The sequence below is a fragment of the Euprymna scolopes genome, chromosome 44, assembly GCF_053919585.1.
Source record: "Euprymna scolopes isolate OS-2025 chromosome 44, ASM5391958v1, whole genome shotgun sequence".
NCBI lineage: Eukaryota > Metazoa > Mollusca > Cephalopoda > Sepiida > Sepiolidae > Euprymna > Euprymna scolopes.
In genome coordinates, this window is record NC_136525.1 from 27,627,582 (window position 1) to 27,915,939 (window position 288,358).

The following is a 288,358-nucleotide window of genomic DNA, read 5'->3' on the forward strand; positions in this document are numbered from 1 at the left end:
TATTATTTGGACATGAGATATATATTTTTTTTTATTGTTTAAAAATCACATATTTTGTTTTATTGTTTAAAAGTCACATATTTTGTTTTATTGTTTGAAAATCACATATTTTGTTTTATTGTTTGAAAATCATATATATATTTCGTTTTCTTGTTTGGAAATCAGATATTTTGTTTTATTGTTTGAAAATCATATATATATTTTGTTTTCTTGTTAGAAAATCAGATATATATTTTGTTTTATTGTTTAAAAATCAGATATATATTTCGTTTTTTTGTTTGAAAATCAGATATATATTTTGTTTTATTGTTTGGAAATCAGATATATATTTTGTTTTATTGTTTGGAAATCAGATATATATTTTGTTTTATTGTTTGAAAATCAGATATTTTGTTTTATTGTTGTAAAATTAGATATATATATTGTTTTATTGTTTGGAAATAAGATATATATTTTGTTTTATTGTTTGGAAATCAGATATATTTTTTGTTTTATTGTTTGGAAATCAGATATATATTTTGTTTTATTGTTTGGAAATAAGATATATATTTTGTTTTATTGTTTGGAAATCAGATATATATTTTGTTTTATTGTTTTAAAATCAGATATATATTTTCTTTTATTGTTTAAAAATCAGATATATATTTTGTTTTATTGTGTGAAAATCAGATGTATATTTTGTTTTATGGTTTGAAAATCAGATATATATATTGTTTTATTGTTTGAAAATGATATATATATTTTTTTATTGTTTGAAAATCAGATATATATTTTGTTTTATTGTTTGAAAATCAGATATGTTGTTTTATTGTTTGAAAATCATATATACATTTTGTTTTATTGTTTGGAAATCAGATATATATTTATTTTTCTTGTTTGGAAATCAGACATATATTTAGTTTTATTGTTTCGAAATCAGATATATATTTTGTTTTATTGTTTGGAAATCAGATATATATTTTGTTTTATTGTTTGAAAATCAGATATATATTTTGTTTCATTCTTTAAAAATCGGATATTTTGTTTTCGTGTTTGAAACTCAGATATGTTGTTTTATTGTTTGAAAATCAGGTATTTTGTTTTATTGTTTAAAAATCAGATATTTTGTTTTCTTGTTTGAAACTGAGATATATATTTTGTTTTATTGTTTAGAAATCAGATATATATTTGGTTTTATTTTTTGAAAATCAGATATATATTTTTTTTATTGTTTGAAAATCAGATATATATTTTGTTTTATTGTTTGAAAATTAGATATATATTTATTTTTCTTGTTTGTAAATCAGATATATATTTTGTTTTATTATTTGAAAATCATATATTTTGTTGTTTGAAAAACAAATGACCGTAAATGTTATAATAATACAATGAAATTCGTCTGGCCTGAGAGACACTGGGCCAGGTGTTTTGACTTCTAGGCAAGGGAAATTTACAAGCGTTGACCCCCTGGGATCATGTGAACGGATGTCGGTTTTTGTCCCAGGTTTCAAAACTCTAGACTATGACTGAAGTGCACACACGTAAATGTATCTGGGGTTTCCTCGGACACATAGCTTAATCTGATTGGTTAGGTTGATTATCCACTCCGACCTACGACCCCAGTATAAAAAGCCAATGCCGCTCAAAACTAGTGAGATTGGAGATTGGAGATTGGAGCCAGATTGCGTGGAATCTCGAGACAATGACACTGCTCCCAAACGCCTGACCACTTCCCTCTCCATTCCGCCTGAGTGCCATCTACAAAGAAGTAGAGATTGTGAATTAAAAACGTGCTAAGAACTGAATTCAAAAATGTGCTAAGAACTGAACCAATATATTAGTAAAAATTTTGTGAAATTAGGTTTTAGTAGAATAGAATTTTTATTTGTTTGTCTTCCTTCTTTCTGACATATGCGAGCTTTCGCTTTTCGCTTCCAGCATTCTACACAGAGGTATTTAGTTTTTATGTGGCGAGCTCCCAGCCGACTAGACATCACGAGCCACAGTTTCGAAGAAGACCGGAGGTCAATTGCTTGACCTCACTATGGGAGTTCTACTACATGTGTGTGCGTGAGTTCATTCCCTATCGACTCGAAAACAGCTCAGCCAATTTTTAAAAAATTACATACATAAGTACTTGATATGTCTGGGAGTGTTCTCACATAGTTCTTGTATCAGAATGCGTCTGATAAATATCAAAAATCGATGATCAAAGAATCTGATTAAAGGAGGAAGTTTGATTTTGACCAAAGCTAATACTTTTATACAACCTATCACAAGTGCAGTTGAAATGTTTTATCACCACACAAGCAGAAATGGTGTTACATGATAAGGACTGTCCCTTTTTCATGTAAGTAAAAAAATAGGGAATTAGTTAAATGTAATGAGTCGAACTTGTGAAACTAGACTTTGAATTGAGAATTCCAATCATAAGTTAAAATAAGTACAGAATGTTATTGAAATAAAGAATGTGGAATTGCAATTGTTTAACTTACATATCTGTATATGGAAAAGGAATGTAATAATTCAATTTATTCCTGTGAAAATTAAAATAAGGAACTTAATCATCAATTGAAATTGTAAACATATTTTGTAAAGAGGTTATTTGAAAAATAGGTTACTGAACTCAGGGTCATGTCGAGTTTGGCAACGTGACGCATGTCATCCAACGTGCTTTATGAGCACATGTTTAATCATATAATGACGGGATGAGTTCTCAATATAGGTAGAGTTTTTAGATACAGTCAGAGAGAAGAGGAGAAGAGTCGGAGAGAAGCAAAGAGGTTCAGACCGATTCTTCGTTAGAATCAAGGCACTCTCTAGAAGTGAGAGGGTTTTAGAAATAACCATGTAACAACTTTGAATCCCTGAGATAAAATCATGTCCGACTGGTCGAAGATGAAATAAAGGACGTCAACATGTGTTTGTGTATCTGCGTCTTCGTGTTGTGATTTAGCAGAAAAGGTATTGTCCATTTATATTATAAGAACTTTGTGAAAATCATCATCTCAAAAATAGGTAAGAAATATATGTATCAATATTTATAGAAACACTCCCGTTCATACAGAACTGTCTCTCTCTTTATATATACCTGTTTATGTCTCCAATATGTTATCTCTTACAACATGAACACTTCTAAATCTTTTAAGACATATGAACACTCAACATTGAATTCCTCAGGCGAAATCATGGACCGGTCATAAAATAAAGGACGTCATCATCTTTGTGTATCTGCGTCTTCATGTTGTGATTCAACAGAAAAGGTATTGTCCATTTATATTATAAGAACTTTGTGAAAATCATCATCTCAAAAATAGGTAAGAAATATATGTATCAATATTTATAGAAACACTCCCGTTCATACAGAACTGTCTCTCTCTTTATATATACCTGTTTATGTCTCCAATATGCTATCTCTTACAACATGAACACTTTTAAGACTGTTTCTATCACTCTAAGACTCTCACAAATATGAACAACAACAAATAACATCAGTCCTCTTCGAATAAGAATTACATAACATATACGAATATTTGGTGCCGTATTTGGTACTTCTAATAATAACACCCACCACGTAACAATGGCAGGTATATAAAATCAACTGTAGATTCTTTTATAAGATAAGGATGTGTTCGAAATGAATGTTTCTTATTAGAGCACAATTGAACCATAATACTTGACTTTTATATGTTTAACTTTAATTCAAGTGATTATGTAAAAATATTGTCATAAAATCAACAGTTGGTTCTTTGATAAGACAGGGGCGCATTCAAAATGAATGTTTCTGTTTAGAGCACAATTGAACCATGATACTTGGGTTTTGCATTTTAAACTTTAAGTGAAGCCATTATTTGCTGTAATTTTAGTAGATTCTCTATTGTGCAATGTAGACTTACAATACACTGTGAACTAACTCACTGCGGGTGGAGGGCAGCCCTAACTAGAGCAGGCAATCAAATGATTTGATTAAAAAATGGACGATTTCACTGATTTTGATGACAACAAAGTATGGGAGGGTGGAACATTTGTTGTTCCTCATTCGATTCCGGACAACGTCGGGTGTCGCTGCTAGTCCTTATATAAGCCAGTGTAGAATAGTCATCCAAAGGTGATTTTATCTGGGCTTTGAATACTATGTTATTTTAAATATTTAGTCAGGATTTATGTGTAAGTAGACATGTACTCATGCCAGTTTGTCTTAACAAACCCTTGTACAGAGAAACTCAAGAACATTCTCTAGTAGGCATTCAAATGTCTTTGCAAAACTGTGTTTGTAGCTTAGTTAAAAGAGCATTCCTTAAATGTCTGGACTAGACAGCTTTGAATGCAACTAAAGGCTAATCAAGAAAGAAGACCAAGGAAGGCTTATAGTAAGTGTCTAATGATTGGTCAAAGAGAATAATCATTTTTTTTTGTAATTCTTTTTCACCCAAAACAAAGCATATCGCCAAGTTGATGCAAAGGCTATTATTTTGGATTGGGTCTAACAAGGATTATGGGAAGTTGAGTAGCGAGATGTCTGTTCAAATTACATTTAAACTTTTGCAGGTTAGTACAGTTAAGGAAACAGAAAACAGGTAGGGAATTTCAACAGTCTGAGCAAAGAAATTATTAGAGTAGAAGGCTTTCTTGCATTTAAGGTTCTCAACAGTGAAGGGGTAGGGTTTTGCTGCTTGTCTTTTCTTGCAGCGACCTAGGCAATGTCTTCAATGTATTTGTTCCAATCCTACATCATTACAAGGGAGGTAATTCATTGAATCAATAGACAAATGGAGATAATTATTTTAGAAGAAAATAAAGGGAAGTAACGTTTTTTTAATGATCTGCACTGGATTTTTCTATTTTTTATTGTGACAGTTATACTTTGGTTGATAGGCCTCACCATCTTTCACATCTGTTGTATTAATCAGACAATTTTTTTTAACTTTTGAGATGAGGACTGATTATTTACATTAATTGGATTCTTTGAACTACTGTTCTCATTTTAAGTGTTATGTTCACAATGTTCACAATTTTACCAAGTACTTTATCCTATAAGTCACGGATCCAAAGGATAGTAGATAAAGTATTTGGTAAAATTCAGTGGTCAGTTACACTTTTTTGGAGGTTGAAGGTTCAATCCTCAGTGCAGGCATCACTCAAAAATATAATTACAAATTCCTTAGGACTACTATCCAGTCATAACCGGTAGAATGAGAACATGCTACCCTTGTGGATTAAATAAAGGGTTCCATTTGAAATTCTATTGTAGATTCTCGAATTCAGTAGAAAGATTCCTGAATTCAACAAGATGCATCTAAAAAAAAGGTTGGAGGTTACATTGACCGAAATATTATGAAAATAACACTCAAGATGAGAACAGTAGTCTGAAGAATTCAAATAATACAAATAATCAGACAATATTTCGTGTGTCTGTATTTCTCGCCTATATGTAAATTTGATAAATACACATTGAATTATTTTTATATTTATTTTTAATCTAAAATTTATTGAAATCAAGAATAAAATTAGAAAAAACTGGAAGTAATTTAAAAATTCTATTCAAAACAACGCGACATAATTTTTGAATGACTATTTTCTCTGAACCCTTCACCCAGCAATATGTTGTGACCTATTTTTAAATAAATAGGCACATCAGATAAGCGGATGTGCAAAAGATACTTGTATAAGCTACTCTCTTTCTTCTCCATTTATTCGGCTCACTTTTTTCCCCTCTTTCACGTCTTCCTCTTCCTATATTGAATGAAAATGGGACACACTTCAATCAATTTGTGCTACATCCACACAACTGCAGCATAAAGACCAAAATAAAAACATTAGCTTACATGTAGGTGTGTAGTGCTGCTCCAGGCTACAGCTAATGTATTTTGGTGTTTAAAAATTGCAACAAAGCTAATGTATTTTGGTGTTTAAAAATTGCAACAAAGCATGAACAATTAAGGTAAATGTCATTAAATTGCCAAATAAAAACGACGGATAAAAACATGAATGCAATGGGTGTTAACTCAATAACAGGAATTTAGCAATGAAAGTGAGAAAACATGAAATAACAAACAAAATACTATGTCATTTATGTCAAAAATTTTACAGAAATATAAAATACTAGCAGGGAAACCCGACGTTGCCCGGGATTGAATGATGATCAATGAATATTTCACACTCCTATATTTTTATTGTCATCGAAATCCGTGAAATCGCCCCGGAGGAAACTTCACATGCCTCCATGCAGTAACTTAATCCAAAATATATGTTATTCTACATTGCACTCTAGAGAACCTACTGTTTCTTTATAAAATTATTTTATATAAACTTCTTTCCAGTTAACGAAAACAAAAAGTATTAAGAAATTTACGTGTGGGGTTTGATCCTACAGACCATGCCATGCAAAAAAAAGAAAAATATGTAAATTGCCAAGTCTTATAAAATTCTTTGCAGTTAATGAAAAAGAAATAAGAAATTTACGTGTGGAGTTTGAACCTACAGCCCATGTCATGCAAAAAAAAAAAAAAATCAAACATGCTATTAACTTACCCACACTAGAATTTTCACGGCTCATTGTTCTATCATTGTTGCTAAGTGGCAACATGGAAAAACTGATAGATAAATTAAAATAACAGTTTCGATTATCGATTATCGGTAATTATCGGGGGTATTTTGAGACAAAACTTAACTAAGATCACTCCCAGACTTATACACTAAAGTTCTGTAAATTTAAAAAAAAATCTGTTCTGCCGCTTTGGAGTCTATAAGGAACGAACACACACACACACAGACAAAGTTGCATTTATATAATTGTAGAGATACTTTTAAAGACCCAAGTTTGTTTAGAAGTTTTACAGTTTTTGAATAAGAAGTAGACAAAAGCATTAGAAAGTTTGTTTCAAAGTTGTGTGTGTGTGTGTGTGTGTGTGTGTGTGTGTGTGTGTGTGTGTGTGTGTGTGTGTGTGTGTTTCTGGGTAACTGAGTTCACAAGCCGAAAGGAATTTCAGCGTGAAGCATTCCAGTCTTCTAGAAGGGTTGTTGTTTATGCTGAATGAGACACATTGCAAATGTCACCTGGAAGAACTTTGGTTTCAGTTAATCAAACGACTGTTTTATAGAAGTTTTTAAGTTCATATCGGCCTCTTATTTTGACATGTACATGTTACTTTTCGAGGTTTGAAACGATTTTCATTGGTTGAAAATATTTTGAGTTAATACGTTCCCATGAAAACTTACTTGCTTTTGGAAGTGAGGAGGAAAGCAAATTCCAACAAAGTGAAGAAAGCGTGTAGCAATTAGAGCTATGTGCTTTTTAAAGTTCATAGAAATCAATTCATGATTTAGTCACCATAGGTGTACACTTGAAAATTCTCAACCAATGAAAAGGATTCTGCCCACTCGAAACGACTTGTCTGATTCCAATATAAACAACCGCTCACCCAAAAGATAATAAGTCTTTTACAGTGACATACTCATGTCACCATTATTTCAATAAGATGCCATACACAACATCAAACAGCAGATAACAAGGCAAAAGACATAATAAAGAACTACTGTCAATTACAGGTTTCACTTTGCATTAGAAAGGCACAATCACAAATATGCCGTTTGCAGAAAACTCTTTGATATTCGTCAGCAACTCCAGTTGATTCCTACAGCCTTCAGCATGTCCAGACACTATCTCCAACGGCCACTGACATCCAGCTACTTGTTCCAGTGCCCACTGACGTTCAACTACCGATTCCAGTGCCCTCTGACATCCAGCTACCAGTTTCAGTGCTCACTGACGTTCAGCTTCTAGTCCCAGCACCTGTTGATGTTTGATACCCTGTCAACATCCGGCTACTGGTTTCTAGTATCAGATTCCATCGATACAACTTGGTTCAACCTGTTTTTCATCTATTTTTGCTATTGCCGTCACTTTCCTTGCTTTGTGTCTACTTTATTAGTTGTACGGTTCACCCTTTGGACCTTTTGCAACACCACCACATATGCCTCTCTGGAGAGCTCCTGACGACTACTACTACTGCTGCTCTCCTAAAAAGAGATACATTGGATAAAAAAAAAAAATACCTCAGTCTAAAAGGATTTCTGCTTCACTGATCAAGGACACAAGAGATGAAGTATAATATACATTTTGTTCCAGATCATTGGTCTACTGGTCTTCAACAATTCACCGTTTTTGTACCACATTATAATATAGCTTCTTATTTCAGTAGTTTATTTCCAAGAACTGCAGACGTGGAACCGAGGAACTCTATTCCTGCTGAATGTTTTTTTTTTTTTTTTACCTATAGCCTTGCTCTTTTCAAGACTAATGTCAATAGGCATCTTATGTCTTTGCAAAAAAGGTAAACACGCACACATGAAGAAAATCCACAGAGATGAAAAGCCTCTTGAAGATATGAAATTCACAAAGCTAGAACATTTGCCTTTGAATAGATTTCTTGATTCAATCTATAGTTGCATAAGTGAAGCACCTTTGCATGCCATCAGGGTTGTTAGTGGCCTCTCCAAGTAGCCCATCTTTCTTGGACTCAAGAATTTGGAAGAATACCAATTATTCGTATTGCCATATTAGTTGAAAGGTTCTTATAAAGTCTTTGACAGAAACTGAGCGGAATCAGTAATTTCTTTTACAAATTCCCAACTGGGAATTAATTCAAACTCTCCACAATGGGGATGCATTCACAGAAGTATGAGTTTCTGCATATTCCCTTGAATTAGAAATGAATGTCACATGTCCTTTCACAACGACACATCACTGGAAACAGCCCCTTTGTTTGATGCGTCCTGAGGAAAAACGTTAAAAGACAACTCCCGAAATGCGACAGCGGAAGTGCTCCAGATGATGCGAATTTAAGCACGCACACACACACACACATGCACACGGAGGAATTCTAAACAAACGGACACCAAAATACATGTTTACTAAGGCAATTCCGGATAAATACAGATACGATTAGTTAATATGACAAGCAGAAATATCCATTTTGTAGTATTGCTATAAAATAAAAATATTTTTAATGCTTAAAAATGTAAGATTTCAATTCTATATAAAATAATTTAATTGGTTGATAATTTAATTTACATATTTAATTAATTAAATTATAATTGAAATTAAAAATGACAATTAAATTCAGTTAAGTTTATAACGTTAAAAAGTAAATTAGAATTCTATTTCAGCACACACCAAAAAAATTTCATTTAAAATCAACAATCGATTTTATCCAACATTTGAATCAATACCAAGCGAAGTGGAAGAGATATTTCAAAGCTTCCTATGCTATAATTGAGCCAAAATTAGTGTCTGTTGTTTGCCAATTAAAAGGCTCCAAAACTACTTTCGAAGGCTACGAAATGAACATTGTTAGAATTAATCATTTACTATATATGGTTATTTTTCTTATTTTTGTTTTTTTATTCAAAGAAAATCAGTATTTATATTTCGTCCGCGCCACTACTATATCATTGAAAAGAACCATGCTTTGAGAGACGAGGGTGGGGGGTGATTATAAGACTGAGTCAGTAAAGCAAGAAGAAAGAAAGGCTAAAAAGATTGAGTTTAGAAAAGGAAGGACTAAGCGTGAGTAAATGGGCGAGAAAAAAGGACTAAGCGTAAATAAGTGGGAAGAAATGAGGAGAAAGAATCGATTGAGTCAGAAAAGAAGAAATGCACGGTGAGTGTGAGAAAGAAATATCAAGAAAAATGAGTGAATGGGACAAAAGAAAAGAAATACTGACTGGAAAAAAAAAAGAAAAGAAGGATTAAGAAGAATGAGTAAAAAAAAAGAAAGAAAGATTAAGATAGAATGAGTAAGTAAGCAAGAAAGAATAAATGAGTGAGTGAGAAGAAAAGACAGAAAATAAAGAGACATTAAGCTGGACTGAGTGATCGAGAAAGAAAGACTAAGAGTGACTCACTGAGGGTGAGCAAAAAAAAAAAGAGAGAATAAAGTCGGGTAAATCAAAAAAGCGAAATCGGTTTTCTGCCATTAAAACTGGCAGCACTTAGTTCGTCTTGCACGTTCTAAATCGCTGCCAAACTGGATGGATTTGTCTGTTTTTAATGTCTATATGCAACAAACATGTCCAGCTTTAAACTAGGAATTATAAGATTGGGTAGAGCAGCCGGAAAGGTAGGTAATCTCTCTCTATATAAAACTTGACCGTTCAGTTTGATTTTTTTTTTAATTTATAACCGGCTTTTTCCCGTTCGTGATAGCCATTAACTTGTGAACAATATATTTACTACTAAGCATTCTTTTTATTATTATTATTATTATTATTATTTCTTTTTACTGAATATTACATATTTCAGAATATAAATAAATAACATATCAGATGTTTATTTTATTTAACTATTTTTGTAAAATAAACTAAATAAAATTTTTTTAAATATTTATATGAATATTTGATTTCTTAACGCGTTCCGGGTTTTGCATATGTCCCTGAAGAATTTAAAAAACTCCATGTGTCTTTGGAGAACAAAAAACTCAGTATTTAAAATAAATGAATTATTTAACTAAAAACTCTAAATATTGTTATAAAATTACTAACAAAAAGAAAGAGGTTTGATTTTAACCCTGTAATTTAAAATACATTCTTTGCAGTATTGGAAGCCTTAGAATTAAAAAAAAAAAAATTAATCATTTAATAAATTTATTTGCATAAAACCAAATAACATTGAATTATTTTATCCATTCATTTTCTATTAAAATTGAATTAATTTAATGGAATTTGGTGAAATCCAATAATTAAAATCCCGTGTTATAAACCCAGCTTTGATTGTAATGTATTTTAATTTAAAAAAAAAAAAAAAAAAGAGGAGGGTAAAATTACTAATTATTTTTAAGTTGGACGATATAATTTGTATATTTTATAAAACAGATGTGTTTCTCGTCTCTATGTAAAATATTAAATTTTAATTTTCTACCAAAAATCTAATTTATTTACTATTTGTTTAAATCATGAGGAGGGGGGCTAAAACGATCCTTTTAAAAATAAAGGAAAAAAAAAAATGATCACGTAAAATTGAGAACAGGTTTTCTTGTTTTTGTTGAACGCGAATCTCAAGCAAAACTGTTCAACTATCAGACAATATCACGTGTTTCTCGTAGATACTAACTTTGGTAAAAACACATTGGATTATTTTTAATATTAATCTAATATTTATTAAAATATGATGGTAAATGGCAAACGAAAGTTTTTTTTTTTTTTTTTTTATCCTATTAAAAAATGAAAGCATGAAATTTAAGACAATTCCCTGCCCGAGTCATAAAATCTTTAATCCGTTTTTTGTTTGTTCTGTGTTAACAATTACACCATTAAAATTAATTAATTATTCATGTTTTTAATGTATTTTGAAGATTTGTGACAGATTTTAAGAAAATAATAGTAAAGTTAACGGATCGTGCTATTTCTTTTATTTCAAAGGCAAATCCAATTTTTACGGTATCTTTTTTTAAATTGTGAGGTGAAAATACAAAATAGTTAGAAAGCACTCCCTCCGTATGTTAAGAATGGCTTCCTAAATAACGTTATTTCAGCACAATCAGTAAGGTGAAAGTGCGCAAGTACTCCGAAAATAACAAATTTATATAGGACCTATATAAAAATACAAATTCCATGTATATCTATATTATAGGTATATATGGAATTTGTATTTTTCTGATTTTTATAATTTTATTAATAAAATTATTAATACCGTAATAAAATTAGTTATGGTTTATGTTACCGTACTAAAACAGTTATTTAGAAAACCATTCTTAACATGTACTTTCACCGAACAATTTAGTGATAAAAAAAAGATATCGTAAAATTCGAATTTAACTTGAAAATAGATTTTAAAAAATAGCACGGTAACATAAGTGCATAAGCACCAAAATTTAATGTTAATAATTAAATATAAACTTTCAAAACCAAAAATCTGCATAACAGATGAAATGATTTTTTTTTTCAAACGTCCAATGTATATGGTTTGTTCATAACAAAATAGACAACGGATGATACCTGCTATCAATAATCTCGTTATGAAAATGTAAACACACGAGTAATTTTATCGACCTCTCTGGGTGATATCGATTGTATCGACGATGCGCTCGAATCCGGTAACTAGTGAAGGCGACCACACAAAACAAAAATCGGGTCCATGAAAAAAAAAGGGGGGGGGTCTGACTTATTTACATTGAATTATTTATTTATTTATTTATTTATTTTCTGACGGGGTTCGGCTCGGGATACCTATTTGCATCGTTGTATTGTATTTTAGAGGCACTTGTGCACTGTGCAGTTATGCAGTATGCACTGCAGAATAAGGGTTATTTATTTTTTAGATAGAATTTAAAAGTTAAATTCAAGGCTTATATCTTTTGTTTATTAATTTGTTAGGTGAAAGTCACTATCCAGCTCCCATTTCCTACCCATCGGGAGCTGGTTCCCCTCCCCCTCCCCCTCTCTCTCTCTCTCTCTCTCTCTCTCTCTCTCTCTCCACATTAAAAAACAGCCTTGTGCCTAATTTGCTCAGTGGGGAAGCAAATAGATACACCCTTGTTGTTAAGGATGAGTTTCTAAATAATGTTATTTCGTATTCTGTATAATTATCATTTTTGTGTTGATTGTTTTTATTTTGTTCTTGTTTTTTGTGTGTTTAGTCGCACGGATAGTTTAGTTTGTTTAATTATTTTTTTTATTTTTTATTTTTTCGTCGTGGTTTGTTGCGGATTTCGTATGTTAACATAGAATTGCTCAGTTCTTCCAATAGTCAGAAACGGCGTTTTTCAATTTCTTGAAATGGAGTATGATGAAATATTTGGAATAACATTGAGTCGACCATTCTTTGAATGTTGTAGTTCATGAAGCAAGCCTACAACAAACCACGCCGACTCCCTCTTAATTAACTCCTTTTTCCATGACTCAAAAATAAAAATGAATAAAACTAAAAACAATTTCATGAATAAAAAGAAAAAAGCAACAATTTACAATGCAACATCTTTTTTTTTCCGTTCCATGAATCCCGCGATTGAAACTCGTTACCGGATTTTACCGAGCTAATATGGTTAGCCATGGGGGTTGATCTATATAATCATTTTTGAAGGTGTTGTTTTCTCTAATTTCAGGGTCTTATTTAGAATTCAACCGAAGTATAAAAAAAAAAAAATGTTTGTACGTAGCCACCACGGAACGGAAACGTTATATTCCAAAAATCACGTAAATTGATTAAGTAAAGAATGTTATGTTTAAACGATTTAAAGTTATTAATGGAAATAGGCTGATCTTGCAAGTTTAAATTATTCTGGACTTATCTGCCATTGTTTTTTTTTTCTCATAAAAGTTGGTTAGTTAAAAAATACAACTACTTCATCAATTTACGTGATTTTTGAAATGTGACATATTTGTTCCTTGACGGGTACGTACATCATAAAGATTTTTCTGTGTTTTTGTTTTCTTAATTAGATTAAATTACAAATAAGAACCTAATTTTATTCTGTAGAAAATGCATAATTTTCTCTGGAAAAGCCGATGTCATGTGAGAAGCAGGAAGACGAAATTCGACCTCCTGAAGTGGAAAGTGCCAAGGTTTTCGTTTAGAAAGATTTATTGCCTTTTTTACTGTAATGTTTGAGCCAGTCTATTAAATGTGTAAAAAAAAAAAAAAAATGGTTTCCTTGGCAACTGCCTTAAAAAATAAATCGTTAACAACCGTAAAAAAAATCCCCCACGAGACTTTTCTGTAACTAAATGGTGGTTGTTAGGAAATGCATTAGTGTTATCCTTTTCAACATGTTCTTTGAAACATTAACATCGATTCAATCGTACCATAGAGACTGTTAAAATATTTCGCAGGCAATTCCCTTCAAATCTCTATTTATGAAATTGTATGATTATTTTTGTGTGTCGCTGTTTTCTTGCAGCAACACAACTTTACACATTGAATTATTTTCTTATCAATATCAATTGAAATATATTTATTTCAATTGATATTGTATTAATAAGAAAATAACAACAACAAAAAAAACTAATAGAATTTTGAAAAATCATTAAAAAATCGTTTAAAAAAGGTTATCTTTACGATTGCTTTACCATTTTCGTTTTCAGTTGCTCTTTCGTTTTTTTTTTTTTTTTTGTTTTTTTTTACAGTATCTTTTGTTTATTGATCTGTTAGGTGAAATTACAATACAGATGTAGAAAGCCTATTTAATCCCAATAATAACGTTATCATTTAGAAAAACCATTCTTAACATGGGGAAGAGCAATCTGAAGTGAAGTGGAAACAGTAATTACGGAATTAAATTTACCAAAATTAATTTCAGGGTGCTTATGTATCTGGTCGGTACCAAATTCCTGTCATGAAAACATTAACTTCCGTGATATTTAGCCGTTGTAATGACCCTTCTGAAATGATTCAGTTATTGCAACCGAAAACAATTTAATTTAAATTATAATTCTTCGCGAAAGAAAATGGTATTTAATAAGTCATTTATTTAACTAACTTTATTTGTAATAAATTGATCGATGAAACTCCTCTGTTTGTATTTTCAAAATAAAAACAAGTGAGTTTCATAAGTTTATTACAAACTAGCAGGTCCCGTTTCCCGACGTTGCCCAGGGGAATCTAAAAAGAAAAAATAAATAAATAAATAAAAAATATTAAGTATTCTTTTTATGCTTGAAATATAATTTTTTAGCCTTATTTCCGTGCTAATTCTTATTGGAGTCTCGTAAATTGCATTATTTTGTAATCGGTGATTAATAGGGATTTCCAATGTTTGCCATTGAATTGGTAACGTCATCATTTTGTGCGCATTTTATGAAGCTGTTCATAGTCATTGCTTATTAACAGATAAATGAACGGATTTACTTTCCTATAATGTCGAAAGTGGGAGGGCAAAAAGCGTTTCAATTTTATTATAGAGATAAAGTAAGTTAAATAAATGACATCTTCTGACAGTAATCGTGCACGCACTTATTGTTTTGTAGTCAATTTATTTATGAAACTGTTTGGGTGCTAGTGTATGAAAGGGGCCCCAATTTAGGTCACATGATATTAGGTGACCAGTGTGACATCAAATGATATGGCATTAGTAAATCTGAATTACCATGGATATAACCAGTATGAGCCAGATTGGACAGTGCATAATGATGCAAAAGCTTTTCTTTTTTTTTTTTTTTTTTTTTTTTTTTTTTTAAGGAAAAAATGTATTTGAAAGCGAAATTCCTGTGTTGTATTTGCCAAAGAGAAATGATGGAATAAATAAAATTTCATGATTTTTTTTTTTTTTTTTTTTTTACAACTTTTTGTTTTTAAGATATTTGTTTTTTAAGATCAATAAAATCACAAAGTTACAAAAGATAAACGTAACTAATTAATAAACAGAATTATTGTTTTGTTTCTGAAATTAAATTTTTAAAAAATATGATCTTTCGGTGGAGGAGAGGAGTCATTGAAAGACCACATGGATAAAAAAAAAAAAAAAAAGAGATTAATATCATCTGACCTAAATATTCCAAGGCCAAAAATTTCGGGCCCCTTTCATACACTAGCACTTTTCTTTGTATTTTCTCATTTAAAGAAACTTTTTCAGTGTGTGTATTCAGTATGGAATATGCTCCAAGGAACTTGCTGTACTTGCACTCCTAACAGCAAAATCCCACTCCTTCACTGTAGAGATTTCCAGATGCCGGAAGACTTTTTACTGTAATAGCTTTTTTTTTCCATAGACCACTTGCTTTTGTCCTGCTTTTCCAACTGTTGCAACATGCAGAAATGTAAATGTAATGTGAACAAACACCTTGCTGCATAACTCCCCACTTAAGATGCCCCCTTTAAATCATAACTCCAGTAACAATGTTTTATTTTTACATTATGATAAATCTCCACCGAACGACAAGTCTGCACCCAAGCCAGTTGGAAGAGATATTTGTCGTGATTGCTATCCGCAGCATCATCAATGTTTACATCAACATGATCTAAAAATACCATTCATTTTTGAATTAGAAGCACAAATGATTCCTAATATACTTTTTTGACAAGTTGATCAATTTTAATTTTTAACTAGTAAAATATTTGACCGTTTAAAGACTTGCAAATCACTTTCGGATGACAATAAAGTAAACATTGTTTCTGGCACATTTTTTGCCCATCATTTGAAACTCATCTATCATCGTCCAGTTTCTAATCAGCATGGATCTTCATGAATAACCCCAGAACTATTCCAACTTGAAAGAACCACTAGGACAGTATATTATTTAATTATTGGAATTCTTTCGTGATGAGAAATTTGTATATTTTATTTGTATTTTAAATAAAATATACAAATTACTCCTCAAAAGAATTTCAATAAATAATATACCATTTAGTTTGAACCCAACAATGGAAGATCAGATAACAAAAACTTGGATTTATAAAACCAAAAAAAATCCGACCTTGATCACTCTTCGGGGTTCATGGCACAATGGATAGACATTGAATCTCGACAGTTCCAAGTGAGCATTGTCTGAAGATAGCAGTTTCAATCCTACCCAAAGCTATCCATGGCCAAAACGTGGTGAGATGACAACAACTATGGAAGGCAGTAATTACTGAAGACACAGTTGAAAATTTAACATCCCTATCCTGTCGCGCTTAACAATCTGATGAACGCCAGAGGAATAGTTGGCCGAATAAATAAAACACTAGGACAGTTCCCAATTGGTTACCCATCTAAGTACTGACCAAGCTCAATGTCTTTTTTGGTGATCTGATAGGAACTTTTATCTTTTATCATCGTAATTCAGTTTAATACCTGTTTTACATGTATTGGATGGCTTTTAAAAATTAGTTTCTGAACTAATCTCTCTGGCCAGGTCATTTTTATTCCTGTTTCTCTTATCACTTCTCCTGCCAACTTTTGTACACCTACTAACCCAATGACAGTGCTTGGGTGAGTAGATATTCAACATTCTTTCAATGTGACCAAACCAACGAAGGCTCTTTTTCTGCGCATGTCTCCCTATGCTGTCTTCATAAGGTCATCAGAATTGAGTTTGCCTTTAAAACTCTCATTACACCTCCATTATAGTATTTCTTTCCATGCAACACATGTCCTCAACCATCACTTGCCAGATTTCGTTTCTATACACATCACACTGCATACATATAGTTGATAAACTCTCTCTTGGTCAACAGTGGTAATACTCTGCTGGTTAGTAATGGCACAAATTCTCTGTACTTGCTCCATTTGCTCCTGTGTTCCAATAGTATCACCTAAACGATTCTGTGGAACACAATACTATGGTGCTGCTTCCCAGCTGACTATAACATGGTCATCTCCAAGTCCAATGTAAACAAGTTCCTGTTGACCTGTCCTCTTAAATAATCAAATTATACTTAATTTCCACCATTACTGATCATCACTGGCCATCTAATACTTATTAACCTTTATCCTCAAATGACCTTTGGGCCTTGATAAGCGATGACCTCTTTTGAACAATCTCTGTAGTCTTTCCATCCAAATAAACTTCACATCAGAGTTCTCATCTCTTGGATTTCATAAATACAAAAAAAAAAAATGGTGAGTTCAATGATTTCTTTGTGGTTATGCAAAACTCTAAAGTAATTATAAAAATTTTCAAATATTACTAAACTGCCCGTGACCCGTTGGGTCAGTATGTTATATTAGCTATGGTATTCATGTATGAGCGTGACACTTTTGACAAAGAAAATAGTTTGTTTTTTTTACATAACAGAAACATTTCTATGAAAGTATATTAAAATGAAAAAAGAATATAGATAGATTTCTAAGAGTTGTTCTGTTTATAATTTTATTCTTGAAAAAAAAGCAAAAAAACTTACAGCCATTGAATTATAAGAAGTTTGCCATATTTATAGGTAAATGTGCACTGAACAGGTACCATAATACGTAAAGTTAAATTCAAATGTTGATATATCTTTTAATTTAAACGCAAAAAAAAAAACCAATTGGGACACTAAAAACATACACAGTAAAACAATACGTTTTATTGTCGCGTTGATTATTTATTTGTAATGCAATTTAAAAAAAACATTTTCGGGGTTATTTATGTTGATAGTGTAGAAGAAAATCTATGAATGTTTTTAAGAAAGGTGTATTAAAAAATGGAGAATAAATGTAAAAAAAAACAAAAACGGAAGGCGGTGGGTTACTCTTATGGTTGTAAATGGGTTAAAGTAAATTTATTTGTAAGAAAATTGCGTTAAAATAATTTAAACGTAATACGAAAATGAACGATGTGTAAAAAAAAAAAAAAAAAAAAGCAGACAGTATTAACAATTGTTTATTTGGATAATTTAAACATGAAAAAAAACAATTGGGATGCTGAAAATGTACATAGTAAAACAATACGTTTTATTGTCACGTTGATTATTTAGTATAATATATATCATATATATAAAACAGGTCGATGATTATACGTATTATTTGTAATCACGTTTTGCGTTTGCTTCCCATATCTTATTTTTTTTTATTTAATAAATTTAAGATATTCGCTTTTCTTTTCTTTGTTCAAACGAAACCGGTGCAGCGATTTGTGTTTATTTGTTTACGCTGTTATGGGTTTATGTTTATGTACGCATGCACAACTGGAAGTCATAAACCGGATATTGGGGTACAACACCCGTTACAAGGTCATTTGAGTTTTATAATTATATAGATAGATTTAAAGTAGTTTCAGGGTAGAATTAAAAATAAAGTTACTTTTGTGTTCTTGATTTAAAAAAAAAAAAAAAAAAAAAATCAAACTATTTTCTGACAGTGCATATGGCGTCGATGAACAAAAAATATTTTCTCTGGAGTTCAGGGACCTTCTGCCATTCTCAATAATCAAAGGCAGTTGGTGTTTCATGCTCCGTAGTTTAATCCTAGTTCAATCAATAATAATAAAAAGCATTAGAAAAACTGCTATTTATAAACAAACTAGCAGGGATGCCCAGCATTACCCATTCATAACTTAAATATGATTTTAATTTATGCAGATTTCGTATTTATGATTAGAGGCAATTTCATATTCTATAGTACGCTATATAGTCATGATTTCAAAAGTAAAGAAACAAAATTGAGTACCATCAGCTAAAATCGAAATCAAAACATAAAAGCTTGTTTCATGATTAAAACTGTCTACAAGTTAAGCAAAGACTGCAGTTTATTTGTACTCAATATGTGACAAGGAATGTGAATTTTATTAAATATACAAGCTAGTTTCTATGGCAAAAATGTTTTTGATAGACAAGATGTAAACAAGAACAGTCGGATGGGCCAGAGTTTTATAATTATACTAGCATTTCAGCCCGGCGTTGCCCGGTTGTTTGGAGGTTATGTTGAATAAAAAAATAAATAAATAAAAAAAAAGCGATCAATTTTTTAAACTTTGACTCCTATTATGACCCCTTAACATTTATTGTTTTGGGCTCAAATCAAGTTATTAAGTTAGATCCATGTCCAAGGAACCTACATCTAAAATTTCAAGTGTTTAGACCCAAAATTAGCGAAGGAGTTTAGTAGAGTTCTCAAAGGTTAAATAGTTGTACTTTGACCCCTTTAACAGCGAAATTTCTGGCCGAAAACCAATCAAAAAGATTTTCCCAAATCTCAGTACCCTGTATATCAAATTTCGAGTCTGTAGACTTAAAATCGACAGTTATTGCATAGGAAAATGTACACACACATATACACACAGACACGTTCACTTTTATAGATATAGATAGATTAAACAAAAAAATATATACGCATACATAATATATATGGAAACAATTTTGTGTTTACTGTAAACTTTTTAAATCATGTAGAATATCTGCATGAATATAATTACACGTAAATAGTTAACTAAAGATGATCGTCCCATAAGAAAACCGAAAAAACTAATAGGGAATTAATTAAAATGAATGTTTAAAAGAATATGCAAATTAGCTAGATTACATTAAAAAGAATATGCAAATTAGCTAGATTACATTAAAAATCGGCGCTGTGCCTAATTTGCTCGGTGGGGGAGCAAATAAATACCTTGCTTTTTTTCTATTGTTCTTGGCCTTCGGGCCAGGATCAAAGTGTAGTATCTGTTCCGGCAGATACTGCACTTAAGATAATTTGTACCAGTCAATGGAGGGGAAACCCTCTATACTGGGACAATTATTATTTTTGGTAACCAGAGTGACCCCTTTTAGGGGAGCTGGTTTTTACCTCACATTAAAAACGGCCTTGTGCCTAATTTGCTCAGTGGGGGAGCAAATAAATACCATCTGTTCCGGCAGATGCTGCAAGTAAAGACTAGCTATGACTAGCAAAGACCAGAGGTGGGGGCAACCCCACATGCCTGACCTTTAACCAGCTCCCATTTCCCACCTCTCGGGAGCTGGTCCCCTTTTTCCCTTCCCCCTCCCTTCACTCCTCACATTAAAAATCGGCCTTGTGCCTAATTTGCTCGGTGGGGGAGCAAATAAATACCATCTGTTCCGGCAGATGCTGCACTTAAGATAATTTGTACCAGGCAATGGAGGGGAAACCCTTTATACTGGGACAATTATTATTTTTGGTAACCAGAGTGCCGCCTTTTTACCTACTTTTAGGGGAGCTGATTTTTATCCCACATTAAAAACGGCCTTGTGCCTAATTTGCTTTGGTGGGGAAGCAAATAAATACATTAAAGAAATAGAAAAGAGGGTTTTTAATATGAATATCAATACACACAAAAGAAAAACGAATTTATAGGAGTATAGATAGATAGCAAGTTGGACACTCCACCCCAATGTATTTGAAAAAGAAATTCTCTACCATAAATAAAATTCAGCAATACTTTTTTTTTTTTTCTTTCTTGATCTAACTTATTAGAACGATTAAGAAACTGTTCATCTTAAATAGAACTGAGCACATGTATGCTAGTTTATGTGTATTCGTTTGGTTTTGCTCCCCTCCTGAACAAGGCATATTGCCACTTTGGCATGAGGAGTTACTATTTTGGATCATGTCTAACAGGGGACTATACAGCATTGAACAGCAAGATGTCTGTTCATATTACATTTTAAACTTTTAGTAGAATCGGAAGCAGGGAGGGAATTCCAAAATTTATCAGTCCAAGAGAAGAAACTTAGAGTAGAAGGCTTTCTAGGGATCTCAACAGTGAAGGGGTGGGATTTTGCTAATTTTTGGGTTAATCAGGAGTATGTACGTAAAGGGGGCACAAGTACTATGAGTTCATCAGAGCACATCCGTCAAAATACTTGTAAAATAGAAAGATATGCAACATTGCAGTGATGGGCCAGAGGTTGGAGCTTAGCCAATATTAGATTTGAGAATAATTTTTTGACCCTAAGAGTGAGACTCTTAGTAGATGCACCATATGTGGCAACAATACTCTATGCATGGGCAAACTGTGGCTTTGTAAAGACATAAGATGCTCTCTAGAGTGAATAATTTTCTAGCATGATAGTGGGAGCCTGCCTTCTATGGAGCAGTCTTGGCAATGTCTTAAAGGTAATCGTTCCAATTCCTGTTGCTTGTGAATGTTAAACAGCTTGAATGATGAGCTTTCAGGTAGGACATTATCGGTACGCCGACAAAGAAGGGATTAGACCTAGTAATCCACTCCTGTTCATCCATTTGTTTGTTCGCACTTTCCTCAATAACCACTCTTTGGATTTATTTGAAATTTTGCACAAATATTAGTTCTGGTGAAAGTAAATTTTTGCCAGAACGGATTTTCCGGGATAACTCTGGTTGTCTCCCTAGGGACCATTATAGGGGTAAAATTGACCCCAGATCGTTCGTCCATTCATTTGTTTGCACTTTTCTCAATAACTACGCCTGGATTTTTTTTTTTTTTTTCTTGTGGCAATCTGTGGTTGAAGTTTTTGTAATTGTTAAAAGAAAGAAGCTTAGTCTTAGTAGTATTAAATGTTACTATCCATTTATGGTCTCCTTCCACTACAGATTGAAGGTCGTTTTCTAGGGTTTCTGCCATTACCTTGGATATATGTACATTTGTTTTTCCCTTGTGTCTATTATAAAGAGGTGTCATCAGCAAATATACCCATCTCTAACACAATTTTATCAGGGAGGTCATTTGTTAATCTTATGACTAAGAAAAGTTCAAGGATCACCCCTTCAGGCACACCTACAATAATATCCTGTTTAGATTTACGACCAAAGACAACATTGATTTTAGTCTTCTCTAGAAAGGATCTGATTAGGCTATTTGTCCAGACATACTATAGGATTTGATTTTTGTGAGACTCCCTTCGTACTAGATCTTGTTAAAGGCTTTAGATATATCAAGTGCTACAGCCCTGGCTTCCCCTGCCTTATTCTGCGCATGGTATGTGTGTTCAGAAATAACTGCTATAATATCAGCAGTAGAACTGGCTTGCTTAAATCCATATTGTTAGAAAAAACTCAGCATTTAGGTAGATTAGTGCTTGATTGATTAAAGATTTTAGTGAAGAGATTGATGGAGTGATAATTAAGGTCCCTTCTTTCACTAAAATTCTTGAATATTGGTGCCACAGAGGCAATTTTCCATCTATCAGGAAAACAAGACTCAGCTAGGCATTTGTTAAGAGTTTGTAGAGGACGGGCTAGTCTTGGAGCATTTCTTAATTAAGCAAGAACGAGATCCAGCCCACACACTGTGGAGGTGTCTAGGTTTTTTGATATGGACATGAGAAAGGGTGATTTTCAGACCTATGAATGTGGTTTCTGTTTGCAAAGGGAAATTTGAGAGGGAGTAGTTTGTGGAGCTAGAAGCAAACTATCGGACAATAAGGTCAACCTTTTTGGTTGCTGTAGAAAGTGGAGGAATTGTTGATTATTTATATATTATTTTAATTGGAATTCATTATTGAGATGAGTATTATTTATATTTCTTTATTGCGGACTATTATTCTCATCTTTATTAGTTGTTGTTTCACGACATTTCGGCCAACTATGCCTCTGGCCTTTGTCAGGTGGTAACCGTGACGAATAGCGAACTCCGAATCTCCTAACTGCATTCTCGGCAATTACTGCCATCCGTAGTTGCTGTCGTCTCCCATGTTGGCCAAAAACATGGTGAGACGACAACAACTATGGATGGCAGTAATTGCTGAGAAAGCAGTTAGGAGATTCGGAGTTCCTATTCGTCACGGTTACCACCTGACGAAGGCCAGAGGCATAGTTGGCCGAAATGTCGTGAAACAACTAATAAAGATGAGAATAATAGTCTGCAATAAAAATAAATTAATATTGTTGATTGTTATTCGCTACACTATTATAAATTTTCCAGAAATTGCAAGTTCCTAATTTCTGTGACTCTATATGTTTGCAGTTTTTTCACTCTTACAATTATTTCTAGTTTCTATAAACTTTTGTCTATTTATAAAAGCAGAATGCATGTTGCTTTTGTGTGGTGGCAGCTGCACAATTTGAAGTGAACCATTAGGGATAGTGGGGCTGCTATAGTACTTCTGTGTGTGGGAACATGTGCTTCAGTGCCTGCCTTGCACCATTCAGTTATCTCTTTGGCGCAGTAGAAAGAGATATTAGTTCATGAAACATCTCTGGGTAGCCATCAGAAAACAAATCAATCAGCCATTTTTAAGTACCTTGTCATTTTAGCAATGGCTCCTCCGCTTGGGGTCAAAAACTTAAGGTGATTAGCATTCCCGAGTGGACTATTGTCGTTTGTCACACAATTCTTATTGATTTAGTCAATAATAGAACTAGAAGTTCTAGTTCTATTATTGAGGTTTGCTGATCTTCATGATGTGGGAGGCAGGTCAGGAATGTGACTGTGTTAGGGAATGAGCTACAGACAAACTATGGGTGCTGCTACCAGCACACATCTTTTTAGGAATTTAAATTTGAAAACTAGACAGAGTAAATTCTTACTTAACTGTAGTTTCATATCCAAAAACTACTTGTCTGCCACAAATTTAAGTGATATTCGTTTTCAGCATACCCGAAAACCTATAAAAGTCGTCAATCTAGCAATGAATGTTGAGTTGCAGTTAAAGTAAAATATACCACAGGCAAAAAAAGCCTTAGGAAACGCTAAGATGCACATTTTTAACTATAAGAAGGATATTTTATCCAAATAATTTAAGACAAAAGTAAAATCAAAATAGAAAAAGGAATGACCTTAAAAGTATTTGTATCATATTTGTGATTTTTAAGGCTTTTTTTCTATTTTCCTATTTAAATTCTTAAATGCTGCTTTCAAAGAATTTTTCTATTTTAAATACACTAGTATGTCTATATAACAGAATGTAAAGAAAGCAATTTAACACCGTCATAAATGACCTTTTTTAATTCTACAAAATCAGTTTCAAATTTTAACATTTATAGATTGTAAACTAAATTGTACATAAAGAAAAAAAAATGTCTTTAATATAACTCTAGATATATCTAAGGCTTTTGACAGGGTATGGCACAAGGGTCTCCTCAGGAAAATTAAATCATACGGTATCACTGGTAGAATACTTAGCATAATTAAATCCTTCTTAGATAAGAGAAAAATCCAGGTTGTCCTCGACGGTCGAACATCTAAACAGTGTGATATAAATGCGGGAATGCCTCAGGGGTCTATTCTTGGACCTCTATTGTTCCTGATATTTATTAATGACCTCCCCGACTGCCTCTGAGATGGGTATATATGCTGATGACACTACACTCTATAACAGGCATGACAGGAAAACAAATGAACACATATCTAAAGAAATGGCAAAAACATTAGAGGATGACCTCCAATCTGTAGTGGAACGGGGACATAAATGGATGGTCACATTCAATGCTGCCAAGACTAAACTGGTTTCCTTCAATAACTACAAGAAACCTTCTCTGCCATTAATAGCAATGGCCAGTGACTCCCTGTCTGAGAGTACATCTTTCAAACTGCTTGGCCTAACGTTCACAGGAAACATGAGCTGGAACGATTATATTGAAAACATTGCCAGGGCCGCTGCGAAAAAGGTAGGCTCTCTCTACCGTGCTAGAAAACTACTGACACCTGAAAGTATCCTGTATCTCTATAAGGCCACCATTCGCCCATGTATGGAGTATTGTTGTCACATCTGGGCTGGTGCGTCTACTACTAGTCTCTCGCTCCTAGACAAGGTTAAAAAAAGAGTCGCCAATCTGATAGGCCCTGAACTGGCATCTAAGCTTCAGCCTTTGTCCCATCGACGAAACGTTGCATCCCTCTGCTTGTTCTACAAGTATTTTAATGGTGAATGCTCTGACGAACTGCAGACACTAGTGCCCCCACGACACAGACACCCTCGACAAACCCGACAGGCAGCTAAATCCCACCCCCACACAGTAGAGATCCCTAGATGTAAAAGATCTTTCTACTCTAGTAGTTTCTTCCCCAGAACCGCTAGACTCTGGAATTCCATTCCAGGATCCTGCTTCCCTAACTGTACTGACATGCAGAAGTTCAAGTGCAACGTGAACCAACATTTTGCTGCCCAAATCCCTACATAGTGCCCCAGTAGTTGCTGACCCTGATAGTAGCCCCCTACACCAAAGTGGCAATGTGCCTTGTTTGGGGTGAAATTGTAATAAAAAAAATATATAAATAAATAAATAAAAACGAAAAATATTTCTGCTGAGTTTGCAATCTTTTATCATCACAGACCAACTAAACCCGTTTTATTTAGGCTGTCCACCAAAAACAAAATTGTAGGGTAAAATATTTTGAACCATAAGTATGACTCCGAAAGCAATTATTCATTGCAAAACTTTGCACTCATTTCATAGTATGTAGCATTTCTGAAATGAAATTGGGTCAATATATTTATGACCATACAGAAGAATGCCTATCCCAGTATGGGTAAAATTAATTCCAATTTTGCATAAGTGTTATGTTTTGCAAAGATTAAAATAACCATTTGATATACTTCTATTAATTTTGATCAAAATCCATTACATGATTTTGATTCTAGAAAATGTTTAAAACTTAGGGCTTTACACTTACAGAAGAAGAAATTGAATTCATGAAATTTTGCTTTGGATGTCAAGTGACTGAATCAAATCAATGCAAATCTGAAATATTTGAATTTTCAAATAATGAGGTCTCCATACTATATCGCTAAAATCTTTAAAATGCTCAAAACTGAAATTTGTGGAATATTTATTGATACTTAATGTCTACTGTAAAAATTTGAAAATCAAGTCTGAATTTTCACTTAGGGCTTTTGCATAAAACTTAAACTAAATATAGTCAACAATACAACCTTTTACACATATGTTCCAAGATACACTAGTCATAATTAAATATTTTAAAAAATGAATCTTGTACATACAGATACATAAATAACTCGTATACATGTACTCCTTTTGTAAAACAAACTAAAGAAATTATTATAGTAAAATGTGAAACGTTAGGTCACTCATTGAGCTTGGGTTAAATTGCTTGAATCGGGAAAAGGTGAGTTTGCAAAGTTTGAGACGGCTTAAAGCCTTAAATTTTAGGTATTTTCTAGAGTGCTTGTGTAGATTGGTAATATTTTTAAGTGAAACAAAACCATTATTTTTGTGGAATTAATTTTACACACTAGGACGTGTATTCTTCTGTATAATTATAAAAAATTCTATTGGCCCAATTTTAGTTAAGAAATGCTACATACTATGAAATAAGTGCATAGTTTTGCAATGAATATAAAATAATTACTTTCTGAGCCATACTTCATGGTTCAAAATATTTTACCCTACAATTTTGCTTAAATTATCCTTGAGTGAAGTACAAGGTTTGGTGGACACCCTAGATAATGGGTTCAGTTAGTGTGTAATAATGAAAGATTGCATTCACTAAATCTTTTTTTTTTTTTTTTTTCCTCCATTGTTTTGTGTGTGTTCTGCCGCAGTGATTTGTTTAATCAAAGCGAAAAAATATTTAATTTTTTATTAAAACTGCATTTTAAATTTGCAATTTTTAAAAATGTATTTAGGTCAATTTATCTTTCCGGTATTTTTTTTTGTTTTGTTTTCTTAATCTGCCATCAGCTGAGTTATTTTGTTGCTGTCGTCAACCCCAACCAGTGCATATTCATGCTGTCTAATGTAACGGAACTTCTTGATGATAAACTTCCGTCTTTACTGCTTTTATTGGAGTCAAGTCTTTCTCGTTAAAAAATATATCAACTAACCAGAGTGGATATTTTTCTTTAGTTGAACAATTTTTTTTTTTTTCCTGATAATAAACCTTTCCAACTGCAGCATTCCATACAATTGACAAGATAAAGAAAAAAAAAAAAACTTAGTTGCCATTTGGGTTCTTGGCTAGATTTCTCCCTCTATTAAAAAGCAAAGATAAAGAAAAATCTGCATGATGTATGTACCATGGCAGAATGAAAATTATATTCTAAAAAATCACATAAATTGATAAAGTAGTTTTATTTTTAAATATAAGAAAATAAAATTTTATGAGTAACCAAAGAAGTTTTGTCCGCCATTTTGAGAAAACAATCCCAAACAAGGGAAACAATTCAACAATTAAAAACTTGCAAGATTTTAAGTTGTACTGCCAACGAATTTCAATTAATTGCTTAAAAATGATTTTCTTATCTAAAAATAAGACCACTTCATCAATTTGTGATGTTTGGAATATATTTTCATTTTGACATGAGTACGTACATCAGTTTTTTTTTCTTTTTTTTTATGTAATGTCGGTGGAATTCTAATCAAGAACGAAATATTTGAAAGGAAATACATTTCAGAAATTAGTCCAATTTATTGTAGTAATTTATTAAATAATTTATTTGGGTTTTCCTGCACATGTTTATTTGCGTTAAAAATAATTTAATACAAAATATAAGCATTTGAAATTGTTAATATTGACTGTAACTAGTATTCATCTTCCACCCACTCACAGAAGATATGACACAAAGTCGGAAGGTGTGGGTAAAAATGGGTCCCAAAATGCCTGAGCAACCCCGTCAACATTTTCTGGTAGGGACACTTCAAATGATTAGCAATAAACTAACCCCTTATCAAAGAGAAGGTAAAGCCTGGGAGGGCACACCTTCCAAAACTTCAAAGAACCATACTACATTCAAACACGTTTCCAGCACTGGTAAAGTGTAAATGTTGTGGTCAGTGAAGAATAAGAAAAATCACATAGGCATTAAAAATGTTTGTTTTTTTTTGTTTTTTTATTGATATTTTTTTAAATGAGGAATCATTTTGAATTAAAATTACTTTGTTTTTAGATAAACACAACACCAGATCAAATTCGATGGCTATTTTCCTTTAGCTTATTCACATAATCATTTCAAGCATGTTTTTTTCGCAATTTTACATGCATGGATTTTAAATGGAAGTGATTTATGTTTTTAGCAGTTATTAACAAAACCTGAAACCATTTTTAATGCCTATAAAGAATTTATTGCATTCGTCTGACTGTTTTGAAGATTTTTTTTCTTTTTTATTTTACCAGAAGAAACTGAAGATGAATAAGAATTTGAAACATGTCATCTGTATTTTAAATTTTAATTGAAGCCATTAATTTTTAAAAATATATATTAGTCATATTTAATATGACGAGTCCTGGTTTCAAACATTCTTTTTTATCGTGTATCTGTGTGCATTCACTGACCAGGCTGTGATTCTTTGCTCACTGCTGGTTCAAAGTTGTTGCTCAATTCAGACACTTGTGAGATGTTTCGGTCAGTGTTGCAACAAAAGAATCCTCCCAAGTAAATTTACAACTCTAGCTTAAAACAAGTTTTATTCTTTGTTTTTTGAGATTACAATAATGCTTGTTTTCTCTACTGAACAAAATTTGCAAATGAAAAATTTGTAGCTCGACCAAATCAAAAATATAAGTTCACCTGAACATAAATCAGTTGTTTCAAACGGCCATTGTAAGGCAACTGTCCATCAGACTGCCAGAAAACTAAACTGATTGTGAGTTTCATGAACCCTGACTGACCTCCTCTGCCCATCTGCTGGAATACAGGGTGACCCCAAAAAACAGGATATTCAATTGTTTTTCTGAGCATTTTACAGTCAACGGAGAATTAAAGCCAAAGACCCTAGTGTTTTGATGTGATGTTTTGAATATAATAAACTAGCTATGACCAAAGTTTCATTACATTCGGACAAAACGGGGCCTAATTAGAGTTGGGGCCCGTTTTTTTTTGGGGGGGGGTCAGCTTGTATATGTAAATATCACTTGACCATCCCAGAAAATTCATTGATAATAGCTAGCCACCATCTTCTTGAAAAGGACAATCTGCTGGCAATCTATGGAGGACCTCTCCCCATCTGGACAGTCATTAAATTTGGAAGACCCTAAATGAGTCCTTACTACAGCAAGGAACTTCATATTTATAGCCACTTTAATGTTTCAGGAGGGTAGGAATTCATCCTTGCATGTACTCTGGTTTAAAGAAATAATTATTTTTCTCCAGATAAATCGAATTCTGGTTGGTCAAATCCAAAATCTGAAATATTTCGCATGTGTTGGGTGATTTTGCTCACAATAAGTTACAACTATGCAACTCCCTAAACCTGCAATTTGTAGTGTATGTTTGCATTATTAATATAAAGGTGATTAGAAAACGTTTTTATGTAATCAAGTTGGTTATAATCTAGTTTTTGTATTGTTTATAATTTTTCTTGGAATTTACAGCAAAGAAATTGTTTATATCAATGTCATCCTGTTTCTTTAAATGATTTTAGAATAGATTTTCTTCATCTGCATTTTTATTTATTATAAATCTGTCTTCATCATATAAGATGTCTTTTTCTTTTGTGTGTGTATTTCTGATATATACTCTCTGTACTTGCCAAGGATGCAACAGTCATTTTAGTTTTTAATTCTCACTTGTGTACAGATTTTTAAACTTTTTTGAAGGAACATTTTCAAATTCTGAGAGGCCAAAACCAAAATCATAAATATTACTCACAGCAAATCTATTATTCACATGCATTGAATGCAACTATACAACCAAACAAACATGCAACATAGTGCATGTTTACACCTAAATGGTAATAAATTTGCTTCTGGAAGAAATAATGACTAACAGATGATTACTTAATCACAGCAAATACATCATACATGAGAAGGTAAACCAAAATAAATTGCTTTGGAATAATTTTTTAATTGTATTTTTTATAATCTTTTATGTAGCCAATAGTAATGTTTACAACAACAAAAAAGCTGAATCCTTGTTTGTGGTAAAGAATACTTCCATTCATTCATTATAAATTAATGGAGGATACGTGTGTGTGTGTGTGTGTGTGTGTGTGTGTGTTGCTAAAAACAAAATAAAGATCTACAATGTTATTAGCTTGATCAGCGTTACCCAGAATGTGATCCTTATCTAAAATTTAAGAAATAAATGATCCGTTCTTTAACTCTAAACTAATGCAGAACATACCATGATGGGTCTTTTCAAGACTTTATGTACTAACTAAAAGAAAGTGACTTAGGTTTTTGATCAAGCAGTTGTTTCCCTTATGTTTAATTTTTTGAGGAATCTCTATAAGGGAGAATTGTGTGTGTGTCTTCATTGAGAAGAGTGGTCTGGGTGGAGGAGGTTTTGGGAGAAAGATAGACTGATTGAGAGGTGTAAATTTTAATAGAAATGTTTCATTTTTACCCCGGGCAACGTCGGGTAGCACTGCTAGTTTTTTTTTTAGGAGACTGTCCATTGTACTTTTGTTTGTTTGAAATGCCATTTTCATTGTGAAACTTGTAGTGAATGGCTGTTATATTATATTTTTATGCTAGTTTTCTTTATTCAGAGTCCTTACTTTCATTAATAATTTAGGTGACTGACATAAAATTTCTTCACCTGCAATAAAAAAAACATCATTTTAGTTATGAATAAATGTAAAAATAAAAAAACCTCATTTTAGTTATGAATAAATGTAAAAAAAAACAAACAAAAAAACATCATTTTAGTTATGAATAAATGTAAAAAAAAAAAATTAATCCGTCATTACTTATCAAGGCCAACAGCCGTTCTAGGATAAAGGTTAATGAGATGAATAAGTTGACTTTTGAGTAATCCCTCCAAACGTCAATCAACACCAAAAAATGGTAATTATTTCCCTTTTGTCAGAAACCTAATCTGCTTTTTAGCATTGAAATTGTGAACGTTTTAGATTGTGTGGCGATCAACACCAGGTAATGCCTTACATCTGCTATTCATGCGGTTTGATCTAAAGGATTGATACCAGTCACTTGCAATTAAATAACTTTGTACATACTCAAGCCAAGTGTCCCTAAGCTTTTCAGGCGCCTTGCGAATATTGATGCATGTTGTTGAAACACTAGGACTAAAGGACAAATTAGGGAGAAAACCACTGCCAAACGTAAACCCAGTTTCTACTTTCTTGAAAAAAGATTGCTCTGTGTATCATGGCAAGTCAATTTGACAGTATTGTTTGTGATCGTGCCATGCCATACCAATTGACGGTCTTGTTATTAATCCTGTTGTGTCGTGCCGAGCCATGTCGATAGACGGTGTTCGAGATCTTGTGTCAAGCCATGTCATCTCGTGCCAATTGATGGTGTTGTTCAGGATCCTGTCGTATCTTATCGTGTCCTGTTGTTCGGGATCGTGTCATGTCGTTCCCTGCCGAGCCGATCGGTGTTGTTCTGGATCCTGCCGTGCTGCTCGACGGTGTTGTTCAGAATCCTGTCGTGCCGTGCCGTACTGTGACGATCGATGATGTTGTTCGGAATTCTGTCGTGCCATGCCGTGCCGATCGATGTTAATTAGAATCATGCTGTGCAGTGCTGTGTCGTTCGGGATTCTATCGTGCCGTGCCGATCGACCACGTTGTTCAGGATCCTGTCGTACCGTACCGTGCCGTGCCAATTGACTGCATTGTTCGGGATCCTGTCGTGCCATGCCGGGCCGATCAACGGTTTTGTTCAAGATCCTGCCGTGTTGTATTATTCAAGATCCCTGCTGTGCTGTGTCGATCGACGGTGTTTTTCAGATTCTGCCGCACTGTGTTGTTCGAGATCCTGTTGTGCCATGCCGTGCCGATCAGCGGTGTTGTTAGGGATCCTGCTGTGCCTATCGGCGGTGTTGTTCAGAATCCTGTCATGCCATACCGTGCCGTACCGATCGATGGTGTTGTTCAGGATCCTGTCGTGCTGTGCTGTGCAGTTCCGTGCCGATCAACGGTGTTATTCAAGATACTGTTGTGTTGTGTCATGCTGTGCCGATTGACGGTGTTGTTCGGGATTATGTGTCGTATTGTGCCAGATCGTCGGAGGTATCCGGGATTGTGTCATGACGTGATGAATCGTCAGAGATGTTTGGGCTTTCATGGATGAACTTGTTCCAGACCGTGCTGCCATGTGTAATATAAATATATATATATACATATTTATATTTGTTTTTGTTTTTTTGTTTTTTTATTGTTTTTTGCATTCTCTTTTCTCGTGAAACCTCATTTATTTAGATTAAAAATTTAATATCATTTCAATTTCATGTTTTTTTTGTTTTGTTTTTTTTCTAAGTTGCCACTAATCAAGGCTACTTAATCACTAATAGTTGCCACTATTCAAGGCAACTTGAGGATATGAGTTATAGAAGAGGATTAAAAATTAATACAAAATTTTCATTACTTAATCAGATGGTTTATAAGCTTTTGTTGAGACTGAATTTGAAGATGACTGCAAGAAAACAGTGCTGTGGTAATGTGGTATCAGAAAATTTGTTCTAAATATGTCACAAGCATTATAGACTATTGACTGCACTGAGCAAATATGAGCAAATTTAAACCCATTCCTGAAAAGAAACTTCATGTTGATGTTGTAAACTGCTGAACAACAAAAGCTGCTTTGTCTGGAATAAGGGTTCATTATCTCCTCCCTTTACCCTGATACAGACAAGGCATCGTGTGTCTTTTAGCAGCTCCTAAAATCAAGATAAAACAGACGCATTGGAATTGGCTTAAATTTACTGTATATTTGCTCATTCCTCACTCACAGAGCTTTCAGCTTTCTTGAATTTATTTTTTCATGGAATGGGAGACCCCTCTTCCTGCCTTCCTCCCCGCCAAATTGATTCCTAACTTGCCTGAAAGTGCTGCAATGTGCTCTGCCAGAAAACCAATGTGTAATTCTGATGATCATGAAACCCTGTGGGCAGAAAGCGTGTTGTATGTAACAGCTTCCCGACTGACACATTCGCCTCTTATCTGTCATCGTGGGTTGATCAAATATAAAAGTCTCTTTCTCCAAGATGCTTAACAACTTCAGTTAATTTTTTTATCTTAATTTTTTATACCAGAAATTCTTTTGATCTCTCTCTCTCTCTCTCTCTCTCTCTCTCTCTCTCTCTCTCTCTCTCTCTCTCTCTCTCTCTCTCTCTCTCTCACACACACACACAAAAAAAAAAAAAAAAATTTCGTTTAAAAATGATGCTTCTGTCAGGGCTATTGCATCACTTTCGAATATTGTCAAAAATGTTATTTATTTATTTATTTATTGTCAAATGTTACCTTACCCAAAACATAATTCACATAAAATGTATTCGAGTGAAATTTTTAAGTATTAAAACAGACTCTTAACTGAAACATAGACCAAAGTTTATTTGTATCATAAAATCGTTGGATTGCAGAAAGGATTATGATTTTTAATCCCGTAGGTGATATATATATATATATTTTTTTTTTTTTTCACAAGTTTACAATTGTGATAACCCCTTCTCCCCCCCCCCAAAAAAAGGCATAGCATCTATGGAATCATAATATTCATAATCCTTTCTGCAATCTAACCATATTTGATATAAATAACCTTGGTTTGTTTTACTTGTCCACTAAGTTTCAGTTATGAATGTCCAACAGTCTTTGTTTTAAAACCATTTAATAATATGCTAGGACATTTTGGTGATTCTGGATAAGCTTAATTAATTGAATGTTAGACACTTATATTTTTATGAATTTTTTTAATGATACCATGGGTGACAATTTTTATTTTTGTTTGGGGCATCCAGATAAAATTGTTTTTCAGTTAATGACTTTTTTTTTAATAGAATCTTATTACTGTGTTTGCAAATGTTTGATATGAAAATCGATAATTTTTTATTTGGACTACTGTTCTCATCTTGGATATTATTCTCACAATGTTTCAGCCAATGTAACTTCCACCCTTTGTGTGCATGTTGAATTGTAGAGAACTCCAAACAGAATGCTTTACATGGCTTTATGTTGCGAGTGAAACAGTCTCATTTGTGAGTGATTCTTCAAAGTGGTGACTAGAAATAATGAAACGCTTATTTGACAATTGTTTTTTTTTTTTTGTTTTTTTTTTTCACCAGCAATCTTCCAAAGCTCATTACAGAGTTAAAAATATCTTTTCAACCTTTTATTTTTATAATAAAATGAGCAATGTCAAATTATTTAAACAATAAAAATAACCATATACTCCCTCCACCCCGAAGGCTGTTTTAAAAAAAATACCTGAAGAAATTTAAATGTTTATACCTTCAAGTCTCAACATAAAATTAAGTGCATATTTAGAATTATACTTCTTTAAAAATACAGAAAATCTTTGTACGTACTCATCACTGAACAAGGATGTCATATTCCAAAAATTATGTGGGTTTGGCTAGTAAACAAAAATATTTTGTCAATAGAGGTCAATTTGTCCATAGAACCCTGCTTTATCTGATCTATTCCATCAGCCATGATTGGATAAAAATTGTCTTAAATAATTTATAATTGTATTCTTAGTATCAACCACACTGAAGATTCAACCTCTGTTCCATGTGATAATCTTTTGGAGTTTGAAGGGTCAATCCTCAGTATAGGTGATACTAATACAATTACAAATTACTTAAAATTTTAGTCATGGTTGCTGAAACAAGAGCAAGCTACACCCGTGTGTTAAATTAAGGGCTATATTCGAAATTTGGTAGATTTCCAAGTTCAACAAGATGTACCTGAAGAAGTTGGAAGTTATATTAGCTGAAACGTTGATAAAATCCAATATAAGAACGGTAGTCCGAATAATCTCATTAGTTTGAGAAACTTTTAGTAATAGTAAGTTTCTAAACTCTCCAGAATGGATTACATTATTTTTATTTTTTTATCTGCATTTTATGACTTCTATTTTATTTTTATGAGGGGGGGGGGGTATGTTAGCTTGCAAAAGGAAACCCTACTGATGACCAAAATGGGTGTGGTACTCTGTTAGACATATTGGCTTAGACATGTTAATGGGATGCAGATGGCATTTATCTGAGAATTTCTAAAGTATAGAAGCAACGTCAGTACCAGCCATTAAACACCTGGCTATATGATGTTCGTGCAAACAAAAATATTACATTTGGCATTAAAGAACGAGTGGGATGAATTGTCATCCTCATCTTGAATTGTTTCGTTTAAATTTTGACCACTTCACTCATTTCACATTTTGGCTGATATATAACCTTTTGACTTATTTTAAAAAGATTTTTTTTATCAGGAAATCGCTCCAGACAAGGCATGAAGTTACTTGATGTAAGGAACTAAAAAGAACACTTCAAAGTAAAAAAAAAAAAAGTGCTATATGGATATATTCCAATCAAAACCCTTCGTCAAAAACATTGCTCCACATGAACATGGGAAAAGTAATGGACATATTTGAGAAAATTTCATGTCAAACTTGTGAAAATGTAAAAAATTTCAAACTGAACTTTTTATCAACAATGGTTGATTGTCTTCATGCCATCAGACAGAACAAAATAAGGGAAGTGAGTTATGAGATGCCTTTCTCCCCCACCGTTGTGATTACTAACCAGCAGAGTGTTACCACTGTCAACCAAGAGAAAAGTCTATTAAACATATATACAGTGTGATGTATGGAAGAAAATTCTCATCTGTGAGGGTTGAGGACCTGCATTGCATGAAAAGAAATTATGAAAAGATACGGTTGATGTGTAATATCAATCTTAAAGACATGCTTAGTTCTGATAATCTCAGGAAAATTAAATCTGGGTAGTATAGAAAGATATGTGAAGAACAAGAGACTTCAATGGTATGGCTACATTGAAAGAATGGATGAGAATTCTTGGGTTAATAGATGTAGCACAGATAATGTAGCAGGGTTAGTTCTTAGGAGAAAGCCAAGGAAAACATGGGAGGATTTGATAAAAATGGACTAGAGAAAGAATAGATAAAGACCTGGTTAGAGATGGGTTGATTTGGAAATCTATAATTTTTATTATAGACAATAATAACTAAGGATGACATCAAATTAACACTTGTACTCTGTCTTCATTCATGACAATCTACCTTTTGATAAAAAGGTTCAGTTTGAAATTTGGTATGTTTTCACAAATTTGATATTAAATTTTCTCTAATATTATTATTACTTTTCCATGTTCAAATAGATGAACATGAAGAAGGCCAAAGGTTACATCAGTCAAAACTTTGTGGAAGATGAAAATAATAGTCCAAATAAAATATAACCTTAAATATGTTTTTCTTCTGAAGATGAGATATGTTCTTTGAATTTTCGAGGTATAACACTATCATACCATCCTGGTTTGACACCTTATTTTGGTAAATAATTGAAGTATTTCAATATTGTCATTTATTTTTATCTAGTCTCATACCAAACAGTATTTTTTCTATCAAACTGTATTGTTATAGCCCTCCAATACCACTCTTACACATAATATTTCATGCAAACTACAGCATCCTCCTAAAATAAATAAAAATTAAGAAACAAACTAAAATATTTGATTACAATTTTGGAAAAGCAAAGAATTTGAACATAAATGAATTATGACTGCATGTTTAGAGTTAAATTTGAATAAATACAGCACTATACTTAATAAAAATTCCATTAAAATTTCTTATTCAATGATGCCTAACTTAGCAATGACAATAATCTCATCAAATAAGAAAATATAATAGCCCAAGCAATTCCTTTCCTCATAGCCCCTAAAAATAATTGTAACTACAAAAAAAAGTGTGAATGCCCTCTCTGTAACAACTTCATCCATAAAGATGTTTATTCTTGCACTGTAACCGAGATACCACCTGAACCCCCCCCCCAATAAGCAATACGGCCTCCACTATCCCATAAATCAACTACCATCGACCCAGCCCTTTTGATTGCAATAACTATTCCACCAGGTAACAACACTAACAGTATGAGTAGCATTTAACCTAATAATTCCCATAATAGTAATACTGACAACCCATCTCTCTTCAATAGTTACAGCAATTATGATCTACCTTCTTTCTCCACCCAGAACCATTATAGAGATCTCCATTCCAGCAACAATAAGCAGTCTCCACTCAAAACATACACTTCTACTTTAATTAAGCTAAGACTCTCTAATCACCATCATCATTTAATAATGTAAGTACAGATAGTAAGCAAGGGATATCTTTAATAAAAAGAATTTTTTTTTCAAACCTTAGATCTGAGAACACTGTCTTCTTGATCAATTGGGTTTTTCTCAGTAAATCTAAGTCCTATACCCCAGGCTCACCATCATGTCACGTGTGCATTTCTTAGGCTGTTAGGATAATAACCTCCCCTCAAAGTAGAAATATGATTAATATGAAAAGCAAACCATTTTCCAATGCAAGCATAAGACAAAATACAAATACTGCAACTTTGAATTGTGACTAAATAAATTCAATCTTGTAAACTTACCTAAACCCCCACATGCCACATACCATTGATAAGCTTATTTCCTGAGAAATTAACCCTTAATTCTTTTACAGTTTTATTTTTATTTCCATTATTACTAAATTTTTTGCCATAGAAAATTTCATAACGCTAGCCCTGCTAATCCTAAATAGAAAAAAAAACTTTAATGGTTAGAAATAATCTTTCTTTCTCAACTGCTTGCAAACAGGATTTTTCTACAGATTTGGATCACATTTTAGATTTTTAATTTGGGTTTATTTGTCAACATTATAAATCGGACTTCTTATGAAAACATTGACTCTTATGATCATTTCTCCTTGGAAATACCTAACCACTCCATATCCTTTCATCTAGAATTTAATCTTTATTTTTATTTTATTTTTTTCATTTCTTTTTCTCATTTCATGAACTTTTTGCACTAAAACCTTTTTGCATTATGACTAGTTTTCATATAACGCTATTTTCAATTTATGCCAGTGTCAGCACATTCATAGCTTTGCTATGATATTGATTTGCTAATATCGTTCCTCTGAAAACATTTCTTTGAAATTCTGTGTATTAAGAAAATCTTAATATTTCTTATTTGAGTCGAACAATAAATTCATGTAAAGTATAATTTACAGTCTTAAATTGTGTTAAGATATTTTGTGTGTGGAAACACTGGATTTGAGGGTAGGGTTTTTTTTTTCTCCTCCAATGCTTCAATACAATATGAATGGAACTAAACAGACCAGACTCTAAACTAAAACTTGTTTTATTATTATGTTAGGGAATAAAATAAATGGTTTCACTCACAATGTGCAGTTATAGTCGGTTTTACATTTTGTGTGTGTTGAAACTGAGAAAAAAAAAAAAAAAACTTAAATTTGAAACTGTACAATACCCCTTCATTTATATTTTATACTTAAAGTAATGAAATTGGTTCATAAAAACAAATGTCACCACCTCAATTTTCCCCGTTTTATTCTCTGACAATAAAAATACAAGTAAATATTTGTTCAGTTGTAATATTTAATGTTTTTAATCCAAAATACTGCAACCATTTGTTTTCATTTTCTGTGCTGAGTCCGTGAAGGCTGAATTCTTCTTAACCAGTGGTTCTCAACCTTTTTTTTTACTCATGGACCCCTTTTCCCTTTTTTTATCTTGGTGGACCCCTTCATAACTACTGGTCATAAGACAATCTTCTATTTTTCACTCATATAAATTATGAGGTTTTAATAATCAAAGAAATATTATATAATTAAGCTTTATTTTTAAATGAAAACTAATTTAATGCAAATAAAGTATTCTACAACAACTATAATAATAAGTTTTATGTTTTGCCTGTGGACCCCTAGAAATATTCCATGGACCCCTAGGGTCCATGTAGACCCCGGTTGAGAACCCCTGTTCTAAACCAAGGAAACTTTAATTAGGTTTCAATCCTGTGACCTTCAATGGAGCGAGAATCTTGTCACAGGAAAAATAAAAATGGGAATTAGAAATAAAATTAAGAAAATCACTCTTCAAAGAAAAATACTTTATCGAAGGTGTTTGTATAAAATTTCTCGGTATGTGTATCCAAAATAAAAAATAAATAAAAAATGATGCTAACTGAAAAAATCTAAACGATATTTTATATTTATTCATGTAGTAAGAAATCCTTCTAGACCGAGACGTTTTCCACAATCTAGTAAGTAAATTACAAGTGAGCGGTTTAAATTAAACAATTGTCTTCACATATTTAATGGAATGAGTTTTTTTTTTGTTTTTGTTTTTTTATTGATGTAAGACATAATGTTTGAAAAAAAAAAACGTTATTCTACAATGAAATCGCTGTTTATTTTGTTGTGAATTATCACAAATGGAAACTATAACTTTTAGTAAATTTTAGCTTTTTGTTTATTTGAAGAAGCCTGTATGGAAGTGTATCGTCTGAAAAAAAAAACTAAAATATATTCGAAAAGACCAACAGTTGAACCACACTTGCCGAAACCTAGCAGACGTTGAATGTGTCTTTGAATGCGGTTAACCAAAACGTATAATTATCAAGCAGCCAGAATTACAGAATTAAAATCCAGAATCATGGAATCTAGCTGTGTAATAGTTTGCCCTTATGTAAACCAATGACTCTGTGTTAATGGATAGCATGTAAATAGATATTTTATAGAGGGAATATGGTTGCCAGGCTCCATTTCAAAACCGTTTTTTGGGGAGAAACAGAAATCTTGAAATAAATGTAATATTTTTTGTGATAATTAAAAATGTAAAAATATTTTCTGTATAATTTTCATATAATTGCTGAATTTAAAGGGAAACAATAGAGATAACTTTGCTATATACAACATATATATATTTGCCAGTATTATAAAATTATTTTATATTTCTCAAGGTAATAAAATAATCCTCAATATTGAAGACTAGCATGGGTGCCCGGCGTTGCCCGGGTATTTGGAGGTGTATGCTGAGCACCCCCCCCCAAAAAAAACGGTCATTTTTTAAAAATTTGACCCCTATTATGATCCCTTAACATTACTTGTTTTGGGCTCAAATCAAGTTATTAAGTTAGATCCATGTCCAAGGAACCTATATCTAAAATTTCAAGTGTTTAGACCCAAAATTGTCGGAGGTGTTTGGTAGAGTTCTCATAGGTCAAATTGTTGAACTTTGACTCCTTAATAGTCAAATTTCTGGCCGAAAATCGATCACATAGATTTTCCAAAATCTCAGTACCCTATATATCAAATTTCGAGTCTGTAGACTAAAAATTGACAGTTATTGCATAGGGAGATGTACACACACACAGACAGACACTTTCACTTTTATAGATATATAGATTGAGCATTATTTTAGAGAAAATGATTCTGAAGTTGCATGCATCCCAAGTATCAAGTCCTACAACAAAGAATATTGGAAAATATAGAACAGTCACTTTAAATCTATTTTTTTTTCTTTTGTTTCTTGTAGGCTTTTTCATTTAGTGGATGCACCCACTCCTCATTCACACCTCAGACTTAAATGTTAAATACATAAATTTACTCTAAAAAAAAAAACTGTTCTACATCAAATCGAGTCGAGTGAAGACATTTTTAAAAGAATCCTGCACGGGTTAGCGTCTGATATGCACTTGGTCAAATCTTAAACTGTTGAACTTATTATGGAATACGTATTCTTCTTGACGACGTCACCACTTTTTATAAAAAAAAAAATGGAAATGACCATTTAGAGGATTGCCACACAAACGAGCTTATTATCCCCCTCCCTGGCAAAAAAAAAAAAAAAAAAAAAAAAATTTAAAAACCATTGATTTAAAATTATATTTATTGCTTGTACTCCTACTTGGAAAGGTATTTTACTACTTAATATAAAATAGATTCAAACTTCTACTCAATCTTGCTCAGCATAAGCAACGTTGAAATTGGTCAGTATTATATGGATGACCATTTGGGACTTCCAGGTGTTGTATGTGTTCTCTGCTTATCTCGGTATTTTTTCTGATTGTTCTGGACTTCTCCTTGCCACTGGACTCGAACAGTACAGATTCAGAAGAGGTGTGGTTGGAGATTGCGCAACCCTTGCCTCACAATTACATATGCAGTTGCCCCTACAAGGAGTATCCTTTGTCTTTCAATACTAAACAAACATCGGGCTCGATCATGGCTGACAAAATAAGAACAATCCATCCCTGGATTAAAGAGTTCAAATTTGTAAATACCTGTTGCAATATTTTTTGACATAATGGAGAGGGGCATGATCACAAACATCTGGACTATTATATTTATAACCTGGTGTAACAAACCCGTCAGATACCAGAATCTCTTGATAAGATATACTGAATCTCTTTGAATTGAATCTGGACTATTATATTTATAACCTGGTGTAACAAACCCGTCAGATACCAGAATCTCTTGATAAGATATACTGAATCTCTTTGAATTGAATCTGGACTATTATATTTATAACCTGGTGTAACAAACCCGTCAGATACCAGAATCTCTTGATAAGATATACTGAATCTCTTTGAATTGAATCTGGACTATTATATTTATAACCTGGTGTAACAAACCCGTCAGATACCAGAATCTCTTGATAAGATATACTGAATCTCTTTGAATTGAATCTGGACTATTATATTTATAACCTGGTGTAACAAACCCGTCAGATACCAGAATCTCTTGATAAGATATACTGAATCTCTTTGAATTGAATCTGGACTATTATATTTATAACCTGGTGTAACAAACCCGTCAGATACCAGAATCTCTTGATTAGATATACTGGATCTCTTTGAATTGAATCTGGACTATTATATTTATAACCTGGTGTAACAAACCCGTCAGATACCAGAATCTCTTGATAAGATATACTGAATCTCTTTGAATTGAATCTGGACTATTATATTTATAACCTGGTGTAACAAACCCGTCAGATACCAGAATCTCTTGATAAGATATACTGAATCTCTTTGAATTGAATCTGGACTATTATATTTATAACCTGGTGTAACAAACCCGTCAGATACCAGAATCTCTTGATAAGATATACTGAATCTCTTTGAATTGAATCTGGACTATTATATTTATAACCTGGTGTAACAAACCCGTCAGATACCAGTACCTCTTGATAAGATATACTGAATCTCGATGAATTGAATCTGGACTATTATATTTATAACCTGGTGTAACAAACCCGTCAGATACCAGAACCTCTTGATAAGATATACTGAATCTCTTTGAATTGAATCTGGACTATTATATTTATAACCTGGTGTAACAAACCCGTCAGATACCAGAATCTCTTGATAAGATATACTGAATCTCTTTGAATTGAATCTGGACTATTATATTTATAACCTGGTGTAACAAACCCGTCAAATACCAGAATCTCTTGATAAGATATACTGAATCTCTTTGAATTGAATCTGGACTATTATATTTATAACCTGGTGTAACAAACCCGTCAGATACCAGAACCTCTTGATAAGATATACTGAATCTCTTTGAATTGAATCTGGACTATTATATTTATAACCTGGTGTAACAAACCCGTCAGATACCAGAACCTCTTGATAAGATATACTGAATCTCTTTGAATTGAATCTGGACTATTATATTTATAACCTGGTGTAACAAACCCGTCAGATACCAGAACCTCTTGATAAGATATACTGAATCTCTTTGAATTGAATCTGGACTATTATATTTATAACCTGGTGTAACAAACCCGTCAGATACCAGAATCTCTTGATAAGATATACTGAATCTCTTTGAATTGAACCTACTGAATTAATACCAATTTTTTGCCTAGAATTCTTTATAATTCGAAGCTTCTTTCATTAGATTGGGACAATTACATTTAATATTCACAAATGGATACTGTAGAGTTCTTTTCTCTACAACAGTTTTCATTTTTTTTTTTTTTTTTTTTTTTTTTTTTTTTTTTTTTAATCATTTTTCTGTTACAAGAATGACCCTCCACTTAAGAGTACCCAAATCCAACAAATTCCCACTTCACACTTTTTGCACTTCACAAAGGTTGGGGTTGCTTTAGCTGAAATGTGAATATAATATATGTATATGAATATAACTGCCAAAGATGCGAACAATAGTCTGAATTATCCATCGTCATCTCAGATTCTGAAACATAATTCCAGTTGTTTTATTTTGACATCAAAAGACATTGCATATTTTGCAGACAATTAGATAAGAATAACAGCTGGTTTTGGTTAAAATGAAAAGCCTGAAAATTGCTGAAAACTACAGATTCATAAAATCTTCTGGAGAAAAACCTTTGACCCCCAAAAGTTTTCAGTTTTAAAAATTGTCCCCTGATATTTTTTGTAAGAGTAAAAATCTGGAGTTTGGTTCTAGCACTACACTGCACAACGCTGCACAACGCTGCCTTGGACAACCTTGAAGCAAGTACCTATTTACTTGACTTGCAATTAGAGCAGACTTGAACACGAGGCCAGTTTTTAATGTCTGTAAAATCCAACACCCCTAAAAAGGGCACTCTGGTTGTGATTTTTATTTTTATCACAATCCAGTGTTTGCTAACTGAGGATGGAAAAGATGAAGTTTAGTATCAAAACAGATACTACACATTGTTTCTGCCCTTGAAATACACTTTTTAGTCCTTTTTTTTTTTTTTTTTTTTTCTGCCTCCAAGCAATATTAGCTGCTCCAACTCTCTATACCAACAATCCCGAATGAGAAGTGTATGACAATGAGTTTGATAGTAATGTGGAAGTAATAATAATGACAATATGGAAGCAACAAATCCATCGTTTTGTACAGAAAACCATGATGCATTGCGTTTTAGTGTTTGACTGTCGTCAAAATGACTGCAATGACTAATAGGGTTCAATTCTTGATAAAGTTATACCAAAACTCCAAAAATTGTACTTGATGCATCCTTGCTAAATACTCTGTATCATAAGGTGGGGATCAAGGCTAAGTAGAGCAATCGAGAGAAAGAAGTAAATTTTTATAGTCAATGAAAAGTAAGGGTTGGGTTGCCTTTGATGAAGGTCGATTCGTTCATATATTTATGCCACAAAACGATCAAACTAAAATTGGAAAGTTTTAATCATAATCCCGTCACCAAAGTTAAGCGAAATTGAGACAGTTTAGTATTGAAATGGGTGACCATTTGATAATACCAGGTGCTGTATGTGCTTTGAAGCCTGAAGAGGGATGGGTGCCGTCAGACTCTTCTTGCTTCAGACATGCTGCATGAAATAATGCAGTGCTCCCCCCCCCCCCACACACACAATGAGGGTTAAGGGACTTGTCCATCATCCAAATTTTCTAGGAAATTTTCAGCCCCCCCCCCTCATCTGTATTATTTAAGCATTAGTACATGTCTCGGATGACAGCATAACGTAGATAAGAACATAGGTAGGTAGCTAATAACGGGACTATTAACATTTTAAAACATTAGCTACCATTTAAATGTTTTTCTGTTTTGTTGGTAATTTTTACATTTTTGACAACCGAAAGGAAATTCTGCTTCCTGCTGGGAATTTTTTTCTTTTGTTTTCTTCCCCGCTTTTCTTCTAATCACTAAAACATTCGTGTTGTGTGTGTGTGTGTGTATATATATATATATATATAGAGAGAGAGAGAGAGAGAGAGAGAGGGAGTGTGTGTGTTTACTTACTACACACAAATGAGAATCCATACTAAAAAAACAAATGTCGGCTAATTTAGAACATTTTGAAATGCCTAAAGAAATTGCTTAATGTATTGTAAGTTATTTTTTTTTATTTTTTTTTTTTTTTAATTTGCTCCCAAGTTCTGCCCGTCCGCCCTCCAGAGGCTAATTTTGTCAGACGACATATTACAGTAAATATCAAGCTAATATTTCTAAAAGTTTAAGAGGATGAGTTCAACAGAAAATTTCCTAGTCTGATAATTATGACAAAGAATTTTAAACTTAGAGATGATGGAAATTTTATGGTGATTTTAAAAAAAAAAAAAAAAAAAAAAAAAAAAAAATTTTAAAACGCCATTCATTAAAATCACATCGATCATTTAGTTTCACGCGTATCTGAGGTGTGTTGAATGGCTTTTTTAAATTGACTTCTAAACTAACCTACCTCAGAGCAGGTCCTCTTTCTTTCAAGTTCATCCCGTTTCTTCCCATGTTTTTCTTAGCATGGCCCTGCTACCCTAACGTTCTACATCTACTTTCTCTTCTTTCAATGTGTCTAAACCAACAAGTCTCATGTTCTAAAAGACTTAATTTCATAAGTACCTTTTGTCTGAAATCGAGAAAATGGCACTAGTTATTTTTATAAACTAGTAGGGATATCGTTTTGTCCTCCCTACAATCTCATTCTCGCAAAAGACATTGCAAGTCTATCTCTGCTCTAGCGCTATTTTCATAACTAAACTTCAACTTATCTCTCTCTCCCCTTGCAAAACTTTCACAACAAAGACTCTTCTAGCTACAACCACTATCAACAATTTCCCCCATTATCTGTCTGTGCCTAAATCTAAACACAAATTCCTAGAACTACCTGCCTATGAAACTTTATACTGAGGGTCTACTTTCCAGTTGACTACAATATGGTAGTTTTCAAGTAAACTAGTTCTGGAGTCATTTTCTAAAATAATCAAATTCAACCCAATTACCACAACTTTCTCACTGACCACCTTACCGTGATAAGTGTTGATTCCCTTGTAAAATATATATATATATATATATATATATATAAGAGCCAGGTATGTTCAAGGATGGAGTACTGTTGCCACATATGGGCAGGAGCTGCTAGAAAAACCTTATCCTGTCTTGACAGTTCAAAATAGTCTCTGTAGTCTAGTGAGGACGCCCTTTTTTCTTCCCTGTAATCTTTCTCACAGAAAAGACGTTGCGAGCCTGTCTCTGCTTTATCGTTATTTTCATGGCAAGTGCTCGTCTAAACTCCAATCTATGGTCCCCCCTCACCAAACATTCACAAAAAATACTCGTCTAGCTGAAAACACTATCAATACTCCCCCCCCCCACTCTGTATTTGTGCCTAGACCTGAACGTGGATTCCATGAACAAAGCTTCTTAGAACTGCACACCTGTAGAACTCTTTTGCTTGCTTTCCAGCTGACTACAATATGGTCATCTTCAAGTCCAGTGAAAACAAGTTCTTGATGAGCCGTTCCCCTTAAGTAATCCAATTTACCAAATTTACACTTCTAATGATTACTATATTATCCATTCGACTACTGTACACTCTTTAACCCTTATCCTAGAGTGGCTTCTGGGCTCTAAGTGGTGATTCCTTTGTAAAAATATATATATATACACACACTCATGTGTTGGATAAACTAAGTAAAGCACTTAAATTTGAATCATCGTGACGGCAACTCTTTTATAATAACCAGCTTTGAGATCATACAAGTTGGAAAAATCGCAAGGGTGGTGATACTCCAAAACAGGACAGCCACCTTTAAGTAAATAAACCTGGGAGTGTAATCCTAAAAAATACAATTTTTATAAGTGTTAAGACTATTATAATATTTATAGACATCCTAACAAGTTTTTAACTTTTAAAATTAAAAATGTATTCTTTTATGAATTTCTGAAGTCGTTTTTAATTTAGTTTTCCAAAAAAAGGAGGCATGCTGGATTTGAACAAAAAGTAAATAGGGACAATGTTTTTTTATGTGAACCCTTCTCCTTTTAAAAACCAAATAAGAATAGTTTTAATTTAAAAAAAATGTTTCACAGAAAAAATCGGTTTTGTAATTTTATAATTTTTGTATATAAAATGATGTATTTGTTAAATATTATTTCGCTTGTTTATACATTTTACTTACAGAAAGAATTCTCTACAATGTTCTTTTTTTTTGTTTTGTTTTTTTTGAATACTTTTTCCTTTTTCTTAAACTAAGAAAAATCAAACAATGCAGTTTCAGTTTGAGATGAGGATTGTTAAGCATCTAAATGTTATTTAGGTTAGGACTACTGTTACATTGAATGTTATTCACACAACGTTTCAACCAGTGTAACCTCTTACCTTCAGGTGTATTTTTCTGTCAAACTCTAGGGGCGGGGGTCAATCAGCACAGAATTTCTGCCAGCACTTTTTGGCATAATGGATAAAATACTTGATAAAATTCAGTTAAAAGTTACACTTTCTGAAGGTTGAAGGTTCGATTCTCAGTACAGGTGACCCTCAAAATGCAATCGCAAATTACTTGGAATTTCTACTCGGTCATGACTGATGAAATGAGAATATCCTACCCTCATGGATTAAATAAAATGTTCTGTTAAGTTGGCTATTCAGAAACTAACCATTCATCGAGAGTCCAAAAGATGTTTTCGTCCCCTCCCTCGGCTTTTTACTTCTTATACTTTAGCTCCACTAATGAACTATTTTCTCCCATTGTTATGGTTTTTTTTTTTATCCCTTCCTAACACTCTGGGAGGAGGGCCGTCCATAGTCTTACATTTTAATCACACTGTCAGTGTGACAAATGTCTTAACGTTTATAAATATACATCAAATAGCTAATGGAATGTGTATGGTGAGACGAAAGATTCATCTGAAATGTTATGTATGATGTCATGTGCGCAAATGGTAGTATTGCAGAGGGTTTGCTTGTTTTCATTGGAACAAATGTGCAACGATTAATCAAAACCATGAAATGGGAGGATGGAGTCTCATGATGGGTTAAGCTTTAGATCTGAAAACACGATTACTACAAAGAGCAAAGCGTTTTACAATAATACAAAAATAAAAACCTCTGTAATGCAACAATCTAATTAAATATCGACCTTTTCGTGATAAACAGATACTTTAATAGTATATTTCATCTGTCTTTGGTCAATGAAATAGATATTCTTCTAGATTGATGCAAAAATTTTTGTTCAAATTTAGAGTGGTCCTCTTTGAAGGGTTAGATTTTTTTCCTTGCATTAAAAATCGACCTTTTCTAGGGTGGTCCCCATGAGGAGGCAAATTAAATCGTACCGTACGTAATCAATGAAGTCATAAACTGTAAGGAATGAAGTAAGATTGTAAATCTAAAAAAAATAAGTTTAAGGCTCCCAAAATTCATACTAAGAATTATCCACAATGACCTGTGGCATAACGGATAAAGTACTTGGTAAATTCAGTCATAAGTTTCACTCTTGTGGAAGTTGAAAATTAAATCCTCAGTGCAGGCGATACACAAAATTCAATTATGAATTGCTTGTGACTTCTACTTGGTCATGGCTGATGAAACGAGAGCATACTAACCCTGTGAATTTTTGTTCAAAATCCGTGCAGATACTAGAATTTTATGAGACCCGCTCATTACTTCTATCTGTGCAGCACATATCCTCAACACTTATTGGCAAAATTTCACTTCTATACATCAAACTGATGTCTGATAAACTCTTCCCTTAATCAACAATGGTAATGCTATGCTAGTTAGTAATAGAAGTGCCTTGAATTTTTATTTCATTCCTAACTCTCACCAGCTACTTCCTATGTGTCTTTGTGGCAAACAACTTCTGAACAACGGCAATAATTTTGCCATCCAAATAAACATCTGTCTCTCAACTAAATTTCTGTTTTCATTATCTTAAATTTCTCATTTTGCTGATGCAACAAAAAGATGTGTGTGGTAAATAATGGTTACATGTGTGCATCAAGAATAGTTATGTACAGGATGATCCCATGAAAATGAACCCCCTCCTCCTAACTTTCGATTGACCTCGTTTCTGAATATTCTGTACGAATTAAATTACACTTTGATAACGGGTTTATTCTGTTATGAATGTGAGCCTTTGGACACTTTTTTTTCAATAAAGAGTATTTGCGTTGGAGGTAACCTTCATTTCTTGAATTGATGCTACCAGATCAAGCTGTACTGTTTTCCTGACCAAAAATGCACCAAACATTAATGTTATCTTTTTTTTTTCCTCTCCCTTTGCAAAACTCAATTATGTTTTACAAAGCCAAAAATAAAACCACAAATTTTCTCTACTAAACAACCAAACTAAACACCATGAATAAATATTTGAAGATATAAAAAATATTGAAGTATAAAAACCTTTTTCAGAAATACTGGATCTGGCATTAAATAACCTGAAAAGGATTGATATGCCACGAAACAAAGCAACTAAATCTGTTTCTTGAGATGGAACATAAATGTGTCCCTGACATCCTTACAAACCTTACGTGATGGCTTTAGTTTCATGATGGCCTTGATTCTTTACGAATAGGCCTGGGGAAACAAATGGGAAGGGCTAAGATGCCCACTCAAATCAGTCTTAAAACTAACCATATAACCAAATATTTCTTTTTTTAGACAATCCTAAGACAAATTTGAGAGCTTGCTCCATCTTGCTGTAACCGGGATTTTAAAATATATGATGGTGTACACAGTTTGCAGCCCATTTTTGTGCACTATATTTTGAAATTCTGCTGAATTGACTTTCTCCTGCTTTCTATCAACTCAGCTATACATTTAAGATGTCTTGAATTGCTTGGGAAATTATCATTGGCTGCGATGTAATTCTCGACATGGTCCATCTAGTCGTAAATGCTCTTCTTGAAATGTCTTGCATTTTCTTGAACAAACTTTTGATGCTGCCATTAAGATTTGTGTTCACATGTTCTGCAAAATGAAGGATCAATGAAGTAATGAAAGATAGGTTGATGAGGGCCCCATTTGGAGAATGTCGAGTTTCCCTTTAGTTACCGTTGCTCCCAGGTCGACTCTGGCTAATACCTGTTAGGGCATCTGGTAATACCAGATCAGGCTGTCTGAAAATATTGGCTTCCTGGTCAAAAATGCACCAACCATTAAACCATACACCATGAATAAATATTTAAATATTTGAAGTATACAAATTTTTCTAAAATTACTGAATTCAACTTAAATAACTGAAAAGGACTTGATATGCCAAAAAATAAAAGCAACCTTTCACCGTTCCAGCTTATTTTGCATTGCATGCAGCCTTATTAAATGCCTTGCATATTTAGCAGCCCCTCCCCTTTTATTTCACATAAAAAAAAAAACTCATGCGCTTCATGAAGAATATTTTCAAGAAAGATGAATCCACGAGAATGAGTTTATCAATTTGTAGTTTCAATGGAGAATTGAAACTGTACCTACCTCAATGGTAAATAGCAGACACCTAAACAGAAATTCCTTCCTCTGATAGTTTCATTATTTAATGCCAGCTGTGAAGTGCTTATTTGCGTCTATATTTACTTTTCTTATAATAGCAATGTCTTTTAGTGCCAAATTTTCATGTTTGGAAATCCAAATTATTTTTTCTATCATTGTAATTTGGATTGAAAGTTATTTTTACCTAGTTTTTGATGAGTGTTAAATAATTCTTTTCCATTCCAAACAAGACATATTGCCACTGAGATGTGATTAGGGGCCAGATTTATAGACAACACGATATTATCTCTTTGTTAAAAGGTTAGGCACAAGGTTAAGTGTGGTTTTGAGATGGCAGCACACTCTGGCCTACAAAAATGTCTGAGTAACTTTGTCAGCATTTTGTGTACATCAGTGTTGTAGTTAAAACCAAGATAGTGGCATTTCAAACAATGAATTTTGGTGAGGGAAGATTCACAATTTTTTTTTTTTTTACTCAAGATGAACAACTATTATTTACTCTAGGGCTAATAAAAACACTCCATTTTTGGGACTATTTTACCATATTTGTCCAAAATTTTTTGTATGTCTATTTAGCAGTTTTGCATGGTACTGAATTCAATTGTTACGCCCTTGGGGGGGGGGGGTGCAAATGCTGAACTTAGTCATTTTTTATGCCTCATTCACTGTGCACTCACGGGGGACCATGCCTGCTTCACTTGTTTTTTTTTTTTTTTTTTTTTTTTTCTAAGATAGCCTGTGATCGTTGATGATGCAATGTAGTAAAAGAAATTTTTATCTGATATCATTGTATTAAACGTGAAACCCTAACTAAAATTAAAAACTAATTCAAAGTGTAGTATCTGTTCTGTCCAAAGATGATACAATATAGAGTGGAAAGTTGTCACAGACACCTACAATAGTTTTGGAGGTATCCCATAACCAAAAATATTCTGAAACTATTAATCTGAATACATGGAAGTAGGTTTCTCTTTGAATAATAATATAATTGTGCTCAGCGTTCATATAATGAAAATATTTTTAAGCATGGCAGCAATATGCAACAGATAATGCAAATATTTTTAAGCATGGCAGCAATATGCAACAGATAAAGCAATATACAACAGATAAAGCAATATGCAACAGATAAAGCAATATACAACAGATAAAGCAATATACAACAGATAAAGCAATATGCAACAGATAAAGCAATATACAACAGATAAAGCAATATACAACAGATAAAGCAATATGCAACAGATAAAGGCTACAACTGTGAAATTTCCCCAGGTCGCACTAGTATTCTATAATTGAATTATGTTAAAAAAAAAAACGTTGGTTTTACTTATTCTAATTAGCTTTAATTTATAATTAACTCAACAAATCAATTCTGGGGATAAGATGAAGCGGTTGAACTATCAACCAAGAAGTCTGAGACTACATGAGCCAATAGTAATCTGTAAACAATGTCTTTGGACATTCCCTAAGATTGGTCTCAGAAAGAATTGTCAACCAAGTGTTTTTCTGATGGAAAAATAAAGACCAAAAATGAACTGGAAACAAATGAAGAGATTTGATTTCAACAGGAAGAAGCTGGAAGGATGCTGTGAATCTGGCTTCAGTTCGAAAAAAAAAAAAAACTATGGTATACCTTGATTGTTTCATACATTACAAGATCTGAGAGTTTCTAAGTCAACAAGTCATCCATTCCTCGCTTAGCTATGTATTTTCTATTGCCCATTCTCATTCTGTTGATTCAACCACTCTAATATTAATGAAGGATAACAAACTAAAATGTAATCATTCCTTTCATCTGCAATTCAACACAATCTTGAAGTCTTTAATCTATAACTGGGTGGAGATAAGATCAATTGTTTGTTAACTTGCCCACATCAGACCACTAAACGGAATCTCTAATGTCAAAGTCTGATGTTGCTATCCCACTCATTTTGTTCCCCCATGATTTGCAACTAAACGTTTTTGTTAAGTCACTCTCTCCAATGCGATGAAAACGAACTTGTACACAAAGCTGTGGTTCCTAAACCTATGCCTGAATGGTAAAAGCGTACATGCAGTCAGCTTAAAACCTATCAGTGGCTATTTGAAAATAATTCCAATCTGGATAAAGTATTTTCTGTAAGGGAGTCAAGCGAATAAAATTTTATTTTAGTTAACCTGCTGTAATGATCCAGGAGAAAAGTCAATAGCGAGAATGAAATACTGATTTTTGTAGGAGGAATGTTATACTATCGTCTCCCCCTACCCCCACTCCCCCAAAAAATGTTAGGTTTTTTAAAATGGAAATAAATTGATCAACACAACAGAAGTATAGAAAATGATGTTGGTGGAAAGATGGTGGGGAGGAAGATATTCACTAAGGAACATAAAAGAAAGTTGGAATAGGATTGTTAATTAAGGTGTAGCAGTGATTGATACAAAGGATCAGACATAGTGGTTGATATATTTAGGGCTAGTTTACAGTTTTAGGAGTAGCAGTAGATTTTGCGACAGTTGGGGACAGTCTACAGACTGCTCTGAATTTGCAACAGTCTACAAACTGTCTTGAATTGGGAACAGTTGAAAGTAGGTTGTGGCTCTTACCAGATTGGGAAAGTTTTAGGAGGCAGAGGTTAATTGATCAATGAACGTAGCTTTAACAGATGATTAAGATGTGGAAGTTGGCGATTAGAGGGTCGTTTCTCACGAGGTGGCTTCTTTGTGTACGTACACACACACACACACACACAGCCCAACTAACATTTACAGAAAATGTAGAAGTCTGTTTTCTTTTCTTTCTCTTGTGTTTATTTTTATATTTGTGAACCTGTGCTTGCCTCCTCGACGTTCACCAATGCGAGAGACAATGACGACATTGCCAGAAGAGAAGAAGAATATGGAAACAGTATTTGGATCGTCAATTGTTGTCGAGTGAGGGAGCATACGATTGCACAAAAGTTATTGATGACAAAGAAAAGATACACTGACTTTACATGTTTCGTTATTGGCGGTTTTAATGAAATAATTCTACATAACCTGTGCGAGCGTGAGTGGTTTTGAAGCTGGAAGTGATTTGTGAGTGAGCTTGTCTGGGTTGAGACGAATCCAGAAAGAGTGAGTTTTAATGTTTTACTAATTGTACATGAATGTTTGAAAGAGCAGTATTTGTTGGTGATCCTTTAAAAACAACAAACCTGATATCCTACGTTTCTTACCTTTTTTTGACCTTTTCGAAAGCTCAGATTGTCATTGTGTACATCTCTTGCATTCCAATGAAGACAGAATTTGAATGAAATAAAGTGATAACTATTCCAAACGCTTACCGTATTTCCTGCATTCTTTTGAGAATAAAAGGGGTTTCAGTGCATGGAAATGGTAAGTAAGGGAGAGGGGTGATTTCCTCTCTACCTCCTCTGTCTGTACTATGAATGTTATAAAATATTTTTCTTTGCTTTTGCATGCCTACGATTTATTGCAGTTAACAATGGCATTTACCCTGGGCGGGTTAAACCAGCTTCCTCTAAAGGAAGAAGTTTCATGGGAATATTAAGTTCACAAGCAGTCTCATGTATATCACGGTCAAGGGAGATGATGACATTAGGTTTTTGCAGTTCCCAAATGATCACCCATTTTAGTACTGACCAGGCTCAATGTTGCTTAACTTTGATCAACTTGTGAACTTGTGTCAAAGTGATTATACTGTATAAACTTTGATCAACTTGTGAACTTGTGTCAAAGTGATTATACTGTATAAACTTTGATCTTACAAGGAAATGCAATTCTTCTGCGATTTTTAAACTATAAAAGAGAATTAAATGCTACTTGCTGTAAGCATGGAGAAGAAAATGAAGAGTTATTAGTTTTGAAGCATGTCAACTGTTTCACATGTTGGGCATTCGATTTTTTAGTCTAAGAACTTGTTTGTAGTTAGACAACTACTTTAAGGACAAATTGGAAGACATGTATTTGAATTTTTGACAGCTCGAGAGTAGCGCTGAGATTTGTTGCTGGTCATCATTATGGTGTTGTTGAGAAGTTGTGTTAGTTTCCTTAAAGGATTAGGGAAACTAAACATTCGTATGTTGAAAACTATAACGTAACCTAAGGGAAACTCTGAAATAACGCTCACAGATGATGAAATAGTGATCAACACCATGATTACTGGAGATGAATCACGGGTGTACAAGTACGATCCAGAAACAAAAAAACAGTCAGCGCAATGGAAGCATCCAGACTCTTCAGTGCAATGAAAAAGTGAAGTATGTTAAATGCGTGAGGCAGAGTTTGCATCCTATCACTTCTGTTGCGTTGATTTATTTTTGCGACAATATTAGTGTGATATTGGTTATGGTGATATGGTTATGTAGAGCAATCATCCTCCTGAATAAACTGTTGCATAAGCATGTATGTTTTAAATTGCAGGAAGGTTAGCCAGTCAAGGAAAACTTGGAAGAAAGTGATTAGATAAAATTGTACAAAGTGAAATTTGGATTGTTGACTTATTGAGCTGTGACGAATGGAAAGTGAACTGGCAAAATATTAAAATAAAAAAAACTATGAACCCAACACCCCCACTCAACCCCCGACAGTGCAAAATTGACGTTAAATGAGAGCTAGAGATGGACCTATAATTTGCCCTCAACTCAACATGTTTAATATTAACAGAAATATTCACTAATTTTATTTATTGCGGACTATTATCCTTATCCTTTCTTAATTGTTTCCCAATGTTTCGGCCTCTGTCAGGTGGTAACCGCGACGGGATAGCAACTCTGGATCTCTTAACTGCAATTACTGCCTTCAGTAGTTGTTGTCTCCTCACATTTTGGCCAAGTAAGCCTCTGGCTGGCTTTGGGTAGGATTGAAACCGCTATCTTCAGACAATTCTCACCTGGAACCGTAGGGATTCAGCATCTCTACCCACTGTGCCACGGGCCCCAAAGGCGATCAAGGTTGAATTTTTTGGTCTTATAAATTCATGCTTATTTATCTGATTTTCCATGGTCGGATCCGCACCGAATGGTATATATTATTTAATTGGAATTCAGTATTGATGCTCCTCTCAATAATGAATTCCAATTAAATAATAGAAATATTAACGTCTAAAATATTATTTTGGCGCTCCCTTAAAAAAAAAATGCTTTTTTTGTTATAAAATGGATAAACTGAAGCAGATGAAGATTGACAGATTTTTTTACAATAACAAAAATGCTCTCATAAGGATTCCAAGAAAGGCTGGTTGTGTGTATAACCATAAACATATTCAGTAATGAAGCCCCAATTTGTAAACTTCGGAGTGTTGAATCATGCCGCCTTAGTTGTCAGTGGAGTGTGTCAGACACTATGATTCCTCGTGTAGTCAAGTTATCATCATGGCATGAGATGAGGTCAGTAACCATTGCTGCCAGGTATGCGCCATCTAAGATTACTAAGCATGAACAGACATCTAAAAAAAAAAAAAAAATAAAAAAAAATAGATTTTGATCTTCATCTGCATCTTGGCTAGTTCGTGCCCCCCCCTTTCTCTAATGTTTGATCTGTATGAGATTATATTACAAATACAATCTCTAACGTATTTATTTGCTTCCTCACCAAAGCAAATTAGGCACAAGGCCGTTTTTAATGTGGGGTTAAAACCATTGACTGGTACAAATTATCTTAAGTGCAGCATCTGCAGAACAGATACTACACTTTGATCCCGGCCCAAAGGCCAAGAACAACACTGAGTATTTATTTGCTCCCCCACCAAGCAAATTAGGCACAAGGCCGATTTTTTAATGTGAGGAGTGAAGTGGGGGGGGGGGGATCAACTTCCCGGGAAGTAGGGGAGCTGGATAGTGACAATTGGTATGAAGGGTTGCCCCTACATTGACTAAGGTCTTATATGTGGGGTTTCCCCACATACGGTCTTTGCTTGCAGTATCTGCCGGAACAGATACTACACTTTGAGATATTAAATTTTTTATTCACAGAAAAAAAAATACAATTGGGAAAATGAACAAAAAACTTAGGCACAAGGCCAACTCAACAAGAAGGGGGGATGGTGTGGTTGGTTGATCCATCTCGTGTCTGTTGTAAATTTTAAATGATTTTTCTCTCGGCCAGCCTCTTTTATCATGGTTACTCCTTTAAATTTGTATTTAAGTGTGTGTGGTGGGAATGGGGTTTCCTACTTAAGCCCAATTTTAAAATATTTTTTATTTATATCAAAAAATACAAAAAAGATAACAATATTAATAAAATTTCATTTGTGTTGAGGGACTTGGGGGGGGGGGAATTAACCTGTTAGTAAGGCCCTCCCAACCCTATCTGAAATGCTAGACCATTCGTTGGTGTTTGATTTAATTTCCTCCAAGCTGGGTTAAATTTCGAGAGGAAGGGCGGGCAAAAGAAAGAATTGTTGTTTTTGGAGGCTGGGAATCTTGGAGGCTTTCTAATAAGGGAAACAAGATTTATTCGGCTGAAGGAAGTAGAATTGGAAAGGGGTGGGGGTCCGACAAACCCTAGAACTGAGCGCTCCACACCTAGGTGGGAAACACGTATTCAAATTTGGCCCCTCTTCATACACACAGACTTGCTAACTGTATCCATCTTCTTTCAAAAGCCACGCGATGCAGCCTTCCTCTGTCGCATCTGATCTTTACCCGTAGTTGGTGTTTAAAGAAAGCGATCAGATCCTGATCAGAAAAAAACGGCAGCCCCTGGCCATCTTGCAGTCTCGCCGTCCAAATCACCATTCTCGCCACGGTCAGGATTGCAATGTAGACCATTTGTCTCTCCCGGTCCCACGGCGGCCTCACGTTGTCCACTATGTTGGATACAGTAATCGTGCGAGGATACTTGAGGTCGATGCGAGCCGTCACCTCGCCAACATACGACCAGTACTGGCGGAGTTCACGGCAATCAAAAAATGCGTGATCAGTTGTTTCTGCGGCCGTCGTCCCACAATGGGGACAGGCCGGCGACTCCAAGAAACCAGAACTGCATTGTACATTGTTGAGGGGAAACACATTTCGGGCCAATCGCCAGGTCAGAGAGAACTCTGAATTGTTCAGATGACTCGAACCTGGCGCCCAGCTCCACGCGGAGCGGATATCACTCTGCTGCTAACCCAAACACGCACATAGCGAATCGTCGGTGGCCCTCCCTCAATAGATCCCTGTGGAGTTCCTTACGGGTGCCAGTCACAAGATCGCTGGACCCTGGTAGTCGTTTTAGCGCAGCTCGACACTCTTTCAGGAAGGCTGAATCTCCCCGCGGCCTGCAACGACTCTTGATAGCGGGGTCGAGAATGAGGTCGGGAAAAGCGGCAGTGATCGCAGGATGCCACGGTTGATCATCTTGGAGGTAGTGGCTAAGGAAGGCCAGCCTCTCAGCGTCTCGATGATACCTCAAGTCCGGCATTCCCAAACCTCCCTCACACGGACGTTGAATACAGACCTGTCTGCTTACCCAGTGTTTTCCTTTGTCCCAAAGGAGCGAGGACAAGAGTTCGACAAGAGCTGTTAGGTGTTGTGCAGGCAGAGGAAGTACGGCCAGTTGATAAAGGATAAGAAGGAAGACGTATGTGGCGCACGCCTCAGCTCTACCCTTTAAGGAAACCTACAAGGACCTCACGGAAGCTGCCACCTTTGACCGTACCTCCGACCAATTCTTATCAAGTTGGAGACCCGGTCCAAACCACACGCCGAGGATCTAAACCGGGCCATCTGTTCAGCAGAAGGGCGCCAGGAGGTTTGTGTTGCCAGTCCAGGTGCCCAACCGCAGTCCGACCGACTTGCTGTGGTTTATCTTGGGCCCCCCCCTTGATTCTTTCGTACTGTGCAAGCGCCTCCGATACGATCTCGATGTCTCTGAAGCCTGACACAAAGACTGTGACATCATCGGCGAACGCAGATACCTTGGCAGCTGAGTCGCCAGGCAGAGCCATTCCGCGCAGGGCCGAATTTGCCTCCCCACGTCTCAGCTTGTGGAGCAGAGGCTCCAAGGCAAGGACGTAAAGCAGGGGCGACAGCGGACAACATTGACGAACCAACCGAGAGATAACAAAGGGTTTCAAGCGCTTTCCGTTGACTTGCACAACAGCCATGGGCTGTTGATACATCACGGAGATCCACTTGCAGAAGTCCGGTTTAAAACCGGCGGCCTCTAAGACAGACGCCAGGAAACGATGGTTGACCCTATCGAATGCTTTGGACTTATCTAAGTTGATCAGCGCGGCTTCCGTGTTGTCATCTATTCCCCCCTCTAGGATTGTGCGGATCAGGTGCAAGTTGTTCTGAATCGATCTCCCCTTCACAGCGTAGTTTTGTTCCGGTTCAACCAACTCTTCGATAACAACCTGCAGCCGATTCGACAGGACCTTGGCTAAAATCTTCAACTCTGTGTTCAGCAGATTTATGGGCCTGTAGTCGTTTAACTCTTCCCCACCATGCCCATCACCTTTCCTCAGCAATGTGATCACTCCCTTGGTTACATGTCCTGGGATGGATCCCTGAGCAAACCAATGGTTGAATACATCCGTCAGAAGAGGCAGAAACATAGGCGACAGCCTCAAATACAGTTTGTATGGCAGACCATCGAGTCCCAGGGATCTGTCACAGCTGACCTGCTTCAGCGCAGTAAAGACCTCCTGCTCCATCACCCGGCCCTCGCAACCAGCCGTGACAAGACGGGGAGAGTCGGCCAAATAGTTGCTAAACTCAAGGACCGGAAGATCGGGCTGCTGCTTAAAACGCTCCTCGAAATGTTCTTGAAACCCCTCGCAGATCTCCTGAGTCGATTCAAGGGTGCGTCCATCCGGATGTCTAACTTTTGCAATGTATTTGTCTGAGCCACGCCTAGAAATCTCACGACGCGCAACAGCGTCAGAATTGACTGCTTGGTTGCCTAGCTCTGACTACTTGACCTTCGTAGCGCTCGCTAGTCTCATGCAGAAGATCCTGCCTAGCTAGTTCCTGACTAACCCTATCACCCTCCCCCGTAGCCTGGGCTAGTTTCTGCTCTAGCTGCTTCTTCGTCTTGGCCTTATCTGGCTCAAGGCGCTGGGCATACTTGACAGAGAAGCTTCTAATCTTGGCTTTTAGACCTAACCACCACTTACTCCCGGTAACGGCCCCCACTAGAGCCTTTTTAATTAATTCTCCTAACTGGTCTCGGAAGTCTTGTATCTCCAGAAGGGAGGTGTTTAACTTCCAGTACCCCGCTAACTTAGGCCTATTTCCTAGCTTCAGGCAGACCATAACTAGTTTATGGTCTGACTGACCTCACCAAGTGAACGTGGGGCAAGATAAGAAATCTATTTCGCCTCTTCTAACTAGTATCCTGTCCAAATAGGTATTCGGATAGGAAGGAACGCTATTGGTCCACGTCCACATCTCCCGTCCTGGATACTCGACCCGAAACCTGTCGACCAGATCGCATCTAGCCATCAGGTCAGCCAGGCTAGGCTCACATGTTTCCAACCCTCTAGCTTCGCCTCCTACTTTATCTAAATCTGAGTCTAAGATGGCATTCCAATCCCCCATTAGCACTTCCGACAATCTACAAACGCGTCAAGCTGACTGAAGAATGAGACCTTCTCATGAGCGGTGCTGGGCGCATGAACCGCAACTACCCGAGACACAGAATCTTTTACGGCAACATCGGCTACGACCAGCCTGCCCACCGTATCTCTATGAACGTCGATCGTCGTGGACAGAGTTCGCTTCACTAGCAAGGAGACTCCCCTTCCCCGCGGGCTGCCATATGCTGAGAAAACTTCAAAATCCCGGTTCAGCACCTGACAGTCCACAGAAGAAACGAAATGCGTCTCCTGGATCGCAACAACATCCACTCCCAGGGACAAGAGGTCATGCCGGAGGCGAGGCGCTCGGCCCGGTGATCTCAACCCCCTTGCATTCAAACTGACCAAATTTAAAGACATGGTACCTACCTTTAGGGTGTGTTGCACTTGGCTCCAAAGTCGGTCAGCGTAAGGATGCCGACATTGTACGCGATGCTCAAGGAGGTCAAGTTTTTCAGGTCCTGGCCTTCTCTCACAATGCCGCCAACATCTAGGGGAAAGGTCAATTTTAGGGCCCTGTAGAGAGACGGATGGACCAACACTGGGACCCTTCCCTTGCATTGTTTTGACAGTTCGTCAAAGGAAGAGTCGCTTTTTTTAAACAGTTCCATTTTCGGAGAGGCCCCTTCCGCTGCCTCCACAAGTTGCTCTTGCAAGCCTCTGTAGTTCTAACAAAAGTTATTAGGAGCGAGGTATCCGGGAAATTTGAGGGGATGTTAACATTTTTCCCCTCTATCTGTTGGCAATCCAGCAGTGGCTTTAAAGTCTTCCTCTGACGATGTGAGAGGGCCGTTGCCACCATCAGAGGGTCAATTCAACACAGTTCTTGTGTTTTAGTCAGTCCTCGAGAGGAAGAGCGACCCCCTCCCTCTCCTGGGTTCATTCGTTTCTTTTTCTCTTTGTGGTGGTTCAGTTTGCATTGGTGTAGGGGTGTGTGTTGGTGCAGTGTCAGATGTTGGTGTGGTTTGTGTGGTGTCTGGTGTTGTGTTGGGTGTTATGGTTGGTGCAGTGTTTGGTTTTGGTGCAGTGTCTGGGTGGGGGGTGGATTTTGTTGTTGTTGCTGTTTGGGATGGTGTAAGCTCACAGGGGGTGGGAGCCACCTTTACTTCCCCTTCCATCTTTTTAATTTTCTTTTTCTTTCTCTTTAGTTCCTCGAATGGCCCGGGGAGTGGGGGAGTTTGTTTTCCCTCCCTCTCGCTGGCAGACTCATCTTCTGAGGAGCAGTCCTTCCTGGCCTGGTTTGTTCTGCTCCTCTTGCTGTTGTTGATGATGCTTTTCCTTCTGCTGTTGCTTCTGCTGCGGTTGCTGCTGCTTGGGTTGTGACGTCTTTGGCTGCGGCGGCTGTTGTTGTTGCTGCGGCGCTTGTTTTTTGTCCGCTTGCTGGCTGGAATTGGGGGACTTTGTTTTCCCCTTTCAAATCACTGTGACTCATCCAATGCTGGGGGATGGGTCCACTGGCTTGGTTGTCGTCTCTGGGGCACAAGGCTTGTCAGCAGCTGTAGGGGCTTTGGTCGGATTTCTTTTAGGCCAATCCTTAGCATGTGTCCCTTCTCTTGACAGTGCCAGCAGTGTGATCTCCGTTCCTCTACTATGACAGACATTGTCCCCTCTTACACCTCAGTGTTGCTGGTATTTGGTTGAAGCCAGCTTTGTCGAGGCGCATCTGGAGTCTGTAGTCTCCAGTCAGGACGTCCCTCTTCTTGCTTGTTTGGGCCACGGACACCACGTCTCCATACTGGCTGAAGACCATTCCTAGTTGCTTTGCTCCCAGGAGACGGGACGTTCAGCACGGCGACATTGGTGACGATTTGGCTAAGGTATTCTGGCTGGAGTTTGATGTTTTTCCAGCGCAGATTTGTCCTATTGGCTGTCTCTTCAACCTCTCTTTGGGTTGGGAGCAGGACGTCCCACATTGCGTAGCTCCTCCTGCATATGTATTTGGCTGGGATCTTCAGATCCAGGAGGAGGTCCACCATGCTGTCCTTGTCTACTCCTGCGAGGCCTCTTTTCTTTGTGTCCGAGATGATGAAGGACACTATCCTCTTCTTAAGGTCCTCTGCAGTGCCTGGAAGGGGTTTTATTACGTTCCCTTCCGTGAGGTCCTTGTAAGTGGACTCGAAAAGGTCCCGGTATTCCTGAGGGGACATTTGGGTTTGTGGACCCCATTCAGTGTCTTCATTACTGGCAATGCAGGTCCAGGACAGTGTTGTCTGGCTTGGGTGTTGCTGCTGCTGCTTCTGCTGACCGGGGTTTGGTGGTTTGCCCAGTGGGATGAGAGCCAGCCAATCTGTGTTGAATGTTGCCAATCTACTGGTTCCTGCCTACTGGGTCTCTTTCTTTTTCTTCCTTGGAGGGGATAGTTGGCTCCTGGGTGCCACCTGGTGTGCTCCACTACTTATGGGGGTTGCCTCTGCTCCAGTGTTCTTTGTCAGGCTTTTGTTGCTGGGTATCTCCCTTTCTGGAGGGGTGGCTGGTTTGGGCTTGGTCTCTTGGGGAGCGTTTAAGCAGGCTGGATCTTTGGTCACCCCGCCGAGGATCTTTAAAGACGTTATCGTTTTTCCTGTGGTAGCCCCCTGGCTGGGGGTATCTGTATTGGTGGCCCCCGGGCTGGGGGGGGGGGGTCCATTTTAAAAAAAAAAAAAAAAAAAAGCTCTCTTCCTTGTATTAAAAATCGCCAAAATGAGTGACGTGGAGTCGGCGTCCAAAGTGGGGAGCCAACTTGGCGCCAAAAAGAAGTGGCGCCAAAGAGAGGGAGTGGGAAGTTAGTGGAGGGAAGAGAGAAAGTGTTTCCGACCCTCCCTCGCGGGAAGGTCGTAAATTATCAGCTCGGATCCCCCCGTGACGGGGGAGAGCAGAGAAAGACGGACCAAGTGGGGGTGCAGATAGAACGCTACCCAACAAGCTCGTCAGGTGTTCCGGGCACGGGAATGTGTCACCAGAACAGCACTGCCTAGTGCGGTGTATGTATCAGAACAGATACTACACTTTGATCCTGGCCCGAAGGCCAGGAACAACAGGATATTTATTTGCTCCCTCACCGAGCAAATTAGGCACAGGGCCGATTTTTAATGTGAGGAGTGAAGGGGAAATGGAGACAAACTCCCCGGGGAGTAGTGGAGCTGGATAGTGACAACTGGTATGAAGGGTTGCCCCTACATTGACCAAGGTCTTATATGTGGGGTTACCTCCACATATGGTCTTTGCTTGCAGTATCTGCCAGGACAGATACTACACTTTGGCCAGGAACAACAGAATCTCTAAGAAAAATTATATTCATTTATAAAAGTATTATAGGCTCTTTTAACTAGGATTGGGTCTATTTAAGAATTATAAGCTGTTAACTATAGTGTAATGCAATTTTCCAGCTCTGCTGTTGAACACTATCTGACTAACTTTCTGTATTTGATCGCTTCCCTCAACATTATATTATACCACTTAATTCTTTTTCCTTTCACATAATTAAACTTTGTGATTGAGGGGTTGGATGCCGGGCTGCTAAATCAAAACTAACTTTGTGACTGGGTTCAAATCCTTTGACCAGCAGTAATTGTTATTTATTACATGGATTGTCTAAGTATGAAATAGTAGTGACTATGATAAAAAAATAATTATGTATTTATAAAAAAATTATTTATTAGGATCAAATTGAGATATATATCTATGTATTAACCCCAGCAGGTCTATATCTCACTTGTGATGAACTTGATCTTTAACTTTATTCCATTTTATTCTTGTTCGAATAACAAATTTATTTTGAAATTTATCCACACATTTAGTTTGGAACCACATTTTCATTGATTTATCATGCTCTAGTTCGAAACCACTTTTTATAACTAAGCATGCAGATTAAATGACGTCATCTTAGAAATACTCATTCTTCATTTGATGTCTTTTGTGGCTTATTTTTTATTTATTTATTTATTTTTTTTAATCTTATATTTTAGATACTCACATACGAAATGATATAAAATTTTCCTCTACCCACGTCTGTTTTGCGTGCCTGTTGGCTATGCAAAAAAAAAAAAAATCTGTTCAGGGAAGGAAAACTTTGTGTAAACAAAACTTTGTTTGATTTACTGAACAGACACTATTTCCTAACCTCCCCCTCTTTCCCATGATCATTGTTGCCAAAGAAGCTTGCGCCCTCTCCCAGGGTCTCCTACACTTTGTATTTTAAGTCTATGGTGATCTTTTATATATTCTACTTCTTCCTCATTCTTAATACCAATGATATATATTATATATCATATTAAGATTTTTTTTTCACAAAGGGGTTATAACTTAGCAAGGCTCAAAGGCCACTGGAGGCCAAGTGTTAATGAGTATCAGGTGGCCGTGAGACAACATTATGATCATTAATGGTGGAAATTGGTAGGATTTCATTATTAAGAGGGCGGCTCGATAAGAACTTGTTTGACTTGAAAATCACCAACAGATCCACAATATTGTATTCCACAGATGAACAACTCTAGGAAAGGTGCTTTGCTCATGGAATTTTCTAGTTTTAGGTGCAGTTGTTGTAGCTAGATGAGTGTTTGCTGTGAATGTCTTACAGGAGTGGAGAACCAAAGATTTAGTTTAGTACCTTCTATGAAAATAACGGTAGAGCAGAGATAGACTCAACATTTCCTCAGAGACTGAAATAGTAGGGAGGAGAAAAGGACATTGTACACTAGATTTCAAAGCTAGTTTTGAATTATTAGAACATAATAGGTTGAATCCTGTGAAAACAGTCGTGAAAACGAGTGTCCAAGGGTGGTGTGTGCAGATTTGCGTAAAGTCAAAGATACTCAAACTCGAAAACCAACCGATAGAAAACAAAAAGGTGACATGCAAATTAAGATGTCGAATTTGAGCATATAAAAAAGCCGGCATTTCTTTCATTGGCAAGGAGATTGTTGACTACGAGTCGGTTGAACATACCATTAATTTGCGTGTCAGTGAGAGGACGGATTTTCTGCAAATGTTAAAACGGGAAGAGAAAAAAATTTTTTTTTTTTTTTTTTTTTTTGCATGAACATTTGATTGTATTCGGCAGTTTAAAGAAAAACTTAACTTTCAACACTTCAAATCCACTTTTATTATAGAATTGGGATTATATATATAATTGTTTATCCAAAAAGATGCAAACCACACTCCATACACATGAAAACCGCTATTAACAGATGATCCATTTTCCAAGAGTCATGCAATGAGTTCTGAGAGCGATGTATGTATTCCAGAAATATAAATAATTATCCTAGCTATGGAATTATATTTGACAAGTTTATTCAGCATTAAATAACCTATAGATAGTTGATACGTCATTAAAAAAAGGAGGAGGTCGTGATCTGAAACTTAAGTTTTGTCCTCCTTTGGGTTCTTCAAATAGATCAAGATGTATCTTGCCGAAAACCCCAAAGGAGATTGATATATGGTGTGTGGGCTGCAGTGCGTCTTTTTGTGGAAAAATAATTATCTCTAATATAAAAATTTAATCTTCTAAGGTAATATCAAATCACCTGGGTTAATTAGCGATGTAAATTAGATACTCACTTGCGGTAATGATAACTTTTTAGATCTCTCGTTTGAATACGAAGAAATTAGTTTATGCACCATAGACCGGAACTGGTTGTGGTTAACAACATCAACTAGAATCGTAGCTGGTTGCTGGTTTTGAGCTCACTTGAGTGCTATTCTTGCTTTCACTGATACTGTATACAAACCGAATTGGAGTTTTAAGAGCAAAATTAAGTACATCTAGTAAAATTCCAGTAGCATAGACAATTTTTTTAAGACAATTTATTTTCAACAATTTGTTTACTTGAATTAAATAAAATTTAAAAAATTTTTATAAATGAATTTTTTTATTTGAAAATATTTTCATATTAGTACTATTAACCAAAGTACCATGTTATCTATCAGCGGATAGGTATTCTGAACCTCATAGCATTTATATTTGTTTGCTTTTTTAGTTTGTTTGTTTGCCAGGCCCCGGTTTATTTTATTTGTGATCCTATCACAAATAGTCTTTTCTCATATGTAGAAATGCAGAGAAATAACAATGCACAATCGCATACATTGAATATGATGTTTACAATAAAGAATGGTGATCAGTATTTGCTTCAAAGGCCTGTAATTTGGAAACCAAACATTTTCAGATCTATACCTGCAGAACATAATCCTGAACTTTTTTTCATTAATTTTTTGAACAACTTTTATGTTGACAAGTTTGTGTTATTTGGGCTACCACTCTAATCTTGGTTGTTATTTTTACAAAATTTCAACCGATATAACCTTCACCCTTCTTCAGATGCATTTTTTTTTTTTTTTTTTTTAAAAAAAAAAAACCTATACGGAATTTCAAACTAAACTGGAAGTAGATTGTTCTCTGTCAGCTATAACCGAATACCAAGTGTTAAATTATGTTTTAGTTATTATTGCCTGTAGTGGTAATTTAGCCCCCCCCCCACACACACACCTCAAAAAAAAAAAAAGAAGATTCTGTTAGAACTGATTCTTAATTGATGCTTTTATGTATTGTACAATGGTCCGTGTGGACAATTCTAGTATGAATTTTAAGTATGGATCAGTCTTTGATTCCATCTTGGATATTGGTTGACAGAATAATCTTGTTACTCACATCAGCTAATGCATCCAGATGACTGCAGCAAACGAAATGCCACCCGTGTGGGTGGAAGAGCAGTGGTTGCAGCAAAATAAACTAAAATGTTTGCATCTGGTGGTTGTGGCATTAACAAAGATCGTCTGCAAAATGAAATGCATCTGTTTACTAAATAAACACTACGCAGCTGCAGAGAGACGTTGCTACAGGAAGTTTCATAGGTACTCTGTTGTTGGATGCTTATGTCAAATAAAAACCAGCAGACCAAATCGAGGCAAATAAATATGATCAGCACAAATCCAAGACCACACAATGGATAAAAAAGAAATGGACTGCAAGAAAATTAGATTAGTAATGAATAAGGAATCCCAATAGAAAGTCTCCCTTATACATATCATGCAGCATTCATAGTTATGTCATCGATTTTTTTTTTTTTTTCAAACACTATATATTATATGATTGCATTGCTGTGTTTCTTAGATGTTAATCCAATGAAACTCCCTTGTTTATAGAATGCTACTCAATAACGGGTAGAGATATTATTGTATAATTTTCTTTACAAACGTTACATATGTATATACATGTTTCAGCTATGATTTCTTTTGAAATCCAGTTTGAAAGCTGATAACACAAGATTTTGAAAGAAATCACAACTGAAACGTGTGTGCACATATGTAACCAATAGTGTTTGTATAGATAAAGAAAATTATACAATATGTTAAGGGTGTCAGTTCTGTTATAGAAGCGTTGATTTAATTTGAATAAAATAAAATATGCATCAAGTACGCTTGAAAGCCAAAAATAACAGCGCAAATTTACGAAAATAAACAAATATTTTACTCGCTTGAAATTTATAATTTAAATATATTTCGGAGATGTTAATCTCACGTCGCCATCGCATCGTCTCAACATTTCAAAATACAACCACTGAGAGACTACGCTCGGATCTTTATTACTGACTTTTCTTTTCCAACTTTACAACATGGCAAAAAAGAAGAAAAAGAAACAAGATACTAAGGATGGAGTTTGACTCTGAAATATATTTAAACTAGCGAGGGGTACCCGGCGTTGCCCGGGTGTTTTTCGGGGTATGTGAAAAAACCCCCGAAAATGTGAAAAAAAAACAGGTGCCCGTGAAAAAAAACGAAGCCTTCACGACGCGCAGTTGGAAAATAGTAAAGTGTTTAAAAAAAACTAAAAAAAACAGGTGCGTGTTTTTGATTGACATTAGGTATTCAGCAGTTAGCATTTTGTGCGGGACAGTTTTGAATGAGATGAATAAATCGGTTTGTTTGTTTTTAAAAACACGCTTCCTGTTTATTAGGAGGAGCGAAATGAAAGCTACAGTCTGATATGACGAAGTCGACATTGAACAAACGTTACTTAGCTCTCTTGAGACAACTGGCTTTCGGCCTGTGATTAGAGTCGAGTTTCGCTTTTTTTTATACCGAAAACCGAATGTAACGCGTGCCGATGCGGGGAAATGTCGAATAATTAACGTTTGAAAGTCAATAAAATTAAATAGACAGGCGAGCTCCGTGAGTAACTCTGAGATATTACAATTTATAGATGATATAAAAAGTTTTAAGAAGTTGTGAACTGAGCAAGCGCTTCTCTGAAAGAAGCCTTTTGTGGACATCGAGGAAAAGCGTACATACATACATACATACATTTTCGCATTTATATATATATAGATTATAAATTTCAAGCAAGTAAAATATTTATTTTCATAAAATTGCATTATTTGGCTTTCAAGCGCACTTGATGCATATTTTATTTTATAATTTTGCTAATCTTTTTTTAATCTACACCTTCTCGTCACTCCTTCTCTCTTCCATCTTCTTATTTTTTCCATTAAGAATGCGTGGGTGTCCAAAATTGCTATATTAACCATTTACATTTTTTTTTATCCAGAGGGAAAATCAGATTATGTCTGCTTATCAATTTTATTTTGCACACTCTTTCTTCACAACTCTAAAAAACACTTTTAGTTGCTTCTGTCTTCATAGCATGCTAAACGTTCCTTGGTATATTATTTGAATTGTCCCAACTACTGTTCACATCTTAAATTTTATTCTCATGTTTTTTTTTTTTTTGCTGATATCACCTCTGACCTAATTCAGCTGCATCTTGTTAAACTTGAATCTGTATGAAATTTCAAATCAAACTTATAAACGGGGCTAGATTGCTCTTATTCTGTCAGCCATGAATAATTCTAGTTTTAGATATGTAGTCTTACTACTTGTGTGTATGTGTGGTAATAAATACTATTATAACGCATCTATACGACCTTGAGTAAGATTCTCTCTCTCTCATATACACACACACACACATATGAGAAAGATCTGCCATCCTCTAACTACATCTACTACCTATAATCACATAGACAGGGTTTAACCTCAAGGCCACCTATCAAAAAAAACTCTGCAACATATTACTCGAGACCCAACAGAATTTGTCAACATGATAAAAATGGCAAAAAGCAAAACACTTGTTTATTTCTTTTGAGAAAAAAAAAATTCTTCACAGCAAAGTTGTTTAAAATGTATATTCTACCTAATCTAGTTCTAACTAGATGAATACCAGTCCTAAGGTGGGTAGAATCAATTCTCCTTATCTCGTTTCTTATTAGATTTTAAAATTTCTCATATCAATGTTTCTACTGTAGTAAAATTCATCTCAGTTAAACTGTTTTAATGGTTCCAATTAGCTGTAATTTGTAATTAACTGGACAAGTCGCTTATTTCTCCCATGGCTATCTTTATATTTCTCTTCTCTCAATCTGTGTTCATTCAGCCACTCCGTTTTTAATGTCACTGAACATTTAGAGAAAAGGTGACCCTGTTTTTCAGCTTCATTATTTAATTTACATTTGTGTGTCTGTACACACCACAACTACTTATGTAAAGTAGATGGCAAAATAATCTTTACTTCTATCCTCCACCTCATAATAAAGACCAATGTGTATTTGTATATATTCGTTTTGCACCACTTTTATGTTCCCTTACGAAGATTAAAATCAAAATACACTTTATTTATAGAATCCTTATTCAAATTTTGATCAAAATTCGTATGGTTTGATTCTAGAAAGTGTCTCAAATTTAAAGCATAAGCTCAAGAAGAAATACAAATTCAGGAAATCAAATTTAATGCCAATTTAAATGTACAAATAGGAGGTTATGCCCAGATCATGCCTTCTACAATTTTTAAATATTACAAAGCTGTAATGTAGGGGATATTTAATTTTACAGAAAAAATTGGAGATATTTGAATTTTTATGAAGGGCTTCCACCCCCCTTTTCCTCTTTTCATAAAACTAAATGTAACCCATCATCCACCTTACATGTTAAAAATCTATAATGATCAGCTAATTAGTTTGAAAGAAAATCCTATATATATGCACAGACCTGGGTTTATATGCATGCATCACCTAAATATTAAAATTTACAAAAATAAAAATAATGATGAGCCCATGTTACTCACTGTGTTGCCAATAATATATGTTCCAAAATTCATGATAGGTTTATTGGTTTAGGAGTTTATTCTGTACAATGAAATATATTACAATGGGAAAGTGTGAGCATGGAAAGAAATATGGTTAAGCTTAAACATGGAAAAGTAAAGGACTAGTTGTTAAAACTGGAAAAGAAAAGGACAAGGTATTCTAGTAAAAAAAATATAATAAATTTATAACTTAAAATATTGCAGCATTAAGAATTTTTTTTTAAATTCAATTTATAACATTATATAATCAATTCATGCTCGCATTTTTCTATTGTAATCTATGATTTTTCCAGGCTTTCAATAAATTCACTTGTTCTGTTTAATTTCAGTCTTCTTTTTTTCCCCCCTCTAAACACATATGTAATAACAATGTACGGCACTCGTCTGCTTTCAATAAAATCCCCTCCCCAAATTATCTCCTTTTCATGCTTTCATTCTCTGTTTCACCTATTACTTTTCTTTTCGTGACAGTGAATTAGTAGCAACAGTTGGTTGCTATGGAAACCAGTCATGAAAAGCGTCGCTCACCTCCTTACATATTTTTACGATTTTGAAGACCAGAAAATTCATAACGTTTTTTTTTTTTTTCACAGTATAGCTGAGAAGGTGATCTATAAACTGTAATAATTGTTTGAAATTTTGTTGAAAAATGAGTGAGCGGTGAAGCTTTAAAGCAGTTCTAAATGACTAAACTGCCACTTGACCATATATTCAAACACTACGATGTTTGAATAAGAGAAAGATATTTATTTGTGTGTGAGAGGGGGGTAGCGTTAGTCCTCTTCTATACTCTTTAGTTATTTGCCTCTTTTCACTACTTCAGTCGTTTATGACATCATCCAATATAAACAAGATGCTCATGGTTTCCATAATATAAGTTTGTTATCAACACTTATAAGAGATGATTATTATTCACCTGATGTGAAATCGTCAATGCTGTCTGCATTATGTGTTAGCATACGTTGAACGTTTTTAAGAAATTGACTTGCAACATCATTTACCTCTTATCACTCATAAGTTCATTTTTATCACTCCCTCCCCTCAGTTTTTCTTGGCCTGTCCCTGTGAACTGAACTTGCTGCTTCAACTGTTCTACATCTACTAACCTTATAATATTCATCTATTCTTCCGTGACAATACCATCAAAGTCGTCTCTTTTACATACTTCTCCATAGTGTCAAGAGTTAATTTTCCTCTGAGAACAATATTACACATTGATTGTATCTTTCTTTTTATCTTCATGCAACGCATTTCCTCAACTCTTGCTGAGATGTAGAAATAAATGCTTGTCTCTGCACTTTTCTCTCCGTCTGCAAAGATAGAACTATTTCTGTTGGTCTGGTATCCTTCTCGAGAGAATTGGCTAATTCTTCACTTTTTATTTTAAGAACCTCGAGTTTCTTTGCAGTGCCTGATAATATATAATTCAAAGCTTATCAGGTGGCTTTTTTCAACTGGAGAAACTTGTAAAACCTTATCAGCCAGCTGGATTATCTTGCTAGCAGGAACTTTTCTGCATGCTTATATATATATATAATGTATGTGTGTGTGTGTGTGTGTATATATATATATATATATATATATATATATATATATATATATATATATATATATAATATATATGGCATAAGTAGAATTACTTGCAGCTGTTTAGTAAGTGAACATATTGTTTCATTCTTATACTCAGATTGTCGATAAGCTAAAAAAAAATCCTTCTCTTTGGTTAATAAAAAAAAATAATAAAGTTTACAGTTGTACATATCTATGTGCTTAAATATGAGAACAGATATTCTTAAGATGCGTCCATTAAATCTGGGATTAACAATCTATATTGTATTTTTTTATTTTTATTTTTTTACATAGGCATCCCCACTTATCAAGGCCAAGCGGCCACTCGAGGATAAGAGTTAAAGAGTGTACAGTAGAAATTGGACAATATAGTAATCGTTAGTAATGGAAATTCGGTAAATTTGTTAACAAGTGGAACGGCTCACTTGTTTACGTTAGACTTGAAGACAATCATATTGTAGTCAGCCGGAAAGCAGGAAAACGGAAGACAATTCCACAGGCGTGCAGTTCTAAGAAAGAAGCTTTGTTCATGGAATCTATGTTTAGATTTAGGCACTGATAACAAGTGGGGGGAATTATTGATAGTGTTTTCAGCTAGATGAGTGTTTCTTGTGAAAGTTTGGTGAGGGGGAACCATAGACTGAAGCTCAGTCGGACACTTTCCATGAAAATAACTATACAGTAGAGACAAACTTGCAACATCTCTTCTGTGAGATAGAGGTTTCAGGGAAGAGAAAAGGACATCTCCTACGAGGCTACGAAGTCTATTTTGAACTCTATCAAGGCAGGACAAGTCCTTTCTAGCAGCTCCTGCCCATATGTGGCAACAGTATTCCATCCTTGGATGTACCTGGCTCTTATATAGATAGAGAATTTCATCAGCAGTGAGATATCTACTGGATCGATAGAAGGATCCCACCATTTTTTCAGCAGCCTTAGCAACAGATTTGATGTACGTGTTCCATTTAAGATTAGGAGTAAAGGTCAAGCCCAGAAGCTTGTCAAAACTTGAAGCTCTCCTCAAGACGAGAGCCATTCATTTCAATTGATGCCAGATGTGGATCAGAACGTTGATGATGAAAAGAGAGAAGCTTGGTTTTAGATGCATTAAAAGTAACCAGCCACTCCTTTCCCCATTGTACCACGTGCTCAAGATCAGAGGAAAGCGAATCAGAGAGAACTTGGTCATTTACTGACTTAGATGTGCTACCATAAATGGTAGTGTCATCAGCATAAATGTCTACAAATGATGTAAGGATGTGATTTGGAAGATCATTAATGTAGATCAGGAAAAGAGTTCTTTGTCTGTTTCACTTTTCTCTTTGGTTAATTACTTGATCGATCTGGCTGAAATTTTGTATGGAACTTGGATACAGCGCAACAAACTAAGTATTAAGATATCTATTCAATGCACAATTAGGGATTAATATTTAATGCAAAAATTAGTACCAAATTAAACATATTCAACCATCAATTTGGCATAAAACATTCCTTTTAAGTCAATGCACTGTAACTTTTTATTAAAATGGGATTTATGTATCAAAGTTTTGGACTTGCATAAAGTTGAAATCTAGTATTAACATTGTTAAAAATAAAAGAAATTATTCTCTTAGTAATGTTTGCTCTGCCTATTCTTTTTTATTTGTTCAGTCACATTTCTCTTTGCGTACAAACTCCCAAGACTTTATAATAATATATTGAGTGGATTCGGCATTAAATATCAATAAATGGCTGATATACCATAAAACAAAACAACTAAACCAAAGCAACTTCTGTTTTATTCTTAATAAAAAAAAAAAATGCTTGACACTTTTTCATAAATTTGACTCGATCCACTTAACAAACTGCCTTTTTTCTAAAACTATTGAAGAGAAAATTCCATGATAAATTGTTTCTTATGACCTTTCACTATTGACCTTATTCATAATTTAAATATCGTGTCAAGCTTTAAAATTGCCCTCCTTGCTAAAAGACAAATTCTTCAGTTTCTTTTCATTTAACATGTTTGCTGTTTTAAGCAGATACACATCCTCAGTGATGTAATCGAGAATGTGGCATTGGGAGTCCAAGCAAATTTATTTCTGTTATTGGACCAATTAAGAATGTTGTTGCAATCGCATCCACCTTAGTCGGATTGAGCTGGTTTCTTCCTTGACCTATGCTATAGCTTCAGTCACAGCAGTTCGGAGCATGGTTGCACAAGATTACTCGCGAATCGTGATCCCACTGTTCTTTCTACTTCTCACAAATCTGTTCTCTCTATTGTTCTAAACACTTTCCCACACCTGAGCCTATTCTCTATCGATCTAAACACTTTCTCACACTTGAACCTATTCTCTATCGATGTAAACACTTTCCCACACCTGAACCTATTCTCTATTGATGTAAACACTTTCCCACACCTGAACCTATTCTCTATCGATGTAAACACTTTCTCACACTTGAACCTATTCTCTATCGATCTAAACACTTTCTCACACCTGAACCTATTCTCTATCGATGTAAACACTTTCCCACACCTGAACCTATTCTCTATCGATGTAAACACTTTCCCACACCTGAGCCTATTCTCTATCGATGTAAACACTTTCTCACACCTGAACCTGTTCTCTATCGATCTAAACACTTTCTCACACCTGAACCTATTCTCTATCGATTTAAACACTTTCTCACACCTGAACCTATTCTCTATCGATCTGAACACTTTCCCACACCTGAACCTATTCTCTATCGATGTAAACACTTTCTCACACCTGAACCTATTCTCTATCGATGTAAACACTTTCTCACACCTGAACCTATTCTCTATCGATCTAAACACTTTCTCACACCTGAACCTATTCTCTATCGATTTAAACACTTTCCCACACCTGAACCTATTCTCTATCGATTTAAACACTTTCCCACACCTGAACCTATTCTCTATCGATTTAAACACTTTCCCACACCTGAACCTATTCTCTATCGATTTAAACACTTTCCCACACCTGAACCTATTCTCTATCGATCTGAACACTTTCCCACACCTGAACCTATTCTCTATCGATGTAAACACTTTCTCACATCTGAACCTATTCTCTATCGATGTAAACACTTTCTCACATCTGAACCTATTCTCTATCGATGTAAACACTTTCTCACACCTGAGCCTATTCTCTATCGATGTAAACACTTTCTCACACCTGAGGCTATTCTCTATCGATGTAAACACTTTCTCACACCTGGGGCTATTCTCTATTGATCTAAACACTTTCCCACACCTGAGCCTATTCTCTATCGATTTAAACACTTTCTCACACCTGAGCCTATTCTCTATCGATCTAAACACTTTCCCACACCTGAGGCTATTCTCTATCTCTACAAATCTACTATCAGACCACGTATGGAATACTGTTGTCATATTTGGACTGGAAAAATCTCTATCCCAATTGAATTTTTGATAAAGTGCAGAAACGTAATTTGATAAGCTCCACCCTTTCTTCTCTGCATCCTTACTCTCACAGATTTGATGTTGCTAGTCTCAGTCTTTTTTATAAATCCTATTATGGTGTGTGTTCTTCAGAATTGTCTAGTTTATTCTCTGCTTGATTTGTTCCAGCTTATTTGAATTGTTGGTTTAGTGGTCTCCATCAACTTGTTTCTTTTTTGTTTTTTTTCGTTGTTTTTTTTGTTTTTTATAATTCTTTCCAAGAACTGCAAAATTGTGAAAGTTTGTCGGCTGCTTTCTTGTCTATAGTATTTTTTGTTTTCTGGCAGTGTTTAACATTTACGCGGTTTTTTAACCAAATAAAAATTTTACATTCAATAAAAATACTAAAAACTTGCCTTTGATAACATTTATTTGTTATATATTTGTTTTGTGACAATTTTTTTCGTATCTGTGTATAGTAATACAAACCCACTTTTTTATACTTGATAACATTACCATAGGTACATGCAAAATGAATGCCGAGACTTTAGTTTTTGTTGACATTCTGTGAAGCGAGAATCTCTCGCTTTTGGGGGGCTAATTAAGCTATTTTTTGTACAAACAAGGTGTTTTTTTTTTAATTCAATATCTTAGGGCTTTACTTTACTAATTATCATTGAAATATACCCAGAAAACTAATATTTATCTTTCAAAGGATTTTTACAATCAATTTATTTAACTTCAGAATTTAGCTGAATTGGTTAACTCGCCATGAAAACATTTTACATTTTTTTTCACATTTTTTTTTTTTTTTTTTTTTTGGAAAATAACTTTTCGTCTTTAATTTTTCAAATACAATAAAAAATTATGATAAATCAGCTTTCCTTCCACCATTTTTGCCCATACCTACATTACCTTTGGCGACATTATCAGCATTTTGGCATCTGATTTATAATAATGCTAGGAATTCATTTGCCGTTTTAATCACCAAAAAATTAAACATCTGAATATTGGAATAAGGAGTTCATTCTGTTTTACTTTTAATCTTAGGGGTCAAACCTTTCACACTCCAGCTTTGGGATGACTATGGAAAACTTAAAAAAAAAAAAAAAAAAAAAAAAAAAAAAAAAAAAAAAAAAAAATTATAAGCATATCAAGTTCAACTGTTTTGTATTAAAGAATAAACTTCTTGGAAGAAATAGAAGACCTATTTAAAATAAATTGTGTCTGAGGATTGGTTGCCATCCAAGCATATTTAATAAAGAAAAAGAAACTTGTTTTTCTAAATCTTAAGCGACCTTTGAAAGAAGCCATTGCCAATTCCACAGACGTTTTTACAGATTTTTCACCATCTTTTGATATAAACCGGCACCAATTCATTAATTCTTCCTCTTTAGATTCCCATCTTTGCTGCATTATCATAATATTTTAACAGGTGCTCTTCATTACATCCCAGCAAAAATGTAACGATAATAGATATGGCTTATTTTTATTTTTTTTATTTTTTTTTATTTTTTAATATATTCAAAAAGCGGTTTTAGTCATTTATGTAGGAAAAACAAAACGTTATGTATTCATCGTTAATAATACAGGGTGTCTTTAAAAAATGTACTCTAACTGTTATCAGCATTGTCTAGACAATAAGGGTCATCAATTTGAGCATTTGCGAATATGATTCTTCAATTATGTGTCTTCTGTATTCAAAACTATTCCATTGCCTAAATAAATGTTTTATCATTCGAAGGATGTGTGTATACCCAAAATGGCCGACTTATAACAACGTGGGAATGGAAATTTCTTTTCCCCAAACACTAGGTTTATCATGTACAAAATCAACCTTTTGTTGGTAACATCGAATGGAAACATGAGTTGATGGGAATCAGGAGATTTTCATGAATACATAAAATCATAAAATTGCCATCCCATTAACAAAATGGCTGTAATGGAGAAATTCAAGATGAAATAAACAAGTTACAAAAAAGAAAAAAATGTAAGTCTTTGAATTTCAACAAGTTTTGTACTATATATATATATATATATATATACTAGCAGGCCGCCCAGCATTGCCCTGTCGTAAAATACGCTTAAATATATTTTGATTAATGCAGATTTTGTATTATTATAATATTAGACCCAATATGTAGTAATGATTGAAAAAGTTAAGAAAAAAAAAGACTCTTACACCACCACTGAGAATTGAAACCAAAACATTTAGCTTACGATTTACTTTTTCCTTTGACATTGATACCTGAGCTATGAAGAAATGTTTGCTGCAAGGCTAAAAATTAAAACGTGAACCAATAGCTATTAAATTACGCATGCATATTCGTAATGCCATCATTCGACCTTCACCTGGCAAATTCCATTTTTTTAATTTTCACTTTTGCACCGATTTTCCCCTGCCAAAACCCAGATATAAAGTTTTGCATGGGTTCGAATACTCTATATATGAAATTTCATGTCTGTAGACCAAAAATTAACAGGAGTTTGGTAGGCAAAATTCCTTAAACAAATATATATGCTTACATAAAATATATATAGAAAGAGGTTTGTAGAATATCTACATGAACATAATTACATGTAATAGTTAACTAAAGATGATTATCCCTTAAGAAAACCGAATAGAGAATTAAAATGAATGTTTAAATTAGCTAGATCTTTTGCAGATGAATGCAATTCCACGATCCATATATAACAAAGTTGTATTTTCTTTTTAAATAAATAGAAAGTGTTTTTAATATGAATATATATTTTAATATATGAAAAAAAAGGTTTATAGGAATAAAGATATATACATGCTTTTTTTTTTTTTTTTTTTGACAAAGATATATACATTTTTTTTTTTTTTTTTTTTTTTTTTTTTGACACTTTACAAATGCTAGCAAAAGAAAAAAAAAACAATTTATATAGGCCATCCATAAAAATTGTGCAAAGGTTGGCAGAATAACTTTCATGAAGGCAAGTGTGATAATTGTGACCGAATTTTGCTCTGAAAGGCTGTCAATCACTTGAAGTTTAATGCCATGAGGGTCACTGTCTACCCTCTCTCCAAGGCCAAATATTCTGTCATGTTTAATGTGTGGGAAGATCTGTAAATCGGTATTATGGCAGTACACAAAATCAAATTCAACAAAGCAATTCTATCACTCCAGTCGAAGCTATTTCTTTCATCTGCCACTGATGTTTCTAGCTTTGCAGGTCAAGGGCTACAAATAAAAACTATTGGTATTAACAACAGTTAATCATAAAATTGCCATCCCATTAACAAAACGGCTGTAATGAAGAAATTCAAGATGAAATAAACAAGTTACAAAAAAGAAAAAAATGTAAGTCTTTGAATTTCAACAAGTTTTGTACTATATATATATTTGGTAACAGAGGTCAAAGATGTAAACATCTATAAAGATGGCCAATCATGATATATATATATATATATATATATATATATATATATATATATATATATATAGTACTTAATTTAATCACATAAATTAATATACGAAAGTATAATTTTACGCGTAAACTTGAAATCTTCAACAGTGCTCAATACATAGGTAGTAAGTTATAAGGTTGGATGATTAGGAAACGCGTGGTGGAAACTAGAAAGCTGATTAGCTAACTAAAAACTCAATAGAATGTTCGTATATAAAAACATAAGACAACCACAACTCTTCACATAAGCCTGACGAATCCTAGCATAGATGAAATGCAGAATATTCTGTGTAGCTTAATTGCCGTGTGTGTGTGTGTGTGTATATATATATATGTATATATATGCTTTCATTATATTCCAGTCACACTTGATTACAATGAAGATTTATTTTAGAACTTATGAAGTATAATTTCATTAAATTTAGTGATAATATTGGATTTTACAATAATTCTTTCAAACCTTGCATTTTCTTCATTGTGGATCTTACCGAGTACAATTTCATTAATTCTTTTTCTTGTTTTTTTTTTTTTGTTTTTTTTTTTGTTTTGGAATTGATTGATCAGCTAATTAGCTGATTAATTTATTAATCTTTTATTCTATTGAAAATGTAAAAAGTTTATATATTTCTTAAAAATATTTTAAGTTTATACTAGCCAGTGATGCATTTTTTTTTATTAGTGATCCTCTGATGAAAAGTGATTTTCTTTGAAAATACATGTATGAAGGGTTTTTAATTATTATAATTCCTGTAATTAAATTTTTTATTTTTTATTTTCATTAGTTTCTTTGGTTTGTTTATATGCGCACGCGCACACACACACACACACACACACACACACAATCTGTCTTAATGGGCGATTACCAAGATTCTACATTCTAAGCAATCCTAACATGGATTCAATTGTTTTTCTTCCTTTCTGGTTTCCCATGGAGAAAGAAATATACTGTCGATAAACCTGACCTGGGAAATATACAACTCTGGTCTACGACTGGTAACCAAAATTACTACTAAATGCTTATATCTGTTTCACTCAAGGTGATCCTTATACAAAGCCTAGTAAATATGTGACCAAAATTATTAATGATTATAGTGAAAAATTTAATGAATTTATTAGTGATGTCTAAAAATTAGTTAATACATATTAAAAACAATTTGATTATTGACTAAAAATGAAATGTACAAACAATGAACAAAATTAAATTCTATTTTTATTTATAATTGCGTTTTGCAAAGATTGAATTTCATTGCATAGTAAAAAATACTTTTAAAATATCACTCCTTTTCTTTTCATAGCTCGGAAAATAAATGCAAGTTAAATGCACTTGCTTTGAACAACAATATCAGCTGTTTTTACTGACAATAATATTAGCTGTTTTATGTTGTGAGATAAATCTGGCGATTATTTTTTATAGAATATGTGCACGTAACCAGCTCATCTTTAACATACAAAGCCTAAAAACAACCGCTTTTGAAGAAGTACCGACTTGTATAAGTATCGATATCTAATGGAACATAATTTTCAACTATAATAAAATAAAAACATACGTATCTGATGCTATTTTTTTTTTTATTATTAAAATTTTTTTTTCAACTTGCATATAAAGCAGTTTCCTTTTATATCTTTAGTTTCATTGCGATAAAAAAATATTTTATGAGAAAAAATCTGTTTGACTTGTGTAATTTTGATATCATCTGTGAGTAGTGTTGTATCCTGATATGTATCACATTGTCACGTGACAACTATAGGCATCATAAGTTAGTACCACTTCCCAGTAACAAAATGTACACACAATATAGTTATTTCAATATATAAAAAAAAAATATATAATACTATTAAAACCTTACAATTAAGTATTCTGTGATATGTGATATAAAATTATATAGGAATAAAAAAAAATATGAAAGCTTAAATACCTTACGTATTAGACAGCAATTTACACGATTTACATTTTTCAGTGTTCTTAAATATTGTCTTGACTCGGTAAAGCAAGTTTATGAATATCTGGTAATTTATGAAGTATGGATCTGAGTTTTTTGTTTTTTCTCTGATGCTTTTGATCTTTGTAATTGTCTTCATCTATCGAGATTTATTTTATTTAAATGCTATACATTACTCTATTTGCTGGAAATACCCGGGTTTCATCGATATGGATTTGGGAGAAAATCTGTTTACTTTCTGAAAAAATTCATTGGTTCTGCTGTTTCAATATTTAACCTCAATCTTTCAATAATGATCAGCTCTTGGTGAAACTAATGAATCTTTCTGAATAGAAAGCTGGATTTTCTCCTAAATCTTAGATAACCCGATCAATGAAAACTAGGCATTCCTAGTAGACCTAGTTTAATGTTTAAATGAAATAAACCTGCGATCCAGCACTGTTTTTTTTAATGGAGGGGGGTTAATTTGTTATACACGATATATGAAGTGCCTTCAATAAGTTTCCAGACAATTTTTACACATGCATTTCAAATTGTTGTCGATTTTAAAATTCAGTATGTTATTGCTATACATCTTATGAGATGACTGACCAATTTTTATGAATTCAGGTTTAAATGAACAGCTACAGCAAGAATTGGAATACACCCTACTAAAGCCTTATTGTTACAGCTGGTGAATTTCAAAACTACAATCTGGATATAAGGACATTTTAGATGAACGATATGCAATAAAATTCTGTTTTAAACCTGGAAAAAATGCCACAAAATCGTATGGAATACTTCAGACTGCTTTTGGACCATCGTGCATGAATTTAGCATCAGATTTTGAGTGGTAGAAGAGATTCAAGGAAGGCAGGTGTTAGTGAGGGATGATGAGAGGAGTAAGAAAGTCAGACCACCAGAGCTGATTGGCCAAATAAAGAATTTCATGTATAAGGACTGTTGTGTGTCTGTAGAAACAAGTGCATGGTGTGATGTCAGTGTGGAAGCTGTACACATAATTATTTACAAGGAACTAATGATGCAAAAGATTTATGTGAAGTTTGTTCCAAGAGTGCTCCATCCTTGTCACAGACTTTGACCAAGATGAGCATCAAGATAATTCCTCCTCCTCCCCCCCTCCCCTATAGTCCAGACCTTGCTCTCTGTGACTTTTGGTTATTCCCTAAGCTCAAGGAAATTCCTATAGACTGTCATTATGTGACAACTGAGGAGATGAAAGAAGCTGTGACAAGGGTCATTAACACGCTTCCACAAGAGGACTTCCATGGGGCCTTCCAGAAGTTGTTGGAACGGCACAACAAGTGCATAGCAGCCGGAGGAGATTACTTTGAATGAGAGTAACGTTTCATGTGTGTACTATCAATAAAAGTGCTCCTACAAAAAACTATGGAAACTTATTGAAGGCACCTTGTATATAATTACGATTTACATTTTTCAGTATTCTTAAGTAATACGTTTAGATTAACTAAAAGTTAAAATTAGAAAATGTTCAACTTGAGAAAGCATTTCTTTTAGTCTTTAGTCTAATTTCAACGTGGTAACGACTCCTTGTATTAAAACACTGTTTATTATGTGCCATCGTGAACAGAATTGTATCATGCTATAGTGGGACTCCACTGTAGTTTTCTGCCTAGAATCATCGTGCGAAAGAAACGCTAGTGTTGTTAGTTTTTTTTTTTTTTTTTTTTTTTTTTTTTTTTTAGAATAATGAATGATGGTTGCTGAGTTGGATAAAATGCCGAAAACATGAGTCTCGAATTTTTCTTTAGAATTGAAAGGTAGTGGATGAGTCATGTTTGCCTGATCGATAGGAAGAAATTTTAAAAACGAACCCATGAACTGTTGAGTTGCAACCATTACCACTATTTTTGATAAAATCATTCGAAAATAGATAAACTGTGTTGAATCTTTATTCTTGCATAACTAAAAATAAGCTTCTTTTTATTCTATAATTATTATTTTTATGCTATTGGCCTTGATATTATGGTATTGACCTCTTTCAAGGTAAAGTGTGGGTTTGATGAAAGTGTTTCTTTGGGATGAACTGGATTCAAACTTGGTGTATACTTTAATATTTCCTACTGTACGTACTGCTAGGTTCATTTCTTTGCTAATTTTTCGGTAACCTTGTTTTCCTTTGTGACGTTCAATGCATAATTCTTTACTTTTTGCCATTGTTAATCCTTGAATTGCAGAATGCATACGAAAGTCCTAATCATCTGACTCTATCTTGTAAACAATTGTGTGCTTCTCTGATTGGTCAGAGATAAGATCCCGATACTGTAGAAAATTTGAACCTTTAAAATCTTCAAAGACAAAGTTTTGATTAGAAATTTGGAAAAAAAAATATTATGCATTCAATACGTTTGCGTAAGGAATATTTTGAACTTTAATTTAAAAAAAAAAAGAAGGGATTTAACCACGAGTTTCTAAGTTTTCCTTCCACATACAACTAAAACAGCATTGAGATATTGCTTACCAAATATCAGGCAAAATGATGGACATAAACTAGAGTTATAGCAGAAAATAATGCTTATGCAGATTACTATTTATGTATACTAGCAGGGAGACTCAACGTTGTCAGAGATTGAATGAGGATCAACAAATGTTCCACACTTGCAATAATTTTATTGTCATCCAAATCTGTGGAAATTGCCCATTTTTCAATCAAATCTATAGATTGCCTGCTCTAGTCAGGGATCCATCGCGGTGAACCGGAAGGAAACTTCACATGCCTCCCTATAATGACTTAGTTCACAATACATTGTGGTTTACATTGCACTGTAGAGAACCTGTGTTATTTTTTATTTAAAAAAATTTTATATAACAGTGTGAATTAAAGTTTAGAGCACAACTGAACTTTTGCATTTTAAACAAACCTTCATTTCGAATGCGCACCTTATCTAAGAACCTACTTTTCTATTTTTATATGCTGGGCTCTTCTACTTGCGCAGTGATAAAACTTCTAAAATGCATTTGTGATGTTAGGTTGTATCCATGTTAACTTTAGTCAAAATCGAATTGTTTTGTCTTTGGATTTATTTTTATTATCAATTTTTAATACCTATTGGGGTGCATTCTGATACAAAACCTGACTTAGAACACTGTCAGACACATGAAGTACATTTGTGTGAAATTTATAAAAAAAAAAAAAAAACAAATTGACCCAGCGATTTCAGAGTCCATATGAAACGAACTCCAACACAGACAAAGTGCCCTTTATATATAAGTAGATATATATATATATTTTTTATTTTATTTTAAAAGTATACATAAATATCTGTGTTTCAGGATTTCATCAGTCTGACCTGCCAAATCTCAAATAGAAATCTGTTTATAGTGGGTGACACTCTTCGGCAGTGTTCACTAAGCAAAGTATCAAAGTTTTATTGATCCAAACATGTTGGGTCTGGAGTAAAAACCAACTTAAAGTGGGAGACTAAGTCTTCAGTATTGTTCAGTTTACTAGTAATGTTTGCTTGTAATGTATAGTTGTTAGCTAAAATACTTTAATTAGCTTTTATAGAACCTACAAACAAGTACACTTATGATACTATAATACTTTGTCATGGTTTAATTTCTCCTCAGTGTGGCTAGATATAGTGAATGTGTCAATCCTGAGATTTGAAACCATGACACCATAGCCAACTGGGTTCTGATATCTTACCATCTAACCTGCTGCTACCAGATCGGGCATTGGCTTCTGAACTTAAATGCACCAAACATTAATGTTTTTTTTTGTTTTTTTCAAAAACTTGATCATGTTCTGCAAAGCCAAAATCAACAATTTTTGTTTCTAAAAAAAGAAACTAAAAAACACCATGAATAAATAAAGATATAAATAACTTGAAGCATGAAAACTAGGCACGGGCAAAAAATAGAAGAAAAAAAAAATTTTTTTTTTTTTTTTTTTTTTTTTTTAAACGAATTAAAATCTATCAAAATCTATTATTCTTGGGTAACTTTTTTTCCAAAAATATAAAAGCTTAAATTTTATCATATGAAAAGCAGAACAATAAAACTTTTTCTATTATTTTTAATAGATTTTGAATTTTCCAAAAAAACTCCATTCACCGCCATTTTTGTCTCAATGAATAACATATTTGAATATTTTTTTAAAAGGCTTTTGAACCAATTATTTTTTTTGGTGTGTCTAAATAAGATTTAGGATGATTTGCTATAAGAATATGTAAAAATAAGTTCCTGAATTTCAAATAATTCCATCTTTTCTCTTTCGCATAGCAAAATTAAAAAATCAAAAAATTCAAAATTTAATGATAGTTTGTAAGAAACTAGAGTAGCCTTTACATATAAATTTCCATGTATTTTTAATGTTTGTTTTGATGATTAAATGAAGAATCAACTTTATAAAGGTTTAATTCTTTTTTCATAAGTGATATATATTTGTTGCCTACATAACCCCTAAAGTTAAGCAATGTTGAGGCTGACTAGTCACAGCAAAAAGGAAAAGGGGAAGATAACTGTTTATAATTTTTATTTTATTTTTTTATTATTTGTATTTCATTTTTTGTATTTATTTTATTTTTGGTACTAGCAATTCATCCCCGCTTTGCTTGGGCTCTATGTACTGTTCATAACTTCCCCTACGTGTGAATACACTTTATGTAAGATTTCAACTATTTAGACCCAAAATTGACTGAGTGATTTTGTAGAGACCGTGGAGGTAAATTTCTTTATAAATTGGACGCCAATTTTGACCCCTTAACATTAATTATTTTGGTCTCAAATCAAAATATATAGTTTTACCCATGTCCAAGTTACCTACATCTAAACTTTCAAGTCTTTAGACCCAAAATTGGCGGAGAAATTTCGTAGAATCGGCAAAGGTCAACTCTTTCAACTTTGACATTTTGGCAGCCAAATTTTCGCCCCAAAACTGATTAAAATGCTTGACACCTGTGTGAATACACATTATGTGTAAATTTTAAATGATTAGACCCAAAATTGGCTGAGTAGTTTGCTAGACACCGCAAAGGTAAAATCTTTTGAACTTTGACCTCTCAGAAGCTTAAATTTTCGACCTAAACCAATTAAAAAGCTTGCCCTATCTCTGAATACCTTTATGTAAAATTTCAAATGTTTAGACCAGAAATTGTCTGAGTAATTTGGTAGAGACCGCAGAGTTAAAAAAAAAAAAAAGTACGTATGAGGATCGAACCCGAAAAAAGACAAAAAAAACGTGCGACGTTAACCATTGCCCCACCGCGAGATGCTAACGGAAACACGTTTGAATTTATTTAATTACTTGGATTTAGCAGGTGCCCGTTTTAATGAGTTAATGAGGTCAAGTTTGACTGCGGGATTTCATTTACTGCTGAACGCTTCCCCCCCCCCCAAGATGTTATAGGAAAAAGACTAACCCACATGCGGCGAGCGACAAATATTGAATATTTATCTTCCCGAAATCGAGCAAATTAAATAGACAGGCGAGCTTCGTTGTTAACTCTGAGATATTACAATTTATATGTGATATAAAAAATTTTAAAAAGTTGTGAAGCGAGCGACCACTTCTTTGCAAAAAGCCTTTTGTAGACATACAGAAAAAGCGAACACACATACATACATACACACATACATTTTCGCTTTTATATTTATATATATAATAGATAGATAGATAGGTTTATTTTATTTTTTTGTGTTTTATTGTTTTGTAATCTACAACCCTCAACCTCCCTTCAATTCAATATATTTTTTTCAGTTTCGGCTGATTATTTTAAGCATATTTGTAACCACAAATAAAGAGGGATTTTAGGCAAAAAATATAAATATCGATTATGAAAAAGTTCACCGTTATAAAGTTCATTCTTCGCTTAATAATCGGTGAAAATTTCGTATTGATTGAATAATTACTTAATTTTTGGTAGATTTTTAAAGAGAGGCTCCGTCAAAAAATACTCCCTTCTTCCGTTTTGGCCATGCCTGATGAAAACTTTTACCAAAATAGTTGAATCCAAAAAGGGTTGATATACAATAAAACAAGACAACTAAACGCCCTAAAAATATATTTGAAGTTATAAAAAACTTGAAGCATAAAAAAACCTTTTTCTAAAATTATTAGATTCGGTATTTTAAAAAGGTTAATATATAAAAACATTACTATCCGAGCTAACGTACCTGCTACTGGGAGTGAAAGAAATTTTATTGATTTTAAATACATCTATTCACTTGTTTACAAATTTTATTATCCTGGATCCAATTCTTTTAACAGAAAGGTAATGCGCTATGCCAAGTGGAAATATATATATAAAGTCCACTGTTAATAAGTATAAAATTTTGTATTGATTGTATAATTACTTGATTTTTGGTAGATTTTTAAAGAGAGGCTCCGTCAAAAAATACTTACTCCCTATGTATGAGGCATTTAGAAACGTGCATATATATATATATATATATATATATATATATATATATATATACATATATATATATATATATATACATACATGCACGTTTGTACATGCCCCACTTTTCTGTTTACAAATCTCTGTATCTTCATTCGTGACCCCCACCTGCGTCCACAAAATGTACCCAAATCTGCTAAAGTTAACTTGTATAAAAATCTCTTCAATTCTTCTGCTCCACTGACGTTCTTCTCTTTCTCTCTCTCTCTCTCTCTCTCTCTCTCTCTCTCTCTCTCTCTCCTTCAACATAGACGCAAGACTATCTCTTTCATCAGTATTCTATGAGTGGGTGGGAGGACTGTTGAAGTGTGGGATTTTTTGCTTGAGTTGTAAGATGTTGAATACAATTTGTTTTTACTGAGGAAAATCAAATTTTCCAAACGCATTTCTTTCCTAACTGTAACCCTTTATGGGGGAGGGGATTGTAAAATAAATGTAAAACTTTAACTTAATACATACAGCATACAAGTTACCTTTTTTTTCAAAGCAACAAACTACAATGGCAGCTGAGGAGTCTAAAAAGTGGTCATGTTGCTCCCCACCCGTTGGATTTGAAACGAACGATACTGATGTTCCGAACTTCTGTAATACATTTATGCATTATTTTTTAATTAAAAAAAAAAGAAAAACTAAAATAGGGTTCTTTCTCCACTGCTCTTACAACATTTTGTAATCATTCTAAAGGTTAATGAGGAATACTTGTTTCAACATAAGATAAACTAAGTTTTCTATTTTCTATTCATTTATTAACTGATATTAATTTAAAAAAAATCTTTCTGGTGATTTGAAATTTGTCCTGTGTTTATCAGACCAATTTGATAACTGCTTCTTCGTATGGACTTTGAAAAGATAATCTTTCTATCTTGATGGTTGATTTTTCTTTACTTCGATATTGGGGATGCATCATCTATAAGTAGTAGGCTGTGGGGGGAAAATAGAGAAGGCTTACCGCAAAAGACGTGCTCGTGTCTGTCCTGCAGGCTGAGAAAAAAAAACGAAAAGATCCAAGATGACAACTATGGTCTTTTAATGCCCACGGCCCCGCGCAGTTCTCGAAAAATCATGTCTTGTGATTTTGACGTGCAGCCGGACACCATAAAAGCAGGTTGCTGGGGGGAGTGGGCAGAAGTGTTCAGACCTGTGCGGAGTGAACATGGTCAGACTTTTCCGAACTTGTTTACATTTTACTTGAAGGCAACGATATTGTAGTCAGTCAAGAAGCAAGCCAGCAGAACAATGTTCCATAGTTGGGCAGTTCTAAGAAAGAAGCGTTCAGACCTATGTCGAGTAAACATCGTCGTGCAACTCGTCAGATTTTTCCAATTCATGGGCAACAGTAGCACTCGTCTGTATAGAACTACTAGTACAATTCTAATATGGTTCTATCGCTTGCACACTTCATCTGTACATGAATGCTTTAAATCGTGAGGATGGCGAATGACATAAACTGAGGGGAGTGAGAGGGAGGTAATTATGCCACAAGTTTCATAAATATTTGGGATTTTAAAATTTTATGAAACAGTTGAAAAAATTTAACACATGTTTAGAGGGTGATATGTCCTGCGAAAAAGATATTTTTTTGAAGTAACTGAGTGGTCTTGGCTACAATGTTCGTGTTCGGAACTGGTATTCCTTAGTGTGAGGCTTTTGTCGTACCTTTTGTCGTCTTTCTAGGCAGCTCTACTCATTGGTCTTAATAACTTAACCAGCCAACCATATTCTTGTAAGGAGGAACCTGGATGTACTCGTATTCATTCAGGTTTTTTAAACTGCCCAAGTAATGAAACAAGAGAATGACAACCTACATATCTCTTGACAAATCTAAACTGGAAGAAATATTGTCGCATGATAGAAGCAATAAAAACGCTATCTGATTCTATTATAAAAAGTTGCCAATCATTATCTTAAACACAATGTGTGATTAAACATTAGCACAAACCAGTTTATGTGCAGTCTGCAGTTCTGTGTAGACAGGAAGGAGAGGGAAAAAAATGGTCGCCTTTTTCTTTGTAATGTTGTCACATGAGATGCTTCCGTTGAAGATAAAAAGGCTGATTTTTAATCACAACCATTCTTGATTTGGCTGTCAGAGGAACAAGTTTTGGCAGCAGTATGTTAACATTTTTTAACCACAAACTATTTTGGCGCGAAAAGTTCATTGCTCCTCTCCATGACTATCTTTCGCTCGAGCGCCATCCATTTTCAGGGCTGGTCGATTCGTAGGTGAGTTGTTACACACCTCTTCTGTGCCCACCGTTTTTAGTCAAAACAGTAAAAGAAAGGAAGCTTTTATAATCTCATACAAAGATACTTTTTCAACTGTTTCATAAATACTGGCAGTATTCTTAGATAGGTTTTGTATCGGAATGTCTTTAATAAGTTTCTATAATCGAAATGATACTATGACAGATTTTAACCAAAGTTAACACTTTTACACTACCTAAAACACAAGTGCATTTGAGAAGTTTTATTACCACACAAGCTGAAAGGCATGACATAAAAATCAACAGTAAGTTCTTTCATATGACTCTTTCAAAAGGAATGTTTCTGTTTAAAGCATAATTGCAGCATGATACTTGACTTTAGTATTTTAAACTTTAATTCAAGCCATTATATATAAAAAAAAAAAATCAAGAGTTTGTTCTCTACAGTACAATGTAGAATGTTGTGAGCTAAGTCACTTCAGGAAGGCATGTGAAGCAGGCAATCAACTGATTTGATTGAAAAATGGGCGATTTCACCAATTTCAATAATAAAATATGGGAGTATTAAACATTCATTCATTATCATTCAATTCCGGGCAGTGTCGAGTCTCCCTACTACTATTGAACAAAATTCCATCATAAATTGTAGCCAGATGAAACATCCGGGTAAAAAAGCTTTCAGATAATCAAGAGTACTATAAAGATAATATAAGTCAAAACTTAATACTAACAAAAAATGAAATGTTCAAAAACTGTAAGGCACAACACCTGTTCTTTACTTTTTCGTAAACTCTAGCCATTTGAATACTGAGCTTCATTTTACTTTGGAAATTGATTCTCATAAGAATAAACTTGCAGTTTGAACTCATGAATTCAAGTTTTATTTTATTCAATCGATGCTGTACATTTAGTTCACACATTGGTTTCATGGAAATATTAGAAACTCAATCTGTATGGTTAAAGATACCAAATGTGACCGGTTCATCAGCAAATTAATACATCGTGCAACCGAAAATACTGATGAATTATCAAAATGATGTATCATGTAGATTGAATAAAGTGCTCTTGCACAAGTAATTGAACTCTTATTTCTCCTATAACACACGTTGTATGCATATTATAATTTTTCTTTCTATACAAGCATTATTGACTACACATGTGCTTCAGCTGTGATTTCTTTGAAAATCCAGTGTCACCAGGTCACTAGTCTCAAATGTATGAGTTTTTTTAAATTTTTTCCCCTACTTTACATTGTAAAACAGAAAAAATTGTTTAATAAAAACAAAAAAAAAGAAAACCCAAAGAACTCTTGCATCATACCACTAGTCTCAAATGTTACATTTTGAAAAAAGTCACAGCTGAAGCATCTATGCACATAAGTAATGCAGTATTATTGTATATTCATACAAACATTAACTACATGTTGTTGAATACGTTTATAAACGCTAAAGTTTCATTGGATTAACATTTTGGAAACCATAGCAGTATAATAATTATATATATTTAGCCTTGCCTGTAGAATTAAGAAAAGGCTGTCAACTAGTGATATACAACATTCTGACTTCAAGTCATTAGAATGCTCACTGACTGCTTACTATGTTATGCTGCATTTGGCATTTATAGGTGTTTAATTTCCTTTAATGCTTGTGAAAATTACCAATGGTCTAGAGGTAACATCCTAGTCAATAGTCAAAAGTTACCTTTGCGATTGGATTCGGGTCCCCCGACCACAGTAATTATAACTTGCTACACTGATGATTGCAAAAGTATGAAACGCTAGTGTTTCTAGGCATAAAAATATATATATATATATATACTAGCAAGTGGGAGGGGGGGGGCGACCTTGCCAAGTTGTAAAATATGCTTAAATATATTTTAATTCATGCAGATTTCATATTTATTATTAAAACTAATTCTCTTTTGAACATTATTGTTAATTTCAAAAGTTAAGAAAAAAAAAAAAAACAGACTTGGGTGTCATCAGCTAGAATCGAAACCAAAACATTCAGCGTTCCAACCACAGCTCCTACTGATGCAGCTATCGAGAGATTGGTAAAAAAGATTTCATATCAAACCACTTGAAAAAATGAATTGAATTTGGTCATGTGCAGAAAGAAGTAAAAATATGTCGGCAAGTTGAGGTGAGCAGTTTGCATTTCAACTTGCCAATATGTCTGTACGCATTATTCATCCATCCAAGGTTTTACAATTTCCTGTTAATTTCAGTAGTTTAAGAATTTATCAGTTAAATACACACACACACACTTTATTTATGTAGATTATATATATATATATTAGGTATGTGTGTGAAAAAGAAAATGCGAGCAGCTAGTCTGCATCAGCAGAAGAGCGATTGTTTTGTTTTTTTTTCTTTTTTTTTATATTGTTTGCAGGATAACACGGAAGTAACAAAAATGAGGGCAAATGAAATGCACGATTAGAAAATGGTTAATTTTTTAGGGAATTTCAACTAAAAATCGACATTTGATAAGTTGTAATAACCCCCTCTAACGTCATATGCTAAGGTTGGAAAAGGATGTATTAAAACAAAGTTCTTGAAGCCAAAGAGGTACTGAATAACTGGGTAGATATCTTTTGATTACAAATCCTACCTGGGCAATTTTACAAGCCGGCATCTGTTCAAAAATGTCAAGGACTTTTAATGTCAAGGATCTTTCGTGTTGATTCTTAAGGGTTTTGGAAGGGATGGGGGTATACATTTGTGGAAGTGGGTTGTTCTCCTGAGATAATATGGCATGAGGGATGGCAAGAAAACAAGGGTAATTTAATAGCTCTGTCTCTTTTGGGAGAGAGAAGGGGAACGTATATATAATAAAAAATAACCTTCATGAAAGTAATTCTTGAAGGATAAAACTTAAAAAAAAAAAAATATATATATATATATATATATATATATATTCACACAGTGCTGCCAAAAAGAAAGTCCGCACTTGTCATTTTTACAAAAACCCGCAAATTTAAGTTAAATTGAATGTAACTGTTTAAATACCCTATACCTCATTTGATTTGCCTTTTATTCCTCTATAATTTTACCTGTTCATATTTGACTTTTAATTGAAATATTCTAGTGTTCACGTCGGTTTTTAAAAAATGTCTTCAAACAGAAGGCAAAAAGAAACTACGTAGCAACAAATGAGGTTAAAACCAGCTTAAAATATTCACTTTTTAGCAGCTCTAATTGTAATTGTTGTTGATCCTAGGTTATACAACATAACATTTAGTCCATATATCTTGAGTCTCTTTTAATGATTGTTAGGAGCTCATTAATCTCCACCTTTTTGGTTTATCCAATTGAGAAATCGGTTACAGATTGAAATGTGATGAGAAAACGATACAAATGACTGTGCAAAATACTGGCAGTGTTCATGATGCTCCTAAATCTGGTCGTCCTAGAGTTACTTCTTACAGGGAAGACAATGCTATCAAGATCTGCAGCCTTAGAAACCGATTTGAACCGGCTCCCAAAATCCAACAACAGTGTAATTTTGTTAAAAAGTGGTCTCTTTCTATTAAGAACAGATTGAAGGAATTTAATTTGTGAGGCTGTGTTCCAAGACACAAGCCAATGCTTTCTGTAAAGAACAAAAAGCGTCATCTGGACTTCGTCAGATGCAAAGAAGATCATGATTCTCCATAGTAGTCGAAAGTGATTTTTAGCGACGAAAACAAGTTCAATAGGTTAGACAGTGATGGTAGGTAGTACGTCCGTCGAATGAAGAATTTAATCCTGGGTGCACAGTTTCAACGCTGCAAGTTAGTGGAGGTTCAGCTTTGGTGTGAGGCGTTATTAGTGCCAATGGTCCAGGACCTATTAATCCGACAAACTGGTCCAGGACAATTTGACAAACTACAATATGTTGACTGAGCATTTTCTACCCTACTTTGGTCGGAATTTGAATGATCTCATCTTTATGCAGGATAATGCTCCTATTCATACAGCTGATAACGTCAAGAGGTTTCTTGAAGAGCATGACATTCCGTGTTTGGATTGGCCTTTACAATCTCCAGACTTCAGTCTTATCAAAAACATATAGCATTACATCAAGCAACAGCAATGCAATGATAAAATTTCAAATTTGGAAGAACTTTTGACAAAAATTAAAGAAGTGGGGTGCCCTTTCACCAGAGTATTGCCACAAACTAATTCAAGGGAATGGTCCAAAATTTGCAGGCTGTCAAATTGCAGAAGAGCTACACTACTAAATATTAATTAGTTCATTGTGTTCCTGTTGTATTGCATTAATGTTCTAAAGTTACATTTAAATAACAATTTTCCATTGTGCGGAATCTCTTTTTGCCTTCTTGATTTGAAGTTGATTTTTTTTAAATTGATGTGAACACTAGGAAAAGTCAAATATGAATACATAAAATTATAGAAGAATAAAAGGTGAATCAAATGAGGTATAAGTTGTTTAAACAGTTATGTTCAATTTAGTTTAAACTAGCATTTCAGCCTGGCATTGTCCGGGTGTTTGGAGGTGTATGTTGAAAAAAAAGGTCAATTTTTTAAAAATTTGACCCCTATTATGACCCCTTAACATCTATTGTTTTGGGCTCAAATCAAGTTAAGTTAGATCCATGTCCAAGGAACCTATATCTAAAATTTCAAGTGTTTAGACCCAAAATTGTCGGAGTTTGGTAGAGTTCTCAAAGATCAAATCGTTGAACTTTGACCCCTTAACAGCCAAATTTCTGGCCGAAAACCAATTGCAAAGATTTTCCCAAATCTCAGTACTCTCTATATCAAATTCGAGTCTGTAGACTTTAAATTGACAGTTATTGCGTAGGGAAATGTACACACACACACACACACACACGTTCACTTTTATAGATATATAGATTTGCGGTTTTTGAAAAAATGACAAGTGCGGACTTTCTTTTTGGCAGCACTAATATATGTGTGTGTGTGTGTGTGTTTTACAAGGTGGTCATCACTTATCAAGGCCTGGAAGCCACTCTAGGATAAGGGTTATTGCGTGTACAGTACGTTAGTGTTGAGATTTGATAAAATGTCTTACTTAAGGGGGCGGTTCATCAGGAATTTGTTTATGTTGGACTTGAAGACATCCAGGTTGTAGTCAGATGGGAAACAGGCAGACGGAACAGTTCCACAGGCGTGCACTTCTAAGAAAGAAGCTTTGTTCATGGAATCTACGTTTTGGTTTTGGCACAGATAAAGAGTGGGGAAAATTTTTTACAGTGGTTTCAGCTAGACAGGTGCTTCTCGTGAAAGATTGGTGAGGAGGGACCAGAGATTGGAGCTCAGGCGAGCACTTGCCATAGAAGTAACGATAAAACAAAGACAGGCTCGCAACGTCTCTCCTGTGGGAGAGGTTGTAGGGAAGAGAAAAGGGCATCCCCCGCTAAGCCACAAAGCCTATTTTGTACTCTGTCAAGGCAGGATAGGCTGTTTTTAGAAGCTCCTGCTCAGATGTGGCAACAGTACTCCATCCTTGGACGTACTTGGCTTTTATATAGATAGAGAATTGCATCAGCAGTGAGATATTTTCTGGAACGATAGAATGATCCTACAAATTTTTCCAGTGACCTTGGCAATATGTGCTCCATTTCAGATCAGGAGTAAAGGTCAAGCCAAGAAGCTTATCAAAACCTGGAGCTTCCCCTAGTCGAGAGCCATCCATTTCAATTGATGCCAGATGGGGATCAGAGCGTTGGTGATGTAAAGATAGGAGCTTGGTTTTAGATGCATTAAAAGTAACAAGCCACCTCTTCCCCCACTGTACCATGCGCTCGAGATCAGAGGAGAGAGAATCAGAGAGAACTTTGTCATTTATGGCCTTTGATGTGTTGCCATAGATGGTTGTATCATCAGCATAGATGTCAACGAATGATTTAAGTGTGTGTTTTGGGAGATCATTGATATAGATCAGGAAGAGAGTTAGGCCCAGGATGAACCCCTGAGGGATTCCAGCATTAATACTGAGGGCCTCTGATTTCTGCCCATCAACCACTACTCTTATGAGCATTAGAGAGAAATGATTTAATGATCGAGAAAACGTTTCCAGTTATACCGTAGCTAATATATACGTTCACTTTTATAGATATATAGATTTGCGATTTTTGAAAAAAATGACAAGTGCGGACTTTCTTTTGGGCATCTGTAACAGCAAATTTTTTCCCCCATTTTTTTTTTTTTTCCTTCGCAGTACCTTCCTACTACCACTTTTTTTTTTTTTTCCTCAACATACACCTCCAAACACCCGGGCAACGCCGGGCTGAAATGCTAGTAATACATAAAATGGTACTGTTTATTTATTTATTTATTTATTTATTGAAAAATAGAATACAATGTTTTTTTGATTTTTTTCTTTTCAATGGTTTAAATCTGTTTTAGTATTATAACAATGTTACTTTAATAAATATTTGATTTCTTTCTTTTCTTTTTTTAAGAAGTAGAGCACTGGGTTTTTTGTATTATTAAAGTATATTTTTGAAAGAAAACAAACCTGAACAAACATAGTACACACAGATTTCATGTAAAATATTGCTGAAGCAGTTGTTTAAAACTTTTTAAAAATAATTATTTTGTGCGTCTTTCTTTTTTTATTTTCTATTGATTTATTTTTTATATTTATTTTTATTATTTATTTTATATTTTATTCACGTCAAAAATACCTTTGATGTAAATAAGAAAACGCTTAAACATGGCTGCCAGTGATTTAAACTAAAACAGGAAGTTAAATTTGGTAAGCAGAACATTTGTATATCAGCAAGTGGTTTTCAACTGACACCAGTCTTAGTCGTCTAAGGTTTTGTTTTGCCCAAAACTATATCAATAAATTATTGTACTAGTAGTAATATTAACACAATAGTAGTGAAGTAGTCAGGCAATGTAGGAACTGTATACAGTATTGTTTGTTTCGATAAAAATTATCTAATAAAATTAATAAAAAAAAAGAATAGCAATAAGAATGTTGTGAAGTTACTGAAGGGTCCTAAAATTCAGTGTCAGTTTTCCAATTAAACATCTTAAAAAAAAAATAAATAAATAAATAAAATAAAACTGTTATAATTATTTTTGAATCAAGACGAGAATAAGAACACCAATCAACGGAGAAAAACAAAAGGATTGATTTCGATTGACATCGGTTTGACCTTGACATATGCACACGCACGTCATCTCCATCAGTTATGTATTAATTTATTTACCTAATTGTTTTTCTTTTTACACTTTCCCCGGTCGCCCCCCCCCCCCGATAATATTGTTAAATCTTATTGGAGTTTATTGTTAATTTGTGGCTTGTGAATTCACCTGCTAAATTCTTCCTCAAAATAAATGCGTTTGAATTCAACGTCTTCCCACATTCTTTTTGCAAAAAAACAAAAAGCAGAAGAAAAAAAACCTGCCGACACCATTCCATTTTTAAGTATACTTTTCAAATAGTCATACTAAAAAATGCACCATCTAGCGTCGAATAAAAGGGTAGACAATTTCCATTCAAATCAAACCGAGAATGACACAAGAAAATTTAGCAGAGTTGCTCAAGAATTACATACGTTAAATTTGCCAACTGAATATCCTTAAGTAAAATGAGAGTGGGGAACCTACCACCATACTTACTCTAAAAAAAAATGTCAATTGGACTTTAAGTAGAATTATTCAGTTTTTTTTTTAATGGAGAGTAGACAATGTATTGTAGATGTGTTGTCAGCAGCTCCCATAACTCTCGCTTCTCCTAATTTGTCTCTCAGTCCTCATTATTTAGAACAAGAGATTTTTGTGACAAACAGAAGAAAAGGCTGTACTCTAGGTCGGCAGTATTTTTGCATGAGCAATTGGCTAAGATGTCAGAAATTTTTGTTACTATTTCTATCCTTGTAACCATGTCACTAATAAGGATGCTGGAGGTAAATGTTTTTTCTGGGCTGATGTTATCCACCTGATAATCAGGGACCTGAACTTTGGACAAACCGCTAAGGAGGCCATCCTATCAGCAGGTGATAATACAGTAGTATTGCCATTTTGTGAATGGATTTTTGGACCATGCAGTAGCTTCTGGTGGGATTTCTCGATTCTGTATTAGTAGGTAATTGTTACAGCTTTACCGTATGGTCTACAAAAACAAATATTTCTTCTCTTTTTCTGTTTACTTACTTTCCTTTCTGCCCTGCTCTAACCAAGTCTGTCGACCCATTCCACAAATCTTAGAACTCCATCTCCAGAAACAATACACAATTAAACCCAGAAATCCAATTTCTGATATAGACCCCCACTATTATGTCTCCTTCTCCAACATCAGGGGTCTACATTCCAACCTTCCAGAAGTTGAAATCCAATTACAGGAGACCAAACCAGACCTATTCTTCCTACACGAAACTGGCGTTGGACAGACTATTTCCCTAGATGAGTTCGTAATTAAAGGATATTCTAACTTAACATCCAAATCTGATCCCCAAGATCGCCGTGGGCATGGAATATATGCCTACATTAGAGATGGCTTCCCATGTGGCCGGGACCTCTCCAGAAGAAACCCTAAATTGGCCGAAATGTGCTTTTGGATTGCACTTGCTCACACCACTGTTTATATTTGCCCTCTATCACCGTCAAAACAGTGGAGTTAATATATTTAAAAGCATATCTGAGAAAATTGACCTCATCCTGTCTGCTCATCTTTCAGTTAACATTCACGTCTTTGGAGACCTCAATGATTACAATGTGGAATGATTAGGCCGTTCAGGCAAGACAGATGATGAGGGAAGATTCTGCCATGATTTCTCCATTTCTCATGACCTAACTCAGATTGTTCACAAACCCACCCGTGTGCCCGACACTGATGGTCAATATGCAAATCTCCTAGACCTTTTTCTCACAACTTGTTCATCTACCGTTCTGTCCCCACTGGGATCTTCCAACCACTCAGTGGTCTTAGTTAAGATAAAAACAAAATGTAACAAGTCCTCCGATATACCTCTCCATCGTACAGTATATCAATACTCTATGGCTAACTGGGATAGCTTTCGTACATTTATATCAGATCTGCCTTTAAGTTCCATGTTCAAAAAGAATGTGTCCATTATAGTATCAGTCTTCACAGAATGGTTAATTGTAGATAGATTGCTTCATACCCTCCAAAATATTCCAGCAAAAACTTAAGTCAGCCATGATTCTCTCCAGAATTTGCTGCTGCCATTGTGCACAGAAATTGCTATTTCCATTGCTTCCAATGCTTCAGTACATCTAAATATTATCTTATATATTAGCAAAAATATTCAACTCGATTGCTAGTATTAGTAAAAATAATTGTGAGCACTTGTGTGTATTTCTTGTCCCTATGTGACATTAATAGGAACCACTTTATTGAAACCGAAAATGGTGTAAAGTACCAAAAAAAATTTTTTAATCCTATTTAAAAGAAAAATAATTATAAAATCAAATTCGACACAAAGCATTGTTTTTTTTTGTTTGTTTTTTTTTTAACAAAACAATGAATTACTTTGTAAACTTTTGAAATTTTAAGAATGTAGAAATACTTATTATAATTTTTGGCATTTTTACCATAGCTAACATTTACTTTGAATGAAAAATAGTATCAACTCTGCTATTTTTTTTTTTTTTTTTGTTCCAACACAGTCTCATATTGAACCCGATAATCTTTCAAAAACCAAAAATTAAACAAAATACTGGTAGAAACTCATCTAAATGTCACCAATTATATGAAAATGTAATTTTCTACAAGTATTTTATTTAATTTTTGAGTAATTATCCTGTTTTGGTAACATTTAATTGTATGTTCATTTTTTTTTTTTTTTTTTTTTTTTCACTTTTTTAATTTTATTTACTGTTGTAAAAGTGTTTCAAGTTTAAGGTATTTAACTCAATAATTTTACGAATAGATTACATTACCTTAATTTTATAACATCTTTGTTCAGTTAATAATTTAATGACCAAACGATACATTAAATTTAACTTTGATCCCCCCCCCCCCGCTCAGTGCCCTAATTTATAAAACAAAAACAGACTCCCAGACAATGCTGAATATGTACAGATTGGTGTACTCTATCCTGGCACCAAAAGAATTAGATGTAGGAATCTAACAACTAAATTTCAACTATAAAAATAGGTTAGAATCTTTAGGTTTAATTACTTTACTAGAGAGAAGAATGATGGGGATTTAATGGAAACATTTAAGATAAAATCCTATTTTGTTATTAGCAAATATATGCTCCTGCTACTTGCATATTTTTGCTAGGCTATGACAAGGAAACTGAGGGTATTTCCAAAAGGAAAGCCTCCATTTTTTTTTTCTCTTCAACTCAAAAAATTGAAGAACTTTGAAGACAGGAATAATACTATTAAAACTAATTTTGCACTTTTGCAAGAAATTCAATAATGCAGATCTGCTTCTAACTTGTGTCCATAACAAGGGGTTACTTAGTCTCACACAGTCAATATCTGCAAGAGATGCAACTTTCAGATCATGAATGCGTAAATTCAGTCTTCATAACAATACAATTTGCAATCCCCATTTGATCCATTCAGACAGAATAAAAATAGGAGGCATTACCTTTGGAATATCCTTCATGCAATACATAAACTAAAATAAATTGTTTTGGACCATCAAAATAATTTCCAAAACTGGATTCACGTTTGTGAATTTTTGAGATGATGATTGATCATTCGTATTAGTTCGATTCTACAGACTTCTGTTCTCATTTTGACAGAAAGATTCTCTGAGTTCAAGATACACCTGAAGAAGGTTGGAGGTTACATTGACCAAAATCTTGTGCAAATAACACTCAAGATGAGAACAGTAGTTGGAAGAGTCCAAATAATGACTAGGGCTATGACAAGAGAATATTCTTTTCATTATTTTGACTCTCGAGTATATATCAGCTAATATCTTGTTTGTAGATGATGTGGTTCTCGATTGTCTAACTGTGTCGGATATACACTCGAGTCAAAACAATGAAAAGAATATTCTATTGGCATAGCCCTAATAATGACTACTGATTCCTTTGTTTTTGTTTTTGTTTTTTTTTTTCTAGTAACGTTTGAATGCATGTTTTTAAGCAAATAAATCTGACATTTCGACAAAACTATTTTGTTAAAGTAAGGTTTTAAATTCTATTTCTTGGAAAGTCGAAATTGCTCAGTTGGTAAAACTGTAGATCTCAAATCAAAAGTACATAATTTTGTTTTTCAATCTTTTAGATAAAAAAAAATATTAACTAGTTTTATCAATCAGCATTACTCTGCATCCATTACATTCAAATTTATTGTGTAAATATTTGTTTTTTTTTTTTTTTTCATGTTTAGTATCTAAACTAAAAGTGAACTTGTTTGTGATTTAATGACAAAGCAAAATCCAAATTAAAAGAAATGTCAATCATAATCCAGCAGCATCGAAATTTCAAATGATTTTTTGTTTATAAACAAAGAATGAGAAAAAATAATTATTGGTAAAGTAAAAAAAAATTCTGTCCGTTTTGAAAGGGGAAAAAAACTCTTCGCATTATGCGTAAGTTATATTTAATTTTCGAAGGAATTGGCATCCACCACCTTTTACTAATGGATGTCTAGCTGTTCAATCTCTTTGCAGTAAAACTATGGGGTTGGAACACATAGTCTGCTTCATTGGTTTCTCACAAAGATGATTATCCAGGGAGTGGAAGAAATGATAATTGGACGGTGCAAGGTCGGGTGAATAAGTTGAATGGCACAAAGTCTCCCACCCAAATCGCTGTATGATATCCCTGACCATTTACAGGAAATGCGCCCTGATAGTTTTATGAAGGAAAAGCACACCTTTGTGGATCGCCAGTGTTGGCTCCTTCTGGTGCAATGCTTGTTGCACACGTTTTATGGTTATGTCTCCAGTGACCGTTTGGTCCATTCCTAGCAGTTCATAATGAACCATTTGACACCTGTCCACTAGACATAAAGCATTATTTTGCATGGGTACATAAGTATTCTTGCAGTGTGAGGGGCAGTATCCTGAAGAGACAATGTCTGGAACGCTTGGGAGTTTTGAACAGAGCTATTGAATAAGGATGCAGTACAGAGCTAGCTTATCACTTATCTATTGAATAAGGATGCAGTACAGTGGTGAGAAAACAAACAGCATTGGACCAAATCTCTAGACACTTCCATCCTTCTCACAGCTGTCCGGCTTATAACTCATGTCCAGGTATGGTGCGCATGTTTTTATAACGTCCGATGTTCCTACTTCCAGCTATCTGAATTTGAAAATAATTGCTACACGCATTTCATATATATTTCAACTTCATTCAATGTCTAATCAAAAAGTAGAACTTTTTGATTGTCTAGTATTTCTGGCAGCAGTTGTCCATCTTAGAGCATATCTGACTCTTATACAGGTAGAGGATTGCATTAGGAATCGCATACTTTCTGGAGCAATAGAATGATCCAACAATTGTTTTCATAAACAGATTTACTTCTCTGCAATTGGGAAAGTTATTTCTCCCAAGCCTTTTGCACACGGTTAGAAACTTTGGAAACCTTCATGTCACACTTGACTGCAGTCAGTCATTTTTTATTTAAAATGAAACATTTTTTTAAAATCCCCAAAGCAAAATTTAAGAAATTATTTTTTCTAATTGTTTTTTAAAATTTATTTTCCATTTTTAAATGTGAATTCTTCTTTCTTATTTCAGTCAAAATATGCATTGTTAGATGAACGAGATATATCACTCATGTCCCAATATGCAATTGAGGTAAGCATCTTTTATTTTATTTTTAAATTTTCAAGAAATTACTTTAAATCATTATATAATCTTAATTCTTATCATTTAGGACTTGTTTTTAATGAATTTGGTATTTATTTATATATTTATTTTTATATACTCCCTAGATTATAATATCTATGATTCGCAAAGAGACATCGTCTCTAGATTTATTTTGATCAACTTTTATAAAATTAATGCTATTCCTTCCTCTCTCATGTTTGTTCAGCTTTGTCTATAAAGGCAAAACTAAAGTGAAGGCAGCTTCCTAGCCTTTCGTGTCGGGACGTCCAGAAAGCAATCAGCTTTGATCAATGTGGGGGGAAACCCCCTCATATCAGACAATTGCTATTCATTTGGACACTCTCTTTTTGTAGAGAGCTGGTTTTCCTGCAGAAACAAAACTGTGAGAAGCCAAACTGGCTTCCAGCCAACGTTCGTTTCTGCATGTCAACTTTTTTTATCAGCATCACTAAATTTCAACGCTTTTCACTTCTTATGGCCTCATAGCATAGCGGTAAGATTTCATGTTTTCTTTCACTTTCTTTTCTGCCTTCGGGTTCGTCACAGGTTCGAATCTCCCTCTCTACTAACACTTTTTTTTTGCACCTACGAACACCTGGGCAATGCCGGGTACCACCCCCTCTCCAGTATGTATGTGTATATATATATATATATATATATATATATATATATATATATATATATAATTGATGAGATGATTCCAGTATTTTTCCTGGTTCCGATAAAATTGTTATATTATAGACTAGTCTGGGTGCCTGGCGTTGCGTGGTTGTTTGGGGGGGGTGCAAAAAAAAGAAGTGGTAGTAGGCAAGCAGGTTCGAACCCATACCACAAAGGAGGAAAAGAAAAAAAAAAAAAAAAGTGACGTATTTGTTGTTGCGCTCATCTCCAAACCAGAAGTGATGTAGACAATCGAAAAGAGGTGATGACTTTCGAAAATATTGGCGAAAAAAAGTGACCCCCCCCCCCTGTAGAAAAGTGTCCACTTGAGGGTGAAAGAATTAATGTTTTGGGCCAATTTTTCGATATCTGTCATCTGAAGGGTCGAGTTTCAAAATGATACCGATCTCGTGAAAATCTGTCACCTCTGTCAAAAGATTTAGGCAGACATACAAACATAATGCATACACATTAAACAGACAGGTGAGATTTATATAATAGACTAGCGGGGGTACCCGGCGTTGCCTGGGTGTTTGGAGGTGTGTGTGTTAAATAAAAAAGAAACCGGCAAAGGCAAAGTTTGAATATAAAATGTGAAAAAAACATGAACCATTCGGCCAGCCAGAATGAGTTACTGAAAGATGTTTGAATTTATTTAAGTAAGAACCAAATTGACAGGTGCCTGCACGGAAGTCGTAGAGCATTACGACGACGACGTAAGCAATAGCTATTAAGCAAATGAGGTCAATGACCAGGTTTTCTTTTTATAAGCGAAGTAAAAAAGAAAACATAAAAACGAACATTAAAACTTAAGCAAAACATTGCAAAAAAAATACAAAAAAAAGTAACATAAGGCAAACGAACGATGTCCAAATGTAAAAATCGAAAAAAGAAAACAGAAAAACGAACGTTAAAATCAAAGAAAAAAAACACGTGAAAAATGGCTAAAATAAGCCTGTTTCGATATTAAAATTTAAAAAATCGGTGGGTACCCAGGTATTTTTGGGTGTCGTTAAGAATAAGCGAAGTAAAAAAAAAAAAAAAAAAAAAAAAAAAAAAGTTACGTGAAAAATGGCTTAAATAACACTGGTTCAATATTTAAATTTAAAAAATCGAAAAAAGGACATCTCACACGACGATTCGAACCCAAAACGTTTAGATAATGAACCAATGCGCTAACCAACTGAGCTAACGCGATGTACATGAAATTTAGTCAGTTCTTCAAGTATTTAAAGTAAATCAGGTCATGACATCATCTGACGCATGCGTAGAACCAGTTATCGTCACGAGAGGACCGTTTTTGTTGACCAAACCCCCCCCCCTGTCGAAAATTGTCGATTTCGGGGTGAAAAAATGAACGTTTTTTTGCCAATTTTTCGATATTTTTTGTGCGAAGGATGGGGCTTCAATATGATACCGAGTTTGTGAATTTTCGTCGTGGCTGTCAAAAGTTTTTAGCGAACACACACACATACATACATACATACATACACACATTTTCGCTTTTATATATATACTAGCGGGAGGTACCCGCGGATGCCCGGGTGTTTTGAGGTAAATCAAAACGCCGGGGGGGAGGGGGGGGGTTAAAATAATAAAAAGAAAAGTTTTGGTAGGTGAGTATGAGGATCGAACCCAAACCCTTGAGGCAAAGTTGGAAATTAAAGTATGGAAAAAAAAACATGCGACGTTAACCATTGGGCCACCGCGACATACAACGGAGACATGTTTGACTTTATTTAACTACTAAAAACATGTGCCTGCAATAAAAGTTAACTCTGCTGCTTCCAATTGACCTAATTAAGAAGGTAAAATAGAAGTCACGCAGCGTTTGGGTTTGTTTACCCAAATTTAACTGTTTTTCCCCCAACAGATGTTGGGGAGGGGGAAACCAGCTTCAAATTGTCCAGATTGAATAGCAACTGTCTGATATACAAGATTGATCAAAGCTGATTGCTTTTGGACGTTTCCTGGCGCGATGCCGAGGAGGCTGTTAACTTTGAATTAGTTTCGCTTTTTATACGAAAAAGTCGAATCAACACGTGAGAAGCCAAAATAGCAATAATTTTGTAAAAGTCGACGCAAATAAATTTATACGCTACACACGTTCCCAAATCGTAGATATTATTATATAGGGGGTATATAAACAGTTCTAAGCAATAGTAACCCCCCCCTCCCCCGGGAGCGCATGCGAGAAAAGCCTTTGCAAGACATATACGAAGTGGTCACACACATTTTGCCTTTTATATATAGAGATATCGATTATTTTAATTGTTGTTATTTGAAATCTAGATGTTTGAATGCTAAAAATGCAATAGAGAAATAATGTTGATGGAAACGAGATATTTCAATAGGGTTTAGAATTTGGGAAACTGGAATGACAGCTAAAATATGTATTAGGAATTTTACTTGCTGAAATGGAATATTAGAAACAAACTTAGGAATTTTAGTTTTCATAAATAACGAATGGATTACAAAGATGAGGTGACTTTTTTGTGCTATGTAGCATTCTTAAGTGTTCACGTGGTCAGAGAATTAAACAAAGATAGTTTTATACACAGCAGTTAGTCAGGGAGTCAGACCAGATAGCAGTTTGAAGTGAGCGTGTCAGAGGTTGGTCAAGTTGGAAAGCAGATACATAAGCTGTGAGACTAAGAGAAATGTACCATGGGTGAGGGGAAACGTCAGGAAATATATAACCAGTGTTGATTGTTGTGCCTCAGGAAATCTTAGATAGTAAAGACCAATCAACAGAAGAAGGTATGTCCCCCCCCCTCTTTGTGTCCTAAATAATCCCCCAGGAAGATGTTTATTCATCCTGTAAGGAACTGTTTGTAAATTTCTGTCCTCATTTGTTGAACTATGTACACTTATGTGTGCACACATACACACTATATGCCATCACGTATCTACACGTGTACACCGAACATATTAATAGAAAAAATACAGACGTTGATACAAACATACACAAATGCTAGACGATCACAAACACATTATGTATACTATGTATATAACCTGACATTACATACCTTAAATAAACTCCTTATATGCACTGGCTATATAACGCTATTACCAATTCTATAAAAACTTCTAATTATTTAGCTACAGAGTTATTTACTTCTGAATTACTGTAAAAACCCATGTAATATGTGTATATATTTTTGCAAATGTAAAAACTACACTGGGTGATATATAGATTTAATTTCATCGGTAGTTGACATTTTATCATTGATACCAACAATGAAAAACTAAGTTTTAAACAAAATTAAGCCAAAAATTTGTGCCTATTGGCAAAAATGATTGATTCCAATACCCCCAAATTTTCTGATATGGATGATTCCGATAAATCATCACAACACGCACACACACACACACACACACACACATATATATATATATATATATATATATCATTATTATTATTATTCTTTGAGGGTAAACAGTTACATATGGTAGCTACAAATAGCTATCTGTTTCAGTCAAAGAGACTTCCTCAAGCGACCTAGAACCACTTAACGCCAAAAAGAAAAATGGGAAAGATTAGAAAGAAATTGAAAAGGAAAAATGGACCTCTTCCAAAAAAGTATAAAAAGATCATAAAAAGTTGTGAGCTCTCTAAAAAAAGGGGATGAAAAAAAACGGAGATAAAAAAGGGAAAGATCGCATTAGAACCTATTGGAAGGTTATTCAAAACTATTTAACAGGATATAAATCTGAAATAATTAAAGTGGGTCATAATTTAACTGGAACTGTAAATTGTATAGGAAAGTGGGTGTAGGGGTGGGGTTCTGTTTATACATTGATTTTGAACGTGTCGGGGTGGGGGGAAAGAGCTTGCAAGTGTATTATTTGACATCAGGAGTTACGTGTCATTATACGTTAAGTTAGGGGTGGGGGGATTGACTAATGCAGACATATTCATACCGAGACATACATCTATATATATATATATATATATATATATATATATATATATATATATATATACATACATACAAAATATACAAATACATACATATGTGTGCAAAATCGACACGCACATACACGCGTAAATATATACATATAAGAAAATACGCACATGCATGAATACACAACTATATGTATAGATACACAAATAATCACAGGTATACATATATACAAATACTTACATACACACACACACACACAATCTATATATAATCTCAGCAAATCCATCTATATGTACACCTACATATATACGTATGTATACAATAAATATACACAGACGGGCATCTACAGAAATAAAACTACGTACAGAGATACTATTATACAGACATAAGTATATATTTAATTAAATAGTATTAGGATATTAAAAGTTAAAATGAATTATATTTAAGATAAAATTTTCGATTAAAGACTATTATGGAATTATTAAGAAATTAAGAGAATTAAAATTTAATTGTAAATATGAAAATATGTGCATATTATTAATAAGCAGTTATTAGTATCATCACTATAATGAGTTAGAAAAGGTGTTAAATTTTATATCATTATATGTTATGTAAAGTATTCATTTTACTAGTTATTAAAGTTTATGATATCATTTTTTTTTTTTTTTTTTTTAATGAATAGATTGTAGTTGGGTGGTGCATGGAATTGCAAATCATATCAGAATAGTAAGAGAATATTAAATAGGTACAAATATACAGATGTAAATACAAATGGGTACAAACATAAAGTATGCATACAAAAGAATACACATGCATATACAGGTATATAATAAAGGGGTAAGAAAGTATTAAATGTATGGTCATTTGCAAAACGTCATCTGGTCTCAGGCTCTTTTCTTCATCTAGTTAAAATTTAGTTATATATTAGTTATACAAGAATTAAAACATACTAAAGTACTAAGATGAGGTTGGGGGGGTATAGTAATATGTACGTTTACAATATAGGTGGGGAGCAGAAATTTAGACATGTAAAAAAAAAAAAAAAAAAAAAAAAAATACAGAATTTACATATAAAAAATATATAAATAAATATGACAAAAGATGGAAGATTATCTGAAATAAAAATATGTAGTTATTAATGGGTTAGATACTTAATATAGGTGAATTAAGGGTGGAGTGAAAGGAGTATATAGGAAATAAGATCATATTGAGTATGATTGTTCACAGCAATATAAGGTTCTAGGTCGCCTGAAGAAGTCTCTGACTGAAACAGATGACTATTTGTAGCGACCATATGTAACTGTTTACTCTCAAATAATAAAAAAATATATATATATTGGTCTTTTTATTGAGCACTATTTAACAACCTCGTTGTCTTCATTAGTCCCGACTTTTGAACACCTCAAGCCTGAATGAAATATATACAGGATGACCCCCCCCCCCAAAAAAAACGGGCCCCCAACTCTAATTAGGCCACGTTTCTTAGTGTTTTGTCCGAATGAAATGAAACTTTGGTCATAACTAGTTTATTATATGCAAAACGTCACATCAAAACACAAGGGTCTTTGGCCTTTTTTCTCCATTCTACAGCATATGTTCTAGATATATTTTCTATGTTTTTTTTTTGGGGGGGGGGGTCACCCTGTATATATATATATATATATATATATATATATTAAAACTCTGCAAATCTTGTTTGATTGTCCCTGTGTTCACTCCTTCCTCTCTTTTCGCTATGTTTGGTTCATTCGCAACTCTGAATCGGTGGATCATCCCTCAACATAGATAGTAAATACAATTTAGTAACTGCTTAAAAAATGTGCCGTTTCCTTTTTATGGGAAACTCCTTCCATGAAAAATAAACAAATATTATTGCCTAAGAACAAAAAGAAAAATACAAACAGTAATAAAATAATTTGTTATTCAAAATAACATGTTGACTACAAATGTGGAAGTCGCTATCTTTCTCCATCCAGGTTTAAAAAATAATATAGATATCATCAGAATCCATAGATAGATGTGTGATTTACTATCGGCAACAAAATAACCTGAGTTTTAAAATCTGAGATTTTGGAAGGAGTTAAACTCTTGCGAATGCTAATCTTTGAAGAATTAACACTGAATATTGACCTTTTGTCAGTGAAGAAAGTGTAGTATCTGTTCAGGAGAACAGAAAGTGGACTTTAAGTTTACTTTAAGCAGCTTCCCTTATTTTGTCCTTTAGTCCACACGTCATGAGCGGTGTTTGTAACAAAGGGGGAAGAATTGCGTTTTTTTTATTTTTTTAAAATTTTTTTTTTTGATTGAGATCTACCCATCTCAGATTATCGGTGGCTAGTTTTTAATCTTGAAGATTTTTTTAAAGCTCCTTACATCAAGTGGCTTCATGCCTTGTCTGGAGCGATTTCTATAAAAAATACTTTCTCTTTCCTGTCAGCGAAAGAAATTCTTCTAGACTGAAGCTACTTTTATTTTTGTTGTGGTAAAAACTGATTATGTCTAACGCTGCCTTAGATTCATTAACAGATACAAAACTTTAATGTGGATGAAATCTAATTTGATGGCTTGGCTCTTAGAAATGTAAAATTTCAATGTAGTCGAATGTAATCTGGTTAAATTGTGTCCAAGAATTTGGTTTTATGTGCAGCCATTTTTTATTTTAATTCAGACATTAATGCAATTTGATTGAGTTCGGAAATATGGCAGGCAGAAGAAAATTTCGTATGTCTAAAAATTATGTAATGAATACATCCGGGTTCCTCCACACAAGATTATGATTGGCTGGTGAAAGTCATAAATATCGACAGGTATAGCAGCCTGGGGAGATGTTGAAATATAAATCTTAAGCTTAAGCATATTAACAGCTTATGACCACAAACATGTGTTCATTAATATGGCTTACTAGATTGTAATACTCGAAATGTAGCCAAGACCACTCAGCTATTTCAAGCAAATGTATCTCTTTTCGGAAGATATCAAGAAAAGACTCTAAATCCACCGATATCAATTCGAGGTGCAGTAGAGGTAAACACCTTGCCTATAAGTGCTTGAGAAAATTTAATGTCAGCTCTGGGACCAATTTTATTTAACTAGTAGATCTGACCTTGACAAGTGCTGGCACTCCAGGTAAAAGTGGAACTGCATCAAGTAATGCTAAGTAAAGGGTAATTGCTCTGTTTTCAAATCCCAGATTGGAGGAGAAAGGGGAGGGGGGTAACATGGGCTTTGTTTTGCTGGCTGTTTGCTGATTTCTGTTGTGTTTAACTTGAAGATCTTTGTCTTCTATGGAATGTTTATTTTGATTGTCAAACGATCCAGACAAACATCCGCATCCACCCCAAAATTGTCATCTGTCAGTAAAATAATAAATACTAAATCCTAACCCAGGCACATATGTTTGCGATTTTACACACCTACAAATATCTTTCCCTCTTCCTCCCTCTCTTCCTCTGTGTCGCTTCCTCCCTCTCTTCCTCCTTCTGTGTCTCCCTCTCTTCCTCTGTGTCGCTTCCTCCCTCTCTTCCTCTGTGTCGCTTCCTCCCTCTCTTCCTCTGTGTCGCTTCCTCCCTCTCTTCCTCTGTGTCGCTTCCTCCCTCACTTCCTCCTTCTGTGTGTCTCCCTCTCTTCCTCTGTGTCGCTTCCTCCCTCTCTTCCTCCTTCTGTGTGTCTCTCTCTTTTTCTCTCTGCCCCTCTTTCTCTCTGCCTCTCTCTCCCCCTCTTTTTCCGTTCCTCCCTCTTGTTTTTTCCTTCTTAGCATCTTTTCTTTAGACAGGATCAAAAAAAAATAACTATTAAATAAGTCATGCATGATCACTAAGCTTAAATCCCATCACTACAATATTGCGTTCTTGTGCTTGTTTGCAAGTACTTTTATGAAATGTGATTCGACAAACTTGCTGCACTTGACATAAATTTCCCCAACTGAACCAACAATAAGCGAAATATCACCGTTTCACTGTAGAAATCCTCTGCTTCTTTTCTTGAACTGCTAGCATTTGAAAGTTTCTCTCTGCTCCCTGTTTCTTTTCTTTAACATTCAGAAATTTAAATGTAATGTGAATAAGCATCTTGCTGCTAAGTTTCATATTTTGGATGCCCTGTAGGCATGATCCCTAATTCACAGGCCCTTGTTTGGAGTAAAAAAAAAAAAAAAAACTGTTTAAAAATTCCTTTTCATAAAGTCTTATCTATCCCTCCAGACATTTTCTTACATTTGAAGCTATTCTCTCTACTTTACATCTGCTATCAGACCTCCGTCTTTTCTATAATAACTATTATAACATATTAAGGAATAATATATATATTATAACATATGTTCATCAGAATTGTCCGATTTATTCTCGGCCTTCTTTGTTCTAACTCGTTTGATCTGTAAATTTTAATGGTTTTCAACAATTCACTATTTTGCTATAATACAGCTTTCAATTTCAGTAGTTTATTTCCAAGAACTGCAGGCCTGTGTAACTCTTTTCCTGCTGACTGCTTTCCTCCTACCTACAGTTTTTTTGTTTGTATTTTTTCAAATAGATTAATTGCATCAAATATATTCATACCTTGTCTAGAGCAACTTCCATAAAAGATATTTTTCGTTACACACTTACACTTGGAATTATTTTCCATAGCTCTTTCTAGCTAAGTTGACCCTTAAATTGATCCCTATTTTAAAACGGATTTGAATTCTGTTGGAGTCTCCTTTTCCTCTTTATGGATTTGCCTGTTCAAACCCCATAGATAATTATCCTCTTAGATGCTAGCAGGATTATTACTCATCGTAATCCGGGATTTTAATGTTCTAATTTTCATTTAAAAAAATTGTTTTTAGTACTGTAATTTGAAATGTTACAATTCATTTGGGGAGAAAATCAGTGTGTGTGTATATATGTATGTGTGTGTGTGTATATATATATATATATATATATATATATATATTTTATTATATTTTCACCCCAAACAAGGCACATTGCCACTTTGTTGTATAGGGCTACTATCAGGGACATAGGCATCAGGAGTACTGTGTAAGGAGTTGGGCAGCAAGATGTCGGTTCATGTTGCACTTGAACTTCTGCATGTCAGTACAGTTGGGGAAACAGGGACCCGGAAGTGAATTCCAAAGTCATGCTGTCCTGGGGAAGAAACTACTGGAGTAGAAGGCTCTCTTACATCTAGGGATCTCTACTGTGAAGGGGTGGGATTTAGCTGCTTGTCAAGTTTTTCGGGGGTATTTACGTCGAGGGGGCACAAGTGCTTGCAGTTCGTCAGAGCATTCACCGTTAAAGTATTTGTAGAACAGGCAGAGGGATGCAACATTTCGTTGATGGGACAGAGGTTGAAGTTTAGATGACAGTTCAGGACCTATCAGATTGGCAACTCTTTTGAACCTTGTCTAGGAGTGAGAGACTAGTGGTAGATGCACCAGCCCAAATATGACAACAATACTCCATACATGGGCGAATGGTGGCCTTATAGAGGTATAGGATATTGTTGGGTGTTAGTAGCTTTCTAGCATGGTAGAGAGAACCCACCTTCTTCGCAGTGGTCCTGGCGATACTCTAAATGTAATTGTTCCAACTCCTGTTTCCTGAGAGCATTAGGCCGAGGAGTTTAAAAGATGTACTTTCAGATAGTCATTGGTCATTGCTATTGGTGGTAGAAAAGGTTTCTTGTAATTATTGAAGGAAACGAGTTTAGTCTTGGTAGCATTGAATGTGACCATCCATTTATGTCCCCATTCCACTACAGATCGGAGGTCATCCTCTAGTGCTTCTGCCATTTCTTTAGATATGTGTTCATTTGTTTTCTTGTTGTGTCTGTTATAGAGCGTGGTGTCATCAGCATATATACCCATCTCACAGACAATTTTGTCAGGGAGGTCATTTATGAATATTAGGAATAACAGAGGTCCTAGGATAGACCTCTGAGGCACTCCCGCATATGTACGACCGTCGCGGACAACCTGGATTTTGTCTTATCTAAGAAGGGTTTTATTATGTCATGTATTCTCCCAGTGATACCATATGATCTGATTTTCCTGAGAAGACCTTCATGCCATACCCTGTCAAAAGTTAGATATATCTAGAGCTACCACTCTACCCTCCCCCGCTTTGTCCAGTGACTGGTATATACATTCTGAGATTAGTTAGGATGTCTGCTGTGGAACGGGCTTGCCTAAATCCATATTGTTGGTCAGTCAGAAGTTTAGCATCTATATACACACACACACGCACACACACACACACACACACACACACACACACACACACACACACACACACACACTTACACTACAGGTGAAGTTGCTGAATACATTATTCAACCTAAATGTTTCTTAAAATCCCAACAAGAAACATTCCTTCCGTCTTTTATCCCTCTTTTTATTTTCTGTTTCTACAAGTCAGCCAAATAAAAGAAAAGACAGACTAACAAAAAAAAAAACCCAAATCGGTGAGGATAAAAAGAATTGTTTATCAAATTAGTACCCGGTGATTTGGGTAGCAGTATTAAGATTTGACTTTCGATCTTCAGCAAGTCTCAAGAATCCACCTTTATGGTATAGTTTTGCATTGAACTGATCAGCAATTCAACTTTTTCAAATATTAGTTTACAAAGAACCGTGACATTTAAATTAAACATTTACATGGCATTTTGTTTCTCTGGCTTTTTTTTTTTTTTTGCGATATGCAATTGGCATATACACCAGACATAAACAGCAAATGCTTTACTTTATCATACATTTTTTATTATATATATATATATATATATATATACTAGCAAGCGACCTGGCGTTGCCCGGTTGTAAAATATGCATAAGTATTATATTTTAATTCATATTAAAATTGAGAGATGAATATTATGGGGTTTTTCTAAACAGTCCACTTCTTGTAAGTAAAAAAAAACAAAAAAACTCAAGCTGAGATCACAACTAAAACCTAAATACAGCAAGTCAAGTACGATAACCATTAAGCCAGTGTGACATGTTTTTTAAAGTGTTTTCAAACCGCATATACCTAACATAAATCTGATTTGAACCATTCATTCACGCATGTGCAATTTCAAAACAAATAGTAAACAGAAAAATCCGACGACTCCCACGTACCAATTTTTCTACTTTGACCCTTTGAAGCCCTTTTTCCAAATGAAAACCTATTAAAGTTTTCCACCTCTCTAAATAACCTTATACCAAATTTCAATTAAAAATGTATCGCGTATATAGGTTGAGAAGTGTCTGCACGCACACGCATATTCTCACTTTTATAGATATACTAGCCGGCCGCCCGGCATTGCCCGGTCATAAAATATGCTTAAATACAATATTTTGATTAATGCAAATTTCATATTTATTATTATATTGGACCCAATAAATATATAGTAATGATTTAAAAAAAAAAAAAAAAAAACTTGTGCGCCACCACTGAAAATTGAAATCAAATAATTTTGTAATTTTTTTTTTTTCTTTTTAAATGAGAATAACTACTTATCAAGGCCCGAAGACCACTCCAGAATAAGACTCCAAGATGGTAGTGTAGTAATTGTTAATGTATAGGTTTGGTAGAATTTGGATTATTTAAGGGGCAACTCAACAAGAACTTGTTTACATTGGACTTGAAGGCTACTATATTGTAATTGTCCAGGAAGCAGGCCAGTGGAACAATGTTCCACAGGCAGGCAGCTATAGGAAAGAATGTTTGTTCATTGAATCTGCGTTTAGATTTAGGCACAAATGTTTGCTTAAATGAAAAACCCTATCTGAGTAGGCTATATAATTTTTCATTTACATATATATGCGATGTATACTAATTTGGACATTTTTTTTTTTAAATATATACATACACACACGTCCTATGACACAAAAATTAGTAAAGACATTTTACTAACATGTTCTTTTTTTTATTTCAAAGCAAACCAGAATAAAAAAAATTCAGACGAGCCCAATATTTGCCTGGTTTGACTCATGAAAAGAAATTATTTCTTAGTTTTTTTCTTTTTTATAAATTGTATTAAAAAAAAAAAAAGCAACCATTTTTGATCACAAGAATAGGGGGGGGGGGCTAATTTGGCTTATATATAATATGGTACTTGTCTATAGAAAATAGCCTTAAAACACGATGCTTACTCAAAAACCAAACTAATTGACCAATCAAAACCAAACAGAAAATAAGTGACGTTATTTATTCAAATTTTAGGTCAACTTTGACAAAATTCGCCAACACTAAGCTTTTGTAAACAGGCAAAATACACAAACCCTATTCATGGTTAATGAAGAAAATTGAAAAAGTGTTTCTGATGATCGTCTCTTTTTTTTTTTTTCCTCCCCTCTCTAGATACACTAGAGTTTGAACTAGCATATTTGGTCGGTCTGTCAGGCTCAAGTTGGAAATGTTTTCATGACCAAACGCATGGATTGAATAGATGCCACTAATGAATAGGTCTTTGTTTTTACTTTTTTCTGTTTATCTAATGCAAAAGAATCTGCTTGTTTTTCTTATATACCCCCCTCACTGTTGATCTCCTCCCCCACATCACCCTGTCTGTGAGTGAGAACATCATCTTCTATAGCAAGATGGCTGACCGGCAAAGAACGTTGACTCTTCTTAGACAGGATTTCTGTTCAACATTTTAAAATGTTATTTATTTGCCGACTTGACATTTTCACTCTTTGAGAATTATCAGGTTCCCTTGTTCTTTGGTTGATGCTTGCCAATTTCAGTGGCGGCATAAGCAAATTTATATCATTCTTTTTATGCCCACACCATCTCTGCGCCTTACCCCAAAATTGTTGTGTGCCGAGTAATAACTGGTTTATATAGAAAGTAGGGAGACATTTGGAAAGGCCAAACCAATACCTTTATTCAGTGTGTGTGTGTGTGTGTGTGTGTGTGTGTGTGTGTGTGGTTTTTCCTCAAAGTATTATTTCTCTGGTTGTATACCTATAATATTACTGTACTATCTAGTGATATTAGGAACAAGTGAATGTCATATTGCCATTCATTGTCCTTTTAGCTAGGAGCAAAGTGTATTATCTGTTCTCATACTTTCTCATTTTTTATGTCCTAAGTCCATGAAGGAGGTTTTTCGAGACTGGGGCAGTTTTTATTTGGTCCCAATCCAGAGTGTCCCCTTTATGGAAGGTGGATTTTCTCCACATTACAAACCGACTTTAATTTTTTAATTGTAATAAAATATGTTGGGGGTGAGGGGGGACTCTTTATCTAAAACGAAACTCATCTCCTTTCATCACCAATGCTCAGATCCTTGATTTGCCCCAGTCAAAATGAATTGCCCCCTTCTTGTGGAAACCATTTGTTTTGATAAGCTCTTAATGCTAATTTCCAGATAAATGGCTTTAAGAAAATGTTTATAATTGAAAAATTAATATATAAAAGATTCAAATATCTTGAGTAAAATTTTACAAGGAGTTTGAGTACAAAGAGATAGCATGACAAAGTAGGCAGAATTTCAGAGACGATTGATATCAGAATGACAGTTTGACTTGATCGAACCGACTGTGTATGTGTGTATAAAATATATATATATATATATATATATATATATATATATATATATACACACACACATGTTTAGCTTACAATTTACTTTTTCCTTTGACATTAATGCCTGAGCTATGAAGACGTGTTTGCTGCAAACTAAAACATGAACCACTAGCTATTACATTATGCATGCATATTCGTAATGCCATTGTTTGACCTTCACCTGGCAAATTCCATTTCTTTAATTTTCACACTTTTGCACCAATTTTACCCAAAAACTTGATTATAAAGTTTTGCACAGGTTCGAATACCCTATATATGAAGTTTCACGTCTGTAGACCAAAAACTGACCGGAATTTGGTAGGTAAAATTTTGTAAACATATATACGCATACATAAATATGTATAGGAAGAGGTTTGCCCCAATCCAGAGTGTCCCTTGTATAGGAGGTGGATTTTCCCCACATGAGAAAACCGAAAAAAACTCATAGGAAATTAATTAAAATGAATGTTTAAGAGAATATGAAAATTAGCTAGATCTTTTGCTAGTGAATGCAATGAAGTTATATATTCTCTTTTTTTTTTTTTTTTTTTTTTTTTTTTTTAATAAAGAGTTTTTAATATGAATATCAACATACAAAAAAAATATATATATATATATAGGAAACTACTGATCAAATGGCCCATTAAATAATTTTTCCTTAAGTTTCCATAATTTTATATTTATTAAATACTAGTTGTTCATATCCAGTGTTGCCTGGAATGCAGTTAATGTAAATGTGCACTAGGTGATTGCATATTTGATGTTGTATAAGTGAAAGATTTGCTGCAGGTAAGAAATATTTTACTAAGAGAAGGGAGAAAAATTGAAAATATCTCTGATTTTAGCCACCTAAAACTTGTTTTTCTTTGAAAAATGCTAACATTTCCTTAAATGAGGTTTCGTGCTGCAAGTAAGGCACTGCTCTTTTTTTTTTTTTTTTTTTTTTTTTTTTTTAGGAAAATACTGATTTCTGTCAAATCGCTAAATCATTTCCTTATTTTTAATTTATTTTCTTTCAGCATTATTTAGCTGAATCTTCTTTCTTCTTCCCTCCCCTGTTTTGTTTTTCTTTTCCTAATTTTTCTATCTTTCTCTTTCCTTCCTGAAAACTGAAACTAAAGTTTGCTAATTTTGCTGTGATAGCTAAAGTTTCAAATGATTTATGAAGGGGGTTAGATGACTTTTGTTTAATCAAAGAATAAATTTCTGTCTTCTCGCCTATTTCGGTGTGTCTTTTAATTTTAACTTAGTTGAACTGGAATTGTTTAGCAAAAGTTATTATTTTGCGGCTACACATATCCCTTCATTATTATTAAACGTTCTTCGCTAGCTGTATAAACTGCAATAACATGGCTGAGTGTCCACCAAAACCTACAACCTTGGGTCATTTTTATTTTGTCCATCTTTCAACGGTGTTCCCTGTATTATGCCTTCAACGCATATTTTGCATCGCCATATAATAGAACACTTAATTTGACCAAATAATCTCTGAGAATTTGAAAGCGATTGGTCTGAGTTTTTACAACTTTGCAATACTCATGCGATCAAACACTTTTTGATCAGTAATGAAGCACATGATGTAATATAGCAGTTTTTATTTTCTCTCATAATTTTATAATCCAGTTGACACACATTCATACATTCATATCTGTATAAGACTATAGGAAGGAAACTCATTATAAAAATACTTTCTTTTGGTCATTCTTTTGGACTTTCTTTTGGACATTTTTTTTAACATCCTGGCTAAAATGTCTAAATATTTTTCACTCCTTTCCCCAACACTGAGATTGGCTTGTCTATCAGTTTGTTGATTCCAGACGTGCTTTTTCTTGATAAAACAAATTTAGCCATTTTTCAAGCTCCATTTTTAACGATTGTACTATCTCTTATGGCCCAGAAGATTTCATTCTGCTTCGAATGAAAAGATAAACCTGTCATTGTTAATACAACAGTATCTTGCAATTGGTTAATGTTGGTAACCATGAACGCCGTCTCTTCCCACTTTCAAAGAAGATAAAATAAAAATTTTCTTCCTCTTTGCGCCGATATTCTTCATTGTTTTTGTTTTCTCCCATCTCTTATATACTAGCTTGACTATCGCTGTTGCCCAGGAGTTATGATGGAAAATACTGTTCAAAGCACACAAACAGTAACACTTGCTGACAACTTTGCAAATTAAGCAAGAATGTGTCAATTTATAAAAATAAAGTAAAATCCTGCATGAATGGATGAGGAAAAAACTTGGTAAAAAAAATCCTGTTTGAATTTAATTTCAGTTTCTTATCAGTGCGAGTTAAGTATTACGTAAAAAAAAAAAAAAAAAAAAATTGACGTTTCTGAATTTTTGAGATAAGGATTAATAACATGTATTATTTGGATTGTTCGGACTACTGTTCTCATCTTGGTTATTTTCATGGTTTAGTCGATGGAATCTCCAGGCTTTTTCATGTGTGTCTTGACTATGGCTCATTGGTAAATGGTGAAAAGAATATTTTTGTTCTTTTATTGCAATAAACAATAATCGTTAGAATTAAAAATGTGATGTTTGCATGAAACGGAAAGGGCATTATGTCGTTTCATTTTTCTATTGATTCGAATCCGTACCAATTTGTTATGTTTCTGAATTTTTGAGATGAGAATTCTATATCGTTTCTATTCTTCGGACTACTGTTCTCGCCTTTGTTTGTTGTTCTCACGTTTCTGTCAATATCACGTTCAACCTTCAGTTGTTTTTTTTTGTTTTTTTTGTTTTTTTTTTACATAGGCATCACCACTTATCAAGGTCCAAGAGGCTACTCGAGGATAAGGTTAAAGAGGGTATAGTAGAAATTGGACAATATAGTAATCGTTAGTAATGGAAATTCGGTAAATTTGTTAACAAGTGGAATGGCTCATCAGGAACTTGTTTACGTTAGACTTGAAGACAACTATATTGTAGTCAGCTAGAAAGCAGGAAAACGGAAGACAATTCCACAGGTGTGCAGTTCTAAGAAAGAAGCTTTGTTCATGGAATCTACGTTTAGGTTTAGGCACAGATAAAGAGTGAAGGGAATTATTGATAGTGTTTTTAGCTAGATGGGTGTTTCTTATGAAAGTTTGGTGAGAGGAGACCATAGACTGAAGCTCATTCGAACACTTTCCATGAAAATAACGATACAGCAGAGACAAACTCACAACTTCTCTTCTGTGAGAAAGAGGTTGCAGGGAAGAGAAAAGGACATCTCCTACGAGGCTACGAAGTCTATTTTGAACTCTATCAAGGCAGGACAAGTTTTTTCTAGCAGCTCCTGTCCAGATGTGGCAACAGTATTCCATCCTTGGACGTACCTGGCTCTTATATAGATAGAGAATTGCATCAGCAGTGAGATATCTACTGGATCGATAGAAGGATTCCACCATTTTTCCAGTGGCCTTAGCAACAGATTTGATGTACGTGTTCCATTTAAGATCAGGAATAAAGGTCAAGCCCAGAAGCTTGTCAAAACATGAGGCCTCCTCAAGACGAGAGCCCTTCATTTCAAGTGATGCCAGATGTGGATTAGAACGTTGATGATGTAAAGAGAGAAGCTTGGTTTTAGATGCATTAAAAGTAACCAGCCACTCCTTTCCCCAGTGTACCACGTGCTCAAGATCAGAGGAGAGAGAATTGGAGAGAACTTGGTCGTTTACTGTCTTAGATGTGCTACCATAAAATGGTAGTATCATTGGCATAAATGTCTACAAATGATGTAAGAATGTGATTTGGAAGATCATTAATGTAGATCAGGAAAAGAGTTGGGCCCAGGATGGACCCCTGAGGGACTCCAGCATTAATACTGTGAGCTTCTGATTTTTGCCCATCAACTACTACTCTTATGCACCTATCAGAAATAAATGATTTAATAATTGAGAAGACATTTCCAGCTATACCATAGCTAGAGATCTTATGAAGTAAACCTTTATGCCATACCCTATCAAAGGCCTTAGATATGTCAAGAGCAATTGCCCTAGAAAGGTTGCCTCCATTGAGAGATTCGCTAATCCTATAACTGTAAGCACATCTGCTATAGATCTAGCAGAATGGAAACCATATTGTGTCATTAAGAAGGTTATTTTTGCTGAGATGGTTGATTACTTCTGTATTTAACACAGATTCCAGTTGTATCTTGACAATGACTCTTATTGGTGAATAGTGGCAAGAATGTTTTATCCCAACAAACCAAACCAACTCTTTGGTTGGGGGGAAAAAAAAAACAAAAACAAATCTGTTTTCCACCATTTGCCAATAAGTGCAATATAAAAACAAGTGAAGCATTCATGGTCCCCATGAGTGGTCAGTGAACAAGGCATAAAAAAATGACTAAGTTTAGAACAGGGGACGTCAAATCCTGGTGAGAATGAACAACCGGTGCAGTTTCAGACCTTAACACATGTAAATTTAAATTCTGCACCATGCAAAAAAAAAAAAAGAAAAAAGATGACTATCATTTGCCCCCCCTCCCCATTTACTCCAAACGTCCGTAAGGCCTTAACATTTTTAAATTTGAGTTCAACACCATGCAAAACTGCTAGACATACACAGAAAATTTTAGACAAATATGGTAAAATAGTCCCAAAAATGGAGTGTTTTTATTAGCCCGAAAAGAGCCCCTAGGGCACACCCAAGAGTTATAATGAAGTATAGTTAGTTATTTTTATATAGTTAGTTACTTTTCAGAAAGTTTTATAAAAATCCAAGGCATCAATTTTTTTTAATAAGCACAAAAGTATCAATTTTAGCCATTTTTAACCCGAAAGGCACCCATACTCATATCATGTTTATGTTGATGCAAAATTTCAAAACCTTCCAAGGCATAATTATTGAGAACAGTGCAGACAGACGAACAAACAAGGGTAAATTTATAGGTCCACCCTCCTTTTGTTGGGGAACCAATAATACTCAAAATAAGAATAGTAGTCTAAATAATTTGGATAATACCACAAATAAACATGTTCAGAATCTTATTTTGAAAAGAAAATCCTGCTTAAATTAAGTATTACTTGAAAGAATACATTTAAAGTCTTTATCTCAAAAATTTTCTGCAGCTGTAAATAGATTTAATGAGTTTTGGAAAATTTTTAGTTATTTAAAATTTAGAAAAATCCCAATAAAATACTTATTTAAATGTTTAAAAAAATTTATACATTCTTCACTGATATATTCATTTAAATTTTATTTTTGTTTCATTTTTTTACTTGACCATATTGTTAAATATCAAAATGTCTTTATATGAAGTAGTAGGTACTACGTTAGGCCATTTTGAATTTTGTACACTTCTATAAAATGCTTGTAGCAACAGTTCTAGTGGAATGCCCATCATGAAATTCAGAATATATACTGTCATAAGATCAACAAATCTTTTGTCAAAATTAAAAAAAATTAAAATAACGTTTTTTGAGATAATTCAGGTAAAAAGTCAAGGTTAACTTTTTTATTTGACCTTGAAAAAATATCCCCAGATAAAATTGTAGATCTATCCAAGTACTTAGAATAATATATGAATGAACTTTGTAGGCCCATAAAAAACAGATGTCATCTTTTGAAGTTGGTCACTTCTTCATAAAAATTCGCATTTTTGTAAAAAGTCAAGGTCATATCTCAGAAACCCCTTGACGTTGATGTGTAACAGGTGCCATGGAAATCTATAAGTGTAACAAATTTGAAAAAAAAATCTGTGTTGATTTGACATATATGTGGGTGGGTGTTTTCCATATACTATCTGGCATTGACCAGGTTGCAATTAAATTATTTTAGTTAACTTTTATTAGTTTGCATATTTTAAAAACTTATACAGAAAACAAAATGAAATTATAGTTGTAAGGGAGACAACTCTTACATTCTTTTGACCTTCGTTATTCCCTTTGTTCATTTTTTTTTTTTAATATATAATAGTGAAGTAGATTATTATATTGCTATTAACAAATTACCAGTCCGAAACAATTTGATTTGTCAGCATAAAGGCCTTTTGAGTCTGACTTTGAAAATTCATTAATATAACTTTATATGTTAGATATATAACTTTATGTTAAATATATAATTATATTAAAAGTTGTAACTATTGATTAAAGTGGAAAAATAAATGATCAGTTCAAAAAATTTTTTATTTTGTTATTTATTTCATTATCCCCCCCCCCTTTTTTCTTGTGATTTCAGGCTCGGGTTGAAGTAGACAGAGACGGAAACGGGGCCAAAATTTATGCTTACGCTTATGATATCAGCAAAGGGCGGAGTTCTGGTCAATACCTTCATGATTTATTATGGTAAGTGGTTTTTTTTTTTTTTTTTTTTTTTTTTTTTTTTTCAACTGCTTTTATATATTTGTTTTTAGTATTTATGCAGAATATATGAAATAATAGCCTTATTTAGAAAGCCATTTTTAACATGAGGAGGGCATCTTGAAACTACTTTCTCCTAAGAATTTAATAAATATCCTATCTAAAAAAAAAAAAAAAAAAAAAAAAAAAAAAAAGTATGGTCTGTATTCTGCATAAGTATCTTGTTTTCTAATATTTACTTTTCATAAAAATTTAAATGTGGTTAATACAAGATTTGACCTCCTACTGACTTGTGACCTTGTATTTGTGTGCATTTACTCCACAGTTTGTGATTGTCCACGGTGTTTCCACTCAAATTCCGTGCTTCATTTCGACTATGGCTCATACTGTCAGTCATTTGCTCTTAGTCATTGGTGTAACAAATGGATTTTTCTTTAAAAAAATTACAAATCTATTTTCAAAGCAATCCCTGATGAAGGTGAGAGTTATCACCAAACATTTGGATTAAAATGTTTAGTTAAAAAAAAATTTGTATTGTATCGGTTTTCTAAATTACAAATTTATTCAAATTTAAACAACGCTTCCTAAGAGATGGCCTTTGGGTCAAGATCAAAATGTAGTATCTGTTCAGATCTACACTTCAATTTCTTGTCCTCTGTCAGTGGAGGAGAAATTCTTCACGACTGAGACAATTTTTATTTTTGTTCCTTTTCTCCACATTAAAAAACGACTCTGGTGTCTAACTCTGTCCCGTGGGGAGGCATTGTAAATGGGAACAACGCTTCCTAAGAGAGGGGGGGGGGCTTTTGATAATGACAAAATTTTATTTTTATACGTTTAAAATTATACTTTCACTACCAGAGAACAAATTTACAATTAGAAAAACCTGTCCACTTTAAAGTTTGACTATATCCTGAGTCAAATTGAAAGAAAACACAACTAAACACGGTCCTTCAGCTTCGGTTCCAGAGGCTAAAAGAAGTCAACTATCCCCCTCTGCCTGTTTTGCTGGAATATATAGTGAAGTACTACCCTTTGGGGTAGGACACATAACTTGTCCACTTGAAAATTATTGGCTGTTAAATCATGGAACAAAAAAAACTGACTTTTCCTCAAATATAGAGTTCAAAATAGACTTCGTAGCCTCGTAGGAGATGTCCTTTTCTCCTCCTTGCAACCTCTATCTCACAGAAGAGATGTTGCGAGTTTGTCTCTGATGTATCGTTATTTTCATGGAAAGTGTTCAACTGAGCTTCAATCTATGGTCCCCCCTCGCCAAACTTTCACAAGAAACACTCGTCTAGCTGTAAACACTATCAATAATTTCCCCCACTCTTTATCTGTGCCTAAACCTAAACGTAGATTCCATGAACAAAGCTTCTTTCTTAGAACTGCACGCCTGTGGAATTGTCTTCCGTTTTCCTGCTTTCCGGCTGACTACAATATGGTTGTGTTCAAGTCTAAAGTAAATAAGTTCTTGATGGGCCGTTCCATATAGGTTATTAAATTTGCCAAATTTTCATTACTAATGATTACTATATTGACCAATTTCTACTGTACACTCTTTAACCCTTATCCTTGAGTGGCCTCTGGGCCTTGATAATGTGGTGATGCCTTTGTAAAAAAAAAAAAAAAAAATAGGCTTTCTTTTCTTTTTTTTCACCCCCTTTTTTAAGAAACTAAATCGTTTGTATGAATGTACAATTTTTCTCAAAATAACATTTGAAAAGAAACAAATATCAATTAAACAGCATAAAAACAGGAAAAACTATTAAAAAAAAATGGCTCAAGTATTTATTTATTTTATATTTTAGGTGTAGGTCGAATTAGTCAGGAGTATTTCAGGCTTAAACAGCCTAAAATACTCCTGACTAATTCGGTAAGCAACAAAATCCCACTCTTTCATTGTTGAAGTCCCTAGATGCTGGAAAGCCTTCTATTTTAATAGTTTGTTCCCTCAGACTTTGGAATTCCTTCCTTATTTCCTGTTTCTTTGATTGTGCCAATCTGCAGACATCTCGCTTAACTCCCAATAGTTCTTTGTTAGACACAATCCCAAATAGTCGCTTTTGTTCCAAGTGGCGATATGTCCTGTTTGGGGTGTTTGGGGCAGCCAAATAGCTTACTAAAATCTAAAAATCAAACCAATCACTTGCATATTATGAATAGTCAAAATCCAACAATTTAAAAACGCTTTCACAAAAAAGAAATTTTACAAAAAATCTGATTCTAAATTTAAAAAAAAAAAAAAAAATCCTGACTAGTTGAAAGGTCCGTGAACAATGGCCTCTCTATTTTCCCCATCATATGCATTGCAACTGCACTAAGTATGCATTATTGTACGTGCTTAGAAACCTACAAAATGACCTGTGTATGTAATTTTTTTTCCTTTGTTTCACACTCTCTCCTCTGTGTCCATATTATTGCATTGGTTAATCCCAATTGGAGCAAATGTAGAAGAGTGTTCAGAACTATAACTGATCCAACATTCACAAATCCTAGGTTGCCCATGATTCAGTCACTGCTGGTGACATGGGTCTCTGTATATGGAAAATCACACAAGTTTCTACGTGTGTGACCTGAGAAGTCCTGAATGCAACTTCAAAAGATTCTAACCTATAAACTCATCATATTTAGTTTAACATCCATTTTACATTCAGGCATGTGTTGGACAGCTTTAATAAATGAACTTCTAAACTAGCCTATTTTTTTGCCAGGTCCTTATTTATTCCTTCAGCACCAAAACTAACAGTGTTGGCCATTGTTGAGATGACATGTTCTCTGTTGCCTTAGATATGTCTCTGCTTCTGTACAGTTCTAGAAGATCCATCCTCTCAGGCTTTGCTTTCTCTCTTTGAGAAGGGGTTAGTTTCAAGTTGATCACTTGAAACATTTCTACCAAGGAATACCAATGGGGCTGCCCAGGCATTTTTGTAGGCCAGAGTGCTCTTCCTCTTGGACACTGTCTTTTTAAGTCTCACTTTTCGACGCTCATGTCACATCATCCTATCAAGGAAGGAGATAAATAATTTTTATCCTCCCATCTTTTCTTTGGCATTCCTTTTTTTGACTGATCTTGCTACCGCAACTGCTCTATAGCTATTAATTCAAGAACTCTTATTCAGTCCTTCAACATAGTCATATTATCATTAAAGTATCCTGTTATGCATATAATCGTTAGCAATGAGGTTTACAAGTGTGGTTGTGAAAGGCCATGCAAGTATTCAATCCAATGAGTGTAGCCAGTTTCTTTGCATCATTCCGCTCCTCTCACTACTTACCATTCACTGTCTATATTATATTTCATTAAGTCTGTCTGTCTGTCCCTTTTTTTATCAGAAATTACTAGACCAATCTGGCTGAAATTGTGTATGGACCTTTATATGGTGCAGCAAACGAAGTGTTATGGTTCAATACACAGTTAATAATTAATAAGGATTAATATTTAATGCTGACATGGACACAAATTTAATCATATTCAACCATCAATTTGGCAGAAAGCACTTATTTTAAATTAACAAACTATAAACTTTCCTGTATTTAAGACTAAAAGGCCTAGTATTTTATAATATTTGTTGTACTGTTTGATATTAAAATATGTAACTTATATAATCTTTTAAATAGAAGATGGCAACCATTTTCCCTCCTTATATAATATCTACTAACATGCTATCCATGAACGTCAGGTCATTGGTTTAAATAAGGGAAAAATTGAATTCTGTGATTCTGAAATTTCTATTCTGTAATTTTGACAAAGAGACGAGTATGGCTGTGGACCATTTTCTATTCTCGTGAAACACAAATATAACAATTCATTGAGTGTAACCAATTTACTCTCACTTATTTACATCATTCCATTCCTCTCATCATTCACACTTTATTTACATTATTCACCCTTCCCTCAACCATCTAAAACATTTATCTACATGTGAAAGTGTGTATGGTGAAAAGATAACTGCATCGCAATCTGGCAATGATGAATTATATACACAAAAAAAAAAATGGAGGAAAAAAATATATATACAACAAATAACTGTTACCAAGTGCCAGAAAATGAAGATTTCTAACTGCATGTATAATTTTAAAGATTTAAGCTCACAGTATTAATGCTGGAGTCCCTCAGGGGTCCATCCTGGGCCCAACTCTTTTCCTGATCTACATAAATGATCTTCCAAATCACATTCTTACATCATTTGTAGACATTTATGCCAATGATATTACCATTTATGGTAGCACATCTAAGACAGTAAATGACCAAGTTCTCTCCAATTCTCTCTCCTCTGATCTTGAGCAGGTGGTACAATGGGGAAAGGAGTGGCTGGTTACTTTTAATGCATCTAAAACCAAGCTTCTCTCTTTACATCATCAACGTTCTGATCCACATCTGGCATCAATTGAAATGAAGGGCTCTCATCTTGAGGAGGCCTCAAGTTTTGACAAGCTCTGGGCTTGACCTTTACTTCTGATCTTAAATGGAACACGTACATCAAATCTGTTGCTAAGGCCACTGAAAAAATGGTGGGATCTTTCTATCGATCCAGTAGATATCTCACTACTGATGCAATTCTCTATCTACATAAGAGCCAAGTTTGTCCAAGGATGGAATACTGTTGCCACATCTGGACAGGAGCTGCTAGAAAAAACTTGTCCTGCCTTGATAGAGTTCAAAATAGACTTCCTAGCCTTATAGGAAGTATCCTTTTTTCTTCCTTGCAATCTCTATCTCACAGAAGAGATGTAGTGAGTTTGTCTTTACTTTATCGTTATTTTCATGGCAAGTGCTCGACTGAGCTTCAATCTATGATCTCCCCTCACCAAACTTTCACAAGAAACACTCGTCTAGCTGAAAATACTATCAATAATTCCCCCCACTCTTTATCTGTTTCTAAACCTAAACGTAGATTCCAGGAACAAAGCTTTTTTCTTAGAACTACACGCCTGTGGAACTATCTTCCATTTTCCTGCTTTCCAACTGACTACAATATAGTTGTCTTCAAGTCCAATGTAAACAAACTCTTAATAAGCTGTTCCTCTTAATTTAACAAATTTACTGAATTTCAATTACTGATAATTACTAAATTGTCCAATTGACTACTGTACACTCTTTAACCCTTATCCTCGAGTGGCCCCTGGGCCTTGATAAGTGGTGATGCCTAAGTAAAAAAAAAAAAAAAAAAAAACTGTTTCCAAACGTGTAAAAATAAAAATGACTTTTTATAAGTGCTTCAAAGATAATAAATTAAAAAAAAAAATAAAAGGCTTTTAATCTGACTGACTTAAGCTTATATCATTACCCCCGCTTTTAAAAAAATCTTTTAAACCTGAAATTTGTAGACACCTTCCCAAAACAAAAAGAAGAAAAAAACTACCATTTTTTTTTTCTCTATACTCGTACTTAGCTAAGTAAGTGATAATACCTTTTAGATGTAATAAATGTTAGCTTCCACACTTTAAGATTATACAGAAAATTAAATTTATTTCTTACATATATTTGCCGATCTCATTTTTGCACTGTTAACTATATTACCTCATTGCCCAGAATTTTAGTAGCATGTACATTATTCTTTGTGTCGGTCAATTATTTATTTATTTTTTTTTTATTCCAGGGAGAAACATTGTGGTGGAATTGCTCCTTCATGGAAAGTGGTTCACAAAAATGGCGTCACTGTTGACAATCGGTTAGATAATTTGTCACTGGTTATTGAATCAAGCTCAACGTATCAACTAGATGAACCATCAAACAAAGCAAATCGAGAACAGAGTTTGTATTGGATAGCCGTGCAACAGTTACAACAAGACCCCATAGAAGAGGTAGGACTTTATTTTTTTTTTTTTCTCTATCTAATAGGTTGGAATCCTTAGATTCAACTATTTTACTAGAGAGCAAACTTGAGACTTGCAACATAATGGAATTTCTAAATATGGAACACTTTTTTAATCTCTTCTCACACAGGAAATTTATTGGTTAGAGTTCAAAAACTAAAAAAAAAAATCAGATTTTTCTTTTTCTCATAGAGAAATATATATTTAGAAAAAATTACCCATGAGTCATTCCAAAAGTAAAACCTATTATTTTTCTTTAACTCAAAACATTGAAGAGTTATGAAGATTGAGATAGTACCATTTAAAACGGGTGACCTTTTGTGTTCCTAAATTTATTTCTACAGAGTCATTACCATTCTCGATGCCCTTTTGCAATGAATTCAATAACACCTCTCTGCTTCTGATCCACATCCATGACAGGGGTTGCTTACTTTCCTTACTTACTGTCAATATCTGCAACAGAGAAATGAACCTTTCAGATCATGAAAATATAAGTTCAATCATTATAATGCCATTTGCAATCCTCTCTGATCCATTCAGGCGGAATGAAAAATAGGAGGCATTACTTTTGGAGTGACCTTTATATAATGTTTTGTATAATTTGTTGTGAAGCGATGCACCCCCCCCCCTCTCGACAACCACTGTCACTTCAATACTGTTGTGTGCCATGGTTTTCTGTTATTCCTCATCTTTTCTCATTCTGGTCATCTTTTCACATTGATGATTCCCAAGGGTGCCATCACTGGTGTATAAGTACGAAAATATGAAACAAAACACAAATTTTGACACCTTCTGTAGATATCAGTTGTACTCTGGATTTGTGTGCCCCATTGCAGAAAACAATCCTCCAAACGTTAACCATCACATCTGTCTGTCAAGGCCATCACTATTGGTGGGTAAAATTCTTCTGATCTGCTTCAAACCATAAACAGAACTAACTCTAAATATATCCATCTCTATTTCCGGTTCTTTGTCTTAATTATTGCTACTGCTGCTTAATAGAAACGCTTTTTTTTTTTTTTAAATCTCTTAACATGGAGGGTGGGGGGCATTCATAGTATCGATATAGAGTTCTTGTAAAAATCTGGATACAAACTGGTGAAAAACATTACAAATGCAGCGTTAAATGCAAACTAATGATGAAAATAAAATATACACGTTTTATTATTCTTCTAAATTTAATAAATGCAAAAGTATTTTTTATTTAGTACACCTACATTACCATTAAAATTTAAATCAATAAAAAATATTTTTTTAAAAAATTGTATATAGAGAGCATGACCTAAACATATTTGTATGCCTAATTTTTATTGTTTTGTGTTCATTTTTAATTTTATAGATGCAATAGTTTTGTCCATATTAACAGTAATTAATCTGACGAAAAGAGGATAAATTAAAATATAAATTTTTAAGGGAGGTAATTTAAATGGGAATTATTGGTTTTCAAACTTGTAATAGATTTATATTAAAAACTAGTTGTACCTGGCCACACATTGCCATGGCTTAGTGGAAATGGAAAACAAAAATGTGGAAACGCCCCCCCCCCCCCCATGAAATCCACACCTTGTTTTTCTTTCGCATTAATCTCATCAATTACAAATGTAACACTCATGAGTTTAAAAAAAGGAAGTTTTTTTTTAATATTATTTTTATGATTTTTATCGTTAAGTCTGTTTTTTGGTAAATGACAACAACTGGAATACCCTGACCCAATTACCGCAAAAAAATAGTTCGCATCCATCAGACTTAAAGACTAGACCGGAAACTCAAAATGAAATGAAATATAAATTATTTATTTACTTGTTTAACTATTATTATTTTTGTTTTTGCTGCACTTTTCTTTATTTAGAACGAATTACTATTTCATTATCAGTCTAATACAAAATTGTTATTTCTAATATTTTTTCCATGTGTACCTGCTTGAATTACTATTTCAAGTTCTCCTGACTCTTTTATCTCCCAATTTTTCGTCTGCTAAAATGTTAATCATGTGATTACGATGTAGCGATAATAAAATGTACCATTCATTTAAGTGCCACTTGTTATGGATTTAGCTGAATGCGATATTAAAAATCACTTTATTGGTACTTATGTTACCGGGCTGGCGGATGTTTTGTACCTATTCTGTACTTTCACCTAACAATTTAGTAAACAAAAAGATATTGTAAAACTTGAATTTAATTCGAAAATACTATTTAAAAAATAGCAGGCATAAGCACCATTTCATTTGACATATTTCTATTCTAGAGGACCATTTGAATAAATTCACCAGGAGTGAAATTTAAAGTGTTGTGTGATTTAAAAAAATAATTTTACTTTTAGTTGCATTTGTGTTGTATTTCTTCAATTTTGAATAATTTCACAATTATGAATTTGTGTGTACTTTTAAAAAGTAATATATTTTCAGTTGCGCTTTATTTTATTTTATTTATTACTGTAATTACGTGAATATAATTTTATTAGACGAAAAATTGTGAGACTGAAGAGCCAGGAGAACAATATTTCATATTTCTTACTGAAATGAAATATAATTGTTAATTAGTTTATTTTTTCCATGCGTATGTGAATATAATGCCCCGAAAAGGAAACAAAATTTTTAAAAAACACAGCACCGAAACAATAAATATAAGTTGTTTTTTGGGCTAAAGCTAAAAGTGTAGTATCTGTTCTGATGCTGCACCTTCATGTTAACATAACGAATACATATGTACAAAGAAAACTTGCGCGCACATACTCAAACGCACATGTATGCGTATAAACACCAACACATACGTACCCAAGTTTACGTGACTTAATTAGTTCTATGGTATACGTACACCTACATACAGATGCACTCAAACGCGCACAAGTTTTTGTGGCGTATTAGTTTAATGGCACACACACATGCACGAACACGCACACAAGTAAACAAAAACAAACACGTATGTGGAAGTTTATGCGGCCTATTAGTCTAATGCACACACATACGCACACTTGTTTTTTTAATGTGTAAATACATGTGTAATGCATTGTCAGTGTGTTTAATGCCATAAATAATAAGCCAGAAGGTTTCTCTTTCATATGTATGTAATCTGAAGAGGCCATATTCAAATATAAGTGTTCGGTTTTGAGGCTGAAACTGTTAATCCTGAATGTAGGAATGCTTAGAGTTCAGCCAATCAAAATGTAGGGAATTGTGTAGATGAAAAGTGGTAAGAGTATGCGATGTGTATGAATTCAGTAGCCTGTTGTGTAGACACCAGAAAATAGGAAAAAGTATAAATTCACGTAGTGAAGAATGGGGTCATAAGAAGACTTATGGAATAGGTGGACAAATAGGAACTACTTCCGTTAAAGGTAATGGCGATAGTGATGATGTCGCTCCTAGGATGTAATGTACGATTTTATTGCATTCTGGTGGTGATGAAATCGCTGAAGGCGTTTTTGATATTGCTTAGGTTTTGTTAGATGGTCAAAGAGAGATAATCCATAAATCGATAAATGCAGAATTATCTCCCTTCCATCAAGAGATTAGTTGAGTCTGGCAGCTAGGCGAGACCAGGAGAACAGACTGGGAACATTCAACATGGCCGCTACAGACTATCGTTTCCTCAATCGTTCATTACAAACATTTAAGTTTATGTTATAGTTAAATAAATAATGTATTACAAATGCATTCAGTGTTGATTATAATTCATACCCTTTCAAGTATCGGTTTTACCAAATAATCACAAACACATCAATGGCGACGATGGATTTGGATTTTAACTCACAGAAAAACATAAACGCACATGGTGTCAGGTTCTAAGAAGCGATTTACGCCTCAAGCCGCGATTTTCCTGAGCAAATTTCCACATTTTTTTTGAACACCAAAAAAAAAAAAAAAAGGAATTTTTCCTTAAAATATTTTTTCTTGCGAAAAAAAAAAAAAAAACGAATTTTTCTTTGACAATATTTTTTTTTTCTTGTTGAAGAAAGAGAAAAAAACACTCATGGATCTAAATATGCTCGAAAGAATCCTTCAATCCCAACAAACGGAATTTTTAAAAGCTCAGAACAGTCTTATTGAAAATCTGACAACCCAGTTTAACAAGCAAATTATAAACTTACCAAAATCAAATTCTCTGGACTCCATATCAAGCACGATAACGGAATTTTTGTTCAATCCGGACTCAAAACAAACATTCAACGCTTGGTATGGCCGTTGGAAAGATACGTTTGAAAATGAATTCGCATCCATGGACGACTCCTGGAGAACGCGTTTACTGTTACGGAAACTTGGCACAGTCGAAATTTTTGGTGAGTCAGTTATCTTTATTTAATATTAGATACAATTGCTTGAAATTAAAGAAAGATGATACGGACGATTTGATAAAATATGCGGGAATTGTAAACCAAACCTGCGAAAGTTTTCAGCTGAAATCGCTGACTGAGGATCAATTCAAGTGCCTCATCTTCATCGCGGGATTACAATCACCCCAGGATGCGGACATCCGCACTTGTTTATTGTCCATGATTGAAAAAGACAAGGACATAACGATAAGACTTCTGACCACAGAATGCCAGCGGCTCACAAATTTAAAACGGGGACACAGCAATGGTGCAACAACAAACCCCATCTGTTTCAAAAATAAAATCAGTTGAGAAAAACTCTACTGGAAAAACCAAAGAACCCCCAACGCCCTGTTGGTCATGTGGGGAAATGCACTATGCTCGCTTTTGCCCATTCAAAAGACACATATGCCAACAATGCTCGCGTCGTGGGCACAAGGATGGATTTTGTGGTAATAACCACAACCCTTCTAAACACATTACGGCACAGCCAAGAGGCAAAAATCACAGAAAAACTCCAGGACGGTTCCAGAAAGCCTCATCAAATTCAATTTTTGCTACTTTCAATGTGAATTTTGAAGCTCGGAGAAAGTACCTAATTGTTGAAATAAACAACAAACCGGTGAATTTTCAGTTTGATACTGCTTCAGACATCACTCTAATTTCACGCCAAACGTGGGAGTCGTTGGGAAAACCAACACTTAAGACAAATCATGTTGCTTGTGGGGCATCAGGAAAAAAAATACAATTAACTGGTGAGTTAACATGTAATGTCTCTTTTCAAGAAAAGCAATTTTCAGGTGTGTGCTATGTTTCGGAAGTGTCAACACTGAATCTTCTTGGACTAGATTTCATTGAGGAATTGGACCTTTTTAATGTTCCCCTCAACACAGTTTTCAGTTCCTTCAACATTAATGCTGCCACAGATGCTGAAACACATTTTAAAAACTTGCTCAAAGCAAAATTCAGCAAAGTTTTTCAGGAGGGTCTTGGGCTCTGCTCGAAAGCTAAAGCAACTCTAAAACTGAAGGCAGACGCAAAACCAGTCTTCAGACCAAAACGGCCAGTGCCATACGCAGCTTTAGCTACCGTGGAGAAAGAATTGGATCGTCTTCAACAAGAAGGGGTTATCCAACCCACAAATTATTCATCCTGGGCAGCACCTATTGTCATTGTAAAGAAGGCAAATGGCAAAGTACGTTTATGCGCGGACTTCAGCACAGGGCTAAATGACCAACTTGAGACACACCAGTACCCACTACCAGTACCAGAAGATCTGTTTTCAAAACTTAATGGTGGGACTTGTTTTGCAAAACTGGACCTTGCAGACGCATATTTGCAAATGGAAGTTGACGAAGATTCCAAAAATCTTCTCACTATTAACACCCACAAGGGACTGTTTCAATTTAACCGCCTTCCATTTGGGGTCAAGTCAGCTCCAGCAATATTTCAACAAACCATGGACACCATGCTCACAGGATTGCCAGGAGTTTCTGCCTATATTGATGACATTATTGTGACAGGTACATCTCAAGAAGAACTCTTATATTGCCTCACTTCCGTGCTGGAGCGAATCCAACAATATGGATTTCACTTAAGACCAGATAAATGCAAATTTTTCCAAACTTCTGTGAAATACCTTGGATTTATATTTGAAAAAAATGGTTGAAAACCAGACCCGGGCAATATCCAGGCAATAAAGCATATGCCAGCTCCAAAGGACGTTGCAACATTACGCTCTTTTCTTGGACTTGTAAGCCACTATGGTTCATTTTTACCCGAACTACATAGGTTACGGGGACCACTAAATGATCTTTTACAAAAAGATACCAAATGGAACTGGTCCAACGCCTGTAAAGAGTCGTTTGAGAAAATTAAAGCACTTCTCAGTTCAAATTTATTACTGACACACTACGACTCATCTTTGGACATTACTGTTGTGACAGATGCTTCAGACTACGGAGTCAGAGCAGTAATATCACACATTTTCCCTGACGGAAGCGAAAAAGCAATTGCACATGCATCAAAGTCTTTGATGCCTACGGAACGAAAATACAGCCAAATTGAGAAGGAAGCACTTGCAATAATATATGCAGTCAAGAAATTCCATAAAATGTTATATGGCCGACATTTTACTCTGATCACAGACCACAAGCCCTTAATAAGCATTTTTGGTAGCAGGAAAGGAATTCCGGTATATACAGCAAACCGATTACAAAGGTGGGCAACTATGCTGCTGGACTATGACTTTTCTATAAAGCACCAACCAGGGAGCAAAATCGGCCAGGCAGATGCGCTATCAAGACTCATCTCTTCCCATCAGAAAGTAGTAGAAGACACAGTCATCGCTGCTATATCGGTGGAACCGGAAGTTATGTCTGGACTTGTTTCCACGATAAGATCTTTACCGGTCACTACAGAGATGATTCAGGAGGCTACAGCTGCAGACCCATTACTACAAAAAGTCAGAAAATTTCATCTTTCAAGCTGGCCAAAAACATGCACCAACCAGCAACTTCAACCGTTTTTTCAGAGAAGATCATCTTTATCCGAAATTAATGGAACACTTCTTTTTGGAGAACGTGTGATTGTCCCATATAAACTCCAGAACAAAGTTCTCAGACAATTCCACTATGGACACCAGGAAATAAATCGGATGAAAGCTCTGGCACGTGGCTATGTGTACTGGCCAAACATGGACAAGCAACTAGAAGAACTAGTAAGAACTTGTGAAAAATGCCAAATGGTTGCAAAATCTCCTCGGAAAACAACACTGCAGGCATGGCCTACTCCAGAAATTCCGTGGTCACGACTACACATAGACTTCGCAGGACCAATAAATGGACAAAACTATTTAATATTGGTTGACGCATACAGCAAGTGGCCAGAAATCTCCCAAATGAATCATACTACTTCCAATGAAACGGTGAAGAGACTTCAAGAAATTTTCAGCAGATTGGGTGTTCCTGAAATTTTAGTTTCTGACCACGGTACTGCATTTACATCAACAGAATTTACAAATTTCTGTAAACAAAACGGTATCCAGCACCTACGATCTCCACCTTTCCACCCACAATCTAACGGCCAAGCCGAACGCTTTGTAGACACTTTTAAGAGAGCACTCTTGAAGTTGAAGGGGGAAGGAACTACTCGAGAGATCATAGAAACATTTCTAAGTAGCTACAGAGCTACACCAAACCCAAATTGCCCGGAGGGTAAGTCTCCCGCCGAAGCATTGATGAACAGGAAGATGCGCTTACCAATGGATGCAATTCGTCCATCACCAAAGAATCACCCCAAGAGAAACAGGACGATGGAAAATCAATTCAATCGTCATCATGGAGCAAGATCACGTACATTCCTACCAGGACAAGACGTATGGGCAAAAGATTACCGAAATGGTAAAGAAAAATGGACACAGGGTCAGATAGTACATCGCTCTGGGAAAGTCATGTACGATGTGGATGTACAATCATCTATTTGGGTCAGACACGCAAATCAACTGCATCATACCTTCCAAAGAGACAATCAAATGACATTCCATTGAATGTTTTACTGGACACATTTGAATTACCTCAGAGTGTTCCCGCAGCATGCAGGAAACAAAACAAGGCTAAGAAGGACGGTCCAACACGAAGATCACAACGAAGGCGCAAACCAACCTCAGTCCTACAAGTTGACCCACAGCAAACATCTTACAAAGGGGAGGTGTTAGATGGTCAAAGAGAGATAATCCATAAATCGATAAATGCAGAATTATCTCCCTTCCATCAAGAGATTAGTTGAGTCTGGCAGCTAGGCGAGACCAGGAGAACAGACTGGGAACATTCAACATGGCCGCTACAGACTATCGTTTCCTCAATCGTTCATTACAAACATTTAAGTTTATGTTATAGTTAAATAAATAATGTATTACAAATGCATTCAGTGTTGATTATAATTCATACCCTTTCAAGTATCGGTTTTACCAAATAATCACAAACACATCAGGTTTTTTAAGCATTTCTCATGCAGAAAGTTGTCGAGATGCTTGAAAAAGTGGTAGTTGGTAGGTGAGGCCTGGAGAGTATAACAAATGAGGCAGTCTCATAACCCAATTCGGTTAACTTCTGCAGAGTCGGTTTAGCAACGTGCAGTCGGGCACTGTCGTGGAAGAGAATTGGGCCTTTTCTGTTGACTAATACTGGGTGTTGTCAAAGTTTCTGGTGCATTTCATCCATTTGACAGTACTTCATCATCGTAATGATTTTGTCTGCATTCAAAACACTGTAATAGATGTCACCAGTTGCAGACCACCAAACAATCAGTATGACCTTCTTTTGGCGTAATTCTGGCTTCAGAAAATGTTGTGGAGCTTCATCAGCGTCTAACCACTGAGCTGAGCATCGTCAATTGTTGTAAAGAACACTTTTCTTCGCTAGTCACAACTTAATCGAGGAACATGTTCTTGTTGCATAAAAGAAGATGGCATTTCATAACAGCATTTCTTTTGGTTGTTATTCAATTCATGAGGCACCCATTTATCAAGTTTTTTGTCTTTCTAATCCCTCAAGTGGTTGGAAATCGTCGTATATGTTACATCTAATTCAGAAGCAAGTTCTCAAACAGTTGTGTGTAGATTGGTTTCGACTAAAGCTTTTGATTGATCGTTGTTAACATCCGATGGTTGACCACTATGCCCATCTTCAAGACTCTCGTCGCCGTCACAAAATTTCTTAAACCACCATTGTGCTGTGCGTTCAATAGTGGTTTCTGGGCCAAACACTTCATTGATATCTCAAGCTGTTTCAGCAGTTTTTCAGCCTAGCTTGAATTGAAATAAGAAAATTGTGCGAATTTGCTTTTTTTCCCATCTTGTATACAATGTTCTGAAAAGACAATCGTTATAAAACAATTGCAATTTAAACGATAACGAAAAATGTTCTCTAAAATTATATATTAAGTAAAGGTGTTATAATGAAAACTTATTTGAAGTCAAAATTAAAAATCTGCAAGAACTTGTTTCTTAACCTAATCTTAAAATATGCTTTAATCTTTTTTATCATGAGAGTATATCTATTCCTGAGCAACACCAATTAGGGACAATTATCTAAAAATTAATCTCTATCTTTAACTTTGAAAATATTTTTATAGCATTTTCCATTTTTCAATTTTTTTATAGCATTTTCCTGAACCCATTTATAGCAAGTATTATAATTCAAATGGAGAAATTGTAGAGGATGAAGGTAAGCAAAGTTGCTTTTTTTTTCTCTTTATTGGAGTCATCTATCAACTGATGGTGAAACAGTTTTTTAAGATTGATTGTATAAACAACATGCAGTTAGGCCTTCACATTTCACAAAAATATAAATTAAATTTATAAAAATTAAAGAGAAATAATCATGTGCAATAATTAGTTTTTTTTTTTTATCTTAATGGCTTAATGTGACATGTCAAACCTGTATAGCATATGCATGGTATGTGGGGCAGTTAGGTCTTCCCATTGTCAAATACATATGGTAATCTGTTTTCACAACCAGATCATCAGTGTGCTGATGGGTGCAACATGAACTACTGCTACTGGATTTGTAGTGCAGGTCGGCTCTTCTAGATCAGCTGTTGTACTTGGATGCAACTCTGCAAGTACTGCCCTTTGGCAAACCATATTTAAATTAACAACACTTTTATTTTGATTGTTAGACAAAATTTTATCTTTGGTCCCTTTTTAAAAGAAGGCATAATTAAGACGTCCTCCTTGTTATGTTCATGTGAAATTACAATTTCAGATTTTTAAGAAGTTTATATGTACCTATGTCAGAAAGAAATATTGTATTCTGAAAATCACATAAATTGATCAAGTAGTTTTTTTTTTTTAATGAAATAATTTTTAAGCAATTAATGGGAATTTGTAGGCATTACAACAAAAATCTCACAAGTTTGAATTATGTTGAGTTATTTTTCTTGTTTCTTTAGACTGTTATCAAAATGGTGTTGCGAGACAGGCACTCCTTGATTAGCTATAATATTTGATTTTTTTAAACTATTTGTCAATTTATATGACTTTTAGAATACAATATTTTCTTTCTGTCATAAGTATATACAGATTTTTATTTTTGTTTTTAATGTAGGAGGAATTCTGAACAAGCACCAACTTACAATAGATAACCCATGACCCCCTTGGAATTCGTTATATATATTATTAAATATTTGGAAATTCCAAATTATGATTGCGGTTGCTTTCAACATGTTGCATTATCTCCCTTTGAAGGAGAGATGATGCATCTCTGAATGTCACTACCAAATAAGTTTGTTATTGAATTAGTCAGCACAAAACAAAAAAAAACTAAATCTCAAATTTCAAGAAGCACCATTTTATTTGGCTACTGGTGTTGCATCCATCTTTGATAATGGTGGGGAAAAGATGGATTAAGAACTGCAAATTTGAGGCCTTGCGCCTTGAATCATTTATCATCAATTACTTTTTTATGCCTGATTGAATCTGTGTTCAAATCTGACTCTTTGCTTTTATGTGTCCTATCTGGTCTGAAGTCATTTCCTTTAGCTAGTCTCACACAGAATGCAATAGCTCCCAAAGGTCACCTATTCTCCTCCTTCCTGCCTGATCTTTTATTTTCTGTTTACGTGCTGACATTTCTTTTATGAAATTAAATCTCCAAATATGTACTAGATGACATAGCTTTAATATTTGTGCAGATTTTTAGTATTATCCTAGATTACCCGTGACCCATTGGGTCAGTATATCTTATAGCTAGCTTTGGAATAGTGAGTATGCAATATTAATGTATAAAAGTACAAGTGACTATGCATAAACACCCAAAAATTGAATGCACGTACACATGAAAACAAACATGGCGACCAGTGAAAACATTATGGAGTACTTTGGATAATGAAGGTCTTAACATCATTGCCCTTAGATTAAATGGAAAATCTTTTATATAAGAGGGGTGTAATATGTTGAAAAAAATTGAAAATACGAAAAGAAAAAATACAAGGAGGAAATGTGCATTGTACATGGCCACACTAGTTTTTTTTTTTTTTGTGTGTGTGTGCTAACGCCCTTAAAAATATTGGAAATAATAATGTGTTGACAGTTAAGTATTTTCTTTTTGTAACATGGTTACGACTGGGCAAGGTGATTTGAGTAATTTTGTCATCTTTAAACTGCCAATTACAGAATATATAAACGACATTGAATTGTAAACATTTGTTTTGAAAACGATTCCAATTTGCAATGAAAAATGCAAATAAAATTCATAAAATGCTGATGCAAAAAAAGACAAAAGGGATTTACAGTTTTCTTTTTATTTGCGTATTTTAAATGTAAAAAAATTATAGATTTAAAAATAAAAAAGCTTTCATGACTTTGTTTTTATCTAATTACACATGCGTATCATAAAGCAGAACCCGAAACAGTTTCAACGCCCAAGCAAGACGATTTGAGTTTTATAATATAATAGAGAAATCAGCTGTTATGGCTGCTGCTGTTAACATGTACACATATTGCAAATACCTATTCCTATTTTAAATCTGAAATATTTTTAACAGCGCAGTAGTGTAGAACTAGTTATATTTTAAATTTTCTAACCGCTTTTTATATGGAAAACAAAAACTCCTTATGTTCATCAAAAAATTCTTTTATTGTGTAACAGTGTTTCGACCTGAACGATTATATACAGAAAGTTTAGCATATATGTATATTTTCTTTAGTCGAACCATCATAAACAAATTGCAATCGCTACGTGGAATAATTTTTTTTTTTTGCAATCCATCTCTTCAGTGTAGATTTTATATTGCATTTAAAAGAATGATGGCACATTGACATAATAAAAACCAGATGTACCCAGCATTGCCTGGTATTAAATGTAACGTCAAAAAAAAAAAAAAAAAAAAAAAAAAAAAAAAAAAAAAAAATAAATGAAGTAAAAGAAAAACGGAAACGGAGACATGTGCATGCAAGTATATTTTTTTTCTAAACAATTCACTTCTCATAAGTAAAAATAATAAAACAAAAAAGTGTTTTTAAACCTACTCATTCTCAACATAGGGAATCATGTGTGCATGTGCAATTGGGAAACAGTTGACAGATAAAAATCAATGAACCCCAAGTACCAATTTTTCAAGTTTGACCTTTTAACAGCCTTTTTTTTTTTTTCTGGATGAAAACTGATTAAAAAGTTTTCCACATGTCTGAATACCCTATATACCAAATTTCAAGTCGGAGATCAAAAGTTTGTTGAATATATAGGTTGAAGGTTGTCCTCACATGCACATTTTCACTTTTATAAATAACTAGCAGGGGTGCCCGGCGTTGCTCGGGTGTTTGGAGGTGTATGCTGTGCAAAAAAAGCAAAAAAACAACAAAAAAAATGGTTAATTTTTTAAAACTTTGACCTCTATTATGACCCCTTAAAATTTATTGTTTCGGGCTCAAATCACTTTATTAAGTTAGATCCAGGTTCAAGGAACCTATATCTAAAATTTCAAGTGTCTAGACCCAAAATTGTTGGAGGAGTTTGGTAGAGTTCTTAAAGGTCAAATCGTTGAAATTTGACCCCTTAACAGCCAAATTTCTGGCTGACACCCGTCACATCGATTTTCCCAAATCTCAGTACCCGGTATTTCAAATTTCGAGTCTATAGACTAAAAATTGACAGAGTTATTGCGTAGGGAAATGTACACAGACAGACAGACAGACACGTTCACTTTTATAGATATATAGATGATTGGTGATACTGATAGATTATTGGTCATTAGGAGGGAGATGTATGCACGGGAATTCGATGGGTTGATTCTGCTCTGGCCCATATCGTCAACCAACCCTGATATTCTTTTTGGTTGTTGTGTAAATATTTGTGACAACCTCAAACACTCCCTTAGGACAGCGTTGTCACTGTAGCCACAGCCAAAGGGTGTTTTATTTGGCCATTATCATTCAACTGAATTGACCTAACTTTGATTCGATTTAATTTCATTTGTGTAACCCGTGACTGAAAATTACCTTGTTTCCGTTTACAATATAATAATTAATATTAGTATCATTTATGACAACGAAATTTGCTGATTAATCGGTAATTGGTCGGTTATTAAAGGCCGATGAATCCATAATCGGCCAATTTGCTAATCAGTACCTCTCTATTCAGAATCTTTCAAATCCATCACAGACATAAATTGGCTCACTGCAGTCAACACTCTCAAACAACTTTATCATGATTGACAGGCCCAACGTCAAAGCCATCGTTTCCTTCTATGACCAACTTAAAGCATTTGGTCCAAGGATTCCACCTGCACATGGCAAGTTTTTTTGTTTTTTTAATTCATCACAATCATATGCTTTGTGCAGCCTTCAGCATATCATGGCAATGCATACCAATGAAAAACAGTCTCTTTGCATAACATGCATCGTACAAGGTATTCACAATATTTACCTTCCTTGACATAATAGTCCTCTTCTATATCTTGGTCACTCTTGAAATTCTCTTTCCAGGAGGGAACCCCATATTTGATTTGGAGTTTGTACGTTTTTCTTCTTTCAGATGATAGCTGCGTATATTATGAATGCCATTACCCGCCTTGTACAAATATTGAACGAGAAATCCGAGAATTCAGTATATGTGGACGGTGCCAAGGAGTCAGGTGAGTTTTTTTTTTTTTTTATCAGACGATGTTGTTTGGGAAGAATATCTAAAATATGAAGGGGCACGCAAACACGGATCGTACAACCGCAAGTTTTACCATTATTACAACAGTACGATAAAGTCTGTTATTGCAGTAGGAAGGGGCACTGACCTATTCTGCTTCTGTGAGTCTGGCTGCTTGACTGATGGAGTAATAAATAATTGAATGGCAATTTTGTTCACAAATTTCACTTTTTTCTTTTTCTTTTTTTTTTCTTAATGAATGTCTGCTCAACAAAATCTCGTAGCATCATTGAATTTAAAAAAACAAATCCGAGCTGCCATTGCTCAAGTGCTGTTGAACCTTTACACCAAAAGATTCTGTTCTGGCTTTGAAAAATTAGCAACATGCATTGAGCTCCATGGAGAGCACACAGAACTTTAACATATTTTATGATTTTATGGTTTTGTTAGTTTCTATGTTGCAGTTTTGGTCACTTATTTTGTTTTATTTCTATAATTCAATAACTCGAGTGTTATTTCTTCCGACCGTCACACCAATAATTTCCTGGGTAAGGTTAACACTGTTGTCCAAACTTCCAACTTCTAAACTTCTGTATACGTAACGCACCTTCTCTCAACTCCAAACGAACTTCTGCTAATTCAACTTATTTCTTCGAAATCCAACTTCAAAATGAACGTCCCTCTAAAAAATCAACCCTCTTTTATCTCCAACCAGGAGCATCTCATTTGCATATCGGGTGGTCACATTGCAGGTATATAAAGAGATAAGGCAGCCATTTTTGTTTCTTTCTTCTTCATTCATTTCATTCCACGACCGACCCGTTGAATTATGCACACGTGCTAGTTAGGTAAGTCGCACGTTTCCCTACAATTTCTGGTAACTAGCATTTCAGCCTGGCATTGCCCGGATGTTTGGAGGTGTATGTTGAGCAAAAAAAAACAAAAAAAAACGGTCAATTTTTTTAACTATGACCCCTATTATGACTCCTTAATATTTATTGTTATGGACTCAAGTTAAGTTAGATCCATGTCCAAGGAACCTATATCTAAAATTTCAAGTGTTTAGACCCAAAATTGGCGGAGGAGTTTGATAGAGTTCTCATAGGTCAAATCGTTAAACTTTGACCCCTTAACAGCCAAATTTCTGACCGAAAACGGATTACAAAGATTTTCCCAAATCTCAGTACCCTGTATATCAAATTTTGAGTCTGTAGACTGAAAATTGACAATTATTGCGTAGGAAAATGTACACACACACACACACACACAGATATGTTCACTTTTATATATATAATAGATGTTTGATATTGAAATAAAATTCAAGATGGAAATTCATGTTTACCACCTAATTCGTGGCTAATAAGAATGGTGTCACATCTGCTAACACATAAGTTAAACAAAAGGCTATTCGTTGACATTCTGTAAACTTTATTTTTTCACTTGAGGGTCACCACTTAGCAAGGCTCAAAGGCCACTTGAGGATACAGGTTAATGAATGACAGGTAAACAGTGAGACAACACCGTGATGATCAGTAATAGTGGAACTTGGGTAGAGTTTGATTATTTAAAAGAAAAACTTAACTTATTTACATTAGACTTGAAAGAAACCATGTTAGTTGGGAATGATAGTTCTAGGAAAGAAGTTTTGCTCATGTAAGTTTCGTTTAGTTTTGCAAGAGAAATTATTGACAGCTAGACAGTGTTTTGAAGGAAGTGGGGGTGGGGAGTAGATTGAGACTTAGTTGAACACCTGCCAGGCTTGCAACGTCTCACGTGAAAAAGGAAGTAGAGAAGTAGAAAGGTCCTCTTGGTGAGAGCTGTGATAAATTGCACAAGATATTTGTGCATAGAAATGATGCTGTGTTTGGTGGAAGACAAGATATTTGCGTTAAAGTGGATCAGAGGGGATTGCAAATAATGACAGAACTTATGCATTCCTGACCTGAAAGTTTCATCTCTCTGTTGCAGATATTGATGGTGTGAGACTCTAAGAAAGCAACCCCTGTTATGGATGTGCATCAGAAGCAGAGATGCATCATTTACTTTCTGGAAAAAGTGCATTGAGAATGACAGTGACTATGTAGAAAAGTAAATTCTAGAGTACAAAACATTGCTCATTATAATGGTACAACCCACGTCTTCATAGCACTTTGAGTTAAAAAAAATAGGAGTCTTTACTTTCAAAACAACCCTCATAGTATGATTTAGTTTGAGAAAGGCAATATCTTTTACCAATGATGATCAAATTTTTGGAATACTAACAGTTCAGCCCAGCTTTTCTTGGGCCCTATGTACTGTTCATAACTTGCCCTACGTGTGAATACACTTTATGGAAGATTTCAAATGTTTAGACCAAAATTTGTCTGTAATTTCGTAGAGACCGCAGAAGTAAATTTTTTAACTTTGACCCCTCAACATTTATTATTTTGGTCTCAAATCAAAATACACAGCTTTACCCATGTCCAAGTTGAAATTTCAAGTCTTTAGACTCAAAGTTGGCGGAGGAATTTGGTAGAATCTGCAAAGGTCAACTCTTTCAACTTTGACCTTTTGACAGCCAAATTTTCACCCCAAAATTGATTAAAATGCTTGCCGCATGTCTGAATATCCGTTATGTATATATTTCAAATATTAGACCCAAAATTGGCTGAGTAGTTTGCTAGACACTACAAAGGTAAAATCTTTTGAACTTTGACCCCTTGGTAGCTCAAATTTTCCACCCAAACCAATTAAAAAGCTTGCTCTATCTCTGAAGACCCTTTATGTAAAATTTCAAATATTTAGACCAGAAATTGACTGAGTTATTTGGTAGAGCTGCAGAGGTCAAATTTTTTAAAACTTGGACCCCAATTTTGATCCCTTTTTGGGCTCAAATTATAAAGTTTGATCCATGTTCAAGTAACCTACATTTAAAATTTCAAGTGTTTAGACCCAAAATTGGTGTTCTTTTGGTAGTTTTCAAAGGTTAAATTGTTGAAATTTCTGGACAAAAACAGATTAAAAAGATTTTCTCAAATCTCAATGCTCCTTATGTCAAATCTCGAGTCTCTCTACCGACAATTGACAGTTATTTAGTAGGGAACTGTAAACACACACACACACACACACACACACACATTTTCACTTTCATAGATCTATAGATTTAGAAGGATGGAAAACTTCTCCATGCAGATGCTAATTTTATATTGTTTATAGTGTTCATCAAGGAGCTGATAGCAGGAAATAGAGTGAAGAATCTGATAGCATCTCCTAAAAAAAGGCTAAGAAAGATAAACAATAAAGGATCTAAACTCATGTTTAATGGAACAAAAGTTGAATTTTTAACTATTGTTGGAATCTGGAGAAAAAAAAAATTATTAAAAAAATTGTATTCGGCTTAACATCAATTTTACATGTTGGCATGTGTTGGACGGCTTTAAGAAATTAACTTCCAAACTAACCTATCTCTAGCGAGATCTTTATCCCTTTCTCTCCAGTTTATTTTTATCATTTCCTTGTTTTCCTTGGCCTTCTGCTACCTCAACTGTTCTACATCTACCCAAGAACTCTCATCCATTTTTTTAACATGCTAATACTATCAAAGTCTCTTGTTCTGTACACATTTCCCTATACTGTCCAGATTTAACCTTCCTCTGAGGTCATCAGAACTAAGCCTATTTTTGACACACATTACACATTGTATCATTCTAATATCATTTTTCCGCACTTTGATACATTTTGTACATATGCCTGATAGATTCTTCTCTTGGTTGATAATTGTGATGCTTTGCTGATTTGTAATATCAGAAATTTCTTGATCTTATTTTTCCAGCTACTAATCCTTGTAATCACACTAGCACCTGATCCACCCAATTGTATCACCAAGGTCACAAAACTTCATGCTAGCTTCAATAACGTTCACATCTAGGTATATTTCATCTACATTTGCGTTCTTGTCCATCTTTATGTACACAAACTAGTTATCCTCTCTACTCCTACCTGCAGTTTTACTGCACTTATATTCCTAATGCTTACAGGTACCACAAAATATTGAATTACACTTAACTCCTTTTTCCACAGACTGAGCAGCAATACTTAGCAGCTTTCTAACCCTAACAATCACTAATCATCACTTTGGTCTCGGTAACGCTCTCTTACAGACTGTTGGTTTCATATAACATTTTCATATAGCAGCCTTTGGAAATTCAGTTTCAGATTTGCAGTTTTTTCTACAATTGTCGAAAATTCTTCTCTTGAAGATAAATTTTTAAAAAATTTTCTTTCAGATATTGTGGTACATATTGTCAGCAGAACGACTGGCCGGTTCACAAACGACATTGTCGTGAAAAACGAAAACTGTACAGTTTGGAGAGACCACCAGAACGATAAATATGGAGACTCTGTCATCGTCCTTTTCCTCTTCCTCCTCCTCAAGCCCTGATTAAACTTTGTTGATTGGTCGATTCATTGTTGCCGCTGCCGTCTTCAGTTGTGCTGCTCTCACTCTTAAAGGAGGATTGCTACAGCTGGACAAACAGGGACAGGTTTTTTTTCCCTCTCATTTTTCTTTTAATATTTGGAACTGACTGGAATTAACAAAAATCTAAGATTCAATAGATATCTCCAAGTAATTTTTTGTAGTTATTTAGAAGATGAGATTTATTTAGAAAATGGGATGAATTCTGGAGCTCTAAGACAAATTCTTTGCATAGATGTTGAGAAAGAAAAAAACAGTCTTAGAAAATATTCTTCAATTTTTGTCTGAAGATGCATCGTAATCATGAAAAAGGTTTTTTATTTTTTTGAATTATTTTTGGTAAACAGATATTCCATAATCCTTTATAGAGAGAATTTTCACACGTGTATGCGTGTTACAGTAAAAGACTTATTCTATTTGATGACAGCTTCATTCTTAAAAACATTCCATCTAATTTATTTTATTAATATATTTTTTTTATCTGCACCTGAAAAAATGCAGATTGACTTTTTTTATGCTAGAAGAAATGGTTTACCAAAATAAAGATCCTGCAAAAGAATATAAGCCTTGTCATGATTTTCAAATACTGTAATTAAATATCATAAAAGATAACAACAAAAAATCCCTGCATCAGTTTCTTAATTGCTATTAGTAATAACTTTAATTATCTAATAATGCTGTGCGACTATTTAAACTTATGATTTTCTCATTTAGTATTGCTTATGTAAAATTACTGCCGATTTGTACATCGCTGATAAAACTTGTAATCCATTCATAACAAACCCCATTCCCTGAGGCCATAGATAATAAAAAAAGATGACCATAAATTCATTAAAAATAAGTATTAAATAAGTATTTTTTAGGAAATATATGTATACAAAGAGTTTGAATGCAAAATACAATAAATGCAATTCATTTAAATTTAAACATTAAAAATATATTAAATATAGACTTTGGCTAAAAACTTAATTCAATTGAATGAAACAAGAAATTATGTCAATATCACATTATGCAAAACATGATGTAGGAGTGTATTTGAAATGCAACAGTTTTGTAGTGATGACTTTGTGATTTTGAAAACTGCTTTTGTGTTTTGCATCCAAATTTATATATGTGTGTGAATGAAAGTTTGTTAAAAGGAATAAATGTCTAACATAATGTAATTTTATAATTAGGAATAAGGTAATTAGCAAAGGACAATTTAAATAGAACAGGAAAAATTAACACAGAATCATTTTACTTTGATATTTCATTTCTCAAAAATAATATTTATTGAGCAATCTGATTAAATATACCAAAAGTAGGAAGTGGTGGTGAGAGGTAGACCCATGAGGCAGATGTGTAAAGAAGTCTGTTCATTTGAGTGGGAAGTGCAGTTGTTGAATGAACACTATTTTTTGACTACTGAAATGAAATCTTGAATCAGAAGATTCTGTGGTAATTTTTTGGTTACTTTCTTTGCTTATTGGCATGTTCTTTTCTATATTAACACATTCTGTTGATTTATTCCTTTAAACAAACTTTTACACACACAAACGCATATGTATATAACAAGATTGTAAATTAAAAAAAAATAATAATTCCTTTATAAAAAATGTATTTCATTCTCATTAACATAATTAATTTTTTAATTTTTGTCCTTGTGATTATTCAAGAAACAAAACATCTCTATCAGAAATAAAATTTTAAAATCTAAAAAAAAATGTCTTTACAGGAGAACAAGTGAAGATATTTTTAAAGGTGTGTGGGGGGCAAACATTTTTAACTTGAAAGAATTTTTTAAAGATTCATTAAAAAATACTTTTTTTTTTTTTTTTTTAATCAATAAAGTTCCTGTATTTTTATAAAATATCAAAGAACATTGAAATTATAAAATCTGCATGCAATCCTATATGTACCTTTTTTCCTATACAAATTTGACTTTAAAAAATGTAACCTTTTTTTGCAGTCAAAAACTTTATAAAATTGGAATTGCCATAAAATTGGTATGACTTAATCTCCATCTTCACGATTCAGTATATCATACCAACAAAAGTCGATATGGCATTAAACAGAAGAAATAACATTTAAAGAGCCATAAAATGCTTACCAATTTTGAGTTGATTTTTATAGTTAAATATTGCATCTTGTTGTCTGGAGAATATATTGTAGTTTACATCTGTCAACTGTTTTAGTTCGTTCTAAGCTAACATATCTGTTTGTTTTGCTTTTTTTTTTATACCATTTGAAAATGGTATTTGACACTTTACTCAATTTATTATTTGATGAAAGCGTTGAATGGTGGTTTCTCTGCTTTATAGCAGAGAAACCACCATTCAACGCTTTCATCAGGGCAGCCAAAACTTTAACCTAAAAGAAAACTAACAATAGCTAACATTCGCATCATAAATAAAATGGCGTCTTTAATCTGCATGGTTTTTAGTATAATAATGGGTGCTTGTCTAGATTGATGATCTTTTAAAACAACACATTTCAGGTGAAGACATTATATACTCACGTGTCATGTTGAAATTAGTATAAATTCCAAAAATTATGAAAAAATAGTTACAAGTAAAAATAGAATTTATCAAATTTTTTCATATGATTTAATGTGGAAGAGTTGTGCAGCCAATTCAGTAGATTTTAATTCAAGTCAAGTGTTATCAAGGGTGATAACAGTTGACTTAAATTAAAATTAATTTTAAACATAAAATCTCAGAACATAATTGTGGATGATTTTTTTTTGTCAAAAATACATCTAGTACACCTTATACTGGATCATTTTTGGAATGTATACTAATTTTGACATGACATGCAAATACATAATGTTTTCACCTGAAATGCGTTGGTTTAAAAGACCACAAATCTACATAAACATCTAATGTTTTCTCTCTCACTGTCTTTTTTAGAACCCAACTTATCTTCATTTGTCCGTGAATTTATTTTCAGGTTGTGTAAACTCTACATTCGTTCTCTCTCTCTCTCTCTCTCTCTCTCTCTCTCTCTCAAGGATGGTGGCTACTAACATGTGAGCGTGCATGTTTATGCAAAAATAAAGCGGAGGGGAGGTATATCTGTCAGTCTTAATGTGAATTAAAAATAAAAATGGGTGACGTTTCAATATAATTCCTATCTTCTTCAAGAGAAAACAAATGGGCTTTTATCTAGATTTCCTGCTAAATTGACAACTAAAAATCTGTATATGTACTTGTGATAAAACATTCCAAAAATCATGTAAAAGTAGTTTTATTTTTAAATAAGAAAATCAAATTTTATGAGTACCTATCTCTGCTGTCTCACCAACCATTTGGATAAAAAAAAAAAAGCAAAAAACAAAGGTAGATAATTCAGCATTTTTTAATAGATTTATGTTGTAATGCCTATGAATTCCCATTATTTAAAAATAATTTTCTTTATAAAAATAAAACTACTTAATTTACATAATTTTTGGAATATGATATTTTTGTATGTCACATGTACATACATCATGCAGATTTTTATTTTTGGATTTTTTTAATGAGAAATTCTTGAATTCTGAACAAGAATCGAAACTTAACATAAGCTTGTCTTGTCGAATTTTCAAAGTAGATAGCAGTTAAGCTGAAATATCAAAATTTGCTCCTGACTAGCCAATTTTCAATTGTTATTGTTGTATCATGTTATTGGCAATATAACATACTTAGCTACAAAGTTGTTTAAAAAATTACTTAGCCTAGCCTAGACGACATCTGATATAAAACCTTTTTAAATCCCCTAAAATAAAAATCAGCCAAGCTAAATCAAAAAGATAATAGAAGCTATCTACTTTGTAAACAAATAAAAAAATTAAAAACTAAACTCGCGTCAATATATTGGGCAACACCATGTCGGGTCAACTAATTTATTCTAATTGAATTCATGAATTTGTAATGACATTGTTGAATAAATGATATCTTGGCTTTTATGTATCAGAAGCTAAACTATCATGTAAAGAACATTAGTTGTATTTCACATAGGAATTTTTTAAGATGGTCGAAACCTGAATATCTCCAGTAGATATTCAGATGGTCGAAACCTGAATATCTCCAGTAGATATTCAGATGGTCGAAACCTGAATATCTCCAGTAGATATTCAGATGGTCGAAACCTGAATATCTCCAGTAGATATTCAGATGGTCGAAACCTGAATATCTCCAGTAGATATTCAGATGGTCGAAACCTGAATATCTCCAGTAGATATTCAGATGGTCGAAACCTGAATATCTCCAGTAGATATTCAGATGGTCGAAACCTGAATATCTCCAGTAGATATTCAGATGATGGTCGAAACCTGAATATCTTCAGTAGATACAGTATTTAAATAAAATCTATAATTTTTCTTAACAAATTCCATCTCTGCTGTTTGAACCTTGTCAATGTTGAAACAAGCAATACTGAATCATTATACTGACTCTATTTTTCATGATATAGAGAACTTTTTGATTTGGTATATACTATTTAAGAAATATATCCTGAACTACTATTTTTGATAATCTATCACACACATATCCCATGCGTATCACACACATATCCCATGCATATCACACACATATCCCATGCATATCACACACACTTGTGTACGCCTGTTTCATGTAGCAAGGTTTTACATCCTTAGATTTGCTGGATATTTTATGAAAATTTGGAACTGTGTCCAGTGAGAGACCGATGACTGTCCTGGATTTTTTTTTATATATATACTTTTCCAGTGAATCCACGCACATGAAACTTAAATACCTGAAATAGGTACGTAAATAAAAATGTCCATTTGGCTTTTGTCTTTATGGTATTCACGTGTGTGTGTGTGTGCGCGCGCATCTAATTTCAAATTCAATAGCCAACAATGTAAGTAAAGTTAACTGACCTATTGATATTTTCTTTTAATAACTTTATATATTTTTTATTTGTGATCTTTAAAAATGGAAAGACATTTTGTAAGAATATTTATGTTTGTTTCACTCGATTTCCAATATTCTTCATTGATTTACCTCCACTTTAACATTCACTCACATTCATCAGCACATCGAAACCTTACGTCCTCACAATTTTTTTTTTTTTTTAAGCACTTTGTGTTGAGATAGGTGAATGAGAATGATGCCATTGTCGTCTCCAAATACTTAGGAGACCATAAGTTGAAACGCATGGATACATATGATAGACTCTAGCAGATTATGGAATCCCTTCATATCTGTTGTTTATTTACACACAAATACCCCTTGGAAGTGTGTGTGTGTGTGTGTGTGTGTGTGTGTGTGTGTGTTATACCATTGAAATATGAGCTGATGTGATTGTGTGTCCGGTCCACTTTATAGTATCACAATTGTAAGGAGTAGATTAAGTTCAGAGCGAATTTCTGCCATTACTAACCAGCAGAGTATAACCACTGTTGACCAAAGGAAGAATCTATCGGATATGTGTGTATGCAACGTAATGTTTGGAAGTAAAACCTGCTAGAGAGAAATGATATGAGAATGATACAATGGATGAGTAATGTCTTAAAGACAAGCTTAGATTTGATGATCTTGGAGCAAGATTAAATCAGGACAGTATAAGGAGATGTGCAAAGAGGAGACTTTGTTGGTTTGGTCGTATTGAAAGAATGGATGAGAGTGCTTTGATTATTAGATGTAAAATTGCTGAGATGGTAGGGGAAAGCCCAATGGAAATGAGGGAAGAAATAAGGATGGCAAGAGGGATAAATAAAAAGCTGGCCAGAGGGTTAGGGTCAGTTTGGAAGTGAATTTCTCAAAGCTGTCCAACACATGTGAGCATGTATCCTGAACATTAAGCCGAATCTGATTATCCAACATTGTTTCCAGTCATCGAATAGTCACACAATGCGCATTTATCGATAGTGTGGTTGGAGTTGCACAATTCTTGCTTTATTATAGATTTACCACATAAGTACTCTTGCAGCGAATATCCATTGTTTCTATTAACTAAAAAACTATCAACACTAAACTTGTATCAAATCTTTGTGAAAAAGAAGAAATTAAAAATAAAATAAGTTGTCATTTCTTGCATCAAATCCATAAAGTGCATGGATACCACTGCCACGAAAGTGTGTGAAAGACTTTGAGTGCATACGAAATGACTTGTCTGCTTCCAACATGACTGTTATTGACCCTATGGATTGGACCATATGGAGAGCAGGGGTGAGATGGTGTCTGATATTTCCCCACCTTAGAATCTGGGACAATCGCACCACTATAAATCCTAAAACTGGATGATGAGTCATTATTTATGAGATTAGTGTTACCAATTGGGGAGGGGGTGTTTGAAACCACTTTTTGATTCAAACATTTTTTTTTTTCTGAAGAATATGTAAATTGTTGATGAAAAACATTTTGTAAACTTAAATGAAAATCAGAAATATTAGATCACAATAGCCAAATGTCATTTTTTTTTTTTTTTAGTATCAACTACAAACTTTGTTTGCAATCCCATGAGCCTCTACTTATTAAATGTGTATTTATTTTTTACTCCAAAGCTTATTTCATTTAAGCATCTAAATACTCAATTATATTATTTTCTTTTTCTAGTAAAAAGAATGTTTAACTTTTGAAATTAATAACAAGTGATATTTGACACGTGTGTCTTTTGTCTGGAATCCCAATATATTTTTTATATCCCCCTCCCCTTTATTTAATTTATTTCTTGTCTCCAGCTTAAAAGATTAACCAAAGAGTATTTAAAACGGCTGATTTAACCCAAAGAATATATTTTTACTGGATTCTTTAAAATTCCTTTTTTGGAAAGTGGAATAGTTAACTTTCATCTTTTTAATTATCAGCTCAAAAAATGTAAAAAATTGTTTTTTAACAAGTAAATTCTCCAATTGTCATAAATGCTTACAATCTCAATGTATTTTGATACTGAATAGTTTTTTTTTCATTTTAAATTTAATTGATTATATATCAATTATATATTATATATCAATTATATATCAATTATATAGGCTAGTGTGCAGAGTTGGCCCTCCATGACATGATGTCCTTAACCCTTATGCACTATATGATGCATCTGAAAGCACTTTGTGCAGCCACAGTTTAAAGTTAGCCTCCAAATGACCATTTGATGACAACTTCACTGGTTTGGGCATGCATCAGCTTATCAAGTGAAAATTGATTTGTAACATACTCTCTACTCTGAACACCCAGAGAGCTTAGCACCTAGGAAACAAGGATATTCACCTTGGGAAGGCAGGATGAAGTTTCAAGAGAATATCAAATTCACATGCAATAACTGGTTGTATGTATATTCTAGTCAGGTGAGATGACATACAACACTAAGTATTCCCAAATGGTCACCCATCTGGTACTGACCAAGCTCAACACCACTTAGGTGAGCTGATGAGAACTGATATGTCAGTGTGATTATGCTTGTGTACAGTCATGTGTAACAAAAATTATGTCCGTTTTATCAAAATGTGCATTGAATTCTGAGTTTTGATTATTGGAATACTTATGGCAAAAATTAGATGTAAAAGATAACATCTTCAGAATTTTTTTTTTTTAATTGATCTGATTTTTTTCTGCTTAGAATCTTGATGGGAAGTTATATTTCTACAGAAAAAAAATCCAATTGATATTTAATACAATTTCTGATCGTATATATCTACTTGGATGGATCCAGTATTAGAGCTCAATCTCCAGTCAGTTCCTTTAACCTTTAAAATATCTCTTTTAAAATGCTTTTCTTTTTTAAAGTCAACTGGTATTCTGATTTGAAAATCAGAACTTCCATCTTTTGAAGACATTCCCTTTATTTGTTTATTTTTTTTATTTTTTAATAATTTATCCTTGATCTCATCTCCCGCAACTGTCCCTTGGCCGTCCTGGGTACCGTGTTTTTGCAGAGAAACTCTTCTTCCTGACTGTTAAAACACTCTATCTCTATTCCCATTTTCTCCAATTTTTTTTTTAATCTATTTTTTTTTTCTTTACTGATTTAAGGAAGTTGTCATTGATTCGAGTCATAACATCAACTTCTGCAACTTTGTTCCTGAACTAAACATTCCAAATGTCTTTAGTGAAAAGATCAAAACAAAAATACCAAAAATGAAAATCAACCTTGAAGTCCTGCAGTTCTTTTAAAGGGAGGTAACCCACTTTCCGAAGGGAGATAACCCTGTGAAACTGAGCTTTCAAACCAGAAGATACAAATTTAAATCAAGAAAAATTCTTGAAAATCTCGGAAACAATGCTAAAGAAATGTTTAATTAAAAAAAAAAAAGCGTAGATTTACAATTTTCCTTTCCACATATTATCTATTTACATGTGACACTATTGCTCTTTTTAGATCTGTTTTATTCCCTCCCTTTATCTGTCTTACTCCCTCTCTCTCTGTCTCTCTTTCTCTCTCTCTCTCTCTCTCTCTGTATATATATATATATATATATATATATATATATAAAATGTCTTGTATCTCTCTCTGTCTGACTCTTGCTCTCTTTCTATGTCTTGCATATATGTATTTATATATCTATCACACCACACACACACACACACACACATATATATATATATATATATATATATATATATATATATATAAAATCTAGGAAATCTGTTTCTGCTGAATAATTCACTCAGGGAACCACTATTGTATCTTTCTCAATGCTTTAATTCTCTCAGGCAACTGTATCATTTAACCTATGTGATTGTCTCACTCCGTCCGTTAGTATATATATATATATATATATATATATATAATGTTTTCTGGCTCGTCTTAAATTGTTTTCAACTCTTTGACTATGATTCTTTAAAACTATTTTTTCGTGTATTTAAAAAAAAAAATTGCTTCTCATTTGCTTCTATTCTCGATATATTGTTTAATCGTAGCGGCTTGAACTCTATGCTCTGTTAAACTAAAATCGTTTAAATTCACAAAGATTTACGTGAAAAGGCATTTATAGTTTTATAATGACAAACCTTTGTCAACTTAGCTCCATTGCAACATTCGTTCTCAAAGTTTTTTAGTGATAGCATGTCATTCAATTTGGTACTTTGCTGCTTCTGTGTGTATAGCTTGGCGGGGATGTGGTTGATATGATGCATCTTCCCATAATATTAATCTTTCAGAAATCTCAATTTGATTACAATTGTGGACCAACATAAGAACTTTTTGTTTTTTAAAAATTGTAATTTAAAAAACAAAACAAAACAAAAAAATTATGTACTTATCATATTCTAAATTCTGTGCTCACCAGCTAGTGTCTGGTGAGCACAGATCATGAGTAATAGCCAAACAAATGTGAAAACTGTTTTTTGCCCTCACTGATGTGTTTTTTATAAGTTAGGAATGTGTGTTTTGGTAGAATATGTGAACACGTGAAATAAATTAGCAGGAGAATACTTTAATATTCTTGCATATCAAGCAAAAGTATCTATTATTAAAATTCTGATCAATAATTAGGGAAAATTATTGATTAGAATTTTAATATAAATCAGTTTTTCCACATATTTCTGATTCTCCATTGGTATGGATACATTTTACATCTTTCAAATCGAGAACAGGTGAGATAAGTCATTAAATGAATCTGTGCTAAAGGCGAATCGTTAAAACTGATTTATATTTTTAATTAAAATTCTACTCCATAATTTTCCGGAATTTTTTTGATATCTGTTTTTATCTGATGTATATCGGTGTTTTCCTGGTAATTTTTAACTGCGATATTTCATGTGAATATTTATATGCTCCATGTCTGATTTTGTCATTACTATTGGTTTCTCAGATTCTTTTTAGAACTTGATATTCACAGGAGTGACCACCGAAAGGTTATCATCCTTAGTGAAAGTTTTGGGACTCTAGACAAGACTCTTATGGCTAATTTGTCAGTCTGTGCCAATATCGATATGACCACCTCTAGGTTTCACTATGTTCTGTTAATCATAAGACCCTATTTTTGCAACCCAACTTAAAGGTTGGAAGGATAGCCCTGAGCTGTTTGTTCCTTCTGCATCAAAATGTGATACAAGGCCGGAAGGTGGAGACAACCAGCTCCCCTAATGGGGATATTTTGATAATTAATTGACATCAAATCCACCTCCACTCTGAAACGTAATGCTTTGGAAAGGTACAAATCTTAGGACAGAGATGAACTATGATGTCCTTCAGTTAAACTGTTTTTGTTTCTTTGCTTTTTAAATGTAAAGAATTATTATTCTGTGATTCTTATTAGGGTAGTTATCCTTCCTCTTACTGCCACCATCTACTTCCACAATATGCCTACTCTCTCAAAACAATGTTCTTGTGATTATCATTTTCCCTCTGTACAACCTCCTCTTACTGCCATCATGTTGAAATTACAGGGATCCCCCCATTCTTTCCTCACACTATTATCAATATCTACTCTTACTACTATTTTGAAAACATGATTATAATTCTCATTCTCCCTCCTCTTACTGCCACCATCTATGACATGCTGAAATGTGGGCCTCCTTCCTTTTCCTCCCACTACTGTTGATATGACTACTCCTACTACTGCTTATATTTTACTCTGACTCCATTTTTCCCATTCATTTAAAGAAAAAAACAGCTTGATACACTTGGTGGCTTATGACCTCTCAACCACTCATATAGTATAATTTGGTAACTTTTTTTACCCTGTCTCATATTATAAATTCTTAAATTTTTATAGATTAGCTTTAGTTTATTTTAAGTTGGAAATTATTTTACTATTATCAGAAAATTTGTATAAAATATTTGATATAGATATGATTATAAAATGTACTATTTAATCTTTAAATTAATTCAATCTTACAAGTTGCATTCATAATTCATAATATGAGACAGTAAAAACTTATTTTTTGCTGATAACAATGCTGCTGCTACTACTACTACTACTACTGTGTGCTCGGAGATATCTAACTTTAAAATTAAAACTTCTGTATTTTATTTGTTGCAATGGCTTTCCAAATAATTTGTAAAGCAAAGATTTTTGATGAGCCAAAATCTCTCCTTTTTATATTCAAATTCACTAACATTTGGTTCAATTGTTGGATAAAAATCAACCAATGAAATCCACAAAAAAAAAAAAAAACACTTTGCACATTTCATTTGGTATTCTATATTTTGGATAAAATTGATTGTTGGTTTTGAATTGTATTTTTTTATAAATTTATGTGGAAATTATAATTGACTATTTTAAGAGCCTATCAACCATGTGCACACGTGTCTGGAAGTGACCCTTTACTGAGAGGGTTGACAGTACAGGGAGAGATGTTTGCAGAACAGGACTGTTAGTATGAAAAAATTGAGTTCTTTCGTTATATGTAGAATAGAAATCGATGAGTTGACAGAAGTCCAAGGAAAACATAGGAAGATGTAATAAGGATGAACTTGAAAGAATTATAAAGCTAAATATAGATTAATTTGGAATTAACTCAAATTTATAAGCTTTAAAATCTTATGCCTTAAAATATTTTATTTCAGGACAAAAATACAATTTGCAACAATTATTTTTATCCAATTTTTTTTTTTTTTTTTTCTATAATTGAATCTACCATTCTCATCTGTTCTTTCCCCCTTTTTATCCGATCGTGTTTGCCATTAGTCAATAGTTTCAAATGAGATGCCATTCACCAAACTAATACTAACGCTAAAGTCGGAAAGAAAAAACAAACAAGCTTTAATTTGATTTTACATTTTTTATTTTTATTTCTAAACCAAGAATTTTTTTTTTTTTTTTGGAGTTTATTAACTTATAAGTTTGCTAATTATTTCTATTAACTGCAAAACTTATTTTTGAAATTCTTTTAATGGTATAGCTTTCTGAAAACTTTAATGAAAATTTTTTAAAAATTGAAACGATTTTTGATTGCCAAATGAAAGCGACACTGAAAAATGTGTACAATTCTGTAATGGGGTAATTTTCAAAAAGATAATGCTTTAAATTTACACAACTTAATTTTGTATTTTCGATCAGTTTTAAATGCAAGCAACTTCATTCGGTTTTAATATTTAGTGAGAAAATGTAAAAAAAAAAACAACGTCCTTAATTTAGAACAAATGCTTTTATTCTCCAAATAAAGCATTTCATGTTCGCTGTTGAAAATTTTTATTTTCCTAAAATTAATATTTTCTTAACATAAACAAGTGAGTTAAAGGGGGGGGGTATATGTCTTCATTGCAAAAATCATCAATTCTTAGAATCTGGATGCTTTTTGATATTTTTAATTTTTTTAAATTTTAAATTTTACTTGTTTTATGCTAACATTTTCTTTGTATCTATTAAACTACGGAAGCATTAAATGTACACTATTTTGATGTTTGACATGATTCATTGGATCTTATTTCTGATGCCTTATTCATCAAAAAAGTCCAAATTGTGACTCTTAACTGCTACCATCGTTTAATAAACAAGAAACTATAATTAAACTTTGTTCATTCCATTCAGCATTTTCAATCATTTCATAGTATTCATCATTTAACTGACAATCCATTCATTTCATTAAGTCTTATCCTTGAATTGCTTTTTGCCTTTTTGTGCATCATTAAAAACGATGTTCACAATGTTATGAAATAAAAATTTCAAATCTAAAAAATGCAAAAATTTTGAAAATGCATCAAAATTCTAAGATACAACTATCAATTTATTAAAAGTGTAAAAAAAAAAAATCCTATAACCTTTTCTTCCTAATGGTTTGATTCATTGTCAATCATTGGTATTTGTAATGTTGAAACTTATTTTATCTTTATAGCGATTACTAAAAATGAACTAACAGTTTTGTCTAAATATTGTATTAATTGCTAAACATTAATTAGACAGAATTAATTTCTAATAAAATTCTACTAATTTTAGTTTGTAATTAATTTTATTTAATTTTACTTTTTTTTTTAATTGCGTTTGTTTGAAACCAAAAAAAAAATATTTTTATGATTTCATTAAAAAAAACTTCAAAAATGTTAATCTTGTAAATATAAAAATATTTTTCTCAAATAAAGCTTTTTTCTTATTTGATATTTTTTACTTTTTATTTAAAAACTTGAAATTTAAGAATCCAACATTTTATCATATTTTTTTTTTTTTTTAATTCTGGCGTTTTTCATAGCTGACCTTCTAGATAAGTTAGGTTCTATTTAGGGTATAAAGTTCTGTGTTTATCGGCATTGACTAAGATGCAGTAAAGCATTTTAGTTTCTAAAAGTTTTTTGGCTTGTGCATTTTTAAGCTATACACAAAAAGAAATTAAAAATTTTTTCCTATACATTTGCAAATATCAAGTCGCATATAAGCCAAAACACATACAAAAAAAAATAAATAAATAAATAAGTGAAAGGTAGATAACTCCTATCAATAATCAGTTAAAATATGAGTTGTCTTCCTTGCATTGAATTATGCTGAGAAATAGACATTGTTATAAATAGTGAAATTGTGACTTGACATTTGCTGCCAAAAAGAAAGATGGCTTCCCATGATAAATATTCCTAGAACGAAGAATTACATTAGCAAAGAAATTAAATCGAATTTGAATTTTTTCTATTATAATCTGTGTATGAATTTATTTGATTTTCTACAATCTAATAATAACCATGCTCACACAGTATCAACTTTCATATACACAATAAAAAAAACGAGATTGATCAGTAAAGATGTTGACTGCTGATTAAAACTTTTTGATTTACCTATTTTAAAATATTTCAAAATCAAATGGTAGCCCTATTCAATAAAGATTACAATTTTAAATTAATTTTTAAAAACTGACATTCGTTTTATTGCTCTGAAGAACAATTATTTTTTGCACTACAAATGAGTTATATTTATTTACTTTGTTAAAATTTTTAATAAATTTGTTTTATTGATTTAACATTTACCTGGAAATCACAATTATTTTTACAGAAGTCATTTTCGAACGTAATACTAGTAAATTGTACAAAAAAGTACAGTGGAATTTCTATGCGATCCTGTTAATTCATGTAAGAATCAATGTAAACTATTAACACAAGAATTCCTGCAAAGATTTTCTATAATTTTATAAAAATGGAGATTTCTGACCTGCTGTATTAAGCTGCTCTTATTGCTAAGGTTTGTACGAAACAATGTATTGAGTCTTCAGGATGGGATATCTGTATAATAAGGCAATTTTGTGTTCGTACAATCATTATTACCTTCCACCCCTTCTAAAAAGATGGGATAACCCAATCGCCAAAGTAATTTTTCAAAATTTTTGTGTAGTTTGGAATATGAAACTAAAATACATTTTCTTAGCGTTTGGACGAGGATCAAAGTATAGTATCTATTTAGTTTGGTCTTTTACCAGCCAAGTTTTTCCCCACTTTACGACATTGAAATGTTTTTATTTCCATAAAATAATACCACAAAGTGAAAAGTGAGATTTCCACAGAATTTGAACCTTTACTTCAGAAGAGGAACTGCGTAATAGTTAGGTTTGGTGGGTTAGACTCTTCAACTAATGAGCAATATTTGTACAATTTTGGTTTCTTCTAGATGTATGGCTAGTTGGTCAAAAGGTCAATGTTAGTGCGATACACGTTCGAATCAGGTTTATTCAAACAAGCTAACCAATTACTTTAGGTAAACAAACATGAATTCAGCTTTAGTAGAATAACAATAAAATATATTATATATATATATATATATATATTTTAGTGTTTACTCCAACAGTGCTCAATACACAAGTAGAGCTATGTAGTATAAAAAATACTTATAGTAAGTTTGAAACAAGAAACATTTGCATTTCCTGAAAGAAATCGTCAAACTGCAGGGATTTACTTTCTATAAGCACAGAAGCAAACAGTGTTCACAAACAGTTCATTAATTTTATTGCCCCCCCCCCCTACTCATTTTCATCATTTGATCCCAATCTTCATCACTCAGTAAATTTTCTCTTACTTTGTGTTTTATTTTCATTTTATTTTTTTATTTTTCAGTAAGGTGAACAATTTTTCCCCCCATTTAAAAAAAAAAAAAAAAAAAAATATATATATATATAACAATGAAAATTAAAAGAAAACATTACCATAGCTAAGAGGGTGGAGTGGTGGGATTTGACTGCAGTGCTTACAATCAGATCATGAAACTGACCAGAGATATAAAATAAATAAAAATAATACTTACATGACGGAAATATACTTTTCTTTTTATTTTTATTACTACTATTAGTACTACTACTTACTAGGAGTTTTTACACAGTCCATTAAAAATTTATCTCGGAGAACAACCTGTAGTGTTCCCTGGGGTTTGAGTGACAAGTCTCCCTAGATTTCCAGTACTCTTCACTTGTTTCAATAACTTTTGCAAGTTTGTGTTATCACAAGTCATCTACCATTGATTTTTTTGTTGGTAGCACCCATTGGTCTTCACTGGAATTTGGGTGACAATAAGCCTCTCTAAGGTCCCAGTTCTTTCGCACTCCTCCAGTGGAAGTCTGGCGACGGTCCTCATTTATTTGGTGTGATATTGGTTGATTTTTTTTTTTTTTTTATGGTATTATTGTTAACAACAAAATCTGCTGTAAGACAGTTCTGATTGACTTAGATGAAAGGATATTGATTATTTTTCCACTCTCATGAATGAGACAATCATTCAGTGGATCGGCGATTTGATGCTAATTAAATTTACCTTCAAATTGACCTATAATATAGCTCCTCTGAAACTCAAACAATTCTAATGCTTTTTTGGCTCGTGTGAATGTATTAGTATAAAGTATTGATACTTCAATCTTATTCTGCTGCTTGTGTGGTTCTGAATGCTGGAAGAAAAAAAAATTAAACATAATTTATGTTTCCGATTTTTGAGATGAGGATTTGGATAAGGCAGAAGAGAACTGTTACACAATTGATTAAAACAATACAGAATATTCTTCACTTATTTTGTGTCTATGTAGAACTTTTTTGCTTTCAGCTTTATTATTGTACCATTTTAAAATTAAGTTTGTCATTTTTTTTAATCAAGTTTTGCGATACTTGAGTGTCTAGAACCGCGTTTGTTAAGTTTTAGACTCTATAATCAGGAAATTTTTTTCAAATGATAAAATTTGGTATTCCGTATGTATAAAAATATGTGTCTATGCACAGTCATCATCTATGGCAACAGTTGACCACTTTATTGTCTCAGGGGGAGTGCACAGATCTGATGTTTTCCTCATTCTTGGGCGTTGATTGCAATTTAAAATACATTTAACTAAACTAAAAGATATCAATTCCTTTAACAGTTGCTTCTAGACGATCTTTGAGAAAGGAGTCATCATAGCACTTCTTACTTTTAATCGTCGCTGCTGCAACTGAAATCTTACTTCAAATCTTTTCTATGTTACATGATCAAACCAACTAACCTGCTTTCCATGAGGCCATAGCTTATGCCAGGAGTCGGCACTTAATCCAACTCTTGAGTGAATTTTGTTTAACCCGCCATCTTACTCAGGGCATAATGTAAGTTGGTTTTCTTTCTTTTGTTTTTTTTTTTTAATATTCCTGTAGTAAAATAAGCGGCTTCAACCGTATATAAAATTATTTGCATATTTAGTAGCATTGTTGTCCTCTATAACAGCGCAGTCGAAAGTGTTTTGTGTGCGAAGCTTTTGGCCCTCACACTCTAAAAGAATGCAGAGTTCTGACTTATGCACAAAGTAATATCTGTTCGGAGTGTAAACATTTACTTTTCTATCATCAGTCAGCGAATAAATCCTTCTGGACTGAGGCAATTAAAAATTTTTGCCTCAATCTGAAGTGCCCCTTTGAGGAGCTGGATTTTGTCCGCACTAAAAATCAACCTTGTCTTGTAGGGAGGCAAAATACATATGGACAGTAAATCATCAAAGAATTGTCAAAAGTTTTGACACTGTTATTGCAATGTATGATACAGAAGCTAAAAAATTAGGATGCTACAATTTTTTAATTTTTTTTTTTAAAACTTTTTGTACTTGTCTTGTGTTTAGCCATTCATCCCTCTATCTCTCCTGACCGAATTTCAACCTAGCGTTTGTTTTATTTTTGGTCCCCCGATTTATCGGAGAGGGACCTATGTTTTTTAGTCTGTTTTACTTTCCCTATCTTCCACAAGGTTGGAAGGTAGAGAAAATAAACTCTCCTACTTTAACACTTTGATTAGCTTTCAAAATAGCTGTCGACATTCCCCAGTAATGGCATCTCAGACGATTGGCAACCTGAAAGTTAATGCCTGGCAAGGCGCAAATCCTAGGACAGAGTTGCTTTACTTCTGATTCTGTCTTTCTTTTTCCTATTCTTGTTCTATCGGATCTTCCGGTTACTCTTTGACTTCCCTTCCATCTTATTCCTTGTCCGATTCTTGATTTAGCTTTTAGTCTGTTTCCCCTCTTTTTCTTGTACATTTTCTTTTTCCTTTTGAGTAAATTGAATGAAACTATGATGCAAGTCCAGAATTCAACCTAATTTAAAAAAAAATACAGAAAAATTTCAGATGTGCGTAGCCATTACAGAACGAAAATGTTAGATTCCATAAATCACATAAATTGATCAGTTTTTTTGGGGGGAGGGGGTAACTAAGAAAATAAAATTTTATGAGGAAACGAGAATGGTGAGTTTTTATCTGCCATTTTTTTTTTTATCATTCCTCCTCCTTTTCCTCACTGCAGGCCTTCCAAGGGAGACAACTCAATTCAAATTACCGAGACTTTAAAATCAGTATATTGTAGCCATTATAAGACTATTAATCATTATTCTTTTATAAATAAAACTACTTGATAAATTTATGATTTTTGGAATATGACATTTTCGTTCCATGACCAGTATTTTTCTTAATTAGGCTGGACAAGAAGCGAAACTGTTTTCTGTGGCATCAAAAGTAATCACCATTTTTTTCATACTCCTTTCATTAACAATGAAATCCTCAAAAGATTGAAGCCATTTTTCTAGTCAAACGTTTTCTGTTAAAATTGTGTTGAGATTTTCTTCATTACAATGCGTTCATTTCTCTTTCATGCTGCATTTCAACGTAAGATTTTTGTCAAATTTTCATCCGTATTGCATATTTGTCTTTTCAGGGGAAAAATTTAAAAAAAAAATATGGTTGAAAGCTCAAAAGATCAAGGGATTATCTCCCCCACCCCCGACATCTACAATCATCTTCCTTCACATTCTCGAAATGCCATTTTGTCCAAAATGTCTACAAAAATTTATTTCATTTGATTTTTCTTTACAGAAAACAAAAATCTAAATAATATAAAGATTATTTTTGAGATGAGGACTGATACTGTGTATTATTAAGACTACTACTCTCATCTTCCCAAAGTTTCAGGTGATGTAACCCCTGGTCTTCATGTGCAGCATTTTGAATTGACCCCTTTATTTCCACGGGGGTAGATTGTTCACATTCTGTCAACCTGACACACTCCTAATATTAATTTTGTTATTCTGAGTTAATATCACCTGTAGTAAAGATTGCACCCTCAACCTTCCAGGAGATTGACACATAGAACTGATTGTTAAACAATGCTTCAAAGAAAATAATAATTCTAGTAAATAAAGTGGTCAACCAGTCGAGGGCGACTAAAAGGCTTCCTTTTTATTAGCTAATACACTTAGGTGTAGGGGAGGGTTCCACTTCTTTCCCAGAATTACTCTTGATTCTCACCTGTAGCAAGAGAGCATACAGAGCCATTTTTTTCATCATTAGTGTGACTCTACTGAGGATTGAACTCTGGTCTCTCTGTCCATTAGCAAAAACTCTTACCATTATGACAAATAGGTTAATTTTATAGTATTATTACTCTAAAACTAACTACAATTTAATTGTGATATGAATTTAAAGAAGATTAAGTTTAAACCCAAATTCCTACAAGAATTGTCCACATGAGTCCATGGGATAACAGTTGATTAATAATCAATTCTAAATGAGTCTTCTGGAGGTTGAAGATTCAATCCTTACTGTAGGCGATAACAAAGAATAACACTTATAGCAGAGAGGGAGAAAATAACTAAATGCCAAGGTTTTATGTACAGCAGGAAAAGAAATTGGAATCTTAGATCTCCATCATTCCAATAAGAATACCCGAAGAGAATTTAAAAAATTACTTGGCGAATATAACCGGTGAACCAAGCAAGAATCTTAAAAGGATCTCTGGGTTGGTGTCTCTGAAATAGCAGGTGGATGTCTGGCATCTCCAGCAAAAACAAAAAGATAAGAAAATTGAAAACAAAATTAACGAGTGAGTCTTTTGGAGGTTGAAGGTTCAATTCTTACTACAAACGATAACTAAAAAAAAAAAAAAAAAAAAAATGAATACATCTTACCCCTCCTGCTTTATTAAAGAGTTTGGTTCCAAATTTTTGCACAAGTTACATTTGATTAGGTTTCCAAGTTTGACATTCCTAGAGGCAATCGGAGGTTACATCAGCTGGAATATGATAAAGATAAGTGGTTAACAACATGAACTGAAAACCTGGATGTGCCAGTTTGTTTCACAAAAACACTTTCCTTAAACCCACACTTGACCTCGTCTAATCTGGAGAGTTAAATAAAGTAACCAAGATGAGAAAAGTTATCAAAATGATAGAATCCTCTTCTTTATATCTCATTTTCTCGCCCCCCCCCTTTTATTTTTATTTTTTTTCTTGCTTGGTATGCAATTCTTACTGAACATTTTCCTGGCCTTGTGCCAGATATGTTTTAAAATCCACATTTTTTTTTCATCATCATTCCTACTCCTTTTCCTCACTGCAGGCCTTCCAAGGGAGGTAAGCCACAGAAACCTCCACCCGTGTCGGCAGTACAAAGTTTCTCCTTGCTGCAATACTGTCTGCACTGATCATTCAATCACTTAATTTATGTTAAACCAAAAAAAAAAATCAACTGTAATTTATTTATCACTTATTACATTGCCATAAACTTCATGCATTCTTTTCAAATAAAAATGGTTTATATGAAAAATGACAAATTGTTTTTTGTTTTACTTTACATTATTTTGAAACTTTTCTTATGTGATACTATTGACATTCCATTTTCCTCTCCCCCAAAAATGTATTAAGGATTTAAAAAAAAAAAAAAAAAAAAATTATCGGCAGAACAAAGCTGTAAGAAGTTGTTCACTAAGATGCAAAAAAGCTGAAATGCGATTGGTAACCAAGATGTGGCAGACAAAAGACTGACATCGGTCAAAATATTTTAGAGTTAGTTTTAGAAGTGGCAATTAGTTTTGCAACAGTTTATGACCGGGACAATTTACGAACAGTTTTGACTTTGATGATTAAGGACAGTTTTGAGTTTGACACAGTTTAAGGTTAAAAGTAGATCAAAATGTAGCATTCAAAGGGTTGATGGTGTCATACATGTATCCAGAGTCCAACTAATATTTACAGAAAATGTTGAAGTTTATGCTTTTTGTGTTTGTTTTATTTTTTGATACTTGTAAACCAATGGATGCTCTACAGTTGCAAATGTGAGAGACGATGACAAGACATGCCCAGAATAGAACAAGGATATGAAAACCAATGAAACGACTTTGGGGGTCAGTATTTGTCGAAGGGTGGAGGGCACATGGTTTTATCATGCATAGATTAAAACTTTTTTCACAAGAAAAAGCCCAAAACATGTGAACATTTCAACTAAGATTAAATTATCCACCTTCTTAAGCTGTATGCCATTTTAGGACACAGACGCTACTCGACTCCAGCAGGTTCTACATACTTTCTCCAAATATATTGGAATGAAGTTCGGCTTCGACAAATGTGTCAAGTGCTCCCTCAAAGCTGGGAAGCAGATTTGTGAAAAACACGTCACTTAATGAAGAAAATGAGATGTAAATGTGATAACGTTATCCTGTTTTACAATGATCACAACCCCAACGTTGTGTGCTATGGTCTTTTTCTCTTTCATCTTCTGGCTATGTTATTGTCTCTTTGATTAGCGGCTGCTGAGAAGTATAAAAATAAAATAACGCAACAAAATACAAACTCTTACACATTCTGCAAATATCAGCTGCATCCTGTGTGTGTGACACCATCGATCGTCTACACGCTTGTGTCCACATCTGTTCTCAAGGCCATGTTGGCCGGTTCATGGTAGCTCATCTCAATCTAAAGTTCTCTCGATCTGCTCCAAGCTGCAACCTGTTAAAGTTGGAGTCACAAAACTTGGTGGCTTTTTCTATATATTTAGTGTCTCTAGTGGATATTCAATCTGATGTCGAGTCAACAGTAACACGTTTATCCTACATTGTAGGAAATATTAAGTGAACTAACGCTAGTAGGAAAACATCTTTTGTGTGACAGATCTGTTCAACTTACATTGAAAGAAAGATGGCATTTATGAAAAAGCCACCTATATTGCGGAGTGAAGAAGTGTACACAGATATATATTTGGGGTGTACCAATTAATCGGCAGGTACTCAGCTGATTAATCAGACAATTTTTTTTCTTTTCTATTAAATTTAAACCATTTCAGCGCTGCCAAGTAACTCATCAGATAGTTTTAATATAGTAACTGCTAATTTAACTTAACATTTGTTAAGTGTCTGGCCACTAGTATGACTTTTTGCATTTATTAAATATAATATATAATTACAAAGTACAATTTCTAATTCTTAAATGAATATAATTAAACAATTAGATAAGAAAAAAAATTATAAACCAACTACAAAGTACAAATTGTAATTCTTTAAGCTGAAGTTCTGCATCTGCTGCTGCTCTACTTCCTCTTCTATTCTTGCTGCCTGCCTCATCTGCTCTCAGTCTTCTCAGTATTTAAAGTTGAATACTTTAAGTTGTAATGTAGAAACAGAGCTTCTCCATTTTCAGAACACAGCCTGTTCCTCATAGGTTCATACATATTATGAGCCTCTCACTCTCTACAAACCCAAGCATTATTATCGCTTCTTTCAATATGTCTAAACCAACAAAGTCTCCTGTTTTACACATCTCTCTATATGGTCTTGATTTAATCTTCCTGTCTGTAAACTTACATTACACATACATGCGATGCAGGTTATCAACTCTCACTAACCAGTTGCATTTCCATACATCTTCGCACTGCATACACATAGACTCTTGGCTTGGTCAACAATGTTAACACTGTTAGTGATAGCAGGAGTTTCCTGAACTTAATCCAGCCATTCATAATTCTTGCACCTGCTCCAGCCTGTATTCCAAATGGTATCACCAAGGTAAAAAAAACAAAAACTTCAACAACTTTACAGGTACTACAAAAAATTTAATTTCATCTGACTGCCTTTCTACAAACATAGCATGGGGAATTTTTTTTTAAGCTTTCCAACATTACAATTGATCATCACTTAAGTTTTAGTAATGTCCACTCTCAGACTTTTTACTTTCAATATATCTCTTAACAAGTTTCAAATCTAATAGGTCCTGCACCATCAGCCAAGCTCCAACCTCTGTCCCATTGCTGTATCCCTGCATTTGTTTTACAAATGCTTTAATTGGAATGAACTGATGAACTTCTAGCAATTGTGCTCTCTTGATGTACATTCTCTTGCCTAACCAGATAAACAGCAAAATTCCATCCCTTCACTGTTGAGGTCTCTAGATACTGGAAATTTCTTCCCTCGGACTGCTAACATTTAGAATTCCCTCCTTGTTTCCTGCTTCCCTAATGTGAAGACATCTTGCTGCTTAACTCCCCACAGTTCCCTATTAGACATGATTCCAAATAGTAGGCCCTTACATCCACGTTACAATATGCCTGGTTTGGAGCAACAACAAAAAACTTCCATTTCACAACAAAAATCAACGAACAAAAAAAACTTTTGAAGACGAACGTGCAGGTCTTGCAACACTTGCTAAAAAAAAATTGGAAAACAAGAAAAATTGGTTTGAATGAAATTTGTTTTATCAAATGAGAAATTCGATACAAACTGAAGTGGAAGAATCCATAGTTTCGCTGTCCAAAAATACTTTCTCCAGAAGTTCTCATCCATCTCCATTGTCTTGCACATAACAAACACACACACTGTTTATCCTCTCATGTTTTCAACAATATTAGTTTGATCGTTTATCTTGATTCCTCCTGAATGAGAATGTAACTGAATGAAAATTATATATTTCTTTGCATCATTGTTTTATCACTGCCATTTTGTGTATCCGTGATTCTCTAGTGGCTTTTGAACATCTGTTTAACCACGGCAGATAAACTACCCATGCATGAAAAATACAAGGAAACTTTGCAGAGCTTTCTTTGGAGAGAATTTACTTATGGAGAGGGAGACTAAGATTATCTTCTGATTGTTCACTTTAATTTACTTCCTAACGATTCTGTTGATGAACAAATGTTCTCCTTAGATTATACTACATTATTGACCGTGCCGCATCAGCTTCCAGAACAGATTGATTTTAAAACACTTTGCTCCTCTTGCTCAAAAACATGTCATCTCATGTCATGATTGTTCAATTATTTTTTGTCTAGTGACTCAAAATCACATCATCTGTTTTTGGGGACATTTCCATTTGCGTAGCTTATCCCAATATGGACTTAAAATTCATACTCGCTAACTTAATTGCCTCTTACATAGGGCCCATCATATGTAATACAAGTACCACAAACATTTCACCTGATTCTCTTTCTACAAATCAGGCATGAGGAATTTTTTCTTTTGGGGAACTTTCCAACACTACAACTGATCATTACTTTGGTTTTGGTAACATCGACTTACCTTCTATACAATTTCTCTCTTCACAAGTAGGCCTTTTATTGCTGCACAATTATGAAATCCTTAGACAATACAGACAATAGAAACTTCTGCTGATGAACATGCCTTGCATCCATTTAAAAAAGATAATAAAAACAAAAAATTCTGATTGCAATGAGATTTCTGTTTTATCAAATGAGAAAGTGGATACAAACTGAAGTTGAGAAAGAAAATGAAAAAATATCTTTAAAAAAATTCAAAAATAAAAAAATTTCAGTCGTAATCTAGGAGAGAAGCCAATTCTTGAAATATGGATCAGCCGGATCTTGCGATTCAAATTGAAAGATTTTCTTCAGATTAAAATCGAAGATGATTTTTGTTTTTCATCATATATCTGGAAAAAATAAAAGATAAATAAGTCACAACAGGAGGATATGATTGGGCAGATATTTTATTTTATACATCACTTAAATTTTAAAATTTTAAAATAAAAAAAAAAAAACACTTTACACTTTGTTGAATTGGAACATGTACGGAATCTTCAGACTGCCAGCATAGATTCAATGGTGATAGTTAAAAACATTGGCTAACAATCAATTATAAGTGACAGCCTTCTGAGGGAGGGTGTTAATAACTAATAATTTAAATTAACGGTACTTGTACAGTTTAATCAAGACATTAAAAAATGAAAATATCGAAAAAAAAAAAAAAAAAAAAGGTTATATTGTACGCATCCGTTTTGGACTGAAGGTCTCTGAAAAAAATATTTCACTTAATTTGATCGAGTAGTTTCTTTCTTACAGCGAAAAACACATTTTTATGACAGCACGTAGAAGGTAGACATCTTTTAATTTTTTACATTTTTGTTTGGATTTTTAGAACACACCACGGGGAGATAACTCAATGTAAAGCACCGACACTCCCTCCCCATCTTTAATACTAGCTTTTCTTCCTAAAAATCGAACCTTTTGCTTAATAACTTTTTTTTTTTTTTTTTTTTTTTTTTACAGCGAAAAAACAAAGTACTTGATGAAATTAAGTGAAATTTTTTTTCAGAGAACTTCATTCCATAACAGATACGTACAATATAAACTTTTTCCCCGATATTTTCATTTTTTAATGTCTTGATTAAACTGTACAAGTACCAAATTAACGTTTTCACCTGGTCATAGCAGACATAATATGCACAATTTACCTCATTGGATTACACAATAATTTCTAGTTGAAATTTCATTCAAGTTCCAGAGTTAGGTTTCCAAGTTGGAAAAGAAGGCCAGAGGTTACATCGACTGAAATGTCATAAATGCGACAACCAAATAACAGAAGAAATAAGTGTTCAGAACTTACTTGTCAAGATGTTCCCAAAACTGTTGCAACATGGCTCTGTCCAAATGACGTTTGCTTCTGTCTAAATTGATCACGTTTACAGCCCATTTCTTGATGTTGTTGTCCAAAGGAAGATCAGCAAATTTGACGTGAAAAGCTCGAACTATATAAAAAATAAAAAAATAAAATAAAAAAAAAGTGAAAACGATTCAATTATTCATTTTTTTTTTTTTTTTTGACATTTTCCTTAACGGAAATTGAAAGATTTTGAAAGTTAATCGTGCAGATATTTATGAACGATACAATCTGTGTGTGTTTTACGGACTACCAACCATTCTGGGGCTATTTAATGCTGAATCCAATAATTTTTAAAAAAATTTTTATGATTCAAGTTCTTTATATCTTCAAATATTTATTCATGATGTTTGGTTTGATTATTTTATAGAAGAAAATTATTTTTGTTTTGGATTTTGCAGAACATGATTGAGTTTTGCAAAGGGAAAAGGAAAACAAACTTGAATATTTGGTGTATTTTTGTCAGGATGCCAATCTCCAGTTAGCCTGATCTGATAGCACCAGATGTCCTTACAGGTATCACCACTCGAGGTAAAAGTGGACATGGGAACAATGATAACTAAGGGGCAACTCCACATTTCCCCACAACCTCAAATGGTGCCTCACCACTGGATGTCTTAAGGTCACATCCAGGACCAAGGAAGGCCTCAGGGGAAGATTAAATTTGGACAATATAAAAAAGTTATGTATAGAACAGGAGATTTTGTTGGTTTGGCCACATAGAAAAATGGCTGAGAGTTTTGGATTAAGTAGCTGTAAAACAATTGAGGAAGCATCTTTTGACAAGGAAAATATGGAAGTGATCAGGATAGATTTAAAAAAAAATAATAAAAAAAGACCTGGCCAGAGATAGATTAATTTAAACGTTAATTTTTAAAAGCTGTCCAACACATATCAGCACATAAAACTAACATTAAACCAAACATAATGAAAGAATCGTTGAGAGTGTTTGAGTTAAATATAGATGTATATAAAAATTAAAAAAAATAAAAAAATTGAAATACTCACTTCTTGAAAATATTTCTACTGGATTGCCATCCCATGGCCAACCTTTAAACTGCCATGCGGGACCCTGAACAAACACGGCCACCACACGATCCCTGAAAAGTAGAAAACAAATACTTATATTTAATAAGAAAATAGCTATTTTAGACAGAAGCATGACAGATTGATGAAAATGCTATTTTAACCTTGACTTGTAATGACTATCAATGTGGACGGGTTGAGCCAGCTTTGTCTCAAGCAAGTACAGTGCATCTGATTATTGTAGTCCACACGATATAGCTAGCCAATCCCAATTCCATGATCAAAGGCCAACTACTTGTGGAACGGACAATCCTGTAAATTCACCCGTGTCGCTGCCCAGATTTTTAGCAGCCCACCAGCACTTTTGTAGCGACCAAGTAAAGAGAGGACCTTGTGGATATTTGCCTTGCTAAGTTTGATTTGCTTGTATGAACTTTTGAGGTTATTTAATATTTAATCTGCTGATTTTAAAAAAGTATTTCTGCTTTTAAATCTTAAGTTTATATCTTTAAATATTTATTCATGTTTAGTTGTTTTGAAGAGGAAAAGTGTTGTTTTTGGTTTTAGCTTTGATTGAGTTTTGAAAAGAAAAAGAAAAAGCATCAATATTTGATGCATTCAAATCAGGAAGCAGACATCTTCAGACAGCCTGATCTAGTGGTATGAAACTTGGGTGCGAAGTTGCGTGCCAAACTATCATGTTGGAGAAGAATAAATGGTAAGAGTCAGAGAGTCAATTGTTGATGAAGATCTTGAGTTTGTACGCAATCCTCACGGTGGCAGTATAGAATGCAACAAAGTGAATTACTGTCAAAGACTTTGAGCCTATGTAGGTCAACAGTTCTCTTCATGTTTCCGTAAACATAGATATTTCATGATGGACTAATGTGCAGACTGGTACGGCATAATCACGTTGACACACCGGTTCCCGTCAGATCACCGAAGTTAAGCAACATTGAGCCTGGCTAATAACAGATGGGTGACCATTTGGGAATTCTAGGCGCTGTATGTGCTTTCCGCTTATCTCAGCATTGTTTCCAGTCGTCCTGAACCTCCGTTTGCCACTGGTATTCAACAATATCGACTCAGGAGAAGTGTGGTTGGAGATTGCGCAACTCTTGCCACAAACATGTCACGCGCAGGTAGTCTGTCAAGACTGAAGGAAGCCTTTAATGTGCAGACTAATCTAAAACAAACAATGCAATCATTTTTGGTACTTGTCCAGAATTCACTCTTTATTAAAAAACAAAAACCTGTATAATGTACTTACACATGACAAAACGAAAATATTATATTCCAAAAATCATGTAAATTGATTAAGCAATCTTATTTTAAAAATATGATTTTCTTATTTGAAATAAGAAAATTCATATTTTATGAGCATCTTATCGAAAAAAAAAAAAAATCTAAAAATTAGGGAAGATAACTCAATAATTCAAATTTGTGAGATTTTTGTTGTAATGCCTACAAATTCCCATTAATTGCTTAACAATGATTTTCTTTATAAAAATAAAACTACTTGATATATGATTTTTGGAATATTATATGCTCGTTTTGTCACAAGTACAACATTTTTTTTTTTTAATATACAGAGTCATTCTGGACAATAACCTTTTTTTAATTGACAAAGAAACTCAAAATTGAAGTTTTAATTCCTAAAAGTAAACAAGTTTTCTATCGTCAGGTTATGATACAATCATCAGGAAGATGGTTTCTCTGCAAAGGTCAAGCACTAGATCTTCCAACGACTCAATGATCTTGCATGTCAGAACACGATGTTAACAAAATGAACATGGAATATTATTTACCAGTCGTCTCCTTGTAATTTACTTGGATTGTCAATAATTCGATACGGGACAGTAAGGCTGCCCTCTTTTCGTCTCTGGATTAAAACTTCATTCTCACGTTTAGTGCCCTGCGCCCGTTTTTCTTCTGTTGTGATGAATCTGAACAGAAAAAAAATTATTTAAAACTCAATGTAATTGAAATCAGAGAAAAAAGGTAAAGGGGATTGTGCCGTACAATCGTTATAAACAGTAGTTATCAGAATTGGGTGCATAATTATTGCAATTCTCTACACGCAACAACTATTAGAGTTCTGCAAAGAATAAAGAGAGAGAGAGATTATAACAATGCTCATGGTGACCATTTCTGCTACTTGATGTACCAGCCATATTTATTGGGAGGAGAGGAGGGAGGCTTTAAGAATTTGTGACATTTTGCAACACCCAATCAGTGTGGGTCCACCATTCAAACAAACACCTCCATACGCACAACTAAATAACAAATGTACACACCCAATCATAAATTAAATTTAAATAACAATTTAAAAAAAGAAAGTAATGATTATGTGCAACAGAAATTTACTGGGGGGGGGGGAGTGGTGCAAATAAAATAGAAGGATGTGGTAAGGCTGAGCAGCAAATTTCATTTATAAAACTCAGTCTCCATTTTCCATTTTTTCAAATTGCATTTCCTCTGAAATGAAAGGTTGCAGAGCAGTGCTAGGCAGCTCAAATAAATCTATTTTTTGAGGATCATTTTTAATGGGTCTTTTAAAAGCCAGTTAAAACAGTAATTTATAAAATTCACTATATCTGTCTGCCTATCTATTTTTTTTAAAACTACCCTCCACCCCACCGAGATGAAAGGTTGCAGAGCAGTACTAGAGGGCTCAAATGATTGCATTTTTTTGTGGACTGCTTCTTTTATGGATCTTTAGCCAGAAAAATTAGCTGCTAAAGCGTCAAAATAAAAAAAATTAGCTGCTAAAGGGTTAAAAGAAAAAAATTAGCTGCTAAAGGGTCAAAATAAAAAAATTAGCTGCTAAAGCGTCAAAATAAAAAAAAGAAAAATTGGAACTTGACAGATGTAAGTTGCACTTCTCTTGCATGCATGTTCATACACATACATATATATATGTATACATATATATATATATATATACATATATATATGTATATATACACACACACTTACATGTTAAGATTAGTTCATTTTTAGCCATTTCTTATCCAACTGACGATAGCTCAAATGGTAATGATTTTGCCTCACAAGTTTTAGCTGATGGCACCCAAGTCATTTTTTTTTTTTTTTTTTTTAAACTACTTTTCCCCATTCACTGAGGTAGTTATTTTCCAAACAAAGAGAATACCTTTTGGGTGGTCTGACCAAAGATATTTTTAGCTCTTCTCCCCCCCCCCCTCTTCTTTTGGCCAAGCATCTATCAACTGCAGCATTCATCATTCACATGCACCAACAAAGTATGCTGCACAGCGCATGTTTTGCTAGTGCAGACTATCTAACCACCTATTTATCCGCACCGCTAACATATGCAACCAGTACAGCAGGATGCACTTTTGATGTGAAAATTGCTACTTACCTAAGATCTTGCAACATGTCCTTTGAATTATACATGGTGATGAGTGATGTAGCAGCAGCTGGGATGATAATGATGGGTGTTCGAGAGCCTTTCTTTTGGTTGGGTGGGGGTCTGGCTTGCGAAATTGGTCTGGGTTGAGGCATAGGGGTTGGTGTAGGTACCTGGGTTTTTCGAGCAAGAGCACCTTCTGTCACAGACTTCAGAGTCATACCGTGATAAGTTCCCATGGTATCAATTTTGAAACCTTCCGTTTCTAAAAATGGAAAATAGGAAAATTTTTGGAGAAAAACAAAATCGTACAACCACACAAAATCGTCTAAACAAAGTAGATAACCCTCATAGAAAAATAACAAAAAAAAAACAAATTCTAATATTGTCTGTTTTTCCGTCAATGTTTTTTAGTGTATTTGTAGGTGATTACATGGAAACAGCATGAAAAAGTAGGAGACAAAATTAGAGTGGGATCACTTTGCATATAAATTTTGGTCAATGTTCATCGTTATGCCAACTGAACACACCTCAACATTTTTTGATAAAATCAACAACTTTTATAGGTTTTCGGGTATGCTGAACATGAATATCACAGGGAAAAATTAGTGCAGACAATAGTTTTCGAGATATAAATACCTTTATTATGCAGTTTAAATTGGCCGTCATCTTTGTTATTTCAATGAAATGGATAGTAAGCGTGCGCAGACGATGTGTGTAGTTAAGTCTATGCAATGCACACGTTTATTCAACATTATTTCTTTCAAAATAAATTCCCTTCCCCACCTCCCCATGTTAAGAAATGTTAAGAACGACTTTCGGAGTACACCCCCCCCCTCATGTTAAGAATGGCTTTCAGAATAAACATCCCCCCACCTCCTAATGTTAAGAACGGCTTTCAGAATAAACATCCCTCCACCTCCCCATGTTAAGAACGGCTTTTGGAATTGTACTGAGTTAACTACACAGATCATCTGCTCACTGCTGCATGCGCGCGCTTGCTCAATATACCATTTCATTGAAATAAAGATGGCAGCGAAATAAAACTACTAGAAATTACGTTAGAAAAAATACAGGTATTTATATCTCAAAAACTATTTGTCTGCGCTAATTTTCCCTGTGATATTTGTATTCAGCATACCCAAAAACTTTTACAAGTCATCATTTTTTAAGAAAATGTTGAGGCGGCTTCAGTTGGTGTAACTGAACATTGATCTAAATTTTATATAAAATTATCACCAGATAGTGTTTTAAAAGTCTCTGGTCCAGAAGTGCAAAAATGATCCCTTGCTCTAAAGATTATATTTTTGTTAAATTTCTTTTGACTGCCTAATTTTTCAGACTGTTTACAATTACTTAAAAACAGTAGAATCTCATTTTTTGAAAAATTAGCAATGGGTGCAGGGCAAAGTTTTACCTCTGCTTATTGCATAACTTGGTACCAATTGATGTTCTTTGATTCTGAAGATTAAAGAATTGTTAATGAATCACGTCAAACTTGCACATCCACAAAAGAAAGAAAATATAAAATAAATCCGGTTAAAGAATCAAATACTATTAACTGTTTTGAAAATCATTTTTATTGTTCTATCAAGTAGTTAAACCTAAAGATTTTATAGTGTTATCATTGAATTATACTTTTCACTTGAATAAAGACTTGTAAGTATATTTACACAGACATGACAGAAAAGAATAGACACTCATAGAAACAGCTTATTTCAATAAACATGAAATTTATAGAACAAAATAAAAAATAGTCATAAATTTAATAACTAAGACTTGGTTGACATTCCCTTTGCTGTTTTTAATGCTAGCATCCTTCTAGACATGGCAGCGATCAGTTGACGCATATCATTTTGAGGAATTTCTAGCCATATCTGACACAATAATGCTAAATGTGCAGGCTTAGAAGATGGCTCCTTTTTCTTTTTACAAAGATTCTGCTCTAATATGCCCCAAAGGTTTTCAATTTGGATCATATCCGAAGACTGACTTGGCCATGGAAGTTTATTAATCCCATTTTGGCTCAACTAATGTTGTGTCGCTGTAGCAGAGTGACAAGGAGCTTTGTCTTCCATAAATAGGGAGTTAACTTGGTTCATTTTACCACTTGAGATTATGGTAGGAATCATTTATGAAATATTGAAACACATTTAGCAGAATTGATGTTTTCTTCACATTCCACCAGGTCTGAGTAACCATCACTCCAAACTACACCCCATACCATAACTGAAAAATCCCCATGTTTCAGTGTTGGCTGCAGTCTTCTTAAGTCAAACTCTTGCTGAGGGACCCTCTGTCGAAAAATAATGCAAATTGTGACTCAGAGAAAATGACATTGGTTCAAAAGATCATACGTCTCTCTACCATCTCACAAGCCCAATCTTTTCTGCACCTCTTCTTCGTCCTGCCAATATTAATATTGGCAGGACGAAGAAGAGGTTTCCTTCTCACAGCTTTACCATAGTAGCCAGCTTGTGAAGATACCAGACAGTGGTTCTGGGACTGACACCAGTTTGCGTTGCAATGCCAGAAGCTTTGTACCAAAGACCCTCTTCAACATTTTTCTTCATATGATGCAAGGTTCATTCAGAAGACCTGGGCCGACCTGGATGATGTTTTGTGTACATTTTGTCCATTCCTGTGAATTGTATGATCACTCTATTAACAGTAGAAAGGAGTATTGAAACACTTCCTGCTATTTTGCGTTGACCGAGACCACCTTCATTTTGACTCATGATTTCTCCTTGCAGAAATTCTGATAAGTCTTTGGTTCGTGGCATGCTTCAATGTTGTTAGATGCAATTTTTATGTGACATTTTAGCAGTATTCTTATCTGTAAATATAAATATGCATACATTAATCTTAGGAGAAATATTTATCTTAATATTTATTATTTTCTGTCATGTCTGTTAAAAAAAAAAGAAAAAAAAAGAAGAAAAGACTCCTTCAGTCTTTAACAGACTATGGATACACACGAAGGAACGAAGGAGTGCCTGTGCGTGAAATTTTTATGGCAGGAGTTGCACAATCTCCAACCACACCTCTCCTGAGTCGACATTGTTGAATACCAGTGCCAAGTGATGTGTATGTATAGGACGAATGGAAGCAAATGCTGAGATAAGTGGAGCGTCTAGAATTCCCAAATGGTCACTCATCTGGTACTAACCAGGCTCAACGTTGCTTAACTTCAGTGATCTAACGAGACCCAGTATGTCAACACGATTATGCCGTATGTCTGTATACATGTGTGTGTGTGTGTGTCTATATCCGTATCTGTGTTTTGCATATAGAAAGAAAATCTACATAAAATCTAAAAGTATCTTAAATTTATCATAAAGACAATGGAAGTGTTCCCAAATTTCTAAGTACACTCCTTGGTGGTGGTGGTGGTGGTGGTGGTGGTGGTGGTGGTGGTGGTGGTAGTGAGACTTAAAACTTCAAATATAAATTGTTTTATATTTAAATCATATGTATAGAATTTTCTGGAGAAGAACATGGAAATAGTCCTGCATCTCTAAAGGACTCATTTGAGGAGGAGGAGGAGGAGGAGGAGGAGAGCAGGTTTAATGTTAAAATGTGTGGGAAGATATAGAAAAAAAAAAAAGAAAGAAATTTATAATTCTAGGATGAGAATTTATGATGAATTCAATGGTAATTTTTTATTCCCGGGCAATGCACGGTGTGCCTGCTAGTATTCATAGTAATTGAATAAGATATGGTTGATGTTGATTTGCTCAAAAGAATGAAAGCAAACATCAAAAAGATACAAACCTTCTTTTCCTCTGAATCTTTCTTGATCGTATCTGTTGTAACCAATCGCAGGTGGAGGTCGGATCTAAACAGAGGAAAACAATTTTTTTTATAAAACAGAAAATTATTTCAAATCACAAAAATGTGGTAGACAATTAAAAATCGCAATTTATTTTACAGTTTTCCAAAGACCATTTGCTCTACTAAGGCTTGTTGGTCTTCCTTACTATTTAAGCCATATCTTGTGGCCATCAGGCCGAGGTATAATCCCGTTTAGTCTTAAGAGATTACCCTCCTCTCCCTCAGGCATAACCTTCTCTCTGAAAAGGGATCATTTCATTGCTAATCGCCTGAGGTCCCACTACCGGGAAATGCCAACAGAGCTGCTCAGGCATTTTTGTAGGACAGAGTGTGCTGGCTTCTCCAAACCACACCTGACCTTGTGTCTAACCTCTGGAGAGGAAGTAGATAATATGTAGCACCAAAAAAATAGGAAAAAATTATTAGCAACGCTGGTTCAACCCACCTCAAGTGATAACAAGCGCATTAAACTATAACAAAACAAGAAAGCTTACAATAAGAATCCCAACACTGTCAACAGCGATTTGCATTGAACAAAGCACATTTGCATTGAACAAAGCACATTTGCATTGAACAAAGCACATTTGCATTGAACAAAGCACATTTGCATTGAACAAAGCACATTTGCATTGAACAAAGCACATTTGCATTGAACAAAGCACATCTCTAAAATTTGAACCTTTATCTCGCTCAGACCATTGACCAGCTGACGTGTATGGATTTGGTTGTTTGGTTGGTTGTTTTACAGCATATCAACCCTTTTCAGGTTATTTAATGCTAAATCCAAAGATTTAAGAAAATTTTTTTAATAGAATATATTTGTTGTTTTCAAGTCGGTTTCTATTTAACCCATAGTTGGGACCCTAACAGGTACTACTACTCTGGGTCAGAGTGGACCTGGGAGCAATGTCAATTAAAGGGTGGCTCCACACTCCCCAAAGCCCGCAAGCCGGGGCCTCACCACTGAATATAGTTTAAGGTCATATCCAGAACCGACGTGTATGGAAGGCATAGGTTTTGTTGAATTTTGGGAAACGTGAGGGTTTTAAAGCAAACAACCAAACATGAAAAAATGTTTGCAAAAGTCATAGGAGTTGTACTGTTTTTACTAACAAGTCACTGCTGATCAAGGTTTAAGGGCCACTCGAGGACAAGGTTTAATGGTTTATGTCAGGTCAGGTGAATGGTGAAAAACATCTTGAAGACTGGATAGGACAGCTCAAGAATTTATTCACATTGGATTTGAACATGACTATGCTATAGTCAATTGGGAAGCAGCCCTAAAGTACTGTATTCCACAGACTGACAGTTCTTGAAACGAATCTCTGCCCATGAAAGTTCCATTTAATTTTAAGTACACAGAGGAAGAAAGGAAAATTGGTTGTAGTTAGTGTTTTTGCTGTGAATGTTTTACTGCCACGAAAATAATAGAGAAAAACTAGCAATGGCTGTTCTATGATTAACATGCTGCAAGAAAGATAACTCGATTCAAAAATCGATTTTGTAATCTGTCAAGGCAGGAGAGAGTGTTCTGGGTAGCATCTCCCAAGATGTGGAAACAGAGCTCCATCCTAGGCTGAACCTGGCTCTTATATAGAGGACTGCATCAAGAACGAAATATGTTTTAGAGAGGTAAAATGATCCAACCATAGCAATATAACTGATGCAAGTCCTCACTGGGGTGAATGTCAAACTTAGGAGCTTATCAAAATAAAGAGGAGCTTCATCTTTTTAATATAAGGATCAGAACATTGACAAAATTATTGACAAAGTCAGTTGCTAGACATTGGAGCTTCAATTAATCCGAAGCCCAGAGAAAGAAATTGTTTAGAGTATGGCACATGTCTGATAGATGCCATTGGCCTGGTTGCACATAAAAAAACAACAACAAAAAACATAACTCAACTACGACAAGAAACTCAGCTTAAGGTCATTTTTGATTCAAAATAAGAAATAACTTAAAGTCAATCATGCAGATTCCTTACCGCAACAGGTGTTGTCTGTGAAGGGTGATTCATTTGTCGTTGGTTGCCTTCTTCTCGGGCTTTAATGGACTGTAAAATGCTGAAAATATTTTTGGCAAATTCCTGTCAAAAAGAAAAAGAAAAATCGACAATTTATCAACAATTTGTTTGTAAGAGATAAAAGGAGAAAATATAAAAATCTTTGGAAGTTTGGAAACGGATTATTGAGGCAGCAGAGTAAGAAAGTTATGTTCAGAGATGAAACAGCTGATAATTTTTAAGTGGTCTGTGTGGGGTCTAAACAGAACTGTCATTTGAGATTGTAAGTGTGTGTGTATATATATATATATATATATATTAGTGTTGGGAATATTAATCAAAATAGGGAATAAAAAAAAAACCTCCAAAAAGGGAACTTCTGAGGGTTGGGAATTGATATTAGAACCAGAAAAATTGTGTCCGTTTTCTGATGCCAAAAACGATTCTTTTAATTCAACTTTTTTTTTAACTAATTTTTTTAAAACTTAATTTCCCATAGCTGGTACTAATGATAAAAATGGTAAATATTTATTGATATTAAACTAAAATCTATTGGTATTATTTGTATTCTTGAGTATTATTTACACAACGCTTCAGTCAATGTAATCTCTAACCTTCTTCAAGTGTATCTTGTTGAACTCGCAGTGGATAAAGTACTTTGAAATTCAGTTGTAAATGTTACACTTTTCTGGAGATTGAAGGTACAATCTTCAGAGCGGGTGATCCAAAAACACAACTGTAAATTACTTAGCCATAATTGGGTAGAAGTTCTGACAGAACAAGAACATTCTACCGACGTGGATTAAATAAAAGGTTCCGTTCGAATTCTGTGCATATTCCTCGTTCAACAAGATACACCTGAAGAAGGACGAAGGTTACATCGACGGAAATGTTGTGCAAATAACTAGTGATGAGACGATTTCAGAATTTTTCTTGATTCCGATACAATTACCGATTCCGTCCCAAGTACCAATTCAGATTCTTTTAAATTTTCTCAATATTCAATTAGAGATTTATTGCTTGAAAGCAAAACAAATGTGTTTAATAACTTTAAAACCCTGTGTATTGTACATGTTTATTTTTGCAAAATGTATAATGGGGTACGTGGTGGTGTTGGGGGGGGCATGAGTAAATCTCTAAATATTTTTCTCAAAAGTTTTCCTTGTAATTGATTGAAAGTTATGAAACACAAAGATTTATATTTCTTTTTTAAAAAAAGCTGGTTTGCAAGGTTTGTTAATGTTATTTTGCATTTTTCATAATTGAAAATAGTCGACGATTTGTCTGCACAATTAGGTGTAAAAAGAGAATAGTTTCCAAAATCCTTCTTCCCTCAATTAAAATAATTTCCAAGAAAACCATTCTTAACATGGGAATTTAGAGGCTGGGGGGGGGGGAGACAATTCTGAGACTTCACTCTCTCCAAAAAAAAAAAAAAATATCCATATTTCTTATCCTAATTATTAAATTTAATTAGTCATTAGATTCATTTGTTTTACTGTAAAAAGAAAAATTAATGCTATTACTACTAATAATAATCTATATATCTATAAAAGTGAAAGTGTGTGTGTGTGTGTGTGTGTGTGTGTGTGTGTGTGTGTGTGTGTGTATATATATATATATATATATATATATATATATATACACACACATTTCCCTACCAAACTACTGTCAATTTTCAGTCTACAGACTTGAGATTTGATATAAGGGGTATTAAGATTTGGGAAAATCTTTTTAATTGGTTTTCGGCCAGAAATTTGGCTGTCAAGGGGTCAAAGTTCAATGATTTGACCTTTGAAAACTCTACCAAATTCCTCTGCCAATTTTGGGTCTAAACACTTGAAATTTTAGATGTAGGTTACTTGGTCATGGATCAAACTTAGTTTGATTTGAGCCCAAAACAATAAATGTTAAGGGGTCAAGGTTAAAAAAAGTTTGACCTCTGCGGTCTCTACCAAATTACTCAGCCAATTTTTGGTCTAAACATTTGAAATTTTACATAAAGACTATTCAGACATAGAGCAAGCTTTTTAATTGATTTTTGGCTAAAAATTTGGCTGCCAAGGGGTCAAAGTTCAAAACATTTGGCCTTTGTGGTCTCTAGCAAACTATTCAGGCAATTTTGAGTCTAAATATTTGAAATTTTACATAAAGGGTATTCAGACATGCAGCAAACTTTTTAATCAATTTTGGGGCAAAAATTTGGCTGCCAAGGTCAAAGTTGAAAGAGTTGACCTTTGCAGACTCTACCAAATTCCTCTGCCAATTTTGGGTCTAAACACTTAAAATTTTAGATGTAGATTACCTAGACAGGAGTGAAACTTTAATACTACTAGTAATAATACAAAGTTACCATTAGCCCATCCCTCCAAAATAATATTCTTCCTTTGTTTTTTTTTAGGTGATTACTTTGAAAACTTTGAACAAATTATTGTGGTTTGTTTTCTTTTCACCAATTTGCAATTTTAACATTTCGTTGTGAAAGAAATAAAGTTCTCATTAGAATTCTGCAACCCATGCTAATCCACCAGAAAATAAAAATATGATTCTTCATTTTTCAAATGATTACGTGTAAACAGCTTGAAAAAAACAAAGAAAACAAAAAGTCAGTTTTGCATATAAAGTTAAAGGAAAATGATTGCACTTTCAGACCAGACATTGTTTTAAAGATGCAATCAATTGTTTGTTTTAAAATCTTAGTCATATAATTGTTCCTGATTAAAATTTAGTATAAAATATGACATTGTGAACAGTCATACAAAACTTGCCTTTTTTTTTTGTACTAACCCTAAGTCTGGGTGGCAATGCGAAAAATAAAGCGATTACGAGTGATTTTATGACATCGGTCAGACTTAAGATTAGTGGTAAAAAATTTGGTTAACTGCCCTAAAAGTTAAAATGGCCCAGAAAAAGGGTTAGGTTAGGTTGGGTTTTACGGCATATCAACCTTTTTTTTTTTGGTTATTTAATGCCGAGGTCAATCATATTTTTTATTTTTTTAGTAGATATTTTAACTTATTCAGTCAGCCTTTTTGGGTCATTAGGTGGTGTTTTTTCTTTTTTTTTTTTTTTGGTGGGGGTGAAGTTGGATCGGGTAAAATTATATTCTTTGTATAAATTGGCTTTTTTTTAGGAATGTTAATATTTTGTTAGGATTGACTTTTTTAAATAGTTTTTTCAAATTGTTAATAGTTCTGCCGGATATGCTCGAGGTCGCCACAATCCAAAAGAAAGTGTTTTACAGTAAAGGGTTCTTGACATGCCACACATTCTGGAGGATCTTTTTTTAGCAGAAAGGAGTGGGTTATGTGTGCATGTCATATGCGAATGCGGGACAAAACTATGCGATTTTCTGAAATTTGGTAAGCATTTCTCTATTGTGGGTTTCATTTTGAAAAGTTTGTTGTTTTGACAATTATTCCATTTTTCTTGCCATTTCTTCATAATGAATCTATGTATTAGTTGTTTGTAGTCTGAGTGTGGAATTTTTAAATCGCTTACATCAAGATTTAGTGCATTTTTTGCAGCTCTGTCGGCTTTTTCATTGCCTTGGATTCCAAAATGACTGGGTATCCAGCAGAATTTGATATTTTTATTTTGTGAAAGAGTATGTACTTTTTGTAATAGAGTAATGAGTAGCAGGTTATTTAAATTTTGATTCTTTAGAGATTCGAGTACTGATAGGGAGTCTGAAAAAAGTATAAATTTGTTGTCAAGTCTATAGCTGTGGCTTCAGCACTAAAAACTGAAGCATAGTCTGGTAGTCGCTTCTGCAAGGTAGTGATATTGGATATTATTCCGCATCTAGTTCTGTTGCCGTCCTTAGAACCATCTGTATAGATATGCTGATGATTTGGGTATTTTTCCTGAATGTTAAATAGTTTTTCTTGATAATTCAGTGGAGGAGTTTAATTTTTTGGGAGCTTGTTTAGTTCAAAGATAATTTCAGGTTGTTTTAGTAGCCAGGGTGGGAGGTTGTTTTAGTAACCAGGGTGGGAGGTTTAGTTGGTTGACCTCATGGATGTTCCTGATTGTGATACCTGCATCTTCCACTAATGGTTTCATACGAAGACCAAAAGGTTTTATAGCTTTTACCTTTTGGTCAAGTAGGTTTTGGTAGTTGGGATTGAAGGCTGGATTTGATGGTTGTGATTTTTTCCTATCTAGTGCGTTTGCAATACAATCGTAAGCAGGATTGTCTGGACAAGAAAGAATTTTGGTTAAGTACTGTAAAGCTAATTTGTTGCACCAAATTGATAATGGCGGTTCGTTGACTTCTGTATAGAGACTATCGGTGGAAGAAGTTCGGAAGGCTCCCAGTACAAGCCTGAGCCCCTGATGTTGAACAGTGTCTAGTATCTTTATATATGATTTTCTGGTAGCACCATAAATGAAGCTGCCATAATCTAGTTTTGAGCGTACTAGTGATCTATATAATTTTAGTAGGGGTTGTGTGTCCGCTCCTCAGTCTATGGTGGGCAATGACTCACATTAGCTGGAGAGTTTTGTTGCATTTATTCTTTAAATGTTTAATATGAGGGATGAATGAGAGTCTTTTGTCTAATATTAACGCTAAAAATTTATGTTCGTCGACAACAGGAATCTGGGTATCATCTAGTTTTAAGAGAGGGTCTGGGTGCAGTTTTCTAAGCTGACAAAAGTGCACGCATTTAGTCTTATTAGTGGAAAACTTATATCCATTTTCGGTTGTCCATTTTTTTTAATTTGTCGATGCATAGTTGGAGTTGACGCTCAATTATACAGATATGCCTTGAGCTATATGCAATTAAAAAATCATCTACATATAGTGAGCAATCTACATCTTGGTTTATGCATTTAACGATATTGTTAATCTTTAGATTAAACAATGTTACAGATAAAATACTTCCCTGTGGTACTCCCGTTTCCTGTTCCTTAATATCAGAGAGGCATGTTCCTACACGGACATTAAATAATCTATTGTTGATGAAGTTGTTGATGAAGATGGGTAGTCTTCCTTTCAGCCCGGTTTCTTTGAGATCTTTCATGATACCATACCGCCATGTGGCATCGTAAGCTTTTTCCAGATCCAAGAATATATGCTTTTTTTTGTATAAATGCATTTCTGATAAAGGTTTCCAGTCGTATTAAGTGGTCTGTAGTGCTCCGTTGTTTTCAGAAACCGCATTGAAGGTTGGTTAATATTTTATTTCAAGAAACCACATTAGTCTGGTGTTTATCATTCTCCCCATCATCTTGCACACAACTTGTTAGAGCTATGGGGCGATAATTAGAGGGGTCAGATGCATCTTTCCCTGGTTTTAGTATGGGAATGACTGTGGCTTGTTTCCATATAGCTGGAAGGTTGCCATTGATCCAGATGTCATTATGAATGGAAAGTACTTTAATGGTTGATCTGGTAGTTGGTTCAGGAATTCATATGTTATCTCATCTGGTCCTTCAGCCGTGTTATTGGCTTCTTTTTTTTTTAGTTCTTGAATGGTAAAAAGTTTATAAACTTCTTCATTATTACTTTTAAAGTGTACGTTGTTTTTTTTCTGATTCATGTTTAATAGTCTGGAATTTTTTATTGTAATTTTTGGATGTTGAATTATTTGCAATAGTGTCTGCAAGCATGTTGGCTATGTCCTTTTTTTCGGTTATTTTTTTATTGTTTAAAAAGAGGTGGTTGAGAGGGGAACTGGTGTTTTTTCCTGATATTTTCCGTATCATTTTCCATATGATTTTGTCTTCGGTATTATTATTGATTTTGGACACAAAGTTTTTCCATGATTCACATTTGGCTTCTTTTATTGTTCGCCGTGCTTTAGCTCTGCATATTTTGAAGTTGTTTAAATTCTGAGTTGTTGGTCGGTTGTTGAATTTTCTTAATGCAGCACGTCATAACCTGATAGCCTTTTCGCAATCATCATTAAACCAGGGCCGATTATACTTGGTTGATACCTTTGTTTTCGGTATGCATTCCTCAGCTATTGAGATGATGGTATCTGTAAAGTGAGTGATTGGGTCTTTCACACGTTTTTCAGGTAAGAGTTTGTGTTCGCATAATGACTTGAATTTATTCCAGTTAGCTTTTTTAAGGTTCCAACGAGGAATTTTGGAGTTTGTTTCAGGACCAAAGTGTTCTAATATTATTGGGAAGTAGTCGCTCCCACAAGTGTCCTCGTGCACTGTCCAGTTGTAATCCATAAAGATACTAGGATCACTTATAGAGAGGTCAATTGCTGAGTATGAGTTTGCAGCAGAGTGAATAAAGGTTGTTTTTTTGTTATTATATGTGCATAGGTTGTTGTTGTTGTTAACATTTTCTATAATGATTCCTTTCCTGTCTGTGTCTGAACATCCCCAACTAACATTATGTTAAAGTCACCTAATAGTATGAAGGGCAAGGAAGTTGGTTGATAAGTTTTTCTATTTCTGTTTCATCTATAGGGTCATTTGGGGGTAGATAGATGGAGCAGATTGTGACTGTTCTATGTAGAGTGGTTGTGGTGGCAATTGCTTGTAAATTAGTTTGTAGATTTATTTGGCTTTGTGCTGTGTTTTTGTTGATGAGAATAGATGTTCCTCCAGAAGCTCTATTTGGATTATTTGTTGTGTGGTTATATTCAGTGAAGTTACGGAGATTGATAGTTACAGATGGTTTTAAAAAAGTCTCTTGTAGGCATATTATAGTAGGGCAGAGATTGGATATTAGTAGAAGTAATTCATTCTTGTTGGCTTTTATACCTCTGCAATTCCATTGGATTGTTTTGTTAGCCATAGTTTAGTTTTATGTTTTTGATTTCCTTTTATTTTATTAAGAATAATAGTGGTTGTTTTCTACTATTTGATTATGGGGGTTCACAGGCTCTGTTGTCGGTTTCCATTATTTCCAAGGATTTAAATTTGTTCTGATCTGTAGTTATGGTTTTTGATGTGGAGTGAGATCTGGCTTTTTTGGGTTTTTCATTTATTTTCTGTTTGGTTGGTGTGAGATTTGATTTTTTTTCTTTGCAGAGGGTACTAGGTGATTGTTCTTTTGGTTTTGGGATGTTTTCAGTTTGTGTGGGTTTTTTGTTAGATTGTGTTTGATTTTTGGGATCTGGTGGGATTTTATTTTCAACCATTTGGTAGTTATTTTCAAGTACAGCTTGAGTTGACGGCAATTGCTGTAAGGTGGTCCTCAATGCCTCAACTAGTTCTTGAAGTGATTTTATGAGGGTAGAGATTTCCTTTAGTTCAATGTTTTCTATTGTTTTTAATTGATTTTTGGTTGCACCTGCATATAATCTAGTTGGTTCTGTTGTGGTGACTGTTTCAATAATTTTTCTAGCTTTGGTAAAACTTATGTTTTTGGTATATTTTAGTTTATTTTTTTTCTTTGATCCAGTTTTGGCAAAGCGATGAATATGCTGGATGGTTCTCACCACAGTTTGGGCATTTTATATTTCCTTGGCATTCTGTTTCCTGGTGTTCATTACTGCTACATTTTGGGCATACTGTTTTCCTGGTGCAGTATTCTTTGAAATGGCCAAATTTTTGGCAGTTTAGGCAGTGAAGTGGTCTGGGGATATATGTTTCTACTTTAATGTTAATATATCCAATCTTGAGTTCAGTTGATGGGGTGGGAGTATTGAAAGTTAATATGTATGTGTTGCTTCTTTCTTAGAACTGCATGCCTGTGGAACTGTTCCGTCTGCCTGCTTCCCACCGGACTACAACTTGGATGTCTTCAAGTCCAACGTTAACAAATTCCTGATGAACCGCCCCCTTAAGTAAACACTTCATCAAATCTCCACACTAACGTAATGTACTTGCAATAACCCTTATCCCTGAGTGGCTTCCGAGCCTTGATAAGTGATCACTGTGTAAAAAAAAAAAAAATGTGTTGGTGTTTAATGTTTGTTTCTTTTTATTGTAATTCTTTTAGTATCTATAACTTTGTTTTTTTAGGTTTGTTTTTATTTCTTCTAGAGAGCAGGTGTTTAATTCTGGACATCTGATGACTCCCTTTGAAGTGTTGAGGGTTTTGTGAGGGTAGGCCTTGATGTTTATATCATGGAACTTTGTCCATGTTAAAATTTCTTCGGCACTACTTTTAGTAGATACTTGTATGGGTAAAGTTCCATTTATTAATTTTTTAATTTGTTTTGTGTTCAGATTTTTGTTGCTAATTTTTTCGATTATGAATGGGGACATTTTAGTTATTTGTTTGATTCCAAGATTATATACTCCGGAAAGTTTGTGTTTTCATCTTCATCACTTTCTGGATGGGGTCTTTTAATTTTTTTGGAAGCCATAGGATATTTTTTATTTTTTTATTATCATCCTTGCTCCCCCCCCCCCTCCTCGGAGCTCTAAATTGGGAGATGGTTGGGGGGCAACCCATTCGCCCAAGCATCTCAGGGATACACTGATGATATACTCAGTGTGTATAGCAGCTTATAACGATTTTTTTCATTTCCTCGGACCCATCAAGGTATAGAAAGGGTTGGTTGTCAATAGCATCAGTTTTCACCATCTGATTGGCCCTTGCAATCGCCTGCTACTGATAGTATGTGTGTGTGTTTTTTTAAGTGTAATGTGTTTGTATTTCTCTTTTTGTGGGTGTTTACTATTATTAGGGACTGTCATGACTAGCCGGTTGATCGGGTCGAGCCTACCCAACCGCCCATCTAGCCGAAGTAAGGGCCAAAGTGGAGTGTTGCTAACTCACAGCCACTTGTTTTTTTTATTACATTTTCACCCCAAACAAGGCACATTGCCACTTTGGTGTAGGAGGCTACTATCAGGGGTAACATCTACTGAGGTACTATGTGGAGATTTGGGAAGCAAGATGTCTGTTCACGTTATACTTGAACTCCTGCACATCAGTACAGTTGGGGAAGCAGAGACCTGGAATGGAATTCCAAAGTCTAGTGGTTCTAGGGAAAAAACTACTGGAGTAGAAAGATCTTTTACATCTAGGGATCTCTACTGTGTGGGGGTGAGATTTAGCTGCCTGTCGAGTTTGTCGAGGGTGTTTACATCGTGGGGGCACAAGTGCTTGCAGTTCGTCAGAGCATTCTCCATTAAAATACTTGTAGAACAGGCAGAGGGATGCAACATTTCATCGATGGGACAGAGGCTGAAGCTTAAATGCCAGTTCAGGGCCTATCAGATTGGCGACTCTTTTGAACCTTGTCTAGGAGCAAGAGACTAGTAGCAGATGCACCAGCCCAAATATGACAGCAATACTCCATATATGAGCGAATGGTGATCTTATAGAGGTACAGGATACTTTCAGGTGTTAGTAATTTTCTAGCACGGTAGAGAGAGCCTACCTTCTTTGCAGCGGCCCTGGCAATGCTTTCAATGTAACTGTTCCAACTCATGTTTCCTATGAACGTTAGGCTAAGGAGTTTGAAAGATGTACTCTCAGATAAAGTGTCGTTGGCCATTGCTATTGGTGGTAGAGAAGGTTTCTTGTAATTATTGAAGGAAACTAGTTTAGTCTTGGCGGCATTGAACGTGACCATCCATTTTTGTCCCCATTCCACTACAGCTTGGAGGTCATCCTCTAGTGTTTCTTCCATTTCTTTAGATATGTGTTCATTTGTTTTCCTGTCGTGCCTGTTATAGAGTGTGGTGTCATCAGCATATATATATATATACCCATCTCAGAGGTAATTTTGTCGGGGAGGTCATTTATGAATACTAGGAACAACAGAGGTCCAAGGATAGACCCTTGGGGCACTCCCGCATTTATATCATATTGTTTATAAGGTACTCAGCCACCAGGATCCCGTTTTAAGGCATTACGGGTCGCCACCTACAGCCAACAGGTGGCCCCATTGAGGGACTTTTACTCTCTGCAGGAGAGCAGTTATGTATTCTGATACTCCACCAACAGGGTCTGGGAGTGGGGGAGGGGGAAATAAAATAAAAAGGGGAGGGAGAGGGGCTGTTGTTTTTGTTTTTGGTTTTGCAGAACAAAATTAAGTTTTACAAAAAAGATCAGAAAACAAAAAACATCAACACTAAAATAATACTCAAGATGAGAATGGTAATCTGAAGAATCCAAATATGAAATAAATCCTCATCTCAAAAAATCAATGATAAAAACTATTAATCACCCTCAACCTCCACAAGTATAATTTTTACATTGGTGAAATAGGTTTTTACAGTAATCAGAAAATAAAAATTAAAAACAAAAACGCTACATATTTAGAGATTTTAAAAGAATTGGGATCAACAATTTAGAACAAAAATAATTGTATTGGCATTGGGGAAAAATATTGGAATAGTCTAATCACTATCATATTTTTTTTTTATCTTAGCAAAACAAATGGGGTGGGGGAGATTTGCAAACAAACTGATCTCTATCAGGTGATACTTTTATTTCGTCGAGCTCAGAGTTCCGATTGCAAATCTGTCATTTGGTAGGAAAACAAAGGTTTTAAACCTTTCAAAATGAAAAAATTGTTACTCGTTTTAAAACTAAGAGTTGTAAATTTGACCTGGAGCCCATGATTGACATTATGACAAGTGTGTTTTTGATAGCGACAACAAGCAGATATGCAATGAAAAAAATTATGCAAATGCAATGGTAAATTACCTTTCCTGAACTCTGAAGAATTGTCGTCCGTGTTCGCCACAACCGTTCTCGGCTAACAATATCTCGGGTCACATCCACTTCAGCATCCACAAATGTCCGCTGGTCATCAGCACCAGGGGCGATGTCATCATCCCCTTTAATCATTGTACGTTTTTTAGCCAAACGTTTGGCCTTGATAGCTGCAATTTTCTCCATAGGAAGAGCTTCAGGAAGTGATGAGGACCTGATCAGAAAATATAAATAAAACAACATTTTGGAACAACTATTTTTATCTTGGTTGTTATTTTCGCATTTTGACTGATGTAAGTGTGACTTTTAGGTGCATCTATTCAAATTTGGGAACCAGAGAACGCTCGATCCCTGAACAAGGAAAAAATGACATTAAATGAATAGAAGTACATCATGTAGCACTTTGATTTTTTTTTGTTGACATTTATATTTGCCTAAGTAATACCAGAATTCCCCCATATAAAAAGATAAAGAAAAACCTATGATGTACATACCCATTAGAAAATATATTCTAAAAATCATATAAATTGATCAAATAGCTTTATTTGAATAAAGAAAATCATTTTTAAACAATTAATAGGATTCATAGGCATTACAAAATATATCTAGCGAGTTTGAATTATTGATTTATCTTTCCTTTTTTTTTCAAAATGGTGGGTATCTTATTTAAAAATAAAACTACTTGATCAATTTACATGATTTTTGGAATATGATATTTTTGTTTTGTCATGGGTATGTACATTAGACAGATTTTTATTTTTATTTATTTTTTTTATCATAGAGGTAATTCTGAATAACAAAATGGTAAATTTTTGTTCAGTGGGAATAACCAAAGAAAACCACAATGTGAAAAATGAGATATGCACAACATTCTAAACTATGCTTCCAAATGAGGGACCACTTAACATTAGTGTCGTCTTTGCTTGACTAATGAGTTATTTGGTTAAAGAAAGCTAAGTTTGTACAAATAACTGCAAAAGATTAAAATGGCTGATTTGTTCATGAAGAAATGAAATATATTATAGTGCATGTAATGTTTCAATTTTCGATTACAGTTAAAATAATATAGACTAAAAAGTAAACAAGGGCAAATAATTCATCCCCCAAACAATTGTTTTCGTTAGCAATGTAACCATAATAATCTCGCAAATTCAATGAACTCATCACATTGTTAATATTAGAATTTATCTCTGACAGTATATTACTGCCCTTTGTTGACAGGTAATACCATTAAATTTGTTTTACTTACGCAATCTTTGATGGTATCATTGAGGTTTCCCGAGGAGCATCGATCTTGTTCATCCAATTCTTTTTTGCCTGCTGTACTTGCTCCTCCTAAAAAGCAGAAACCAAAAGGGACATTTTATATTTATATAAGAAACTGGTCACATCTTATGAAGCATCATCTATTTATACAAATATTTTATATCAAAAATTGAAAACATTTTTGCAATGATGCAATTTTAAAGTCAAAAGTCAAGCCATCCAAAAAAGGGATACATGCTACGCGAGACGGGGAGGGTGATAAATTTACTATTTTGACGTTCATACATCATCAATCGATGCCAGTTTTGAATTATCCATCAATTGATAGTGAAACATTCAAAGTTTGTGTGCCATGATGTTCACCAACTCACTGCACTCAGAAGCTTCAATCATGTTCAGAAGAGTTTTAATTATAATAGGAGACCTTCCAGCCCATCGCGTTATGTCTGTGGATCACAGAACAGTTTTCCAGCAAGTTCATTGTATCAAGATACAGGTTCAACTAGTGGCAAAAGTTGACAATGAACAACAACCGCAGATATGTATGGAAGATAACCATGCAACATTTTGGCAGTTACATGGTTTCAACACGATATTATAGCTGCTTATGCATGATATTTTGGGCTCAATGTGAATTATCATCTGGTTTTGATATTTAAGGTCAGACTTTGGGGTAGGCAACATTTCACACCTACTCTACATGTGGTTTAATCCATAGGGCTGATACCAGTTATGTTGCAAGCAGTCAAGTCAATTTATACATACTGAAGCCAGGTTTTCTGTGGTCTTTCACACACCTTCATGCCTTGGTGAACATCATGTTTGTTATAGAGCTGATGCAAGAGATAGCACACTGAGCAAACCAACTGAGACACAGAGCGCATAAGTTATTCCAAATCTTCTTCCAAAGCTTCTGATAGAACATGGCTGAAGGGATTTTCTTTAGTTTGCTGCAGCAACCAAAAAGATTGCCATCATGGCTGGATGGATGATTCTTCCCTAAAGGGATAACGGCAAGCACATAGCCCAAGTGTAGAAATGGTAGAGCCTCAATAACTGAAAGTTTTAAACTAGGGGATAGGCAGAGCAACCACCCTATTAAACCTTTGCTTTAACTATTATGGCAAAACTCAAAATGGTGTCTGAATATTATGTTAAATACTTACCTCAAGACGCGGCTTCTTTTTTTCTTGGTCTCCTTGTGTATCATCTGCTGTTCGTTTAACTGAAAATTTACCAAAAATTTAAAAATAAATGAATAGATTAAGTTTATTTAATGTTTAATCAAAATTCCATACAGTTTCCATACGAATTGCTTCATTTTTTATTTCACAAGTCCATTGATTGTATTCTGCACTCATAAGTCGCAGTATGTGTTCGTTTCTTCTCCCTACTACCTCGGTCTCGCCATTTTTTTCCTTTAGTTTGTTTGCGCCAGACTTACAGCATTTTTTATTTTAATTTCAACAAAATATTTTTGCAAATATTTTGTTTATCAAATTTATAACTTATTTTTTTATATCTTATTTTCATCAAATTTATAACTTATTTTTTATATTTTATTTTCATCAAATTTATAACTTATTTTTTATATTTTATTTTCATCAAATTTATAACTTATTTTTATCAAATTTATAACTTATTTTTATCAAATTTATAACTTATTTTTTATATCTTATTTTCATCAAATTTATAACTTATTTTGCAAAACTCCTTGATCGACAGATTCTCGTCGTCATAAAAAAATCCTAACACAAAATTTACCAGTTCCTATCATTTGTTTCAATAATCCATTTTTTTAAAATGGTTTCACATCTCCAATGAATTATTCTAAACTATTCGTCAAGTCTTGTCATAAATAATCTTCATGGTGTCTAGTCCTAAAGCTAATAATGAGCAGCAAAATAGAACAAAAATTCTAACATTTTCTGTTTAATGGAATATTTGACCTAATCACCTCAAACTTGCCCTGTAGTAATTTTTGTATCATGAAACTACAGCTTGTATTATTCACAATACTGTTTTCATCAAGGATGTTATTCTGATAAAGTTTTGAACGTGTTTCGATGCATCTTGTTTAACTTAGGAATCTGTATTTAAACTAAATTCTCGTCGAGTTTGAATAATTTGAATAATTTGAATCCATTTCCAAGTTTATGTTGATTGTTTTTGGAAAGTCACCATCCTTCTTCCATCGCAGACACAGCACACAAGTGATGATGGCTTGCCTGATGTGAACAGATAATTTTTATATCATCTTAACTACAGATAGGTACTATTTAACTCATAGTTCAGCCCCTGACAATAACTACCAAAATAGGGTTTAATGTTAACTCATCAGTGACTACACCATGCAAACCTCCCAAATTAGGGTCTCAACATTGCATGCAGTTTTGTGCCATAATTAGGGCAGTTCAACATTTTGATTCCAGAGTCTGACAAAGATGCATCTGAAGAAGGTCAAAAGTTACATCAGTTGAAACATTGTGAGAATAGAATCCAAGATGAGAACAGTAATCCAAATAATTTAATCTTCAGCTAAAAACTCTCAAAACATGAAAAGTTGTACGAAAAAGTGAATGTTAACGCACCCTGTACGGGTCGCTGTACAGAGAGTTCCAACGGAGCACTTTTGTCTATACTACTCGACGTCGAGATGTCCCCATTTAGGTAGGCCAATAATTCTTTTCGGTCAGGACGACGGACAACAGGAACAACTGCCGCCTGAAAAAAAAAAAAAAAAAATGTTTTTTTAAAATGATTTCACTTTAGATAGCAAAGATAACAAAATCAAGTTTTCGGAATTGTAAGGAATCATGTGATAAAAATTTTTTTTTAAATAATCTCAAACGATTTCCTCAGAAATTACTAAATTTCATTTCTACACAATTTACTAAAAGTAGGTATCTCAAACTTTTATTTTCATTATATCTAAAAAATTTTAATATGAGCACGTAGATATTTTCAAAAATAAATATCCACTTTATTTTCATAAAGTAATTGCTCAAATTTGTTGAACATTTTCTGTCGACAATATGTGTTCTATTGGCCCATTAGCCAAATTTCATAGTGTACAACTAAAAATGCAGACTTTCAACAAATAAAAATAATACCATTTCGAGTAAATGAAAATACAATTTCTGATAATAGAAATATTGATCAAAATTTTAAAATATGAAGACTTTTCCTTGGATACAGCCATTTGATAATAATAGCACTATGTTGAACGATTTTGAAAAAATTTAAATGATTTTCTGGTACAGGAATAAATAAATTAAAAAAAAAATGTTTTGCAATAAATACCCATCTGTTACTATTAAATATTTATGAAAACATTTTGCATTTCCAAATAATTATGAAGTTCTTGTAATGTTCCGTCTAACTACTTATATTATTCCTCTTACTACTTCCGTTTGTCACTTTTTACTTATATTAATTGCACTTCTTTCCGCCATCTAAAACATTCATGCACAAATGGAATGTGCATGGTGACAAGATAATATATAAATTTTCGCATTTATACTTTTTTTCAAAGTTTGTTTTTATGATTTAAAAAATTAAAATCAGAAAAGCCTTAAAAAAGTTCTTAAATATTTCTTGACCTTTCAATCTTTTATAAGGTCCTAGGTCAAGCATTTTTTCCTTAAATTAGACAGTTTTACAATGTTGCCTTTTTATGAAGGTGTTTTTAGAGTATGGTATTTGACTATCAATAACGTCCAAGTAATTTTGTTTGATTTTTGTATTTTGATTTGTTTTGTTTAAGTTATTTAAGATATCATTTGGGCCATTCTTTTGAAGAGAATTTTTCAAATTGTTAACAAAATAATTAACATTTCTATACGAGTTAATCAATATTTGTTTCTGTGATTTTAAAATAAAATTTGTATACAAGAGGAGTGGCTGCAATTGTGGAGGAGAACAAGTTGAATGTTTGGCAGCGAAGAAAACATATTCAAGTGAAGAAATTGTGTTAATAATGTGCCTGTTGTAGGAGTGTTGGCAATTTCTTTTTCTTTGATTACAAGCTATTTTAACAAGAAAAATAAAGTTGATGCGATCATGTTATTAGCAATGCATATTGACTATAAAATTTCAGGGGGGGGGGTCTGCTAAAATAGTCATATTTTAAAAACTAAAGCACTTTAAGTCCTCAAAATACCACTGTTTTGTTTGTAAACAAATATTCTTTTAAATAAATTAATTATGTACATTATATTTTAAGAGTTTTAAGCAAATAAATTGATAAAAATGTGAACATCATAAAACAGTGTTTTAGGTAAGGTTTTGTAAAGACGCCTCCTGATTTATAAATGCTTGTACCGTGTTTGTAATAAGAATTTTGTTATGAAATCTGGAAACTAATCCAGAAGAACAGAAGTATATAGAAGCTAGAAATAACGTTAAAGAAATAGCGACAGCCAAGAGAGAATTTACTGAAACCACTAAGAAATGCATCGAAGCACAAAAATTAGGAAATCGTGACTTCTGAAAAATCTACAACAGTGTAGTAAACAATGTGCAATCAACAATTCCTCCGCTAACCAACAATCACGAGGTTGTTTGCTCAGCAACCGACAAGGCTAATATGCTTGCCAGCCGGTTTGCCTCGAACTCCACACTGGACCCTTCCAACCACCCCCTGCCTGAATTTCCTTTGCGGACAGACGCCACGCTAGACGATCTAAAAATCACCCCTGCTCAGGTACATGCTATCATAAAAAATCTTGACACTTCAAAAGCATGTGGACCTGATCTCATCCCAGCTGTGCTATTAAAAAAGTGCTCAGCCGAAGTAGCTCCAGTTCTCTCCAAACTCTACAACAAATGCCTTAATGAATCATGCTTTTCGGGCTGTTGGAAAACTGCTTCTGTGGTACCAATATTCAAAAATTCTGGCGAAAGAACTGACCCATCAAATTATCGCCCCATTAGCCTCCTCCCACTTTTCGCCAAAATATTTGAGACCATAATTAACCATGTTCTAGTCCAGCACCTTACAGATGCTAAACTTCTGACTGACAAACAATATGAATTTAGACAAGCCCATTCCACAGCTGACATCCTCACTGTAATCTCTGAACGTATATACCATTCACTGGACAAAGCGGGGGAGGGCAGAGCGGTAGCTCTAGATATATCTAAGGCTTTTGACAGGGTATGGCACAAGGGTCTCCTCAGGAAAATTAAATCATACGGTATCACTGGTAGAATACTTAGCATAATTAAATCCTTCTTAGATAAGAGAAAAATCCAGGTTGTCCTCGACGGTCGAACATCTAAACAGTGTGATATAAATGCGGGAGTGCCTCAGGGGTCTATTCTTGGACCTCTATTGTTCCTGATATTTATTAATGACCTCCCCGACAAAACTGCCTCTGAGATGGGTATATATGCTGATGACACTACACTCTATAACAGGCATGACAGGAAAACAAATGAAAACATATCTAAAGAAATGGCAAAAACACTAGAGGATGACCTCCAATCTGTAGTGGAATGGGGACATAAATGGATGGTCACATTCAATGCTGCCAAGACTAAACTGGTTTCGTTCAATAATTACAAGAAACCTTCTCTGCCACCAATAACAATGGCCAGTGACTCCCTGTCTGAGAGTACATCTTTCAAACTGCTTGGCCTAACGTTCACAGGAAACATGAGCTGGAACAATTATATTGAAAACATTACCAGGGCCGCTGCGAAAAAGGCAGGCTCTCTCTACCATGCTAGAAAACTACTGACACCTGAAAGTATCCTGTACCTCTATGAGGCCACCATTCGCCCATGTATGGAGTATTGTTGTCACATTTGGGCTGGTGCATCTGCTACTAGTCTCTCGCTCCTAGACAAGGTTCAAAAAAGAGTCGACAATCTGATAGGCCCTGAACTGGCATCTAAGCTTCAGCCTCTGTCCCATCGACGAAACGTTGCATCCCTCTGCTTGTTCTACAAGTATTTTAATGGTGAATGCTCTGACGAACTGCAGACACTTGTGCCCCCACGACGTAGACACCCTTGACAACCTCGACAGGCAGCTAAATCCCACCCCCACACAGTAGAGATCCCTAGATGTAAAAGATCTTTCTACTCCAGTAGTTTCTTCCCCAGAACCGCTAGACTCTGGAATTCCATTCCAGATTCCTGCTTCCCTAACTTTACTGACATGCAGAAATTCAAGTGCAACGTGAACCGACATCTTGCTGCCCAAATCTCTACATAGTGCCCCAGTAGTTGCTGCCCCTGATAGTAGCCCCCTTACAACAAAGTGGCAATATGCCTTGTTTGGGGTGAAAATGTAATAAAAAAAAAATAAATAAAAATAAAAATGAAGAGACGTCACTTAATAGCTTCAGATGTCCGAAATACTTTGATCACTCATCTTTTTTTGAAAGAAAAAAAACTTCAATATGATGAATATTTAAAAATGTTTGAAAAAAAATTTTCTTCGGACACCTACTAGTAAGTAAAACAATCTTTTTACTATTTTTATTCATGAAAAGTTTCCCAAATAATTTGTATGTTTTCTCTTGCGGCAGCTTCCATGTTGATACCTGGAAAAAAATTGTTTCCATAGAAAACTGTTTTCCATTTAGTCATATCATGGCTGTAAACAGGTTTTTTTTTTTTGTTGTTGATGTTTATTCCAGAACAAATTTTAAATACGAATAGGAATATATATTTTAAATATGAATATAAAAAAATGTTCTTACATGTTTAGTTAGAGCTATTTTGTTATCAGAAAACATATATATATATATAATTAAAATTATTCGGTTATCAGAATATATAATTATTAAAGCAATCCCAATCAGTCCAGCATTATGAACTTTGTCCAATTTGCAATTTCTCGCATATTTCTAGTTAAATTTAAAAAAATATTTATATAGTTGAAAAGACAAGAAAATAAGCTTTCTAAACATATAACTTTCATGCACTTCTATCTGTTGTTAATGGTGACTTAAACAGTTTTGCTTTGAACATCTGAAAATGTGAAATATGATTTCTTTTTTTTTTTTTTTCCATTATCATCTTTTTAAAAATTTTCTCAGTGGATTATTATTGGGAATCTACCATATATATATATATATATATATATAATATATATTATATTAAAAAAATTAAAAAAAAAAAAAAAAAAAAAATCTACCATATATATATATATATATAATATATATTATATTAAAAAAATTAATCAATATTTAAATATTTGTAGTGGTACTGAGTTTCTAGTGAAATAAAAAACATCTTAAACTGAAAAGTTTAAAAGCGAAATAATGTGAAAAAAAAAGTTTGTTTTGTTCCCATCAAGTCTTCAGGATGTTCACACAATTTCCTTTAGTCCTAACCCAAAGCCAGAGTGGCAAACCTCCCCATCCTCCCATAATTGCACAAAGACCCTCTTAAAACTACACAATCATCTTTAAAAAAAACAAAAACAAATAAAACAAAACCACAGGATTTATCTCATATATGAAAAGTGGTTAACTGCCCTAAAACACTAGAAAGGCCCAAAATGAACATTTTACATTAAATTCTAAAATAATTTTTGTTTATCCTTCAAAGTTTTTCAGAGTGTTCACACAATTGCCTAAAAAAGTAGAATCATATTTTGGAAAGGTGGTCAGATGGGGGCAGGGGGTAACAAACAGTGTTAATCTACAATAATACCAAGGAAATATTGCGACATTAATTTTTAAATAGTCCTAGATTTAAAGTTCAGTTTCTTGTACATAAAATGCATTATAATTAAACTGAGTTCTCTGCTTTCATTTTAATAGATACATGACATTAAGAAATGGCAGCATATTTATGTGCATTTACTGTAGATTATTTGAAAACTATTAATTTCTTGAGATTTTCAATGACATATTCTGATTTCTAGCATAAAAATACACTTATGGTAAATTTCATTATTTAATCTTGTATTTTAACAAAGTTATAACATTTAATCCTGTGTTTTGACAAAGATATAGCATTTTTACTGAAAAAGTAGTGCAAAAAATGTGACAAAACACACATGATCTTAAGAGGAAAAATATCCAAATAGGCAAGGCACAAAAATAGTCATAACTTCTTTAATTTTAATCAGATTTAAAAAATTAAAAAAATATTCTTTCTTAGCTCATCAAGCTCTTTCTACGAATGCCATTATTGAAATATTTTAAGCCATTTAAATTTTTTCATGTGTATTGCTAATAAATAACGATTCAAGAGTCAGACTTTTTGAAAAGTGTGATTTATAGAAGGGCTACCCGCGTCCGGACGTGTACAGAGGGATACCTGCGTCCGGACGTGTACCGAGGGATACCCGCGTCCGGACGTGTACCGAGGGATACCCGCGTACGGACGTGTACCGAGGGATACCCGCGTACGGACGTGTACCGAGGGATACCCGCGTACGGACGTGTACCGAGGGATACCCGCGTACGGACGTGTACCGAGGGATACCCGCGTACGGACGTGTACCAAGGGATACCCGCGTACGGACGTGTACCGAGGGATACCCGCGTACGGACGTGTACCGAGGACTGTGTCTGGCCGGATATGAAGCACTGGCGATGTAAGGTCTATATAATGTGAAATGATGTTTAAAGATCACAGTAGTATGTGGATTTAAAATATAATTTGTGTATGAGAGGTGTAGATGTTATAAGGAGGAGGAATTGTGGAGAAGTGGTTGAGTGTTTAAGAATAAAGAGAACACATTGAAGAGCAAATAACATGAATGTTGTGGGAGTGCTGTCAATTTCTTTTTAGATTACAGTTTGTTTGAAATATAAATGATATAGAACCAAACAGAATGGCTGACATTTGTTATAGCATAGTGTTTTATTTAAAAGGTCATAAATTAAGACCCAAGGTCATGGGTTATATAACAAAATTTCATACACAAAGCCCTTTTCATATGAAAATATTTTTTAATTATCTTTAAAACATTTATATACACATACATACATGGTTATTCGCAAAGAATGGGCAGATTTTATTAAGCATAGATATGAAATGAGTCAATGACACGGCCATCCCTAAAACAGGTCAGCGATTATGCAACTGAGGTCTTTTATTAGAGGTTTCAGTGAATTTCCTAAGGTAATGGAAAATGGATGGAAAATTCTTTCATTTTATATAGCAAACAATAATAACGAAAATAATTTGACAATTACAGGCAACTTCCTATGAATAAAGAGGCAGGTAACGTTCGAATAAAGTCAAATACATATTTCCATGAGCGACGGAATGCAGTAAAACCAAGAGAGCACAAAAAGGATATCGAAATAGTCACTTGGGAGAGGAAAATTATGTTCTCAAATTCTTTACAAACTCAATGTTTGAGCGGTAAAGGCGAACTTTAGTGGAACATCCGAATATCTACGTGTATCTTACATAGAGATCAAGTGTTCGTCCCAGGAAAAAGGCTAACACTTGATTTCTGAGAATGTTGACTGAAGTAAAATGAAACGCCCAAGAGAAAGTCATAGACCATCCACTATGACTATGCGATACCTACAGCTACGTACCAAGAAAATAGAGCTATTAAACCTGACATGGTGATATGGCACAAGAAGGAGAAAGAAGCAACCTTACAATTAGTGTCCCAAATGATGCGGATTTAAACAGATCTGAGCGGGAAAAGATAACGAAATAAAAAGGTCTTACGTACAACATGAAAAGAAACTGGAATCTTAGATCTTCATCATTCGAATAATTATAGGAGCAACCAAAATCTTGATCTTCATCATTCGAATAATTATAGGAGCAACCAAACTCTTGATCTTCATCATTCGAATAATTATAGGAGCAACCAAACTCTTGATCTTCATCATTCGAATAATTATAGGAGCAACCAAACTCTTGATCTTCATCATTCGAATAATTATAGGAGCAACCAAACTCTTGAAAAGGAATTTAAAAAACTCGTAAATATATCTGGTGAACCAAGTGCAAGATAGATACAAACAATTCCACTTAAAGGAATGGTAAGAATCTTATAAAGATCTCTCGATAGGAATGTTTGCGATAGTGGGTGAATGTTTGGAATTCAGTAGGATGCTCCATCCTTAGAACAAAAAAAAAATTTATAAACCACTAAGAAAATTTGGTTCATAAAAATGCAATAAAATTTTGTTCAAATTAACAAATTGCTGCTACTTACCGCTGCTTCTCTGACATATAACGAATGTGCCAAGTGAACATTTTTGAGAAGAAACAAGATGCAATCCAATGTGTAGTACTCCTTTGAGATCCCATCTTTACCCCTCCTGGAATTAAATAAGAAAAGAAGCAAAATCAATTTCACTGACAACTAAGTATTCAAAATATTGAAAATAATAAAATCACTGTAAAAAAAACCAAAAAAAACAAAAAAAAAAACAGAAAACATGTCCGGTCATTTATAGATTCCTAAATGGCTAAACTAGTTAATTCATAGTTAGGTTGTGTTCTTTGTGATAAGCATTTAAATTTTAAATTAAAATATGTATGCTATATGTTTATAAGCAAAATTACAACGCAAAGATTTTGTAAAATAAACAAGCATTTATTTGTTTAAAAATCAATATTTCCACGTGATACCTTTTCCTCAGAATATTTTGTGTGTCATGATGTTAAATTTAGTGATAAAAAAAAAATCTGTGTTTTCTTCAACGGTGATATTTCAATGTTGAAATAGTGATTTTAAACAAATGTTTATTTTACAAGATCTTTGCATTGAAATTTGGCTTATAAACATATGTATTTCAATTTAAAATTGAAACAACGCTTATATCACAGAGAACATACCCAACTATTTAAAACCATGCATTCTCCGACATTAAAAAATATAACCTTTGAAGAAAAACAGTTTTTTTGACTACTAAAATTTTTCATTTTAACACAAAGCTCAGAAAAGAAAAAATATTCTGAGGAAGATGTATCACATTAAAATAGATTTTAAACGCATAACTGTTAGTTTATTTTGCAAAATGTTTGTGCTGTAATTTGACATATAAACATAACATACATATTTGAATTTATATTATTCGAAATACCACAGTGTATATATATTATTTAATTGGAATTCATTATTGAGATGAGTATTATTTATTAATTTATTTATTGCAGACAATTATCCTCATCTTTTTTAGATGTTGTTTCATGACGTTTTGGCCAACTATTCCTCTGGCCTTCGTTAGGTGGTAACCGCGACAGGATAGGAACTTTGAATCTCCTAACTGCATTCTCAGTAATTACTGCCATCCATAGTTGTTGTCATCTCACCACGTTTTGGTGAAATACTACAGTGTATCTTATAGAATATTCTAAAAACAGTAGTCTGAATAATCCAAATATAAATTATCAAAACTTGTTTCGAAAATTCAAAATCATTCAATTTATAATTTACAATCTTTAAGGTGTGAAAATATAGTAAAATTCGTTTTAATTTCAACTTGTGATTCTAACTCATTTTTAAAAATTATTTTGATAAAATTTGGATATTAACAAAATTTTCTCTTTATAAAATGTACAATTCTTTGTTTGGCTTCAAGTTAGGTCACTATTTTTAGTGATATGTGAATTATTTTTTTTTTTTTGTTAGAGTTTTTCAACTTAATACACACAATATTGTATGTTTCTATGCGACAGCTATAAAAACAGTCCTATCTTAAAGAAAGGCCATTCAATATGGTGAGCTTAATATCAGATTTTAAGTCGCTTTTCAGAAAAAAAAAAATATTGGAAAAGTTGAAAATGAAATCTTTGTCCTATTATTAAATTGTTTCTGCCTATAAATATACATGGTTCAAATTGCTTTCTTTTTTTTTATTAATTTATTATTAAACAAAAACTAGCTTAATCTTTATTTGCTATGATTCATTAAGAAAATTCAATATGTCAGCTGTTGAAAGAAATCTTATATAAAACAATTTTGTACATTTTTTTTCAAGAGGTAATATGATTTTGCTGGCTTTTTTTACATTATGATTAATTTGGATCAAGATTTTACATTCGTAAGGATTTTTCAGTTGTTCAAAGCCTGCATTTTTAGATATAAGATGCAAAAAATGACAGCAATTATTTTAAATTTCCGCCGAACATGAAAACTATCATAATTGGGTTGCTAATACATTTGGTGACATTGTTTATGTTTTACAAAATCTATTGCCAACATTTAAGTTTTTACATATTAAAGAAAATTTTACTTCCAAAGGATTACAAACAAATAAAATAAAAACAAGTCGGACATATTTTAATCATAAATTTCAAAATGGCTAAAATATGAATTATTTGGATTCTTTGAACTACTGTTCTCATCTTGAATTTTCACAACGTTTCGATTGATGTAACCTCTGGTGTATCTTGTTGAACTTGGTAATCTGCACAGAATTTTGAACGAACCCCTTTTTTTTAATCCACAGGGGTAGCATACTCTCGTTCTGTCAGTCATGACAGGATAGAGGTTGAAAGCAATTCACAATTGTATTTTGAATGTAGCTTACACTGAAGTTTGAACCTTAAACCTCCAAAAGAATGTAACTTACAACTAATTTTTAACAAGTCCTTTATCCATTGCGGCATGGAAAAGAGATCATGCTACCTTTGTGGATAAAGAATAAAGGGTTCTGTTTGGAATTCCATGCAGGTTTCAAATCCAACAAGATACACCTGAAGAAGGTTGGAGGTTCCATCGACCGAAACATTATGAAAATAACACTCAAGATGAGAACAGTAGTCTGAAGAATCCAAATAATCCATCCTCATCTCATGTTTAAAAATTGTTTAAATGGAAAGTAATTTTTGGATTGAATTAAAGTTTAAATGCAACAATATTCAACAGCGTTAATAAGGCCATGGTGAATTGATTTGGCTTTTTGAGCGCCTCTGCATTATTGTTAAGTCAGGACACCAGATGAAATTTCCTGATATTTGCATATTGGTTTTGAAAAAGAATTTTTATTAATTGTTATGGGGTAAGCTGATCTCTTATTTCTCGAATAATGGATTTGCCCACAAACTAGAAATATAATTATACCTAACACGTTATTGGGCAATGATTCATGACAGTAATGGGGCCCCAAAAATAGGACATATACTTCTGTAACATTCTTTTGCTAATACACTTTTTGTTAACAATAACACTGTGTTTTGATTATTATCAACCTGCAAGGCTGCAACATTAGTTAACTATTGTTATTCACTGTCAGATATTTCTCAAGGTTCTCTTCAGACTGTTAAACAACATCCGGGGAATTAGCATTTCACGAGTTCTTGAGGAATTCTAATTCCTTAATAAATATTTAAAATTACTTACAGTAAGTTGATGCAGAATTATTGAAACTTTATTTTTTTGTTTTTATTACCAATAATCAGCTTTATCATGCCTTAAAAAAAAAAAAAAAAAAAAAAAAAAATAGAATTATTTTTTTGTGTGTGGAATCAACTTTCTGCCAAGCAAATGTGAACGATTCAAATATGCACAGGAATAAACAGAAAAACTAGTGTTCAGCATTTATAGTATTAAACTGGTTTCGGATTTTAAATCTGATCAATAAATTCAAAAGTTGAACATATTTCTTGCACTAACGATAAAGTCAGTATGTTCTATTTAAAGCTAATTCAACTTTACACAATAGATGAATCATTTTTTTTTTAAAACTCTTTTTCACCCCAGACAATGCCACTTTGATATAAAAGAGCTACTAATTGGAATCATGTCCACAGGGGACTATATGAGGAGTTGAGCAGTGAGATGTCTGTTCTCATCACATTTAAACTTTTGCAGTAAGAAAACAAGAAAGGAATTCCTAAGTCTAGTAATCCATGGGAAGAACTGTTAGAGTAGATTTTCTGGCATCTAGGGACCTTAAGAGTGAAGGGGTGGGATTTTGTTGCTTGTCTGGCTAGTTGGGAATATGTTGAGGGGCACAAGTGCTACAAGTCGATCAAAGCACATTCCATTAAAGTACTTTAGATATATATATATATATATATATATATATATATAGTCATCCACATACAGTACTGTTTCGCTGTTTCACAGCTCATCAGTGCGGCTAGACAGCCAGGATTGAAACCCGACCGTTTGTACGGCAGTCAAGGCTCCTAACCATTACGCTATTGGCGGCTGCTTGAACGAGTAGTGAGTTTAACGATGTTTTGATATCGTTCGAAATACCTCCGCTCGATTTGTTTACACAAAGAGCGTCGCTTATATGCTAATGGTAATTCGTGTTTCACTTCTCAATATGCTCAACTCAAGGTGAGGAGCACTATAGTCATCCACATACAGTACTGTTTCGCTCATATATATAAAAGCAGTGTGTGTGCATGCATGTATACACACACACACTGCTTTTTGCTTTTGTATATGTGATATTAACTGTAAGTAACTAATTTGCATATTGAGTTTAAAAAAGGAACATTTTATCAATTAAGTAGGATGTTATGGCGAGATGAGCAATTCACCGCCGGAACTTTTTATCGAAAGAACGTTATCACCGGTCACCGGTTGGGAGAGCCTTCCCTGGGCAGGAACACTTAAAAACGTAACATGCTGTCTCTGTAAATATTCTCAATAAACTTCTCTATTTCTTTATTACTTCAGAACCTCTTTATCCATTTATTTCCCTGGTGGAATACCTTTCTTGAATATCCTTTTATTACGGCCATCCACCGCAGGATATATCAACTGGCGACGAAGATGAGATACGAACTATAAATTCATCTAAAAAAAAACGTGGTAACCGAGAACATTCTAAAAATTGTTGTTCACAAAGTTCACTTTTAATTGAAGAAAAAGCTTCTTAGAAAGCGAAAGACTGGTGTATGCCACAAATTTACGCAAGTAAAAAATAATTTTTATATTATTGACGAGTTAAACTCCGTTTTTCTCTTTTTAAACTCCCAAAGAGTTGACGTTATATAACGTGTGTGTGTGTGTGTAAATTGTGACTTTCTTCATGATTAACGGACGTGTTTTTTGTATTTGGTTAATACGATAAAAAACCAACAAATGAACAATACTGAGGAATCTGTGTTTATTTAATAAAGAAAATTTTTAAATGAAATTTACGTGTGTCTGCTAAAGTAGACGAAAAAAAGAGTCTCTTGAAATTTTGTCAAGTGTTATTTTAACGGTGATTTTTTTTTTTTTGGGGAACTTTCCTATGTGTTGACAATTTTCTGTGGAAATAAGCATCTTTTTGAACAATTTTTTTTTTTCTTCTCTGTGGTATACGTTAACTTGCTATTGATACATTTAAAAAGAAAATGACATCGGAACAAATAGCGACGTTGACGAAAACGTTAACTGAGAGTTTAATCGCTCAACAAAAAGCCCAAATGGAGTTTCAAAAACAAATGCTAATTCAACAAGAACGTTTCGAAACTCTTGTAATACAACAGACGGATAATTGCTTATTTTGTGAAACGATTTTGTCAGAAAAATCTAAGGAGGGTGCATCCAGATTTTTTTCGGCTGAGGGTATAGCGAACTCGCTTTCCGAGTTTAAATATGACCCAGAAAAAGGTGACACTTTTCCAGCCTATTATCATAGGTTTGAAACGATATTTACAAAATGATGCGAGAAGTGGTCGGATGAGGAAAAAATAACACTATTGCTACAAAAAAAAATGGGCACGGAAGAAAATACTAAATTCACGAATTTGATATTACCTAAAAAACCGGAAGAGATCTCTTTTTCTGAAACGGTGAAAATTTTGTGTGTTATATTCGGTGAAAGAGATGGTCTTTTTCATACACGGTATAGGTGTTTAAATATGTCAAAAGACGAAACTGATGACATTGTCACATATGCGGGCAAAGTCAACGCCCAGTGTGAACTGTTTAAATTAAAGGATTTATCAGTGGACATGTTTAAGTGCTACATATTTGTCCAGGGACTGACAGCACCGAAGGACAAGGATTTAAGGTCAAGGATATTATCAATCATGAAACAAGACCCGGAAATGAACTTGCAAAAAGTGACAGAAGAATGTCAAAAATTGATAAACATAAAAAAGGACACTACGAGGATAGAAGGAAAAGTCACATCCCAAGTCCAGGTAGTAAAACAGAAGACATTTCCAAAAGACAAAGGGAAAAGTTTTGAATGTTGGAGTTGTGCGGGTCCGCACTTAAGAAAAAATTGCCCTTATAAAGACCAACGTTGTACCAAATCTGGCCTAGTGGGACACCGAGCATCCCACTGCCGAACTAAGCAAGACAAAAGACGGAAATGGAAGCCAAAAGTAAATGTGGTCTTGTCCAAAGAAGAAATAAAACAAGGAAGGAAACGGAAATTCGTTCAAACACAAATAAATGGTCACTCAGTGAAGCTACTTTTAGACACAGGTAGCGACATATCAATTATCGACGAAGTGACCTGGAAGAGAATTGGTGGTCCAAAACTGAGAAAAACACAAAAAATTGCAAAAGGTGTTTCCGGAGAGCGATTAAAATTCATGGGAGAATTTAATTGCAGTGTTTCTCTTGGATCGAAAACTTTTTCCTCAAACCTTTCAGTTGTTCCAGGAATAAATTCTTGCCTTTTTGGAATTGATTGGATTGTTTTGTTTGATTTATGGGAGCTACCCATAAATTCATTTTGCAATAATGTTAGAGCGTTGGAAAAGAAAAATTCCAAACAAAATGACCATTTTCTGGTAGCGTTAAAAAGTGAATTCCCCAAAGTTTTTTCAGAGGGATTAGGAGTGTGCACCAAAACTGAAGTAAATTTTGAATTAAAACAGAATGTGAAACCTGTTTTTAGACCAAAAAGAAATGTGCCTTTTTCTTCAAAACAAGATATTGAAATTGAACTAAAAAGACTACAGGAGAATGGTGTAGTCGAAAAAGTTGACTATTCTGAGTGGGCGAGCCCCACTGTGTATGTTAAAAAGGAAAATAAGATTCGGGTATGTGCCGATTTTTCTACAGGCCTTAATGACTGTCTGATGGATCATAGTTATCCACTTCCATCTCCTAAAGACATTTTTACAAAGCTGAATGGAGGTAGAATTTTCTCCAAAATCGACTTATCGGAAGCTTACCTTCAGGTAAAAGTCAGTGAAGAATGTTCTAAGTATTTGTGTATCAATACACATCTAGGACTTTTCTGACTAAAAAGACTTCCTTTTGGATTAAAAGTGGCCCCAGCACTATTTCAGCACATAATGGATACGATGCTTGCTGATTTAGATGTTGCAATCGCATATTTGGATGACATCCTTGTCAAAAGTAAAAATGTACAGGAACATAAGGAACACATCAGAGCAGCAGTTTTCCAAAGAATTGAGGAATTTGGTTTCAAGTTAAGTGCCGAAAAATGTGAATTCTTTTTAAAGCAGATAAAATATCTTGGTCAAATTATCGACAGCCAAGGCAGAAGACCGGATCCTCAGAGAACAGAAGCAATCGAGAGGATGCCAGCACCCAATAATGTTGCCCAGTTACAATCTTTTTTGGGTTTGGCTCAATATTATGCTATTTATATTCCAAACATGCATAAGTTGAGAGCACCATTGAATGATTTGTTAAAAAAAGGACAAAAGTGGATTTGGTCAAAAGAATGCCAAAATGCGTTTGAAGATATTAAGAAATGCCTGCTATCAGATTTAGCTCTAGCACATTTTGATCCACAGAAAGAATTCATTGTTGCATCAGATGCAAGTGACTATGGAGCAGGAGCAGTTCTTCTCCATAAACTTGAAGATGGATCAACAAAGTCAATAGCCCATGCATCCAGATCACTTTTGCCGGCTGAAAGAAACTATTCTCAAATTGAAAAAAAAAGCTTGGTGATTATTTATGCCATTAAAAAATTCCATAGATTTATTCATGGAAGGATGTTTACTTTGCAAACCGACCACAAACCCTTATTGACTATTTTTGGCTCTAAAAAAGGCATACCTACGCACACTGCGAACAGACTCCAACGATGGAGCATAATTCTACTAAATTATAACTTTAAAATGGAGTACATTTCATCCAAAAATATCGGACATGCAGATGGACTGTCCAGGCTCATCCAAAAGTGTGCTGAACCTTTAGAAGACACAGTAATAGCTGCATTGACAGAGGAAAAAGAACTCTCCGGATTACTGTGCAACACAATCAGAGAGTTACCAGTGACTCTAGACGAAATAAATAAGGCAGCAGAAAAGGATGATTATATTGTGAAAATGAAAAAGTTGGTGCAACTAAATGGAAAATCAAAGAAAGACCCTAAAATTTTACCATTTTCCATTTGTGTTCAAACCTTGATGTACACAGACAGAGTCGTCATACCGACTACGCTTCAGAGAAGAATTTTAAAAGAATTTCATAGTGGTCATCCAGGCATGTCGAGAATGAAAGCTTTAATGCGTGGATATACGTATTGGCCTAGGATGGACCAGGACATTGAAAAACTCGTAAGAGAGTGTCAAGGGTGTCTGCTAGCAGCAAAGGCACCACCTGTGCAGATACAACCGTGGCCAAAGACTGATACACCGTGGACTCGGTTACATATCAATTATGCAGGTCCTTTAAATGGACATTATTTCTTAGTGGTCGTCGACAGTTTCACAAAATGGCCAGAAGTGTTTAAATACAAACACCCTACTTCGATGAGTACAATAGATGCACTAAGAGTTCTCTTCAGTCGTTTTGGAGTGCCTAAAACTATTGTCAGCGACAACGGCACCCAATTTACCAGCAAAGAATTTGAAGAATTCTGCAAGGCTCTAGCCATTGAACATTTAACAACGGCAATCTACCACCCAGGTCAAATGGCCTAGCAGAGAGGTTCGTCGATACATTCAAAAGAGCCTTGAAGAAAAACCAAGGCATGGACACTAACGAGAAGAGTCTTGAACAATTTTTATCGGTGTACAGGATAACTCCGAACCAAAACACTGATACCGGTTCATCACCAGCCGAACTGATGTTTTCACAGAAAATCAGATCTGTATTTGACAGAATTTTACCAAGTGCAACCAGAGTAACAACAACAAAAGAAAATTTTCCAACAAGGTTTTACAAACCTGGTGACAGAATATTCTTCCTGAATTACAGGAGTGGAAAAAATTTTTGGGAGGGGGGGATTATCATGAAAAGAATCGGACACATGCTATATTCTGTAAGAAGTAATAAATTCGACTGTCACAGGCATATAAATCAGCTAAGACCTCGACACACTGATGAATACAAAAAGGCAGAAGAAAATGACCTGCCCCTAGAGGTTTTGTATGATTCTTTTAATATTCCCCAACCCTTAACAGAACTTACTCCAGATTTGAGAGTTCCAGCTTCTCCACCCACTCAAACGATATTGAGGAGAAAAAGTACAAGGGTGAAAAGAAAAGTTAACCGGCTGAGCCCCAAGCCAAAAAGCAAACGATATTAAGCCAAATTCTCTTGGGAGAAATTGTCTTAGGGGGAGGTGTTATGGCGAGATGAGCAATTCACCGCCGGAACTTTTTATCGAAAGAACGTTATCACCGGTCACCGGTTGGGAGAGCCTTCCCTGGGCGGGAACACTTAAAAACGTAACATGCTGTCTCTGTAAATATTCTCAATAAACTTCTCTATTTCTTTATTACTTCAGAACCTCTTTATCCATTTATTTCCCTGGTGGAATACCTTTCTTGAATATCCTTTTATTACGGCCACCCACCGCAGGATATATCATAGGATTTGTTAGTGTTTCTTTTTAATTCACTGATTGTTTTCATTTTAACAGTTGTTTTGCAATTTGGTTTTACTTTCTGCTCAAATGTTCCTTGCTTTAGAACTTAAGGACTTAATTTTTTTTAGAAATTACAATCTATAAAAAAAAAAAAAATGAGTTCTTGTACTTGTACTATCACTGTGGATCAGTTGACCTGATCTTGAATAGAGGCTAACCACACCTGAGGATCTGATGCTACTGTAGCCATGAGCACAAGTCATTCACGATTCTTTCAGTTCACATTTAAGAGATAAATAAGTTGTTTTTTAATTTTTGAAATGACGATTGATAATTCCTGGGTTATTCAGACTAATGTTCTCATCTTGAGTGTAATTTGCATAATGTTGCGATCGATATATACTCCAACCTTCTTCCATATAGATTCCAGAGTTTGACATGATATATCTGAAGGTTAGAGGTTACACCAATATATACATTGTGCAAATAGCACTCAAGATGAGAACATTAGTCTGAATAATCTAAATATATTTGCATCAAAATTACCAAAATCTACACATACATACATGTATATATATATATATATATGTATATATATATATATATATATATATATATATATGAATAAATGAGAAAGATTTTCTGAATGAAATGTTTATTTTGAATTAATGTTTCAAGTATTACAAGTAACAAACTTTGCAAAACAAACTGGACCTGACGGTATTCCAATTATAGTACTCAAAAAACTTCAACCAGAACTAGCGCCCATACTTACAAAACTGTTTAAACGTTGTCTTAAGGAGAATTGCTTCCCATTACCCTGGAAAATCTCATCAGCTTGCCCTGTATTCAGGTGATCGCTCATCCTCCTCTCAGTACAGGCCAATAAGTCTCCTGTGCGTCATGAGTAAGTTGTTGGAATCTGTGTTAAATACAGAAGTAATCAACCATCTCGGCAAAAATAACCTTCTTAGTGACAACCTTTCTTTGGCAATTGCTCTTGACATATCTAAGGCCTTTGATAGTGTCTGGCATAAAGGTTTATTTCACAAGATCTCTAGCTATGGTATAGCTAGAAATGTCTTCTCAATTATTAAATCATTTCTTTCTGATAAGGTTCATAAGAGTAGTAGTTGATGGGCAAAAATCAGAAGCTCACAGTATTAATGCTGGAGTCCCTCAGGGGTCCATCCTGGGCCCAACTCTCTTCCTGATCTACATTAATGATCTTCCAAATCACATCCTTACATCATTTGTAGACATTTATGCTGACGACACTACCATTTATGGTAGTACATCTAAGACAGTAAACGACCAAGTTCTTTCCGATTCTCTTTCCTCTGATCTTGAGCATGTGGTACAATGGGGAAAGGAGTTGCTGGTTACTTTTAATGCATCTAAAACCAAGCTTCTCTCTTTACATCAACGTTCTGATCCACATCTGGCATCAATTGAAATGAATGGATCTCGTCTTGAGGAGGCCTCAAGTTTTGACAAGCTTCTGGGCTTGACCGTTACTCCTGATCTTAAATGGAACTCGTACATCAAATCTGTTGCCAAGGCCGCTGGAAAAATGGTGGGATCCTATCGATCCAGTAGATATCTCACTGCTGATGCAATTCTCTATCTATATAAGAGCCAGGTATGTCCAAGGATGGAATACTGTTGCCACATCTGGGCAGGAGCTGCTAGAAAGGACTTGTCCTGCCTTGATAGAGTTCAAAATAGACTTCGTAGCCTCGTAGGAGATGTCCTTTTCTCTTCCTTGCAACCTCTGTCTCACATAAGAGATGTTGCGAGTTTGATGTATCGTTATTTTCATGGAAAGTGTTCGACTGAGCTTCAGTCTATGGTCCCCCCCTCGCCAAACTTTCACAAGAAACACTCGTTTAGCTGAAAACACTATTAATTAGTAATACACACGGACGAAAAAACGCTTTGGATAATCACAGATTTCAAGGTAGTTCTACTAAAATAGCCATATTTTTTAAACCAAAGCACTTCAAGTCTTCAAATTACTACTGTTTTGTTCGGAAATGAATATACTTTCAAATGAATTAATAAATATGAATGTACATTATATATTTTAAGAGTTTTAAGCAGATAAAGTGATAAAAATGTGAACGTCATAAAATGGCGTTTTCGGTAAGGTTTTGTAATGACCCCCCCCCTGTTTTCTAAAGGTCCGTACCGTGATTGTATGAAGAATTTCGTCATGAAATTTGGGAACTAATTAGAAGAGGTGTTAATCTTAATACTGTCAAGTGTCCGAAATATTTTTGACCATTTCTTTTTTTGTCGTGTTAAAAATAAGACTTTAATATGACGAGTATTGAACATTTTGAAAAAAAAATTCTTCGGACACCCAGTAGTAAGTAAATCAATCTTTTTACTATCTTTATCAATTAAAAGTATTATTTTATGTTGAGTAGGACCGCGGTAATTGATAATTTAAAAGGACCTACCCGAAAAAAAAATTGTTTCTATTTCTCGAATTTGGACAAATGAAGTTAGTATTACTAGCAGCAACAGCTCCAGCCTGTAGAATCAGCAATAGCACAGTGTATAAACAACACGCGTTCTTTTTATTCAAGAACAAATTAAGAAAAACATGAAAATATGAATATAAATGTTCTTATATGTTTAATTATTGCTATTTTGTTATCAGAATAACATTAGTTTAGAACTATTCGGTTTTCAGAATGTATAATAACAATCCCAACCAATTCGGCATTATGAATCTGTTGCAATTTCTCACATTGCTCGTCAAATTTAAAAACATGGTTAAAAAAACAAAATAAACTTTTGTAGATATATAGCTTGCATGCACTTTTATTCTTTAAATTAGTTTTGAACAACGAATTAAAACAATGTTTTACTGCGAACAGCCACAAATGTTTTTTTTCAAAATCAAAATAAGTATCAAAATCTCGTTTATACATAGATTCGAAAAAGTTGTCAAAAAACAAATATATAACAAATAAATGTTATCAAAGGCAAGATAAGTTACTTTTCTACCAAACTGGATATATTTTTTGTGTTTTTATTCAATGTAACATGTTTATTCAGCTCGAAAAACATACAGTGTTTACCGATGTATTGGAAAATTAAAAATGGCACCCGGCCCGACTCTCTTTGACACGGTAAGTTTGAGAAAAGGAGTTAAAAATAAAAACAATTATACAAAATACTGTTAAAAACTCACCGAATATATGTCAGCCTATGTCACGGTAACATATATTGAGCGAGTTTCTAGCAGTATTTTGTCTATTTTTTTATTTTTAACTCTTTTCCCCAAACTTACCGTTTAAAGAGAGTCGGGCGCCATTTTAAATTTTCCAAAACATCGGTAAACACTGTTTTCAAGCTGAATAAACATGTTACATTAAATAAAAACACTAAAAAATTATCCAGTTAGGTAGAAAAGTAACTTGCTTTTGATAACATTTATTTGTTATATATTTGTTTTTTTGACAACTTTTTCGAATCTATGTGTATAGTAATACAAACCCTCAAAATCTATATCAATATTCTTGAAATTTTAAAAGCAGTTAGAAAACACATCAAACTACAATTAGGAAGCTTTTTATTTCGTTATTTTTTTTTTCTACTTATTAAGCGAAAGATATTTTTACAACCTGCTCCAGCGTAGTATAAACGGCCTATGGAATTAACACCTTCAACCTCGAAAATAGAAATCAACAAATTTTTGAACGCTCTCTTTGAAAAAAAGCTCTCTTTAACTTCATCTCTAATACAAATTATGTGTGGCAAGTCTCCTCCTAAAACACTCTTTAACCCTAACAATAACACTAAGTTCGAGTGGCAAGCCCCCCCCCCAACAAAATACCTCTGTAAGCCACATACAAGCATCTAAAACAAACAAACAAAAAAATAGATCCTTCCTTAAAGAAAAATACACATAAAATAAATTGGTTAACTGTCTTAAAATGCTAGAATGGCCAGGAAATGATGAATTATTTTACATTAAATTTTTGTGAAACTAACCGCTCCCCCCCTCTAATATTGTTTTTGTTAGCTTTGTCTCTGTCAAGTTTTCAGTATGTTCACACATAATTTTCCTTAGCCCTACAATTAATTCAAAGTCCGAATGGCAACCCTCCCCATATTCTCATTGCATAGAAACCCTCTTAAAACTACACATAATCATCTTAAAAAAAAAAAAAAAAAAAAAAAAAGCATGCATATTTTCCCATAGAAAAAAAAAACAGTTAACTGCCCTAAAATGCTAGAATGACCTGTAATAGGAAATTATTTTACATTCAATTCTAAAATAATTTGTTTATCTTTCATTAAAGTTTTTCATGGCATTTTATACATAATTTCCCAAAAAGGTAGAATCACATTTTGGAGGGGTGGTCAGAAGGAGTTGAGTGGGGTTAAACAGAAGGTGTTAATCTACAATAATACCAAAGAAATATTGCAATATATTCATTTTTAAATGGTCTTATGTTTAGATTTAAGTTTTTTGTACATAAAGCACATTACAATTCAACTTTGAGTTCTCCAACTTCTTTTCTGTTTATGGATACATGGCATTTTTAAGGAATTGCTGCATATTTATGCACATTTACTGCAGATTATTTGGAAACCATAAACTTTGGGAGATTTTCAGTTGCATATTCTGATTCCTTGTACAAAAATACACTTATATGGTAAATTTCATTTCTTAGTCTTGTGTTTTAACAAAGATATGACATTTTTACTGAAAAAGTAGTGTAAAAAATGTGACGAAACGCATATGGTCTTAAAGAGGGAAAAATATCCAAACGTGTGAGGCACAAAAATAGCCATAACTTCCTTAATTTTAATCAGATTTTAAAAATTTAAAAAGATTCTTTCTTAGCTCATCAAGCTCTTTCTATGCATACCAATATTTCAAGCTATTTCAATTTTTTCATGTGTATTGCTATATTAATAATTCCCCCCACTCTTTATCCGTGCCTAAACATAAATGTAGATTCCATGAACAAAGCTTCTTTCTTAGAACTGCACGCCTGTGGAATTGTCTTCTGTTTTCCTGCTTTCTAGCTGACTACAATATGGTTGTCTTCAAGTCTAACGTAAACAAGTTCTTGATTAGCCGTTCCACTTGTTAACAAATTTACCGAATTTCCATTTACTAACGATTACTATATTGTCCAATTTCTACTGTACACTCATTAACCCTTATCCTCGAGTGGGCTCTTGGCCTTGATAAGTGGTGATGCCTATGTAACAAAAAAATAAATAAATAAAATAATACCAAGTCAAATAATAAAATTGCAATTCCTGCATGTTTGTTCATTCTTACTAAAGTTTTGGAAATAAATTCCACATCATATTTGGTTTAATATCTGTTTTACATGATGGCATATGTTGGATGGCTTTCAGAAATTACTTTAACTAACCTATCTCTGCTCTGTGTTTTTTATTTATATAGTTTTGTTCACTTCAAACAAAGCATATTACCACTGAAGTGTATAATGTGATAAAAGCTAGATTTACGAGGAAGGAGTTGAGCAACAAAACATTTCAAGTAACATTTTATTTTTTGTAGGAAACAAAGAAACAGATAGCGAGGAGGAAATTTCAAAGACAATCTGCTTATGGAAAGTAATTATGAAAAGTAGAAAATCTTCTGAAATCCAAGAATCTCTACAATAAAGTGGCTCGAGTGGGTTGCACTGGAACCTTATCCCTAACCCTAAATGCAGGTGGCAACAGACCTCTCGCAATAAATAAAAACAAGACAAAAACAAAAATAATTCAAAGCATTGTCCTTTCTCGGACATCAAGAAATACAGTAAATGATTTAAAAAAAAAAAAATTAAAAAAATTGTTGAGCATTTGCATAGCTACACATGTAAAGACTTGAAAAAGTGAACCATGGGTTTACTTTTTCGAGTCTTGTCACTCTTGCTTCCCTTATTTTGTCCGTTAATCCTCACAGATATTTCTGACAGAGGAGGAAGAATTGCTTTTTTTTTTTTTAGGTTGGAATATTAATCTAACACTTAACATTGGTGAGTTTTTCACATTCAAGTAGGTTGGGAGTGGGGTTAAGTTCCTTACATGAAATGGCTTCAGGTCTTATCTTGGTGCGCTATTCTATGCAAGTACGACTTGAAGAAAAAGAAAAACTAATAGAATAAAGCAAAAAAGAGGTTTGTAATGTACATCGTGCCCCGAAGCCATTTTGAAAACAACTATTTTAACTATTTTAAATTTTTAACTATTTTAAATATTTTAACTATTTTAAATCCTTAAAAAAAATCTTTTTTAATCCGATATTTGTCTTCTTAAAATATTTGAGGCAAATTAGTAAATAAAAATGTTAATTGATTTTTAGCCAAACATTTTTTTTTTAATTCAATTTTCACCCCAGACACAGTGCCACTTTGAAGTAGGAGCTACTATCGGGGATATTATGAAGGAAGACGGGCAGCAACATGTTTGTTTACATTACACTTGAATTTCTGTACGTCAGTTGGGAAAGCAGAATCCCAGAAGGGAGTTCCAAAGTCTAGCAGTTCTGGAGAATAAACTATCGGAGTAGAAGGCTTTCTTACATCTAGGGATCTCTACTGTGTAGGGGTGGGATTTAGCTGCTTGTCGGGTTTGTCGGGGGTATTTATGCCGAGGGAGGTATAAGTGCTTGTAGTTCGTCAGAACATTGACCATTAAAATACTTGTAGAACAGGTAGAGGGATGCAACATCTTGTTGATGGGAAAGTTCAGGACCTATCAGGTGTGTGACTCTTTTGAACCCTGTCCAGGAGTAAGAGACTAGTAGCAGATGCACCAGCCCAAATGTGACAACAGTACTCCATACATGGGCAAATGGTGGCCTTATGAAGGTACAGGATACTTTCAGGATAAATAGCCGTCTAGCCTGCTAGAGAAAGCCCATCTTCTTTGCAGCAGCCTTATTGTGTAAAATTGTCAACCTTTTACACAGAATCAGCAATGTCATCATTTTGTGTGTAAATTTGACGGATAGTCAAAACACTAAAATTAATAATGAAAGTAATGTTTTTTTTTGCTTTTGTTTATTGTGTATTAATTCAAGTCTCCATACATTATTTGGAAAATAGGCGCTAAAATCAAGTTGCACACACTACAAATAAAAATTCTATAATAATTAAAATAATTTTAGGTTGTGGTGAAATTTGCTATTTCAGAATTGCCAATAGTCATTTTTATCTTATATTAAAATATTTTTTTCAAAATTGTAAACTTTTACTCAAAATTCTTTAAAGCTTTATATTGGGGAATGCTGGAATTTAAACAATTTAAATTTTTTAAAAATTAATTATTTTTTAGAATTGTTTGTTTCTTGTAATTCAACTAATTATATTATATGACCTGTGGAAATTCCACAGGGGATTCATTCATATGTAATATATTGATGTTGGCATTGTGTAAATGCCCAGTGTAAATGGAGACATTGTGTGGGCGATAGAGGGCAAATATAAACGCAGTAGTGTGAGCAAGTGCAACCCAGAAACACATAAGGTAATTTAGGATCTTCTCTGGGGATTTCCCTACCACATGGAAAGCCATCTTTAATGTAGGCACATATTCCATGCCCATGGTGATCTTAGGGGTCAGATTTGGAAGTTAGGTTAGAGTATCCTTTAACTACGAATTCATCTAAGAAAATAGTCGGTCCAATGCCAGTTTTGCTTAGGTCAGGTTTAGTCTCCTGTAATTGGGTTTCAACTTCTGGAAGGTTAGAACATAGACCTCTGATGTTGGAGAAGGAAACATGGTAGTCGGAGGGTCTATGTTGGATATTGGAGATCCAGGTTTAATTGTGTAGTTTTTTTTTTAAACTTTTCATGGTGTTTTTTTTTTTTGGATTTGTGGACTAGATCGACAGATTTGCTTAGAGTAGCACAAAGAGGGAAAGTAAGAGAGAAAAAGAAATAAAGAAATAAATATTTTTTGTAGCCCATAAGGTAAAGCTGTAACAATTACCCACTAATATGACATCGAGAAGCCCCACCAGAAGCTACTGCATGGTCTAGAATTCATTCACCAAATGGCAATACAGCATCCTTAGTACTTTGCACGTACTGATAGGACAGCTTCCTTAGTGATTAATCCAAGGTTCGGGTTCCTGACTATCAGGTGGATAACGTCAGCCCAGATAAAACATTTACCTCCAGCACCCTTACTAGTGACATGGCCACAAGGATAGACATACAAACAGAAAATTTCCGACAACTCTGGCGACTCTTCACACAAAATACTGCCAACCAGGAATTTGGTCACGGTTTATTTCCAATGAGAAGTATTCTCATGTCAGGGCTCTGACAAACCTGTACAGAGAGACCGAAGACCGTTGAGGATAGTGTCTAGTATTCATTCAATTGCTCTCTACAGTTTTTTTTTTTTTAATATTTCCTTTTAAGCAAAAACAATATTACTTACAAAATTGTCATCTCAAAAATAATCTAAAAATGACAAAATTTGATCAAGTAAATAATTTTTTTATGTAAAAGTTTTATGGAAAATTGTATATTTTGTTTCTTTCATATTCAGAATATGGCCGAAAACAGGGGAAATTAGATTATCTTCCTTACTTTTTTGAAGTTTGCGCTTTTTTGTTTTTTTAACTAATAGCAGATGTGCTACTCAATAAAATTTTGTATTTTTGCTATTTTCAAGATAACATTGTTTTTGATTGAAAGGACATATTTTTTTTTAATTATCGCTATAGTCTAATCATAAACAAGCACCTTTAGCAATATAATCTTGATCACATGGTACAATTGGGAAAAAGGTGGTTGATTAATTTCAATGCATCGAAAACCAAGCTTCTCGCATTTCATCATAATCACTGACCCTCGTCCGACTCCAATTGAGATAATGGCTCTCGTTTTGACAAGCTTCACTCCTATGGAACACATACATCAAATCTGTTGCCAAGATTGCTGGAAAAATGGTTGGATCATTCTACTGCTCCAGTAGGTATCTCACTGCCGATGGAATTCGTTATTTGTATAAGAGCTAAATACGTCCTAAAACAGAGTACTGTTGCCAAATCTAGGCAGGAGCTTCTTGGTGCGCTAAATCTTGCCTTGATAGTGTTCAAAACTGGCTTTGAAACCTAGTAGGTGCCCTACAACGTCTTTCTCACAGAAGAGATGTTGCACTGCCCCCCCACCCCGGCCAAACTTTCACAAGAAACACTCAACCATTAAACAATTTTCCTCATTTTCTATCTGTGCCTAATTCTAAAACGCAGATTTAATGAACAATGCTTCTTTCCTAGAACTGCCCACCTGTGAAACATTGTTCCACTGGTCTGCTTCCTGGACGATTACAATATGGTTGCCTTTATGTCCGATGTAAACAGGTTCTTGTTGAGCTGTCCCCTTAAATAATCCAAAGTCTACCCAATCTGCACCATTAACCCTTATCCTTGAGTAGCCTACGGGCCTTGATAAGAGATGACTTCCTTAAAAAAAAAATTAAATAGCAATTCAATTTAATTACTAATTAAATTATTATTCTAGATTTTGTTTTATTCAAGTAAGTGATTAATAACAAAATAAATAAAAATGTTACTTATGCAGGTGCTAAAATAACGTTATTATTTAGGGGAGAAAAAAACTATTCTATATTTTTACCTAACAATTTAATAAACAAAAGATACTATAAAAATTGAATTTAATTTGAAAATGCTATCTAAACAAAATAACACAAATATAAAGAAATAAAGAATACACACACACACACACACACACACACACACACACACGAGAAGTGGTTAGACAATTTGATAACAAGATAGCGATTGTTGGTTTCAAGTAGTGATCCATTTCCAATTGTTAAAAAGAAAACATTAGAAATAAGTTTCCTTGACTACAACACCACCACCACCACAATTGCTTCTTGCTTTTCTGTCACTCATATTCTTTCGATTTATGTAGCACTCCACTACAGTACACCTGGTTTATCTTGATTGTTACCGTGCACACCTCTATACAGGAATGTTTTATACATCGGGAGAAAGGTGGGAGACAACTTAAACAAATAATCAGAGAGGAATGAAATGATGTAAATAATTGATAGAGGAAAAAAAGAAAAATTAGGTTTATATGACGTCACAATGCAACCCTAACTTTGTAATGGAATTCTGTAAATTTTTAAGACACAATCGAAATGTATTAATTGTAAGGTACGTGCAAAATGAATGGCCGATCCTCAAAATGTATACACATTTTGGCCCCTCTTCATTTAAAAAATTCAAAAATTCAGAAAATTAACCCATTTTTAATTTTTAGTATTTATTAATTAAATATCATAGAATATAACGAACCCATTATTTTTTTAAAACATTTGTGAAATTGTATTATTTTATGTAAACAAAACTATAAAGTTTTAAATAACAAAAATATATATATATATATATATATATATTTGCTTTTCTTTATAAAAATAAAGCGTCGTGGATGTTAACAATTAAAAAAAAATCAGGAACATTAACAAAAACATAAAAAAAAAGAATTATATTGATTAATATCCGAAAACTTTATTTGCAGAAAATTTAAATGCAATGTTTTATGTTATAAGTGGTGGCCATTGTTGTACGTGCAAGCGCGCCTATATTTATTTTTATTCTATATAGAAGCAGTAAATATTGGTATTCAAAATACAGAATAAGTAAAATTATTTTATTTATTTTGTTTCATTTGTTAGTTCAGATTCGTATTTTTGATCCATTAATTTTTCTCATCTTACACCAAGGGTTGGCAACTCATTCGACCCTGCGGGCCCGATCGTGTAATAACGATAGGTTGTGGGCCAGTAACATAAGTGCATAAACACCAAAATTACAAATGCAATGTCAATCTAAATATTTAAAAACTATAATGAAAATAAACATTGAGAAATCAGAAATACGTTTCAAAGGGTAAGAAAAAAAAAAAAAAAAAAAAAACAACCAAACGAAATGGATAAAATTATGATGCGTAGGTGTGAAATTGTAACTGAAAAAATAAAAATATGGCCCATTGAAAGATTCCAGCAACTTACATAGGGTAGGTGGTAGAGGTAAGCGATGAGGGGTCACTGTTAAAGGGAAAGCTGACTGAGACAACATTGTCACTTTAAAGATTTTCCTGTCGGTTAGTTGATCAAATCAGCTCTCAGATTTTGTTTTATGCTTATTTTTCATTTTTTATGCGGCAATAGATGATTGTGTTTTGATTAAATTTTTGTGGTCATAGTATTCAAATTCGATCGGGTGGCTCAGAGAAAGATGACTGCAAGCTTTCTTTGGAATTCGAAAGCCTCGACTCATGTTAAAAATAGTCATTGGTAATTAGACTTGCAGGCTGGAGGTTGCCGACCCTTGTCTTACACTGGCAACACGAAAATTAAATTATAAACACAGATACACTTTTGGGTGATCGTACACGAGTGCTAACCTTCTAGTGAAACATGCATCGGCTCCGATGTTGTACGCAGTTCGACTTAGGGAGCGCCTAGTGTTTCTGATTTATTATGGCTTTTTTATTTTGGCTTGTTCAGATTGTTTTGTTTTTTTTTAGATGGATATTTTTTTATTTTGGCTTGAATTTTGCAAATTATTTTGTTATTATACGATTTTTTTAAATACATATCGGGATTAGTAGGAGAAATGAAATGGTCTCATGTCGATGAGGCCATGTATAGAGAGGTTTATAACATGAAAAGTGAAAAAATATTAGATAATTTTGAAACATTTGGAGAGCATATGCATGAAAAATATGGTAACTAAAAAAAAAAATCCCATAAGCTTTGGGAAAAAACATATTTTGAACAATTGAAATTTTTTTTTTTTTCAAAAATAAAAAATAATTATTAAAACAAAAACCGTTGTGTTCTCGTCGAGTAGTTTTTATTTTATTCAAGAAAATAAAAGGTACTCATGCACTTATTGAGCCGTGCTGAAATAATGACATTATTTAGAAAACCATTCTTAACATGGGGATTGGAGGGTGTTGTGTACTTATTCTGTACTTTCACCTAACAATTTAATAAAAACAGGCATTGTAAAACTTTAATTAAAGTTGAAAATACTATTTAAAAATAGTGCGGATCAATAAGTGCACTAGCACCAAATAACATTTCACTGTTTCGATCGACGACATTCCATGAGAGGTAGGTATACGCTAAAGCTTTTTGTTTTTCACCACAAGTGCTAATTTCAACTTACACCAATTTTCCTGATAACTATAATCTCCGGCAAAAAAAAAAAAAAAAAATCCATCCAAAACAGAAAAAAAATCATACGATGTGAGATTTCTCTCACAAGGTTTTTGCCCTGGCAGAATGAAAGAAAACCAAACAGGAATTACAACAAGCTCACCTTAAAACTTCAACGTAAATTTTATTAAAGTAAAAAAGGTCCATGTTGCAAAAGATGCGTCATCTTCACAGCTATCTGCCACTATGGGCTGGTAACATTCCCGAAGGGAATAATAGTTTATCTTTAATAAAGGCTGGGAAGAATTCCCGCTGACGAAGTAGTGTGCAGGTTGGATATGTTGAGGTGACTTCCAAGTCTGATGCTGCTAGCTGGCATCCACAGGGAGTTCTTGTAGAAACTGTCCAACAGCGGACAAATGACAGGTCAAACAGTAGACCTTAATTTCGTCTTGACAGACATTAAATTGTAGCACAAGCGTGCAAATATAAATTCGCCCTACTTAAGGGCATTGGTAATTGCAATGATAAAGTTCCGCTCCACATTTAGGCATTAAAACGTCTCGAAGCAACAAAGTATTTTTGCTGCCTCGATTCGAGTGAGAAATCCAGTCTTTCCAACTCTGCATCTTCTCGGATTCTGATCTGAAAAGGGAATTTGGCACCAAGAACATTCTCGGCAGTTGACATGCAATTTGATTGGTTAAAATAAATCCGTGGGCGGAAAAACCATCCAATAAAAGGCTTGCTTATTTCTGCAGAATTTCTTACAAATAACAAAGCAAAGCGCAAAGTTCAAGCCAAAATAAAAAAAAAAAAAAAAAAAGTAGGCCACACACGCAAAAATTGTTTCTTCGTAAATATAATTGTTCCCTAAGCCGAACTGCGTACAACATCGGAGCTGATGCATATTTCGCTAGAGGGGTAGCACTCGTGTACGTCAGCCATATTAAAAATGAAATTTACGCTATACATTAGGGACTGCCAAAATTCACCACAGAATTACCCCACCCTATATGTAACACGATGTAAAACTTTAATTAAACTTGAAAATACTTTTTAAGAATAGGGTGAATAATCAATAAGTGCACTAGCACCAAATAACATTTCACCGTTTCGATCGACGATATTATCAATGTAATTTGTGTACCATTTAAAAGAAGGGCAAAATAAACTAGTAATAATTTAAAAAAATTGTTTCATCGTACGAAAATAATGAAATTGCGAGACGAAAATCGTGTTTACATAATTGGCGCTTTAAAATAACGTTCTCATGTAGTAAGCATTTCGAACGTGAAAACATACCTGTATTAAATACAGGTATGTTTTCACGTTCGAATTTAATAAATCTAGCAGAAATCAACTAATGGTCAGATTTTCGTTAAATTTTCGATACTTATCCATTTTAGAATGAAATTACATATAAAATGCAGTTTCCGTAAAATATACCCCCACCCCATATTTATTTTTTCGAAATTTGAACAAAATATATTTAAATCTATCAACATTTCTATTTATTATGAAACATAAGAGTTCAAATAAGTAAAACATTTTTTTTCAATTTAAATACACATATTGAACAAAAAATTACCTTGAAGTTGCAATTAAAAAAAAAAAATGACATAAAATTTAATGTTTTTTTAATAGCGTTTTTTCGAATTAATATATACTATAATCAGTTCAATTGCCAAGAAAAAGAAACTTCCTAAAAATTAATTAATTTTTAAAAGATTAAAACGATTAAAATTCCATTATTTCAAAATGTTCCGTTACAACAGATTTTTGTTTAATTTTTTTTTTTAATATTAAGTTTTAATATAAACATGACTCGTCAGCTATTTTATGGCCAGATTTAAACCGATTTGAAAATATTGCACAAATATTAAGCATTTTGTAGGCATCCCCTCCCCCTCAGGTCTCTTTTTACCGAACAAAATATGGAACCCCGTACGTACCCAAATAAACATTCAGTAAAACCGTATTTCATATTTAATATACAAATGTTTATAATATTATTAATCGTTAAACTGTAAATTTTAAAACCTAACAAAATTATAAAAGATTAATTATTAATTGCAGTTTGAAGAAAATAAACAAAGGTTTTAAAAAAAAAATCATTAAGTCGCTTTTGCTTTTCCATAGTTCGTATAGTTAACGCAAATCTGACGTCACGGAAACATGCGGTCCATTTTTCGCAATCGTTTGTTTGGCAGACCCTACTATACATTTAAGTAAATAAACATTAAAAAAGTTGGCATTTTTTTTTTTTTTTTACGAGAGTACCCAGCGTAGTATAAACACCCCCAACCTACCTCCCCATGTTAAGAACGACTTCCGGAGTAAACACTCCAAACCTCGAGAGCCGTTCTTAACAGGTTAGGATTGTTTATTCCGAAAGCCGTTCTTAACTTGGGGAGGTTGGAGGTGTTTCTACTACGCTGGGTACTCTCGTAAAAAAAAATAAAATAAAAATAAAATAAAAAATACCATAAACTGTCAGCGTCTCTGACCCCCCCCCCCAAAAAAAACCCCAAAAAACAAATAAACAAACAAGAATGGTTTCTCCCCGCCGCCACCCATCTCAAAACAAAAGCCAACACTTAAAACATATCAGGAAATGTATTTTCGTTTTCTCTTTTCCGTTTCGGGAACTCCTGTTTAATTTTATGTTCACCTTTTGGCTGTTGTAATCCATTATCGAATTCACCGAGTCAATATGGACAACCATAGGGGTCGATCTATATAAACACCAATAATTTTATTCCCAACATGACCACCATACAAAAGACTTTATTCAACAAAAATTAATAAACGTGGGCTTGCTTCTCAAAACTACGCCTGACCTTGTGTCTAACCTCCTCCTGGCAAGGAAATTCTACTGCCATGTTAAACGTTATATCGAACTTAAGGTTAGTGTTGTTTGTGGTTAACAAAAGGGATTTTTTTTTTTTTTTTTTTTACCTGTCTTTCTTACGTTTATTGTCGTAATAAATAAAGCAAAGAAACAACCCATAAAAATAAACGCAATGAATTTATTTTATTTATTTATTTTTCGAATTTTAATACAGAATATATAAATACATGTTTATAGTACGCTCTCTGGGTACTCTCGTAAAAAATACCCAAATCGTTGCATTTCATGCTGACATACAAAATTATTTGCGCAGTTTACAGACCATGCTGAGAAAGCCATTCTTAACATTATGAGAGAGGGAACTGCCTTTTAATGTACCTATTTACTATGCCTCCCCACGGGACAGAGTTAGACACCAGGGTCGTTTTTTAACGTGGAGAAAAGGTACAAAAATAAAAATTGTCTCAGTCGTGAAGGATTTCTCCTCCACCGAAAGAGAACAAGAAATAGAAGTGCAGCATCTGGAGAACAGATACTACACTTTGATCTTGTCCCGAAGGCCTATTAATGTAATAAACAAAAGATATCGTAAAAATTGAATTTAACTAGAACATCAAATCTAAAAATCAGTACTGTCCGGAAACGGCACAAAATACCAAATATTTTTTGTTTTCAACATGATTTTTTACGAAATTCATGAAAATAACCTTTCAACAATTAGAAACAGCTTTTTTCTTGGGGGGGGGGGGTTAGAATTTTCTTGCCAGGAGGTTAGACACAAGATCAGACGTAGTTTTGAGAAGCAAGCCCACTAGGATAAGCGCACTCTGGCCCTCTGTCCTATAAAAATGCCCCAGCAATCCCTACCTCAGGCGATTAAACTAACCCTTTCTCTCAGAGAGAAGGTAATGCCTAGGTGACTGAACCTTCCAAGATCCAACAGGATCATACATCAGCCCCAAAACAACAAAACCACATTTGGAATAAATGTTGTTGACCATTCCTTGAGTTCAATGCATGAAGGCTGCAACAAACCACGTCGACACAATAAATAAATAAATAATGAACTGTTCGCGATCAGATGTAATCTAATCATTTTCTGTAAGCACTTGTTTACGTTAACGGACCTTACTTCATGTGCTGAAGAAACTTACAGGTCCAATATTTACTATTTTAAATGTTCATATGATATTTAATAACTTTTATTGTTTCGATTAATTTCGCAGATGTATTTCTTTAAAAATAAATTGTCGGTAAAAAATGCTTTAAAATAAGTTAAACCACACAAAACTTATCCAGGTAGGTAGAAGGGTAACATATCTTATATATTGGATTCTTTATCAATTTTTCCGTTTGTTGTCTATACTAAGAAAATCCGTAATGATTTTTCGTTTCAGGAACCCGAATTTAATTCTGTGTGATTTCTTTTCGGCTGTTGTTAACCCAATATTGTCTATCTTAGAGGCAGATTTACAAACAGATTTTATATATCTTAAAAGAGGAACAGGGTTCAAATGAATTGACATTCATCTTTTGAAGAGGAAAAACTAAAAGTTTCTGTTTTTAACAAGGCCAACGCAAAATTCAAAGACGAAAAAAAAAATGGTTGTACGAGAAGAGAAAAACAATGAAATAAACGAATGCTTTACTTACCCCCAAACAAGGTAATTTGTTTTTGTGGTTTTTGGCCAGGCGAATTCACCAAAAATAACCTGATCTCCTTTCTCGCCAATTTCCTTTTTATTGATATTGTATGTACGAAGAATACTAAGAACGTCAGCCATGCTTTCTCCTTCGGAAGAAACTCAAATTGACGATGGCTTGATAAAAATCTTGCATCAAAACAACAGCCAAGTGAAATGGCGGTTGACTGCGCCCGGAACGCCATCTACCGGCAAAACATACGTTATTCAAAGGTGGATAACTCATAATTTTTTTTAAGCAATTTTTCTCTATCTGAACACTATTTTTTTTATATAGATTTCATTCAGTGGTTATGATAATGTTGATAATGTAATTTGCTAAAATATAATCTAGAAAAATTCGGGTTCAGAAAAGCCTAGTTATATATATATATATATATATATATATATATATATATATATATATATATATATATATATATATATATATATTGTGGGGGTCGCCTGGCCTTTTTTTGGGAACTGACTTCCTCCACAAATAATAAAAATGAAAATAAGAAATCTTATGTGCAACACAAACGGAGGTTTCTTTCCGGAATAGAAATAACAAACAATAACAAGCAAAACATAGTTCTCAATATTTCAGAGTTCCTTTTTTTTGTGTTCATATGAAAGATGGAGAGTCTCTTTTTTTGTGTTCTTTGAATGTTCAAATATGTAACAGAGACAATATTAAAGTTCGTCTGTTAAAAGAGAGTATTAATGCGCGGAACAGTGGAAATGAAATAATTGATGTTTGCATGTGTGGTAAGTCCTAATGAGAAAGCGTTGAATGAGTCGGAAGAGTTTAAAGAGATGAAAGAATGCTCGAAAGGCTAAGAGACTAAAGAGATAGATTTTGTGTTTGTGCATGTTTATATATGATTTGATCGGCTCCAAACGAGCTCTAGAAAATCAGTTTTAAAATATGTCCTAGGAGGAATTCCATTGGACGGAAGACATCACATGGGGTGCTTTCAACTAGGTCCGCACTTTTGGTATATAAAGATCACGCCGGAATTTGCGTGGGTGTCATTTTTCATTTTTTTAACGCGCCGAAACAATCAATTGCACTGCATGCCTAAATTGTATTTAACGATTTTAAATTTGAATATTAAACTGTGCCAACTGGCACAATATATATATATATATATATATATATATATATATATATATATATATATGAGTAAATTCTTGGTACAGCAAAATGGAAGGAGAAATTTCAGAGGAAACATAATTTAATTTAAATAAAAATATCAAAGAAACAAAAAAACGGGCAGGTGGAATTGTAAAAATTTCCTTAAGGCCTTATCGTTTGACCCTCTAAGAGAAAACGTCAGAATGATAAATTAAAAGCTAAGAATCGAATGAGGAAAGAGGGAAATTGGTTTCAGTTGGAAAACCAGTGAGAGAAAAAATATATATATATATATATATATATATATATATATATATATATATATATATATATATATATAATTCTCACTGTTCAGGTGGTTTTAAATCAGTAAATATTTCCAACTGATGTTTCAAAATCTTTTGTCTACACAGGCTAGGTCGAGAGTTATTAATGACTAACGCCTCAATAATATTGAGATGATAGTTCGACCTAGCACTGTATAAAACAGAAACCAACCATCGGAATATTGGTCAGAACACCTATTTATACTAATCAGGTGATTACCGATGGCGGACTCATGAGCTTGGGTGTATATATATATATATATATATATATATATATATATATATATATATATATATATATATATATATATATATATATATATATATATATATATATATATATATAATTTAAAGGAGATTAGAACAATAGTCTAAAGAGCTGAGTGTATTTTAATGTAACAGTGAAATTACTAGTTCTATTAAAATACAGAAAAGAAAAAGTGCTCGTTGTAATTTAGATATATAATAAGCTTGATAGGTAAATATCCTAGAGCTAATTCAATATTAAGTAATGTGATTGATAATTTAAAATTTAAAAATCAAATTATAATTAAATCAAAAATCCGTTTCATAAGAAGGAACAACAATAAAATCAATTATCTGTACGATCGTTTCGGAAAACAGTGTTTTTATTGTGGTAGACATCAAGTTACGGACAATAATTATTACATATAGTTTTTTAATAAACAAGGTCTCCTCATCAGCAAATTTTAAAGGGTTTTTATTAAATCCAAAAGACACCATAAATAAACCTAGCATTAAAAGTACTTTTAATAAAAACCCTTTAAAATTTGCTGACGAGGAGACCTTGTTTGTTGTTGTTCCTTCTTATGAAACGGATTTTTAATTTAATTAAAATTTGATTTTTAAATTTTAAATTATCAATCACATTACTTAATATATATATATATATATATATATATATATATATATATATATATATTTTGGAATACAACTATAAGGCGTAAGGGGTCCAGCTATGGGCTATATTTAGTTTAAATTTGTTTTATCCAAATCAAGTAAAAAGGTGTGAGTTAGAGCGTTTGTGAAAATTGTGATACCTCCGACTTTTGTGAAATTTTTAATAATACATGTCTAAACATGTAAGATGTTAACATCGACATTAAGTACCATTTTATCAGAGAAGCTCTGAATAATAAAAAAATACAATTAATTTACTGTCCAACAGCAGACATGATCGCCGACATCATGACAAAACCTCCAACCCGGACGAAGCTGGACAAGTTTTAAAAATTTTTATTCGGACCCTAAACTGACACTAATCTGCTTTCACATATCTTTGTTTTTGTAAAGTCAAAAAAAAAATAATAATATGCTGAGAGCAAGTGGGGGTGTTGAAAAGAAGTATGATAACTCTTATCATGGACCCTTTTATGATTACCTCTCTTTTACATTGTAATCCCATAATCCCTTTTCCTCTTCCTGTCCCAAATAAAATATACTTCTCTTTATACCCATTACACGTGTGTTCGTGTCCTCCTTCAAACCTTCATTCCAGTTCCTTTTCTCTTTTCACTGAAATGCAACTCGCAACACTTAAGCCACAAGTATATGCTGCTGCTGCTGCAGATACCTCCTCACCCGGATTAATTTCAGTGGAAAACCAAAAATCGTGTTTCCAAATAAAAGAACGATTCTTTTGTGCAAGTCTATGCTGCTGCTACTACATACCACTTTCAAGGTGTTTGAATAAAGTTAGTTTTGGGGAAACTGCATCTTTTTCGATTGGCAGAACTGATTATCTGCCACATTTTTTAGTGGGAAATTCTTATACTAACACACAATTTTGTCATTGCGTGTATATTTCATTCATTTGCTTTGTATATAAAATTTTTATTCCCCCTCCCCCAACATTATGTATATAATATCATTTTTAGTAGTGAGTTGATGTTATCGGCAGCAATGATTAAATCATCAACCCATGAGACGATGATAATTTTTTCTTTGCCGTTGTGTCGCATATAGATGCAATGGTCTGCCTGATTTGGGGTAAAGCCATGTCTGCTGAAGTAGCTGTGCAGGGTTTGATTCCAGTTTCGGCCTGATTGTTTTAGGCCATTGTAGAGGTGGTGCGAAATAGGAAAAATGAATTGCTTTGAGGAAGGAACAAACAACGCGTTTATTGAAACAAATGAACTAGGATTTATTTCGTGAAGAAACAAATGGAAGAAAAGGGTACAGTTTAGTTTGGCGTGCGTCTCTCGCTGTTAACTGGTGAGAAGGAAGTCTATTGTTATAGAGAGAGAGAGAGAGAGGGTCAATCCAGTTTGTCGTGTGTCTCTCGCTGTTAACTGGTGAGAGGGAAAGTCTATTGTTGTAGAGAGAGAGAGAAAAAGTCAATCCAGGCCATGGAGATAGAAAGCGTGTAAGGTGTATGTACTGTCTGTTGATTCTTGCCCCCACACATAGTAGCAGGGGACGTGACGCACGCGGGCGCAAGTGCCCTGAAAGGGAGCGAATGGTCCGTCGACTGCTCAGCTCGGGAGCTAAGTCAAAAAGGGGGAAACCAGGTCAGTCTCTTGCTTTTATAGTTGTTTACGATGGTCTTTTGTGCATGTTTAAAGGGGAAGTGACGTTGCCCATGTGTGCGTACATGTGCGCGTATGTGTGTATGTTAGCGTATGTGTGTACGTTAGCGTGTGTGTGTATGCACGTGAATGTGAGTGTATGTACGCGAATGTGAATATATCTACGTGTGTGTATGTGTGTGCGTATGTTTGTGTGCGCGTATCTGTATGACAAGAAAAATGGCTTGAGATGTGAACGCGTGTTTTTGTGTGACACTAGAAGGGCTCGTACATCATACAGGGATTTGTTCAGTAAACAGACTAGTTTCTAATCTGTTTTACCTTTTGTCTCGAATCCCTCCAGTAGTTCCATGTAAATTTCGTGGTCTATTGGAGCATGGAGATACACCGTTTTTACGGCCATTTGATGTACTATTAGATTGTACTGGACAGCTATACATGCAAATCGATGCGATATCGGCCATCGGAGAAAAAGTCTTGGTGTAGTCTACTCCTTTGGTTGTACCCTTTTGCAACGAACCTAGCCTTGTATTTAGGGGGAACCCGTCTGCATTTTCTTTGATTTTATACACCCATTTACCGCCGCTTACTGTCGTTCTGCCTTTGGGTAAAGATGTTAGATGGTATACATTATTTTGCTTTAGAGAGTCAATTTCTTCTGGCTTCACTTGGATCCAGTGATGTGTCGCTGGGGAAGTCACAGCTTTTCTGTAAGTGCAGGGTATGATGTGTGCGGCCTTGTAGCAGTAGTCAGTATCGATTAATGCTTGGCTGCTCTCATCTTGGACTACTGTCACATAGTCTTCTAGGTAGCTGGGCATTTTGTGCTCGCGCATCCGTTATCTTCACGTACAGCTAGTTTCTACTATACTCAGTTTGTTTGTTGGTATTGGACTGTTCAGGGTTTTCCCTTGATTTTAAATTTTTTATTAAGTTTCTTGGGGGAAAATTTGCGTCATCATCGCTTGATGAGTGGGTTTTTGTTTGAGTATGTTGGTCGTTGGTGTTGTTGGTGAATTTTACCAGTCTGTGTTTACACACTTTCCCGTTTCCTGGTCGGGCTGTTTCTGTCATATCCGACGAAGATTCCCCTCTGGCACTTTGGGTCTAGCTTTTTTTCTTTCTTTTTTTTTTTTACATGGGGGTCACCACTTATCAAGGGCTGAAGGCCACTCAGGGATAAGGGTTAATGCGTGTACAGTAATCAATGAGATAGTATTGTAGTAATCATTAGTATTGGGGGTTTTGATAGAGTGTCTTACTTAAGGGGGTGGTTTGTCAGGAGTTTGTTTATGTTGGATTTGAAGACGTCTAAGGTGTAGTCAGGTGGGAAACAGGCAAGCAGCAGAGAGTTCCCCTGATGTGCAGTTCTAAGAAAGAGCTTTGCTCATGGAATCTACGTTTGGATTTAGGCACAGATAAAGAGTGGGGAAAATTATTGACAGTAGTTTCAGCCAGACAGGTGTTTCTCGTGAAAGATTGGCGAGGGGGGGTGAGGGATTGGAGCTCAGACGAGATCCTGCCATGGAAATAACGATAAAACAAAGACAGGCTCGCAACGTTTCTTCTGTGGGAGAGAGGTTGCAGGGAAGATAAAAGGGCATCCCCCACTAAGCCACGAAGTCTATTTTGTATTCTGTCAAAGCAAGATAGGCTGTTTTTAGCAGCTCCTATGGCAACAGTACTCCATCCTTGGACGTACTTGGCTTTTATACAGATAGAGAATTGCATCAGTAGTGAGATATTTTCTGAAGCGGTAGAAGGATCCCACCATTTTCCCAGCGTCCCTGGCAACAGATTTGATGTACGTGTTCCATTTCTGATCAGGAGTAAAGGTCAAACCCAGAAGTTTATCAAAACATGGAGCCTCCCCAAAACGAGAGCCATCCATTTCAATTGATGCCAGATGGGGATCAGAGCGTTGATGATGTAAAGATAGAAGCTTGGTTTTGGATGCATTAAAAATGACCAGCCACTCTTCTTCCCCCATTGTACCACGCGCTCAAGATCAGAGGAGAGAGAATTAGAGAGAACTTTGTCATTTATGGCCTTTGATGTGTTACCAAAGATGGTTGTATCATCAGCATAGATGTCAACGAATGATTTAAGTATGTGTTTTGGGAGATCATTGATATAGATCAGGAAGAGTTGGGCCCAGGATGGACCCCTGGGGGACTCCAGCATTAATACTGTGGGCCTCTGATTTCTGCCCATCAACCACTACTCTTATGAACCTATCAGAGAGAAATGATTTAATGATTGAGAAAACATTTCCAGTAATACCGAGAAAACATTTCCAGTAATGCAGCTTTCTTTTTATGTTGGAGTAGGTATAGCAAGGCGAACCGAAAATGTGCATTTTTGATAAGTCCGGTTTTCTCCCAGTCATCTTGTAGTAGGGTGTCTGTTTTAGATGGTTATTGAAGCATCTCTTCTGTATAACTGCAAATGTCATAATTGCATAGCTCCACAGTGTTTTTGGTAAGCCGCTTTCTATGATAAGGCATCTTGCAATTTTGTAGTAGTCCTCCGTTTTGAATGTGAAGGAGTTTTCTTCGGTGTCGACTGCCTTTTTCATTATATCCTTTCACTTATAACGGCATAATGGGTGTTACTTTTACAGTAACTACACTACTGTTTTTGCTGTTTGTATTTGTTGTTGGGACATTCTTTTGATAAAATGTCTTTTTCCGTTGCATGTGAAGCATGATATTTCATGTTCGTCATGGGGGTGACGGCTCTCCATCGTATTCTCTGAAAAAGACGATGTCAATTTCATCACTTCGTCACTGGTTGATTGGATTTTATGTTTCAATGTTTCGTCGAAACCATGGAGTTCTGTTTTAAATTCCAGGATTGTTTTTTCTTTGTTGCTGTGTGTCACATAAATTGGAAAGGGTCGTAACAGCCTGATAGTCCTTTTAATATCATGGCGATAATTAGGGCATTGTCAACTGTTTGTTTCTCAGATTTTTTAAAGTTGTCTCAGTTCTTATCACGTATTCTGTGACGCTTTTGTCTCCTTTCCTTTTGAGAGACGTGAGTTGGACGTACAAGGAGATTACCATTGGTTTTCCTTTGCTTGCGTAGTATTCACGTAATATTTTGAGAGCTTTTCTCCCATTATCTGTAGCTTCTCTCATTATTAAGGATAAACTTTTGTCATCTAGAAACTGTACAAGTTCGGCATAAGCATCTTCATTTCTCTCAGTGCCACTTCCGTCTCTATTAGGGTGTATACCTAAAATGCCATCTTTTAGGATGAGTGTGCGTAAATGATATAAAAATTTTGTCTCCCAAATTTCGTATTTGGTTTCATTTCCATCAAATAAAAGTCTGTTCCATCGGCTTCCATTATCTCTCCTGGACGCATAACCTGTTGCGAGTTGCGTTTCAGTGAAAAGAGAAAAGGAACTGGAACGAAGATTTGAAGGAGGACACGAACGCACATTTGACGGGTATAAAGAGAAGCATATTTTATTTGGGACAGGAAGAGGAAAAGGGATTATGGGATTACAACGTAAAGGGAGGTAATCATAAAAGGGTCCATGATAAGAGTTATCGCACTTACTTTCAACATTAAGATTTTGAATATGTTTTATGTTATAACATCATTGCTAATTGGTTGTAGAAGTCAACTTCCTTTCTAGCTTGCTTAATCAGATGCCATCTGGCAAGCTGAACATGTAATGAAGTGCATATTGGTTAAATCATGGCAACTCTCTCTCTCTCTCTCTCTCTCTCTTTTCTTCCGAGCTTTTGCTGATAGCACACTCCTCTGTTGGGGCGTAACTTTGCCTGGACCTTTTGACCCTGGGCTAGCAAGAAAACAAACGGACTTCAATACATAAATGAACTCTTATCTTCCTACTAATCTTTTGCAACACACCCTTCTACTACTAATTTCAAGGAGACAATCCATCATGGCTACGAACCATAACTTTAACACACATCATGTCTTCATTTTTACATTACTGACAAAACAGTAAATCTGTCACCTCATTGGGACCAGCAACAGGAATTATCAAACCAAAGTTGTGGGGGGGGGGAAAGAAAAACACAAGCTGAGAAAGGACAAAATAAAGAAGGGCGGCCATTTAACATCATGCATTCTCTAAGTTCCAAAAGGAAAAACCTAAAACTCTAGCTTAACCAGTTTGATGATTTGTCAATGTTTGATCTGACCAACCAAAATTTGGAACCTAAGTTACATCCAAATATCACTCGAAATTAGCACCATTTATTCAACACAAGTGCAAAACTTTAACTCACCTTTTGTCGAAATTTGCTTAAGAGAGCTTCACCTTCTCCAGCTTAATACACATTTTTAAGCTAGAGAGCAATGAAGGTTTTCTACTGTAAACTTCCTTCTGCCATGTCGACCAAATCATGCCTCTCATAACAGTTAGCAAACCAAGAAAAACATAACATTCCTCCTTTTTCATTTTTCCAATTACAGTATGTCGAAACTGACTCCAGGAGGAAGAACTGTTCATTCAACGTGAACTGTGAAGCATTCAACTGATTCACACAACAAATATATGATACTGCAGTGGAAGAATGTACGATCAAGATCTTTCTTCCAGTCTCTGCATCACAAACAACTCAGTGTTGCTACAAGACCCATTGCATAGAGTCGTTTGCCGACTCTGGGGAGCATTTGAGTGTTGTCTCATAATTATCATGAGCTAGAACGCTATTCCCATTTTCTTTATTTAATATTGCAGTATTATGTCCTTTCTGCATAATAAATTCTGCCGTCTCGGCTTCCGTATTCCTATTTCTTTTGTACCACATCTTTTGATTCGTGGCATATGACATAGTCAAAGAGGATCTTATTTGTCTGCCCATTAAGGCAGATGGACTTTCTGGCCTGCCTGCATGTGGAATTGTTCTATAACTTTGTAATAGTTTTGGTAGGAAAGCATCGATTTTCTCCTTCTATTGCACGCATGCTTTTATGCCCTTCTTTACCTTCTGGACCATCCTTTCTGCTATTCCGTTACTTTAAGTGTGGTAGGGAGGGATCTTGTAAGGGCTGCATCCTATTTTTCTTAGCCATTCATGAAAATCAGCATCCGCAAATTCTGGTACGTTATCAGTCACCAATGTTCTCAGTATCCTGTTTCTCGAAAATATTACTCTTAATATTTTTTTACGGTGGTACTTTTTTTATCAGGTGCTCTCACCACTTCAGGCCAACCTGAATATGCGTCTACTAATTTAAAAATTTTTTTTTTTTTTTTATTACATTTTCACCCCAAACAAGGCGCATTGCCACTTTGGTGTAGGGGGCTACTATCAGGGGCAGCAACTACTGGGGCACTATGTTGGGATTTGGGCAGCAAATGTTGGTTCACGTTGCACTTGAACTTCTGCATGTCAGTACAGTTAGGGAAGCAGGAACCTGGAATGGAATTCCAGAGTCTAGCGGTTCTGGGGAAGAAACTACTGGAGTAGAAAGATATTTTACATCTAGGGATCTCTACTGTGTGGGGGTGGGATTTAGCTGCCTGTCAGGTTTGTCGAGGGTGTCTACAGTTTGTCAGTGCATTCACCATTAAAATACTCATTAATTATAGTCCTATCTCATTGACATGGGCATGATCTATGTGTACTCCACGGTTTTGCTTCTCGGGGCGACACATGTATTTTCTTTTGCTTGAAATTCCTGACTTCTGTGCATTTTGTGCATCTTTTTACATAGTCTTCTACATCTCTTGTGTACCCCGGCCACCATGCTTCCAATTTTAATCTTCTTTGCGTAGCGTCTATTCCACAATGTACGTCATCATGTACACTTTTTATAACCTGTCTCCTCTGTGTTTCTGGGGGAACTACCAAGTCTCCATTACATATTACCCCGTTTTCTATAGTCAGTTTATGTCGTATTTCTTTGAATGATCTTTCAGCCATTGAACAATTTCCCCAGCGATTCTCTTTTATCCTCAACACTATTCTGTTTAACACTGGATCATTTGTAGTTTCAGTAGCCATTTTATCTACAGATATCACATCGGTTTCTACAAGGTGCAGGAATGTGTCTTCAAATTCCTCTTCGTTTTTGTCCTTATCCTCTCTATAAAACCTCAATCTAGATAAGGCACCAACATGCAGTATCGTATTCCCTTTAACATACTCAATGTCAAAGTTGAATACCATCAGTCTAATCGCTCAACGTAATACTCTGGATGTTGTAACTTTCGGTAGTTCTTTTCTTCGGTTGAAAATAAATTCCAGTGGTCTGTGATCACTTTTCAACAAAAATTTTTTCCCCATCAAGAACTGTCTTGCTCTGTCCGTTGTCATCACTATGGCTAGTGCCTCCCTTTCTATATTCGAATAATTGTGTTCAGTCAGTGTTAATCTCCTCGATAAGTACATTACGGGATGACCATCTTGTGACAAAATACCATATATGGAATGCTCACTAGCATCAGTAGTTAAAGTTATGTCCTTCTTTGGGTTAAAAATTTGTACTATTGGCTTTTTCGCCAGAATCTATTTTAAGTTTTTAAAGGCTTTCTGTTGGTGTTCTAACCAAATGAATTCCGCATTTTTTTCTAACTTCGCAAATGATTCTGTTAACTCATATTTTGGTACATATTTTCTATAAAAATTTACCAAACCTAAGGACTCCAACTCTTTTTTTATTTTTTGGTGTAGCCACTTTTAGAATATTCTCTGTTCTCTGGAGAGATCACTTCCTTTGATATTGAGTAACCCCAAAATAATATTTCATTACTGTTGGTTACACACTTTTTGTATTTATTGTCATACCAGCGTCTTTTAGCCGGTTTAGTATATTTTGGGTACTACTTCATAATTTTCCTTTAGTTTTGTTGAACCTTCAAAGCAACCCATAATTGATATAATCGAGTCATTAAACTGACGTAATTGTGTGTTGCTTCTTTTTAAAAATGGTTTTCCCATTTTTTCCCACAAGTTTCACTTCACTACCAGTATCTATTTGCATTTCAACAACACAATTGTTGATTTTCATTTTTGTATCTCCATTCCTTGATCCAGTGTTTTGTATATTATCCTTCTTTACATTAAAAATTTGTCTATTTTCATCCTCTATTCTTTCCACATTTTTCGTTTTACATACTTCTTTGAAGTGATTCTTTTTAAAACACTTTGAACATGTTTTTCCAAACGTTGGGCATTTTTCTTTTATCCTTTCATGAATTTTTCCACAGTATGTACAATTTTTTCTTTTCATTTTTACTGTATATGTTTCAACCATTATTTCTTAATAGGAGTTATTTCTATTTTGGTTGTAGGTATGTATTAATTCCTGCTGTTGTATAAAGTCTAGACACATATTCAAGGGCATGTTTATAAGTTGTAACTGTTCCATTAGCTTGTATCTATGTGCCGAATTATGCATACCTTCAATTAATCTTAGTTGGATCAACTCTTCTTCTGTTGTCTGTTCTTCTGTTTTTGAATTCACAGTATTTACTTGCACTTCTTAACTGGAGTAAATATTTTACTATCGGTTCATCCACTTCCTGCTTCATTGCCATAAACTTGGTCCTTTCTGCAATCACCAGTCTTTTTTTCAGCCTCATGTTTCCCTTATTTCTTCAAAAGTCATTTCTTCTACTTCTCGAAGGTAAACCATTGTAGAAACCTTCATAATCGCTTCACAACCAGCACTTACCATGAACAAGTAGGTGATTTCATTTTCCCCTCCTCTGTTTTTGTTGTTGTTCAACCTTTTTGCATCTTGCATTAGTAGTGAAGCAATGAATCCATGTATCTACGTATTCTGGATCTTCAAGGACCAGAGAGTATCCTATCGGCAATGCCATTGATATGTCATATATACTGGATAATAAGTAAGCGTTCAACTGTTCTAGTTGGTGTCAGTTTATAAATATGAGCTATCTGCTCAAATGCAATTTATAGTTAGTTTGCATATCACTACAGGAATATTACTCTATTTCATGCATTTGTCTGCAAAATATTCCTTTCCGGACTTTTCTTTAGACTGACCGAATTTTCAACAAGTTTTTAATTGTTAGTTAATTATAATAATATCCCCCAACCCACATATGCACATACCACCTAAAGCATTTTTTTAAAATTACCGTGAAACAAACATTTGTAAAATTAACATGAAACAAAAATTTTTAAATTAACATGAACAAACATTTTTAAAATTAACATGAAACATTTTTTTAAAATTAACATGAAACAAACATTTGTAAAATTAACATGAAACAAACATTTTAAAAATTAACATGAAACGAAATATTTTTAAATTAACATGGAACAAAAAATTTTTAAATTAACATGAAACATTGTTTTTTTATATTAACACGAAACAAAAACTTTTTAAAATTAACATGAAACAAAATATTTTAAAACAAACATGAAACAAAATTTTTTAAATTAAATGAAACAAACATTTTTAAAATTAACATGAAACAAAAATTTTTTAAAATTAACATGAAACAAATTTTTTTAAAAACATTTGTAAAATTAACATGAAACAAAAATTTTAAAAATTAACATGGAACAAAAATTTTTGAAATTAACATGAAACAAATTTTTTAAATTAACATGAAACAAATTTTTTTTAAATCTACATTTTTTTAAATTTACATGAAGCAAAAACTTTTTAAATTAACATGAAACAAACATTTTTAAATTAACATGAAACAAACATTTTTAAATTAACATGAAACAAAATATTTTAAATTAACATATAACAAATATTTTTAAAATTAACATGAACCAAACTTTTTCAAATTAACATGAAACAAAAATTTTTATAAATTAACATGGAACAAAAACTTTTTAAATTAACATGAAACAAACACTTTTTAAATTTACATGAAACTAACATTTTTAAAATTAACATGAAACAAAAAATGTTAAAATTAACATGAAACAAACATTTGTAATATTAACATGAAACAATTTTTTTTTAAATTAACATAAAGCAAACATTTGTAAAATTAACATGAAACAAACATTTTAAAAATTAACATGGAACAAAAATTTTTGAAATTAACATGAAACAAACATTTGTAAAATTAACATGAAATTAAATTAAAGCAAACATTTGTAAAATTAACATTAAACAAAAGGGAACAATTTAATACATAGCAAGTGCTCCACTGAAATCCAATCAAACAGTAGACTAGCTCCAACCACTATATATGATTTCCTCCACTCTCTATCTATGCCTAAATCTAAATGCAGATTCCATGAATAAAACTTTTCCATTGGTCTGCTTCCTGGTTGACTACAACATAATAGCCTTCAAATCCAATGTAAACAAGTTCTTGTCAAGCCATCCTCATAAATAATCAAATTCTACCCAAATCATACCATTTATGATTATTACATTACCATCTTACATTCATTAACCCTTACCCTCGAGTAGCCTTCGGGCATTGATAAGAGGTGACTCCCAACTGCACACCCAAAATTACAAGGTTTGTCTATAGTATTTGTGTGTGGGGATCATGACAATGATTATCAAGATTAAATTTGGGGCAGATATTTTTACCCCCACACACACACACACAAAATGGGGTGTCTATTCCGACATCCGTTCTTAACAGGGTTAGGTTAGGAGTGTCCATTCCAAAAGCCATTCTTAGCATGAGGATGTTGAGAATGTCAATTCCAAATGCCGTTCTTAACGTGAGGAGGTTGGGGGTTGGATGTTGGGCAATACAACAGCCGTACTTTAACTTTTTGCGAAGATAGAGCATGCTCCCATCGGGCAACGCCGTTTAATGGGTCCTGCTAGTATAATGATAAATACAAAATCTGCATTAATCAAAATATCATATGAAAGCGTATTTTATGACCGGTCAATGCCGGGTGGTCTGCTAGTATATATTGTGATACATTTATAAAAATGTATAATAAATTATTTTTATTGATTTCCAAACCAAGAGAAAATATATTTTCCCTATCTTTTATTTATTTTATTTTTGCGCTCAAAAAAAAGTGGTTGTCGTCTGCTCATTTCCATTTTGTAAACAAAAACAGGAGGAAAAGAGGAGGAGACCTGTAAACAGGAGGAGAAGGAAGAGAAAGAGATACTATCAATAAAGTACGGAAGAGGAAAGAGAAAAGAAAGCTTATAGACAAGAGAGAAGGGGAGAGAAAAGATAGAGAGAAATAAACCATATATATAGAGAGATAGTCAGTATATATAGAGAGATAAACCATAAAGAGAGAGAGATAGACTATATATAGAGAAAGGGGACTGACAAAAGTTGTCAGCAACAGTCAAAGCTTTGCACTGAGGAGTGAAGGTTGAAGTGGCGAGGCAGTGAAAGACCACGACAGCAATGACTACAACAGCTAACATGGTGTGACCGACTCTCGTGCATGTGCATTTAATGAAAACATGAGTGAGGAGGAGTAGAGACGATGGGCAAAGTGAGAAGAATCTCTACAGGACTGCCAGCAACCTGTATTTAAGAATTCAGGTGATAAGTCTTCTTCCTCTCAGTACAGACCAATAAGTCTCCTGTGTGTCATGAGTAAGTTACTGGAATCCATATTAAATAAAGAAGTAGTCAACCACCTCAGCAGAAATAACCTTCTCAGTGACAAGCAATATGGTTTCCATTCTGCCAGATCTACAGCAGATGTGCTAACAGTTATATCTCATAGGATTAGTTAATCTCTTGACAAAGGCTTCCTTTCTAGGGCAATTGCTCTTGACATATCAAAAGCCTTCGATAAGGTATGGCATAAAGACCTACTTCACAAGATTTCCAGCTATGGTATAACTGGAAATGTTTTCTCAATCATTAAATCATTTCTTTCTAATAGGCTCATAAGAGTAGTGATTGATGGGCAGAAATCAGAGGCCCACAGTATGTCCCTCAGGGATCAATCCTGGGCCTAACTCTCTTCCTGATCTACATCAATGACCTCCCTAAAGACATACTTAATTCATTCGTTGACATCTATGCAGCTGACACTATCATCTATGGCAACGCATCAAAGGCCGTAAATGACAAAGTTCTCTCTGATTTTCTCTCTCTGATCTTGAGCGCGTGGTACAATGGGGTAAGAGGTGGCTGATTACTTTTAATGCATCTAAAACCAAGCTCCTATCTTTACATCATCAGCACTCTGATCTCCATCTGGCATCAATTGAAATGGCTCTTGTCTTGGGGAGGCTTCATGTTTTGATAAGCTTCTGGGCTTGACCTTTACTCCTGACTGGAGATGGAACACGTACATCAAGTCTGTTGCCAAGGTCACTGGAAAAATGGTAGGATCCTTCTACCACTCCAGATGCAATTCTCTATCTATATAAAAGCCAAGTACATCCAAGGATGGAGTACTGCTGCCACATTTGGGTAGGAGCTGCTAAAAACAGCCTATCCTGTCTTGACAGAGTACAAAATAGACTTCGTGGCTTAGTGGGGGATGCCCTTTTCTCTTCCCTTCAACTGCTCTCCCACAGAAGAGACGTTGCGAACCTGTCATTGTTTTATCGTTATTTCCATGGCAAGTTCTTGTCTGAGCTCCAATCTCTGGTCCCCCCTCACGAATCTTTCACGAAAAACACTTGTCTAGCTGAAACTACTGTCAATAATTTTCCCCATTCTTTATCTGTGTCCAAATCAAAACATAGATTTCATGAACAAAGCTTCTTTCTTAGAAGTGCATGCCAGTGGAACTCTCTTCCGTTTGCCTGTTTCCCACCTGACTACAACTTGGATGTCTTCAAGTTCAACATAAACAAATTCCTGATAAACCGCCCTCTTAAGTAATCCAATTTATCAAATCTCCATTACTAACAATTACTAGTATATTATCCCATTAATTACTGTACACGCAATAACCCTTATCCCCCGAGTGGCTCCCGGGCCTTGATAAGTGTTATATGTGATTGGATTTATTAAAGAGGACTGATGTAATATATTCTTTGGTGTTGACTGTTCATATTAGTCTTAGTGTGTTCATGTGTGTGATCATGTTGTGAGAGATGGAGACATTGGTGGGATATAGAGACAAGGTACATATAAAGAGAGAGACATTTCTGTCTATATATATAATAGACAGTGTACATGTTACTACAAGAGAACCAATTCAATGAGATGAGATTTGTGAATATCTTGATAGATAGACTGAGAGATAGAGCGTTTGACATTTACATTTTGACAGTTGTACATTTTTATAAACACAAAGTTCACATTAATACAATTTCACTTTACCTTTGTTTTGGTGATGATGATTTTCACAAAGTTCTTATAATATAAATGGACAACATGAAGACGCAGATACAAAACCACATGATGATACGTTTATTTCTTTTTCGACTGGTCGGACATGATTTTGTATTTCAGGGATTCAAAGTTGTTACATGGCTATCTCTAGACCCTCTCGCTTCCAGAGGGAGCCTTGACTCTAATGGAGAATTGGTCTGATCTCCTCTGCTTCTCTGATCTGACTCCCTTCTCTGGCTTCTCCTCACTGACTGATTCTGATTGACTTATCTAACTAAATTCAAAACTCATGACGTCACTGCATGACCAAGCACGTGCATATGAAAACACATGGCACGACATGCCTCCGTGTTTAAGCATGCATTGTTATTCACATGTTTCTTAAAAAGCCGACCCTCTAACCTAATTTTCATAACCCACTTTACAAATAACATTTTCCATTGTCTGTTTTTAAATTTCTTATTTTAATTTTCATTTTTATAACAGAAACAAAATTCATCATTACATTCCTTTTTCAATAAACAGATATCTAACTATTTTGTGTGAGCTAAACAATGGCAATTCCACATTCCTTATTTTCAATAACATTCTGTATTTATTTTAACTTATGATTAGAATTCTCAATTCCAAGTCTAGCTTCGCAAGTTCGAATCCTTGACTATCCTATTTCATATTTACATTTAACTAATTCCCTATTTTTTTACTTACACGAAAAGGGAACAGCCCTCATCATGTAACACATGTAAAAAAACAAAAAAAAATTGTGCGCATATAATTCATGACAACATTGGATGGTGGAAATACAAAGCTATCAAGCAAAGCAAGAATAAATCTCAACAACGACATAACTGGATGGAAAAATCGAAAGAATGGTGAAATACTAACTACAGACCAATGATTTCATTTGAGATTCGGGAAATGCAGATTTGGAGCCAACCGTGCACGCATAACAATTGTAAACAACAGAAGAAAGCGTTGGAATATAAACAGCAGAATGTCGAGTTTTTGAGTAGCAAGTTTTGACAGCAGAGTGTAGAATTCAAAGTAGTGAGTTTTGACAGCAGAGTGTAGAATTCAAAGTAGTGAGTTTTGACAGCATTGTGTCAAATTTAACCCCATAAATTATTAGTTGGAAGTGCAGCACAGTTGACAATCCATCAGGAAAAGTGTAGAATAGTTAACATTTGATTATTTAACCACAAGCTATTTTGACAAAATGGAAAAAATGGTCGCATGAGTGAAGTTAAGCAGTGATATCCTGAGGCCGTTTACTGGAGAAGATGATGTGGTCACATGGTCCCATAAGCTGAAGTGAGTTGCAAAGCTGCAAAAATATTAATGACGTAGGAACATTGATTTTAATTTCTGGAGGGGAATGCATTAGTGGTCTATCTAGAAATGGGAGAAAATGACCAGACCGATGCTGAAAGCATTGAAAGAAGCTTGAAGACAGCATTTTCAAATAGTGCTTTTGAGGCCTGTAATAAGCTCAGAAGAGTTACTTGGACTGGATAATCAGTGGATGTATATGCAGCAGAGATAAGGCAACTAGCAGGTTTGGCTGGATATACAGGACAAAGCCTTGACAAGACTGTTAAACTGGCTTTCGTGAGTGTTTTTTCTGATGACTGCAACAATTTAATGATATTGAAACCATGAAGTGCTGAGATTTGTGGTCTCAAGAGTGCATGGTGTTCTGATGTGGAAACGAGGGAATGCGGTTCCAGAAGTCCCTAGTATCATCACATGATAAACCGTATTCTCCTTGTGAGACATCTCATTGTACCTTAGGGACATCCACGTCAATCGCTGTGTGACGTAATTCCATGCTGTTCAGAAACTAGCTTCTTCACTTTCATTCCTGTCACCTTGCTTCCTGTTGATCCAGCCCTTGGTCATGTCTTCACGAATTAGACCTATCTGAAACATGTGGTTGTATGGTCGGGCAGCACACAAACACAACCTATACAACCCATTGCAACAATAAAGAATGCTGATCAGTATCTGTTTTAATAGCCTACAACTTGGAAACTAAGAGTTTCTGGACTTATATCTATCGGAACTGTTTTCATTATTTATACATATAGAATATAAACCACAAACCTGAAATTATGTCCAAATACGTTGTATTGACAAGTGGTGTTCAAAACGTCTGCTGCACAAATTGTCCGGCCGCCACCTAAAGGTTCCGCTTTTTGCTAATCGCATTTACCTCCCTTTGTAATCTTGCCAAAATAAAGGTTATCAGAAAATGGCGGACGATAGTGTTGACAAGTGGATCGAGATCGCGAAAGAATGTAAATACCTTCCAGAAAATGACCTCAGGGTTTGTATTTTAATTCTATCTTTTTTATAAGTTGATAATGTCCATCTAGAACCATTTCTTACTCCCATTTCGCTTTGGATTGTGTGAAAATGGCGAATCACAAAAAGTCACTAACTTTGTAGCATGACACATTACGTACGATTTCACATGTGAAATGTCGCCATTAGAAATAAAAAAAAAAAAGATCTAAAATAATTTCAGCATTTGTTTAGGATGTAAGTAAATCGTTTAGATTTTACATATACTTTTAACTTATTAATCTTTACAACGACAAAGACGAGCTTTTCAGCTGTAAATCCGAACAAAAAATTATATTTTATCTACGTTCACCTTTATTAATAAACTATCTATATAAAAAAAATCAAACTTTCTCGATTTTAACAATTTTATCACTGTTCACTTATATTATTATCTATTTAAAAACTATTTTAATATTGCATAATTAACAAAAAATATTAAAAAATAATTTTGCTTTTAATAATCTGTATAAAAAACAAAAATCACTACTCATGGATCTGTTTTATTTTTGTCGCTTCTGCATAACTTACACCTGATTTGTTGAACTCATAAAATAAAACGAAATTTAAGCGATCGGTACTTTTGCCGAATACGGATTTTCAAGTTAAATTCAAGCTTTACGTTATCTTTTGTTTATTGTTAGGTGAAAGTACAGAATAATTACAAAATGCTTTCCCTCCTCCATGTTAAGAATGGTTTTCTAAATAATAAACGATGTCTGTATTTTGCGTAAGTACCAAAAATCTTATTAAAAATATTTTACGAAATCCTCCAGAATGCATTTCGTTTTTTACGTAAATAAGTCGGCCATTTTAATCTTTTGTCATTTGATGAACAAAAAATGAATTGCTTTGTAGCAGTTTGAATTTTGAAAGGGATTAGGAAGCGTTTACATTGTCGAATAGAAAATTCTTAGCAAATATTCATGTATTAAATTTAGAATGGTACTTATGCAGAATAGTATGAACCGTGCTGAAATAATAACATTGTTATTTAGAAACCCATTTTTAACATGAGGAGGGGAAAACTATTCGGTATTTTTTTACGACCTAACCCAGCGTAGTATAAACACCATGTTAACAACGGCTTTCAAAATAATTACCCACCCCCCAACCTCGAAAGCCATTCTTAATATGGAGAGGTTGCGGATGTTTATACTATGTTGGATTAGGTCGTAAAAAAATACCAACTATTCTATACTTTCACCTAACAATTTAATAAACAAAAGATAACGTAAAAATTGAATTTAACGAGAAAATCTCATCTAAAAAAAAAAAAAGAGCACGGTCCGTATTCCGTAGGTACTTAAAAGCTTTGGACGCTATTTACACTCAATAAAGTTCATAAACAGAAAAGATTTAAACCACATTTTTACTTTTTAAACAATAATTGGCTCTAGTTGTTATGAGCATTTGGTTCAATTAATAATTTCATAAGATAGGATTGAATTCAAACCTCAAAATACTAATATATATATATATATATATATATATATATATATATATATATATATATATATATATAATTTGGTTAAAATCGAAAGTATGCGATTGAAATCGTAAAACATCCTTTTCAATCTTAGTGTAAAATCAATTTGCATGTCTTATATTTCCCCCCAGAAATAAATCTTTCTTCCAAAAAAAAAACTTGGGGGAGGGGCAATGATCAAAACAAAAACGAAAGTAAAAAAACAAAGTAAAGCCAAAACAACGCATTATTACGATATAATTTTTTTGCCTTCAAACGTATATAATACATATTTTATTTTATTCAAACTCAACCAGCGCCTCTAAGGGACAAAAATCTAAACAAAGTGTTTCTACAGAATTTTAATTCGACTAAATCGAATCTTGTCAAACTAAAAGCTGAAACAGGCTAGGGGTATTTGTTACAATAGACAACAAAGTAAAAAACGGGTGAAAAAAAATATTCTAATTGAACTCCCAAGAGGAAGGTGATTTATAAGGCAAGTTGGCATCGATCAGGCTGGTGTTGTGGGAGGTCATGTTGGTGATGTTCTTGATGTATGACCAAACGAAGTAGTCCAGCAGGTTCAGGGAGGCCAGTGAGAGAAGGGTACAAAGTCGTAGCACTCCTTTCGAAGCCAAGCCTCTTTGGACTTGTGGGCGAGTGCTGAGTTTTGCTGCTACACCCAGGGTCTGTAGGCGGCCACTTGATTGCATCAGGAAATCCCCACACTCTTCAGCACATCCAGGTACACTTTGGTGTTGACTTTTAAGCCGATTTCAAAGATATGAGGTGACATGATGTGGCCCTCACTTGAAGTCACATCAAAGACCATAACTGTGGCCAGAAACTTCATTGTGCTGTGCCCTCAAGCGTTGAACCATCCGGATTTGCATTTTGAGGTCGCTGGCAATGGTCCTGTTGTCATAACAGATCAGTAAAGAGCATGAGTTGTACAACGGCACATCTCTGATCTCGCTCCTAGAACATTGTATCACTTTCAGACATGATAGAGGGCTCTATCGCTCTCGGGATTTGTGCACAGCTAGCCAACTAGTAGATGGTCTGCAACCAGAAAAGAAAACCGGTTTTCATCAAACAGAAATGGAATCATGTTGTCTTTTCTAGGGTGATAATTTTATTGTTGCACCCTGTACATTAAAAAATAAAGCTATTTCTTTATTGGATTATCACAATAAAATAAACACTAGAATTCTCTTCATAACCAACTTAATATTTTAATTAAAGAATCATGAAAAAATAAAATCGACGTGAAAATATATTTGACTTAAAAACAGATTTTATGTTCGATTGTAGTATAGGGACTATTATAATATTTCATCTGTTTTACTTAGTTTTCAAGCACATCTTTTGATAAAATAGATTGTTGATCATAAATTATATTTTTTGTTCTGATATGAAATTGTAATTTGTGTTTTAGCGTCAATATTTGTACATGGCGTTTAGAAACTTGATGGTATAACTTTAGTAAACATAATTCTGGAAATGTTTAATTTCCGAAATGACTAGTTAAACAAATATTGATCCATTTTCATATGCATCAATCTATGTGTAATCTCAAAGTTCTTTTTTTTTCTCTCTTTTTGGGATTTGACAAATCCATCAGAAAAATCATTGAGCTAGGTTTACTTCAGGACTAGAAGAAGTCGTGTAATGGACAACTTAAGACATTGCTCAGAATTGTCTTGTTGATCTTCATTAATGATTTTCTGAATCATATTCTTAGATCATTTGGTGACCTCTATACAGAAAACACAATTGTCTATGGACGCATCTTGAAGAGCAATGGTGATCAAGATGTGTGGATTCTCTCTTTTGATATAGTGCAATGGGGAAAAAAGTGGCTTGTTATTTTTAACCAACCGAGCTTCTATCCTTTCACTAACAAGGCTGAGACCCTTGTTTTGCATTAGTGAAAATCGAAAGCTCTCTTCTTGCACCATCCTCTTGTTTCGAAACGTTCGTACGACTAACTTTCACATCACGTCTAAAATGGAACATGGATATCCACTCTGTTTCTAAGTTTGCCGAAAAAATGGTTGGCCTGTTGCTACGGAAAGTACTTGACTCTTGATACAATACTCTACAGTATTTGCCAGTGGACTTCATTTTTTTCTCAATGTTGGCAATGAACCGTTGTGTTTGATCAGGACTCTATGAATTTATTGGAAGGAGCCGACTCAAGTGAGCCCAGATGAATGTCATCACAAGTCAAGTCAGTCATGTGCGTGTGATGTGTGTATTTTTTCTTTTCAATAAAAGCATTCTTTTGTATGATGATCAGCTATTCCTGATCTAGTGTAATTGTGCAATTACTTCAATAAGGAAGTTGTTCAACTTTGTGATTCAATCATTTTTATTTATTAAGGAGTTAACTATTAACATCAAACATCTGATTCATTTTTCAACAGTTAACTCCTTAAAATAGTGACTTTAATCAAAGATTTCATGAAATATTTTACAAAGAATAAAACTTTGCATCTTTGTTGTATTTTAGTTGCTTAATAACTCAATTTTTGCATTTGTTTTTAGGAGTTGACGTAGCCATATAGGAAGCTAATTTTAGCATAAACTATAAAACTATCACATGATCTTTAGCAAAAAAGGATCGCCAAAGAAAATAAGCTCCTTTTATAATAAATTCCATGTAGTTATTTAAGTGACCTACATCATTGACAGAAGTAAAAATAATGCAGAAAAAAATAGTAGTAATAAAAGTTGGCTACCGAAAGTTTTTCCTGGTATATAAGTATATCTTCAAATGAAAATAGCCTTCATCTGTGGCTGGCTGCTGAAAGAAAGGGTGGATTCCTTTCTTTGTGGTTACCTTGAAACTTTCTGCCTAATCTCTTAATGTAGTCCTTCAATTTAAATAAATACGTCCAGGAGTCTGATTGGCCATCACGTGATCAAATTAGTCATGCGGGAGGAAATAATTATCAACATTTATAACTGCTACATCAGCCCCTGCTTAGGCAGAAAGTGGATAAAGAAAAAAGTTACTCTTTTGCTAAGTGAAAAAAACAACAAGATGGTTACCTTCTTAGAACAGTGACTATAATGAAAGATTCCAAGAATAAAACTTTAAATCTTCATTTTATTCTCTTCCTTAATAACTTGTTCTGGCATTTTTTTTTTTTTTTTTCAGAAGTACACTAGTCTTAAAATAAATAAAGGCCTTCGACAAGGTATGGCATAAGTGTCTACTTCACAAGATTTCCAGCTACGGTATAACTGGAAATGTTTTCTCAATCATTAAATCATTTCTCTCCGATAGGCTCATAAGAGTAGTGGTCGATGGACAAAAATCAGAGGCCTGCAGTATTAATGCTGGAGTCCCTCAGGGGTCAATCCTGGGCCCAACTCTCTTCCTGATCTACATCAATGACCTCCCTAAACACATACTTAAATCATTCGTTGACATCTATGCTGATGACACGACCATGTATGGCAACACATCAAAGGCTGTAAATGACAAAGTTCTCTCTGATTCTCTCTCCTCTGATCTCGAGTGCATTGTTCAGTGGGGGAAGGCGTGGCTGGTTACCTTTAATGTATCTAAAACCAAACTCCTATCCTTACATCATCAACGCTCTGATCCCCATCTGGCATCAATAGGGATGGATGGCTCTCGTCTGGGAGAGGCTCCATGTTTTGACAAGCTTCTGGGTTTGACCTTTACTCCTGATCTGAAATGGAACACGTACATCAAGTCTGTTGCCAAGGTCGCTGGAAAGATGATAGGATCCTTCTACCACTCCAGAAGATATCTCACTACTGATGGAATTCTCTATCTGTATAAAAGCCAAGTACGTCCAAGGATGGAATACTGCTGCCATATCTGGGAAGGAGCTGCTAAAAACAGCCTATCCTGCCTTGACAGAGTACAAAATAGACTTCGTGGCTTAGTGGGGGATGCCCTTTTCTCTACCCTGCAACTTCTCTCCCACAGAAGAGACGTTGCGAGCCTATCCTTGTTTTATCGTTATTTCCATGGCAGGTGCTCGTCTGAACTCCAATCTCTGGTCCCCCCTCGCCAATCTTTCACGAAAAACACCCGTCTAGCTGAATCCACTGTGAAAAATCTCCCCCACTCTTTATCTGTGCCTAAATCAAAATGTGGATTCCATGAACAAAGCTTCTTTCCTAGAACTGTATGCCTGTGGAACTCTGTTCCGTATGCCTGCTTCCCACCTGACTACAACTTGGATGTCTTCAAGTCCAACGTTAACAAATTCCTAATGAACCGCCCCCTTAAGTAAACACTTCATCAAATCTCCACACTGACGTAATGTACTTGCAATAACCCTTATCCCTGAGTGGCTTCCGGGCCTTGATAAGTGGTGACCACCGTGTAAAAAAAATAAATAAATAAATAAAAGTTGACTATTTTCATTTCTTTCTAATAAAACTATTCCTTATTTTGCAAAATATTTTACATAACATTGACTTAATGCCATCATTTCAATAGGGTGGAAATCGTCAATTTTGTGATTCAACCATTTTCTTATTTAAGTAACTGTTGAATTCAAACTTCATTCATTTTAATGAATTGTCCAAACTTTTTGACAGTTAAGTCATTAAAATGAATGCCACAAATGCTGAGAAATATTAAATTTAGAATTTTGTGTTGATTCCTGAATGTTTTTTTTTGTTTTTTTTAATAATGTACTAATGTGTCAACATTTATCAAGGCCTAAAGACCACTCAAGGATAAGGGTTAATGAGTTTGCCAGGTGGACAGTAAAACAATGTAAGGATTGGTTGAGATTGATCAGATATTGGATTAAAAAGATGGCACAGCAAGAATTTTTTTAACATTGGACTTGAAAACGACCGTGTTATAGTCAATTGAGAAGCAACCCTATGATATTGATGTTTGACATCTCTAAATTTGAAAAGATGCATCTGAAAAAGATCAGAGGTTTTATTGTGAACAAAATGAATAAATCCAAATTTTTAAATCACATTTTTATCATAGTTCACATCTTATGAATATTCTGTATTATTTGGCAACTTAAAATTTTTTTACGTTTTTGAATTTTGGAGGGGAGGGGGTGATTCTACAGACTACTGTTCTCATTTGCAAGGATCCATCATAAAAAAGTACTTTGTAAAATTCAGTTGAAAGTTACACTCTTTTGGAGGTTGAAGGTTCAATCCTCAGTGCAGATGGCATTCAAAATACAATTGCAAATTACTTAGGATTTCTACCTAATCATGGCTGACAGAATGAGAGCATGCTGTGGATTAAATAAAGAGTTTTGTTTGAAATTCTGTAGATTCTCAGGAAGTTTCGACAAGATACACCTGAAGAAGGTCAGAGGTTACATTGACCAAAATGTTGTGAAACTTACAATCAAGATAAGAACAGTTATCGAAAAAATCGAAATAATACGTTAAAAATTTTTTTTTTTTGTTAGATTTCTAAACATTTTCTTCTTTGTTTCCCCCTTTCAGAAATTATGTGACATGGTATGCGAACTTTTACTAGAGGAATCTAATGTTCAACCAGTCTCGACTCCGGTTATTGTATGTGGCGATATTCATGGGCAGGTAAGTTGTTTCTGATTGAATGCTTTGATATTCAAAAACATCCGTCACCAAATGTACCTTGAACACCTCGTATCTATCTCACCCTATCACCTCAGAATCCATCCATTCACTTCTACCTTCCTTTTTGCCTACACTATTTCCCAACTCTATCAACTAATTGAACTTTCTCCCCTAGGAAGTGGTAAGGCCTCAATTTGGGAAATTTGGAAAGTTAACTACTTCTAGGTTTGTTTTACTAGCATTCATGACTGGTTCGCTATCTACATTCATACCAGCCTTGATATGACCCTGACAAAGAAGTAGATTTCAGCTAAATGTGACCATTCAGATCAAGAGATCAAAGTTTCAGATTTAGGAGATTTTTTTTTTTTTTTACCCATCATCTGTATTTATTAAAATGAGCACTTGATGAAATTTTCAATGCTTTAGTTTCAGTTTTTATAGGATTTTGAATTTTGGACTAATTTCAACTACTTTAACAAGCAAGAACTTCATGTGGAAGCATTTCTGAAAATGTAATTTTTAATGTTAGTACACCTTTGGAAGTATAATTTTACAAAAAAATTTTCAAAAAAATGGTCTTACATGAAGTTTTTGCGCAGCAAAATAGGTGACCGCTCATTTTTCAGGAGATAACAAATTTTCCATTGTGCAGTATTCTAAGTCCAGTTTTGGGAACAATTGATAAAAAAAGTCCTGAATTTTAGCATTTATTGGGTTATTTCCGGTGTTGAAAGTTGTTTAAAATGCATTTACAGTGGATGTTGATCCCATTTTACAGAACATTGGAAAATTTTTATACGTTTTTCTTGATAAAATTTGTTAAACATTTTTAGGAGATTCAATGTACCAGTTTTTAAATTCTTAATATATTGTATTTCTTAGATACTGCTAGCCAAAAATGGTTTCAAATTCATGGAAAATTCTTAAAAATGACTGTCCATATTTTTCAAAAATTCAAAATCCAATAAAAACTAAACAACTTCAAATAAAAAATGGCTGAAATTTTCAGCAAATGTTCATTTTAATAAATAGTAATGATTGGTAAAAAAAATTGTTTTTTAATCTGAGATTTTGATCTCCTGCCAGGAGTGAATTAAATTAAGCTGGAATGTCTCGGCTGGTGAGTTGATCTTTCTTTTGCTGGAATAAGGTTCAGTTTGGTCTTAGAAGGTGCACCCTCCCAGGGCTTATCCTTTTGGTTTATTGCTAATTGCCTGCGGTACCTTATCATGGAATTCCTTAAGGACCATTCTCAGTTATATTTACACCCAACAAGATGCCTCCACTTTTGAGCCTTGTGCCATATTTTATTGCATTAAATTATCCCACTACTCGTAGGTCCACTCTTTCATTTGAAAGGTTGTCAAAATAGATTTCAATAATTAACAATTTTCTTTTTTGTAAATACAAAAGAAATCTCTGTGCAAGCAATTACATTTTATAAATTCTCCAACTCTACTGCATTTCAAATCTTTCAACTTTTTATTATTTTAATTTTATTTCTCATTACAAGCTTTTCACTTGAGATGACTTTGTTTTTTTTTATCTTAGGCTGCTCCTCCACCACCTTACATTGGTATTATTAAAATGTTGTTTTCTATAAGTCGTATTGTTCAGCTGCGCATTGCTGGAGGGCCATATTGCACAAGACTAAAAGAGAAATACTCACTTATCCTCCTTCTATTGGAAAATTTTCTTCACATTTCTAGAAGCATCTTTCCTTCACAGGTTAGTTTATAAAACTACTGACACCTGAAAGTATCCTGTACCTCTATAAGGCCACCATTCACCCATGTATGGAGTATTGTTGTCACATTTGGGCTGGTGCATCTGCTACTAGTCTATCGCTCCTAGACAAGGTTCAAAAGAGTCGCCAACCTGATAGGTCCTGAACTGGCATCTAAGCTTCAGCCTCTGTCCCATCGACGAAACGTTGCATCCCTCTGCCTGTTCTACAAGTATTTTAATGGTGAATGCTCTGACGAACTGCAGACACTTGTGCCCCCACGACGTAGACACCCTCGACAAACCCGACAGGCAGCTAAATCCCACCCCCATACAGTAGAGATCCCTAGATGTAAAATATATTTCTACATATTCACCTCCATATTCATTATGTTATCTCATTCTGTCACATGTTTTTTCTGGGAGCCATGTTAAAAGGAAAACACTTGTTTTTTTCATTCGCGAATTCTAGCATTTCTGAAAGCATCTCTCACAAGCTGGTTTACAGTTACTCGAAAAACACAAAAGGAATTTCCATCAGTTTCTTTATTTGATACTACACACTTTTCTATTTCATGTACCATTGAATGAGAGGAGTATTCTAACTTCTTCTCCCTCAGTGAAAACCGAAGATGTCTTCACTGTTTAGTCACAAAATTCATTCTTATGTTTACCCATTCCGTAGTTATAAAATAATTTTTTTTTTGTCTATTCAATTGTTTGTCTACATATTTCATTCGCCTAGAAATCACTTTTATTTTTCAAATCTCATAATATATTTACATTCCACCAATGCATGCTAAATTCGAAAATACATTTAAAGAAATCTTGTTATACTATGAACATATTTAAGTAATAAACATTTTTATTTGTAGTTTTATGACCTCATGGCCCTGTTCCGTACAGGTGGGGAGATGCCAGATCGACACTATGTTTTTATGGTAAGTAAATCTTTTTTATTACTTTTTTTATAAAAATAAAAAAAAATGTTTGGTAAACCTGCATTCTTTTCTCTTAAACTTTTGTTATTAAAAATATTATTTCTTCTTCATTTAACATCAATTTTTCTCTTGTCCAAATATCAGGCATTTTTAATATCTAGCAAACTTACTCTTCAGTCGATGAACTGTCCCCTGAAGACATTACCAAGGTTGCTCCAAAAAAAGATGAGCTTTCTCTGTTGAAAAAATTACTTACCCCAGTGAGTATCATATCTTTACAGAGTCATAATTTCCCCATGCATAGAGTATTGATGCCACATCTGGGTTGGTGTATCTACTGCTAGTCTCTCACTCTTAGACAGTCTGAAAATCCTCACCACAAAGTTGGACCTTTGCATCCGTCATATTATGAGAGCTTAATTTATCTTTTCTATATAGAGACAGGTTTTAGCTGTCATTTCAAAGATTTTCTTTCACGAAAATCTACAATAATGAAGAAAAAAAAATAGATTTAGAAAAACAGAACTTTCTAGAAAAATCAAGAGGATTCTAAAATATTCTGAGTGGTGCTCTCTATAAAAGAGGTTTTTGCGCTAACTGGACAGTTGTTAGTTTGTCAACATGATGAGTTCAACCTCAACTTCGGCATGATTCCAAAGTTATAAATTTAACTGAAACAATCCTATTTAAAACCTGGTAGTAAAAGTAACTTATTAAAAATATTTCTCTGACGAAAGATATCATAAGTTAAAAATTTTGAGATTTCTTTATGTGAATAATTAAACTAATTCTAGGCATAGTCTGATCGCCTTCTCCTAATACCCTCCTCTACTTCCCTGTCACTAAGTTTACCAATTTTATCATCGGCTTCAGTAAAAATAATTTTTTTTTTGTTTTTCATGTTACACTTTTTTGTGTGATTATCTTCTATATATAATATTTTGATTGCAGAAATTCCCCTCTGGACCAAATTACCGTAGGTTTGCACTAACAGATGTCATATACAATTTTTTATGTCTAAACTGTTACCCAACATCTTATGTAACTTTCGCACGCTGTTACAGACACATTTATTCGTTATAATAAAATCTTATATCCTACGAGCGCCATCATCACGACCAACAACATATTTAGACGAAGTGGTTTGCATTTTCCCCTCTACTCCACAAGTACTCCCACCACCCCAGTGAAAACCGGGTAAAAATGTACAGAATATAAATATATTGCCATGACACCCTTATTAACTGCATTATACACTAATAGACATACAACTACCTTCACATTTCCCTATTTGAAAATAATGATTTCTCCCTACGTATATTCTGGGTATTCTCATTGGCTGAAAACGTAAAAATCTGTTATTCTGGATTACACATTCATACTAAAACGAACACTTCGCATCTTCACTGACATGACCTCTACCTCTACACGAATCAACATTTTTCTGAATATTAAACCAAATAAAAATATGCTACAACTCTCATTATTATAACTTTTCGTAGTTACACACTCACATTTACCTACAAATGCATAATATCGTCACACATTGTTTGAAAAGATATACTTTCCTATCATCGATTTCCGAGAAGTTAACAACTAATGTTTACATTATCTTACTGTAATCTTTACATTTTCCTTACCAAAAGGCATTCATAACAAAGCTTTCGAAATAAGTTGCCAAATATTCTTTCTTACATGTTTTCATCGATTGAACATATCGTTCGTTGCTTTTAGCGTCATGAGTGCTTTAGATTATAAAAATGAATCTTAATAAAAGAAACAAGCATTTTTTTTATATAATGTTTGTTTCCAGTATCCTAAATTATTTAATGACAGAATTAACAAATTTTAATAAACAAGATGGATTTTCTTTTTTCAATGTTTGTTTTTTGCGTCCAAAATTACATGACTAAATGAACGAATCTTAGTAAACAAGACGAACTTCACTTTTATAATGTTTGTTTTTAGTGTCCAAAATTATGACCTGACTAAATGAACGAATCTTAAACAAGACAAACTTTCTTTTTTTAATGTTTGGTTTCAGCGTCCTACATGAAAATTTGAACAAATCTCTTCCCACTTACAAGATGGGGTGTCTATTCTGAGAGCGGTTCTTAATATGGGGATGTTGCGGGTGACCAGAGGAGGTTGGGGAGGTCTGTTCTGAAAGCTGTTCTTAATAGAAGAGGTTGAAGGTGTCCATTCCAAAAGCCATTCTTACCATGAGGAGCTTGAGGGTTGGGCGGCAGCAGTAGCAACAGCAACAACAGTACTTTACTGTTTTTACGAGGGGCAGTGATTTATTATAGATCATTTTTTTGCTTGAGAAATTTTTACCTTATATCCACCTATACACTTTCCTTTAAAATGACGACTTTTCTAGATTTTCCGCCATGCTGATTAAGAACATCTGATTTATATTTGCCGGATACAAGTAGTTTTCTCCTTATAAAGTCTGTATTATGGACTTTATATCACTGGCCGTCATATTAGTACACACAGGTGAGGATCAATTCTAATTATATCCAACCAACACTGCCACCCCCTAACTTCTTTGTTGGTTCATAGTATTTGCATGTAGGGATCTTGACAAGGTTTAAATTTGTGGCAAATGTTTTGACAGTCACCCACACTACAAAAAAAACGGATGTCTATTCTGAAAGCCATTCTTAACATGGGAATGTTGCCAGTGACCATTCTGAAAGCTGTTAACATGAGAAGGTTGGGGGTGTCTATTCCAAAAATCTTTAACATGAAGCAGTTGGTTGTTGGGCAACAACAACCATACTTTAAATTTTTTATGAGAGGAGAGGGGCATGCTTTCACTGGGCAATGTCGGTTAGCAGGTCCTGCTAGTATTTAAAATAAATCACCCTGTCATTCTCATTTAATTTCTTGTTTTGTTACACTTTTGACCACCTAACACTTGGAAATGGTGAAACCCAATTTTAGAAACTTTGGGGAGTGCAGCTAACTCCTGGTTGTTATTACTCTCAAGTCCACCCTGACATATGATAATACATGTTAAAGTTTTATTTATAGGTTAAATAGAATTTGTCGCGAACATAGCATAAACTGTCGCAAAGATACTTGAGTAAGGTGTTTGACTTTACTTTAATTTTTTTTTTTCTTTTTGACTTTTGGTGATATTTACTCAGGATGGGTTGAGCTGGCTCTTCCCATAGAACACACAATGTCCCAAATGAATGCAGACCATGCATGACAGTCCACAGCTGCCAAGATAGTTATGGGTAGTCAGTTCTGGGACCACTGTAGATATGTGGACCGGAGGTAGATTCGATGTCAGCTTTGATGGTGTGCAATCACGTTTTCAGCTGGCCTCCTAGCCTTTTTCACATATATTTGCTATATATATATATATATATATTTATATATATATGGTATTTCAAAATGTTATTCTGTAGCATAACATTCTGAAATAAATAAGCATAATCTGATTTGAGGATAAATGAAAAAAACATTTGCATTTATTCATTTAGATATGTTTTTTACCTTTTTCTTTTGTAAACATGCCACATTTAAGTATTTGATATGAAAAATATGACTGAAAGTTTAACATTTTGTGACTTCAATTTTTTTTTAATGTACAATTTTCTTTCATTAAAACTAGATCTTTTGTGTGTGTGTGTATATATATATATAAGAAATAATTGATGATGAAAAATTTATTGATTCATTAATGATTCAAAGAAAAAACCTTAACCAATGGATTTTCATTAGAAGACAAACATAAGTAACATTTTTTATATCTAATTTTTTATTCTTTAATGAAAAAAGCTTATCTTTGAAAATCCATAGGTTAAGTTTTTTTTTCTTTTAAAACTGAATAAGATACAATATTTATTGCTCCATCAAAAATTCAAACAAAAGATTATCCTTGTTTGAATTTTTGATGAATCAGTAAATATTCAGTTTTATTTTTCATCATCAATTTTTCCTATTTCTTTAATTGCTCTATTTAATATATCAAGTTTTTTTTTTTCATTATCTTGATAGATTCTAAGATATTTATATTTATTGTTGTAATTTTATATATATATATATATATATATATATATATATATATATATATATAATAGTTTCATTTTTTTGTAATTAATATCAATTATTATATTTTTGTTTCCAGGGAGATTTCGTAGACCGCGGATATTACAGTTTGGAAACTTTCACATTGTTACTCACTTTGAAAGCCAAGTAAGTTCCTTGTGCTTTATAGTTTTGTCAGAACTACTATTTTTAACTTGGGATCAATATTTATGTATTGTTTGTCTGTTATACAAATCAATGCAGGTTTGCAACTAGAAGGTAATAACATTTTCCAAGGAAACTGATGTCCTCATAGATCCTTCCGGTCATTGGATATTGAATCCCATCATTGAATATCTGAAACTGCATTTTAGAGAAATAGAAAATCATATAATGGGATAACTTTCTTTCGAAAAAAAATTATTTTGCATTTTTAACAATCGGGATCCAATTTGTGGGTGAAATAGAATTTATCATTTGTAGACTAATATATATGTAATTTTCCTTTGATAGTACTATATAAAATGTGAAGGTGCATAGGTTGCATCTTCCCAATTTATTGGGTGTATATTTTCTTGCACTTTCTAATATTGACCATTTTAATTTATATTGATCCCCCGATTTATTGGAGAGGGAGCTATGTTTTCAGTAGCGTCCGAGCTTCCGTGCGTCCGTTTGTCCAGACAATTACCAGATAATTGTCCATTAGTCTTTCCTAAAATTTTGCCACAAATTGTATTTCATTAAATAGATGTGCACAGTAAAAAAATTTTTTTTTGGCAAAAATTCCTGTTGCATCCCCAGGGGCTCAAAAGTGGTCAAGAATGCTCCAAAATTGCGCAAGTTTTGCCCCATTAACGTTTGATCGATTCATTAGATTTTTCTGAAACTTAGCCAAAATGTGGAGCCAATTGTTCTTAATATAAATCCAGTATGGGTGACCATGGCAAAATTCTGGTTCGTGTCCCCCGGGACTTTCAGTGCTAAAAACGCCCCTTTTGATGTCTCTTTTTTCATATTTTTCAACAAAAACTTGATATGTTTGACTATATAGTGTTTTTTCACGGTGGTCAACTCAAATATACATGTATTAAGGCCTGAAACTGCACTGTTATCCATTTATACTGGGATTTGGCGTTCCCTGAAGCTCAAAAGAGGTAAAAAATGTCCCAAAATGGCCAAAAATGACACTTTTTACCCCATAGCGTTTGATCCATTTGTTAGATTTTCCTGAAACTTGATCAAAATGTGGCGGCCATTGTTCTTAATATAAATTCAGTATGGGTGACCTTGGCAAAAGTTTGGTTTGCATCCCTCTGGGACTTTTTAGGGCTAAAAAACATCTCTTTTTGTGGCTCTTTTTTCATATTACTCAAAAACTTGATATGTATAGTGGTTTTCCATGGTACTAAATTCAAATATACATGCCTAAGGCATGAAACTGCATTTTCACTGGGATTCGGCATTCTTAGGAGCTCAAAAGGGGTCACAAGTGCCTCAAAATTGCAAAAGATGACACTTTTCACCCTATAACTTTTGCCTCATCCATTAGATTTTTCTGAAACCTGGCAAAAATGTGAAGGCAACGCTGGCCCTTCACACTTTTCACATTCATCATTTCTTCACTATTTTTTTTTTTTTTTTGGCATTATCTCACATGCAGCACCATGCGCGGCTTGTTCTATTTTTATATAGTTCTCTGATCCATTAAATTAAAGATGTTGATTTCTTATTAGTTCACTCATGTATTATTTTAAAGGATGTTATATTATTGTAGAATCTGTCCTTAAACCGACAGTTCATCAAGCCTATATACATCCTAGTTCTATTATTTTCAATGGTTTACTGTCTCAACTAATCTCTAACACTTTCATACTTCGCACAAATCTTCAAGCAAACTGCAAAATCATCCTCATGTATGCATTATATATATAATCATTTGTAAACAATTCAAATACCACAAGTATATTTAAATCACATTTGTATCATTTTATTTGATATATGGTATGCCTTACACGTGTTGGTTGAATGACAAACAACTCATCAGAGATCCACATAAATCCATAAGAGATGGTTTTTTTTTTTTGAAAATGACTTAAGGTAGAAGAGGAAACAGAATTCTTTTAAAGTCATAAGAGTAAAAATAAAAATCCTTAGTCATTGTAAAAAACACTCAAAAAACATAGATCTGACGAGGGGAAAAATTGTGTATACACCGTTAAATATGTACTCATATATATCTATACTCCTAGAAATATTTTTTATGTGTGTATTTATTGATATTCATATTAAAAACCCTTTTTCTATCTATTTAGAACGAAAATGCTACTTTGTTATATATGGGTCGTGGAATTGCAAAATATTTTTGAAATTGCAAAATTTATCTGCAAAATATCTAGCTAATTTGCATATTCTTTTAAACATTCATTTTAATTAATTCCCTATTAGATTTTTTGGTTTTCTCATGGGATGATCATCTTTAGTTAACTATTACGTGTAATTATATTCATGCAGATATTCTACTTGATTTATACTTGCATAAAAAGTTTATAGTAAACACAAACTTCTTTCTGTATATATATTTATGGATACGTATATATATATATGTTTAAAAAATTTTGCCTACCAAACTCCTCTGTCAGTTTTTGATCTACAGACATGAAACTTAACATATAGGGTACTTGAACCCATGCAAAACTTTATATTTGGGTTTAACCGGGGGGGGGGGATTCAGTGCAAAAGTGTGAAAATGAAAAAGATGGAATTTGCCAGGTGAAGGTTGAATGACGGCATTACGAATATGCATGCGTAACGTAATAGCTATTGGTTCATGTTTGAATTTTTAGCCTTGCAGCAAACATGTCTTCATAGCTCAGGCATTAACATCAAAGGAAAAAATAAATTGTAAGCTGAACGTTTTGGTTTTGATTCTCAGTAGCGGCATAAGAGTCATTTTTTTTTTTTTTTTTTTTTTAAATCATTCCTATATATTGATATAATAATAAATACAAAATCTGCATTAATCAAAATATCATATTTAAGCATATTTTATGACCAGGCGATGTCGGGCATATATACATATACACACACATGATGTGTAGCTGAAGTTTTCTGTCTGGGCATTGGTATGGAGAAGTTGAGTTGCCCAAGCATCAATATTCCCCTCTCTGATCTTGCTGGTGTACTGTGGAGGAGTGGTGGGACCAGTACATCTGGGATCAGCTTGACCGCAGTAGCTGCCAGAGATATTGGGAAGTATCACACTGACTTGCCTGCAGAGCTACACACTGAATTTTCTACAGGGGTTGTTCACCACAAGCCAGTGGTACTCCTCACATGGTTTAGCTTCCTTGCTGAAGCAAGGAATCAGGGTATGGCAATGTGGAGCCACATATGAGAAATTAGGAGATGGTTGAGAACCAGTGACACTCGTCCACCAGCAGAGGGTGCAGCAACTGAGCTACAAATGTGCTACTTCTTCCAGAGCCCCCTATATCCCTATACATATAAATATTTCTGACAAAAACAAAATCTTGTATCAAGCGACTTGGTTGCATGGAAATGAATATAAAGTAGAGAAAGATTAGCAACGTTTCTTTTATGAAAAAAGAGTTCTAGAAAACAGGAGATGAAGCCCAACTAGATTGCAAAATCAATTTTGAACACTATCAAGCCAAGAAAGAGTGTTCTGATTGTTGTATCCTAATATTGATTCCTAGCTAGATTGAGCCTAAATATTGTATATGTCAGAAATAATGAAGTGGGTGCTTCATCAGTGTTCACTATTTATCTAGAAATATTAAAATATTCATATAAAATCATAGAATTACACCAGTAACTTAATTTTATGCATATAAATTATCATTTCTGATGACCTAAAGAAAATACCCACTGTTGACTTTTTATTATAGAGTAGGGGATTTCTTTGCAAATTTGTTTCAGACAGCGGATGACTGTCTGAGGTGACTGCTATTTGCATTCTCGTACCCCTCCCCCCATCACTTGAAATGGTTTCATCCAGAGAATAGAAAAAGGCACATATTGGTATGGAAAGAAGGAAGAAAATATATTTATTTATATATTAATACATACACATTGGTCTTTATTATAGAGTGGAGGATGGAGTCTCATGATAATTATATATATCTGCACCTCCTCCTCCATATTTTATATTTAAAAATAAAATCTCTTCATTTGTTGCAGGTGGCCAGACAAAATAGTTTTACTTCGAGGCAATCATGAGAGTCGGCAGATAACACAGATTTATGGGTTTTATGGTAAGTTGGTTTGTTAAATGGCTTAATCACATCGGTATGCTGGTTCTTGTTACCAAAGTTAAGTGATGTTGGTTCCGGCCTGTACCAAATGGGTGACCATTTGGGAATAGCAAGCATTTAATCCTTCTCTCTCCTGCAACTCTCTTCTCTTCCTTCCCTCTTTTCTGTCTCCCTCTATTTCTCTGTCCTTCCACCCTCTCCTCCCTGTCTTTTCCTCTTTCTCTCCTTCCTTTTCCCCCTCTTTTTTTCCTTCCCCTATGTTCTCCTCTCTTCCCATCTCCTTATTTTCCCTATTCCCATCCTTTTTCTCTTCCCTTTTCTTATCTCTTTCTCCCACACTCTTTCTTTCTCTTCCTCTTTCCTTTCTCCCCCTGTCTATTCCCCTCTTTCATTCTCTTTCCTTCTCATCGCTGTTTTTTCCCTTCTCTTCCTTTCTTCTTATTCACATCATTCCATTCCTCTCACCTCATCTCATTCACATTTTATTTACATTATTTGCCCTTCCTCCCACCATCTAAAACGTGTGCAAACAAAAGAGTTTTAATAATATACAACTTATTTACCTCCTTCCCAGGTTAGACACAAGGTCAAGTATGGTTTTGAGAACCCAACACACTATGGCCAACAAAATTATGCCTGAGCAGCCTTGTCAGCATTCCCTGATAGGAGCATTATGGACAATTAGAAATAAACTAACCCCTCCTCAGAGAAGGTAAAGCCTGGGAGACTAGGCCTCGTAGGACTGAAATAGAATCATACCTCAGGCTGACAGCAACAAAGCCACCATCAGTGTTAAATATTGTCCCAGCAATGTGGAAAGGTGTGTTAGTTGACGATTATTGTGATTATTCAAGCCAAAAAAATTTGTTTTAGAATAATTCAAGCCAAAATGTTTTTTTAGAATAATTCAAGCCAAAATGTTTTTTTAGAATAATTCAAGCCAAAAAAATTTGTTTTAGAATAATTCAAGCCAAAAAAATTTATTTTTAGAATGATTCAAGCCCAAAAAATTCGTTTTAGAATAATTCAAGCCAAAGAGGATGACCTCCGATCTGTAGTGGAATGAGGACATAAATGGATGGTCACATTCAATGCTGCCAAGACTAAACTCGTTTCCTTCAATAATTACAAGAAACCTTTTCTACCACCAATAGTAATGGCCAATCACTCTTTATCTGAAAGTACATCCTTTAAACTCCTCGGCCTAACGCTCTCAGGAAACATGAGTTGGAACAATTACATCGAAAGTATCGCCAGGACCGCTGCGAAGAAGGTAGGTTCTCTCTGCCGTGCTAGAAAGATACTAACGCCCGAAAGTATCCTATACCTCTATAAGGCCACCCACCATTCACCCATGTATGGAGTATTGTTGTCATATTTGGGCTGGCGCATCTGCCACTAGTCTCTCGCTCATAGACAAGGTTCAAAAGAGAGTCGCCAATCTGATAGGTCCTGAACTGTCATTTAAACTTCAGCCCCTGTCCCATCGACAAAATGTTGCATCCCTCTGCCTTTTCTACAAGTACTTTAACGGTGAATGCTCTGACAAACAGCAAACACTTGTGCCCCCTCGACGTAAATACCCCCGACAAGCGGCTAAATCCCACCCCTTCACAGTAGAGATCCCTAGATGTAAGAGAGCCTTCTACTCCAGTAGTTTCTTCCCCAGGACAGCTAGACTTTGGAATTCCCTGCCGGGTCTCTGCTATACTGACATGCAGAAGTTCAAGTACAACGTGAACCAACATTTTGCTGCCCAACTCCCTACACAGTACCCCTGATGCCTATGTCCCTGATAGTAGCCCCATACAACAAAGTGGCAGTGTGCCTTCTTTGGGGTGAAAATGCAATAAAAAAAAAATTTTTAATTCAAGTCAAAAAGTTTTTGTTTTAGAATAATGAAAATATTTATTTACATTAATTAAAGAATATAACTTAAAAATGTTATCATAGCAATTTATTTGACAACTTCGAAATAATATGTAAAAACATCAGGTGATTATTTTATGTATTGTCATAAGAGGACATATTTCCTCTTATGATCTGAATAAATATTATTTTTTAAACACAAATGATATTAATTATATATTAAATATAATAAAATATAATTATTAATATAATAATTATAGCAAAAAAAAATACTGAAGTATTATATATATATATATATATATATATATAATATATATATATAAAAATAATTATTGATATAATAACTATAATAAAATAAAAATACTTAAAATTCATAATGACTTCATTTAGAAGGGAAGATGGTCTTTTTTGAGATACATGGAAATTAGTTGTAATTTTCTCTCATATTTCCTGAAGGGGTAGGAGCATCGATAGTATTACAATAGTAGCATACTAGAGGTTGGAAGATCAGGTTAGGGTTGAAGATGTTTTCCAATTTCAAATTGAACCAAGTTTTAATTTTTATTTTCTTCAGATGAGTGCCAGACAAAATATGGAAACGCTAATGCTTGGAGGTATTGTTGTAAAGTATTTGATCTTCTGACAATTGCTGCAGTAAGTATTACTACCCGTTTTATGTGCACACATAGACAAGGAGGGGACAAATTGCCTGCAACAAAAATCAGGGAATTTTAATTTTGGGGGGTTTTCGTCCAGAATTCCTCCTATATTTAGAAAAAAAATCATATTCCAAAAATCATGCACATTAATTAAGTAGTTTTATTTTTAAACTAAAAAAAAATCAAATCTTATGAGTAACAGAAGAACAGCTGACTTGTCTGTCATTTTGAAAAAAATAAATCATAAAACAAAGGGAGATAACTCAATAATTCATACTTAGCAGATTTATGTTGTAATGCTTACAAATTCCCATTAATCGTTGTAAAATGATTTTATTTATAAAAATACAACAGCTTGATTAATTTATGTGATTTTTGAAATATGATATTTTGCTTTGTCATAGGTACATATATCATACAAATTTTTCTTTATTTTTGTTTTTTAATATGGGGAATTCTGGACAAAAACCTATCATATTTTTTTTTTTTTGTTACTTCCGAAAATAAATATAAAAATTTTATATTTTGATTATTCAGACTATTATTCTCTTTTTGATTGACGATTATATCGTCTGAAACACTAAGTATAATACTTATAATGTTTCGGATGACATAATCTTCAACCTTTTGCAGGTGTATTTTTGCAACTTGGGAACCTTCCAGTTGATTTCAGAAACCTGTACAGAATTTTTTAACAAAACCCTTTATTTATTAGGTGACCAAAGTTTATTCTCATTTCATCAACCATGACAATGAAGAAGTGTTCCTTCTTTATTCTTAATTATTATCGCTTGTAGTAAGGATTAAACCTTCAGCCTTCAGAAGACTGTCACTTAGAAGTGATTATTAACATTTCTAACTATTAGGCTGTATGTGGACAACTTTAGTATAAATTTTGATAGTTTTAATTAATTGTTCACATGTCTTAATGAGTAAAAGTGTTGGTTAACAATTTGTTAGAAACATGTCTTGAGATGAGCATTTCAGTTTGTGTGTAGGACATTACACAGAATTGTCTGCAAGTGTATAAAATGACCTTTAAGTATAACGTTCCATCTTGCATGTCACCAGCAGAAGCTATGTTCGCAAGAAATATCAAAATGAGTTTTGGCAAACTGTTACTGAATCATCAGAAACTAAAAATGTCAGAAAAGCATGTTTACAAGTCGGAGATAAATTTGTTCTTTTTTTCTATTTTTTAAGAATAACAAGTCATTTTGTGAAATCGTGATTGTTGGTAAAAGAATTGGAAAGATGTTCTATGGTGAAACAGCCAAAATTTACGTATAAGAGACATTTAAACAAAATAAGAAAGATATTATTCTGATACTGTAGAAGACAACAGTACAGAAGAATTTATAAACATCATGTTTTAACACAATGGTGTCCAACAAGAAATTTGTCAAATGCGAACATTGGAAAGGAAAAGAGAAAAATACTGACTTCATAAAAAGTCAACCCCAAAAGAATAAAAATTGACTCCTTACGAAGCTTACGGCTTAATCCCTAAGTTACGGGGTAAGCCAATTTACTTATGTCAGGAAGAAAAGGACTTACTTAGAGACAAATATAATTATGTCTAAATGTTGTAGCAGTTATGTCTCCAGAACCATGAGGTGTACTTCTGTAATATACTTCTGTTAATACACTTCTGCTAATACACTTTTTGTTAATTATATCACTGTGTTTGTCTTGATTATTACTGTCCTGCAAGACCAGAGCTGTTTTCAACAGGTAATGTTTTAATCTCTGCATTGAGGAATGTAAACGTTTAATGATGAAAAAAAAAAATAGATCAGTTAAACTGGAACCTTTAGATCTTCAACCTGACTCTCTTTCAACTGCCTTTATTAGGACTGAGCAAGAAACAGTGTCATATTTACTTACTTAATGACAGAAAACTGTTGTTGCTGCTTTGTAGAGAATTATGTGAAAACTGTTTCTAACTGAATAAAATCTTTTCTGAAAGAAATTCAATTGAAAATACATTCTTTTGTTTTTACGAAAAAAAAACTCTGACAAGCCAGAATCAAATATTGTTTTGTTTCAAGGAGAATTTAATCACAAAGATTCTAAAAAGAGATTTGCTTTATTTTATAATAAAATATCTGTCCCACAAACAGAAGCTTTTGTCCCTTTATGTAGATTAAAATCACAATATAATCAAATTATATACAATTCTGATATGTTTGAATTTTCAAATGGGAGATATTATACGACATGAAACCCTTTAAAATTTTCCAAAGAAATTTAGGGAATATTTATTTATTCACATCCAAATTTCATAAAAATTAGAGGTATCTGAATTTTCATGAAAGGCTTCTGCCCCCTTTTTATCCCTTTAGCATAAAACTAAATATAGTCCATATTACAACTTTTTACACCTAGCAGCAATTTTCCCAAATTTATAATGATTGGTTAATTAGTTTTAAGTGAACCCTGTATGTAGAACAATATATAAAAATATAACTATCAAGATTTTTTTTTTTTTTTTTACATGGAGTTCACCACTTATCAAGGCCCAATGGCCACTCGGGGATAAGGGTTATTGTGTGTACAGTACTCAATGGGATAGTGTAGCAATAGTATTGGAGAATTGATAAGGTGTCATTACTTGGGGGGGGCGATTCATCAGGAATTTGTTTGTGTTGGACTTGAAGACATCCAGGTTGAAGTTGAGAGGGAAACAGGCAAGCGGAACAGTTCCACAGGCGTGTAGTTCTAAGAAAGAAGCTTTGTTCATGGAATCTACATTTTGATTTAGGCACAGATAGATATAATATCTCTCGCTTTTACATATATATAAATTTAGCTATTTATGTATATTCTCCAGACACAAAACTTCTTAGAAAAAAAATGATACAAACATACCTAACTTTATGAAGATAAAAATAATATTATATACATGAAATTTGCCTGTATAGTTGGTCGGGTGAAAACTGACTTTTTCTCAGTAACCAAATTTCTGAGAGAAAATGTAAGAGCTTATTTGGGTCAGATGAGAAAAGTAGAAATAAATGGATAGACTTTTTGTTCAAATAAATCTGCTCAAAATATTTTAAATCTGGAGAAAAAACTCTTCTGAAAGAGTTTGCCACTACAAAAACTGAACTACAACGAAGATAATTGTAATGAAATATTCTATAAAAAAAAACTTAGTAAATCTATTACGAATCTGTCCACTAAAATTTATTATTAAATCGTACTAAATTATAGATTTTATGAGCATAAAAAATATTTTATACACAAATTGTTTTTTGTTCAAAATTTCCCTATATTAAAAAACAAAAAATCGCATAAATTGATGAAGTAATTTTATTTTTATGAAGAAAATTAAAATTTGTGAATAACTGTAGAACGGTTGTCTTGTCTGCCATTTTGAAAACAATCTAAAAAAAATCAGTGGAAAATAACTGAACAAAATTCAAACTTACAAGGTTTGTGTTGTAATGACTATGAATTCTTATTAATCACTTAAAAATTATTTTCTTTATAAAATAAAACTACTTGATTAATTTTTGGAATATGATATCATTTTGTCACGGGTACATACATCACTTTTCATATTTTTTTCATTTTAATATAGAGGAAATTCAGCCAATTATTTTTGTCTAAAATTTTAAATTTATTATGATATTCCCATGAAGTTTACATTTTTATTTTATTTCATTTCATATGACAACATAACTAGGTATATAAATAATTTTTGCATTTTAAAACATAATTAAAATAAGTCAACTTTGTTTAAATTTGGAGGTTAACAGAAATTATTTGCCATCTTTTCTTTAAAATTTTATAATGATTTTATATTTATTTGGATAAAAATCCATTTATTTCTAGTATTCTCGTCTATTTCCTTTAATAATTACAAAAATCATTCCCAACCACCGATATGACATCTTTTAAATGGCTCAGCTTAACATTCACAGGCAACATGAATTGGAACAAATATACTGAGGGTAGTGCCAAGGTTGCTGCAAAGAAGGTTGGCTCCATCTACTGTGCTTGAAAATTATTCAGACCAGAGAGTATTCCATATCTTTACAAAGCCACAATTTGCAAATGCATGGAGTATGTTTGCCACGTTTGGGCTGGTGCATCTACCATAAGTTTCTCCCTCTTAGACAAGGTCCAATAAGGAGTCCTCAACATTATAGATCTCACACTATCGGCCAAGCTCTAACCTCTGTCCCCTCACTGCAATGTTACATTCCTGTGCCTGTTTTATAAATATTTTAATGGAATATGCTTTGATGAACTTGTGCCAACTTTATGTATATTATCCCAACTGATACGCAATAAAATCCCACTCTTCACTGTTGAGATCGCTAGATACCGAAAAGTTTTTTACTCTAATAATTTCTTTCATCAGACTGCTAGATTTTGGAATTCCCTCCCTATTCCCTACTTCCTTTACTGTACTGACCCACAGAAGTTTAAATGTAATGAACAAACATCTCTCTACTCCCACAGTCTCCTGTTAGACACGATCGTTATGTTTCAAGTGGCAATATGCCTTGTTTTGGGGTTGAAAAATAAATTTCACATATCCTTTACTTTTATTTTTTCTACAAAATTTTTGTTCTTGAGATAAATTTGATTTCCATATGAGTAAACATACACACTGTATTTATTGATTTCTTTTGCTTGTGATTGAATATTGATTTTTTTTTTTCCCAGATCATTGATGAATGTATCTTATGTGTGCATGGTGGCCTCTCTCCGGATATTAAAACCATTGATCAAATTCGAACAATTGATAGAAACCAAGAAATTCCACACAAAGGAGCATTTTGTGATATCCTTTTGTTATATATATGTGTTTTGTGTGTGTGTGTGTGTGTATATATATATATATATTAGTGATGTGATGATTCCAATATTTTTTCTGATTTTGATATAATTATGAATTCTGTTCTTATTCTAATTCTTTTAAAATCTCTAAACATTTAACTAGAGAGTGTTTTTTTTAATATTTTCAAATTACCACAATTACCATGTAATATGTGTATTTATTTTAGTTTTACTGATAATTTAAAATGAATAAATGTTTATCATTTTATCATACAAGCAAGGGTAAATTAAGTTTTAACCAAAAACAATTAAAATAATCGTTTTTGGTATATAAAAATAATCATTTTTTTTTATTCTGATGCTGATTTTGATGGCTTCAAAAATTCTGATTTTTTTCACTGCTGATGCAATTCTCTATCTATATAAGAGCCAGGTACGTCCAAGGATGGAATACTGTTGCCACATCTGGGCAGAAACCGCTAGAAAGGACTTGTCCTTCCTTGATAGAGTTCAACATAGACTTCGTAGCCTCGTAGGAGATGTCCTTTTCTATCCCCTGCAACCTCTATCTCACAGAAGAGATGTTGCGAGTTTGTCTCTGCTGTATCATTATTTTCATAGAAAGTGTTCGACTGAGCTTCAATCTATGGTCCCCACTCACCAAACTTTCACAAGAAACACTCATCTAGCTGAAAATACTATCAATAATTCCCCCCACTCTTTATCTGTGCCTAAACCTAAACATAGATTCCATGAACAAAACTTCTTTCTTAGAACTGCACGACTGTGGAATTGTCTTCCGTTTTCCTGCTTTCCAACTGACTACAATATGGTTGTCTTCAGGTCTAACGTAAACAAGTTCTTGATGAGCCGTTCCACTTGTTAACAGATTTACTGAATTTCCATTACTAATGATTACTATATTGTCCAATTTCTACTGTACACTCTTTAACCCTTATCCTTGAGTGGCCTCTTGGCCTTGATAAGTGGTGATCCCTATGTAAAAAAAAAAAAAAAAAAAATTCAGATTAATTGTCCCAACATTACCATCTTGGAAAAAAGTAAAATGGTTTTTATTCTTTTGACATATCTTTATATTTCTTGCCCATGGCCTTTTCTTACCATGTTTTTTTTTTTTAATGAACTGTGCACAAATTTTAAAGATAAGAAATCAACTTATTTTTATTAAAAGTAAATATTTTTATATTTGAAAGAAATTGTGCAATCTATTGCTTTTTAAATAAGGACATTCAGGTACGTTCCAGGGACATATAAGGGGTGAAGTTTACTGTGTTCTTTTAGAGATGTGTGTCAGTAACGCTGCAAAATCCATATGTGTTCCGATTTGTATCTCTGCCAATAGTTGTGCTTCCATGCTGTAGATCCACAGCTGACAGAACTCGGTCAGCAATTGCTATGAGACAGTGTTGTTATCTTTATAGATAGGTGGTTTCTTTATGCTTGACTGACTTGGTTTGTGAGCAAGCTGGAATATTTGCATATTAAACAACAAAGATATTTTTGTCTTTAACAAAATATATTTTGGCTATATATATAAAAGGCAAAATGTGTAAACTTTCGACACATGCAGCGAACACTGACAAAATTGGTATCATTAAAAAGATCAATCTCTCAGACGACAAATATTCAAAAATTGGTCAAAAAAATTCATTCTTTGACCATCAACTGGGCCGTTTTTTGCAAGGAGGGGTCAGTTTTTGTGTCAACATTTTTGCAAGTCATTCACGCCTAACGATCTCAACGTATATTTAAAACACGTTATTTCAAAGGTCTGTAACGTCATAAAATTGCCATGGGCGAGATAGCTAACGTGTTAGCTTTTTTCACCTCCATTTCCTCTTTTTTATGTTACAAGTTTGATCCTGCTTACTGCAGCTAATTTTTTTTTTTTTTTTTGCACTTGTACGGACACTCGCTGCTATTTTGATTGAAACGTTTTTTGTTTTTTTAGGGCTGGGTTGCTCAGTAGCCCTACTGTACCACTTCTTGACATCTGAGCAACGCCGGGTACCCATGCTAGTTATGAATGAACTGTAAATTTACAGAAAGCAATACAATGCAAAGGCGTAAAAAAATACACACAAACTGAAGAAAATTAAGACATAATAGTGGAATTAGCTATGCAAATTCATCTTTATTGATACAATAGATACATTCTTTTTTAATATTAGATGAATTGTGTTCTTACTTGCATCAGCATGGCCAGATTCATATGATAACACAAGTAAAAACACATGTAATAAATATTTTTTAATATTTTTAAATATTTTTTAAATATTTTTTAAATATTTTTTAAATATTTTTAAATATTTTTTAAATATTTTTTAATATTTTTAAAATATTTTTAAATATTTTAAAATATTTTTAAAATATTTTAAAATATTTTTTAAATATTTTTTAAATATTTTTTAAATATTTTAAAAATATTTTTATTTTTAAAATATTTTTTAAATATTTTTAAAATATTTTTTAAATATTTTTAAATATTTTAAAAATATTTTTATATATTTAAGAAAACACTTATAAAACATTGTATTAATAAAAGGTGAATATACATGGTTTTGTAGCATTATATCTTAATTTGTTTCAGTTTGTGTCTATCCATTACAAGTTTTCATTGTATTGTCTTCTATAAATTAAATTTTTCTTTATATACACACTTGACAATGCTTCAAGCAGACTAAATTAACCTCTTATATATATATATATATATATATATATATATATATATATATATATATTCTTATTATTATAACTGTTTAAAGATCAAACAAACCAAAGTCTGTTGGCTTTATACAGCAATCTTTTAGTAATTGTGGTGCAAACAGAGCATCTACTTCCAATTTGTCATGAACTAGCATGGATAGTAGTAAGGTTTAGAAAACTGTCATGAGAATGTTCATGTCAGTAGGCAATCTGAACAAATAAGAGATAACAAAAAAAATGAATACTTAACCAACACGATGGATTCATTCTCTAACATGGTTTGATGCATCTACTGCTATTCTCTCACTTTTAGACAGGGTCTAAAACAAAAGTTTAAGTCTCACACTATTGACCAAGCTCCAACCTCTCCCCTATCTTTGTAATATTGTATCTCTGTGTCTGTTTTACAAGTATTTCAATGGCATGTGCTCTGATGAACTAGTAGCAATTGTGCCCCCTGAACAAGTAGCAAAATCTCGCCCCTTTGCTGTTGAGGTCCCTAGATGATGGATAGCCTTCTACTCTAACAGTTTCTTCTCAGACTTCTAACCTTTGGAATCCCCTCCCTGTCTCCTGAAACTCTGACATTACTAATTTATAGAAGTTTAAATGTAATGTGAACAGATATCTTGCTGCTCAACTCTCCACAATACCTTGTTAGACATGATCCTAATAGTACTCTTTACGTTCCAAGTTGCAATACATCGTATTTAGAATGGAAAAGAGTAAAAAAAAAAAATAAAATGCATTCCATTCAGCTATTGCTTTTCCACTTTAATCTCTCTTACCACTTTTACATTACATAATTGACCTCCTGAACTAGGAGCAAATTCCATAAGACACAAACATCTTTTGATAAGCAGTCAACAGTAATCCATCACGATTTTTAGCTGAGTGACAAGTTTTCATGTTTGTGTTGCACTAAAAGATTTTTTATCTAACAATCTGTAGGTATCCAAGACTCACACTAAACTTTTACAAGTTCATTAATAAATTGATTTTTTAAGATTGGTTTCTTGTCCAGAATTTCCCGTATATTAATTAAAAGAATTTTTAAATCTATGCTGTATGTATCCATGGCGAACGAAAAATCACGTAAATTGATCAAATAGTTTTATTTTTGACTATTAAGAAAATCAAATTTTATGAGTAAGCAAAAGGGCTGTCTCGCATTACCATCTTGGAGAAACAAGAGTAGATAATTCCACAATAATTCAAACTTTCTAGATCAGTCTTGTAATGCCTACAATTTCTTATTAATCACTTAAAATCACCCAATATTGTTTTGTTTCGATAATTCAAGCAATGTTATTTTGAACTTTCCATGAATACCTTTTGCCTTTCACTGCATGCAATTTGAATCTGAAACCTTGAGTAAACGCCATTGATATCTCAAATCATCAATTTCAAACGACAAATTCTTTGATTCAGATGAATCTATTGTTTGCATTGGTTTCTCACATATCTTTCTAGTAAGAATTCGGTTCTTGGCCAAAATTCTATCTATATTGAGAACAAAAATAAAGAAAACTGTATGATGTATGAAATGACAAAATGAAAATATCATATTCCAAAAATTATGTACATTGATCAGTTAGTTTTATTTTTAAAAAAGAAAATCATTTTCAAGCGATTACAACATAAATCTAGTAAGTATGAATTATTGTTTCTTGAAATTTTTTTTAAATGATGAACAAGACCGTCACTCCTTGAGTATTCATAAAATTTGATTTTATTATTTAAAAATAAAACTATTTTATCAATTTACGTGATTTTTGGAATATGATATTTTCTGTTTGGTTATGGCTATGAACTCTATAAAAATTATACCTGATGCTGCCTTCCTTGGTCTGTACACATATACATGCACTTTTGATGAGTTTCAACTGAGCACAATGTTTATTTTGTAATAATTATCTTGTGAAATGTATTGATTACAATTCTTTAATTCTTCACACACCTTGTATGGTCAGATCCCGATGACATTGAAACTTGGACAATCAGTCCACGTGGTGCCGGTTGGCTCTTTGGCGCTCTTGTTACCAATGAGGTATGTATTTTTTTTTTTTCTCTCTCTCTCTGAGACTGGTTTGGAAGTGGCAACCATTATATATATCTATCTATCTATATATATATATATAGATAGATAGAGAGGGGGGAGCAATCATAAACCATAGATCCAAGCAATCAACTTGATGTTTTCTCACTAATGTGCACCTGTGAATATGACATGCAAAATTGTCAATAACTTTTGCTGGACAATGTTTATTTGTACCAAATATGGTTGGATTGCAGAAAGCAAATTCACTTTGTGTTAATAACGACATGGGTGACATTATGGAAGGGGGGGGGGCACTCTGTATATGGCTATTCATTTTTCCAGACTATCCACATCATCATGAACTTGGTAATAATTGACACTCAGAATAGCTAGTAATGGCAAACACCACATTATTTGGATTGTTCGAACTACTTTGAGTGTTATTCTCACACCTTTTCTGCCAATCTAGCATCTGACTTTAGGTTTATCTTAACAGTGAATGGTGGAAAAGAATCATTTAGTTCTTTTGATGAACTATGGTTGTAAGGTATCATCTTAAGTGTATAACATCACGTGGTTCTGTCGACAAGTTTCTGACTCTATGTGTGCTGTGGTTTGTTCTCCATCTTTCATAGTTCTAGTTCTGACCATGTCGTAATCTTGTTCACACTGGCAACTTTCGATGGGAAGTGCACTGGTCCACAAGTAAAAAAATCAAAAAAAATCCAGGAACAAAAAAAACGCAGACTTTACATTTACAGTTGAACTATGAGTGTGTGCGTCCCCATCAACCTTCCACATTCTAGTCCACATGTAGGTTCTATCGAGGCCATCAACCTTCCACATTCTAGTCGACATGTAGGTTCTATCGAGGCCATCAACCTTCCACATTCTAGTCTACATGTAGGTTCTATCGAGGCCATCAACCTTCCACATTCTAGTCGACATGTAGGTTCTATCGAGGCCATCAACCTTCCACATTCTAGTCCACATGTAGGTTCTATCGAGGCCATCAACCTTCCACATTCTAGTCCACATGTAAGTTCTATCGAGGCCATCAACCTTCCACATTCTAGTCCACATGTAAGTTCTATCGAGGCCATCAACCTTCCACATTCTAGTCGACATGTAGGTTCTATCGAGGCCATCAACCTTCCACATTCTAGTCGACATGTAGGTTCTATCGAGGCCATCAACCTTCCACATTCTAGTCGACATGTAGGTTCTATCGAGGCCATCAACCTTCCACATTCTAGTCGACATGTAGGTTCTATCGAGGCCATCAACCTTCCACATTCTAGTCGACATGTAGGTTCTATCGAGGCCATCAACCTTCCACATTCTAGTCCACATGTAAGTTCTATCGAGGCCATCAACCTTCCACATTCTAGTCCACATGTAAGTTCTATCAAGGCCATCAACCTTCCACATTCTAGTCGACATGTAGGTTCTATCGAGGCCATCAACCTTCCACATTCTAGTCGACATGTAGGTTCTATCGAGGCCATCAACCTTCCACATTCTAGTCGACATGTAAGTTCTATCGAGGCCATCAACCTTCCACATTCTAGTCCACATGTAAGTTCTATCGAGGCCATCAACCTTCCACATTCTAGTCGACATGTAGGTTCTATCGAGGCCATCAACCTTCCACATTCTAGTCGACATGTAGGTTCTATCGAGGCCATCAACCTTCCACATTCTAGTCGACATGTAGGTTCTATCGAGGCCATCAACCTTCCACATTCTAGTCGACATGTAGGTTCTATCGAGGCCATCAACCTTCCACATTCTAGTCGACATGTAGGTTCTATCGAGGCCATCAACCTTCCACATTCTAGTCCACATGTAAGTTCTATCGAGGCCATCAACCTTCCACATTCTAGTCCACATGTAAGTTCTATCAAGGCCATCAACCTTCCACATTCTAGTCGACATGTAGGTTCTATCGAGGCCATCAACCTTCCACATTCTAGTCGACATGTAGGTTCTATCGAGGCCATCAACCTTCCACATTCTAGTCGACATGTAAGTTCTATCGAGGCCATCAACCTTCCACATTCTAGTCCACATGTAGGTTCTATCGAGGCCATCAACCTTCCACATTCTAGTCGACATGTAGGTTCTATCGAGGCCATCAACCTTCCACATTCTAGTCGACATGTAGGTTCTATCGAGGCCATCAACCTTCCACATTCTAGTCGACATGTAGGTTCTATCGAGGCCATCAACCTTCCACATTCTAGTCGACATGTAGGTTCTATCGAGGCCATCAACCTTCCACATTCTAGTCGACATGTAGGTTCTATCGAGGCCATCAACCTTCCACATTCTAGTCGACATGTAAGTTCTATCGAGGCCATCAACCTTCCACATTCTAGTCCACATGTAGGTTCTATCGAGGCCATCAACCTTCCACATTCTAGTCCACATGTAGGTTCTATCGAGGCCATCAACCTTCCACATTCTAGTCGACATGTAGATTCTATCGAGGCCATCAACCTTCCACATTCTAGTCGACATGTAGGTTCTATCGAGGCCATCAACCTTCCACATTCTAGTCCACATGTAGGTTCTATCGAGGCCATCAACCTTCCACATTCTAGTCCACATGTAGGTTCTATCGAGGCCATCAACCTTCCACATTCTAGTCCACATGTAGGTTCTATCGAGGCCATGTCAATCACTTACCATCAGTTCATCTCCCTCAGGAACTTCAAAGCGGACAACTACCCTGGCAGTATCCAAAATCCAACTGTTCAAGCGGCCAACTGAATTCTCAATTCTGTCATAAAGTTCCAACTCACAATTGTCATAAAAAACTCACAGATTGTCATTAAGTTCAGGTTTGTGTTCATCAATTGTTTTTATTGTCGTCACTCCTCAATGTTATAAAACTAAATATATACATATGCATTACTCAATCCTTTTGCTATCACCATTCATCACAGTCATATTTAAACCCTAGCCTTATTTCTCGTTGTTTGTTAAGAAGAAATTCCTATCCATTGACAATTGATGAATCCTTTTATTACTCACTAACCCGACTTTTCTTTTGTCATCTATATTTTTTCATCCCCCCCCCCCTCCCCCCAGCATTCAACAACTTCAACGTCTTAGAACATAATGTCACACATGTTTGATTCCCAATCCAAATATGGTTGAATTACAGAAAGGATTTTGCATTTTATCAACGATTGCATGGGTGGCATTTTTATGGGTCACCTTATATAAAAATGAATTGCATGTCGACGACTCATTTGTGTGAAAACTTATTTTTTTATCAAAAACCCTGAATTTCTTGTATTTTATTTTTACAGTTTGTTCACATCAATAATTTGAAGCTGATTTGTCGAGCTCATCAATTAGTTCATGAAGGTAAAAACACGTCTTTTTTATTAATTCAAAACTTATGTGTGACAGACAAAATGTTTCTCGGACAGAATTCTCCCTATATTAAAAAACAAAAATAAAGAAAAATCTGTATGATTTATGTACCCATAACAAAGCAAAAATATCATCTTCTAAAAATCATGTAATTTGATCAGTTTTATTTCTAACTAAGAAAATCAAATTTTATTAGTATTCTCGAAGTGACTATCTCCCTCATCATTTTGAAAAAAATTTCAAGAAACAAGGGAGATAACTCAACAATAATTCATACTTAGACATTTTTTATGGAAATGATGCATTCTAAATATGTAAATTAATCAAGTAGTTTTCTTTTTTAACTAAGAAAATCATATTTTATGAGGAAGCAAGGACAGTGTCTCTTTCCACCATCTTATGGAAATAAATTCCAAGGAGAGATCAAATCAGCCTTGTAACGGTTATAATTTACCATTAATTGCTTAAAATTGTAAAGAAAATCATTTTCCAAGTTAAAAATAAAACTAATTGATCAATTTACATGATTATTGGAATATAACATTCTCATTCCATCACAGATACGTACATCATAAAGATTTTTCTATATTTTTGTTTTTCAACATAGGGGAATTCTGCACAACCACTTAATAAAATACTTATATTGCAAAATAAACTAATAACATATTTCATGGTTTTCCTTACATTATTTTAACTGGCATGTGAGCTGACACAAGAATTTTATAAATCTGGTACAAGGCGATCCTTATTCAAGGAAATCCCATCTACAGATGAAAATAAATAATCCAAAATTATTTTTCTAAGCATTAAAAATTATCTCTTCAAAATAAATCCACTCATCACCAAGTCTGTAATATAAGAACAGCGATTAGTTAAACATGTTGATTAGCCAATCAAAATGCTGGAAAATTAATACTGTTGAATTAAAAAATGTCTCTTACTAAAATTATTCCCACTTTTTCATCAATTTTAGTTTTAGGAGATAATTCTTTAAGGTTGTGATGACCAATAATATTGTACACAAATTGCTTTCATATTTTTTGCTAGAAATTTTTTACTTGAAGCATAATTTTTAAAGGAAGTTTGCAGGTAAAAACACATTGAATTTGTAAAAGAAAGACAAGCACATAGATCTTGTTATGAAAAGCAATTTAATACAATTCTATATAACACAGAGATGAGAAAGAAAATCAAACCCTGAGAAATGTTTTTATTTGGATGTAACATTAAGTTAATCTGAGTGTAGAAGTTAAAAATCCATTAGAAAATGTTCAGTTTCTTATTTGATTCAATTGACAACAGCTGAGTGAAAAGCTTTGTTCTAAGTTAAAATGTATGAAGAATGTTTGGCAAGCCTTGTATATAGATCGCCTTATGATATATGGTAACCAAAAGTGATTGAGCTTTTCTTTTTTCAGTTTTGACTGAAGTCTTTCACTTGAATATAACAAAAAAATTGATTAAAAATTACATTTTTTTATCTGATAGATATCATTGTCGTGAGGGGGGGATTTTGATTGCTTGTTCAAATGAAAATATTACATATTTCCATATCATGTCGAAATTAGTATAAATTACAAAAAAATAATTCAGTCGAAAATGTGCTACATTTAGTTTTCACAAAAACTAATCCACAATATCAGTGCAACATTTTGTATTTTGAAATGATTGTCAGATTGATTAATTGCAGTTACATCTTCTGGACTTTCAGAGCTTTTTCAAAACATACTTTATTGATAAAACTCTATTAAATTTCATTTTTACTTTTAATAATTTTTCTATTCAGTCATTTTTTGTATTTTGGGGGGATTTATACTAATTTCAACATGACACATAAGTATGTAATGTTTTCACCTGAAATGCATTTGTTTTAAAATTCACTATTCCTGTGCAGAATAGTGAATTTTAAAACAAACACACCGGTATTTGTACAGTTTAATCAAGTCATAAAAAAATGAAAATATTGAAAAAAGGTTATATTGTACGCATCCATTTTGAACTGAAGATCAAAAATATTTCACATAATTATGAGTCTATTATCGAGTAGTTTTTTTTTTTACTGTGGAAAAACACGTTTTTATGACAGCACGTTGAAGGTAGACATCTTTGAATTTTTTGTTTGGATTTTTAGAACACGCATCAGGGAGATAACTCAATTTAAAGCGCCAACACTCGCTTTTCTTCCTAAAAATCGAACCTTTTGCTCGGTATCATAAATTGTTTTTTTGTTGTAAAAAAAAACTACTTGATGAAATTAAGTGAAATTTTTTTTCCGGAGAACTTCATTCCATAATGGATATGTACAATATAAACTTTTTTTGATATTTTAATTTTTAATGTCGTGATTAAACTGTACAAGTACCAACACACCAAATCTGTTCTAATTCCCAATTCCTTAGTATTGTGTCACATCCTTGTATATCTAATATTTTTCTTTTTTTCTCTATGCCCTTTTGCAGGTTATAAATACATGTTTGATGAGAAATTAGTGACAGTCTGGTCAGCACCGAACTACTGTTATCGCTGTGGCAATGTTGCGGCAGTGCTCTCATTCACTGACTGCGAACATAAGGAGGCCATGCTGTTCCAGGCTGTCCCGGACACTGAGCGAGTGATCCCCACCCAATCAACCACACCCTACTTCCTCTGACATTTTTGTATCTTCGTGTAAATAAATGTACACACTCTCCCATCAAAGCAATTCGAGAAAGGCTCGTCGCAAAATGGTTTTCAAACACATTTCGTCGGGAATGAATTAACAAAAAAAACAAAAAAATAAGCATTGAAGAACAAATTCCAGGGTCGTATATTTCAGGATGGGGTAATATATTTTCTTTAAAATGTAAATGAACTAAAAAAAAAAAATAATAATTTACGAATCAAATTTTTTTTTGTTTATTTTTTCACATATTTATATATTTTCTTCATTTTATTTTCCTGATTCGATAGGTTCGGAGAAAAAGAAAAGTGGGACGATATGTAACAAGTGAATATAAATATTTTGCTAAATAAAATTAGAAATTTTAAAATTATGAGAAAACAAAATTCTGAAACTTTTATTATTCAACAAATATGGCTAACCCCTCCAACTGACAACCATGCAATTCATAAAATTCACCGTTCATGTCCATAGTTTCCCATATATTAAAAAAAGAAAAATCTGTGTGATGTACATTCCTTTGGCAGAATGAATTCTAAAAATTACCTGAAACGGTCAAGTAATTTTATTTTTATAAAGAAAATCATTTTTAAGCAATTTATGAGAATTCATAAGCATTACGACGTAAATCTTGTAAGTTTTAATTATTGAGTTATCTTCTTTTTTTTTTTATCATTTTCAAAATGACAGACAAGACAGTTATTCATAGATTATTCATTAAATTTGATTTTCTTCTTTAAATTAAAAATTACTTGATCAATTTACATGGTTTTTGGAATATGATATGACTATTTATATCATATTTATTTGTTTTTTAATATGGGGGAAATTCTGGACAAGAACCAAATTCACAATCCGTTCTGCAATCAAACTATTTATATACTATTAAAACATTATGGTGTTTTTGGAGGTTGTCTGTTCATACGGCAGAAGAAATGTGATTAGTTGACAAAAAAGAAGTAGGCAGAGTGCACATTACTAAGGGAGTAGTGTTTTTTTTTTGTTTTTTTTTACAATCTCATTTTTACTCGATTTTGAATCTCACACTTGAAGTTTTGTTCATACTCAAATCAAAACCTGTGATTGGTTGCAAAAAAATGCAGAATGAACATTGTTTCGAATCTCTCGTAAGTTTAAAGGATTTGTTTTAGAACTGGATGTTTTAGAAATTTGCATAAAAATATCGACAAAAATAAAACCAGTCATTTTACACCTTCATGCAAATAGTAAGTATTTTATTACCACAAAGTTTAACAAATATTTTTTTTCATAAAAGTTGAACAAAAATGGAAATTGACATAGCCAGTTACTGTACTCACAACTTAAAAAAAAAAAAAAAAAATTTGTAAAAATAGGATTCATTTGAAAAATTTAAGCGTGATTTGGCTTCCAAGATTGCTTCAAGTTAAGAGGATATGTAGGGATTTGGGCACACTTCTATTCCCAGAAAATTTTATCCATGTGATTTAACTTTCGTCAAAATGGGATATATTTTAAATTTTAGAGACTCCGCCTACATCGCACCCATAAGCATGCGATGTGGGCGGAGTCTCTCAAATGATGCACTTATAAAGGGTCTGAACTTCTTTCATTGATTTGAACTTTTAAATGTTATGTCCGCATAGCTCCCTTAGAGATGCAGGAACATGGTCATTGTTTTTTCAAGATAGATTTTACATAAGAATACAGGGTTCTTATTTAAAATTCAACTTAATATAAAAAAAATAAAACTACAGAAAAATCTTTGATGTATGCACTCATCATGGAATGTCATATTCCAAAAAATCACATAAAGAAAAAATTAATGCAAATTTGTCACCAGTAATTATGAATTATTGTTGAATTATCTTCCTTTGATTCTTGGCATTTTTTTTATAACTAGCATGGATGCCCAGCGTTTCCTGGGTGGACATTAAGTTCGGCTTGGACAAAGCTGCTTACTCCATCATGTATACAGACAACAATTCAAAAAATAAAGGCACAGATAAAAATATGAAAATGTAATCGCTCCAAAAAAATGTATGTTAAAATCTTCCCACCAGATATTTCGGCAGAAGGACTACGAAGATAAGAAGCTGTTCTTTAGATAAACCAGTTTATGTGAATTTCTTAGAAACATTTCTTGTTGCGGTCTGTTGCAACAAAAACTGAAATAAATCTGTTTTAAAAATAACAAAGAGTTTGTTTTAACCAAAATAACTGTTAAAAAATTATTAGTTAATCGCTGATAAAATAATGCCAAATAAATAAAACAAAGTTTAAAAATCTTTTAACTCTGTTTAAATGTTAAAATTGTAAAAAAAAAAATGTAAATGATAAAAAGTTTGTTTTTTGTTTATCGTCATTGGATTGGAATTTTCGTTTTTTTTTGTTTTTTTTTAAATAAAAACTTAACCTTCAGTTTACTTAAACCTGATAAAAAATCAAAATAAGGAAATTGTTTTTTGTTTTTATTTAATTATTCCCCCAAATTACAAAACAACCCTGTTTCAATACAAAAAAAAAAAAAAAAAAAAGACCACTATTATGTGTATGTGAACATCAAAAAGTTTACGAGACAGCCTCTTAATCCACTGGCCCACAACACTGATTGTGAAATGACGTTGGAAATTCTTTTATTTAAAATCAATTCAAAAACAATGCTTGATGCATGCACAGTCTTTGAAATCATATATTATGCGGCTGAGGGATCGCTCTTTCAGATTGTACCAGTTTTGACCTGGTCCAATGTGGCTGACAAAAGTTTTAGTGAGACATACACACACACACACACACACACTTTACTTTTTATATATTAGACCAACGGGGGTACCCGGCATTGGCCAGGTGAAGATGATGTTAAGTTATAAGATGATGTTATGGGTGCGATGTAGGCGGAGTTTCTAAAACACAGCTGCTAACTCGAAAATAAAAGAACAGATAAAAACATAAAAATGTAATCGGGGAGAAAAAGAAGTAGTCTAAAACAAAGTGAAAATAATTCAGTTTTAAAAAAGAATTTGTTTTAAGCGAAATAACCGTTAAAAAATGAAAAAGAAAAAAAATCACATTATGTAACCCAAATGTTAAAATTTTCTTTTAAAGCCTCTGATAAAAAAAAATTGAAATAAGGAAATTGTTTTTAAAATTACAAAACCACCGTTTGAAAAAAAAAAGATCAGTTATAAAAAGGTAGAATACGTTTTCAGCAAAATAACTGTTATAAAAATGATTAGTTAAAAAAAAAAATCACATTACGTAACCCTTGAAATAAGAAAAATGTTGCGGCAAATAAAAATCTTTTAACCCTGATAAAATGTTAAACCTTTTTTTTAAAACCTGTGATAAGAAAAAATCGAAATAAGGAAATTCTTATTTAAAATTACAAAAAAAATCCCATTTTAAAAAACAAAATAAGACCACCGTTACGTGTACTTAAACGTGAAAACTTTAGCTTACAACGCAACCTCCTAATCCACTGCCCCACGAGGCTAAGAGCGAAATAACATTGAGAATTTTGTTATTTAAACAAATTCAAAAAATAATGTTTGACTACACATGCGCAGTTTTCGAAAGACACAATTTTTCTGACTCTTCCTTTCTCCGTTTATTTCTATACAAAATAATTGACTGTTTTTGCTAATTCTGACTTATGCGACCAAGACATCACTCTTTCAGATGGTACTGGCCTTGACCCCGGTCCAATGTGTGTCGAAAGTTTTGACAGTCATACACACAAACAGACAAACACATACACACAAACAGACAGTTGAGATTTATATAATAGACTAGTTGGGGGGGGGGTGCTCGGCGTCGCCCGGGTGTTTGGAGGTGTAAAAGAAAAAAACAAGTTTTGGTAGGGAGGTAGGCTCGAACCCGAAGCCTTGAGGCGAAGGTGGAAAAAAAGTGTGACACGTTACCGCATCACTAACAGTCGGAGAAGTGAGAATGATTGAAATTAAACGCTTAAACAAGCAGCTGCTTAAACGAACGTCAACATC

At 33.9% G+C, this 288,358-nt stretch overlaps 3 protein-coding genes across 3 annotated transcripts; 2 read left to right on the forward strand and 1 right to left on the reverse strand.

Moving 5' to 3' along the window:
* Nucleotides 1-9,522: 9,522 nt before the first annotated feature.
* Nucleotides 9,523-146,983, forward strand: LOC145268750 (zinc finger MYND domain-containing protein 19-like). Its single transcript, XM_080124345.1, has 7 exons — nt 9,523-10,100; nt 101,459-101,518; nt 121,819-121,925; nt 127,547-127,751; nt 137,236-137,299; nt 141,608-141,707; nt 145,978-146,983. The coding sequence occupies exons 1-7, from the start codon at nt 10,050-10,052 to the stop codon at nt 146,078-146,080; spliced, it is 690 nt and encodes a 229-aa protein (XP_079980471.1). The 5' UTR covers nt 9,523-10,049; the 3' UTR covers nt 146,081-146,983.
* A 22,933-nt stretch (nt 146,984-169,916) lies between these two features.
* LOC145268754 (parafibromin-like) lies at nt 169,917-229,824 on the reverse strand. The gene is made up of 13 exons (XM_080124350.1): nt 229,596-229,824; nt 203,392-203,497; nt 195,827-195,959; nt 194,402-194,460; nt 193,219-193,304; nt 191,961-192,183; nt 181,364-181,465; nt 179,319-179,382; nt 175,557-175,809; nt 173,983-174,120; nt 172,157-172,248; nt 171,095-171,236; nt 169,917-170,141 (listed from the first exon to the last, which is right to left on the reverse strand). Exons 1-13 carry the CDS (start codon nt 229,724-229,726, stop codon nt 170,105-170,107), a joined length of 1,566 nt encoding a protein of 521 aa, XP_079980476.1. The 5' UTR covers nt 229,727-229,824; the 3' UTR covers nt 169,917-170,104.
* Nucleotides 229,825-248,067: 18,243 nt separating this feature from the next.
* Nucleotides 248,068-284,764, forward strand: LOC145268755 (serine/threonine-protein phosphatase 6 catalytic subunit-like). The gene is made up of 10 exons (XM_080124351.1): nt 248,068-248,187; nt 255,154-255,249; nt 257,853-257,918; nt 262,066-262,133; nt 266,169-266,242; nt 268,686-268,765; nt 273,451-273,568; nt 278,250-278,341; nt 281,653-281,710; nt 284,179-284,764. The coding sequence occupies exons 1-10, from the start codon at nt 248,113-248,115 to the stop codon at nt 284,367-284,369; spliced, it is 918 nt and encodes a 305-aa protein (XP_079980477.1). The 5' UTR covers nt 248,068-248,112; the 3' UTR covers nt 284,370-284,764.
* The last annotated feature ends 3,594 nt before the right edge of the window (nt 284,765-288,358 follow it).

Excerpts from the sequence above, each read along its gene's own strand:
- LOC145268750 (XM_080124345.1), top strand. The coding sequence starts at position 10,050 with ATGTCCAGCTTTAAACTAGGAATTATAAGATTGGGTAGAGCAGCCGGA. Across the intron at positions 101,519-121,818 it reads TGTCCCAATATGCAATTGAG|GCTCGGGTTGAAGTAGACAG; the intron begins GTAAGCATCTTT and ends TTGTGATTTCAG. Across the intron at positions 121,926-127,546 it reads TACCTTCATGATTTATTATG|GGAGAAACATTGTGGTGGAA; the intron begins GTAAGTGGTTTT and ends TTTTTATTCCAG.
- LOC145268754 (XM_080124350.1), bottom strand. The coding sequence starts at position 229,726 with ATGGCTGACGTTCTTAGTATTCTTCGTACATACAATATCAATAAAAAG. Across the intron at positions 172,249-173,982 it reads AAATTACAAGGAGACGACTG|GGATCGTGTGGTGGCCGTGT; the intron begins GTAAATAATATT and ends TCTACTTTTCAG. Across the intron at positions 171,237-172,156 it reads AGTAGAAATATTTTCAAGAA|TTCGAGCTTTTCACGTCAAA; the intron begins GTGAGTATTTCA and ends TTTTTTATATAG.
- LOC145268755 (XM_080124351.1), top strand. The coding sequence starts at position 248,113 with ATGGCGGACGATAGTGTTGACAAGTGGATCGAGATCGCGAAAGAATGT. Across the intron at positions 248,188-255,153 it reads TTCCAGAAAATGACCTCAGG|AAATTATGTGACATGGTATG; the intron begins GTTTGTATTTTA and ends TCCCCCTTTCAG. Across the intron at positions 278,342-281,652 it reads GCGCTCTTGTTACCAATGAG|TTTGTTCACATCAATAATTT; the intron begins GTATGTATTTTT and ends TTATTTTTACAG.